This window comes from Chiloscyllium plagiosum, unplaced genomic scaffold (assembly GCF_037043375.1).
Source record: "Chiloscyllium plagiosum isolate Xiang-an unplaced genomic scaffold, Cpla_swu_hap1 HiC_scaffold_17, whole genome shotgun sequence".
Classification (NCBI taxonomy): domain Eukaryota; kingdom Metazoa; phylum Chordata; class Chondrichthyes; order Orectolobiformes; family Hemiscylliidae; genus Chiloscyllium; species Chiloscyllium plagiosum.
In genome coordinates this window covers 13,997,840-14,286,197 of record NW_028270155.1, presented here as the reverse complement: position 1 = coordinate 14,286,197, position 288,358 = coordinate 13,997,840, and the positions used below count along the sequence as shown (strand labels likewise).

The 288,358-nt window shown below is 47.7% G+C and overlaps 1 protein-coding gene and 2 long non-coding RNA genes across 3 annotated transcripts; 1 reads left to right on the top strand and 2 right to left on the bottom strand.

Annotated features, from left to right (window-relative positions):
• Window positions 1–86,004: 86,004 nt before the first annotated feature.
• Window positions 86,005–95,045, bottom strand: LOC122558662 (tetranectin-like protein). The gene is made up of 3 exons (XM_043707459.2): window positions 94,835–95,045; window positions 89,010–89,090; window positions 86,005–87,566 (listed from the first exon to the last, which is right to left on the bottom strand). The coding sequence occupies exons 1-3, from the start codon at window positions 94,932–94,934 to the stop codon at window positions 87,175–87,177; spliced, it is 573 nt and encodes a 190-aa protein (XP_043563394.1). The 5' UTR covers window positions 94,935–95,045; the 3' UTR covers window positions 86,005–87,174.
• On the top strand, window positions 94,314–221,686 carry LOC148147283 (uncharacterized). The gene is made up of 3 exons (XR_015759849.1): window positions 94,314–94,344; window positions 98,377–98,474; window positions 221,359–221,686. It is a non-coding gene; the product is annotated as an uncharacterized LOC148147283 (long non-coding RNA).
• On the bottom strand, window positions 121,346–127,754 carry LOC122551783 (uncharacterized). Its single transcript, XR_015759912.1, has 2 exons — window positions 126,974–127,754; window positions 121,346–124,039 (listed from the first exon to the last, which is right to left on the bottom strand). It is a non-coding gene; the product is annotated as an uncharacterized LOC122551783 (long non-coding RNA).
• Window positions 221,687–288,358: the final 66,672 nt, after the last annotated feature.

Genomic DNA, 288,358 nt, shown 5'->3' with positions numbered 1-288,358 from the left:
AAGTGAGTGGGCAAATACTGGACAGATGGAGTACAGTACAGGAAAGTGTGAAAAGTCAATTTTAACCGCAAGAATTAAAAAAAAGCATTTCTCTAAATGGTGAGATACTGTAGAGTTCTGAGGTGCAGGGGAATCTTGGTGACCTGGTACACAAACGTCGATTCTCCTGTTCCCTAGATGCTGCCTGACCTGCTGCGCTTTTCCAGCAACACATTTCCAGCTCTGATCTCCAGCATCTGCAGACCTCACTTTCTCCACACACATCATGAAAGGCTTGGATGTAGATACAGCAATTGATTGGGAAAGCTAATAGAATGCTCTTATTCATTGGGTGGAGAATTGAATAAAACAAAATGAAGCTAATGCTCCACATCTGCAGGGCATTGGTGAGATGACATCTGAAGCATTGCATACAATGGGTTTAATTGTGTTGGAAACAGTTTGGAGAAGATGTACTTGGATTAAGATTTGGAACAGGTGAGTTGTCTTATGAGGAAAGTCCAAACAGACTTGGCTTGTATCCGTTGGAGGCTAGAAAAATAAGCAGCAATTTGATTGATCATATAGGATGCTGAGGGACTATGACTGCATAGATGTGGAAGAGATGTTTCTATTTGCAGGAGAATCTAGAATATAGATCATAGTTTAAAAATAAGAGGTTGTCTATTTAAGACAAACACGAGATCTTGTTTGTCTTAAACAAGTTATCTCACAGAGGTCCTGAACTTATTATGCCATTTTTCTCAGAAGGTGATGGAAGCAAAGTTTTTGAATAGTTTTAACACAGAACTAGATAGAATCTGAATAAGCAAAGAGATTAAATGTTATTATATGTAGGCAGGACTATGATGGGATTAAATCAGATCTAATTTTATTCAATAAGGAATAGGCTTGAAGGACCAAATCCTGGTACTGTTTTGTCAGTATATATTATGTAGATGACACATTTGAGATGCTTGAATCTGCAGCTGCATCAAATATGTTCTTTCTACAGCTTAGTAAACTCAAATTTATTCTTGAAATGGAACAATTAAACAAGACCCCATTTCTCAATATTTTACCAAGTGGGGTTTCTACAGTCCCTTGCACCATGAGAACAGTCTTCTTAGCACTTCATGAACAGGACTCTGCTCAAATCGCATAAAATCATAAAAGGACCTGTGCCATCACCTTTGGATTTGAATTGCACCTTGTCCACTTCAGATTACCTGAGAAGTGTAAGATGTGAATAATACGTGAAGTTATCTATCTCACTTTTCAACAAATGCACAAGTGTTTTATTTTTCTCCACTAAGAGGAGAAAAGGACAGTTTTCTTGTCAAGTAACTTATGTGAGTTTCAATGCTGGTGTGATGCCATGTCTTAGCATGTGCCTGCGAACAGCTGGTGGATCATATGAAGGAATGCCTATCATTGATCATTCACAGCTGACAACATGCTGAATGTGCTCAACCAGGCCTTGGTTGCAAGACTTTGAACACCATTTCCAAGTTTACATATGATTCTACTATTGGATAACATTTACAAAACAACATGGGTTGTGCTAAGAATTACACAGGAAGCTAATTTAAGTTAATCGACTGGGCTTGTTGTGTGGTTTATTTGCACATGCTACAAGTTACTTATATTAACACACAGGATGTTGTTTCATGTAAGCATAAAGGAATTGTTGATATATTCAACCTCTTTTATTGGAGATAGGGTCATGGAGATGCCAATCTTTGTTGCACGTCCATGGAAACACCTTGACATATCAGTGTCTACCTGCCTGGGCTGAAAAGTAAAACTGACAGTTAACTGTTCTTACTACATATCTAATGCCAACAATGGCCCACCCTATCAGTATCCTTTTTCCATGTTGTATTAATTACTGTTCCATTCTGAGTCTTCTTCCTTGTACACTAATCCTGATCAGTGCAAGAGAATTAGTGGAATCATAGAACCATTACATTTCAGAAACAGGTTATTTGGCCCATCGCATCCACACCAACCATCCCAAGAGCATCCCTCCCAGAACTGGCCCCCTAACGCTATCCTGATAATGCCGCATTTACCATGATTAATCCAGCTAGCCTGCACACTACAGAACACTTTAGCATTGCCAATCCACCTAACCTGTGCATCTTTGGACTGTGGGAGGAAACTGGAGCACCTGGCGGAAACCCACGCAGACAGAGGGAGAAGGTGCAAACTCCACACAGTCAACTGAAGCTGGAACAAACCCAGGTCCCTGGTGCTTTGAGGCAGCAGTGCTAACCACTGAGCCATCGTGCTGTCCATGGTTCCTTTTAACAATGTTTTCCTAAAGCTGGTGTAAATCAGGAAATGTCTCTTTCACAAAATACTGGTAAGGCAGTGGAATCAACTGAAATTTTCCAAACTGAGTTTGAAAGACTTTTACTACTTAAGGGTGTTCAGATTATGGAAGCAAGATATACATGAGGACCAAAGATAGAAATCAGCAATTATTGAATTGAATAGTAGATCAAGCTCAAAGGGTTGAATGGTCTCCTCTCCTCTGATAGTATGTGTATCACAAAAGCAATGGATAGAGAAGATTTAACCAAAGTGGAAGTGATAGGAGGGTAAGATGTGATTCATAGAATTCCTACAGTGTGGAAATAGGCATTTCAGCCAAGTAAGACCACACTAACCTACATCCCTCCCCTATTACAGTAACCCTGCATTTCCCAGGGCAAATCCACCTAACCAACACATCCCTGGAAGTGCAACCGATCTATCTAACCTGTACATCTTTGAACTGTGGGAGGAAACCCACACAGACACAGAGAGAATGTGCAAACTCCACACAGATAGCAGCCCAAGGGTGGAATTGAACCCAAGTTCTTGGTACTGTGAGGTAGTAGTGCTAACCACTGAGCCACTGTGCTGTTTGTAGAGAAGAGTTTGAAAGCTAAATTATAATTTACTTCAGGGTAGTACTGGGATTGCTAAAGTTTCTTGGGTTTCAAACGACAGGTTCTAGCCCTCCAAAGAAAACTAGCCTGGCTCATTTGTGATTAACTTTCAACAAATGGCCCTTCATTTGGTGTTAGAGCTTGCACAGACATTTGTATGGGAATTAATGCATTTTTCGGGTATCTGTATGGGAGTGTGAAAGTACACGGTCCAATAAACTTTAACAATAAACTGTGGAGACACCAGCATAGATTAAGCAGTCCCACTGCCAAATTGGAATGCTTTGATCTCATTCAGCAGTCAAAACCAACAGTGATGCATATCAATTTGTCCTTCTGGATATAGATAGCTGTTGAGTAGAACTGAGTGATCAGATAACCCATTCTCGCTATCTACCACAGCATTCATTTATCTAAAACCAACATCTCTCAACACTCTCACCAGGCCAAGGAATTTTGACCGAGGTTGGTGTGGAATGTGTTGAACTGTCCAATGTTTCACAATCATATTCCAGACTAATCCCCTTCAGCACAGAGATCTTAAACTCATTTTTCTAATCTGGGTTTGGATCACAATTTTCTCAAAATTGCTGCTACCTTCCAATGTCTGGCTGAGAGTCTGTGTGCTGACAATTGGATGTGACTATTCTGCCAGAAACATGCATTTAATAATTAATGTTGCTGATTTTCTTTCAGCTCAATGCTGAAGCATTCCAAAAAGAATTAATTTCTGTTCCATCATTCCACCAGTGATTTACAAAATACACACCACTGTCAGGTTGTAATTTCATGCTCTTTTGTTGCACAGCTGCAGATGCTCCTGAGTCAACTGTACCTAGTTTGGTTGGAAAGTCATCGACTTGAGTTACAAAACATGTTTCTTTTCAGTGATGCTGACTTAACTATTGAGTTTCTCCAGCTTTTTTATTCCTCATTTCTAGCCCTCCTCTCTGATGATGCATTTGTATTTGGGTATTGACCCTCTTCTACTGAATCCATTCCAAAATCAGTCTTTGATTGAGTGATCCATTTTCGCAGGTGAAACTGAACTGCCCAAAGTATTAGTTTTTACATAATTGAACTACCAAATCTGTTGCATCAAATTCTCTTTAATTCGGAGGTTATGGCATGCGGGCTACCAGAAACAATATTTTAGCAGTGGGGCATTGAGGCAAGAACAATCATATCATAAAACAAAGAAATACAGGTACTGGAAATCCGAAATTTGTTGGAGAAACTTGACAGGTCTGGCCGCATCTATGGAGAGAGAAGGAAAGTTAATATTTTGAGTCCACTGACCCTTCTTCAAAACAATTGTTAATAACAATCATATCAATGATACAAGGGCCTGCTTAAAATGAGTTAAAATTGAGTGCAAACACAGAATTACATGACTGGAAAAACAAACACCTTTAGAGTACAAAGGAATAAATTTTTAGCTCTTTGGTAATCAGAAACTGATCTAAATTATTGAAAGCAAGGACCCATGTGTCTCCTCGGCAGGATGCTAACAATCCCACCTATGTTTCAAGAAAGATCAGGGGTCTCTTCCTGATTGTAAAGGAAGAGACAAATTTGACAAATTTAATGATAACAATTAACGTATTCATTTAGTTGATAGCAATTATTAGAAATAAAATGCACTCTGAATAGCTTTTGTATAAATTCCAAAAATCTAATGAGAAAACATTGTGCAGAAATATGCAGACTCTTGGAGAATAGCCAAATATCTGTAACAGGAGCCAGCTGTGGGAATAATTTGAACCATAAGAATTTGTGAATTAAACAATACAAGCCAGGTGATAAACTTGACAAATTAACAAAAAAAGCCTGTATCTTTCAGTCATGGGGGGAACAAGTACCATATTTAAGGCTGAAATAAGGATGAATTTCTTCTCTCAGAGGGTTGTGAGTCTTTGAACTCCTTGCCACAGAGAGCTGTGGGGCCAGAGCCTTTGTGTATATTTAAGGTTGAGATAGATTCTTCATCAGTCGGGGAATCAAAGGTTACAGGGAAAGGGCAGGAAACGTGAGGAGAGTCAGATCAGCCATGGTCCTATTGAATAGCAGAGCAGGCTCACAGGGCCAAGTGGCCTACTCCTGTTCCTACTTCTTATCATCTTATATTTTGGCAAAGTCTCATTGGGTTTCATGGAGGCCTTCTCACACTATAATCCCAAACTTTCTCATTAACTATCTACCATACCCCTATGGCATCCCTATCACCCAATAGCAGCCTGATTCTCCCACTTGCCGTAACTTGTCACTGGCACATACTTTCGTCCCAGGTGTGGCGCCATGGTACGCACCCAGTTCAGCATTGGAAATCTGGAGCATCCGTCATTGTTTCTATATATTCTTCCAGGGAATGGCAGATAAAGGCAAACCAATGATATACTTCACCAACAGGAACCTTGAGGTCTTGGTGAAGAAGATGGTGCAGAGAAGGACCATCCATTTCACAGACAATCTCCAGAGGAGGATCTGTCACTAGACCATGCCAGGTAGGCGAAAGTCAGGACTGCAGATGCTGGAGATTAGAGTCAAGATTAGAGTCAAGATTAGTTTACTGATTAAGGGCTCCTGCCTGAAACATTGATTTTCCTGCACCTAGGATGCTGCCTGACCTGTTGTGCTTTTCCAGCACCACTCTAATCTTGACCAGACCATGCCAACCTGGTCCAAGGTTGCCACCAAGGTCAGTGCAGTTTCCATGGTGCAGAGAAATACCCAGAAGTGCTGCTAGAAGATCAGTAATCCTCCAGGGTAGGTGTCACCATATTCTCCCTGCTACATCACCTCACATTCTCTCTGCTACTGCATTCAACTCCCACCAAGGTTCACTCTTCAACCAATATTGCTATGCCTGCAACATCTTCACTCACTCTCTCTCATCCATCCCTCACACACCCCTACATGGCTGACTCAGCATGCTCAAAGCACTGAACACACAAAAAGAACTGCAAATGTGAAAATCAGAAAGGAAAACAGAAAATGCAGCAAGTCTATGGAAAGACGTGGTAGTTGATAAAAATATTCAGCCTGGAGTCCGGTAACTAGTGGTGTGCCACAAGGATCTCTTTTGGGATCACTGCTGTTTGTCATTTTTATAAATGACTTAGACGCAGGCATAGGTGGATGGATTAGTAAATTTGCAGACGACACTAAAGTTGATGGAGTAGTGGACAGTGTGGAAGAATGTTACAGGTAGCGGGGGACTTGGATAAACTGCAGAATTGGGCTGAGAAGTGGCAAATGGAGTTCAATGCAGCTAAATGTGAGGTTGTGCACTTTGGGAAGAATAACAGGAAGGCAGAGTACTGGGTCAATGGAAAGATTCTTGGTCGTGTGGATGTGCAGAGGGAGCTTGGAGTCCATGTGCATAGATCCCAGAAAGTTCCCACCCAGGTTGATAGTGCTGTTAAGAAGGCATCCGGTGTGTTAGGTTTCATTTGTAGAGGGATTGAGTTCCTGAGCTGCAATATGATGCTGCAACTATACAAAACACTGGTGCGGCCACACTTGGAATATTGTATACAGTTCTGGTCGCCCTATTTCAGGAAGGATGTGGAAGCATGGGAAAAGGTGCAGAGGAGATTTACCAGGATGTTGCCTGGTCTGGAGGGAAGGTCTTATGAGGAAAGGCTGAGAGGCTTCAGTCTGTTCTCATTGGAAAGAAGAAGGCTAAGAGGGGATTTGATAGAGACATACAAGATGATCAGAGGATTAGATAGGGTAGATACTGAAAGTCTTTTTCCTAGGATGATGATGTCAGCGTGTACGAAGGGGCATAACTACAAATTGAGGGGTGATAGATTTAAGACAGATGTCAGAGGCAGGTTCTTTACGCAGAGAGTGGTAAGGGCGTGGAATGCCCTATCTGCCAATGTAGTCAACTCAGCCACATTAGGGAGATTTAAACAATCCTTAGATAAGCACATGGATGATGATGGGATAGTGTAGGGGAACAAGCTGAGAATAGTTCACAGGGCCAAAGGGCCTGTTCTATGCTGTATTGTTCTATGTTCTATGAGAGAAACAGTTATCATTTCAGGTCACTGGAAGAGTCAATTGACTTAAAATCATGGAAAAGAATCCCTACAGTGAGGAAGAAGCCATTAGGCCCGTTGTATCTGCACCTACCTATTCTCTGAAGAACATCGCACTCAGGGATGCTGCCACCCAGTCTCCGTAACCCCACATTCTGCATGGTCAAGCTGCCTAGCCTGCACCAGGATGGGTCCCTTGTTCCCTGAGGGGACAGGATCTCAGTATTGACTGGCAAAATCTAGGACTTCTCCTCTGGGAATGTGGAAACCCCAATGACCCAGTGACTGAGTGAGAGGCATTGTTCATTGGTGCTGCTGCTCGCTCATTAGCCACTCTGTACAAATTAATATTAACATCTCACAACCTCTACTTCTTGGTGACAATATATTCTCTTTCATCTCCTGCAAGTATCAATAGGTTGCCCATGAAGAGTGGTGAAGAGGTTCACCTGGCAGGACATGCTGCCTTCTAGCTCTGAGAAAGAGAGCATGCATGGCCCAGATACAGGAAGGCTCCTGCACCCTCACCAGCTCAGATATTGACACCTCATTTGTTACTTTATCCAGATTAGAGTCGGGAGCACTTGCTGGTCAGCAACTTATTGTCATGTCTCTGTAGCTGATCGAGGGAGAAACACACCAGATTGCAGGAACTCAGAGGACAGCCAAAGGTCAGGTAACTATTCAATCCGAGGCAGGAGAGCACTCCATGGTGCCTGTGATGAATGACTTCATAGAAATGCACTTGCAGACAAATGAGCAACGGGACAGATTGTCGGGGGCACCAGGCAGCCTGACACAAAGGTACAGGACTGCAGTTAGATAGTTAGCATTCTGCTGTCTCGGCATGCGAGTGCCCAGCTGACTCCATGAATGGGTTGACAGCAGCTATGGAGAGCCAGGTCCAATATCTGGTATGCACATGGACGTGCATTCCATCACTCTATCCATTGATGCGTATCAACAACACAAGGAGACCTGGGAACTGATCCTCACTCTAGGTGTTCTGCCCTCACAAGAAGACTGAGCGATGCCAACAGGCACCCAGTGGAAGAGGAGGAACCACCGCAGATACATTCCCCGTGCCCAGAAATCTGCTCTTAGGACCAGATAGAGGTAGTTGAGCCCTCCACCTCCACTTTGCCTGCCCCCAAGAGCCCTGTGGGAGGTCAGGTTAAGAAGAGTGCATCTACTTTTAGGCAGGACGCATTCAGGCATCTGGGCACCTACTCACACTCATAAATCCACCAGCCACATTAAGACACAAGATTATGAAGTTCACCACTAACTCCCCTTTGACAAGTTGAAACAGCGACATGGTAAAGAAATTATTTTAGATTGTGACTATAGTTTTCTTTAAATCTTATTTGACTGAGTATCAAATTATGTTTAAAGTGTATTTAAATAAAGGGGACAGATTTAAAGTAGAATAATCATGCTATAGCTATCTATGATACAGTAATTACTATTTTAATGTAATTTAGAATTAATTATCACAACAAATGTTCATAACAAAGTATAAAAGATTTGTCATCTCCTGCTTGAATCATCATGGGTCGACATCTAGACAACAATATCATAGACTTTTTAAGTTACGATTCTAAGTGCTAATATTGCTAAACTTAAAAATGTTCTTTCTGCTTTAATATACCTAAAAGTATATTCCACCCTCAGATAATTTTTCTGATTCGAAAATGCCTCACAAAAGGACATTTCTTAGCATGTGCTTAGCTGGTAAAACTAAATTAGTTTGACAATCCGAAACATTCATTTCTTGAATTTTAAGCTGTTGATAAGTTTGACTGGGTAGTTTTACGTTGTCTGGAAATAACAGTAGGATAACCATTAACATAGTGTGTTTCCTTCAGACAACATCACTAGAAATAGTTCAATATTACATTGCTATCTGTGAGAGCTTGCTGTGAGCAAATTCACTGCCAGGTTACAATATTTCAAAAAACACCACGTAACTTTACTTGCATTAGGAAGGTGTTGATTAATTCTGAGATGTGTATCTGGCCCATCTTCAACAAAACTGTCTTCAACAATCATCAAGCTTAGCAATTAAATGCTCATCTTGAACAAAGTCCATGAATGCATAATTTCCAGCAGGAATTACAAAATTCAACCAGCAGCAATGGAAACCCTTGTTGGTTCTTTGTGTTGAGGGAACGGATTCCAATCAGCGTCATGGTTAAGGTATTCGGAGCTTTAGATTATTGGACAGTAGGTGGAAACTGTCGAGGTGGAAAGGTAGAAAATGATGGGGTGCTGAAATAAATGAACTCTGGACAAGGTTTTATTGGCCAGTGTGGATTTAAGAGAAACTTTTTCCATGCAAATTGGCATGGATTTTTAATCTGTTATTTAACATTGTCTGTGTGCACGGATGGAAAGTATATGGATTGAGATAAAAGAGATATTATGATTGTCAGGATCAGACTGGATAGACCAGCATTTCTTTCCTGTCCACCATTGTTTGTATAATTGTAGAGTCACTCATGCCTCTGAAATCAAAGATTTCCTATTTATTTTTCACTTAAAGCCATTTGAGTTTATCAGATTAGATTCCCTACAGTGTGGAAAAAGGCCCTTCGGCCCAACAAGTCCACACCAACCCTCCGAAGAGCACCCATCCCCCTCTGCTATCAGTGGGATTAAAAGTAAAAGCTCAGATCTGAAGACTTCATTATTCCTTTCTTCAGTGTCAAATCAGCTTGTTTCAGTGAATACCGAAAAACATCTTTTACTAAAATAAAGAACTGCAGATGCTGGAAATCTGAAAGATAAACAGAAATTGCTAGTAAAACTCAACATGTCTGGCAGCATCTGTGGAGAGAAAGCAGAGTTTATATTTGGAATCTGGTGACCAGGTTCTGATGAAGAGTCACTGGCCTCGAAACAGCAATCTCTGTTTTTTGTTGAAGTGGCCTTATGGTTGAGGGCACACTTTACACATACCTGATAAAATCAGAAATACAAGATTAACGGTGATATTAAACTCCTGACTTTGTCTGTGATTGTTATTACAGAAATGCAAACACGTAACAACATTCCCGACTCTATATCAGCTTCAGAGCTGAACATACCAAGGAATAGAGAGAAGGAATTGGCTGTCTGCCAAATATAATCCTTAGGCTGCAGGCAGGTCCAGGGAATCAAATATCTCTGAACCAGATAACTTTTGGACTAGTAAGTTGGAATTTTACCATGTGAGTTTACAATATTTTATAAGAAAGAAATGTATCATCAGAATATTGGAACAAAATTCAGTCAGTTCCTTAAGACTGATGCATCATTCAAGATGTCATTGAAACCAAACTCCATATGTAACGATACTGTTGCTTTAAGAGGTGTATTTTCTTACGTTTTGTTTGTGAAGAAAGGTGGAGACAGAGGCGCCAAGCAGTCTGCTCCAAAGCTAATAAATTAAACAGCTTGTGAGGCCTTGGCGTTCCTTTTTAAGTGGGAACAATAGAAGTAGCCTGAATGGGTGGGGTCAAGCTCCCACAGATCCAGGATTTTTAGTTTTAGCTTTCTGCAGTTGCTGGATGTGGAAGCTTATTCCTCTCTCTGTTACAGCTAAAAGCTGGAGTTCACTTCCTGCTGCTGGAATTGCATGTTGGACAATCTATTTTACTGAATTTGCCTTTGCCAAGGGTATGTTTATAGGATGTTACTGTATTGGAACAGTTAATTAGTAACAGTTAACATATATATTATTTTGTTAAGTGTTTCAATAGTGTTACAGTTAAGCCAATGTGTTTACTTTTATTTTGTCTGTATTTTAATTATAGTGTATGAATAAAATGAGTTTTGCTTCAAGTCTGATAGTCTGACCAATCGAATTCCATCTGGAACACGACTCCTTCATTTAACTTTAAAATAAGAAAAAGCAAGAGTGCAGACTATCTCCTTAATATATTTTATGGGGTTTGGTCTGGTCCATAACACATATATATACTTTATCTTTCAATTTAAAAAAAAAGAGATTCGTTTATGGAGGAAGGTATCGCTGGCTAGGCCAACGTTTAGAGTCGTAGAGTCAGACAATCATACAGCATGGAAACAAACCCTTTGGTACAACAAGTCCATGTCAAACATAATCCTAAATCAAACTAGTTCCACCTGCTTGCGATTGGCCTATATCCCTCCAAACATTTCCTATTCATGCACTTTTCTCAATGTCATTTCAAAGTTATAATTGTGCCTGTATCCACCACGTCCTCTGGAGACATGGCTTCAAGTGGACAGGGCTCGGGAAATGAACATTCAAGACTATACGTGCTATCGTAAGTACAGACTGATGGGCAGAGGGGGTGGGGACGTCTTGTTGGTAAGGAATGATATTCAGTCCCTTGCACGGGAGGACCTAGAATCAGGGGATGTAGAGTCAGTATGGATAGAGCTGAGAAATTCTAAGGGTAGAAAGACCCTCTTGGGAGTTATCTACAGGCCCCCAAACAGTAGATGGATAGATAGAAAAATACAGCGCAGTACAGGCCCTTTGGCCCTCGATGTTGCGCTGATCCAAGCCCACCTAACCTACACTAGCCCACTATCCTCCATATGCCTATCCAATGCCCGTTTAAATGCCCATAAAGAGGGAGAGTCCACCACTGCTACTGGCAGGGCATTCCATGAACTCACGACTCGCTGAGTAAAGAATCCACCCCTAACATCTGTCCTATACCTACCACCCCTTAATTTAAAGCTATGCCCCCTCGTAGTAGCGAATGTAGTCTGGATGTAGTGTGTAAGTTGAATAAGGAGCTGAAATTGGCCTGTCGCAAAGATATTACTACAGTTGTTACGAGGGATTTCAACATGCAGGTAGACTGGGAGAATCAGGATGGTACTGGACCCCAAGAAAGTGAGTTTGTGGAATGCCTCCGAGATGGATTCTTAGAACAGCTGGTGCTGGAGCCTACAAGGGAGAAGGCAATTCTGGATCTGGTGTTGTGAAACAAACCGGATTTGATCAGGGACCTTGAAGTGAAGGAGCCATTAGGAGGTAGTGACCACAATATAATAAGCTTTAATCTGCAATTTGAAAGGGAGAGGGTACAATCGGAAGTGACAATATTTCAGTTGAATAAAGGGAACTATGGAGCTATGAGGGAGGAGCAGGCCAAAGTTCAATGGTGCAATATCCTAGCAGGGATGACAGTGGAGCAACAATGGCAGGTATTTCTGGGTATAATGCAGAAGATGCAGGATCAGTTCATTCCAAAAAGGAAGAAAGATCCTAAGAGGAGGCAGGGGAGGCCGTGGCTGATGAGGGAAGTTAAGAAACATATAAAGTCAAAAGAGAAAAATTATAACATAGCAAAGATAAGTGGGAAAACGGAGGACAGGGAAGCTTTTAAAGAACAACAGAGGATTACTAAGAAGGAAATACACAGAAAAAATGAGGTACGAAGGTAAACTGGCCAAAAATATAAAGGAGGATAGTAAAAGCTTTTTTAGGTATATGAAAGGAAAAAAAGTGGTTAAGACTAAAATTGGACCCTTGAAGACAGAAATGGGTGAATATATTATGGGGAACAAAGAAATGGCAGAAGAATTGAATTGGTACTTCAGATCTGTGTTCATTGGGGAAGACACAAGCAATCTCCCTGAGGTAACAGTGGCTGAAGGACCTGAACTGAAGGGAATTTATATTAGGCAGGAAATGGTATTGGAGAGACTGTTAGGTCTGAAGGCTGATAAGTCCCCGAGACCTGATGGTCTGCATCCCAGGGTACTGAAGGAGGTGGCTCTAGAAATCGTGGATGCGTTGGTGATTATTTTCCAATATTCTATAGATTCAGGATCAGTGCCTGTGGATTGGAGGGTGGCTAATGTTGTACCACGTTTTAAGAAAGGACGGAGAGAGAAAGCAGGGAATTATAGACCAGTTAGTCTGAACTCAGAGTTGGGAAAGATGCTGGAGTCAATTGTAAAGGTTGAAATTACGACACATCTGGAGAGCAGTAACAGGGTAGGTCAGACTCAGCATGGATTTATGAAGGGGAAATCATGCTTGACTAATCTTCTGGAATATTTTGAGAATGTAACTCTGAAGATAGACAAAGGAGATCCAGTGGACATAGTGTACCTGGACTTTCAGAAAGTCTTTGATAAAGTCCCACATAGGAGGTTAGTGAGTAAAATTAGGGTGCATAGTATTGGGGGCAAAATACTGACTTGGATTGAAAATTGGTTGGCTGACAGGAAATAAAGAGTAGTGATAAATGGCTCAATTTCGGAATGGCAGGCAGTGACCAGTGGGGTACCGCAGGGATCAGTGCTGGGACCGCAGCTTTTTACAATGTACATTAATGGTATAGATGATGGAATTAAAAGTAATATTAGCAAATTTGCTGATGATACAAAGCTGGGTGGCAGGGTGAGACGTGAGGAGGATGCTAGGAGAATTCAGGGTGACCTGGACAGACTAGGTGAGTGGACAGATGCATGGCAGATGCAGTTTAATGTGGATAAATGTGTGGTTATCCACTTTGGTGGCAAGAACAGGAAGGCAGATTACTACCTAAATGGAGTCAAGTTAGGTAAAGGGGCAGTCCAACGAGATCTAGGTGTTCTTGTACATCAGTCAATGAAAGCAAGCATGCAGGTACAGCAGGCATGTTGGCCTTCATAACAAGAGGAATTGAGTATAGAAGCAAAGAGGTTCTTCTGCAGCTGTACAGGGCCCTGGTGAGACTACACCTGGAATATTGTGTGCAGTTTTGGTCTCCATATTTGAGGAAAGACATTCTGGCTATTGAGGGGGTGCAGCGTAGGTTCATGAGGTCAATTCCCGGAATGGCGGAACTATCTTACGTTGAAAGATTGGAGCGACTGGGCTTGTATACCCTTGAGTTTAGAAGACTGAGAGGGGATCTGATTGAGACATATAAGATTATTAAAGAATTGGACACTCTGGAGGCAGGAAGCATGTTTCTGCTGATGGGCGAGTCCCGAACCAGAGGACATGGGTTAAAAATAAGGGGTAGGCCATTTAGAACAGAGTTGAAGAGAAACTTTTTCACCCAGAGAGTGGTGAGTGTGTGGAATGCTCTGCCCCTGAAGGCTGTGGAGACCAAGTCTCTGGATACTTTCAAGAAAGAGTTGGATAGAGCTCTTAAGGATAGTGGAATCAGGATTATGGGGATAAGGCAGGAATAGGATACAGATTGAGGATGATCAGCCATGATCATAATGAATGGTGGTGCTGGCTCGAAGGGCAGAGTGGCCTACTCCTGCACCTACTGTCTATTGTCTAAGTTCATTCCACTTTCTGTGTAAAAAAGCTACCCCTCATGTCTTTTTTGCATCTTTCACCTCTCACCTTAAAAATATGCCCCCAGCCTTGAAATTCCTCACCTCGGGAAAAGACACCTGCATTCACCTTATCAATACTCCTCATGATTTTATAAACCTCTATAAGGTCCCTCCTCGATTGCCTACAGTTAACAGCAATGCTGAGAGTCTGGAGTCACATATAGGCCAGGTAAGGATGAAAGTTTCCCTCCCTAAAGGGCATTAGTGAACCAGATGGGTTTTAACCTGACAATCAACAAATGATTCATGGACATCAAGAGACTCTTACTCCAGATTTTTACTGAATTCACCCAGGTCCCCAGAACATTACCTGGGTCTCAGGATTAACAGTCCAGTGATAATACCACTAGACCATCACCTCTCCCATAAATCAAGCATCTATCAATGAAAAATTAATAATTAATGCAGCAATTGTTAATAGGCTAGTCCTTCAATGTGCTGTTAGTGAAGCGGGTCAGGTAAAGGTAAACTCACCACAGTTCCACCAGATCATGGGCTGCACTCTCATTAGAGAGAAATGACTGGCTGTGGCTCTACCTGAGGGTCATGATGCTTTGGGTGAGGGCAGAGGTTGAGAAAGAGAGTCCTTCATTGTAACCTCAGTCAGTGTTACTGAAGCAAACCTTATTCCAATCCTCCAGTGGGGGGTCTCTTTATCACAATGATGATCACTCTGCCAAACTATAATTACTTGAAATAATGTTACAATTAAACAGAAAAGTGGAAATGCTGAAGGCAGAGATGGCGAAACAAATGTTGAAACTCTCAACTCCCATCTATTTCAGGATTGGATGGAGGTCAAGCTGGAAGTGTGTGGCAATGCACAGCTACTCATTATCAGGAGGTGGTGTTGGTCACTTAGGGATCACACTAAGATATTTAATTAAAACAAATACTTCAGATGCTGGAAATCCAAAATAAAAGTGGAAAGTGCTGGAGGAACTCAGCAGGTCTGCAGCATCTGTGGGTGAGAAACAGAGTTGATGTTTCAGTGACTCTTCAAGACTCAAAACATGATGAATTTTGTGCTTTTTTAGCTTAGTCTGAGTTTTATTGTATTTTTTGAAAGGTTCACCATTAGAGAAGCTATTGAGTTCTTTTGCCCAAGCTTACTAAACTGGCCTCATTAATTACCTACCACAACCCAATGATGTCTCTCATCCAAATGTCCATACATTATGCCCAGAACAACTCACCACTCAGCCAATATACATCAAAGGTCCAGCATCCACTGCACTCATGCCATCTTTAAAAGCCTGTGGTGTACATGGAGCAAAACTGTCAATCCAGAGCTGCCCTGCATGGCTCCTGATACTTTCCAAAAAAGGAAGATCAGGGGAGACCTGTGCCCTGTTTTGTGGGCAGGATCTTGGAGATCTTCATGTCCTCTACACCCATCCATCATGATCCATGGAGGCCATGAATTCCAGGCAGTTTCAGCCTCCTGGAGGAATGCCCAACATTGCAGGAAGAAGATCCTTCTCTACATTGCCAGGTTAGGTGCCATCATCTTCTCTCTGAGACCTCAAACTCCATAACCAAAGAAGTAATTTTGAGTTATAGTCAAAGATAATTTGGAGAAAAGCTCTACAATGCATCATGAAACTGAGAAGTAGGGGATTCCTGACCACAAGTCTCTCTGTCACTTCCACTTGCCTTTTGGAAAACTCTCCTCAATCACGATCAAGCAGTCCAATTTCTTTTACCCCACATCCTTTTTATTTCTATTTCTCACAGTGAACACTAATTCTTATAATTGCATTGTCTTTCCTTTACTTGAAAGCTGTCATTTAGCATGATTACAAATCTCAGTGTGCATCCGATACTTGGCCATGATTGAATTACCAGTTAATTCTATAAAGGCAGCCCATGTCTCACACTCAGGAATTTGCTATTTGTTGCCCAATGCTTCGAACAATAATTCTCAAACTGTGGGCCATGACTTGGATGAGATAGCGAGCCTCAGAAGCTGCAATAGTGGTATTGAGCAGAGACTATTAACTGGAATTGACTTCTCCAAGAGGTTGGTCGATGAGACAGCAATTTGCTACCCTGATTGGCTGATCTGTCAGCCCCCTGCTCAATCTGTTTAATCAGTCTATTAGCCATTAGAAGGCTTCCATGGATCTATTAAGAATGGCAAAGGTTCACTGGCCACCCGGGTGTTTTCCTATCTTCCTGGTGGTGGAATTTGAATAAAGATTCGTGCACTTTGTGTCTTTCACTGTGTCTCACACCTGCACACACACACCATGGGTGCTGGGGATATAATAAGCACTACCGCGGTTAGGCGGTAGTGTGGAGGTAAAGTAAAGGAACAAAAACCAGGAGATTTAGCATCCCCTCAGTCTAAGGGAGTGACTCTGTGCTGGCCGGGACACAGAAAAAAAAAATAGAAGGCTTCCATGGATCTATTAAGAATGGCAAAGGTTCACTGGCCACCCGGGTGTTTTCCTATCTTCCTGGTGGTGGAATTTGAATAAAGATTCGTGCACTTTGTGTCTTTCACTGTGTCTCCCACCTGCACACACACACTATGGGTGCTGGGGATAAAATAAGCACTACCGCACTTAGGTGGTAGTGTGAGAGTTAATAAAGAAGAAAAAAAAGAGAAAGAAAAAAAAGAAAAAGAAGAAAAAAAAATGGCAAAGGTCCGCAGTTAGGCGGTAGTGTGGTGGATTAAAAAAAAGAATGGCAAAGGTCCATCAGGCGGTGGGGATCCCCAGTGAGGGGCTCTCTACATGGGAGTCCTCCCCCTTTCTCTCGGGGATCTGGGGTGGAAGGTTCTGCACGCAGCGGTCCCCTGCAACCGCAGATTGTGGTGGTTCACGGACTCCCAGCCCAACTGCTTGTTCTGTGGCGCTGTGGAGTCCGTAGACCATGTGCATATTGGGTGTGGGTGTTTGCACTCCCTTTTTGATTTTCTTATAAACCTCCTCCTCTGCTTTTGGTTGCACTTCAATCCCATGCTCCTGATCTTTGGGCACCCAGTACGGAGAAGGGAGGGCAGGTCTGAAGACCTCGTGGGTCTGCTCCTGGGCCTGGCCAAACTGGCCATAAACAGGTCCAGGCAGCGGGCCGTGGAGGGGGTCGTTAGGGCCGACTGCCTGCCCCTCTTCCGCTGTTACGTTAGGGCCCGGGTGTCCTTGGAGAAGGAGCACGCGGTCTCTACCGACACCCTGGAGTTGTTCAGGGAGAGGTGGGCGCCGCAGGGAGTGGGGTGCATTATTTCCCCCTCCAACTCTATTTTGATTTAATTCCTGCCCTCCCCTTCACTGTTTGATCACACAGCATTGCCCTTTGATGTGAAGGGCACTGCTTGTCACTGGCCACTCGGGTGTTTCCTTTCTTCCTGGTGGTGGAAACTGAATAAAAATTCATGCACCTTGTGTCTCTCACTGTGTCTCACACCGGCATACACACATGGGGGCTGGGGAACAATAAGCACTACCACAGTTAGGCGGTAGTGTTGGGGGTTAAAATAAATTTTAAAAAAACAGAAGTATCTGAGGTTCTGCTCACTCTAAGCAAAAAAATGGCAAAGGTGTTTTGACTGGATTCTTGGAAGTAATGAAAATTCCCACCTTCTGTTCCCCATTCAACAAATCCTCCCCACCCCTTTAAATAACACTCAACTGTTTTCAAATGAGGTCACATGAATTAAAAATGGGATCGCCATAGAGATAAAGTCTAGAGGTAGTGCCCTAGGAGTACAGAGGTAATGGAAAAAGGCCAGGATAGGAATTTGATCTTGTTAGAATTGTATTTACATAGGTTGAATTCAAATGTTTAGGGCTCAAAATTGGAAACTCAGATTTGAACAGGGAAATGTTTCTCACCCTAGGCCTGTTAAATACTGTCGCTGTCACTTTTCTCACAAAGGACAGGTGAATATTTTTAAGACAGATGGATTGATTGTTGTTAGGTCAGGGACTCAAAGGTGATTGAGATAGTTGGGAATGTGGAAACACAAACTGAAATATCGGAGTTAACTCTGTTTTTTCTGTCCACAGATGCTGCCAGACTTACTGAGTTTCTCCAGCACCTTTTCTCCTTCTTTCTTATGTATAAACCTCAACATTATCCAAGTCTCTGCCATTATACGATAGGCATGGGCAGCATATTTCTTTGAACAACGTTTTAAAGTCTGGGAATTCAAGGTGGGGTACTACATTTGAAGGTAATTTTTGTGCACTGCACATTGAAAATGTCCCAGAAGGAAAAACCAGTAAAACGTGGAAATGATCAATATAGATATGGAGTTACCTCCAAATGGTAGAGCATCTGCTTTGCATGTGAGAGAGAGTGGGATAGATACCTGCATTCTCTGATCCTTTTGAAGGTTGCATGGTGGCTCAGTGCAGTCTCACATAACTAGGAACCTGGGTTTGATTCCAGTGAGGTGTGTGGACATTAAACATTCTCTCTGTCTGTGTGGGTCTCCTCCCACTGTCCAAAAAATGCAGGTTAGATGGATTAGCCATGCTAAATTGTCCCTTACTGTCTTGGGATGGGCAGGCCGGGTGGATTAGGCACCGGAAATGTAGGGTTATGGAGAAGGGGGGAGTTGGGTTTGGGTGGGATACTCTTCGGAGAATTAGTATTGACTTGATGGGCTGAATGGTCTCTTTCTGCACTGTATGGTCTGACTTGTTTTGCATACCTTAGAACAGTGCTCCAGTAGTTCATTTCCAAGTAATACTTTTTTTTATTGTTTTGAATCCCCTTCTAGCTCATGCCCATGTGTCAAAGCGCATTCCCCCACACTCATCGAAGATTAGAAAACGTTCCTTGCCCAATACCAATGATTTATCTCTTTGTGGGTGGCCTACAGTCCCAGCAGTGGCCACTACTGTGGTGCTATTGGGGTACTGTTCAACTTACTGCTGTTCCAGAAGTTGAGACTTCTTCCCCAGTAAGAAGTGGAAATCTGACAATTCAGCTTACAGTTCACACACACTCACTTTCCACCTCTTAAGGGGGACAGTGGAATAATTGTAACTAGTAATCCAGAGGCCCTGGTTAATGAGCTGGGGACATGAGCTCAAATGACAATTGGAGTTGAAAGCTAGTGACAGTAATGGTGCCATTAAGCAATCATCTATTTATCAATGGCTCGTTGGTCTAGGGGCATGATTCTCACTTTGTGGCTTATACTGTACAGGAGTTTGAGAGGGCCTGAAATCCCAGACAAGTCCTGATTGTTTGATTTCAGTTTAGTGCTTCTGTCACTGGTGCGTTGGTCCAGGGATATGGTTCTCTCTTAGGGGCTTGTGGTATGTGAGAGGTCCTGGACTCATCCCAGACAAGCCCTGTTTTTTTTGCCTTCACTTTCAGAGAAATGGTGAATCTGTGGACCTCATTGTCACAGAAGGTTGTGGACGTCAAATCATTGAGTACACATAAAACAGAGATACGTAGATTCTAGATTAGCAAGGGAATCAAGGGTTATGGAGAGAAGGCTGGAGAATGGGGTTGATAAACAAATCAGCCATCATTAAATAGTGGGGCCGAATTGATGGGCCAAATGGTTGAATTCTGCTCCAATATCTCGTGGTCTTTAATGCTTGTAATATTCGAACTGGGAGCTAAAAGGGCTACAGACTGAGTGGTGACTGACGCAGACAAGTACCATCATTTGATTGAAGCGTGAGAACTCCACGCTCTTCATACCTTTCCCTGCAAGTCACACAAGTAAATGATTACACTTTCAAGCAAACTCTGTTTATAATGCAATGAAGTAATTACGCTTTCGTTGCTAAATCACCCTTGGTGTTCAGTCATAAATAGCTCATCGTGTTTCTGCAAAGGGACTGCACCTGTTTTACTCTGCTCAGACAGTAAACATGAATTATCGAATGATACAGCAAAGAATGAGTCTATTTGGCCCATTATTCCTGAGCCGTGAACTAATTCAAACGTATTTAACATCAATAGACAGGATAGTTTTATTTCCGAACTAATAAAACCAAACGAACAGATCAGGTCCGAAGGAATGGAGCTAAAAATAAAATGTTTGAATAGCTGTGGAATGGTTTAGGTCAGTCATAGTTTCATCAGCATCTGAGGATGTTAGATCCAATGTCTAGAACTATTTAAAACCTCGACAATAAAATAGGATTTGAGCATGAGCAGTTCAGAAGAGTTGCCTCAGCTGAATACTTCTCAATTGAAAACTCAACTCCTTTCACCTTGCATAATAACTGTTTTAATCACAGATGTTAACCTTCTAATCAGTAAGTTGGCTATCGATTGATCCTCAGTTTCATTTCTGATACAGTCATCCATGAAATAATAGTTCCTGCTACTTTGTTGAGGGACGATTTCAAAGTAATACCATCATATTTCTGGAAAGACAGTGACTTGCAGACTGAGATCTTAAACTCTGCCTCACAAATTTATTTAAGGTACAAACTCACAAAAGAACAACAGAACTAGGAGCAGGAATCGACAATCACCTGGATACTTCTCCATTATCTAATTTGATAATGGCTGATCTCATCTTGCCCTTACCTCAGTTGAGAATGTGTTGCTGGAAAAGCACTGCAGATCAGGCAGCATCCGAGGAGCAGGAGAATCAAAGTTTCAGGCATAAGCCCATCATTAGGAATGATGAAGGGCTTATGCCTGAAACGTCGATTCTCCTGCTCCTCAGATGCTGCCTGACCTGCAGTGTTTTTCCAGCATCGAACTCTCAACTCTGATCTCCAGCATCTGCTGTCCTTACTTTCGCCTTTCTCTTACCTCACCCAGGCTCCTCATTTACAGCTGCTAATAAAACTATAGTGCTGAACATTTTTAGCTGATCTCTTTACTTCTATATTTCTGTTCCTAAGATTTTGCATCTAGGTACTTTGTACTTCAAACTGTGCCCAATACTCTAGGTGTAGTCTCGCCAATGCCTTGTATAGTTCAAACAATACTTCCTTTGTACCGTGTGTCGCAAATTGTACACTTCTCACTCTTTTCTTGTACCCTGTATTTGAGTACGTGACAATAAAACCTAAATCTAAACTTAAGTCAAACCTAAACCCACAACCTCCACTATCTGGAGGGACAAGGCTAGCAGATGCACGGGAACACCATCCCCTACAAGTTCCCCTCCAAGCTATTTCCTATTCCAATTTGGAAATACATCACCATTCCCTCACTGTTGCTTGGTCAAAATCCTGGAACAGTGTTTCTAACAGCACTGCAGGTAAACTTACAACTCAAGAACTGCAAAAGTACAAGTTGTTGTCTTACTACCATCAGAGCAATGAGGAACAGGCAATACTTACTGACCTAGCCAGTGATGCCCACATCCCATAAATGAATAAAATACCAAAAAGCAATTGAGAGTGAAAGGTTGGAAGGAAAAGATGGCTGCAAACAGGCTCTGGAGATTGGACTGGAGGAACGGCTTTGTCAACAAAATTATGATTTGGAGATGCTGGTGTTGTACAGGGGTGTACAAAATTAAAAATCACACAACACCAGGTTATAGTCCAACAGGTTTAATTGGAAGCACACTAGCTTTCGGAGTGACACTCCTTCATCAGGTGATAGTGGAGGGCTCAATCGTAACACAGAATTTATAGCAAAGATTTACAGTGCGACGTAACTGACATTGAAAAATTGATTGTCTGTTAAGCCTTTCATCTTTCAGAATACAGTGATCGTTTCACTTCTTTCATGTGTAAATCACAAAACCTTTTTTTAAAAAAGTTGCATTCTCGGGTTAGCTGTTAACAATGGTGATAGCTAGACAATGTGTTGAAGGTGTTGGCCCCCTGTGTTCTCTGTCTATGCCTGATGCTTAGATTGATTCTAATCTAAAAAGTGAGATAACAGAGTTTTACATAATTACATGCAATTTCTGAGCTCAGAGTTCTACATGAATGCATGCAGTTTTTGAGCAAAGTACAATGTAACTCTGCAAGTACAAATTCACCCCACAAAATATATGTATGCATGTGGGTCTTTGTCTGTCTGTGTGTGTGTGTCTGTATGGGTTGGGGGTTGTGAGTGTGAGAAAGTGTATTGTGTGTGTGTAGTGAGTGCAGAGTGTCTTACGTCTGTGAGGGGGTGCATGTGAGAGTGTGGGAGTGTGTGTCTGTAAGGGTGTGTGTGGGTGTCTGTGTGCGCGTCTGTGTGTATGTGTGTCCATGTGTAGGTGAGAGTGTGTGTGTGTAGGAGTATCTGTGTGTGTGTATAGTGCAATGGTGGTCACCTGTAATGTGACATGAACCCAAGGTCCCAGTTGAGGCCCTCCCTATGGGTACCGAACTTAGCTATCAGCCTCTGCTCAGCTACTTTTCTCTGCTGCCTGTCCCGAAGTCCACCTTGGAGGATGGTCACCCGAAGGTCCGAGGCTGAATGTCCTGGACCACTGAAGTGTTCCCCAACTGGGAGGGAACTCTCCTGTCTGTTGATTGTTGTGCGGTGCCCATTCATCCGTTGTCGTAGCCTTTGCTCGGTTTCCCCAATGTACCATGCCTCCGGACATCCTTGCCTGCAACGTATAAGATAGACAATGTTGGCTGAGTCACATGAGTACCTGCCATGTACAAGGTGGGAGGTGTCCCCACGCGTAATGGTGGTATCTATGTCCACAATCTGACACGTCTTGCAGCGTCCACCGTGACAGGGTTGTATGGAGTTGTCCTGACAGCTGGGCGGCTCGCTATGAACAACGATCTGTTTGAGGTTTGGCGGTTGTTTAAAGGCAAATAGTGGAGGTGTGGGGAAGGTCTTGGTGAGGTGCTCATCCTCAATGATAATATCTTGCAGGTCATGAAGAACATGGCATAATGTTTCAGCTCCTGGGAAGTACTGAACAACGAAGGGTACCCTGTCGGTTGCAGCACGTGTCTGTCTCCTGAGGAGGTCATTACGGTTCCTTGCTGTGGCACGTCAGAACTGGCGGTCAATGAGTTGAGCATCGTACCCCATTCTTGTGAGGGCATCCTTGAGTACTTCCAGGTGTCCGTCACGTTCCTCCTCATCTGAGCAGATCCGGCGTATGCGTAGGGCTTGTCCATAGGGGATGATTGTTTTGATATGTTTTGGGTGGAAGCTGGAGAAGTGTAGCATTGTGAGGTTGTCTGTGGGTTTGCGGTAGAGTATGGTGCTGAGGTGTCCGTCCTTGATGGAGATGCATGTGTCTAAGAATGAGACAGATAGCCGAGAGTAGTCCATGGTGAGTTTGATGGTGGGATGAAACTTGTTGATGTCACTGTGTAGTTTTATCAGTGACTCTTCGCCAAGGGTCCAGAGGAAGAAAATGTCGTCAATGTACCTGGTGTACAATGTTGGTTGGAGATCCTGCATAGAGAAGAAGTCTTGTTCAAACCTGTACATAAAAATGTTGGCATATTGGGGTGCAAATTTGTTCCCCATGGCTGTTCCATGTGTCTGGATGAAGAACTGGTTGTCAAAGGTGAAGACGTTGTGATCAAGGATAAAGCGGATGAGTTGTAGGATGGTGTTTGGAGACTGGCAGTTGTTGGTGTTGAGTACTGAGGCTGTTGCCGTGATGCCATCATTGTGGGGGATGCTGGTGTAGAGTGTGGAAACGTCCATTGTGACGAGGAATGTTCCCGGTTCGACTGCTCAGTGGGTGCTGAGTTTCTGTAAGAAATCCATAGTGTCGCGACAGAAGCTGGAGATCCCCTGTACAATAGGTTTCAAGATGCCTTCCACACAGCTGGAGAGATTCTCACATAGGGTCCCATTGCCCAACATGATGGGACTTCCTGGTGTGTTGGCTTTGTGTACCTTTGGAAGGCAGTAGAAGTCGCCTACACGAGAAGTACATGGGATGAGGGCACGTAGGGGACTCTGAAGGACTGGATCCAAAGTTCTGATCAGTGTGTTTGATTCTCGGGTGTGTTCTTTGGTCGGATCAGCTGGTAGTTGCCTGTAGTGTTCCTGGTTGTTCAGTTGTCGGTATGCTTCCTTGCAGTAATCTGTTCTATTCTGAATGACAATGCTTCTCCTTTATCTGCTGGTTTGATGACAATGTTGTGATTGGTTTTGAGAGCCGAGATGGCATTGCGTTGGGAACGGGTGATGTTTTGCTCTACCTGTGGGTACGGCTGATGAATCTGGCATTTATATATTTCCTGAGGTTTGAGCATACATGTCAAGCCCAGGGCAGCAGCCCTCCGGTGGGGTCCAAGTTGACACCTTCTTTGGTCGCTCCTCTACAGATCCCTATGATGACTGTTCCAGTTCATCAGTGGGCTCATTGGGATCACTGCTGGCACCTTGAAAGAATTCCCGGAGTCTCATTCGTCTGATGTTGTCTGTAGCAAGATCGTTGTTTGTAGCAAGCTGCCCGGCTCTCAGGACAACTCCATACAACCCTGTCACGGTAGACGCTGCAAGACGTGTCAGAGTGTGGACATAGATACCACCATTACGCGTGGGAACACCTCCCACCTTGTTCATGGCAGGTACTCATGTGACTCAGCCAACATTGTCTATCTTATACGTTGCAGGCAAGGATGCCCAGAGGCTGATAGCTAAGTTCGGTACCCATAGGGAGGGCCTCAACCGGGACCTTGGGTTCATGCCACATTACAGGTGATCACCATTGCACTATACACACACACAGATACTCCTACACACACACACACACACTCTCACATATGCATGGACACACATACACACAGGCACCCACACACACACACACACTCCCACACTCACACATGCACCCCCTCACAGACGTAAGACACTCTGCACTCACTACACACACACACAAATACACTTTCTCACAGTCACAACCCCAACCCAGACAGACACACACACACAGACAGACAAAGACCCACATGCACACATATATTTTGTGGGGTGAATTTGTACTTGCAGGGTTACATTGTACTTTGATCAAAAACTGCGTGCATTCATGTAGAATTCTGAGCTCAGAAACTGCATGAAATTATGTAAAACTCCGTTATCTCACATTTTAGATTAGAATCAATCTAAGCATCAGGCATAGATAGAGAACACAGGGGGCCAACACCTTCAACACATTGTCTAGCTATCACCATTGTTAACAGCTAACCCGAGAATGCAACTTTTTTAAAAAACATTTTGTGGTTTACACATGAAAGAAGTGAAACTATCATTGTATTCTAACAGATGAAAGGCTTAACAGACAATCAATTTTTCAATGTATAATTTCAGTTACATCACACTGTAAATTTTTGCTATAAATTCTGTGTGTTAGGATTGAGCCCTCCACTATCACCTGATGGAGGAGCATCGCTCCGAAAGCTAGTGTGCTTCCAATTAAACCCGTTGGACTATAACCTGATGTTGTGTGGTTTTTAACTCAATAAAACTAGAGTTCCTCCTGAGTTGGGATAGCAGGTGGTTTGCTCTGAGCAGAGAATTATTTTTATGTTGTTTTAACTTTGGAGTAGTGAGCCAACGAGGCATAACATTCATCTCAGCTGGTTATGGACAACACATGATCGTGAATCTGCATTCCATCTTCCATTCACTGTTCTTTGCCAGGAGTGATGTGGAAAATTGGCTTTTAATTCACTATCACCTGCCTTTCACTCCCTGGGATGACAGGCTCTTCAGCCTCCAATTGTTTCAGCTGGTTTCAACTCAGATTGAACTGCTGGCTAAAGGAGGATGGATTCAGTCACCAAAATATGATTTGGCCTGGGTCACAGCAGTTTTCTTAGCAACATGTGTTTGTGATGTGTCTCACAAACTTGACTGAGATTTTTGAAAGGGTGACCAAGAAGACAGAGGAAGGCAGAGTGGTAGAGCTTGTCTACGTGGACTTTAGCAAGGCCTTCGACAAGGTTCCACATGGTAGACTGGTTAGTAAGGTTAGATCACATGGGATTCAGGGAGAGCTAGCCAACTGGATATAACGTTGGTTTGACTGTAGGATACAGAGGGTGATATTAGAAGGTTACGTTTAGACTGGAGATCTGTGACCAGCAGTGTGCCACAAGGATCCATGCTGGGTCCACTATAGTTTGTCATTTATAAAAAACGATTTGAATGAGAACATAGGAGGCGTGGCTAGTAAGTTTGTGGATGACACAAAAATTGGTTGAATAGTGGACAGTGAAGAAGGTTATCTAAGAGGACAAGAGGATCTTAATCAACTGAGTCAATCGGCTGAGGGATGGCAGATGGAGTTTAATTTAGATATTATTGAAGTGCTGTATTTTGGTAAGACAAACCAGGACTGGACTTAAACAGTTAATGGTGGGGCCATGGACAGTATGGTTGAAGGGAGAGACCGAGGGATGCAGGTACACAGTTCCTTGAAAGTGACATCACAGATGGATAGGTTGGTAAAGAAGGCACTTGGCATGATTGCATTCAACAGTTCGACCATTGACAGAACTTGGATGCAATGTTATGGCTGTATAAGTCATTGGTAAGGCCACACTTGATTACTGTGTACAATTCTGGTCACCCTGCTATAGGTAGCATGTCATTAAACTGGAAAGGGTGAAGAAAAGATTTACAAGGCTGCTACTGAGACTGAAGGGTTTGCGTTCTAAGGAGATGCTGAATAGATTGGGACTTTTTTCCCCTGGAGTGTAGGATACTGAGGGGTGACCTTGTTGAGGTTTATAAAATTATGAGGGGCATGGAGAGGGTGAATAGCCAAGGTCTTTATCCAAGGGTAGAGGACTCCAAAGCAAGAGGGTAAAGGTCTAAAATGATAGGAGAAAGATTTGAAAAGGACATGAAGGGCAACTTTGTCACACAGAGGGTGGTGCATATATTGAACACACTGCCAGAAGAAGTGGTGGAAGCAAATACAATTACAACATTTAAAAGACATTTTGACAGGTACATGGAGAGGAAAGGTCTCTATGACTCTGCTACACCACTAAAATTTCAGCCTTTGTTTTGACTTCTAGCTATTGCTCTAGACCCTTAAGGTCTCTGTCAGCGTAACATTGAAATTATATTTGACGCTTGATACACATCTTGTACGTATATAGCTTGGCATTTAGTTTGATTTGACGCAAAACCTAATATGATGAACTGATAAATACAACCAGCTGCTTCTCTTGTTGCTGACCTTTGGTTTCTGTATTTCATGAGGCTTCTAATGGTACAAAATATTCTGAACTGATGTCATTAGGATATGGTTTTTAAATAAATACATAAATGTGAAGATGTTCCTGATTTCAGGTTCCCACTGAAATGCTAATCTTTCATCAGCTTAATCTCATTCAAAAAACAACACCTTGCATCCCACATCCACATGAAGTCCCAATAGAGCCATTTTTCAAAAATCCAATAGCTTCCTGTTCCCTGCAGTGATTTTTTTAATTTCTTGACTTGTGAGCACATTGACAAGACATGTCATGAGTTGACCTGAGTCCATTATGAGTTAAATGTTCTACTAAACTGAACAAATTGGGTAAATACGGGTTTCAGGTTCTGTGCTCTGAAATAAATTCTTACATAAATCAGTTGAGTTCGACTATAACATCAGGGTTTAAGAGCTGCTATGCTGACAGCTGGAGCGCACCATTGGTTGTGTCAGATAAGATAGGACAGGACTGAGCAAGAAGAGTCTACAGTGTTCTACTGAACCATGTCTCTGTAAGTAGTCAATAATTTTTCATTAGTTTGGACTGGTACAGATTCTAATCCTTATCTGTCAAATAGCCACAAGATAGAGCAGCAGAATTAGGTCATTCAGCCTGTCCAAAGATGTGTAGGTCAGGTGAGTTGGCCATGCTAAATTGCCCGTAGTGTTTGGTGCATTAATCAGAGGGAAATGGGTCTGGGTGGGTTACTATTCAGAGGGTCGGTGTGGACATGTAGGACCAAAGGGCCTGCTTCCACACTGTAAGGAATCTAATATAACAAAAAGTCTTCTCTACTATTCAATCATGGCTACTATGTTTCTCAAATCCATGCTCCTGCCTTCTCCATGTAATCTTTGATCCCCTAACTTATCAAGAACCTATATCTCTCTACCTTAAAGACACACAATGACTTGGTCTCCACAGTGTTCTGTGGCAATGAGTTCCACTGATTCACCACTCTCTGGCTGAAGAAATTCCTCCCCATAAGAGTCATCCCTTCACTCTGCAGCTGTGCCTCTAGGTTCTAGTCTCTTCTACTCGTGGACGCTTCTTCTCTATGTTTTTTATGTGCTATAGACATACCCATGGTGCTATTTAACCCAAGTGTAATCAGGGAATGCTAATATAGTTACAAGTGTGACTTTGAGGGAAGATTGCAAGTGGATAGCGATCCACTCAAAATCCCCAACCTCTGACCTGCTCCTGTGACCATAGTTTTTAAGTGCCTTGTGCACTTCAACTGCTGAAAAATGGTACCCCCTTGGCTGTTGATGGTGGGGCTTTAGTGATGGTGATCCACTGAATGTCAGATGGTTAGATTTTATCTTATTGTACATGGTCACTTGAGTGGAACAAATGCTCCTTGCCATTTATCAGCTCAGGTCTGAATGTAACTGTATTCGAACATGGGCTACTTCAGTACCCGAGGAATCATAGATGATGCTGAACATCATGCAATCATCAATGAACATCCCCACATCTGACCTTATGATGACGGGAAGGTGATGATGGTTGGGCCTAGGACAGTAAGCTGAAGAATTTCCCCTCTTGTGGCATCCCTACCCCTGAACTGAGAGAACCGGATTCCCACCTTCTCCAGACTTCTGTAATAACATCCCTGAACAGATTGATTAGGAAAAATATGTTGATTAAATAAAAACTAAATAAACTAAAGAACTTCTGCACAGTCGTTTTGAGATTAAGGGATTAGTTCCTGACAATTACAGTCGGTCTCCTTTGTGCTCGGCAATGAAGACTTGAATTTATATAGTGCCTTTCACCAGTTCAGGGCATTTTTATTCACTGTCCAGCCAAAGATTATTTTTTAATGTGTGGTCATTGGTAAACTGATGGATTACAGTGGTCACTGATGTGGTCTGAACTAACCTGCCTGTTTGTAAATCAGTAACAGAACAATGTAGGGCCAGAACAGACCGTCCTATCTGGTCGGGTAATGGTATGATGTATGTACCCTTCATCACAGACTGAGAGCACACAAATTTGATCTGAGAATCTTCCAGAACTAGCTTTTGTCTGGCTACTATCACTGAAACACAAGGTTTAGCAAGAGGTCTACGTCAAAAAAAATTATTTGAAGTGAAGATGTGTGAAAAGGCAATCACTTGGAATATTTCTTCAGCATTATTAATTTGGTAAGTTTAACTTTGTCTTTAGAACAACTTGCAGGTAACATTGGGGATATAATCAACTTTGCCATCTAATCAATCTTCTTCAGTTATGGCTGTTGTAGTGAGCCTGCTTCAGGACGTGACTGAAGAGCTTCAGGGCCAAGAAGGTGACCTGGTCTAATAGACCTCCCATTCCTCACAGGCTAACCTAACCTCTGCATTGCTAAGGAGATTCACCAGGGTATGACCTGGGATTCAGCAGTATAGCACTGAAGAGAAACCAGATCGGCCGCAGTTGTTTTCCTTAGAGCAGAAAACGATGAATGGACCTGATATAAGTCTATGAAATTAAGAGGAGCATAGTTACAGAATATAGAAAGAAACATTTCCCCTTTGGACCTATAGGGGTCAATAACCACAGGTGATAATTCAAAGTTAGGAGAATGAGCTCTAGAGAGAGTTTAAGGGAGAACTTATTTATGTCCCAGAGGCTGGTGAGCGAAACAACCACATTGTATCCGGTATCCCATCACCAACTCACCCTTTATTTACATGTGGAGAGACCTTGACACTGATCCAGTTCCCTCAGAGCCAGCTCTCAGAGTGAAGAGAACCTCTGGCACTCCTGTTTATATCTGTCAGCCAGGGCTCCCTGATTGGACCAGGTTAACAGCCCCAGTCAGGGAAACCATATTCTCTGAGGTCCATCTGGCTGACCTTATTACAAATAATGCAATGGGTATCTGGAAATCATTGCCTGAAAGGATGGTAAAGGCTGGAGCCATCACAGCATTTAAGAAGTATTTTTATGAATGGACTCAAAGGGTTAGGGTTATGACTGGTGCAGACATGATGAGCTGAGTGGGCTCTTTCCATGCTGGAAATCCTTATGATTCTCTAATGAGAGGGCTTCACAATTTTCCATTGCAGGGTGCCATTTTTTTCATTTCATAAGAGCAGAATTTTCATTGGAGCAAAAACCCCAGGGACTGAACAGAACAAAACTAAACAATGTGTTAGGAACACTGCCAATAAAATCCACATACTTCTCCAGCTACTATCACTGACACACAGGAGTTAGCAAGACTTCTACATTTAAAAAAAACTCTTTGAAGTGAAGATTTGTGCAAGGTTAATCACTTGGAACACTTCCTCAGCATTATTAACTTGGCAGGTTTAACTTTGTCTTTAGAACAACTTGCAGGTAACATTGGGGATATAATTAACTTTGCCATCTCATAGATCTTCTTCAGTTGTGGTTGTTAGTGAGTCTGCTTCAGGACGTGGCCGAAGAGCTTCAGAGAAGGTGACCTGGTCTAATAGACCTCCCATTATATTGTTCACTGAAAGTTAAATTTTGCACTTTTTGAAGAAGAATGACATCACACCCATGCAATGGACAATTTACTCTGATATGAAAACTAAAATATCTTGGTACAATAGCAGGAAATCAGTTTCAGTAGGAACATTATAGAAAGATAAATATGAAGCAGGCCAGTCATCCCATTGAACCTGTTCTGCCATTCAGTATGATTGTGGCTAAACTTTTATCTCAACATCACATATGTACTTTCTTTCTATACTCCTTCATGCCTTTAATATCTCAAAAATCTGACTTGAATACAGGAACATAGGAACAGGAATAGGACATTCAGCTTCTCTAACCTGTTCCACTGTTCAATGTGATTGTGGCTGACCTGTGGCCTAATTCAACATACCTGCCTTTGGCCCATATCTTTTAAGGAGAAAGTGAGGTCTGCAGATGCTGGAGATCAGAGCTGAAAATGTGTTGCTGGAAAAGCGCAGCAGGTCAGGCAGCATCCAAGGAACAGGAGAATCGACGTTTCGGGCGTAAGCCCTTCTTCAGGAATGGGCTTATGCCCGAAACGTCGATTCTCCTGTTCCCTGGATGCTGCCTGACCTGCTGCGCTTTTCCAGCAACACATTTTCAGCCCATATCTTTTAACACCTTTAATTAACAAACAATTGTCAACCTCATATTTAAAATTGACAACTGATCCAACATCCGTTGCCATTTGTGGAATTGAGTTCCAAACACCCACCATCTTTTGTGTATAGAAGTGCTATACTCAATGATCTGGCCTCCACTGGCTTCTGTGGTGGTAAATACCATAGGTTGACCATCCTCTGAGTGAACATCACAGAGAGGTTTGAATGCAGTCTTGATCTATACCTCATGATTTTGAGATGCCGGTGTTGGACTGGGGTGTACAAAGTTAAAAATCACACAACACCCCAGGTTATAGTCCAACAGGTTTAATTGGAAGCACACTAGCTTTCGGAGCGTCGCTCCTTCATCAGGTGATACGTGTTGTGTGATTTTTAACTTTGATCTATACGAGTCTCCTTTTAGCTCACCCACTATCCTTCTTGGATAAACAAATGAAAAGAAAATGAAATGAGTTGGAGGGAAATAAAGGTGAAACATCAAACTGTGGAAGGCCACAAATGTACCTTCTATATAAAGCAATGTATACCGGTATTTCATTTAATTCCAGTCTGCTGTATTTGTTATTCACAATGTGGTCTCCTCTACTTTGGGAAGATGAAACACCACCTGGATGAAAACGTTGAGAAATCCTTACACTCTCTCCTGAGCTTTCAGTTACCTGCCAATTCAAGACACCACCATGTTCTCCTGCCAATATTTCTGTGCCAGGCTTGTTGTAAGGTTCCAGTAAGCTTCAGTGCAAGCTCAAAAAACATCCCATTTTCCGATTACTTGCAGTTTCTGGGCCTTAACATTGAGTTTGATAACTTTAGAGTCTGATTCCATCCCTCCATGTTTTTTTACTCACTCTCACACCTGGTCCTGTTACTTCATGTGTCACTATTAGCACAGGCAGGCATTCTCATCTACTCCTAGGCCCATTAACGCATCACATAGGCTTTATTCAGCACAGCTAATCCATTTTCTCACTCTTAGCTCTTATTAACACTTATGCAGCTTTTCCTTTGTCCTGTCCTACTGTCCAAAATCTTGTTGTTTACCTACCCCTTTCAGCTCTCTCTTTTTCTGGGCTGTGTCCACCAATCTGCTCACCTTTCCCCTTTGCCACGCCCACCCCCCTCAAAATCGCAACCCACAACCCCTCCCCACTTCAGCTTCTGCATAAGTACCACTTTTTCAACAATTCTGATGAAGAATCATTGAACTTCATTACATTAAGTCTGTTTTCTTCCCAGAGATGCGGCCAGACCTGCTGAGTTTCTCCTGCATTTTCTGTTTTTGTTTCAGAAAGAAAGGGAACATTCTTTCTGAACCATGCGACCCACTTACCTCTTAAATGTTTAATCAGTAATTTTGATGATCATTTTGGCTGGTGCGTGATTCCGGAGATAAATTGCCACCAAGAAAATGTGGCTACTGTATCCGCTGGGATCTCATTTACAGGCTGCAAGTTGCTTGGTTGGGCCTGGGTGCTGATATGTGATCCAGAACTTGCTAACCAGTAGATAGGGTATGGAAGATCCCATTGAGATCCCCTGTTCTGAAAGTGAGGAGAGAGTGTGAGGAATTGGTTGGAATCCGTGGGGTGGAGTTTGAAGACTTCCATGTGAAACTGTGAGGATATCTCATGAAAAAAGTAACAGTATTGGATCACTTACAATTGACTTCACCAGACTCAGTGTCTTCCCTCAGTGACCCGAGATAACCCAGAGTATGTTGTGGCCTCCAATGATCCTGCTGTCTTGCAAAAGGAGGAACAGAGTTAGATCACACCTTAGTCAGAACTCTTTGAAAAGCAGAGCTTACTTGAGAGGCTGAATGCCCTAATTCTGTTCCAGTGTTGCTTAAATCAAGAGTTTTTTTAATCATTCAAGGGATGAGAGCATCATTGGCTACACTGGCATTTATTGCCTATTCCTGACTTCATCTTGGCATTAGTGTAAACAACTTGGTGTTACCTCTGTGAATGTCACACCAGTGGTAGCATGGTGGCTCAATGATTTGTATTGCTGTCTCACACAGCCAGGGACCTGGGTTTCATTCCACTCTTAGATGACCATTGTGTGGAGTTTGCACATTCTCCATGTCTGTGTTGGTTTCTTCTGGATGCTTTGGTTTCCTCTCTCAGTCCAACGGTGGATTGGCCATGGTAAATTGCCCACAGAGTTTAGCAACAGGCAGGCTAGGTGGATTAGCCACAGGAAATGTACAGTTACAGGGATGGGGTGGTCTGGGTGAGATGCTCCTCTTCAGAGAGTTGGTGTGATGGGCCAAATGGCCTGCTTCCCCACTGTAAGGATTCTATGATCTATTGCTCACATTCTTAAATACAAAAACAAAATATACTGGGAATAAGTCCACAATCCCCAAGTTTCTGGTCACCTGCCATTTCAATTTAGACCCTAGAATCCCAGAGTGACCTTTCTAATATTAGCCACTTTGTTCTTCTGAAACTCAATGTAAATTTGAGATGAGTATCGCTAACAATTAGACACTTTACAGCTTCTGGACTCAGCAGTCAGATTAACAAATTAAGGTCATATCTGTTACATATAACAGTTATAACTCTGAAAGGGTTATGTGACATCGAGAAATAAGCTCGACCAGTCAGGATATAAAGGATTATTGTAATGAGTGCTATCCAGTGCTGTGCTAGTTAACACCGCCGTGTGAGAATGGTCTAGGAGCCTGTTGCTTCAAGAGACCATTGTGCACTTCAGATGTAATGTAAATAGCCATTAAGTGCAGCACAGATCTTATGGTGATGGCGAGTGGGCCCTTACTTACTTTACTGGGGTAAGCATGGGCCCTGGCATCGGAATTGGCAGCAGTTACATCAGCAGGGGTAACATCAGCAAGGTAGGCCCAGCCTGAGGATCATCATTGGTTACGCCTGGCAAAGTAGTGGCAGAAGGGCAACATCGAGGAGGTGAGCCCAGTGGCAAGAGATATGACTCTGACGTTGGTGAGTCTGGTGCAGGTAACGACGAGGCAGTGGCAGAGATGAATTGGTCCAGTGGTGAAAGATAGCACCGCAAGAGTGGTACCTTCGACGTTGGTTTGTTCCGGTGTGGACTGCGGCGAGGCAGTGGAGGGGGATTGGCATCACACGCATTGCTGATGGTGTCGAGATGGCTCAGGACTGAAGGACTCTTTAAGCTTAATCTTTTTTTTGTTATGCTTAATTGGTGCCAGATCGTGGCGACAGTGGAAAAGCTTTTCACTGTATTTTACTGTTCTTCCCACTGTAAAATGCACGTGACAATAAAATCATTCGCTCACTCATTCATAATAAACCTCTTTACTGTTTGTCTGGATTGTGGCCATCTGCTGAAGAGTCCCAAAAAACCCTAAGAATTGTGGATCCTGTAAATCAGAAGCAAAAATAGTAATTGCTGGAAAAACTCAGCAGGTCTGGCAGCATCTGTTTCGAGTCCACTGACCCATCTTCGGAACTGTTCTGAAAAAGGCTTACTGGACCAGAAACATTAACTCTGTTTCTCTCTCCACAGATGCTGTCAGACCCACTGTATTTTTAAAGCAATTTCTGAACAGTTCATGGGGTTATCCTTCTCCACATCATAGCTTAGGCTAAAGCCAACACAGAGGATTGGTAGCAGTGAAACTCTGAGTCATCCCACATGGTTCAGTGGATGATCACGACAATATAACAATGACTCCCTTTTTTTTTCCAAAGAACAAGATACTGATTCTGCAGTTTTTGTTTATATCCCACTTAAAACCTGCTCTTATCTCTTTCCTTGTTCATTTCACTACCTTTAACTTTGTACCATCATCTCTTTTCTCTCCTGTCTTTAAACGTTCCTTCTTATCCTCTACTCTGCCCTTCCCCTGTTTTTCTTAAATCTGTTGCATTCCTCACTTTTTCTAGATTTGACGGAAGTTCCTCAATGTGAGATGTTAATTCTGTTCCTCTCACTCCACATATTCTGACTGACTTGTTAAATATTTTGACCATTGTCTGTCCTCACCACAGACTTTACAAATCCAGGTAGCCATTTCCGAAAGCTCGCAGGGTCAATATGTCTGGAGGAAGAACACCTCATCTTCCGCCTTGTTTCCCTCCAACCACATGGAATCAATGTTGATTTCACCAGTTTCCTCACCTTCCCTCCCCCCACCTTATCCCAGATCCAACCCTCCAACTTGGCACCACTCTCTTGAACTGTCCTACTTGTTCTACTTTCTCACCTATTCATTCCACCCTCCACTCTGACCTATCTTCACCCCCACCCCCCTACTTTCATCTATTTATCGCCTTCCTAGCTACCTTCCTAGCCCCACCCCCCTCACATTTATAACTCAGCCCCCTTGGGCCACCCCCTCATTCCTGATGAATGGCTTATGCCCGAAATGTCGACTCTCATGCTCCTCGGATGCTGCCTGACTGGCTGTGCTTTTCCAGTGCCACACATTTTGACTGATCTCCAGCATCTGCAGTCCTCACTTTCTCCATGGCACAAAGAAGGACAATCTCCCAGTCCAGTCCATCTGCACACTGCCAGAAATGTACTTCCTCCTGAGCCAAATCACTGGGTCAGATAATATCAGGGAATTCGAAAGAACAGCCAATGAACTTAAAAATGCTGTCTTGTTAAATCTCGAGGAAATTTAAATGGATGAACACTGAACTGCAAAGACCTCACAGCTGTCAGATCCATCAACTTTCCAGGAATTTTCAGGAGGATATATACGCAAGACCACAAAAAGAGAAGAACAGATGGTGGAATCTAAAGATTGGCAGGACGCCCCAAGACATCGAACTAAATGAGACAAACACACAAAGCACAACCAGAGCTTACGTTAATGTAGCATATTTCACAAGGTGAAAAAAAATTCCCAAGGTGCTTCACTGGAAGTCTACCAAACCAAGATTCACGCTGAGCTGCAGAAGAGATTATAACAGTAACCAATAGTTGCAAGAAAAAAGCTTGGTTTTGTGAAGGCTCACACAGATTCATAAATTTCCTCAAGCTTAGGGTCCAGACAGCTGAAGGCATAAAGGATATCAGTTGGACGAATATACAGCCAGTGGACATTGAGACAATTAGAACATGACTGTTTTCATTTTCAGGTTCAAACAAAGTGACTGCCAGAAACAATAGCAATCAGCATCCCAATGGTGCCCCTTCATCCTGAGCAGGATGGAATTCTATGAAGGATGATTATCTGTACTTCTTACACTCAACTGTTTAGCAGATGTGACAATAACACCGAGTCTGTGAAGTTTGGACTGTTTTCCATCATGCCTAAGCAATCTTGGAAGTGAACCAAATTGGATTGTGCAACCTTTAGTTGACCAGGACAGTTACCGGCACAATGCAGAGAACTGATGCTGAAGATCCTTTCTAATCAAATTCTAAAACTGTAGAAGCATTGGGATTGTAAATGCTGAATACCCTCTCCCTCCCTGTCCTCATTCATCTTTAATGTCAACAGAGAGAAGGAGCCCACACCAACCTTGTTTAAAATGATTCTCAGCTGCATTCAAATAAATCCCTGCTTAGTCTGTCAGCTACAACTTGGCTTTCAATCTGAAACTGGGGTCTTGCAGCTAAACATGGGCAATTATATAAGTATAAGGAGGAAGTTGCCTGTGGTAGATAGGCCTCTGATAAACTCTGTGTTCCGTTTTTCTTACATTTCCTGCTTTCCCTGGCTGTGTTTGGTTTGTGTTTTGTTGATTCTCCCCGCAGCAGAGTGGACTCATTTTTTTCTGTTTTAAAGCTAACATTTATATATATTTTATATCTCTATGTCTCCTTTTCTCTTTGTTCAGAAAAGATTTGTGAGGATGTTGTTGGAATTGGAGAGCTTGAGCTATAGGAAGATGCTGAAAAGGCTGGGGCTGTTTTCCCTGGAGCATTGGAGACTTAGAGATGACTTTATAGAGGTTTATAAAGCCATGAAAGGCATGGATGGGTGAATAGCCAATCTCATTTACCCAGGGTAGGGGAATCCAAAACTAGAGTTCAAGGTGAGAGGGAAATATATAAAAGGGACCTAAAGGGGCAACAGTTTTACACAGAAGGTAGAATCTATATGCAATGAGTTGCCAAAGGAAGTGGTGGAGGCTAGTACAATTACAACATTTGAAAAGCATCTGGATGGGTATATGAATAGGCAGGGTTCAGAGGGATAGAGGCCAAATTTTAGCAAATGGGACTAGATTGATTTAGGATATCTAGTCAGCATGGACGATTTGGACTGAAGGGTCTGTTTCCATAATGTACAACCTATGACTCTAAGCAAATTTAAGTCAACATTTGGAAAGTGACAGTGTGTTAAAAGTAGTATAGTGAGAGTTCAGTGAGAGCGTGTACCTCTGAGAGTCAAGGACATTTTAAGCATGGCCTTATAGTAAGTCTGCAGTAATGACTAGAGTGGGTTCTTTCTTGATTATGTTTTATTGAACTATGTCTCTTGATTAAACTTAAAATATAAGTCATAAGTATTAATTTAACCTGGAGCAGTGTTTGGTAGAGGGATAAGACAGTCCTATTTTCTGGGTCTGTAGATTGAAAGAAGCAAAAATCGCCTTTAGTAGAGTGATATGCTCTTCTTGTCGGATGTGGGAGTTCACAGAGAGTTTACAGGTTACTGAGGATTATATCTGCAATAAATGCCATTGGTTGTGCATCCTATCAGATAAAATGGATCGGTTGGAGAGACAGTTAGAGGCAATGAGGAATTTACAAGAGCAAGGGGATGTGATGTGATGGAGGGCAGTTATAAGAAAGGGAAAAAGTCACAGATACAGTCACATAAATGGATTAATTCCAGGAAAGGTAAGCGAGGTAGGCAGTTCATGCAGGAGTCTTCTGTAGCTATCCCCATTTCAAACAAGTATGGTGTTTTGGAAACTGTAGGGGGTGATGGATTCTCAGGGGAACGTAGCACGAACAGCCAAATTTCCAGTACTGAGACTGGCTCTAATGCAATGAGGGGTACATCGGGTTCCAAGGGGACTCTCTATTCTGATGTACAGACAGACGTTTCTGTGGCCAGCAGCAAAAAATCAGAATGGTGTGTTGCTTCACTGGTGCCAGGATCAAGGATGTCTCAGAGAGTGTGCAGAATGTTCTCACGGGGGAGAGGGACCAGGAGGTCATTGTACACATTGGAACCATAGACATAGGAAGGGAAAAGGTTGAGATTCTGAAGGGAGATTACAGAGAGTTATGATTTAGAGTTGACGGTGTTGGACTTGGGTGTACAAAGATAAAAATCACACAGCACCAGATTATAGTTCAACAAGTTTAACTGGAAGCACTAGCTTTCAGAGCACCACTCCTTAATCAGGTGGTTATGGAGGACACAATTGTAAGACACAGAATTCATAGCAAAAGTTTACAGTGTGATGTAACTGAAGTTATACGTTTATAAAAAAAAGTTCTGTGATTTACATAAGAAAGAAGTGAAGCTATTATGGTATTCAAACTGACGAAAGACTCAACAAACAATCAAGGGTATTTTTCAATATATAATGTAAGTTACATTCTCAGGTTAACTGGAACAATGGATGTTAGCCAGATAATATGTTGAAGGTGTTGGCCCCTTGTGTTCTCCATCTGTGTCATAATGTTTAGACTGATTCTAATCTAAACAGTGAGTTAACAGAGTCTTACATGAATTCATGCAGTTTTTGAGCAAAGTACAATGTAACTCTGCAAGTACAAATTCACCCCACAAACGTATATGTATATCATCACTAATCCACCTAACCTACACATCCCTGGACACTGCAGGCAATTTAGCATTGAGTCAAAAAGTGTAGAGCTGGAAAATCACAGCAGGTCAGGCAGATCCGAGGAGCAGGAGAATCGGTGTTTCAGGCATAAGACCTTCAATCTAGCATGGCTAACCCACCTGTCCTGCACACCTTTAGGCTCTGAGAAGAAACCAGAGAAAGTGCACACAGACAAGGGGAGAATGTGGAAACTCCACATAGACAGTTACCTGAGAGTGGAATCAAACCTGGGTCCATATCACTTTGAGGCAGTAGTGTTATCCACTGAGATACCTTGACAGGTTAAACTGTTAAATAAAGGATTGGATTGGATTCCACTTCGGTTTGGTTATTAAAATGATTCACACAAACTTAAAACAAATTGATCAACCTATGAAAAGTTTCAAGCTGCTTTTTACCAAGCTGCTTTGTAGTAAAGCTTTGCAAACAGAGGGCTGATCAAAACCACGTCTACCACAGACTGCGTTCAATTAATGCTACTCAGAACAAAACTTAAATAATCACCTTAAAGAAGAATGCTTGTTTTTCTCAGGCCTGACTGGATGCATTTATTCAAATTCCATGAGAATGTAGGAACTGACAATTTGCAATAAATCTGCTAATTACTCAGGGGAAAACAGTAACTGTACCATTTATTATTGGTTTACAGCCTGTCCCCTTATTCTGTAAATGAGCTTCTGGAAAACAATCCAATCTGGCATTAACTTCTAAATTGAACTGTAGGCTTTCAGCCAACCTCATCATTAATCCTTTTAACATTACCCTGCATTGGTAACTTCCAAAATAGAAATGTAGAAATAGCTTTATGCATGAATTTATACACAGAAACTTTAAGATTTGTTGACATCAAACTATTAATTGCATACACCTAAATGTTTATTTATTAAATGAACATACTTTCTACATTACAACAATATGTCAAAAGCTCTAGTAAGTGAGATCAAGGTGCACCATGCAGAAGCTCAAACTCTGGCTGGACAGTACTGTCTGACTGAAATCAGTAGTTCTTGGAAACGAGAGGTTGCTGGAAAAGAAGGTTGGCACACTACAATCTGGGTAGTGTCTGACAAGTTTGAAGCAAGCAGACTTTTGGAAAAAAAGGCACAGGCAAGGGAAGGAACAAAAACTCAGCAGGTTGGTTAGCATCTGTGGAGGGAAAGTAGAATTAACATTTTGGGTCCAGTGACCCTTTTCAGCATTGATGCTAACCAGGAAAGGATGGCATACATGTTGAAGACAGGAGACACTAAAGGAGTACGTGATTGGTGGAGACCGAGCCCAGAGGGAGACAGAGGTGTTTAGGCAGACAAGGGATAGTTAATGGTGAGCTAGAGAGAAAGAAGAGCTGTTAATGTAGACCAGAATGATGAAAATGAGTTGGTGTGCTGGAAGTAGTTAACGTGACAATGAGGTGGAGAAGGTGCTCAGGCCCTCAAATGATTGAACTCAATGTTGAATCCAGAAGGCTGCAGGGTCCCAAAGCAGAACAGGAGGTACCATTCTTCCAGCTTGTGCTGAGCTTCCCTGGAGCACTGCAGCAAGCCCAAGGCCTAGATGTTGGCCAGCGAACAGGGTGGTTTGTTGCAGTGGCAGGCAGCCAGAAGCTCAGGGTCATTTCTGTGGACAGAACATAGGTGTTCTGCAAAGTGATTAGCCAGACTGCATTTCAACTCCCAACAGTAGAAGAGAGAACATTGTGAGCAATGAATACAGTGGACTTGATTGAGTGAAGTGCAGGTAAATCGCTGCTTCACCTGGAAGGTATGTCAGGGGCCTTGGATAGTGAGGAGGAAAGTGATGGGCAGGTGTTACACTTTCTGTGATTGCATGGGAAGGTGCAATGGGGGTGTGGGGAGGTGTTGGGAGTGAAGGAGTAGACTGGAGGTTTCCCAAAAGGAAAAGTCCCTGAAGAAAGCTGAAAGAAGTGGTGAGTGGACTATGTACTTACTGGTGGCATCTGGCAAGAGGTGGTGGAAATGGTGACTTATGAGCCTTTGGATGTGGATACTAGTGGGTGGTAAGTGAGAACCATGGAGACCATATCGGTGTTGTGGGAGAGAAGAGAAGGGGACGAAGGTAGAAGTGTGGGAAATAGATCGGACTCAGCTGAGGGTCCTGTGAACCACGGTAGTGAGGAATCCTTGGTTGAGGAGAAAGGTAGACATCTGAGGCCCCTCTGTGGAAGATGGTGCCATCAGAACAGATGTGACAGGAAGCAAAGTGTGAGGATATATAATCCAGATAACTGTCGGAGTTGGGGATTTATAGTGGGTATTAGCAGATAGCCAATTCCCAGCAATGGAAACAGAGATGTCAAGGGAAGGGAGGAGCTGTGGATAGACCAGCTGAAGATGAGAGAAACATGGAAATTGGAAGTACAGTTGATTATTTTTTCTAATTCCAAACAAGAGAGGGAAACAGCACCAATGATGCCACCAATGGAGCAAGAGTTGTGGGATCAATCCAAGTAGGAACCCAACAAGCAGACAGGCATACCTGGAGTCCATTCCACGACAAACTAACCACCACCCCTTGACATTCAGTGGTGTTACTATCACTGAATATCCCACTATCAACATTCTAGGCATTAGCATTGACTGGAAATTCAACTGAACTCACCGCAAAAATACAGTGGCTGCAAGAGCAGGTAAGATGCTAGGGGTTCTGCAGTGAGTAACTCACATTTTGACTCCAAAAACCTGTCGACCATCTACAAAGTACAAGTCAGGTATGGGATGGGATACTCCCCACTTGCCTGGAAGAGTATAGCTTCATCAAAACTCGAGATGCTTTACTCCAATTCAGGACAAAGCAGCCTGCTTGATTAGCACCACATCCATGAACATCCATTCCCTTCACCACCAATGCTCAGTAGCAGCAGTGTGTATTATCGACATGATACACTCAGAAATTCACTAGTGATCCTGAGATAGCATCTTCCAAACACTTCCCCCTTGAAGGACAAGGCAACACTACCACCTGCAAGTTCCACTCCAAGCCACTCACCAACATGACTTAGAAACAAACCTCCATTCCTTCATTGTTGTTGGGTCAAAACCAAGGCCATTCTTCCCTAAGGCCATTGTGGGTTAACTAAGAGAAAGCAGGCTCTGCAAATGCTGGAGATCAGAGTCGAGAGTGTGTTGCTGGAAAAGCACAGCAGGTCAGGCAGCATCCGAGAAGCAGGAAAATCGATGTTTCAGGCGGGAGCCCTTCATTGATGCTGGTGCTTTTCCAGCAACAAACTCTCAACCCATTGTGGGTCAACCTACATTATCTGGACAGCGGTAGTTTAAGAAGGCAGCTCATCACCACCTTCTCAAGGACAACTAGGGGTGGGCAATAACTGCTGGGCTGGTCAGGGACACCCATGTCCCATGACTGAATTTGTTAACGATATGGATAGCAATAACGATGCCTTTGATTACAAGGGAAGGAGTCTGTTTATACCACAGCCTTTCCAAACCGGGAGTTCCAGGGCCCCCAAGAAACATATGGATTAGAAATTGATCTCTTCATCAATAAAGATGCCAACACCCAAAAAGACAAGCTTTCCCATGACCTTTGCTGTTGTGATGATGGCAACCACTGTAGAAGAAACTCATTAGCTATAAAGAGCTTTGGAATAATCTGTTGCACTAAAAAGCATTATGTAAATGAAAGTATAATTTCTCATCTATAATCATAGAATCCTGTAGCGTGTAAAGTCTATTCCTGCCACTCAGCTCACTCTGGACTGTCAGTGATGTGATGGTAGGTGTCATCAAAAGTAAATTCTGCAGCATTAAAGCCTCACAGCAATAACCTACTCACTGACATTCAGTTTGGACAGAGCCAAAGTAACTCACCTCCTACCTCATTACAACCTTGATCTATATATGGACAAAAGAGCTGAATTCTGGAGATGAGGGAAGAGTGAACATCCCTAATATCAACATTTGGCCAAATATGACAACATGGAGCTTTTAGAAAAATTGACATCAATAGGAATTCAGGGTTAGATTCAATAAGATTAGATTCCTACATTGTGGAAACAGGACCTTCGACCCAACAAGTCCACTCTGACTCTCCGAAGAGTAACCCACCCAGACCTATTTCTCTCTGACTAATGCACCTAATACTATGGGCAATTTAGCATGGCCAATTCACCTGACATGCACATCTTTGGAGGTTGTCATCAAACCTAGCACAAAGGAAGATGAGAAAGGTTGTTGGAAGTCAGTCATCTCAACTCCAGGACATAGCTGTGAATTTTCTAAGCCCAACAATCTTCAGCTGCTTCAACAATGATCTCATTTCTGTCATAAAGTCAGTCATGGGGTTGGCACAGTATCCTCATTTAGCTACTGTACTTACATACCTTGTCTAGTGCAGTTTTTCATTAATTCTGACACCCAACATATTGATGGTAGAGGATATTGCAATGGTAACACTGCTGAATGTCAAGGGGAGATAGTTAGATTCTTTTTTGTGAAAGGTGATCATTGCCTGGCACTTGTGTGGCATAAACATTACTTCTCACTTATTTTCCAAGTCTGATATTTTTTGTGTCTCATTGCCTTGGGTGTCAGAATTAATGAGCAATCTAGAAGGTGGGAACTTTGTCTTTTTGTCCCTTTCTATCTTGCTAATTCCTTCACCATCCAAAAGGTACAAGTAAAGAATGTGATTGATATTACCTACTTGCTTGAGTCAGTGCAGCTTAAAGAATGCTTGGGAAGCTCCATATCACTCAGCATGGCGGCACGGTGGCACAGTGGTTAGCACTGCTGCCTCACAGCGCCAGAGACCCGGGTTCAATTCCCGCCTCAGGCGACTGACTGTGTGGAGTTTGCACGTTCTCCCCGTGTCTGCGTGGGTTTCCTCCAGGTGCCCTGGTTTCCTCCCACAATCCAAAGATGTGCGGGTCAGGTGAATTGGCCATGCTAAATTACCCGTAGTGTTAGGTAAGGGGTAAATATAAATGTAGGGGTATGGGTGGGTTGCGCTTCGGCAGGTCGGTGTGGACTTGTTGGGCCGAAGGGCCTGTTTCCACACTGTAAGTAATCTAATCTAATCTAATCTAATCTAAAATAAGTAGCCTGTTTTATTAGCACACCAATCACCAACTTAAACAATGTCAGTGAATAGGATCAGGAGTGGGCCATTTGACTGTTTAAGTCTGCCCCATCATTCAATATAATCATGGCTGATTATCCAATTCAACTCCCTGTTGCCATTTTCCCCTTATAAGCTTTGATTCTTTTAGCTCAAAGAAGTAAATCTAACTCCTGCTTGAAAGCATTCAATATTTTAGCCTCAACCACTTTTTTTGTGGCAGAGAATTCCACAGTCTCACTACTCTCTGGATGAAGAAATATCTCCTCATCTTAGTCCTAAATGGCTAACTGTGACCCCTGGTTCTGGACACTCACGTCATTGGGAACGGTTTAATTGACTCATCCTGTTGGAATTTGAAAGATTACTCTGATATCCCCACTCATTCCCTCTGTAATGATTGTAATGAGATCAGCCAGGTGGACCTCATAGAATATATTGGGATGTTAATCTGATTCAGTCAGGGAACCCTGGCTTAGAGATATAAATAGGAATGGCAGAGGTTCTGCTCACTCTGAGAGTTGGCTCTGAAGGACCTTGATTCATGTCAATGTCTCTCCATGTGTAAATAAAGGGTGACTTGGTGATGGAATATTGGCCTCTTTGGAATTATTTCACTCATTTCTTTAAATGAGTGGCCCCTGACTCTTAAGCAATGACCCCCTAGCTCGAGATTCTTCTCTTTCCTTCTCTTTCCAGAAAGATAGCACCTCCTTCTGATTGTGACATTCTGAGCACCTTCAGTGAGATTAAGCTGCTATTTTGTATTCAAAGTTGAAAAATAACAGTGTAAAAGAGCAACATTTACACCTCATGACTCACCAGCAGCTTTGAAATAAGATCAATGTCTTTAAATGACAAGCATTACCAGTGAGTGCTGAAATGAAAGGAAAGCTGCTAAATTTATGACGCAATGGTTTTGTGGTGTTTATGTGTGTATATGTATGAGGTGCAGGTGTGAGGTGTGTTTGTGAGCTGTTGATTCCTGGGCAATTACAAACCACCAGCACCTGAATTTTAAAACAAACATGGATCATTTCTTGAAGGTCAGACGTTTAAAAATCTGTCCCCCTTCACTTTGTGAGGGTGCCACTAGTTTCAGCATGAGGTAATCTAAATCAGAGAACACTTTTGTTTTTTTGGAAAACAGCCATTGCACCATTATTGTTACTCTATGAAGCATGAGAAAAGCAAACAGCCATTTAGCAATTATTTGCCGCTGTAAGTTGCAGGTTTAGGGAAGATTTATGGTGTCATTTTACTGTTACTTTCACACTTCTGGGGAACAAGCCATTGTTGCTGCAGAATCTCATCCATTAAAGTCTAGGTTAGAGTGCTGCTGGAAAAGCACAGCAGGTCAGGCAGCATCCAAGGAGCAGGAAAATCGACGTTTCAGGCAAAAGCCCTTCATCAGGAATGGAGCTGATCTCATCCCATTAACGTCTGCTTTCCAAAGTTTTCAAAACAGAGCTGAGGTGTTCCTTGAACCAAAAAATGTCAGTGATTCCAAAAATGGTTTGTGACATACATATGTTACTTTTTCAAATCATTCTCAGGATATGAGTCACTTATTGACACAGCTGCTTTGAGAATGTGGTTTGCAGGAACCCGGGTTTCGACTCCACCCTTCACCCCTGTGTGGAGTTTGCACATTCTCCCGGTGAGTGCATGGCTTTCCTCCGGGTGCTCCGCTTTCCTTCCACAGTTCCAAGATGTGCAGGTTAGGTGGCCTGGCCATGCAAAATTGCCCATGATGTCCAGGCGTGTGCAGGCTAGGTAGATTAGCCATGAAATGCAGGGTTACAGGGATATGGTAAGAGTGGTTCTGGGTAGACTACTGTTCAAAGAATTGGTGTGGACGTGATGGGCCAAATGTAAAGAGTGTGGTGTCTCTTCCAAGGATGACTACCTTGACTCTTCCACATATCCCTACCTTGAAGACGTTCTCCTACCTCTTCCAACAATGGACCAAATGGCCAGCTTCCACACGGCAGGGATTCTCTGATTTATTGACACAACTGAACAGATTCCAGCTTCCTTCAGAGACAAGTCCAGCTTTGTATTGGGACTCAATTACATATAGACCAGACTGAGTAAGGACTTTTCTGCAAGGTGTTAGTGAATAGGTTAGAATTTATGACAATCTATCTGCTATTCTTTAAGATAATGTATGCAGACATTTTTCTTCAAACTGAACCAAAGTTTTCAATTTTGCATGTTAAGAAACGAATTCACCTTAACCCGAATGCTATGGGTAAAACCATTCACAACGCAGCAATGTTCCAAGAGTTCTTTTGGTGAGAAATGCTGGGTATAATGTAAGTGTGGAAACATATCAGGCAATGACAGATAAACCTGTGGCAGTTTATTGAGAAAATCAGGTATTGGATATCTCTAGCTTGTAGTAGGAAGTGAAGTCTGAGGGTGGAAAAGACTGACAAACCCATCCTATTTGAAAAAGGAAGCTCTTGAAAGGAGAAGAGATTTATCGTTCACAACCTCAGGACATCACAGAGTGATTTACAACTAGTTGTGTAATGGAGAAAATGTTTCAGCCAAGATGTGCACAGCTAAGTTAAAAATCACATAACACCAGGTTATAGTCCAACAGGTTTATTTAGAAGCACTAGCTTTCAGAGTGCTGCTCCTTCATCAGGTGGTCGTGGAGTATAAGATCATAAGACGCAGAATTTATAGCAAAAGGTACACAGTGTGATGTAACTGAAATCATACATTGAAAAATACCTGGATTGTTTGTTAAGTCTCTCATCCTTTAAAATGAACATGTGGTTTCAATTCTTTCATATGTAAATTGAAGAACTTTTTTAAAGTTACATTCTCAAGTGAACTTTAACAATTGGTATCATGTTGGCCCAGATAATGCCTTGAAAGTGAGAGGTGTCCTGTGTGAGACTGTCTGTGCCATAATGTTCAGACTGATTCTAATCTAAAAAGCAGATTTACAGAATCTTACATGGATTCATGCAGTTCTTGAGCAAAATAAAATGTAATTCTGCAAGTACAAATTCACCCCACAAACTTATATGTGTGTGTGCATGTTGGTGTGTGTGGGGTGCTAGGACTGTCTGTGAGACAGTGTGCATGTGTGTGAGTGTAAAGGGGTATAAGTCTGTGAGAGGGTGCATGTGTACGTGTGAGTGTGGGAGTATACGGGTGAGTGTATGAGAGAGAGCTTGTGCATGAGAGCAGGTTTACGTGAATGTATAGGTCTGTAGGAGTGTGTGTCTGTCTGTAGGAGTGTGTGCATGTAGGAGTGTGTGTGTCTGTCTGTCTGTGAGTGTGCGTCTGTGTGTGTGCATCTGTGTGTGTGTGTGTCTGTGTCAGTGTGTATGGAGTGCAGTAGGATCACCTGTAGTTTGACATGAACCAAAGGTCCCAGTTGAGGCCATCCCTATGGTACCGACCCTGGCTTTCAGCCTCTGCTCGGCCACGTTTCGTTGTTGCCTGACCAAAATCTGCCTTGGAGGATGGTCACCCGAAGTCCGAGGTCAGATGTCACGGACTGCTGACGTGTTCTCCAACTGGGAGGGTGTTGTGTGGTGTCCATTCATCCATTGTCATAGCCTCTGCTCAGTCTCGCCAATGTACCATGCCACAGGGCATCGTTGCCTGCAATGTATGAGATATGCAACATTGGCTGAGTCGCATGAGTACCTGCTACATATACAGTGGGAGGTGTCCCCATATGTAATGGTGGTATCTGTGTCGACGCTCTGAAACATCTTGTAGTGTCTACCATGACAAGATTGTATGGTATTGTCCTGAAAACCGGGGAGTTTGCTACGAGTAATTACTCGTTTGAGGTTTGGTGGTTGTTTAAAGGCAAGAAGTGAAGGTGTGGACAAGATCTTGGCAAGGTGCTCATTCTCATTGATAATGTATTGCAGGCCATTAAGAACATGGCATAGTTCTTTGGCTCTCGGGCAGTTCTGGACAACAAAGGATACCCTGTCAGTTGTAGGTCGTGTCTGTCTCCAGAAGAAGTCATTACGGTTTCTCGCTGTGGCACGTTGGACCTGGCGGTTGATGAGTTGAGCATTGAACCCCATTCTTATGAGGCCATCCTTGAGTACTTCCAGGTGCCTGTCACGTTCTTCCTCATCTGAACATTTCCTGTGTATGCATAGGGCTTGTCCACAGGGAATGGGTGTTTTAAGATGTTTCGGGTGGAAGCTGGAGAAGTGTTCATAGTGAGGTTATCCGTGGGTTTGTGGTAGAGTGAGGTGCTGAGGTGCCCATTCTTGATGGAGATGCATGCATCCAAAAATGAGACAGATGATAGAGAATAGTCCACGGTGAGTTTGGAGGTGGGATGAAACTCGTGGATATCACAGTTCAGTTGTTTCCGTGACTCCTCATCATGGGTCCAGAGGAAGAAAATGTCGCAATGTACCTCGTGTATAGTGTTTGTTGGAGGTCCTGCGTAAAGAAGAAGTTTTGTTCGAACCAGTGCATGAAAATGTTGGCAGATTGGGGTGCAAATGTGGTCCCCATGGCTGCTCCATGTGTCTGGATGAAGAATTGGCTGTCAAAGGTGAAAATGTTGTGATCGAGGATAAAGCGGGTGTGTTGGCAAACTACAGACCCATACACTCACGCGGATCTTCCCTCATACACAAGCTCTCTCTCATACGTTCACACATAGACTCCCACATTCACACATGCACCCTCCCACAGACCTATACCTCTTTACACTTACTCACACACATGCACATATACACACTCTCTCACAGACACTCAAAACACCACCCATACACACAAACACCCACATGCACATATACACGTATAAGTTTGTGGGGTGAAGTTGTACTTGCAAAGTTACATTTTATTTTGCTCAAAAACTGCATGAATCCATGCAAGATTCTGAAAATCTGTTTTTTAGATTAGAATCAGTCTGACCATTGGGGCACAGACAGCCTCACACAGGACAGCTCACACCTTCAATGCATTATCTGGGCCGACATGACACCAATTGTTAAAGTTCACTTGAGAATGTAACTTTAAAAATGTTCTGTGGTTTGCATATGGAAGAACTGAAACCACATGCTCATTCTAAAAGATGAGAGACTTAACAAACAATCCAAATCAATCTATGGTTTCAGTTACATAACACTGTAAACTTTTGCTATGATTTCTGTGCCTTATGATCTTATAATCCACAACCATCTGATGAAGGAGCAGCATTCCGAAAGCTAGTGCTTCCAAATAAACCTGTTGGACTATAACTTGGTGTTGTGTGAATTTTAACTTTGTACACCTCAGTCCAACACCGGCAACTCCAAATCATATGCACAGCAAGATCTCACAAACAATATTAACTTAAATGACAAAATTCTCTGCCTGAGATATGGGTTTGGGAAATTTAATGGTTGAGTCTAACACTCCATCTCTTCTTTGAACTTTTAATGTGATAAAAGGTGAATTATTTGCATAGATTGTGATATCACGTTTAGAGTTCAGATTTATAGCTGGTGGCATTCATAGTATCCATAGAATATGGAAGCAGGCCATTCAACCCATTGAGTCCACACTGACCCTCTGAGGAGCAACACACACAAACCCAGTCCATCCCATCCCTGAAACCCCATATTTTCCATGGCTAACCTACCTAACTGCACATCTTTGGACTGTGGGAGAAAACTGCAACACACAAAGGAAACCCATGCAGTTGCCTGAGGATGGAATCAAACTCAGGTGGCTCCTGCTATAAGGCACCAGTGCTAACCACTGCTACCCTTATTCAGGTGTTGGTTACATTTGTGAAGGCTCTTAAAAAAAGACAATATCCTCAGCAACAGTGACCTAATCCAATTTGCAGGAGACTGCAAAACCCTGGAAAGTTAATGGAAAATTATTAAAATAATGGGGTTTCTGACAGAGAGCGTAAACATTGAAATTGATTAGTTTAGTTTTGGTTTAGAATAACAAGTGTTGAGTTCAACTTAAAAACCCAGAGATGGTAGGCTTTCAGGGCAGTTTGGAGAAGATCTGACTGGGATTATCAGTGAATAGTTTCTTTCCGAGATTGGAATGTAGAGCAGTTTAGTTCAAGTTACCTTGATTTAATGGCTTAGCTAGTGAAATCTCCACACCAAGAGTTTTGGTTAGAAATCTGCAGTTATCAAAAGATAAGAAAATCCTAGCAATTCATGTTGTGAGTCATGGAGGAAGACTGTACTGTTCACAGGACAGAACTGCGGAGAATCAATTGAATTAAACTTAAGGACTTGATAGATGATTTGTGTCAAAGTGATGATGTTGGTGAATAGATCGACTTTGTTTTGTTGTGTGTTCCAAAATTTCTCAGATTGCGCTTTTTATTTCGATAGCTTGGTCTGTCTCTTTTCTCTATTGAGCAATGAACATTTGTTTGTCGTTAAAGAAGATCCACAGCTTACTGTGTCCACATTCCAGTGTCCACATTTAATAACAAAAAGTATATAATCTAACAAGCCAGATTTCATTCTGGCATCTGACTTGTCCAGTAATAACATCTGCTGGAATTATAACATTTGTATTTACTTGACAGAAGAGATCAGGTCTCAGTTTACAATTACACCCAACAGACAGTATGGTGTGTCCGCTAGTGCCATTTTGCACTCCCTATTGCACTAAACTGTCAGCTTTGTTTAAATGCTCAAGAGTTTAAAGTAGTATTTGGAACCAAAATATCCTGGACTCGCCAATGAAAGAGGGCGCCATCAAATTACAACAGCCTTCTCAATTCTAGGATATCATCTTGATTTCATTACAGCAGCTGACATCCACTTCAACAGGAATACAGGTCTTGGGACTGATGTCACACATCCAGCGTCATCAATTTATACTAACAATGTTCATCTATGAATAATTTGGCCAAATATTTCAATGCAGATCCAGAGCCAAAAGCATCATTAGTTCTGAACAATTTGTTCTATTGCCATCTAATATCAAATTACACATAAAAAATAATATCTTCCCTTCTCAAAATTATGTTTCTTCATATTTGTCATTTTGTTGCCTTTCTTATAGTCTTAGAGTCACTGAGTTATTCAGCACGGAAATAGATCCTTCAATCCAACTCATCTATGTCAAACAGATATCCTAAATTAATCTATTCCTGTTTGCCAGTATTTGGCCCATATCCCTCTGAACTCTTCCTGTTCATGTACACATCCAGATGAGTTTTAAATGTTGTAATTGTACCAGCCTCCACCACTTCCTCTGGCAGCTCATTCCATACACACACTACACTCTGTGTGAAAAAGTTGCACCTTAGGTCCGTTTTAAATCTTTCCCCACTAAACTTAAACCTATGTTGTCTAGTGTTGGACTCCCTACCTTGGGGAAAAGACTGTAGTTATTCATACTACCTATGCCCCTCATGACTTTATAAACTTCTATAAAGTCACACAGCAGGGAAAACAACCCTAAATTATTCAGCCTCTCCCTTTGGCTCAACCCTTCTAATTCTGGTAACGTCCTTGTAAATCTTTTCCAAAGCCTTTCGAATTTCACACCATCTTGTCTTTAGTAGGGAGTCCAGAATTGAAAGCAGCATTCCAAAGGGGGCCTCACTAATGTCCTGTACCTCCTAACTCTTCCACTCAATGCACCTGCCAATAAAGTCATGCATACCAAATGCCTTCTTCACCACACTGCACACTTGAGACTCCACTTCTTCAGTACATCCTGTTACCTTATCTGGACATCATGCTTAAATGTGTACTGCTGTGATGCTAGCCCTGAATCATACCTCCCTAGTGGCCAATGCAAATTTGGGATGGCCTAAGGCTTGTACAGTTTAATTATTCATCTTCATGTCTGGGAGGAAACTTTAACAGAGAAAATAACACAATGAAAGGAAAATAACAAAGTGGAAATAAAATTTAAAGTCACATATTCTAGGTTATATTTTCATGAGAAAATAACATTGAATCTGGGCTGTTTAGATATAATCTATCCTGAATTTGTGAGGTAAATTATACAGCTAAAGCAATACAGAAAAACATGCACAGAAAGCGTTCTCACGTAATGATGGCAGATTTTAGGAAGAGTAATTTAACATTGATTGTCGGTCATTTCTTTCCACAGAATAAATGAGACTGTAACGTTGTGTGCTTGAAAAACAGGAGCTGTACTTTAATGGGAAATAATACTTGTAGTTAATTTTATGTCCATAAAATCCCCAAACTACAGAAATTATTGCACAGAGGAAGTAGGAAATGGTCAAAGGTCAAGGTATTTTGGGATGTGATTATTAATTCTAGTGATTTCTAACCTGGAAGGTATTTTAAAGCCCAGACAGAGCTTTGGGAACGGAAGGATGCCATTAAATTAGATCATGAATGATTTGTTCATCTGGAACTTAACCATTGATCCATCTTGAGCATCTGCCTCATCACAAGTTAATTAAAGATTTCCAGGTATGTCTTTCTATTGATTCCAGTATCTCCTGAACAAATGATTCAGGCAGTGTTCAGTCTCCAGTTCCTTATTCAATTACATTGCCATTTAATTCCCAGTGGAGATTCTGGCCTCAAAACCTCGACATTCACCACCAGAACAATACCCTTAGTCCATTTGCTGTTGAAATATCTCTCTTCACATCTCCAGATATGCCTATTACAAAGATTTTTCTATCAGGTTTCTCATTCTCCATGCTCCAGAAATTTCAGGTCATTTTCAACTCTGTTACCTATATGCTAACAAGTCCTGTGAATTCATCATTTTGGTTAGATTTTCATTTGTTGCTGTTTACTCTGAGGTTTCCAGTTGAAAATCTTCCTCTTTGTGTGCATAACCTTACATGGATTCAGCTGGCCACTAATGTCTGGGGTGACAGATAATGTCACCAACATAGTAGTCCAGAGGTCCAGCCTAACGTCCTGGTCACCTGGGTTTCAAATCCCAGCTTGGACAACAATTAAACCTGCAAATACCACACACTGCTCTGACTTGTCATATAGTCTTCAAAATGAAGATCCGATATATTCATTTCCAAAAATTTCTGTGTTATCCCTTTAGAAGCGCAGTACATCAGCTGATGGAATTTAAACCCAATTCACAAATCTGCCATATGTGGTTAGTCTCAGAAGAAACGTGACCACAAAACTATGATTTATTGTCGTGCAAACAAATATTGATCGATCGAGTCAATGGGCTGAAGAGTAGCAGATGGAGTTTAATTTGGATAAATGCGGAGAGTTGCATTTTGGTAAAACAAACATGGGCAGGACTGAGTCAAGAGTGTGGTGCTGGAAAAGGACAGCAGGTCAGGCAGCATCTGATGAGCAGGAGAATTGACGTTTCGGGCATAAGCCCTTCTTCAGGATGAAGGGCTTATGCCCAAAACATTGATTCTCCTGTTCTTCGGATGTTGCCTGACCTGCTGTCCTTTTCCGCAACTATACTCTTGACTCTGATCACCAGCATTTGCAGTCCTCACTTTCTGCAAGGGCAGAACTTATACAATTAAAAGTAGGACATTGGGTAATGTTGCAGTAGAGGGAGACCTTGGGGTTCAGGTGCATAATTCTTTGAAGTTCATGTCACATATAAAAAGGGTAGTTAAGAAGTCATTTAGCACACTTGCCTTTGGTGCTCAGACCTTTGAGTATGCGGGTTGGGACATCATGTTAAGGTTATGCAGGATGTTGGTGAGGCCTCTTCTGGAGAACTGTGTCCAGTTCTGGTTGGCCTGTTATAGGAAGCATTAATATTTTAAATTCAATGTGATCCTGCTTTGGTTCAGAAGACTTGAAGTGTTAAATCTACTTTTCTCTTCACAAATCCCACCAAATGGGCTAAGGTCCTCCAGTTCAGTCATTGTTTCAGATCTCCGGTATTTACAGTATTTTGACTGAACCACTCAGGTATAAGGAATCCAAGTATGACCTTCGCAGAACCATTAAGACATCCAAGGACCAATACCAATCCAAACTAGAGACCCAGACAGACACCTGTTGATGATGGCAAGGACTGAATGACATCACAGGTTCTAAAAAGACACAGTGCAAGATATCCCTCCCAAATTGTCTCAACACCTTCTATGCTCGCTTTGAGCAGAATTTCGGAGAGATAACACCTATTCCGACAAATCCTGACAAACCTATCCCAACAGTCAGTGCATCAGAGTTCAGACCAGTTTTCCTTCGTGTGAATCCAAGGAAAGTGATGGGACCAGACGGAGTACCAGGCCATGCACTCAGAGCATGCATAGATCAACTGACAGAAGTCTTCTCGGACATCTTCAACCTCTCCTTGCAGCAGGCCACTGTCCCTGCCTGTTCCAAGAGGGCCAACATCATCCCTGTGCCTAAGAAGGCTCATGCAGCATGTCTTAATGACTACAGCCCAGTGGCCCTAACTTCGGGGATCATGAAGTGTTTTGAAAGGCTGGTCATGGCATTAATCAACTCCAGCCTCCCCACTACTCTTGACCTACTCCAATCTGCCTATCGGACCAGCAGATTCAGATCAGATGCCATATCACTTGCCTTTCACTCCTCCCTAGAACATCTTGACACCAAGAACAGCTACATAAGAATCCTACTCATTGACTACTGTTCAGCCTTCAACACTATTATCCCATCGAGACTGATTACTAAACTTAGTGATCTCGGACTAAACCCCACTCTCTGCAACTGAATCCTCAGTTTCCTGACCCACAGGCCACAATCAGTGAAGATTGAGGACAATATTTCATCCTCACTAGCACTCAACAGTGGAGCACCCCAGGGGTGTGTACTCAGCCCCCTACGTACTCACAGTATACCCATGACTGTGTCGCCAAATACCAGACTAATGCCATTTACAAGTTCGCTGATGACACCACCATAGTCGATCGAATCTCAGCTGGCAATGAAACAGACTATAGACGGGAAGTATAAGACCTTGAAAAATGGTGCACTGTGAACAACCTAGCTCTCAATGCCAGCAAAACCAAAGAACTCATTATTGACTTGCGGAGGGATGTTACTCATGGCCCTCCTACACATCAACAGCACAGAGGTAGAACGAGTGGAGATTGTCAAGCTCCTGGGAATGGTCATGCACAACAAGCTTTCTTGGATACTTCATGTGGACAAAGGCCCAACAACATTGCTTCTTCCTCAGGAAGCTGAGGAAATTTGGTATGATGGTGAATACCCTTGCCAATCCATACACCTGTCTGAATGTATCACTACTTGGTACAGCAACTGTACCATTCAAGATCGGAGATGGTTACAGAGAGTGGTGAACTCAGCCCGGACAGTCACAAAGGCCAACCTCCCATCTATAGAATCCATCTACCAGGCTCGCTGTCAAAGAAAGGCCACCAGCATTCTCAAAGATCCATCCCACCCTAGCAATGCTTTTCTCCAACCTCTACCACTGGGGAGAAGGTACAGAAGCCTGAACACATGCACCAGCTGGCTTCGCAACAGTTTCTACCCTACTGTTGTTAGAATACTGAATGGATTCACAAATTCTTAACATCCACATGTACCTGTGTTTCGTTTTTGCTGCTGTTTACCTATTATTTACTATGTATGCTACTTAACTCTGCGATCTGTCTGTGTTGCTCGCAAGACAAAGCTTTTCACTGTGTACATGTGACAATAAATTCAATTCAATTCAATTATTTTTCTTATTCACTTCTCTTTACTTCTTGAGGTCTAGGCTAGTAAATTTAAAATAACAAAGAACTGCAGATGCTGGAAATCTGAAACAAAAACCGAAATTGTTGGAAAAACTCAGCAGGTCTGGCAGCATTTGTGGAGAGAGAAAAACAGAGTCAACATGTTGGGTCCAGTGACCCTTCTTCAGAATTGATTGTAGCTGGGAAAAGATTGGAATATATATGCTGAAGAAAGCGTGATGGGAGAGGGGAAGAGTAAATAATAGATGGAGATGGAGCCCAGACAAAGAAAACAACATTAGGCAAACAATGGAATGGATAACGGTGAGCTGTTCATTCAGATTTATGATCACTCTTCTCAATGCCCCCCTTCTTTTGCCCACGCCATCTGGAAAAAGTGCAATAAGCAGACTGACCAGCAATCATCCCCTGAATGCAATCCTCTAACCTTTATCTAGCCGTTTCCAACCTTTATCTCTGTTTCTTTAATCAGCACTAGTTTAATAACGATTTTAACATACTTTCATTTCTCTGTATTTCAAATAACACTGCTCATCCAGTTCTTAGCAGTAAGAACTCTTTGTTCTCCTCATTCTCTTCTTTGCCGACAAGCATTCAACTTTTTAATGTTCCACTCTGCAATCAGGGAGGTGCAAGTTTTGAACTTATTATTTATGGGTTTGTGGGCCATTCGTAGTACATAGCACAATGATTAGCACTGCTGCTCACAGCGCCAGAGACCCAGGTTCAACTCCCACCTCAGGCAACTGTCTGTGTGGAGTTTACACATTCTCCCCGTGTCTGCGTGGGTTTCCTCCAGGTTTCCTCCCACAGTCCCAAGATGTGCAGGTTAGGTGAATTGGCCATGCTAAATTGTCTGTAGTGTTAGGTGAAAGGGTAAATGTAGGGGAATGGGTTGCTCTTCAAAGGGTCGGTGTGAACTTGTTGGGCTGAAGGGCCTGTTTCCACACTGTGCGAAATCTAATCCTATAGCCATCAGTCCTCAACAAGGATTTTACCATTGAAACAAAATATTCGGAAGTTTTTTTCTTGGTTATCTGGGAGCCTGGTGCATCAGAAAGTCTTTTGCTGTATTTAAATGGGGGACTAAATTAAAGTTCTCCATTTCCCCTGGATTTGAACTCATGTCAACTCAATTTAATAGAAAGAGATCATGTTGGAAATGATCAGAAGGTCTATAACGAGAATAATTGGGGTGACCTTTCAGGGTCAATGAGCTGTCATCAGTTTCTTCATCCCAGAGATACTGCCTGATCAGTTGATAAATGGTCAGACAGAATAGCAGATATGAAGAGAATTCTTGTTCACCTTGCAAAGTGACAAATAGTTCCAGGGATGAGGGATTTTAGTCGCACAGTTCGGTTGGAGAAGCTGAGGATGTTCATCTTGATTCAAAGGATACTGAAGGGACATTTGATTGATGTCTACAAGATTATGACAGATTTAGTCCCCTTGAGAAAGAAAAAGTGCTCCCAGTGCTCATCCTCTTGGTCCATTTGTTTTTGTTTCTGTTTCAGATTTTGTGTATCCATAGGATTATGCTTCTATAATTGACTCATTACCAATTGTTAAAGTTCATTTGAGAATGTAACTTTTTAAATGAGGTTTGCAATTTACATATGAAAGAACTGAAACCAACATGGTCATTCAAAATATGAGAGACTTAACAAACAATCCAGGTCTTTTTCAATATATAATTTCAGTCACATCACACTGTAAACCTTTGCTATAAATTCTGTGTCTTACAACCTTATTCTCCACAACTAGGGTAGTGAAGAAGGCATTTGGTATGCTTTCCTTTACTGGTCAGAGTATTGAGTACAGGAGTTGGGAGGTCATTGTGCAGCTGTACAGGACATTGGTTAGGCCACTGCTGGAATATTGCGTGCAATTCTGGTCTGCTTCCTATCGGAAAGACGTTGTGAAACATGAAAGGGTTCAGAAAAGACTTATGAGGATGTTGCCAGGGTTGGAGGATCTGAGCTACTGGGAGAGGCTAACAGGCTGGGGCTGTTTTCCCTGGAGCGTCGGAGGCTGAGGGGTGACCGTATAGAGGTTTACAAAATTATGAGGGGCACAGATAGGATAAATAGACAAAGTCTTTTCCCTGGGGTCAGGGAGTCCAGAACTAGAGGGCATAGGTTTAGGGTGAGAGGGGAAAGATATAAAAGAGACCTAAGGGCAACTTTTTCTCGCAGAGGGTGGTACGTAAATGGAATGAGCTGCCAGAGGATGTGGTGGAGGCTGGTACAATTGCAACATTTAAGAGGCATTTGGATAGGTATATGAATAGAAAAGGTTTGGAGGGACATGGGCCGGGTGCTGTCAGGTGGGACTAGATTGGTTTGGGATATCTGGTCAGCATGGACGGTTGGACTGAAGGGTCTGTTTCCATGCTGTACATCTCTACTATGACTCTAACTATCTAATGAAGGAGCAGTGGTCCAAAAGCTAGTGCTTCCAAATAAACGTGCTGGACTATAACCTGGTGTTGTGTGATTTTTATCATTATTAACACCATCCAGTTTTTGCCATTTAGTTAATTCCTGGCTTCTATTAGCTCACTTTCTTTCCTGACCCAAAATACACAAGTCTCTGTGTTATTTTAAAAGCTGCCATTTCCAACATCTTCCAGTTCAGATGAAAGGGCTTTCACTCAAAACATTTTTGCAGGTGTAACAGGTGTTACTGGATTTTATAGGTGTCGTTTTATGTCTCATAGTCAGGATAACTCGAAGAGACACATTCATGACATTATCACTGATTCATTGACTTGAAGGTGTCAACCTCCCGTACCCTATCTTACCTCTGGCCACTTGAAGCTTGACATGCTAAAGGAAGTATGTTGTTCAATCCTGCTGTTCTCATCTAATACCATAATGTAACCCAGACACTTATTTGCCTATGAATGCAATATTTTTAATGCAATAGTTAGCTGCAATAAGCACTTGTTGGATTCTTCCATATCACAATGTTATATCTAGTTTCTTCTGTTGTGAGGTATATTATAAGACTTCAAAGTAAAATACCCTGCAGGAGGTAAAATCACCTCAATGGAGAGCCATGTTCTCTGAGTAGAAAGTTGATCTGAAGTCTGCCCCTGGACAAACCAGATGCCCCGCAGATGGTAAGTAGCCCACCTGATGACTCCACCACACCCCCTAAAATAAGAGATAGATCAAGTTCAGGCAAGGTCAAAACCTCAGAGGCAGAAACACAGCCTGCTGGGAACAATCAGCTGCTTGGATGCCACAGAGTTGATTGAATGGAAGTGACAGCAGAGTGGTGATGGTTGCTGGTGATATGAAGTGAAGGGTCATTGTTGAGGTGCCAGGCCTGAGGTGAGTGATGTTGGAAAGGGCTGATGGAGTCGCTATGTGGGGAGGGGTTTCTTCAACAAGTGGATCCTCAATGCCACCTCCCCTACCTAATGTCAGATCCCCCCATCGGCCTCTGGTCATGAGTCTTTAAACTCATTCGATGTCTGTAAGCAAATCCATGTAAGAGCTCTTGTCATGCACCCTGTGTGGTTCATATCAATGTCAGCAGGATGAGACACTTAATACTAATTGCTTTATTAGGGCTGGGATGGTCATCCAAAAAATATTTTCACCATGGGCTTCATCAGGATGCAGGTAAGAAGGTGGCATGAGTTCCCTACTCATATTTCTGTCCAATTACATTCATCTCTACCTCCCAAGGTTCAACCCTTTTAGTGAATGATGCTCCTGTGCAATTAATTATGTGTGGTCATAAATCTTTCTAATCCCAACCTGTTGAAAGGAAAAACAAAGGGTTCAAGCAGCTGTTTTTTTATTTTACTCATCTTTTGGAGCCACATGGTGGGATTCATACAAGATGACGAATCCCAGCTCTCACACTGAATTTTCTATATTTATAAAACCCTATCCTTATCTGCAGGTCTTCACTTTATTTCAACTTTTCAATATTGAGAGATGCTGGCAGACATGTGTCCATGAGAAATCATGTTGACCCATCTGACTCTATCCAGTGATGTGAGTTAATTTGTTTTGTACAAATCTAAGCAGCTTTATCGTGGAATGGTCCTGTTACTTTTGTGATTGCTTTTGTGAACTGGAGCTGGTAATTGAGAACAAAAGTTTTGTTGTCGCTGCTGGTCCTGAACCAAAATATCGCCAGACAGAAATCATGGGGCCAACTATCAGAGTGAAACATTACCACAAGATAAACTGTGTGACAGTGGGATTCAGAGGATTTCCTGCCAGGTCTATGGTGGGTTCAGGGCATTGATTAGATGTGCTGGTGAACCTCGGAAAGCAGAAATGGGAGCTGGGTGATTGGGGAGGCTGTGGTTTAATGGTAATGTTATTGGCCTGAGAGCCATAGAACCATGGGTTTGCATCCCACCGTGGTATATGGTGAAATTCAGAAGAAAGAAAACTGATATTACAAAGCTTATTTCATGCTGGCCATGTAACCATTATCAATTCTTATAAAATCCTATTTGGTTCACTAATGTGATAAGAATTAGGGTGTTGAAAGGTCAATGGTTAAAATGTTAACTCTTTCTTTCTCTACAAATGCTGCCAGACCTGTGGAGCTTTTCCAGCAATTTCTGCTTTATTAAAATTTTATGATCTCCAGCATCTGCAGTTCTGTGTTTCACATTAGGGAAGGAATCTGTCATCCTTACCTGCTCTGGTCTCTATGTGACTCCAGACCCCACCAATGTAGTTGATTTTTAACTGCTCTCTGGGCAGTTAGGGATGGGCAATAAAAGTTGGCCTAGCCAGAGATGTCCACATCCCATAAGTAAATATCTTAAAAATCCTCTTGTAGAGGAAGTGCAAAATGCAAGGATCAAAAATCCTGGACAAACAGCATTCCAGTAGGAACCAATCCTGGATATGGGACAATAGTCTTAAATATGGGATGGTCCCAGAAATCTAGGGTGGTCATACACCCTGACGTCTGCCTGTACTTTGGGCTGCCTGTTGTTACATACTGATTCTGTAATGTTGCCTCTTCTATATGCTGGGCCAAAGTTGAGTTAAACATAGAAAATAGGCATCACAGAAAATAATCCTTCGACTGAAATTCAAAAGCCACCATTTGAAAGAATAAATTGCTTTTCACTGCCCTGATTCCTTCATCTATTTACATCACACAAGTCTCCTCGTACCGTATTTCATCCAACCTCATTACCATATCTTTCTATTCATTTCTCCATCATGAATTATGACCGTGATTTGAATGCACTACTGAACGCGTAGTTGAAGCACATATGACAACAACTCTCAACACTGAAGTAAATTGAATCAATATTTTTAAAGAAATCTCAAGGCTATGGGCAAAGAGAAGGTCAGTGCAATGACTGATAGATCGGTCAAAGACAAATGGGTCTCTGTGTGTTATATAATTTGGGCTGGGAGGGTAAATCCTTCTTTGACAAAAGTGCAGAAAACAGCTAGGTTTTTCTATATTTTAAAATTCACAAGTGGGGCATGGACATCACAGGCTAACTAGGCATTTATTTCCTGTCATCAGTTGCCCTGAGAAGCTGGTGGTGGAACATTTAACACATTTCATTTGTAAAGGTTTTTAGGATGTAGTGATAAAATTTTTGTAAATGTAACCCATTAATGTGGTTTATATACCTTTGGTGGTTTAGAGGGAAGTGGGGGTTTTGTTGTATTGTCAATGGACTAGTAATCCCAAGATTCAGACTAATTCCCCAGGGAAACAGGTACAAACTCCTCTCTGGCAGCTGGTGGAATTTAAATTAACTTCATATGAAAGAAATCTGGAATTGAAAGCAAGTCTCAATAACATTGATCATGAGACTATCATCGAATGTCCTGAAAACCCATCTGGTTCACTTCTGTCCTTTAGGGAAGGAAACTACCACCCTGACCTGGTCTGGCCTGGATGTGACCCCAAACCCATAGCAATGCAGTTGTCTCTTTGTTACCCCCTAAAATGGCAGACCAGCTGCTATTTAAGATAATGGTTCTGAAAGAGTTCATGTTGAAAGTGCATTAAGCTCCAACCAATCCGATGAAGAAACAGTCTAACATGAAATCTAGATGTGTCATCTCTGGCTCCTAATTGTATTTGCAAATATACCTAACTAGTCAATGTAACCCATACCTATTGCTATCTGGCAATAAGCTACACCTTGCTATGTAAGGCATTTGCGTCTTCAATACTGGTTTATACTCTACCATGGTTATTTAGATAGCTTTTGAGACTCTGCATAGAAAGGAGGGTTTCTGACAGTACTATAATGTGACACTTCTTAGGCTCCTTGAAGATCCCAAAAAGAAAGAAAAAAAATATCCATTAAGGTTACTTATATTGGTGAAAGAGCATTATTTTGTCAACGGAATGAAAGTCACAGATTGTAGAGGAGGTGTAGAACTGTTTCTACTTCTACCTTCACTGAAGCAAGTTCAGACAACGAAAAGCAATGGAGTTTGCCAGACGACCCCAATACTGAGAACAAGAATAAGCAGTGCAACTTACTATGCTGAAATTGCTCAGAAAGTAAACCATCCCACTGAACAAATGGATACAACAGGTTTACTTTGATCCCAGATGATAAACCAACACAAGTTTAAGAGCAATGTTTTAATATTTTGTCTTTTCACGAAGAATTATCCATATGAATGAGATGTTTAATTATGAGTAGGCAACAGTCCACCAGTATTATGACACAAAATGTGAAAATATCTCATTCACCTGGAACATATTCACAGTGGATGAATGAAGACGTTCAACAGGCTGATGTAAAAAGCTCATGTATGTCAACTCAAATATATCAACAGATTGAAGGTAAACATCTGCTTGAACAAAATAGGAAAGAGCTGCATGTAACTCCAGGGAAGCTAGAGTAAAGTCCACAGATTTAGGACACAGGTAAGAGGAATTGATTTGAATTGAACAGCCAGGTGAAAGAAAGTACTTGGGGTCAATGAAGCATTCATCTTTCTTCATGCCGTGAAAGATTCTCCAGATGATGTTTTGGGACAACCAACTGAGATAGCAGGGAGGGTTTCCTCTCTGATAGGAGTTCAAGAGATCACTGATCCACTGAATAAGGTAGGGGACCAACTAACTGGTTTAGTGGGAATAACATCCTCAACAAAGACCACCGAAGAGATAAATGGTCTGCCACTGTGGCTTTACAAACAGCTCAGGATAAAGAATGGAATCATGATCGCGAGCCGTCCAGCAAAAGGCCCAGCAGAGAGCCTCTTTATGGAAGGATTGTGAAGCCTCCAGACTGCTTTAATGAAGTCAAAGACTTTGGGTGAGATGAGGTTGTATTATATTTCAAGGTATAAATGTTAACTTTGGGAGGAACATGTGGTACGAGGTAATGGTTCTGAAAGATTTTTTGTTAAAGGTACATAGGCTACACACAGTCTATATTGCGTTGTCTGTGAGTGGAGAAGAAGCAGGAAGTCCCAATGGCTCTGGATCCACATCATACTGTAATTATGTCCAAGCAACTTGAACCTACTGTGATTGTGAATAAGCTACATTTTATTTAAGGAATGGGTCTCTTCTCATTAAGAGTCAATAGAAATTTATCCGCTACCAATACCATTGGATAGGCTTTTATAGGCAAGATAGGAAGGAGGGATACCTTGTGAGACTGGTGGGCACCACAGATGCTGAGGTGCATTGTCACTGTGGACACCATTATTATGATTTGATTTGAACAGTTTCCCTTCCAGCTCTGTCAGTTTCCATTAACAGTTTGATGTTGTTCCCCATCAGAGGTTGCTTAAACTGATTTAGCATATTGTTTTTGAAAGAGTAGAAAAGAGGATTGGAAGGTCCAGTGACACAGTGGCAGTGTCCCTACTGCCACACCAGGGTGGTCCAGAATCAAGTCCCATCTGTCCTGAATGTGCATCAAAACAGGTTAATTAAAATAACTAGGAAATAGGATTTGTGGCAATATTCTATTCCAACCATGAGCCTCCAGTGATTGGCACCACAACAGTAAGCAACTCAGCAAGGAGAGGTGGACAAGAACTGCTAGCCTTGTCACTGATGCCCACACGCTGTGAACAACTAAAAAAGATGCACTATTTTTGCAACAAACATTTTGCTTTTTGGGAGATAAAATAAAGAACTGTGGATGGTGGAGATCTGAAACAAAACCCAAAATTCAGCAGGCCTGGCAGTATGTGTGGGCAGCAAAACAGTAACACGTCAAGCCCAGTAACCTCTGCTCATTATTCACATTTTAGGGATTGTCTCTTAGTTTATGAGACGGTGAAGTTGGCATATCCTCGTCAGCCTGTGTTCAAATCTTGAATGATTAAAAGTACTTGAAAATGTAGCCATCCTGACTCCACACCGTTAAGGAGTTTTATATGTGTTGATGTGTTAGTATTGTTTTGTGTGTCTGACAGAGGACAGCGCAGTCAGAAATATAAAGAACTTGCACTTCCTGATGCACATGGAGCTCCCTCTACTGTCTTGATGCTGAATTTACATTCTTACTAATATCAAAACTTTCAACTTGATTTATTCATTTATTTTATCTTAAGAGGCATTGCAAGTGGAGTGAGATACGATGCTAAGGAATACCAAAAGCATTTGAGATCCGAAATTATTATAATGCAGATAGGTGACACGATGGATCAGTGGTTAGCACTGCTGCCGGGGACCTGGGTTCAATTCCAGCCTTTGGTGACTATTTGTGTGGAGTTTGCACATTCTTGCCATGGCTGTGTGGGTGTCTGCTGGGTGCTCAGTTTCCCTCCCACAGCCCCTAGATGAGAAGGTTGGGTGGATCGGCTATGCTAAATTGTCTGTAGTGGCTAAGAATGTGCAGTCTAAGTGGATTAGTCACAGGAAATATAGGGAGAGGGCAGGGGTCTGGGATGGATTCTTTTCCATACTGTAAGGATTCTATGAAATAGCAACTCTGCCAGCACCTGAAATTGAAGGGATAGGCCTTATTTCTGTTGGTGATGCTTTCTTCCCTGAATCAATCAGCTTGGTTTCGTAACTCACACAGAAACTTGAGTACAACAACAAAGTTGACACATTTGTGCAGCAATTTATTTTTATGGAGCACCTTTAAAGTAATCAAACAACCCAAACGTATTTCACGGGGCCATTAGAATATGTGCAACATGAAGAAATATTAGAATAGATGTCTTAACAACGAGATAGGTTTTAAGGAGTGCATTAAGAGAGGAGACAGGGAGAGATTGAGAGGCAGAGAAACAAGGGGAGTAACTGTTTACTGCCCAGACAGCTGCAGGATGTTACAATCATGGATGCTCAAGAATTGAGGCAAAAGGAGGTGACAATGATGAGGATACATGGAGGGCTTTGAAAATAGAGAGGAATTGTTCAAAATTGAGGCATTAATTTACTGGGAACCAATGTAGATCTTTAAGTACAGGGGTGGATAGGATTGATGTGAATTCAGACACAGGGCAGCAGAGTTTTAGCAAAAAAACTAAATTTGCAGAGGGTGGGTACATCATGGGAGACCAACTGGAAGTCCATTAGAATAAGCAACTTTAGTGATGATGATGGCATGGGCGAGGGTCTCAGTAGAAGTCATCTGAAGGTGGTGAATGTTTTGTTGGCTCTCACAATCAGCCTATCATAAAGAGCCATGCTCATGATGCCATCACTGTGCGATGTTAAAAATCACACCACACCAGGTTAAATGGGAGCAGCATTCCTAAAGCTGGTGTTTCCAAATAAACCTTTTGGACTATAACCTGGTGTGGTGTGATTTTTAACTTTGTCCACCCCCGTCCAAAACTGGCACCCCCAAATCATGATCACTGCACAACAGTATCTCACCTGAGGGTGTAACGCTCCCATCCTCAATTATAACTTGGATCACTTGAAACAAGACACTCAACTGGAAGCCTGCTTCTCTGTCATAAACGTATTAGCTCAGACACTTATGTGCCTGATAAAAGTAATGCTTCGTACTTAATAGTTACTTGTAATAAATGTTGGTAGGGTTGGTAGGCCTAAATTCTTATGTGAAACAACATAGGTATTGCTGCATCAGAGAAAACATACTGTTGGAAGCAAACTTACACTATGGTAGTATTAGGGGTTATCTATAAAAGGCTCCAATATTGGTAGATGTTTGGAAAACTAACCAAAGGTAAACCAGACACCAACTTTGGAGAACAGATAATCTGGATGCAGGTGTATTTCATTCTGAGACTGCATCAGTTTCGGTGAGTACAAAGAACGGTACAGGTCAATGGATAGGATATTAACTACCAGGAAAACAGAACTAATTACTTTTTAAAAATAGAATGAAACCTCTTTCAAGACAAAATGAATTTCTAAACTTGCCTTAATTAGAGTTAGAAATACAAATACTTGGATGCAGCAAAGGATTCTAGAATATGCAACTAAACCAGACATAACAAGTTAATATGGTGGCTCAGTGGCTCAGTGGTAAGTACTGCTGCCACATAGCACCAGGAACCCTGGTTCAATTCCACCCTGAGGTGACTATCTATGTGGGGTTTGTGCACCCTTCCCATATCTGCATGGCTTTCCTCCAAATGCTCGGGTTTCCACCCACAGTCCCAAGATGTACAGATTAAGTGGATTGGCCATGCTAAATTTCCCATACTGTCCAGTGATGTACATGCTGGTTGGGTTAGCCATGGGAAATGTAGATTTGTAGGGATAGAGTATGGGGATGGGTCTGAGTGGGTTGCTCTACAGAGGCTTGGTATAGAATGGGCTGAATGGCCTGTGTCCATACTGTAGGGATTCTATGATTACTGACTACGTGTGATATTGCTAAGGATGTAGGAACCAGAAGGAGGAGTAAGCAATTCATCCCCTCAAGCCTATCCGCCATTCAATACAAACATGGTTGATCTCAACTCAGCTTCAAATTCAGTTTTGTGCCTACACTCCACAATCCTTCATCCCATTACTAATAAAAAGTCTGTTCATCTCTTCCTTAAATTTATTCCGTGTCCCAAGATCCACTGTGAAATAACTCCACAGAGGCCGGTATCCTATCACCAAGTCACCCTTTATTTACACATGGGAGACCTTATCACTGATCCAGCTCCCCTAGAGCCAGCTCTCAGAAAGAACAGAGTTTCTGACACTCCTGCTTATACATGCCAGCCGGAACTCCCTGACTGGACCAGATTAACAGCCCGAATCAGGGAATTCGTTTCTATGGGGTCCCCCGTTTGACCTCATTACAAGTTACTATATTACTTAAATGCTGCCTTGATAGAAAGGGCAGTCAGTGTCATCACTTTTGGTGTTCAGCTCATTTGTCCTTCTTTGGACCATGGTTTAATGAGGTCAGGGACCAAATGGTCCTGGCAGAGTCAAAACCGTGCATCAATGAACAAATTATTGTTTTGAAAGTGCCACTCAATTGCACTGTCAACGAGCTTTTCCATCACTCTGCTGATGATCGAGAATAGACTGATCGGGGTAGCAAATGGCCGGGTTGGAATTGACCTGCTTTAAGGATACAGGACATACATGAGTAATGTTCTACATTGCTGGGTAGGTGATAGCACTGTAGCTGTACTTCAGTTGTTTGATTTGGAGTATGGCGAGTTCTGGAACAGAAGTCTTCAGTAATATTGCTGGAATATTGTCAATATCCACAGCCTTTGGGGTATCCACTGCCTTGAACTATTTCTTGAATCACATGGAGTGAAACAAATTGGTTGAAGACTGACAGTTGTGATGATGGGGACCTTAGGACAAGGCTGAGATGGATCATCCATTTGGCACTTCTTGCTGAAGATGGTCTGCAGATAATTCAGGCTTACTGATATCCTGGTCTCTGCCACCATTGAGAATAGGGATATTTGTGCAACTTCCACCTCCAGTGACTTGCTTAATTGTCCACCACCATTCACAACAAGGTATCGCGGGTGTATAGAGGTTGGATCCGATCTTTTAGTTGTATGATAGTTTCACCATGTCTATTGTGCACTGCTTCTGCTACTTAAAATGGACATAGTCCTGTTATTTCACTTCATCAGTTTTGCATCTCAATTTTAAGTATGCCTGGTGCTCTTCCTTGGTCTCTTCATTGAATTAGGCATTTTAATCTCCATTGAATTTCTGGGCTTGATGTTAATGTTAGTAGAGGATATGTCATGGCAAGAAGTCACAGGCCGGTCAAATACAATTTGGTGTGCCTCATCGATGCCCAGTTTTAATTTGCTAGATCCATTTAAAGTCTGTGCTGTTTAGCATGGTACTTATGATACACAGTGTGATGGATGAAATCCTCCATGTGAGGATGAGACTTTTTCTCAACAATGACTATATGACGATCACTCCTACCAATACTGTCATTGGTGGATGCATCTATAACAATTAGATTGTTGGTAGTAGTAGGAAAGGACATACTTGGGGATGGTGATAATGGTGTCTGGAAAGTTATCTTTAATTTATAGCTTTTTGTTAGTTTTGATCCATGACCGAGTATCCCTTGTTCCAAGCTCTTGAGTCAAGCTTTTTTTGTGCCTTTTCCTGAACTCAAAATGTGGGTGAATCATATACTTCATAAGCTTCATGCATTCAGGAAGGAGAGTTCGCATCGAGGCTGAGACACATCCCAATGGAGTATATCGTTCGGGTAATTTGGAGGCAACATGGGAAGAGGCACTTTTTGCTTGTTTTTTTTAGCTCATAAGGTTTCTTTAAGCAGGACAAATTGAACCCCAGCATTAGGGGCCCAGCACAGAGGAGTGGCATCACTGTAAATTCATTTGTTAATGGCAACTATTAATTTAACTATCTAACCCGGGCGATTTTCAGATTGAAAGTAAAGAGGGGAAATATTTGCTTGCTACAAACTAAAAGACCAGTACAAGATTTTTAAACATCAAAGTAAGAAGTAAGTAATTGAAGGAGAGATGTCAGGCCAGCCGATGAAACTAGATGATGTGGGAGTTGGTGGACCCCTTTGCGCTTCGTAGTGACCACATCAGTAACAAGTGTTGGTTGATGAGCTGGAGTCTAAGCTTTGAATACTGTGACACATTGGAAGGGGGAAGAGCTACCTGAGTGACTGAGGCAGTCACATCCTTTAGATTAACTGTCTTCAATTTGGGCGGCACGATGGATCAGCGGTTAGCACTGCTGCCTCACAGCGCCACGGGCTCGGATTCGATTCCCTGGTGACTGTCTGTATGGAGCTTGCACATACTCCCCATATCTGTGTGGGTTTTCTCTGGGTGCTCCGGTTTCCCCTCTCAATCTAAAGGTGTGCAAGTCAGATAAATTGGGTATACTAAACTGCCTATAGTGTTAGGTGCATTAGTCAGAGTAAATAGAGGTTAAGGGAGTGGGTCTGGGGGTTACATTTCAGAGAGTCGATGTGGACGTGTTGGGCCAAATGGCCTGTTTCTATACCTTGGAGAATCTAATCCCTCCCCCTCGAAGTCCGAGGATATAGATTGGTTCTTTTTTTTTCTGTAGGACCTCCTGAGGTGTTTTATTACTGGGTCAGGTTACTGCAACTCTGTCTCTAACGCGGGCAGCATGTAACACACAGTGACCTGCCTCTTGCTTCCAAAGTGTCTTGGAAGAAATTCATTCTCTTCTTCAGGTGGCAAAGACATCGAGGCATGACACCCACTGTGTTCACATCAGATTCTGAGGTATATTGCTTGCTAGAGAGAGAGAACCCACAGGATCCAGAACAATTGGAAAGCCAGTCAAGGAGCATTGATCCCACACCATTTGTGAGGTTGTAGTTTTCATATAGTCCGCATGCTTGTTCAGGACCATCGCACCTACCCGAACTTTATACGTCAATGGACCTGACCTCACATTGACCATACTCTCATCCATGCAGGGCTATTCCTGTGGTTCCTACACCAAACTTCATTCCCTGAAGTAAATTGTCTCTCTCACTTAGCATAGTCTTATGTTGAGCATTGGTATTCCTGGTGCCATTTCACCCTATTCCCCCAGGTCCAGGAAGATCAGATTTAACCTGGTGTGGTCTTCACCCCATTAGCAACTGTTAATGGGTAATGAGAGAATGGGTAATATTAATGAGAGTAGAAATATCTGGATTACTCCTGGTGCTACGAGCTAGTGAGGGCAGGAATAGGAGGATAGTGCAGATGAATGCATGGCTGAGGAGCTGGTGTATGGGAGAAGGATTTACATTTTTGGATCATTGGAATCTCTTTTGGGATAGAAGTGACCTGTATAAGGAGGACGGATTGCACCTAAATTGGAAGGGAACTAATATGCTGGCAGGGAAATTTGCATGAGCTGCTCAGGAGGATTTAAACTAGTAAGGTGGGGGTTGGGACCCAGGGAGATAGTGAGGAAAGAGATCAATCTGAGACGGGTACAGTTGAGAACAGAAGTGAGTCAAACAGTCAGGGCAGGCAGGGACAAAGGTAGGACTAATAAATTAAATTTATTTTATTTCAATGCAAGGGGCATAACAGGGAAGGCAGATAAACTCAGGGCATGGTAAGGAACATGGGACTGAAATATCATAGCAATTACAGAAACATGGCTCAGGGATGGGCAGGACGGGCAGTTTAATGTTCCAGGATACAGATGCTACAGGAAGGATAGAAAGGGAGGCAAGAGAGGAGGGGGAGTGGCATTTTTGATAAGGGATAGCATTACAGCTGTGCTGAGGGAGGATATTCCCAGAAATACATCCAGGGACGTTATTTGGGTGGAACTGAGAAATAAGAAAGGGGTGATAACCTTATTGGGATTGTATTATAGACCCCCCAATAGTCAGAGGGAAATTGAGAAACAAACTTGTAAGGAGATCTCAGCTATCTGTAAGAATAATAGGGTGGTTATGGTAGGGGATTTTAACTTTCCAAACATCGACTGGGACTGCCTTAGTGTTAAGGGTTCAGATGGAGAGGAATTTGTTAAGTGGGTACAAGACAATTTTCTGATTCAGTATATGGATGTACCTACCAGAGATGGTACAAAACCTGACCTACTCTTGGGAAATAAGGCAGGGCAGGTGACTGAGGTGCCAGTGGGGGAGCACTTTGGGGCCAGCGACCATAATTCTATTAGATTTTAAATAGTGATGGAAAAGGATAGACCAGATCGAAAAGTTGAAGTGTAAATTGGAGAAAGGCCAATTTTGATGGTATTCAGCATGAACTTTTGAAAGCTGATTGGAGGCAGATGTTCGCAGGTGAAGGAACAGCTGGAAAACGGGAAGCCTTCAGAAATGAGATAACGAAAATCCAGAGAAAGTATATTCCTGTCAGGGTGAAAGGGAAGGCTGGTAGGTATGGGAATGCTGTATGACTAAAGAAATTGAGGGTTTGGTTAAGGAAAAGAAGGAAGCATATGTCAGGTACAGTCAGGATAGATAGAGTGAATCGTTAGAAGAGTATAAAGGAAGTAGGAGTATACTTAAGAGGGAAATCAGGAGGGCAAACAGGGGACATGCGATAGCTTTGGCAAATAGAGTTAAGGAGAATCCAAAGAGTTTTTACAAATACATTAAGGACAAAAGAGTAACTAGGGATAGAATAGGGCTCCTCAAACATCAACAAGACAGCCTTTGTGTGGAGCCGCAGAAATTGGGGGAGATACTAAATGAGTATTTTCCATCAGTATTTACTGTGGAAAAGGATATGAAAGATATAGACTGTCGGGAAATAGATGGTGATATCTTGCAAAATGTCCATATTACAGAGGAGGAAGGGCTGGATGTCTTGAAACGGGTAAAGGTAGATAAACCCCCAGGACCTGATCAGGTATACTCGAGAACTCTGTGGGAAGCTAGAGAAGTGATTGCTGGGCCTCTTGCTGAGATATTTGTATCATCGATAGTCACAGGTGAGGTGCCGGAAGACTGGAGGATGGCTAACGTGTTGCCACTGTTTAAGAAAGGTGGTAAGGACAGACCAGGGGACTATAGACCAGTGAGCCTGACATCGATGGTGGGCAAGTTATTGGAGAGAATCCTGAGGGACAGGATGCACATGTATTCAGAAAGGCAAGGACTGATTCTGGATAGTCAACTTGGCTTTGTGCATGGGAAATCATGTCTCACAAACTTGATAGAGATTTTTGAAGAAGTAACAAAGAGGATCGATGAGGGTAGAGCAGTAGATGTAATCTATATGGACTTCAGTAAAGCATTCAACAAGGTTCCCCATGGGAGACTGATTAGCAAGCTTAGATCTCACGGAATACAGGGAGAACTCGCCATTTGGATGCAGAACTGGCTCAAAGGTAGAAGACAGAGGGTGATGGTGGAGGGTTGTTTTTCAGACTGGAGGCCTGTGACCAGTGGAGTGCCACAAGGATCGGTGCTGGGTCCACTACTTTTTGTCATTTACATAAATGATTTGGATGTAAGCATAAGAGGTACAGTTAGTAAGTTTGCAGATGACACCAAAATTGGAAGTGTAGTTGACAGTGAAGAGGGTTACCTCAGATTACAACAGGATCTGGACCAGATGGGCGAATGGGCTGAGAAGTGGCAGATGAAGTTTAATTCAGATAAATGCGAGGTGCTGCATTTTGGGAAAGCAAATCTTAGCAGGACTTATACACTTAATGGTAAGGTTCTAGGGAGTGTTGCTGAACAAAGAGAACTTGGAATGCAGGTTCATAGCTCCTTGAAAGTGGAGTCGCAGGTAGATAGGATAGTGAAGGAGGCATTTGGTATGCTTTCCTTTATTGGTCAGAGCATTGAGTACAGGAGTTGGGAGGTCATGTTGCGGCTGTACAGGACATTGGTTAGGCCACTGTTGGAATATTGCATGCAATTCTGGTCTCCTTCCTATCGGAAAGATGTTGTGAAACTTGAAAGGGTTCAGAAAAGATTTACAAGGATGTTGCCAGGGTTGGAGGATTTGAGCTAAAGGGAGAGGCTGAACAGGCTGGGGCTGTTTTCCCTGGAGCGTCAGAGGCTGAGGGGTGACCTTATAGAGGATTACAAAATTATGAGGGGCATAGTTAGGGTAAATACGCAAAGTCTTTTCCCTGGGGTCGGGGAGTCCAGAACTAGAGGGCATAGGTTTAGCGTAAGAGTGCAAAGATATAAAAGAGACCTAAGGGGCAACTTTTTCACACAGAGGGTGGTATGTGAATGGAATGAGCTGCCAGAGGATGTGGTGGAGTCTGGTACAATTTCAACATTTCAGAGGCATTTGGATGGGTATATGAATAGGAAGGGCTTGGAGGGATATGGGCCGGGTGCTAGTAGGTGGGACTAGATTGGGTTGGGATATCTGGTCAGCATGGACGGGATGGACTGAAGGGTTTGTTTCCATGTCGTGCATCTCTATGACTCTATGACTCTATAACTGTTCTGAAGCTATTCCTGTAGTTGCATGAAGGGTGGTCCTGTTATCAAATAGGAACCAGGAAATCTGGTTTCTAGTGAAGCTATAGGCAGTTTCCTTCAGCCTGCCTTCAAGGTTTGGACTGCTCTTTCTGCCAGACCATTGAATAACAGATGGTATGGAGCTACCCTTATATTTTGAATACCATGTGACTTTGGGAAATGCTCAAATTCCCTGCTAATAAATGATTGAATGTTATCTGTGACCAACACTTCAGGGAGTCTGTGAATTGCAAAAAATGATCACAACTTTTCTATCACCATCCCTGTGTGTGACGAATGAACTCTGCGCACATCCAGGGTGGGCATCGACAATGACGAAGAACATTAAACTCATGAAAGGACCTGTATAATTGACATGTAACCGAGTCAAGGGTTTACCTGACCATTCCCACAATTGTGGGGGAGCTGCTGGTGATAATATTTGTCGCTCTGGGCACTGTGTGGTTGGAGAGATGGTGCAGAAGGCAGGGCTTTACATTTCTGGGATATTGGAATCATTTTTGGGAAAGGTGGGATGTGCACAATGTGGACTGGTTACACCGGAACTGGAATGGGATCAGCAAAAAGAGTTTGCTCGTGCTGTTCATAAGAGTTTTCAACTAACTTGGCAAGTAGCTGGAGCCAAGGGGGAATGTCCGGCAAGGGGAGACTAATGGTCCAAATTAGAGGAGCCAGTAAGTGAATGAGGAAGCCATAGACACTATAGGTTAGTTAATGTACAAGAGGACACTCCTGTTCTTTTTTTTATTCAATTTCCACCACCAGGAAGATAGGAAAACACCCGGGTAGCCCCTTCACATCGAAGGGGCAATGCTGTGTGATCAAACAGTGTACAGGAGGGCAGGGATTAAATCAAAATAGAATTGACACTCCTGTTTTTTTTTTCCTGTTTATATATTTTTTTCTTTCAGTTTCCACCACCAGGAAGATAGGAAAACACCCGGGTGGCCTGCTCCTGTTTATTTATTTATTTATTTATTTATTTATTTCTCTTTTTAATAATTTAACCCCCACACTACCACCTAAGTGCGGTAGTTCTCCTGTTTATATATTTTTTTTTCTTTCTTTAGTCTCTAACACTTCTGTTTATTTTTTTTCTTCTTTTTTCCTCCCACACTACTGCCTAACTGTGGTAGAGACACCATTTTATTTATTTATTTATTTTTCTTTTTTTTTCTCCCACACTACCGCCTAACTGCGGTAGTGCTTATTTTTTCCCCAGCACCCATGGTGTGTGTGTGCAGGTGTGAGACACAGTGGAAGACACAAAGTGCACCAATCTTTATTCAATTTCCACCACCAGGAAGATAGGAAAACACCCGGGTAGCCCCTTCACATCGAAGGGGCAATGCTGTGTGATCAAACAGTGTACAGGAGGGCAGGGATTAAATCAAAATAGAATTGACACTCCTGTTCTTTTTTTTTTTTTCTTTTTTTTTAGGGACTAAATCAAAATAGAGTTGGAAGGAGAAATGATGCACTCCACTCCCTGCGGCGCCCACCTCTCCCTGAACAACTCCAGGGTGTTGGTGGACACCGCGTGCTCCTTCTCCAAGGACACCCGGGCCCTAACGTAACCGCGGAAGAGGGGCAGGCAGTCGGCCTTAACGACCCCCTCCACGGCCCGCTGCCTGGACCTGTTGATGGCCAGTTTGGCCAGGCCCAGGAGCAGACCCACGAGGAGATCTTCAGACCTGCCCTCCTTCCTCCGTACCGGGTGCCCAAAGATCAGGAGCGTGGGACTGAAGTGCAGCCAAAAACAGAGGAGAAGGTTTTTAAGGAAATCAAAAAGGGAGTGCAAACGCCCACACCCAATATATACGTGGTCCACGGACTCCACAGCGCCACAGAACAAGCAGTTGGGCTGGGAGTCCGTGAACCACCGCAACCTGCGGTTGCAGGGGACTGCTGCGTGCAGCACCCTCCACCCCAGATCCCCGCATCTCCTGTTTATACTTTTTTTTTTTCTGAGTGCGGTAGTGCTTATTTTATCCCCAGCACCCATGGTGTGTGTGTGTGCAGGTGTGAGACACAGTGAAAGACACAAAGTGCACCAATCTTTATTCAATTTCCACCACCAGAAAGATAGGAAAACACCCGGGTGGCCAGTGACAAGCGCTGCCCTTCACATCAAGGGACAGTGCTGTGTGATCAAAACAGTGAAGGGGAGGGTAGGGATTAAATCAAAATAGAATTACACTCCTGTTTATTTTTTTTTTGAAGACAAAGTGCACAAATCTTTGTTCAATTTCCACCACCAGGAAGATAGGAAAACACCCGGGTAGCCTCTTCACATCGAAGGGGCAATGCTGTGTGATTAAACAGTGTACAGGAGGGCAGGGATTAAATCAAAATAGAATTGACACTCCTGTTCTTATCCACCAGCCAGGGCTCCCTGATTGGCCCAGATTAACAGTTCCAATCAGGCAACTCATCATATTCTATGAGTTCCACCTGGCTGTCCTTGTTAGAATTGCTGCACATCGCACTCTGGGTGATGACCTTTTGAGAGATTTAATTCCTCCTCTGTTTTAAATCTGCTACCCGCTAAACTGAAATTATGGCACCTTATCCTAGATTGTTGCACAAGGGAAAACATCTATTCTATGACTATTTTGTCAATCTGCTTTATATCTTATTTATCTCAATTAGATCTCCTTTTGTTCATCTAAACTGTAGACAGTTTGAGCCTCTCAAGAGAATAGACACCAGCTCAGAGCCATCATGTCTCGCTGACTGGGCCATAATTTTTTGCCTATGCAAAAGTGAGGACTGCAGATGCTGGAAACCAGAGTTTAGATTAGGGTGGTGCTGGAAAAGCACAGCAGGTCAGGCAACATCCGAGGAGCATGAAAATCAACATTTCGGGCAAAAGCCCTAATTCATTGCCCTCTTGAACAGCTGGTTTTCAGACGGCATGTAGGAGTCAACCACGTTGCTCACCATGGGGCAGCATGGTGGCTCGGTGTTAGCACTGTTGCCTCACAGCGCCAAGGACCCGGATTCAATTCAAGCTCGAGTCACTGTCTGTGTGGCATTTGCACATTCTCCCCGTGTCTGTATAGTTTTCCTCCAGGTGCTCCAGTTTACTCCCATAGTCCAAAGATGTGCAGGTTGGGTGAATTGGCCATGCTAAATTGCCCATAGTATTCAGGGATGTGTAGATGAGGTGCATTAGTTAGGGGTAAATGTAGAGAAATTGGGTAGGAGAATGGGTCTGGCTGGATTACTCTTCGGAAGGTCAGTGTGGACTTGTTGGGCCGAAGAGCCTGTTTCCACTCTGGAGGGATTCCATGATTACTGTCTGTCTGGAGACCCACATATACCAGACCAGATGAGGGTAATAAATTTCCTTCCCCTAAAGGACATAATTGAACCAGATGGGCTCTTACCACAATTGACATGCTTTCCATTAGAGTCTCTCTTTTTTTTAATTCCAGATTTTCATTTCTTCAAATTTCACCATCTCTCATGATGGGATTTGAGCCTACTTCTGCAGAGAATGGCACTCTCCTGGAAGCACACTCCTTTCTTGTAACCCAGCACCTTAATATTAGCCCAGAGACTTATGTGCCTTAGAATGTAGTGTCTGTATTTAATAATTGACTTTCATAAATGTCTGTTGAATTCTTCAAGAACACAATATCCTCACCTTAATTTCTTATGATACAGCAGATAAAGAATGATTGTGACATAAGGTACAGCACGATATTGGGGATAAAAATCATGACAAGGAGGGTAGAGTGATGCTTGTTGTGGGAGCAGAAGCAGAATGGTATAGTGGTAATGTCACTAGATAAATAATTCAGCCAATTGCACATGAGTTTAATATACAGGGTAGCAGTGTAGTGAAATTTAAATTCAATAAAATGTATAAATTAAAAGTTAATCTCAGTTACAGTATCCACGGCGTCATCTATGGTTGTTGAAAATAAAATTTAGTTCACCAATATTCTTCAATGAAGGAATTCAGCTGCACCTATGTGGTCTGGCTGGCTTGTGATTTCAGACCCACAGCAATGTGATTGACTCCTCACTGTCTTCTGAAATATCCTGCAAACCACTCAGTATAAGGTCCATTAGGGATCAACCACAAATGTTTGTCATACAATCAACAGACATATCTCATAAAAGAATAAATAAATGAAAAAAGGCAGATGAAAGTAGATCATTCAAATGATCATAGATTCCCTACAGTGTGTAAACAGGCCCTTCGGCCCAACAAGTCTGCACCAACCCTCTAATGAGTAACCCACCTAGACCAGTTTCCCCATTTTTATCCCCTGACTAATGCACTCAACCTACACATCCCTGTACACTGTGGACAATTTAGCATGGTCAATTCACCTAACCTGCTCATCTTTGGATTGTGCGAGGAAACTGGAGCACCCAGAGGAAACCCAAGCAGACACAGGGAGGATGTGCAAACAGATAATCATCCGAGGCAGGAATCGAACCCAGGTCCCTGGCGCTGAGGCAGCAGTGCTAACTACTGAGTCAACAGCACAGAGAAATTTTCAGAAGCTCAGACATTGGTTAGGCCACTGTTGGAATATTGCGTGCAATTCTGGTCTCCTTCCTATCGGAAAGATGTTGTGAAACTTGAAAGGGTTCAGAAAGGATTTACAAGGATGATGCCAGGGTTGGAAGATTTGTGCTATAGGGAGACACTGAACAGGCTGGGGCTGTTTTCCCTGGACCGTCGGAGGCTGAGGGGTGACCTTATAGAGATTAAAAAAATTATGAGGGGCATGGTTAGGGTAAATAGGCAAAGTCTTTTCCCTGGGGTCAGGGGGGTCCAGAACCAGAGGGCATAGGTTTAGGGTGAGGGGGAAAAGATATAAAAGAGACCTACAGGGCAACGTTTTCACACAGAGAGAGGGTGGTACGTGTATGGAATGAGCTGCCAGAGGATGTGGTGGAGGCTAGTACAATTGCAAAATTTAAGAGGCATTTGGATGGGTATATGAATAGGAAGGGTTTGGAGGGATATGGGCCGGGTGTTGGTAGGTGGGACTAGATTGGGTTGGGATATCTGGTCGGCATGGACGGGTTGGACCAAAGGGTCTGTTTCCATGCTGTATATGACTCTATGACTCTATGACAACAAGTTTGCAATTGGTCAAGGAACAGAAGACGAGTTCTTAAAAAAAATACTGGAGTAACTTCAGCACTGACTCACACTGGACTCAAAATGGTAATTCTGTATCTCTCCCCATAGATGCTGCCAGATCTGCTGGGTTCCTCCAGCACTTTCTGTGCTTGCTTCAGATTTCCAGCATCCACGGTATTTTGTTTTTCTGCAGGTGAGAACTTCCCCAGTTTCTTGGCCATTTTTTTCAATCTTCTAGCAAATGTCTCTAAGACAGATTATCTTGTTGTATGTAAAGTACTGTTTGTGGGAATTTGCTGTCTGCAGTTTGGCTGCTGCATTTCCCTAGAATTACGAACTGTCCTGGTTTACAGTGGTGCCTGTTGGAATTAAGGATTAATTTCCTCATCTTGATCCCCTCTCATTCTTATAAACTCTGATGTGGAGGTGCCAGTGTTGGACTGGGATAGACAGTTGAAAATCACACAACACCAGGTTACGGTCCAACAGGTTTATTTGGAAGCACTAGCTTTCAGAGCACTGTTTCTTCATCAGGTAGATGTGCAGCAGGATCATTACACAGAATTTATAGCAAAAGATTACAGTATCATGCAACTAAAATGATATATTGAACAAACCTGGACTGCTGTTAAGTCTTCTTAATCTAGGTTTGTTCAATGTATCATTTCAGTTGCATGACACTGTAATCTTTTGCTATAAATTGTTTCTTACGGCACTGCTCCACAACCACCTGATGAAGGAGCAGCACTCCAAAAGCCACTATTTCCAATTATACCTGTTGGACTATAACCTGATGTTGTGTGATTTTTAACTTTATAAACTCTAGACAAGCTAAAACTCTACTGAGACAACAGGTTCCAGCTCAGAGAAATCCTGCATAACAAGAGTGAGGAAGACCACTCTGACGATGATGGTTGTGTGATGATATTGAGTGGCAGTAACCAGAATGCGAAATTCCCTCATTTATTCCTGATGAAGGGCTTTTGCCCGAAACGTCGATTTCGAAGCTCCTTGGATGCTGCCTGAACTGCTGTGCTCTTTCAGCACCACTGATCCAGAATGCCAAATAAGTGCACTGGAGAGCAGGTGCCTCTGCTAATAGGTATACAATTGCCAGATCAGGACTATGCGATCACGCTTTGAAGTGGATTAGAAATACCAGTCTTGTAAACTCAACTTTACCTATTTGCAGTTATTTTAAACCAACTTAAGCAGGTATGATGTGGAGGTGCTGGAGTTGGACTGGGTTGGGCAATGTCAAAAAAAAATCACATGACACCAGGTTATCATGCAATATATAGTTTGTTTGGAGAGATATATAAAACCAACAGATATCGAACCAGGGTGAATATAATTAAGGTGAAAAGAAAGAAGACCTAATCCACACACTAACAAGTCTTCAAGAACTTTGAATTAAAATCCAATCCATTGACTTAGTGTACAGTGATCTGAAGCTTGTCCATATTTCCCTCTAACAGACTATATTCTGAGCATTGCACAGATTTTATACAGTTCAGATCAACAGATCTTCATTTGCAGTTGATCCTTCATAAAGTAATAGAACTAATAGAGACGTAAGGAAAAACATTTTCACACAACAAGTGGTTAGGGTGTTGAATGTTCTCCTGAGGCTGTGATGGAGGAGGGTTCAATGAGGCACTCAAAGGGAATTCGATGAGATATAGGCAGGAAAATGGCACGGAGTGAAATGCTCCTCTGGAGAACTGACACAGACACAATGGACTGAATGGTCTTCTTTTGTGAAATAATTGTGCCATCAATCCATGTGGGTGCAGTTATCACTTGTGCAGGAAATACAACAAATAAACACAGTGTAAATAAAATTGTCAATTGTAAGTAAAAGGTAAAATCACCATAATCCTACTGGACCACTCCCTCATTAGAGAGGGACAATTAATGGAGGCTTAACCTGAGAGTCACCATGCTTTACGTGAGGGGTGAAGTTGAGAAAGAAGTCTATCATGGCAACCTCATGTAATTGAACCCACATTGCTGATGCCACCTAGTGTCATAGATCAGCTGTCCAGTTAACTGAGCTAATCTGACAAGGTAGCGAAGAAGGCATCTGGTACAATGGCCTTTCTTGGTCAGTGCATTGACTATAAGAATTGGGATATCATGTTGTAGCTGTACAGGACATTGTTGAGGCCACTTTTGGAATATTGCGTTCAATTTTGGTCTCCCTACTATAAGAAAGATGTTGCAAAACTTGAAACAGTTCAGAAAAGATTTACAAGGATGTTGCCAAGGTTAGAGGGTTTGAGCTATAGGGAGGGGCTGAACAGGCTGAGACTATTTTCCCTGATGCATCAGAGGCTGAGGAGTGATTTTATAGATGTTTATAAAATCATGAGGGCCATTGATAGGGTTAATAGTCAAACTCTTTTTCCCAGGGTAAGGGAGTCAAAACCTAGAGGACACAGGTTTGATTTGATTTATTGTAGTCACGTGTACCTAAGTACAATGAAAAGCTTTGTTTGTGAGCAGTACAGGCAAATCATGGTAAGCAAGGACATACAAATCATAGGGTGCTAAGACAGAGTGAGGCATACAGGTTACACTGCACAGTGTGCAAAGCAAGATCGATATTAACAATATTATTTGAAGTTAGAGAGTCCATTCATCAGTCTAATAATAGCAGGGAAGAATCTGTTCCTGAATCTGTAGGTGCTTGTGTTCAAGCTTCTGTATCTTCTGCCTGATGGAAGAGGTTGTAGGAGAGCATTACTGCGGTCAGATGGGTTTTTGATGATGTTGGCAGCCTTTCCACAGCATGAGCCATGTAAATGGAGCCCATGGATGGAAGAAAGGCTTCTGTGATGGTTTGGTTGCTCACACGGGCTTCTGTAACTTCTTACAGTCCTGGGCAGAGGAATTGCAGGGTGTTATCTATCTAGATGGTATGCTTTCAAAGGTGCATCTTGTAAAGGTTGGTGAGAGTCCATATGGACATGCCAAATTTCCTAAGCCGCCTGAAGAAGAAGAGACATTGTTGTGCCTTTGTGACCATTACATCTTCATGAGAAGTCCAGGACAAGTTTTGAGTTATCATAACTCCGAGGAACGTGTCGCTCTTCACCTTCTCAACCTCTACTCCGTTGATATAGATGGGGGGGGCTTATTCTCCTCCTTTCTCTCTGAAGTCAATGATCAGTTCTTTTGTTTTATCGATGCTGACCGAGACACTGTTGTCATGGCACGATGTCACTACACCCTCTATCTCCTTCTTGTATTCTGACTCACTGTTGTTTGATATCCATCCCACCACAGTGGTGTCGTCAACAAACTTGTAGATGGCATCATTCGGAATGTGGCTACACAGTCGTGGGTGTACAGGGAGTACAGTAGGAGGCTGAGAACACGTCCTTGGAGGGCTGCGATGTTCAGGGTGATTGTGGAGATTTAAGGTGAGAGGGGAAAAATCTAAAAGAGACCTTAGAGACCACATTTTCATGCAGTGTATGGAATGAGCTGCCAGAGGAAGTAGTGGAGGCTGGTAGATTGACACCATTTAAAAGGCATCTGGACGAGTATGAAAATAGGAAGGGTTTAGAGAGATATGGGCCAAATGCTAGCAAATGGCACGAGATTAATTTAGAATTTCTGGTCAGCATGGACAAGTTGGATCGGAAGGTCTGTTTCTATGCTGTACAACTCCAAGAGTTAATAATCAAGTACAGAGCTTGCTAATTGCTGATAATAGACACATTTTGTCAAAAAGTATTTGTCTTGCACTCATCAGGATTTATTCTCCAATACAAATATTGCTTTTACCCTTCTATTGTGAAACTAAGTAAAGAGTACTCATGAAACTTGCAATTAGTCCAGTTCAGTAATTTTCAAATCATTTTCAGTGATGAGAAATCAGATTACAGGCGATAATCTAGAAATTTGTTAAAGACATTCATTTTTTAGTTGCTGAAGCCATTTTCTGCTTTATATTAAAACTGCACCAGTTTATTGCTCCTAAATATGATTTGGAGGAGCTAGTGTTGGACTGGGGTGGACAAAGTTAAAAATCATACAACACTAAGTTATAATCCAACAGGTTTATTTGGAAGCACTAGCTTTCGGAGCGCTGCTCCTTCATCAGGTGACTGTGAAACAGGACTATAAGGCACAGAATTTATAGCAAAAGGGTTACAGTGTCATGGAGCTGTAATAATATATGGAAAAAAAATTAGATTAAGTCTTTCATCTTTTAGAATGAGATATACTAGTTACAGTTCTTTAATATGTAAATCTCAGAACTCCTTTTAAGTTACATTATCAAGATAGCTTCATCTTTTCTAACAATAGGTGTCATCTCAACTCAGACAATGCATTAAAGGTGTGAGATTAAAGTCTGTCTCCCCGTGTTGAGTCAGTGGGATTTACCGAATCTGACATGGATTTATGCAGGTTTTGAGCAAAATAAAACACAATTCTGCAAATACAAATTCACTCCATAAATCTACATGTGTATATGTGCAGGAGAGACAGAGTGAATGTGTGCATGTGGTGTGTGTGCATGTGGGTGTGAGTGCATGTGAAAGGGTGTGTGTATGTATGTGTATAAGCTTGGTCATATACGTGTGAGTGTGATGGGGTACAAGCCTGTGAGGGGGTGCATGCAAGGGGTAAGTACGGGGGTTTGCAGGTGTGTGCATATGAGAGACAGTCTGTGTGCGTGTGTGTGCGTGTGTGTGCGAGAGAGAGAGAGAGAGAGAGAGTGTATAGCGCAGTGGGGTCACCTGTAGTGTGAGATGAACCCAAGGTCCCGGTTGAGGCCATCTCCATGGGTACCGAACTTGATTATCAGGCTCTGCTTGGCCACTTTGCGTTGTTGCCTGTCCCTAAGTCTGTCTTAGAGGATGGTCAGGTCAGGCAGCATCCAGGGAACAGGAGAATCGATGTTTCGGGCATTAGCCCTTCTTCAGGAATGAGGAAAGTTGGTCCAGCAGGCTAAGATAAAAGATAGGGAGGAGGGACTTGGGGGAGGGGCGTCGGAAATGTGATAGGTGGAAAGAGGTCAAGGTGAGGGTGATAGGTCAGACTGGGGTGGGGGCGGAGAGGTCGGGAAGAAGATTGCAGGTTAGGAAGGCGGTGCTGAATTTGATGGATTTGACTGAGACAGGCTGGGGGGAGGGGAAATGAGGAAACTGGTGAAATCTGAGTTCATCCCTTGTGGTTGGAGGGTTCCTAGCCGGAAGATGAGGCGTTCTTCCTCCAACCGTGGTTTCGCTGTGGTCTGACGATGGAGGAGTCCAAAGACCTGCATATCCTTGGTGGAGTGGGAGGGGGAATTGAAATGTTGAGCTACAGGGTGGTTGGGTTGGTTGGTCCGGGTGTCCCAGAGGTGTTCCCTGAAACGCTCCGCAAGTAGGCGGCCCATCTCCCAATATAGAGGAGGCCACATCGGGTGCAAAGGATGCAATAGATGATATGTGTGGAGGTACAGGTGAATCTGTGGCGGATATGGAAGTTCCCTTTGGGGCCTTGGAGGGAGGTGAGGGGGGAGGTGTGGGCGCAAGTCTTGCACCTCCTGCGATTGCAGGGGAAGGTGCCGGGAGTGGAGGTTGGGTTGGTGGGGGGTGTGGATCTGACGAGGGAGTCACGGAGGGAGTGGTCTTTACGGAATGCTGATAGGGGAGGGGAGGGAAATATATCCTTGGTGGTGGGGTCCGTTTGGAGGTGGCGGAAATGGCGGCGGATGATGCGCTGTACATGGAGGTTAGTGGGGTGGTAGGTGAGGACCAGTGGGGTTCTGTCCTGGTGGCGGTTGGAGGGGCGGGGTTCAAGGGCGGAGGATCGGGAAGTGGAAGAGATGCGGTGGAGGGCATCGTCGACCACGTCGGGGGGGAAATTGCGGTCCTTGAAGAAGGAGGCCATCTGGGATGTGCGTTTTTGGAACTGGTCCTCCTGGGAGCAGATGCGGCGGAGCCGAAGGAATTGGGAGAATGGGATGGCGTTTTTACAGGGGGCAGGATGGGAGGAGGTGTAGTCCAGGTAGCTGTGGGAGTCGGTTGGTTTGTAGTAGATGTCCGTGTTGATTCGGTCGCCTGAGATAGAAATAGAAAGGTCGAGGAAGGGGAGGGAGGAATCTGAGACTGTCCAGGTGAATTTGAGGTCAGGGTGGAAGGTGTTGCTTTTCCAGCAACACATTTCCATCTCTGATCTCCAGCATCTGCAGACCTCACTTTCTCCTTAGAGGATGGTCACCCAAAAGTCCAAAGTCGAGTGTCCTGGACCGCTGAAGAGTTCTCCGACTGGGAGGGAACACTCCTGTCTGTTGATTGTTGTGTAGTGTCCATTCATCCATTGCCGTAGCCTTTGCTTGGTCTTGCCAATGTACCATGCCTCAGGGCATCCTTGCCTGCAGCGACTGAGATAGACAATGTTGGCCGAGTCACATGAGCACCTGCTGCTTTACTGGTGAGTGGTGTTCCCACGAGAAATGGTGGTATCTATGCCGACACTCTGACACGTCTTGTGTTGGTTGCCAAGACAGGGTTGTTTGGGATTATAGTCAATGCTGTCTTGAAGGCTGGGCAGTTTGCTGTGAACAATGAACTGTTTGAGATTTGGTGGTTGTTTAAAGGTGAGAAGTGGAGGTGTGGGGAAGGTCTTGTCGAGGTGCTTCTCTTCATTGATAATGTGTTGCAGGCTGGGAAGAACATGGCATAGATTTTTATCTCCCAGGAAGTACTGGACAACAAAATGTACCCCATGTCTGTCTCCTGAGGAGGTCACTACGGTTTCTTGCTGTGGCACGTTAGACCTGGCGATTGATGAGTTGAGTATCATACCCCATTCTTATGAGGGCATCCCTGAGTACTTCCAAGTGCCTGTCACATTCCTCCTCATCTGAGCAGATCCTGTGTATGCGTAAGGCTTGTCCATAGGAGATGGCTGTTTTAAGATGCTTTGGTGGAAGCTAGAGAATTGTAGCATCGCGAGGTTATCCGTAGGTTTGCGGTAGAGTGGGGTGCTGAGGTACCCATCCTTGATGAAGATGCATGTGTCCAGGAATGAGACCGATACTAAAGAGTAGTCCGTGGTAAGTTGGATGGTGGGATGAAGCTCATTGATATCACTGTGTAGTTGTTTCTTAAATATGTAATGGAAAGAGAAAGGTGTAATTGCTTTTTCTGAAACCATCTAATTGTATTGGTTCAAGGTAGACTTTAGTTTCTGTGCTTATGCAAGCAAACTTAAGCTGAAACTTGAATTGTAACCTAACCCAGTGGATTTTGCAAAGGAAGCAGAAATTGCTAGAGAAACTCAGCAGATCTATCAGCATCTGTGTCAAAAGCAGGAACTCTACCCCAAGGAGAGGAACATAGCAAGAGCTTTGGGCAGATTTTAGAAAAAAAACACCACAATCAGTCGCTAGCCAGAAACTTCACAATTTCATGTCAGGGAGTAATGTGAGATCAACATCTCGCAGTAGAACCTTAACACAAGGAAGGTCTCAATTAATACTAAATGTTGCGCAGTAGACTGATTGAGCAAATATGTTTTCTCTGAAATGACTGCAATGAGGCAGAACCTGAAATGTTTAAAGAAAATTGCATGTCTTTATATAGAAAACAAACCTGATAAGTAATAATAGGCTATACAATTCCACTGTGTTGCGTCTAAAGACATAACCATGAAACATAATAAGGACTCAGGATAGATTTCCTTTAAGAAAACAATACATGCAATAGGAAACATATGCAGAATATAATGCTTAACATGGATGGTAGTAAAGGATACCTGGCCTGAATTTTCTTCCTAATGACGGAGATAGGACAACTCCTTGCCAGCCCAGCACTGCTTTGTACTGTTTCCTAACTCCAGAAATGTCCTGAAGTTGCTAGGAATTAAAATTTAATCTCCTGGAAATTGCTGTCAGGTGAAAAATCATAGCGGTATTATTTTTTAAACAATTTCCTTTGAACATTGTTGGTTATTAGTTAGAAAAGTACTGCAGATGGAAGATAATCTCTATTTGATGAACCAGCCAGGTGGGATCAAACTGGGGAACACACTGTGTGTGCTATTTTCTGAGGTAGACCACTCTAAGTCTGACTAAAACTGGTTGTAGTCCTAAGGGAAAAGTAAGGTCCACATCTGTGCTACATGGTTGACAATGACTAAGAATCATTCTGTTGATAATATTGACATTAAAAAGGTCTATGTTTTGAGCTATACAGTGTGACGATCAATGCTAAAAGAATTAACATGTTGGGGGACAATTCCTTTGTTTTATGGGAGCTGTTGAGCGTGAGCTTGCTGAATCCGCTTTTCAAAAAGCTAAGGAATTGTGCAAAAATATGTGGGTAAATCCTTGAACATAATTTCAAAGGGTTTATAAACAGACTTTTGAAGATACATTCCTGACTCTGAGTACTAATCCTGGTAAATAATACCGGATCTATAGAAAAAAAAACCTTGAAAAGACAGATAGAAATTCATCTTAAATGGGAACCCAATGGGTTCATCTGCATTACCCATTATACATTCTTCTCAATATTCAATATAAAGGGCAGCTTGTGAAATGTTTTAATGATGTCGCCGAAGGTGAATTTCTACCTTATGCATTATTCAAATTATGTATCCCTTAAAAATCTTATTCAAACTTCTTCACCTGAAAAACAGAGATCAGGAATATGGCAATAAAAGTAATAAATGTAATGACAGCAGTCAGTCTGGAATTTGCCACATGATCGACAGCTCTAAGGAATGAGATATTCACAGATGTATCTCTTCTCGGTACGGCACACCTCGTCAGACCATTTGCTTTGGCTGTTAATTGAAGCCACCACGCAATTCTCACGTGTTCCCCCACGTGGCTCATTCCGATCCCAGTTGAAATAAGTAATCGGCAATCCATTCACATCAACAAATTTGCCCTCAGTGGTCATATCATTGACACCAATCCAGAACTCCCTGGCCCCAGTCACGCTCTTCTTGGCATAGCTACGGAGGGAGTTAGCTTCATCACTGCTTCTGGGGATGCTCAACGTCCCTCCCTGGGCAATACAGTCTTCATTTGCTGCATGGTAGCTCTTTGCGCTTTTCGATGCCAGGTAGCACTTTTTGTGAATTTTTGTCCCTTTCAGGCAAACTGGGAAGACAAAGAAAAATATTGGTATTAATACTGACAAGCCCAAAATATCCTGAAGTCTAGATATTTCACATGCATTTGCAGTGGGTTTATGTTTGGAAATTGTAGAAGCTTGTATTAGGAATGGGAATGAGTAGTTTGTAATTAAAATATTGTTATGAATACATATTTATATTTATGGACTATATGAAAACTGGAAGATATTGAGCAATTTGGAATCTTTCCATATTATACCAGAGGTTTGAGGGAGGTATTCATACTGTCTCTTAGAAATTAGATCAAAGTTTTAATGTGGTCTCTGATTCACCTGCTGATTACAAAGAGTCAAATGACTTTGGAAAAAGAACCAAGCAAAGCTTTATGCAATAAGAGATGGGCTTTATTGCATTAATTACTAGAAATCTTGGCTTTGAAGAGACGATGGAGATCTTGTGCTGAAGGTTTTCTCACAACTCTTTCTGGCTTTAACTTCTGGTTGACATACCTAGAGAACCATACAGAAAAACACAGAGGGAGGTTCGCATGTGGAATGAACTTTTTGAGTATTTAGTGGATGTGGGTCCAATTACAATGTTTAAAAGACATTTGGATAGATACGTGAATAGGGAAGGTTTGAGGGATATTAGACAGGAGCGGGCAGGTGGGACTAGTTAGGTTGGGATTATGTTCAGCATGGACTGGATGGACCGAAGGGTTTGTTTCTACCCTGTATGACTCTATGACTGCATAGCACTTTCAAAGCTTCAGGAAGGCTGTAAATCCCTTTCCCTCCCTCTCTTGGTTGAAGTCTTTCGGAACTTGATAAAGTTTCTACATTTCAGTAGTTTGATTATTTTGTAAATCCTGAGAAGCAGATCTGTGACTGCTATCCAAAGACTTGGATCAAGCTTGGTTGATTCCCATTCACATCAAAGTACTAATTGTTAGATCTTCCATTGGTCTACAGCTATCAGTGGTTCAAATTGGTCAATAATAAACACCTTTAAACATTAGAATTCAATAAAATCTATATTTTGTTTTTCAGACCATTTGACAATGACGGGTTTTCCTTCACTCTCATTAAAGGATCATCTCTGCAGAGTCTTTGTTAACTTTTGTGTTATGTGGATGCAGCTGTTTGGAATTAAAAGGGGATATTAATCTAATTCTGGATTGTAGCTGATATTAGCAAGTTGTGTAAATTGTTTTAAGAATGCGTTTGGTTTTATATTCAATGATTACTTTGGACAGCAGCAGAGAAGGGAAACAATTGGCCTTTTTGATGATCGAGTTAAACATTTATACTACAAAGGTAATTCACCGAGAAATGAGGCATGATTACCAACACATTTCTTTCAATACAATCGGTGTAACAATAACAGTAATACCATTTTTCCTGAATGTAGCTGCATTCAGAGTGGAAATACAGCCCACATCTCACTCTAACACAGTAGGATTACTTACCAGTCTGCAGTGCTTGCATTTCTTTAAGTGAATTGACCTCTCGCCATAGTTTGTCAATTTCATTCCTCAAATCGTCCTTGCCTGTGGGGTTTAAACACAAAATTTAAGAAAAAAAAATTCTTGAAAGTTTGGACTGAAACTTAAACAGAACAACAGGAAAGGTTGGGGAAAAACTCTCTAATTAACACACTTGACCAAAACAACAGGCCTCACTTTCTGCAGTCATTCATTTTAATATTATGCAGCACTGTAATTTTCCATTATAATTAGTAATAAGAGGCTTCACTCACTTTGTGACACTTTTCACATTTTTATGACATTTCAATCTGCAATGAAAATTTCTTAAGCATTTTGCTTTCACTTAGAAAATATTACTAAAATTTGGGAAAAGGCCGTTACTTAACAGCTCAAGCTTCGCTTTACACAAAGTGCAATACAGTTTGGTAAAGGGCACTGTGGGGGGCCTCTCCACACTTACAGATTCTATTTGCAATTCACAGTTTACATTTGCATATGATGTGACAGGTGCTACACATGTTCCAGCCCCTCAGGCAGGAGGTGTCTAGATGGCAGCCCTTCTCCATTGAGCCTTTCTGACAGCCGCCCCAACCTTTTTTTTGTCCTTCCCACAGCAAGTTGTCCTGGACTTTGAATGTGTCGGTCTGCTGCATTCAGTGACGGATAACACTTTGTACTGAAAGATGTGTCGCTACATAGAACAGTACAGCACAGTACAGGCCCTTCGGCCCTCGATGTTGTGCTAGCCTTTTATCCTACTCTAAGATGAAACTAACCTACATACCCTTCATTTTACTATCATTCATGTGCCTATGCCAGAGTCACTTAAAGGTCCATAAGAAGAGATGGTAGGTAATGAGTGAGAGAGAAAAAAACTTGAGTTGTCTCTCAGGTTAGGGTGAGCCAAGCGTGGAAATTCAAGAGAAGTGGGCTCACGCCCAGCTTTGGTTGCGATAAGGAAACATTTCTTCACTCACAGAATGGTCAGTCTGTGGAAATCATTCACGTCATTGAGTATACTTCAGAAAGAGACTGATAACATTTATTAGGTATTAAAGGAATCAAGAGGTATGGAGAAAAAGCAAAAATATAGTGATGAGATAGAGGATCTACCATGATCATATTGAGCAGGATCAATGGACCAAATGGATTATTCTGAATATAGTTGGAACTTTGATGATAAAATGTGCAAAAAAAAAGTTTTTTTTCAAGTATTTATGGCGACGTCCTGACAAGAATGAAGCAAAGAGTGCTATCGGGTTGGCAGTCAGTAACTAGTGATGTGCCTCAGGGATCAGTGTTGGGAATGCAGTTGTTTACAATTTATATAGATGATTTGGAGTTGGGGACCATGTGTGGTGTGTTGAAGTTTGTGGATGACACTAAGATGAGTGGTTGAGGAAAGTGTGCAGAGGACTCTGAAAGTTTGCAGAGGGATATAGATAGTTTAACTGAGTGGGTAAAGGTCTGGATGATGGAGTACAATGTTGATAAATGTAAAGACATCTATTTTGGTAAGAAGAACAGTAAAAAATTGCAGTATGCTGCTGTGCAAAGGGACTTTGGTGCCCTTGTGCATGAATCACAGAAGGTTGGTGTGGAGGTGCAACAGGTAATTAAGAAGGCAAATGGAATTTTGTCCTTCATTGCTAAAGGGTTTGAGGTTAAAAGCAGGAAGGTTATGTTGCAGCTGTACACGGTGCTGGTGAGGTCACACCTGAAGTACTGTGTGCAGTTTTGGTCTCCTTACTTGAAAAAGGATGTAGTGGCACTGGAGAAGGTGCAGAGGAAATTCACTAGGTTGATTCCCGAGTTGAAAGAGTTGGTTTATGAGGAGAGATGGAGTAGACTGGGATTATACTCATTTAGAAGAATGAGGGGGGATCTTAGACATAATTATGAAAGGAACAGATAAGATAGAAGCAGAGAGGTTTCTTTTCTACTGGCGGGTGAAACCAGAACTAGAAGCCATAGCCTCAAAATAAGGGGAAGCAGATTTAGGACTGAATTGTGAAATTCCCTGCCCAGTGAAGTAGTTTAGGCTTCCTCATTGCATGTTTTTAAAGTTAAGATAAATGAATTTTTGAACAGTAAGGAAATTAAGGGTTATGGTGAGACCACGGGGAAGTAGATCTGAGGCCACTAAAAGATCAGCCATGACCTTATTGAATGGCGGAGCAGAGTCTTAGGGCTGGATGGGCTACTCCTGCTCCTGATTCTTATGTTCTTATGAATAAATGCTTCATGTTTGAGCATGCTTGAATTCCACACACTGACCACCCTATTTGTGAAAAAATATTTCCGCATCTCAGCCGAAGATGGGCATTAATTCACTTCCCTTGAAAGTTTGAGCATTTAATGTTCAGTTCATGTTTTGTACCACAAGGTGGTGCTTTAACACTGGATGGTGCCAAAGGAAGCTCCAATCTGAATATTTTGATTCACTAGCATAAGGAGTGTGTTCATTGCTTTTCACATCAAAGAACACCAATTGGAGCCAACACAAGCATGAAGAACAACCATGCCACTTCCACTGAGACACTGTACAGCCTTTCAGCCTCACCACTGAGTTCAACGCTTTCATATCATAACGGTCTCTCTCATTTCCTTGGGTAGAGAATGCTGGTCATGGTTCTGCTGTCATCACGAACAACTCCTCTGGACCCACTGTCTGTTTCCTCACTTGCCCCAGAGCCAATTCCTCCTGTCTTGTACCTTGATCTACCTTCTCATTTAATGGCAGAAGGCGATTGAACCAAGAAGTATATTCCAGGTGATCCTGCACGCATCCTCATCTAAACCCAATGTATTTAGAATTACAGAGTGGATATAGCAGAGGCCATTCAGCCCATTGTATCCATACCAGGCAATCCCACCATTTCCTCCCACTGCCCTGCAAATCCTTCTTTATTATTCCAGCACATACATAAATACTTGCTTTTTGCACTGTCTTTATTATGTTAGCCATCCCGAGGCAAATGTCAAAAACACTGCTATGTAACATTTGTTGTCAAGCTGCACCAAGAGATGTTAGGATAGTGACTAATACCCGAGTCAGGGAGGTAGGCTTTAACGAGGGGAATCAGGAGGTGGATAGGTTTGGCGGTGTAGTCCCAGAGTTTATGTGGGCTAAGACAACAGCCACCAGCAGTGCAGCAATAGAAACAGGGATGAGCTGGCAGACTGGAGGTGATGGCAAAAGGTTATCGCCTGCAACTCCACCACCTAGAACAACATTTATAAGGCTGCTGCTGACCCAGCTCGAAGTGGCCTGAGTACTGAGTTGGAAATCTATCTGAAAACACCTTTGAAGGTGAAGATATTCCATGTATAATGTAGAATAATGGCGAGTTGATCTGACACATATTCATCCACAATGGTACGCTTTCCTTTATTGGTCAGAGTATTGAGTACAGGAGTTGGGAGATCATGTTGAGGCTGTACAGGACATTGGTTAGGCCTCTGTTGGAATATTGCGTGCAATTCTGGTCTCCTTTCTATCAGAAAGATGTTGTGAAACTTGAAAGGGTTCAGAAAAGATTTACAAGGATTTTGCCAGGATTGGAGGATTTGAGCTTTGGGAGAAGTTGAACAGGCTGGGGCTGTTTTCCCTGGAGCATTGAAGGCTGAGGGGTGACCTTATAGAGGTTTATAAAATCATGAGGGACATGGATAGGATAAATAGACAAAGTATTTTCCCTGGGGTGGGGGAGTCCAGAACTAGAGGGCATAGGTTTCGGGTGAAAGGGGAAAGATATAAAAGAGACCTACAGGGCAACGTTTTTTACGCAGAGGGTGGTACGTGTATGGAATTAGCTGCCAGAGGAAGTGGTGGAGGCTGATACAATTGCAACATTTAAAAGGTATCTGGATGGGTATATGAACAGGAAGTGTTGGGAGGGATATGGGCCGGGTGCTGGCAGGTGGGACTAGATTGGGTTGGGATATCTGGTTGGCATGGACAAGTTGGACCGAAGGGTTTGTTTCCATGCTGTACGTCACTATGACTCTATGACTCTGTCCTTCCAACCTAACCAAAGCAGTGACTGCAATGTACCGGTTTCTGAACTGAGTGACAGTCACTGAGCTTCATCCTTGTGTGTAAACATTGTGTGTATGGTTGTATTGGACGTTGTTGAGTAGGTGGAGCAGTTGGAGCAGATAACCCCTCCCGGCAAACAACTGTGAGGTGTCTCTGAGGAGGTAATGACCCTACACTGTGCAATTTATTCTTTTTCTTTGTCTGCGTGTTATTCCAGAAGGAAGCAAAGCTGCTCATCTGGTAAATGTCAATCACTGCAGCTTGTGATTATTGAGTTTTAAGGGGTTAATGATAACTCAATCACAGGTTAACACATTCCCTTCAAAGCAAAAGCAGAAAATTAATTATAACGGACCCAGAGACAATAGTTCCATGCAGCTCCCTGCAAGCCAACAAAGAATTGAAGGAAGCTCTTGATGAGGGACAATTAGTCTATAAACCTTTAATTCAATAGCTCCAGAGCCCCTGTCCAAAACAAACTGCATTGCATAAGAAGCTAATGCCTGATTAAAGCATGACATTCAAGAAAGAGTAACAGACAGTGTAAAGGCAGGGATAATTTGCTCAAGTTAATGGAGTTGAGAGTAGGGCAGGGCTTCACAAACTGGGGAGGCTGGTGGAATCAAGACCCTATGCCATACTCCTGCTCGCATAGCAATCACCCCCTCCCCAGCACACACAATTCTCACTGAGGGATTGTTACATGTGGGTCGCACTGGGACTCAGTTAGAGAAGCACTGCGCTTGAGTTTGAAAATAGTGGTGTTGCCTTTCGCACAGTCTTGGCAAATGGCAGAAGACCCTGAACACGTCAGCTACAGATTTTTTTAAAAATGCATAAAAATACCAGTAAGCGCTGGGGGGCCTGCAACAGTGGGCAAAGAAACAGAGCTAGCCTCTTGAGTCTTCGAAGGAGTTAAGGGACTCAAAAAGCACTGAGATTTGCTGAGGTTCCTCCAGTGCTTTCTGTCTTTATTTCTGAGAAACTGGAGTAGGCCATTCGGCCCTTTGAGCCCCGTCTGCCGTTCAAGACGATCATGGCTGAATGTTAGATTTCCAGCATCCTACAGTATTCTGCTTTAAAAGAATGCAAGATCCACGCAGGAATTTTAGGGTCAATTTTAACCTGAGCTGTCATGCGAACAGCTGACAGCTCTCCTCGATTGAATTCAGCGGAGTAAACATTGTTCAGGACATCAAGCCAGTTTTAAACTCGGTCCATTCATTCAGTTTCCTGCAGGACAGGGCAGGTTAAAATTCAGCCCAACTCTTGGAAGTAAGTAGCCTCTCCTTGCTAGGCTGAAGGGGAAAAAAATAATGTGATTCATGCTGGATCTGCATTGGATTCAACGCGATCGAGAATGACACTGTTTCCCTGAGTTAATTGCAGTGTGAGTTCAGTGTAATGTTTTTGACTGTGAAAACATTCAGTTTACACGAGTTAAAGATGAAAGAAAATGCAAGTCTGAAACTGTAAGGTACTCATTGTAAAGTGACAGACACGATTGAACAGTAAATATGAGCCCAACGAATTAAAGGTGGTTGACGTTATTTTGTTCAATTCGTTGGTTACATGCAGGAAGATACTTAAAGTCCTGTCCCTTACTTTTATTTAATTTTCACCTTCTATTTTGCTTTCTGCTCCTTTTACGAAGCGGCGGGATGTGGATAAATCAGATCTCCAATGGACAAAGCTAACTTTCTACCTTGGCCATTTACACCCGCACACCGCAAGACGTGGAAAGCAGAAATGGAACTTGCATTACCTTTCCCAGACTTTGACGCTTTGGATCTGGACTGGGCTGCAGTCAAAGTTATTATGGCCACAGCGACACAGAGGATGGAGAGGAGCTTTGCTGCAGCCATAGCGAAATCCCGAATCCACTTGATGACAGGGTTAGAGCCCAGTGGAAGGTGGGGGGGGGGATTTAAATCAAAGTGCAGAGTTGACAGCCTAGAGAAGCAGAGATTAAGGTGAACGTCTTACATATATAGAGAGAGAGGCGGTGCCGTCTCTGACCAGCTCTTGTGTGCAATATTGGCACTAACACAGTCCTTTCATGCTTATGCTGAGCTCCCTCACCCACTCACACATCGAATCTCCTTGTCTTTTTTATTATTAGTTACATTCCTTTGGTTACTTAATCGTATTTTCTGTTTACAAACCGAATTCTTCCCCCCCGTCATATATGTGTGTGTCCTCAAATGTGTTTATGCAGCAACCCATACTTCCAGTGTTACTTCCTTTAGTGAGGAGCAGGGCATTTTCACTGAAGGCGAAAGTGAGGACTACAGATGCTGGAGGTTGGAGGCAAGATTAGAGTGTACAACGTTACAAAGCACACAACACCAGGTTATAGTCCAACAGGTTTAATTGGAAGCACACTAGCTTTCAGAGCACCGCTCCTTCATCAGGTGGTTGTGACTATAACCTGGTGTTGTGTGATTTTTAACATTGTACACCCCAGTCCAACACTTACATCTCCATATCAAGATTGGAATGGTGCTGGAAAAGCACAGTAGGTCAGGCAGCATCTGGGGAGCAGGAGAATTGACGTTTCGGGCAAAAGCCCTTCATCAGGAATGAGGGCATTTTACATTGGTGACCTGGGTCTCAGTTGGTTGCAATCTTATCAAAAGGCCCTGGGTTCAAATCCCACTGCAGAGCCGAGGGAGGAGCATTGTGACATTAAGCCATGACTCTCTGAGAATTAACTTGCTCAAGCATGTTATGACACATGTAGAGAAGGTGGGACTTGAACCCTGGCCTTCCAGCCCAGGGGTAAGGGCACTACCTCTGTGTCACAGGAGCTCCTTTAAATCAACTGGTTCAGACTGTCCCCTTCCCCCAGGGACAGCTGAGATTTCAACCTAGACTTTGCATCTCAGAGGGAGGGTCATGACCACAGTGCCACAAGAGCCCTTGTATAGAGATTTACACTGGCTACTCTTATGTTCCCAGAGAGATTTTACACTGGCTACTCTTATGTTCCCAGAGAGATTTTACACTGGCTACTCTTATGTTCCCATAGCGATTTTACACTGGCTACTCTTATGTTCCCACAGAGATTTTACACTGGCTACTCTTATGTTCCCAGAGAGATTTTACACTGGCTACTCTTATGTTCCCAGAGAGATTTTACACTGGCTACTCTTATGTTCCCATAGAGATTTTACACTGGCTACTCTTATGTTCCCACAGAGATTTTACACTGGCTACTCTTATGTTCCCACAGAGATTTTACACTGGCTACTCTTATGTTCCCACAGAGATTTTACACTGGCTACTCTTATGTTCCCAGAGAGATTTTACACTGGCTACTCTTATGTTCCCAGAGAGATTTTACACTGGCTACTCTTATGTTCCCACAGAGATTTTACACTGGCTACTCTTATGTTCCCATAGAGATTTTACACTGGCTACTCTTATGTTCCCACAGAGATTTTACACTGGCTACTCTTATGTTCCCACAGAGATTTTACACTGGCTACTCTTATGTTCCCAGAGAGATTTTACACTGGCTACTCTTATGTTCCCAGAGAGATTTTACACTGGCTACTCTTATGTTCCCAGAGAGATTTTACACTGGCTACTCTTATGTTCCCACAGAGATTTTACACTGGCTACTCTTATGTTCCCATAGAGATTTTACACTGGCTACTCTTATGTTCCCACAGAGATTTTACACTGGCTACTCTTATGTTCCCACAGAGATTTTACACTGGCTACTCTTATGTTCCCAGAGAGATTTTACACTGGCTACTCTTATGTTCCCAGAGAGATTTTACACTGGCTACTCTTATGTTCCCAGAGAGATTTTACACTGGCTACCCTTATGTTCCCAGAGAGATTTTACACTGGCTACTCTTATGTTCCCAGAGAGATTTTACACTGGCTACTCTTATGTTCCCACAGAGATTTTACACTGGCTACTCTTATGTTCCCATAGCGATTTTACACTGGCTACTCTTATGTTCCCACAGAGATTTTACACTGGCTACTCTTATGTTCCCAGAGAGATTTTACACTGGCTACTCTTATGTTCCCACAGAGATTTTACACTGGCTACTCTTATGTTCCCACAGAGATTTTACACTGGCTACTCTTATGTTCCCATAGCGATTTTACACTGGCTACTCTTATGTTCCCACAGAGATTTTACACTGGCTACTCTTATGTTCCCACAGAGATTTTACACTGGCTACTCTTATGTTCCCAGAGAGATTTTACACTGGCTACCCTTATGTTCCCAGAGAGATTTTACACTGGCTACTCTTATGTTCCCAGAGAGATTTTACACTGGCTACTCTTATGTTCCCACAGAGATTTTACACTGGCTACTCTTATGTTCCCAGAGAGATTTTACACTGGCTACCCTTATGTTCCCAGAGAGATTTTACACTGGCTACTCTTATGTTCCCAGAGAGATTTTACACTGGCTACTCTTATGTTCCCAGAGAGATTTACACTGGCTACTCTTATGTTCCCACAGAGATTTTACACTGGCTACTCTTATGTTCCCAGAGAGATTTTACACTGGCTACTCTTATGTTCCCAGAGAGATTTACACTGGCTACTCTTATGTTCCCACAGAGATTTTACACTGGCTACTCTTATGTTCCCACAGAGATTTTACACTGGCTACTCTTATGTTCCCAGAGAGATTTTACACTGGCTACTCTTATGTTCCCACAGAGATTTTACACTGGCTACTCTTATGTTCACATAGAGATTTTACACTGGCTACTCTTATGTTCCCACAGAGATTTTACACTGGCTACTCTTATGTTCCCACAGAGATTTTACACTGGCTACTCTTATGTTCACATAGAGATTTTACACTGGCTACTCTTATGTTCACATAGAGATTTTACACTGGCTACTCTTATGTTCACATAGAGATTTTACACTGGCTACTCTTATGTTCACATAGAGATTTTACACTGGCTACTCTTATGTTCCCACAGAGATTTTACACTGGCTACTCTTATGTTCCCATAGAGATTTTACACTGGCTACTCTTATGTTCCCATAGAGATTTTACACTGGCTACTCTTATGTTCCCATAGCGATTTTACACTGGCTACTCTTATGTTCCCACAGAGATTTTACACTGGCTACTCTTATGTTCCCACAGAGATTTTACACTGGCTACTCTTATGTTCCCAGAGAGATTTTACACTGGCTACTCTTATGTTCCCAGAGAGATTTTACACTGGCTACTCTTATGTTCCCACAGAGATTTTACACTGGCTACTCTTATGTTCCCAGAGAGATTTTACACTGGCTACTCTTATGTTCCCACAGAGATTTTACACTGGCTACTCTTATGTTCTCTCATGTGGATGCAAAAGATCCCAAGGCACTGCTTTGAAGAAGAGCATGGGAGTGATCCTACGTCGCTTGTAAGTCAGGACTCCCAATAAGCTGATGTTTTGGAGTTCTGGGCTCTGAGGTGGCAACAGAAGCCCAGAGTGAGTTGTAACAACTGTCCCCTCTCCCTTGTCCTCCCCCAATAGGGCCAGCTTTTACAGTCTCCTCCTGTCCCATCCCTCTCTGACACATCTCACAAGGAGGTCATGACAATTTTCACGCATCAAACTGGGGTCATAATGGGCAAAATGTTCGGGAAACACTGCAAGAAACTGAGGATTTATTCCTTCAGCAACATAGCTTTAACAAAAACCCACGTATCTCATCCTCATTGCAGATTGGCTGACGTGTTATCTCCATTACACTTCACTGTAAGCTGCTTTCTGATATCCTAAGGTAGTTCTGCTGGAAAATAGGGCCAGGAAGAGGCCATTGAGCTCATTGAGCTTGTTCCACCCATTTAATTTAACAACAGTCGATTGACCACTTTTACCCATACTCTCCCCATAACCCTCAATACCATCGAGAATCAAAAATCTGTCAACCTCTGGGTTACATATGATCAAAGATTGAAGATTATTGCTGCTGCTTGAGACTATTGTTAAAAGTACTGTTGATAAGCAATATCTCTAATTGCTCAGTGATAACAGGAAATTAAAATGAAACAGCAAACAGGAAGGAGGAATGGGTGATATGGGGAGAAGTGAAAAGGCTGTCAATGTGAGGCCTTTTCCAGAAATCCCAGACAAGCAGGAACTGAAGTGGGAACTGACTGGAAACTCGAGAAACATAATGGTCAAATGAGTGACAACACCATTATTTATTGGTGGAAATGTGGAGGTAGATAAATATTGCAAACGAGGGTCCTAACATTGCAGAAATGAGTAGTGCATATTTGGAGGAAATCTTTTGTAACATGTGGAAATGAAGAGATTTGAAAGTAACAACATAAAATCATAGATGCAATTTTTTTGATCTCTCCTTGTTGGACTGTCCTGCCATCACAGAAGTCAGTCTGATAAACCTTCACCACTCTGTCTCTCTAACAAGTATAGATAAAGAGATGAAAAAAGTACCTGGAATGGCATGTGTGGTCTCACGATATGTGCAATAGGATTTCTTTAATTATTTCATAGATGTAGGCAATGCTGGCTAAGCCATGCCATATAATCCAAGCCTAATTGGCCATAGGGCAGCTACAAGTAAACCATGCTGGCCAAACCAAGTAAGGAAGGCAGATATCCTTCCCTACAGACCATTAGTAAATCCCCAGTTGGGTTTTTATGACAATCAGCAGTGGTTAAAATTAGGTCTTCATTGAATTCAAATGCCTTGATCTACTCTGGTGGGATTCAAAGCCACGTTGACAGAATATTGACCAAGTGTTCTGAAGCACTAGTCCAGTGATACTAAATTTAGATTTGGATTTTATTGTCACATGCAGGGATACAGGAGGACAGTGAAGCGTGTACAATGTCACCATTCCTAGCACCATCTTAGGTACTAAGTTAGCTCGATACAAAATCTTAGTTACAAAGTAGAAAAATAAGGAAAAGTAGTTAAAAGTTCAACATTAAAGTCCTTGTTAGCATAAAATAGAAAAATAAAGAAACAAAATTAAAAATTCAATATTGCAGTCCTCCTTAAGTGCTCAGCTATGCTGGGCTCGCACTCCTCACTAGGGTTCAATCTCCTCCATGCTGGGCTCACACTCCTTACTCGGGTTCAATCTCCACTGTGCTGGGCTCGCACTCCTCACTAGGGTTCAATCTCCTCTGTGCTGGGCTCGCACTCCTCACTAGGGTACAATCTCCTCTGTGCTGGGCTCACACACCTCACTAGGATACAATCTCCTCTGTGCTCGGCTCACACTCCTCACGAGGGTTCAATCTCCTCCGTGCTGGGCTCGCACTCCTCACTAGGGTTCAATCTCCTCTGTGCTGGGGTCGCACTCCTCACTCGGGTACAATCTCCTCTGTGCTGGGGTCGCACTCCTCACTAGGGTACAATCTCCTCCGTGCTGGGCTCACACTCCTCACGAGGGTTCAATCTCCTCCGTGCTGGGCTCGCACTCCTCACTAGGGTTCAATCTCCTCTGTGCTGGGGTCGCACTCCTCACTCGGGTACAATCTCCTCTGTGCTGGGGTCGCACTCCTCACTAGGGTTCAATCTCCTCCGTGCTGGGCTCGAACTCCTCACTAGGGTTCAATCTCCTCTGTGGTGGGCTCACACTCCTCACTAGGGTTCAATCACATCTGTGCTAGGCTCACACTCCTCACTAGGGTTCAATCACCTCTGTGGTGGGCTCACACTCCTCACTAGGGTTCAATCTCCTCTGTGCTGGGCTCACACTCCTCACGAGGGTTCAATAACCTCTGCGCTGGGCTCACACTCCTCACTAGGGTTCAATCACCTCTGTGCTGGGCTCACACTCCTCACTAGGGTTCAATCTCCTCTGTGCTGGGCTCGCAGTCCTCACTAGGGTTCAATCTCGTCCGTGCTAGGCTCACACTCCTCACTAGGGTTCAATCACCTCTGTGGTGGGCTCACACGCCTCACTAGGGTTCAATCTCCTCTGTGCTGGGCTCACACTCCTCACTAGGGTTCAATCTCCTCTGTGCTGGGCTCACACTCCTCACTAGTGTTCAATCTCCTCCGTGCTGGGCTCGCACTCCTCACTAGGGTTCAATCACCTCTGTGCTGGGCTCGCACTCCTCACTAGGGTTCAATCTCCTCTGTGCTGGGCTCACACTCCTCACTAGTGTTCAATCTCCTCCGTGCTGGGCTCGCACTCCTCACTAGGGTCCAATCACATCTGTGCTGGGCTCGCACTCCTCACTAGTGTTCAATGTCCTCCGTGCTGGGCTCGCACTCCTCACTCGGGTACAATCTCTACTGTGCTGGGCTCGCACTCCTCACTAGGGTTCAATCCCCTCCGTGCTGGGCTCGCACACCTCACTAGGGTTCAATCACATCTGTTCCGGGGTCACACTCCTCACTAGGGATCAATCTACTCTGTGCTCGGCTCACACAACTCACTGGGATACAATCTCCTCTGTGCTGGGCTCACACACCTCACTAGGATACAATCTCCTCTGTGCTGGGGTCGCACACTTCACTCGGAATCAATATCCGCTGTGATGGTCTTGCACTCCTCACTAGGGTTCAATCTCCTCTGTGCTGGGCTCGCACTCCTCACTAGGGTTCAACCTCCTCTGTGCTGGGCTCGCACTCCTCACTAGGGTTCAATCTCCTCCGTGCTGGGCTCACACTCCTCACGAGGGTTCAATCTCCTCCGTGCTGGGCTCACACTCCTCACTCGGGTTCAATCTCCTCCGTGCTGGGCTCACACTCCTCACTAGGATACAATCTCGTCTGTGCTGGGGTCGCACTCCTCACTCGGGTACAATCTCCTCTGTGCTGGAGTCGCACACCTCACTCGGAATCAATATCCGCTGTAATGGGCTCACACTCCTCACTAGGGTTCAATCTCCTCCGTGCTGGGCTCGCACTCCTGACTAGGGTTCAATCTCCTCCGTTCTGGGCTCACACTCCTCACTCGGGTTCAATCTCCTCTGCGCTCGGCTCACACACCTCATTAGGATACGATCTCCTCCGTGCTGGGCTCGCACTCCTCACTAGGGTTCAATCTCCTCCGTGCTGGGCTCGCACTCCTCACTCGGGGTCAATCTCCTCTGTGCTGGTGTCGCACTCCTCACTCGGGTTCAATCTCCTCTGTGCTGGGGTCGCACACCTCACGCGGAATCAATATCCGCTGTGGTGGGCTCGCACTCCTCACTAGGGTACAATCTCCTCTGTGCTGGGGTCGCACACCTCACTAGGGTTCAATCTCCTCTGTGCTGGGCTCGCACTCCTCACTCGGGTTCAATCTCCTCTGTGCTGGGCTCGCACTCCTCACTAGGGTTCAATCTCCTCCGTGCTGGTCTCGCACTCCTCACTAGGGTTCAATCTCCTCTGTGCTGGGGTCGCACTCCTCACTAGGGTTCAATCTCCTCCGTGCTGGGCTCGCACCCCTTACTAGGGTTCAATCACATCTGTGCTGGGCTCGCACTCCTCACTAGGGGTCAATCACCTCTGTGCTGGGCTCGCACTCCTCACTAGGGTTCAATCTCCTCTGTGCTGGGCTCGCACTCCTCACTAGGGTTCAATCTCCTCTGTGCTGGGCTCGCACTCCTCACTAGGGTTCAATCTCCTCCGTGCTGGGCTCGCACTCATCACTCGGCTATAATCTCCTCTGTGCTGGGCTCGCACTCCTCACTAGGGTTCAATATGCTCTGTGCTGGGCTCACACACCTCACTAGGATACAATCTCCTCCACGCTTGACTCTCACTCCTCACTCAGGTACAATCTCCTCTGTGCTGGGCTCCCACACCTTACTAGGGTTCAATCTCCTCTGTGGTGGGCTCAGACTCCTCACTAGGGTTCAATCACATCTGTGCTAGGCTCACACTCCTCACTAGGGTTCAATCACCTCTGTGGTGGGCTCACACTCCTCACTAGGGTTCAATCTCCTCTGTGCTGCGCTCACACTCCTCACTCGGGTACAATCTCCTCTGTGCTGGGGTCGCACACCTCACTCAGAATCAATGTCCGCTGTGATGGGCTCGCACTCCTCACTAGGGTTCAATCTCCTCTGTGCTGGGCTCGCACTCCTCACTAGGGTTCAATCTCCTCTGTGCTGGGCTCGCACTCCTCACTAGGGTTCAATCTCCTCTGTGCTGGGCTCGCACTCCTCACTCGGGTGCAATCTCCTCTGTGCTGGGCTCGCACTCCTCACCATGGTTCAATCTCCTCTGTGCTGGGGTTGCATTCCTCACTAGGGTTCAATCTCCTCCGTGCTGGGCTCACACTCCTCACGAGGGTTCAATCTCCTCCGTGCTGGGCTCGCACTCCTCACTAGGGTTCAATCTCCTCTGTGCTGGGGTTCGCACACCTCACTAGGGTTCAATCTCCTCTGTGCTGGGGTCGCATTCCTCACTAGGGTTCAATCTCCTCCGTGCGGGGCTCGCACTCCTCACTCGGGTTCAATCTCCTCTGTGCTGGGCTCACACTCCTCAATCGGCTATAATCTCCTCTGTGCTCGGCTCACACACCTCACTAGCATTCAATCTCCTCCGTGCTGAGCTCGCACTCCTCTCTCGGCTATAATCTCCTCTGTGTTGGGCTCGCACTCCTCACTAGGGTTCAATCTCCTCTGTGCTGGGGTCGCACTCCTCACTCGGGTACAATCTCCTCTGTGCTGGGGTCGCACTCCTCACTAGAGTTCAATCTCCTCCGTGCTGGGCTCGAACTCCTCACTAGGGTTCAATATCCTCTGTGGTGGGCTCACACTCCACACTAGGGTTCAATCACATCTGTGCTAGGCTCACACTCCTCACTAGGGTTCAATCACCTCTGTGGTGGGCTCACACTCCTCACTAGGGTTCAATCTCCTCTGTGCTGGGCTCACACTCCTCACGAGGGTTCAATAACCTCTGCGCTGGGCTCACACTCCTCACTAGGGTTCAATCACCTCTGTGCTGGGCTCACACTCCTCACTAGGGTTCAATCTCCTCTGTGCTGGGCTCGCAGTCCTCACTAGGGTTCAATCTCGTCCGTGCTAGGCTCACACTCCTCACTAGGGTTCAATCACCTCTGTGGTGGGCTCACACGCCTCACTAGGGTTCAATCTCCTCTGTGCTGGGCTCACACTCCTCACTAGGGTTCAATCTCCTCTGTGCTGGGCTCACACTCCTCACTAGTGTTCAATCTCCTCCGTGCTGGGCTCGCACTCCTCACTAGGGTTCAATCACCTCTGTGCTGGGCTCGCACTCCTCACTAGGGTTCAATCTCCTCTGTGCTGGGCTCACACTCCTCACTAGGGTTCAATCTCCTCTGTGCTGGGCTCACACTCCTCACTAGGGTTCAATCTCCTCTGTGCTGGGCTCACACTCCTCACTAGGGTTCAATCTCCTCTGTGCTGGGCTCACACTCCTCAGTAGGGTTCAATCTCCTCCGTGCTGGCCTCGCATTCCTCACTCGGGTACAATCTCTACTGTGCTGGGCTCGCACTCCTCACTAGGGTTCAATCCCCTCCGTGCTGGGCTCGCACTCCTCACTAGGGTTCAATCACATCTGTTCCGGGGTCACACTCCTCACTAGGGATCAATCTACTCAGTGCTGGGCTCACACTCCTCACTGGGGTTTAATCACCTCTGTGCTGAGCTCACACTCCTCACTCAGCTATAATCTACTCTGTGCTCGGCTCACACAACTCACTGGGATACAATCTCCTCTGTGCTGGGCTCACACACCTCACTAGGATACAATCTCCTCCGTGCTGGGCTCGCACTCCTCACTAGGGTTCAATCTCCTCCATGCTGGGCTCGCATTCCTCACTAGGGTACAATCTCCTCTGTGCTGGGGTCGCACTCCTCACTCGGGTACAATCTCCTCTGTGCTGGGGTCGCACACTTCACTCGGAATCAATATCCGCTGTGATGGTCTTGCACTCCTCACTAGGGTTCAATCTCCTCTGTGCTGGGCTCGCACTCCTCACTAGGGTTCAATCTCCTCCGTGCTGGGCTCACACTCCTCACTCGGGTTCAATCTCCTCCGTGCTGGGCTCACACTCCTCACTAGGATACAATCTCGTCTGTGCTGGGGTCGCACTCCTCACTCGGGTACAATCTCCTCTGTGCTGGAGTCGCACACCTCACTCGGAATCAATATCCACTGTGCTGGGCTCACACTCCTCACTAGGGTTCAATCTCCTCTGTGCTGGGCTCGCACTCCTCACTAGGGTTCAATATCCTCTGTGCTGGGCTCGCACTCCTGACTAGGGTTCAATCTCCTCCGTTCTGGGCTCACACTCCTCACTCGGGTTCAATCTCCTCTGCGCTCGGCTCACACACCTCACTAGGATACAATCTCCTCCGTGCTGGGCTCGCACTCCTCACTAGGGTTCAATCTCCTCTGTGCTGGTGTCGCACTCCTCACTCGGGTTCAATCTCCTCTGCGCTCGGCTCACACACCTCACTAGGATACAATCTCCTCCGTGCTGGGCTCGCACTCCTCACTCGGGGTCAATCTCCTCTGTGCTGGTGTCGCACTCCTCACTCGGGTTCAATCTCCTCTGTGCTGGGCTCACACTCCTCACTCGGAATCAATATCCGCTGTGCTGGGCTCGCACTCCTCACTAGGGTACAATCTCCTCTGTGCTGGGGTCGCACACCTCACTAGGGTTCAATCTCCTCTGTGCTGGGCTCGCACTCCTCACTCGGGTTCAATCTCCTCTGTGCTGGGCTCACACTCCTCACTAGGGTTCAATCACCTCTGTGCTGGGGTCGCACTCCTCACTAGAGTTCAATCTCCTCTGTGCTGGGGTCGCACTCCTCACTAGGGTTCAATCTCCTCTGTGCTGGGGTCGCACTCCTCACTAGGGTTCAATCTCCTCCGTGCTGGGCTCGCACTCCTCACTAGGGTTCAATCTCCTCCGTGCTGGGCTCGCACTCCTCACTAGGGTTCAATCTCCTCTGTGCTGGGGTCGCACTCCTCACTAGGGTTCATCTCCTCTGAGCTGGGCTCGCACTCCTCACTAGGGTTCAATCTCCTCCGTGCTGGGCTCACACTCCTCACGAGGGATCAATCTCCTCCGTGCTGGGCTCGCACTCCTCACTAGGGTTCAATCTCCTCTGTGCTGGGGTCGCACACCTCACTAGGGTTCAATCTCCTCTGTGCTGGGGTCGCATTCCTCACTCGGGTTCAATCTCCTCCGTGCTGGGCTCACACTCCTCACTCGGGTTCAATCTCCTCTGTGCTGGGCTCACACTCCTCATTAGGGTTCAATCTCCTCTGTGCTGGGCTCGCACTCCTCACTAGGGTTCAATCTCCTCTGTGCTGGGGTCGCACACCTCACTAGGGTTCAATCTCCTCTGTGCTGGGGTCGCACTCCTCACTAGGGTTCAATCTCCTCTGTGCTGGGCTCGCACTCCTCACTAGGGTTCAATCTCCTCCGTGCTGGGCTCGCACTCCTCACTAGCGTTCAATCTCCTCCGTGCTGGGGTCACACTCCTCACGAGGGTTCAATGACCTCTGTGCTGGGCTCACACTCCTCACTAGGGTTCAATCACCTCTGTGCTGGGCTCACACTCCTCACTAGGGTTCAATCTCCTCTGTGCTGGGCTCGCACTCCTCACTAGGGTTCAATCTCCTCCGTGCTGGGCTCACACTCCTCACTAGGTTCAATCTCCTCTGTGCTGGGGTCGCACTCCTCACTAGGTTCAATCTCCTCTGTGCTGGGGTCGCTCTCCTCACTAGGGTTCAATCTCCTCTGTGCTGGGCTCGCACTCCTCACTAGGGTTCAATCTCCTCTCTGCTGGGCTCGCACCCCTCACTAGGGTTCAATCTCCTCTCTGCTGGGCTCGCACTCCTCACTAGGGTTCAATCTCCTCTGTGCTGGGGTCGCATTCCTCACTAGGGTTCAATCTCCTCCGTGCTGGGCTCACACTCCTCACGAGGGTTCAATCTCCTCCGTGCTGGGCTCGCACTCCTCACTAGGGTTCAATCTCCTCCGTGCTGGGCTCGCACTCATCACTCGGCTATAATCTCCTCTGTGCTGGGCTCGCACTCCTCACTAGGGTTCAATATGCTCTGTGCTGTGCTCACACACCTCACTAGGATATAATCTCCTCCACGCTTGACTCTCACTCCTCACTCGGGTACAATCTCCTCTGTGCTGGGCTCCCACACCTTACTAGGGTTCAATCTCCTCTGTGGTGGGCTCACACTCCTCACTTGGGTTCAATAACCTCTGTGCTGGGCTCACACTCCTCACTAGGGTTCAATCACCTCTGTGTTGGGCTCACACTCCTCACTAGGGTTCAATCTCCTCTGTGCTGGGCTCACACTCCTCACTCGGGTACAATCTCCTCTGTGCTGGGGTCGCACACCTCACTCGGAATCAATATCCGCTGTGATGGGCTCGCACTCCTCACTAGGGTTCAATCTCCTCTGTGCTGGGCTCGCACTCCTCACTAGGGTTCAATCTCCTCTGTGCTGGGCCCGCACTCCTCACTAGGGTTCAATCTCCTCTGTGCTGGGGTTGCATTCCTCACTAGGGTTCAATCTCCTCTGAGCTGGGCTCGCACTCCTCACTAGGGTTCAATCTCGTCCGTGCTGGGCTCACACTCCTCACGAGGGTTCAATCTCCTCCGTGCTGGGCACGCACTCCTCACTAGGGTTCAATCTCCTCTGTGCTGGGGTCGCACACCTCACTAGGGTTCAATCTCCTCTGTGCTGGGGTCGCATTCCTCACTAGGGTTCAATCTCCTCCGTGCGGGGCTCGCACTCCTCACGAGGGTTCAATCTCCTCTGTGCTGGGCTCACACTCCTCAATCGGCTATAATCTCCTCTGTGCTCGGCTCACACACCTCACTAGCATTCAATCTCCTCCGTGCTGAGCTCGCACTCCTCACTCGGCTATCATCTCCTCTGTGCTGGGCTCGCACTCCTCACTAGGGTTCAAACTCCTCTGTGCTGGGCTCGCACTCCTCACTAGGGTTCAATGTCCTCTGTGCTGGGCTCGCACTCCTCACGAGGGTTCAATCTCCTCTGTGCTGGGCTCGCACTCCTCACTAGGGTTCAATCTCCTCCGTGCTGGGCTCGCACTCATGACTCGGCTATAATCTCCTCTGTGCTGGGCTCGCACTCCTCACTAGGGTTCAATATCCTCTCTGCTGTGCTCACACACCTCACTAGGATACAATCTCCTCCACGCTGGGCTCTCACTCCTCACTCAGGTACAATCTCCTCTGTGCTGGGCTCACACTCCTTACTAGGGTTCAATCTCCTCTGTGCTAGGCTCACACTCCCCTCTAGGGTTCAATCACCTCTGTGGTGGGCTCACACTCCTCACTAGGGTTCAATCTCCTCTGTGCTGGGCTCACGCTCCTCACGAGGGTTCAATAACCTCTGTGCTGGGCTCACACTCCTCACTAGGGTTCAATCACCTCTGTGTTGGGCTCACACTCCTCACTAGGGTTCAATCTCGTCCGTGCTGGGCTCGCACACCTCACTAGGTTTCAATCACCTCCGTGCTGGGCTCGCACTCCTCACTAGGGTTCACTCTCCTCTGTGCTGGGCTCACACTCCTCTCTAGGGTTCAATCTCCTCAGTGCTGGGATCGCACACCTCACTCGGAATCAATATCCGCTGTGATGGGCTCGCACTCCTCACTCGGCTATAATCTCCTCTGTGCTGGGCTCACACACCTCACTAGGGTACAATCTCCTCCGTGCTGGGGTCGCACTCCTCACTAGGGTTCAATCTCCTCTGTGCTGGGCTCGCAATCCGCACTAGGGTACTATCTCGTCTGTGCTGGGCTCGCACTCCTCACTCGGGTGCAATCTCCTCTGTGCTGGGCTCGCACTCCTCACTAGGGTTCAATCTCCTCCGTGCTGGGTTCGCACTCCTCACTAGGGATCGATCTCCTCTGTGCTGGGGTCGCACACCTCACTAGGGTTCAATCTCCTCTGTGCTGGGGTCGCATTCCTCACTAGGGTTCAATCTCCTCCGTGCTGGGCTCACACTCCTCACGAGGGTTCAATCTCCTCCGTGCTGGGCTCACACTCCTCACTCGGGTTCAATCTCCTCTGTGCTGGGCTCGCATTCCTCACTAGGGTTCAATCTCCTCCGTGCTGGGCTCGCACTCCTCACTCGGGGTCAATCTCCTCTGTGCTGGTGTCGCACTCCTCACTCGGGTTCAATCTCCTCTGTGCTGGGCTCACACTCCTCACTCGGAATCAATATCCGCTGTGCTGGGCTCGCACTCCTCACTAGGGTACAATCTCCTCTGTGCTGGGGTCGCACACCTCACTAGGGTTCAATCTCCTCTGTGCTGGGCTCGCACTCCTCACTCGGGTTCAATCTCCTCTGTGCTGGGCTCACACTCCTCACTGGGTTTCAATCTCCACTGTGCTGGGCTCGCACTCCTCACTAGGGTTCAATCTCCTCCGTGCTGGGCTCGCACTCCTCACTAGGGTTCAATCTCCTCTGTGCTGGGGTTGCATTCCTCACTAGGGTTCAATCTCCTTTGAGCTGGGCTCGCACTCCTCACTAGGGTTCAATCTCCTCCGTGCTGGGCTCGCACTCCTCACTAGGGTTCAATCTCCTCTGTGCTGGGGTCGCACACCTCACGAGGGTTCAATCTCCTCTGTGCTGGGGTCGCATTCCTCACTAGGGTTCAATCTCCTCCGTGCTGGGCTCACACTCCTCACGAGGGTTCAATCTCCTCCGTGCTGGGCTCACACTCCTCACTCGGGTTCAATCTCCTCTGTGCTGGGCTCGCACTCCTCACTAGGGTTCAATCTCCTCCGTGCTGGGCTCGCACTCCTCACTCGGGGTCAATCTCCTCTGTGCTGGTGTCGCACTCCTCACTCGGGTTCAATCTCCTCTGTGCTGGGGTCGCACACCTCACTCGGAATCAATATCCGCTGTGCTGGGCTCGCACTCCTCACTAGGGTACAATCTCCTCTGTGCTGGGGTCGCACACCTCACTAGGGTTCAATCTCCTCTGTGCTGGGCTCGCATTCCTCACTCGGGTTCAATCTCCTCTGTGCTGGGCTCACACTCCTCACTGGGTTTCAATCTCCACTGTGCTGGGCTCGCACTCCTCACTAGGGTTCAATCTCCTCCGTGCTGGGCTCGCACTCCTCACTAGGGTTCAATCTCCTCTGTGCTGGGGTCGCACTCCTCACTAGGGTTCAATCTCCTCCGTGCTGGGCTCGCACCCCTTACTAGGGTTCAATCACATCTGTGCTGGGCTCGCACTCCTCACTAGGGTTCAATCACCTCTGTGCTGGGCTCGCACTCCTCACTAGGGTTCAATCTCCTCTGTGCTGGGCTCGCACTCCTCACTAGGGTTCAATCTCCTCTGTGCTGGGCTCGCACTCCTCACTAGGGTTCAATCTCCTCCGTGCTGGGCTCGCACTCATCACTCGGCTATAATCTCCTCTGTGCTGGGCTCGCACTCCTCACTAGGGTTCAATATGCTCTGTGCTGTGCTCACACACCTCACTAGGATACAATCTCCTCCACGCTTGACTCTCACTCCTCACTCGGGTACAATCTCCTCTGTGCTGGGCTCCCACACCTTACTAGGGTTCAATCTCCTCTGTGGTGGGCTCAGACTCCTCACTAGGGTTCAATCACATCTGTGCTAGGCTCACACTCCTCACTAGGGTTCAATCACCTCTGTGGTGGGCTCACACTCCTCACTAGGGTTCAATCTCCTCTGTGATGGGCTCACACTCCTCACTCGGGTACAATCTCCTCTGTGCTGGGGTCGCACACCTCACTCGGAATTAATGTCCGCTGTGATGGGCTCGCACTCCTCACTAGGGTTCAATCTCCTCTGTGCTGGGCTCGCACTCCTCACTAGGGTTCAATCTCCTCTGTGCTGGGCTCGCACTCCTCACTAGGGTTCAATCTCCTCTGTGCTGGGCTCGCACTCCTCACTAGGGTTCAATCTCCTCTGTGCTGGGCTCGCACTCCTCACTCGGGTGCAATCTCCTCTGTGCTGGGCTCGCACTCCTCACTGGAGTTCAATCTCCTCCGTTTTGGGCTCACACTCCTCACCATGGTTCAATCTCCTCTGTGCTGGGGTTGCATTCCTCACTAGGGTTCAATCTCCTCTGAGCTGGGCTCGCACTCCTCACTAGGGTTCAATCTCCTCCGTGCTGGGCTCACACTCCTCACAAGGGTTCAATCTCCTCCGTGCTGGGCTCGCACTCCTCACTAGGGTTCAATCTCCTCTGTGCTGGGGTTCGCACACCTCACTAGGGTTCAATCTCCTCTGTGCTGGGGTCGCATTCCTCACTAGGGTTCAATCTCCTCCGTGCGGGGCTCGCACTCCTCACTCGGGTTCAATCTCCTCTGTGCTGGGCTCACACTCCTCAATCGGCTATAATCTCCTCTGTGCTCGGCTCACACACCTCACTAGCATTCAATCTCCTCCGTGCTGAGCTCGCACTCCTCTCTCGGCTATAATCTCCTCTGTGCTGGGCTCGCACTCCTCACTAGGGTTCAAACTCCTCTGTGCTGGGCTCGCACTCCTCACTAGAGTTCAATGTCCTCTGTGCTGGGCTCGCACTCCTCACGAGGGTTCAATCTCCTCTGTGCTGGGCTCGCACTCCTCACTAGAGTTCAATCTCCTCCGTGCTGGGCTCGCACTCATGACTCGGCTATAATCTCCTCTGTGCTGGGCTCGCACTCCTCACTAGGGTTCAATATCCTCTCTGCTGTGCTCACACACCTCACTAGGATACAATCTCCTCGACGCTGGGCTCTCACTCCTCACTCGGGTACAATCTCCTCTGTGCTGCGCTCACACTCCTTACTAGGGTTCAATCTCCTCTGTGGTGGGCTCACACTCCTCACTAGGGTTCAATCACATCTGTGCTAGGCTCACACTCCCCTCTAGGGTTCAATCACCTCTGTGGTGGGCTCGCACTCCTCACTAGGGTTCAATCTCCTCTGTGCTGGGGTTGCATTCCTCACTAGGGTTCAATCTCCTTTGAGCTGGGCTCGCACTCCTCACTAGGGTTCAATCTCCTCCGTGCTGGGCTCGCACTCCTCACTAGGGTTCAATCTCCTCTGTGCTGGGGTCGCACACCTCACGAGGGTTCAATCTCCTCTGTGCTGGGGTCGCATTCCTCACTAGGGTTCAATCTCCTCCGTGCTGGGCTCACACTCCTCACGAGGGTTCAATCTCCTCCGTGCTGGGCTCACACTCCTCACTCGGGTTCAATCTCCTCTGTGCTGGGCTCGCACTCCTCACTAGGGTTCAATCTCCTCCGTGCTGGGCTCGCACTCCTCACTCGGGGTCAATCTCCTCTGTGCTGGTGTCGCACTCCTCACTCGGGTTCAATCTCCTCTGTGCTGGGGTCGCACACCTCACTCGGAATCAATATCCGCTGTGCTGGGCTCGCACTCCTCACTAGGGTACAATCTCCTCTGTGCTGGGGTCGCACACCTCACTAGGGTTCAATCTCCTCTGTGCTGGGCTCGCATTCCTCACTCGGGTTCAATCTCCTCTGTGCTGGGCTCACACTCCTCACTGGGTTTCAATCTCCACTGTGCTGGGCTCGCACTCCTCACTAGGGTTCAATCTCCTCCGTGCTGGGCTCGCACTCCTCACTAGGGTTCAATCTCCTCTGTGCTGGGGTCGCACTCCTCACTAGGGTTCAATCTCCTCCGTGCTGGGCTCGCACCCCTTACTAGGGTTCAATCACATCTGTGCTGGGCTCGCACTCCTCACTAGGGTTCAATCACCTCTGTGCTGGGCTCGCACTCCTCACTAGGGTTCAATCTCCTCTGTGCTGGGCTCGCACTCCTCACTAGGGTTCAATCTCCTCTGTGCTGGGCTCGCACTCCTCACTAGGGTTCAATCTCCTCCGTGCTGGGCTCGCACTCATCACTCGGCTATAATCTCCTCTGTGCTGGGCTCGCACTCCTCACTAGGGTTCAATATGCTCTGTGCTGTGCTCACACACCTCACTAGGATACAATCTCCTCCACGCTTGACTCTCACTCCTCACTCGGGTACAATCTCCTCTGTGCTGGGCTCCCACACCTTACTAGGGTTCAATCTCCTCTGTGGTGGGCTCAGACTCCTCACTAGGGTTCAATCACATCTGTGCTAGGCTCACACTCCTCACTAGGGTTCAATCACCTCTGTGGTGGGCTCACACTCCTCACTAGGGTTCAATCTCCTCTGTGATGGGCTCACACTCCTCACTCGGGTACAATCTCCTCTGTGCTGGGGTCGCACACCTCACTCGGAATTAATGTCCGCTGTGATGGGCTCGCACTCCTCACTAGGGTTCAATCTCCTCTGTGCTGGGCTCGCACTCCTCACTAGGGTTCAATCTCCTCTGTGCTGGGCTCGCACTCCTCACTAGGGTTCAATCTCCTCTGTGCTGGGCTCGCACTCCTCACTAGGGTTCAATCTCCTCTGTGCTGGGCTCGCACTCCTCACTCGGGTGCAATCTCCTCTGTGCTGGGCTCGCACTCCTCACTGGAGTTCAATCTCCTCCGTTTTGGGCTCACACTCCTCACCATGGTTCAATCTCCTCTGTGCTGGGGTTGCATTCCTCACTAGGGTTCAATCTCCTCTGAGCTGGGCTCGCACTCCTCACTAGGGTTCAATCTCCTCCGTGCTGGGCTCACACTCCTCACAAGGGTTCAATCTCCTCCGTGCTGGGCTCGCACTCCTCACTAGGGTTCAATCTCCTCTGTGCTGGGGTTCGCACACCTCACTAGGGTTCAATCTCCTCTGTGCTGGGGTCGCATTCCTCACTAGGGTTCAATCTCCTCCGTGCGGGGCTCGCACTCCTCACTCGGGTTCAATCTCCTCTGTGCTGGGCTCACACTCCTCAATCGGCTATAATCTCCTCTGTGCTCGGCTCACACACCTCACTAGCATTCAATCTCCTCCGTGCTGAGCTCGCACTCCTCTCTCGGCTATAATCTCCTCTGTGCTGGGCTCGCACTCCTCACTAGGGTTCAAACTCCTCTGTGCTGGGCTCGCACTCCTCACTAGAGTTCAATGTCCTCTGTGCTGGGCTCGCACTCCTCACGAGGGTTCAATCTCCTCTGTGCTGGGCTCGCACTCCTCACTAGAGTTCAATCTCCTCCGTGCTGGGCTCGCACTCATGACTCGGCTATAATCTCCTCTGTGCTGGGCTCGCACTCCTCACTAGGGTTCAATATCCTCTCTGCTGTGCTCACACACCTCACTAGGATACAATCTCCTCGACGCTGGGCTCTCACTCCTCACTCGGGTACAATCTCCTCTGTGCTGCGCTCACACTCCTTACTAGGGTTCAATCTCCTCTGTGGTGGGCTCACACTCCTCACTAGGGTTCAATCACATCTGTGCTAGGCTCACACTCCCCTCTAGGGTTCAATCACCTCTGTGGTGGGCTCACACTCCTCACTAGGGTTCAATCTCCTCTGTGCTGGGCTCACGCTCCTCACGAGGGTTCAATAACCTCTGTGCTGGGCTCACACTCCTCACTAGGGTTCAATCACCTCTGTGTTGGGCTCACACTCCTCACGAGGGTTCAATCTCGTCCGTGCTGGGCTCGCACACCTCACTAGGGTTCAATCACCTCCGTGCTGGGCTCGCACTCCTCACTATGGTTCAATCTCCTCTGTGCTGGGGTCGCACACCTCACTAGGGTTCAATCTCCTCTGTGCTGGGGTCGCACACCTCACTCGGAATCAATATCCGCTGTGATGGTCTCGCACTCCTCACTAGGGTTCAATCACCTCTGCGCTTCGCTCACACACCTCACTAGGGTACAATGTCCGCTGTGATGGGCTCGCACTCCTCACTCGGCTATAATCTCCTCTGTGCTGGGCTCACACACCTCACTAGGGTTCAATCTCCTCCGTGCTGGGCTCGCCCTCCTCACTAGGGTTCAATCTCCTCTGTGCTGGGCTCGCAATCCGCACTAGGGTACTATCTCGTCTGTGCTGGGCTCGCACTCCTCACTCGGGTGCAATCTCCTCTGTGCTGGGGTCGCACACCTCAATAGGGTACAATCTCCTCTGTGCTGGGCTCGCACTCCTCACTAGGGTTCAATCTCCTCTGTGCTGGGGTTGCATTCCTCACTAGGGTTCCATCTCCTCTGAGCTGGGCTCGCACTCCTCACTAGGGTTCAATCTCCTCCGTGCTGGGCTCGCCCTCCTCACTAGGGTTCAATCTCCTCCGTGCTGGGCTCACACTCCTCACGAGGGTTCAATCTCCTCCGTGCTGGGCTCACACTCCTCACTCGGGTTCAATCTCCTCTGTGCTGGGCTCACACTCCTCATTAGGGTTCAATCTCCTCTGTGCTGGGCTCGCACTCCTCACTAGGGTTCAATCTCCTCTGTGCTGGGGTCGCACACATCACTAGGGTTCAATCTCCTCTGTGCTGGGGTCGCACTCCTCACTAGCGTTCAATCTCCTCTGTGCTGGGCTCGCACTCCTCACTAGGGTTCAATCTCCTCCGTGCTGGGCTCGCACTCCTCACGAGCGTTCAATCACCTCCGTGCTGGGGTCACACTCCTCACGAGGGTTCAATAACCTCTGTGCTGGGCTCACACTCCTCACTAGGGTTCAATCACCTCTGTGCTGGGCTCACACTCCTCACTAGGGTTCAATCTCCTCTGTGCTGGGCTCGCACTCCTCACTAGGGTTCAATCTCCTCCGTGCTGGGCTCACACTCCTCACTAGGTTCAATCTCCTCTGTGCTGGGGTCGCACTCCTCACTAGGTTCAATCTCCTCTGTGCTGGGGTCGCTCTCCTCACTAGGGTTCAATCTCCTCTGTGCTGGGCTCGCACTCCTCACTAGGGTTCAATCTCCTCTGTGCTGGGGTCGCACACATCACTAGGGTTCAATCTCCTCTGTGCTGGGGTCGCACTCCTCACTAGCGTTCAATCTCCTCTGTGCTGGGCTCGCACTCCTCACTAGGGTTCAATCTCCTCCGTGCTGGGCTCGCACTCCTCACGAGCGTTCAATCACCTCCGTGCTGGGGTCACACTCCTCACGAGGGTTCAATAACCTCTGTGCTGGGCTCACACTCCTCACTAGGGTTCAATCACCTCTGTGCTGGGCTCACACTCCTCACTAGGGTTCAATCTCCTCTGTGCTGGGCTCGCACTCCTCACTAGGGTTCAATCTCCTCCGTGCTGGGCTCACACTCCTCACTAGGTTCAATCTCCTCTGTGCTGGGGTCGCACTCCTCACTAGGTTCAATCTCCTCTGTGCTGGGGTCGCTCTCCTCACTAGGGTTCAATCTCCTCTGTGCTGGGCTCGCACTCCTCACTAGGGTTCAATCTCCTCTCTGCTGGGCTCGCACCCCTCACTAGGGTTCAATCTCCTCTCTGCTGGGCTCGCACTCCTCACTAGGGTTCAATCTCCTCTGTGCTGGGGTCGCATTCCTCACTAGGGTTCAATCTCCTCCGTGCTGGGCTCACACTCCTCACGAGGGTTCAATCTCCTCCGTGCTGGGCTCGCACTCCTCACTAGGGTTCAATCTCCTTCGTGCTGGGCTCGCACTCATCACTCGGCTATAATCTCCTCTGTGCTGGGCTCGCACTCCTCGCTCGGGTTCAATATGCTCTGTGCTGTGCTCACACACCTCACTAGGATACAATCTCCTCCACGCCTGACTCCCACTCCTCACTCGGGTACAATCTCCTCTGTGCTGGGCTCCCACACCTTACTAGGGTTCAATCTCCTCTGTGGTGGGCTCACACTCCTCACTAGTGTTCAATAACCTCTGTGCTGGGCTCACACTCCTCACTAGGGTTCAATCACCTCTGTGTTGGGCTCACACTTCTCACTAGGGTTCAATCTCCTCTGTGCTGGGCTCACACTCCTCACTCGGGTACAATCTCCTCTGTGCTGGGGTCGCACACCTCACTCGGAATCAATATCCGCTGTGATGGGCTCGCACTCCTCACTAGGGTTCAATCTCCTCTGTGCTGGGCTCGCACTCCTCACTCGGGTTCAATCTCCTCTGTGCTGGGCTCGCACTCCTCACTAGGGTTCAATGTCCTCTGTGCTGGGCTCGCACTCCTCACTAGGGTTCAATCTCCTCTGTGCTGGGGTTGCATTCCTCACTAGGGTTCAATCTCCTCTGAGCTGGGCTCGCACTCCTCACTAGGGTTCAATCTCGTCTGTGCTGGGCTCACACTCCTCACGAGGGTTCAATCTCCTCCGTGCTGGGCTCGCACTCCTCACTAGGGTTCAATCTCCTCTGTGCTGGGGTCGCACACCTCACTAGTGTTCAATCTCCTCTGTGCTGGGGTCGCGTTCCTCACTAGGGTTCAATCTCCTCCGTGCGGGGCTCGCACTCCTCACTCGGGTTCAATCTCCTCTGTGCTGGGCTCACACTCCTCAATCGGCTATAATCTCCTCTGTGCTCGGCTCACACACCTCACTAGCATTCAATCTCCTCCGTGCTGAGCTCGCACTCCTCACTCGGCTATAATCTCTTCTGTGCTGGGCTGGCACTCCTCACTAGGGTTCAATGTCCTCTGTGCTGGGCTCGCACTCCTCACGAGGGTTCAATCTCCTCTGTGCTGGGCTCGCACTCCTCACTAGGGTTCAATCTCCTCCGTGCTGGGCTCGCACTCATGACTCGGCTATAATCTCCTCTGTGCTGGGCTCGCACTCCTCACTAGGGTTCAATATCCTCTCTGCTGTGCTCACACACCTCACTAGGATACAATCTCCTCCACGCTGGGCTCTCACTCCTCACTCGGGTACAATCTCCTCTGTGCTGGGCTCACACTCCTTACTAGGGTTCAATCTCCTCTGTGCTAGGCTCACACTCCCCTCTAGGGTTCAATCACCTCTGTGGTGGGCTCACACTCCTCACTAGGGTTCAATCTCCTCTGTGCTGGGCTCACGCTCCTCACGAGGGTTCAATAACCTCTGTGCTGGGCTCACACTCCTCACTAGGGTTCAATCACCTCTGTGTTGGGCTCACACTCCTCACTAGGGTTCAATCTCGTCCGTGCTGGGCTCGCACACCTCACTAGGGTTCAATCACCTCCGTGCTGGGCTCGCACTCCTCACTAGGGTTCACTCTCCTCTGTGCTGGGCTCACACTCCTCTCTAGGGTTCAATCTCCTCTGTGCTGGGATCGCACACCTCACTCGGAATCAATATCCGCTGTGATGGGCTCGCACTCCTCACTAGGGTTCAATCACCTCTGCGCTTCGCTCACACACCTCACTAGGGTACAATGTCCGCTGTGATGGGCTCGCACTCCTCACTCGGCTATAATCTCCTCTGTGCTGGGCTCACACACCTCACTAGGGTACAATCTCCTCCGTGCTGGGGTCGCACTCCTCACTAGGGTTCAATCTCCTCTGTGCTGGGCTCGCAATCCGCACTAGGGTACTATCTCGTCTGTGCTGGGCTCGCACTCCTCACTCGGGTGCAATCTCCTCTGTGCTGGGCTCGCACTCCTCACTAGGGTTCAATCTCCTCCGTGCTGGGCTCGCACTCCTCACTAGGGTTCAATCACCTCCGTGCTGGGCTCGCACTCCTCACTAGGGTTCAATATCCTCTCTGCTGTGCTCACACACCTCACTAGGATACAATCTCCTCCACGCTGGGCTCTCACTCCTCACTCGGGTACAATCTCCTCTGTGCTGGGCTCACACTCCTTACTAGGGTTCAATCACCTCTGTGGTGGGCTCACACTCCTCACTAGGGTTCAATCTCCTCTGTGCTGGGCTCACGCTCCTCACGAGGGTTCAATAACCTCTGTGCTGGGCTCACACTCCTCACTAGGGTTCAATCACCTCTGTGTTGGGCTCACACTCCTCACTAGGGTTCAATCTCCTCTGTGCTGGGGTCGCACTCCTCACTAGGGTTCAATCACCTATGTGCTGGGCTCGCACTCCTCACTAGGTTCAATCTCCTCCGTGCTGGGCTCACACTCCTCACTAGGTTCAATCTCCTCTGTGCTGGGGTCGCACTCCTCACTAGGTTCAATCTCCTCTGTGCTGGGGTCGCACTCCTCACTAGGTTCAATCTCCTCTGTGCTGGGGTCGCACTCCTCACTAGGTTCAATCTCCTCTGTGCTGGGGTCGCACTCCTCACTAGGTTCAATCTCCTCTGTGCTGGGGTCGCACTCCTCACTAGGTTCAATCTCCTCCGTGCTGGGCTCACACTCCTCACTAGGTTCAATCTCCTCCGTGCTGGGCTCACACTCCTCACTAGGGTTCAATCTCCTCTGTGCTGGGGTCGCACTCCTCACTAGGTTCAATCTCCTCTGTGCTGGGCTCACACTCCTCACTAGGTTCAATCTCCTCTGTGCTGGGGTCGCACTCCTCACTAGGTTCAATCTCCTCTGTGCTGGGCTCACACTCCTCACTCGGGTACAATCACCTCCGTGCTGGGCTCGCACTCCTCACTAGGGTTCAATCTCCTCTGTGCTGGGCTCGCACTCCTCACTAGGGTTCAATCTCCTCCGTGCTGGGCTCGCACTCCTCACTAGGTTCAATCTCCTCTGTGCTGGGCTCACACTCCTCACTCGGGTACAATCACCTCCGTGCTGGGCTCGCACTCCTCACTAGGGTTCAATCTCCTCTGTGCTGGGCTCACACTCCTCTCTAGGGTTCAATCTCCTCTGTGCTGGGATCGTACACCTCACTCGGAATCAATATCCGCTGTGATGGGCTCGCACTCCTCACTAGGGTTCAATCACCTCTGCGCTTCGCTCACACACCTCACTAGGGTACAATGTCCGCTGTGATGGGCTCGCACTCCTCACTCGGCTATAATCTCCTCTGTGCTGGGCTCACACACCTCACTAGGGTTCAATCTCCTCTGTGCTGGGCTCGCAATCCGCACTAGGGTACTATCTCGTCTGTGCTGGGCTCGCACTCCTCACTCGGGTGCAATCTCCTCTGTGCTGGGCTCACACACCTCACTAGGGTTCAATCTCCTCTGTGCTGGGCTCGCAATCCGCACTAGGGTACTATCTCGTCTGTGCTGGGCTCGCACTCCTCACTCGGGTACAATCTCCTCTGTGCTGGGCTCGCACTCCTCACTAGGGTTCAATCTCCTCTGAGCTGGGCTCGCACTCCTCACTAGGGTTCAATCTCCTCCGTGCTGGGCTCACACTCCTCACGAGGGATCAATCTCCTCCGTGCTGGGCTCGCACTCCTCACTAGGGTTCAATCTCCTCTGTGCTGGGGTCGCACACCTCACTAGGGTTCAATCTCCTCTGTGCTGGGGTCGCATTCCTCACTAGGGTTCAATCTCCTCCGTGCTGGGCTCACACTCCTCACGAGGGTTCAATCTCCTCCGTGCTGGGCTCACACTCCTCACTCGGGTTCAATCTCCTCTGTGCTGGGCTCACACTCCTCACTAGGGTTCAATCTCCTCTGTGCTGGGCTCGCACTCCTCACTAGGGTTCAATCTCCTCTGTGCTGGGGTCGCACACCTCACTAGGGTTCAATCTCCTCTGTGCTGGGGTCGCATTCCTCACTAGGGTTCAATCTCCTCTGTGCTGGGCTCGCACTCCTCACTAGGGTTCAATCTCCTCCGTGCTGGGCTCGCACTCCTCACTAGCGTTCAATCTCCTCCGTGCTGGGGTCACACTCCTCACGAGGGTTCAATAACCTCTGTGCTGGGCTCACACTCCTCACTCGGGTTCAATCACCTCTGTGCTGGGCTCACACTCCTCACTAGGGTTCAATCTCCTCTGTGCTGGGCTCGCACTCCTCACTCGGGTTCAATCACCTCTGTGCTGGGCTCACACTCCTCACTAGGGTTCAATCTCCTCCGTGCTGGGCTCACACTCCTCACTAGGTTCAATCTCCTCTGTGCTGGGGTCGCACTCCTCACTAGGTTCAATCTCCTCTGTGCTGGGGTCGCACTCCTCACTAGGGTTCAATCTCCTCTGTGCTGGGCTCGCACTCCTCACTAGGGTTCAATCTCCTCTCTGCTGGGCTCGCACCCCTCACTAGGGTTCAATCTCCTCTCTGCTGGGCTCGCACTCCTCACTAGGGTTCAATCTCCTCTGTGCTGGGCTCGCACTCCTCACTAGGGTTCAATCTCCTCTGTGCTGGTGTCGCACACCTCACTAGGGTTCAATCTCGTCCGTGCTGGGATCACACTCCTCACTCGGGTTCAATCTCCTCTGTGCTGGGCTCGCACTCCTCACTAGGGTTCAATCTCCTCTGTGCTGGGCTCGCACTCCTCACTAGGGTTCAATCTCCTCTGTGCTGGGGTCGCACACCTCACTAGGGTTTGTGCAAGATAGGGGCCTCTGCGACCCCCCATCAGGCACTCTGCTTCCCTTCCCAAGAACAAAGACACGGAGGAGTTCGTCCAAAACTATGTATTCAGTTCTGCAGAACCGGGTGTTACCTCAATGGCTTCCCACGAGGCACACACACAGATTGTAATCCCCGCGCATTATATACATGTAGTAATGGGCTGGGCCTTCTACTGTCTCAGCCAATGGGTGTCAAAGTTCCCCACTGTCCTCCCTGATGGATGAGATTATTTGGTTCATCACCCAGCCAATCAGTGTTTGAGTTCTCCGTTTCTCCCTTATATGGATGATGATGTACAGCCGTGGGTTGTGGGCAGTCCCTCAGCCACGAGGAAAGCTGTTTCCATTGTTCCATTCATGAAAATCTAGGGGAGTATCTGCTGGTGCTTACTACAAGGTAGAAAAGACTAAAATGGTGGCTTTGTACTTACTATGTGCTTACTACAACAGTTAATGATTTAAAAATTACACCACCCCTTACAAATCCCCCGTGTCTTTTCTTACGGTTTGTAATTTTTAAACTGGGAGTTTCCTCTCCAGGGCGTTTAATAACTCCTGAGCTTGTTCATCAAACTGCCCATCTCTAATACCACCCCCGCCCAATAGGGATTCACGTTGTTCCATCTCGAGATTCATTCGTTCAACCTGCCCATAGGGAACGTCCCTCTTAGTAAGGGCGGTTTTGATCAGTCGTTGAGTTAATCCCCGGACGCAGGGAATAACACAACACCCAAGGGCAGTGAGTACCCCTGCCACCACTATACATGAGACAAGAAAGGGAACGACCACCCCTGTCCATTTACCGAACCAAGCTTCCAACCAACCCGTGAGGCCAGAGTCGATACCCGAGTTTTCGGCGAGTTCGTCCGCCAATGTGGTGAGTCCATCCAGGGCGCGGGTGATGGACCCATCAGGGGCTGTGTTGTTGGGGATGAAAGTGCAGCACTGAGTGCCTATCATGACACAAACACCCCCCTTCTCTGCCAACATCATGTCTAAGGCCAACCTATTTTCCCACGTCATCCGACTAGTGGCGTCCAGTTGTTCTGCTATTCCTTTCACTGCATCACGGGTATAATTAATGAACCTCTGCTGATTGTAGTAAATATAATTAATCCAATCCACATTCTTATTGATGGTAACTCACCAGAACAGTGACGACTCAAAACCCGCCGCTATCTGGTTCCTAGCCTTGTATTCGTCAGGAACACCCCTGGGGACCCCTATGGCGTCTAAATATATGTTATCATCGAAAGAGGTCTCCAAAGCTCTCTCAGTTCTTCCACTGAAACGGGGTTGCTCTTGTTTTTCGAATGCCAGGGTGAATGGGATGGCCAATTGAACGATTGCACAAGTGCCCGTCCATTTTCGGGGCAGGGTCTGTCGCAGAATCCTCCCACCACAGTACCACCAGAGGTCTGCCCTAGGCACATGAATGTGGGAGTAATTCCCCCCCCCGGTAGTTTCGTTGACCAGCCGAATTGATCCGCTGCACTTGTCAAATGTCCCCACATCGTCGTCCCACTGTAGTCCCGTCCGAGAGACACAGGCCTGGTGCGTACCCGTTACCCCTGAGAATGATGGCGGGCGGGGCGCTCCCTCAGACCTGACGGGGGGAAACTTCAAACTTAAGGGTCGACAAGTGGGGTCGTTCCAGGCCTCTCGGTCCTGGTACAGCATTATCATGCAGTCCAAGGCTCGTGGGTGTTTCTCCCATCCCAGCGGGAACGGGACCACCTGAGGGTTAGGACGGGCACCCGTGCATGCGTAGCAATCACTCTTTTTCATGCTCCTCACAGTATATTTGACCCATTCCATCCAGGCATTCGCCTCCCCGTATCCCGTTTCTATTTCAAAGGTCCTTTCCAAGTCCATCATCTCAATTATCCTAACCTTTTCCTGCTCATCGGGGGTGGATGAGGCCCCAGACCCAGCTTCAATGACCGCGATGGTCGTGCAGCATATCTGCAACCCCTTCTGTCCTGCCTGGCCCCCAAGGTCTTTATGGTCAGATAGAGTGGATTGCACCGATTCTGCTCACAATTCCGCCCAGGGGTGATGGGATCACGGACAATTGACACCATAGCCTGGACCCCGGGGGCTGGAGGCCTACTGATGCCAATTTTTTTTTTTTTTTTTTTTTGCCATGCAACTGTAATACTAACGTCTGACCCTGGAATCCCCTTTCTCTCTCTAGGTTACGCTTAGTCTGATTCAGTTCACTTTTAGTCGCACAGGGCACCAACCCACATAGGTCTAAACTAAGTGTCTGTGTTGGCGGGAACGGAGATGGAGAGCCACCGACGGTCCTCTGCCTGTTTTTCCCAGAGGCCGAATTGAGTAACACGCACACTATGACCCAGCCCAAAGATAATGGCAAAGCAAGTTAACAATACATTGACCGCATTTTGTTGCAACACTCGTGTCTGGCCGGAGGACACAGTCCTTTAAACTCGCCAAAGTCCAATTAGTCTGTTCTCAGGGTCTCTGTTCCTTAGATGCCTCTGTCGGAGAGGTTCGTTCGTCCTCCGTTGGTTGTGGCACTAGTCCCTTGATTCGAGTATAATGTGTCCAGCCCTTTTCGGCCGTACAGGCAGCCGTTTCGGTCGTCAAAAGTACTAGGAAGGGACCGTCCCAAATTGATTCGAGGGTGCGTTGCTTCCAGCTTTTAATCAGGACCCACTGACCCGGCTTGATGGTGTGCACCGCGAACTCGAGGGGCGGCGTCTGTGCCAAAAGTCCCTGTTGGCGTAAACGAGATAGAGCAGACCCCAGAGCCACCACATATTTTTGCACAAACATGTCCCGAGACTCGAATAAGGGAGGTTCTCCCCTCGGCCCATGGAACGGGAGGCCAAACAGCATTTCGTAAGGGGAGACCCAAATCCCGCCTTGGCTGGGTGCGAATTTGCAACAGGGCGAGGGGTAGGCACTTGGTCCAAGGCAGGCCGATTTCACTAGTGAGTTTGGTTAGCTACTTTTTGATGGTTTTGTTCATTCTTTCGAACTTGCCTGAGGAAGAGGGATGCCAGGGGGTATGCAAATCCCAGTCAATCCCCACCGCTTGCACTATATTCTGGAGGACAGTCGAGGTGAAGTGACTCCCCTGGTCAGGGTCAATAACGCGGGGCAGCCCAAATCGTGGGATGATTTGTTCGAGTAGAATGTTGCTAACCTGGGTTGCCGTTGCCGTGGCAGTGGGGAAAGCTTCCACCCATCCTGTCAGGTGATCTACTATTACTAATAGATACTTCAGGCGACCTATGGGGGGGAGCTCAGTGTAATCTACCTGGACATACTCAAACGGCCTATAGGCCAGACTCCTACCCCCTTGCCTTGCGTGCTTCCGCAGCCCCCTTTTGTTGATCTTTCGGCACATTATGCAATCTCCCGTGACCTGCTTGGCTACTGTGTACAGATCAGGGTGGGCATATCGGCGTAGGAAGGCATCGCACAGTGCCTGGGCACCCCCGTGACCCCCTTGGTGTAGACGGGCAATAATGTCCCGCGTCAACGGTCGATTTAGTAGCTGGCGGCCATCGGGTAGGGTCCACTTCCCTTCCCTATCTTTTGTACCCCCTAGAGATGCGAGGAGAGTTTCCTCTTTGTCAGTAAACGTGGGCATTTCGGTAATTTCGGCTATCTGGGGAATCCTTACCAGGCAGTTTACTACTTCCTTCCCCATCCCGGCCAATTTTGCCTGTTCGTCCACCAATTGATTCCCCAGGGTCTCCGTTTTATTGTCTTTCTGGTGCCCTTTCACATGCACTACAGCAATCTCTTGTGGTAACAACAAATCCTCCAAGATCATGGCTACCAGTTCCTCGTGGACCAACTCATTTCCCCTACTATTTATCATTCCCCTTTCCTTCCAGATCTTCCCAAAGGTGTGTACTACCCCAAAGGCATACTTAGAGTCAGTGTAGATTTTCCCGGCTACTCCCTTTAAATTTCACAGAGCCCGGTGCAAGGCGTACAACTCCACGTTTGTGCGGACCAGGCATTCGGTAGCCGTCCACTTTCCACTAATTCCCAGCCAGTCTCACTAATGACTGCATCTTGCTCCTCTCCCTCTCCAACTTTCCCTCGACCTTCCTCTTTCCATCCCATAACCTTCTTCCCCCATTCCGGTGGACGTACAGGCTTCCCGTACGGCTGCCACCATCATTTTTATCTTCTGTTTTTCCCTTACTACATCCCTCTGAATGTACACCTTCTGTGCTTCCCGCAATAATTCCGCAACGTCTTTTTCAGCCCATTCCTCTATTTTCTGTAATTTCTTCTGAATGTCAGGCCATGATTTAGTCACACAGTGCACCTTAAGCATGCCCTTGCCTATTTCCCTGTCGGGGTCTAAACCGGAATACTTTCACATGGACTCCCGCAAGCGGTCTAAAAACTCACTCGGGGATTCATCCTTTTTCTGTCCGACTTCGAATGCTTTCGCTAAATTCTGCTGTTTAGGCACGCAGGTTTTGATTCCCCTGATTATAAGGTTTCTGAGGTCTGTCATATTAGCCCGTCCCCCCCCGTGTCGTTATGATCCCACCGGGGGTCCTCTAAGGGGTACTTCTGCTCTCCACGCTGAGGGCCTCCCTGATGTTCCCTATCCCAAATGGCCATTGCACTATTCCAGATCATGACAATTTCATCGTAATTAAATAGTAAACTCATCATGGCCTGCAATTCGGCCCATGTGTATATACTGGGCCCCAGAAATTGATCTAATTGTGTTCCGACACTGACGGGATCGTCCAGTAGATGGGGTAGTTCATTGCGAAGTTGTCGGATATCCCCAGAATTTAAAGGTTGTACTACGAACCCGGTCCGTTCGTTCCCAAACGGCACCTCTCGTAAAGGGTTCATCTGTTCAACATTGTTAACCCTCTCAGCACCCAATCTCTCTTCTTGATCTCTCCGCATCTCAATTCGGGCTGATCTCCTAACGCCTGGGGTGGGCTCTTCTTCCCCTCCAGTGTCCCCCCCCCCCAGCAGGCTCTCCCTCACTGAGCATGACCTGCTGGGAACCGAGATTATCCGACGCAGGAGGGAGGTCCACGCTGGACGCCTGGGCATGCACAGCTTGTACATACGGGGGCAGGGCGAAAGGGGGCAAACCGTCGGTGAGGACGTTCCAAGACCTCTGGGGCTTTCTTGGGTCTGTTTGGGGAATCAGAGGATAGAGACCCGTGGGGTCCCCGCCGTCACTCGCCAACCAGGCGGCGGCGTATTTGCTCTCCTCTGGGTTAAACGGTTGTTTTCTGTTAACATATATATTTAGGAGTTGACACACCCAGTTTTCATCAGACCCATACTCGGGCCAAACTACCGAGGGGGTGCGGATAGGTTCTTTGGTCCATATTAAAACAACAATATTTTATCATAGTCTCTTTCTTTAAGTCCTCTGTCCTACTGCTTTCCGTCCATAAACTCAATTTCTGACCTAGTGAACTATCGGGGGGGTATTTCTTTTCCATTTACAGCCGTCTCTGCTGATTTCACATGGTCTATCTTCGGTCCTGGTCTTAAACGCCTAAAGCGTTCTCACAGATAACCGTCAAAACCACAATTTCCCATGGTCTATCTTCGGTCCTGGTCTTAAACGCTTAAAGCGTTCTCACAGATGACCGTCAAAACCACGTGGCCAACAAGGAAGAACAAAAGAAACTCTCTTACCTTGATCCGTGCACGGAGTTGTCTGGCCTTTTTAAATGTGTGTACCCCCGCGTATAGTCACTAACCAGTCGTCCCAGCACTCGTCCGTGTGTTCCTTTTCTCGGGATCCAAAATTATTTTTAATGAGCCGGGTCACTCTCTTGGCCGACGGCTGACGGACCAAGCCGATCCAATGAGCAGTATAAATATATACCAGACGCGTCTTTTTGTATCAGACTTGATCCACGAGCCGAAGAGAGCCCCGGCAATAATTATTGCATCCCGGACGAGCCCCCAATTGTGCAAGATAGGGGCCTCTGCGACCCCCCATCAGGCACTCTGCTTCCCTTCCCAAGAACAAAGACACGGAGGAGTTCGTCCAAAACTATGTATTCAGTTCTGCAGAACCGGGTGTTACCTCAATGGCTTCCCACGAGGCACACACACAGATTGTAATCCCCGCGCATTATATACATGTAGTAATGGGCTGGGCCTTCTACTGTCTCAGCCAATGGGTGTCAAAGTTCCCCACTGTCCTCCCTGATGGATGAGATTATTTGGTTCATCACCCAGCCAATCAGTGTTTGAGTTCTCCGTTTCTCCCTTATATGGATGATGATGTACAGCCGTGGGTTGTGGGCAGTCCCTCAGCCACGAGGAAAGCTGTTTCCATTGTTCCATTCATGAAAATCTAGGGGAGTATCTGCTGGTGCTTACTACAAGGTAGAAAAGACTAAAATGGTGGCTTTGTACTTACTATGTGCTTACTACAACAGTTAATGATTTAAAAATTACACCACCCCTTACAGGTTCAATCTCCTCTGTGCTGGGGTCGCATTCCTCACTAGGGTTCAATCTCCTCTGTGCTGGGCTCGCACTCCTCACTAGGGTTCAATCTCCTCTGTGCTGGGCTCGCACTCCTCACTCGCGTTCAATCTCCTCCGTGCTGGGGTCACACTCCTCACGAGGGTTCAATAAACTCTGTGCTGGGCTCACACTCCTCACTAGGGTTCAATCACCTCTGTGCTGGGCTCACACTCCTCACTAGGGTTCAATCTCCTCTGTGCTGGGCTCGCACTCCTCACTAGGGTTCAATCTCCTCCGTGCTGGGCTCACACTCCTCACTAGGTTCAATCTCCTCTGTGCTGGGGTCGCACTCCTCACTAGGTTCAATCTCCTCTGTGCTGGGGTCGCACTCCTCACGAGGGTTCAATCTCGTCTGTGCTGGGCTCGCACTCCTCACTCGGGTTCAATCTCCTCTCTGCTGGGCTCGCACCCCTCACTAGGGTTCAATCTCCTCTCTGCTGGGCTCGCACTCCTCACTAGGGTTCAATCTCCTCTGTGCTGGGGTCGCATTCCTCACTAGGGTTCAATCTCCTCCGTGCTGGGCTCACACTCCTCACGAGGGTTCAATCTCCTCCGTGCTGGGCTCACACTCCTCACTAGGGTTCAATCTCCTCTGTGCTGGGCTCACACTCCTCACTAGGATTCAATCTCGTCCGTGCTGGGCTCACACTCCTCACTAGGGTTCAATCTCCTACGTGCTGGGCTCGCACTCCTCACTAGGGTTCAATCTCCTCTGTGGTGGGCTCACACTCCTTACTAGGGTTCAACCACATCTGTGCTAGGCTCACACTCCTCACTCGGGTTCAATCACCTCTGTGGTGGGCTCACACTCCTCACTAGGGTTCAATCTCCTCTGTGCTGGGCTCACTCTCCTCACGAGGGTTCAATAACCTCTGTGCTGGGCTCACACTCCTCACTCGGGTTCAATCACCTCTGTGCTGGGCTCACACTCCTCACTAGGGTTCAATCTCCTCTGTGCTGGGCTCGCACTCCTCACTAGGGTTCAATCTCCTCTCTGCTGGGCTCGCACTCCTCACAAGGGTTCAATCGCCTCTGTGCTGGGCTCGCACTCCTGACTAGGGATCAGTCTCCTCTGTGCTGGGCTCGCACTCCTCTCTAGGGTTCAATCTCCTCTGTGGTGGGCTCACACTCCTCACTAGGTTTCAATCACATCTGTGCTAGGCTCACACTCCTCACTAGGTTTCAATCACCTCTGTGGTGGGCTCCCACTCCTCACTAGGTTTCAATCTCCTCTGTGGTGGGCTCACACTCCTCACTAGGGTTCAATCTCCTCCGTGCTGGGCTCACACTCCTCACTAGGGTTCAATCACCTCCGTGCTGGACTCGCACACCTCACTAGGGTTCAATCTCGTCCGTGCTGGGGTCGCACTCCTCACTCGGGTACAATCTCCTCTGTGCTGGGGTCGCACACCTCACTCGGAATCAATATCCGCTGTGATGGGCTCGCACTCCTCACTAGGGTACAATCTCGTCTGTGCTGGGCTCGCACTCCTCACTCGGGTTCAGTCTCCTCTGTGCTGGGCTCGCACTCCTCACTCGGGTTCAGTCTCCTCTGTGCTGGGCTCGCACTCCTCACTAGGGTTCAATCTCCTCTGTGCTGGGCTCTCACTCCTCACTAGGGTTCAATCTCCTCAGTGCTGGGCTCGCACTCCTCACTAGCATTCAATCTCCTCCGTGCTGGGCTCGCATTCCTCACTCGTCTATAATCTCCTCTGTGCTGGGCTTGAACTCCTTACTAGGGTTCAATCTCCTCTGTCCTGGGCTCACACTCCTCACTAGGGTTCAATCACCTCTGTGCTGGGCTCACACTCCTCACTAGGGTTCAATCACCTCTGTGCTGGGCTCACACTCCGCACTAGTGTTCCATCTCCTCCGTGCTGGGCTCACACTCCTCACGAGGGTTCAATCTCGTCTGTGCTGGGCTCGCACTCCTCACCAAGGTTCAATCATCTCTGTGCTGGTGTCGCACTCCTCACTAGGGTTCAATCTCCACCGTACTGGGCACACACTCCTCAATTGTGTTCAATATCTTCTGTGTTGAGGTCGCACTCCCAAATATTGTTAAATCTCCTCCGTGCTAGGCTCGGACTCCTCACTAGGGTTCAATCTCCTCCGTGCTGGGCTCGCACACCTCACTAGGGTTCAATCACCTCTGTGCTGGGCTCGCACACCTCACTAGGGTTCAATCACCTCTGTGCTGGGCTCACACTCCTCACTCGGCTATAATCTCGTCTGTGCTCGGCTCACACACCTCACTAGAGTTCAATCTCCGCCGTGCTGGGCTCGCACTCCTCACTCGGCGATAATCTCCTCTGTGCAGGGCTCGTACTCCTCACAAGGGTTCAATCTCCTCTGTGGTGAGCTCGCACTCCTCACTAGGGTACAATCTCCTCTGTGCCTGGCTCGCACTCCTCACTCGGGTTAAATCTCCTCTGTGCTGGGCTCGCACTGCTCACTAGGGTTCAATCTCCTCTGTGCCTGGCTCGCACTCCTCACTAGGGTTCAATCTCCTCCGTACTGGGCTCGCACTCCTCACTCGTCTATAATCTCCTCTGTGCTGGGCTCGGACTCCTCACGAGGGTTCAATCTCCTCTGTGCTGTGCTCACACACCTCACTAGCATACAATCTCTTCCACGCTGGGCTCGCACTCCTTACTAGGGTTCAATCTCCTCTGTCCTCGGCTCACACTGCTCACTCGGGTTCAATCTCCTCTGTGCTGGGCTCACACTCCTCACTAGGGTTCAATCTCCTCTGTGCTGGGCTCGCACTCCTCACTAGGGTTCAATCTCCTCCGTGCTGGGCTCGCACTCCTCACTAGGGTTCAATCTCGTCCGTGCTGGGCTCACACTCCTCACTAGCGTTCAATCACCTCTGTGCTGGGCTCACACTCCTCACTAGGGTTCAATCTCCTCTGTGCTGGTGTCGCACTCCTCACTAGGGTTCAATCTCGTCCGTGCTGGGCTCGCACTCCTCACTAGGGTTCAATCTCCTCTATGCAGGGCTTACACTCCTCACTAGGGTTCAATGTCGTCTGTTCTGGGCTCACACTCCTCACTAGGGTTCACTGTCCTCTGTTCTGGGCTCACACTCCTCACTAGTGTTCAATCTACTCCGTGCAGGGCTCGCACTCCTCACTAGTGTTCAATCTCGTCTGTGCTGGGCTCGCACTCCTCACGAGGGTTCAATCTCCTCCGAGCTGGGCTCACACTCCTCACTCGGGTTCAATCTCCTCTATGCTGGGCTCACACTCCTCACTAGGGTTCAATGTCCTCTGTGCTGGGCTCGCACTCCTCACGAGGGTTCAATAACCTCTGTGCTGGGCTCACACTCCTCACTCGGGTTCAATCACCTCTGTGCTGGTCTCACATTCCTCACTAGGGTTCAATCTCCTCTGTGCTGGGCTCACACTCCTCACTAGGGTTCAATCACCTCTGTGCAGGGCTCACACTCCTCGCTCGGGTTCAATCACCTCTGTGCTGGGCTCGCACCTCTCACTAGGGTTCAATCTCCTCTGTGCTGGGCTCGCACTCCTCACTAGGGTTCAATCACTTCCGTGATGGACTCACACTCCTCACTAGGGTTCAATCTCCTGTGTGCTGGGCTCACTCTCCTCACTAGGGTTCAATATCCTCTGTGCTGTGCTCACACACCTCACTAGGATACAATCTCCTCCACGCTGGGCTCGCACTCCTTACTAGGGTTCAATCTCCTCTGTCCTCAGCTCACACTCCTCACTAGGGTTCAATCTCCTCAGTGCTGGGCTCACACTCCTCACTAGGGTTCAATCTCCTCGGTGCTGGGCTCACACTCCTCACTAGGGTTCAATCACCTCTGTGCTGGGCTCACACTCCTCACTAGGGTTCAATCTCCTCTGTGCTGGGCTCGCACACCTCACTAGGGTTCAATCTCGTCCGTGCTGGGCTCGCACTCCTCACTAGGGTTCAATCACCTCTGTGCTGGGCTCACACGCCTCACTAGGGTACAATCTCTTCTGTGCTGGGCTCACACTCCTCACTAGGGTTCAATCTCGTCCGTGCTTGGCTCGCACTCCTCACTAGGGTTCAATCTCCTCTGTGCTGGGCTCGCACTCCTCACTAGGGTTCAATCTCCACCGTACTGGGCTCGCACTCCTCACTTGGGTTCAATATCCTCTGTGTTGAGGTCACACTCCCAAATAGGGTTAAATCTCCTCTGTGCTGGGCTCGGACTCCTCACTCGGGTACAATCTCCTCCGTGCTGGGCTCACACTCCTCACTAGGGTTCAATCTCCTCTGTGCTGGGCTCGCACCCCTCACTCGGGTTCAATCTCCTCTGTGCTGGGGTCGCACTCCTCACTAGGGTTCAATCTCCTCTGTGCTGGGCTTGCACTCCTCACTAGGGTTCAATCTCCTCTGTGCTGGGCTTGCACTCCTCACTAGGGTTCAATCACCTCTGTGCTGGGCTCACACTCCTCACTAGGGTTCAATCTCCTCTGTGCTGGGCTCACACTCCTCACCAGAGTTCAATCTCCGCCGTGCTGGGCTCGCACTCCTCACTCGGCTATAATCTCCTCTGTGCTGGGCTCGCACTCCTCACTCGTCTATAATCTCGTCTGTGCTTGGCTCACACACCTCACTAGAGTTCAATCTCCTCTGTGCCGTGCTCGCACTCCACACTAGGGATCAATCTCCTCTGTGCTGGGCTCGCACTCATCACTAGGGTTCACTCTCCTCTGTGCCTGGCTCGCACTCCTCACTAGGGTTCAATCTCCTCCGTACTGGGCTCGCACTCCTCACTCGTCTATAATCTCCTCTGTGCTGGGCTCGCACTCCTCACTAGGGTTCAATCTCCTCTGTGCTGTGCTCACACACCTCACTAGGATACAATCTCCTCCACGCTGGGCTCGCACTCCTTACTAGGGTTCAATCTCCTCTGTCCTCGGCTCACACTCCTCACTCGGGTTCAATCTCCTCGGTACTGGGCTCACAGTCCTCACTAGGGTTCAATCACCTCTGTGCTGGGCTCACACTCCTCACTAGGGTTCAATTTCCTCCCTGCTGGGCTCGCACTCCTCACTAGGGTTCAATCTCGTCCCTGCTCGGCTCGCACTCCTCACTAGGGTTCAATCACCTCTGTGCTGGGCTCACACTCCTCACTAGGGTACAATCTCCTCTGTGCTGGGCTCGCACTCCTCACTAGGGTTCAATCACCTCTGTGCTGGGCTCACACTCCTCACTAGGGTTCAATCTCCTCCGTGCTGGGCTCGCACTCCTCACTAGGGTTCAATCTCCTCCGTGCTGGGCTAACACTCCTCACTAGGGTTCAATCTCCTCTGTGCTGGGGTTGCATTCCTCACTAGGGTTCAATCTCCTCTGAGCTGGGCTCGCACTCCTCACTAGGGTTCAATCTCCTCCGTGCTGGGCTCACACTCCTCACGAGGGATCAATCTCCTCCGTGCTGGGCTCGCACTCCTCACTAGGGTTCAATCTCCTCTGTGCGGGGGTCGCACACCTCACTAGGGTTCAATCTCCTCTGTGCTGGGGTCGCATTCCTCACTAGGGTTCAATCTCCTCCGTGCTGGGCTCACACTCCTCACGAGGGTTCAATCTCCTCCGTGCTGGGCTCACACTCCTCACTCGGGTTCAATCTCCTCTGTGCTGGGCTCACACTCCTCACTAGGGTTCAATCTCCTCTGTGCTGGGCTCGCACTCCTCACTAGGGTTCAATCTCCTCTGTGCTGGGGTCGCACACCTCACTAGGGTTCAATCTCCTCTGTGCTGGGGTCGCATTCCTCACTAGGGTTCAATCTCCTCTGTGCTGGGCTCGCACTCCTCACTAGGGTTCAATCTCCTCCGTGCTGGGCTCGCACTCCTCACTAGCGTTCAATCTCCTCCGTGCTGGGGTCACACTCCTCACGAGGGTTCAATAACCTCTGTGCTGGGCTCACACTCCTCACTCGGGTTCAATCACCTCTGTGCTGGGCTCACACTCCTCACTAGGGTTCAATCTCCTCTGTGCTGGGCTCGCACTCCTCACTAGGGTTCAATCTCCTCCGTGCTGGGCTCACACTCCTCACTAGGTTCAATCACCTCTGTGCTGGGGTCGCACTCCTCACTAGGTTCAATCTCCTCTGTGCTGGGGTCGCACTCCTCACTAGGGTTCAATCTCCTCTGTGCTGGGCTCGCACTCCTCACTAGGGTTCAATCTCCTCTGTGCTGGGCTCGCACTCCTCACTCGGGTTCAATCACCTCTGTGCTGGGCTCGCACTCCTCACTAGGGTTCAATCTCCTCTGTGCTGGGCTCGCACCCCTCACTAGGGTTCAATCTCCTCTCTGCTGGGCTCGCACCCCTCACTAGGGTTCAATCTCCTCTCTGCTGGGCTCGCACTCCTCACTAGGGTTCAATCTCCTCTGTGCTGGGCTCGCACCCCTCACTAGGGTTCAATCTCCTCTCTGCTGGGCTCGCACTCCTCACTAGGGTTCAATCTCCTCTCTGCTGGGCTCGCACTCCTCACTAGGGTTCAATCTCCTCTGTGCTGGGCTCGCACCCCTCACTAGGGTTCAATCTCCTCTCTGCTGGGCTCGCACTCCTCACTAGGGTTCAGTCTCCTCTGTGCTGGGCTCGCACTCCTCACTAGGGTTCAATCTCCTCTCTGCTGGGCTCGCACTCCTCACAAGGGTTCAATCGCCTCTGTGCTGGGCTCGCACTCCTGACTAGGGATCAGTCTCCTCTGTGCTGGGCTCGCACTCCTCTCTAGGGTTCAATCTCCTCTGTGGTGGGCTCACACTCCTCACTAGGTTTCAATCACATCTGTGCTAGGCTCACACTCCTCACTAGGTTTCAATCACCTCTGTGGTGGGCTCCCACTCCTCACTAGGTTTCAATCTCCTCTGTGGTGGGCTCACACTCCTCACTAGGGTTCAATCTCCTCCGTGCTGGGCTCACACTCCTCACTAGGGTTCAATCACCTCCGTGCTGGACTCGCACACCTCACTAGGGTTCAATCTCGTCCGTGCTGGGGTCGCACTCCTCACTCGGGTACAATCTCCTCTGTGCTGGGGTCGCACACCTCACTCGGAATCAATATCCGCTGTGATGGGCTCGCACTCCTCACTAGGGTACAATCTCGTCTGTGCTGGGTTCGCACTCCTCACTCGGGTTCAGTCTCCTCTGTGCTGGGCTCGCACTCCTCACTCGGGTTCAGTCTCCTCTGTGCTGGGCTCGCACTCCTCACTAGGGTTCAATCTCCTCTGTGCTGGGCTCTCACTCCTCACTAGGGTTCAATCTCCTCAGTGCTGGGCTCGCACTCCTCACTAGCATTCAATCTCCTCAGTGCTGGGCTCGCATTCCTCACTCATCTATAATCTCCTCTGTGCTGGGCTTGAACTCCTTACTAGGGTTCAATCTCCTCTGTCCTGGGCTCACACTCCTCACTAGGGTTCAATCACCTCTGTGCTGGGCTCACACTCCTCACTAGGGTTCAATCACCTCTGTGCTGGGCTCACACTCCGCACTAGTGTTCCATCTCCTCCGTGCTGGGCTCACACTCCTCACTAGGGGTCAATCTCGTCCGTGCTGGGCTCGCACTCCTCACCAAGGTTCAATCATCTCTGTGCTGGTGTCGCACTCCTCACTAGGGTTCAATCTCCACCGTACTGGGCACACACTCCTCACTTGTGTTCAATATCTTCTGTGTTGAGGTCGCACTCCCAAATAGTGTTAAATCTCCTCCGTGCTAGGCTCGGACTCCTCACTAGGGTTCAATCTCCTCCGCGCTGGGCTCGCACACCTCACTAGGGTTCAATCACCTCTGTGCTGGGCTCACACTCCTCACTTGGCTATAATCTCGTCTGTGCTCGGCTCACACACCTCACTAGAGTTCAATCTCCTCTGTGCTGGGCTCGCACTCCTCACTCGGCGATAATCTCCTCTGTGCTGGGCTCGTACTCCTCACAAGGGTTCAATCTCCTCTGTGGTGAGCTCGCACTCCTCACTAGGGTACAATCTCCTCTGTGCCTGGCTCGCACTCCTCACTCGGGTTAAATCTCCTCTGTGCTGGGCTCGCACTGCTCACTAGGGTTCAATCTCCTCTGTGCCTGGCTCGCACTCCTCACTAGGGTTCAATCTCCTCCGTACTGGGCTCGCACTCCTCACTCGTCTATAATCTCCTCTGTGCTGGGCTCGGACTCCTCACGAGGGTTCAATCTCCTCTGTGCTGTGCTCACACACCTCACTAGCATACAATCTCTTCCACGCTGGGCTCGCACTCCTTACTAGGGTTCAATCTCCTCTGTCCTCGGCTCACACTCCTCACTCGGGTTCAATCTCCTCTGTGCTGGGCTCACACTCCTCACTAGGGTTCAATCTCCTCTGTGCTGGTGTCGCACTCCTCACTAGGGTTCAATCTCGTCCGTGCTGGGCTCACACTCCTCACTAGCGTTCAATCATCTCTGTGCTGGGCTCACACTCCTCACTAGGGTTCAATCTCCTCTGTGCTGGTGTCGCACTCCTCACTAGGGTTCAATCTCGTCCGTGCTGGGCTCGCACTCCTCACTAGGGTTCAATCTCCTCTATGCAGGGCTTACACTCCTCACTAGGGTTCAATGTCGTCTGTTCTGGGCTCACACTCCTCACTAGGGTTCACTGTCCTCTGTTCTGGGCTCACACTCCTCACTAGTGTTCAATCTACTCCGTGCAGGGCTCGCACTCCTCACTAGTGTTCAATCTCGTCTGTGCTGGGCTCGCACTCCTCACGAGGGTTCAATCTCCTCCGAGCTGAGCTCACACTCCTCACTCGGGTTCAATCTCCTCTATGCTGGGCTCACACTCCTCACTAGGGTTCAATGTCCTCTGTGCTGGGCTCGCACTCCTCACGAGGGTTCAATAACCTCTGTGCTGGGCTCACACTCCTCACTCGGGTTCAATCACCTCTGTGCTGGTCTCACATTCCTCACTAGGGTTCAATCTCCTCTGTGCTGGGCTCACACTCCTCACTAGGGTTCAATCACCTCTGTGCTGGGCTCACACTCCTCGCTCAGGTTCAATCACCTCTGTGCTGGGCTCGCACCTCTCACTAGGGTTCAATCTCCTCTGTGCTGGGCTCGCACTCCTCACTAGGGTTCAATCACTTCCGTGATGGACTCACACTCCTAACTTGGGTTCAATCTCCTGTGTGCTGGGCTCACTCTCCTCACTAGGGTTCAATATCCTCTGTGCTGTGCTCACACACCTCACTAGGATACAATCTCCTCCACGCTGGGCTCGCACTCCTTACTAGGGTTCAATCTCCTCTGTCCTCAGCTCACACTCCTCACTAGGGTTCAATCTCCTCAGTGCTGGGCTCACACTCCTCACTAGGGTTCAATCTCCTCGGTGCTGGGCTCACACTCCTCACTAGGGTTCAATCACCTCTGTGCTGGGCTCACACTCCTCACTAGGGTTCAATCTCCTCTGTGCTGGGCTCGCACACCTCACTAGGGTTCAATCTCGTCCGTGCTGGGCTCGCACTCCTCACTAGGGTTCAATCACCTCTGTGCTGGGCTCACACGCCTCACTAGGGTACAATCTCTTCTGTGCTGGGCTCACACTCCTCACTAGGGTTCAATCTCGTCCGTGCTTGGCTCGCACTCCTCACTAGGGTTCAATCACCTCTGTGCTGGGCTCACACTCCACACTAGGGTTCAATCTCCACCGTACTGGGCTCGCACTCCTCACTTGGGTTCAATATCCTCTGTGTTGAGGTCACACTCCCAAATAGGGTTAAATCTCCTCTGTGCTGGGCTCGGACTCCTCACTCGGGTACAATCTCCTCCGTGCTGGGCTCACACTCCTCACTAGGGTTCAATCTCCTCTGTGCTGGGCTCGCACCCCTCACTCGGGTTCAATCTCCTCTGTGCTGGGGTCGCACTCCTCACTAGGTTCAATCTCCTCTGTGCTGGGGTCGCACTCCTCACTAGGGTTCAATCTCCTCTGTGCTGGGGTCGCACTCCTCACTAGGGTTCAATCTCCTCTGTGCTGGGCTCGCACTCCTCACTAGGGTTCAATCTCCTCTGTGCTGGGCTCGCACTCCTCACTCGGGTTCAATCACCTCTGTGCTGGGCTCGCACTCCTCACTAGGGTTCAATCTCCTCTGTGCTGGGCTCGCACCCCTCACTAGGGTTCAATCTCCTCTCTGCTGGGCTCGCACTCCTCACTAGGGTTCAATCTCCTCTGTGCTGGGGTCGCATTCCTCACTAGGGTTCAATCTCCTCCGTGCTGGGCTCACACTCCTCACGAGGGCTCAATCTCCTCCGTGCTGGGCTCACACTCCTCACTAGGGTTCAACCACATCTGTGCTAGGCTCACACTCCTCACCAGGGTTCAATCTCCTCTGTGCTGGGCTCACTCTCCTCACGAGGGTTCAATAACCTCTGTGCTGGGCTCACACTCCTCACTCGGGTTCAATCACCTCTGTGCTGGGCTCACACTCCTCACTAGGGTTCAATCTCCTCTGTGCTGGGCTCACTCTCCTCACGAGGGTTCAATAACCTCTGTGCTGGGCTCACACTCCTCACTCGGGTTCAATCACCTCTGTGCTGGGCTCACACTCCTCACTAGGGTTCAATCTCCTCTGTGCTGGGCTCGCAGTCCTCACTAGGGTTCAATCTCGTCCGTGCTGGGCTCGCACACCTCACTAGGGTTCAATCTCGTCCGTGCTGGGGTCACACTCCTCACTCGGGTACAATCTCCTCTGTACTGGGGTTGCACACCTCTCTAGGGTTCAGTCTCCTCTGTGCTGGGCTCGCACTCCTCACTAGGGTTCAATCTCCTCTCTGCTGGGCTCGCACTCCTCACAAGGGTTCAATCGCCTCTGTGCTGGGCTCGCACTCCTGACTAGGGATCAGTCTCCTCTGTGCTGGGCTCGCACTCCTCTCTAGGGTTCAATCTCCTCTGTGGTGGGCTCACACTCCTCACTAGGTTTCAATCACATCTGTGCTAGGCTCACACTCCTCACTAGGTTTCAATCACCTCTGTGGTGGGCTCCCACTCCTCACTAGGTTTCAATCTCCTCTGTGGTGGGCTCACACTCCTCACTAGGGTTCAATCTCCTCCGTGCTGGGCTCACACTCCTCACTAGGGTTCAATCACCTCCGTGCTGGACTCGCACACCTCACTAGGGTTCAATCTCGTCCGTGCTGGGGTCGCACTCCTCACTCGGGTACAATCTCCTCTGTGCTGGGGTCGCACACCTCACTCGGAATCAATATCCGCTGTGATGGGCTCGCACTCCTCACTAGGGTACAATCTCCTCTGTGCTGGGCTCGCACTCCTCACTCGGGTTCTGTCTCCTCTGTGCTGGGCTCGCACTCCTCACTAGGGTTCAATCTCCTCTGTGCTGGGCTCTCACTCCTCACTAGGGTTCAATCTCCTCAGTGCTGGGCTCGCACTCCTCACTAGCATTCAATCTCCTCCGTGCTGGGCTCGCATTCCTCACTCGTCTATAATCTCCTCTGTGCTGGGCTTGAACTCCTTACTAGGGTTCAATCTCCTCTGTCCTGGGCTCACACTCCTCACTAGGGTTCAATCACCTCTGTGCTGGGCTCACACTCCTCACTAGGGTTCAATCACCTCTGTGCTGGGCTCACACTCCTCACTAGGGGTCAATCTCGTCCGTGCTGGGCTCGCACTCCTCACCAAGGTTCAATCATCTCTGTGCTGGTGTCGCACTCCTCACTAGGGTTCAATCTCCACCGTACTGGGCACACACTCCTCACTTGTGTTCAATATCTTCTGTGTTGAGGTCGCACTCCCAAATAGTGTTAAATCTCCTCCGTGCTAGGCTCGGACTCCTCACTAGGGTTCAATCTCCTCCGCGCTGGGCTCGCACACCTCACTAGGGTTCAATCACCTCTGTGCTGGGCTCACACTCCTCACTCGGCTATAATCTCGTCTGTGCTCGGCTCACACACCTCACTAGAGTTCAATCTCCTCTGTGCTGGGCTCGCACTCCTCACTCGGCGATAATCTCCTCTGTGCTGGGCTCGTACTCCTCACAAGGGTTCAATCTCCTCTGTGGTGAGCTCGCACTCCTCACTAGGGTACAATCTCCTCTGTGCCTGGCTCGCACTCCTCACTCGGGTTAAATCTCCTCTGTGCTGGGCTCGCACTGCTCACTAGGGTTCAATCTCCTCTGTGCCTGGCTCGCACTCCTCACTAGGGTTCAATCTCCTCCGTACTGGGCTCGCACTCCTCACTCGTCTATAATCTCATCTGTGCTGGGCTCGGACTCCTCACGAGGGTTCAATCTCCTCTGTGCTGTGCTCACACACCTCACTAGCATACAATCTCTTCCACGCTGGGCTCGCACTCCTTACTAGGGTTCAATCTCCTCTGTCCTCGGCTCACACTCCTCACTCGGGTTCAATCTCCTCTGTGCTGGGCTCACACTCCTCACTAGGGTTCAATCTCCTCTGTGCTGGTGTCGCACTCCTCACTAGGGTTCAATCTCGTCCGTGCTGGGCTCACACTCCTCACTAGCGTTCAATCATCTCTGTGCTGGGCTCACACTCCTCACTAGGGTTCAATCTCCTCTGTGCTGGTGTCGCACTCCTCACTAGGGTTCAATCTCGTCCGTGCTGGGCTCGCACTCCTCACTAGGGTTCAATCTCCTCTATGCAGGGCTTACACTCCTCACTAGGGTTCAATGTCGTCTGTTCTGGGCTCACACTCCTCACTAGGGTTCACTGTCCTCTGTTCTGGGCTCACACTCCTCACTAGTGTTCAATCTACTCCGTGCAGGGCTCGCACTCCTCACTAGTGTTCAATCTCGTCTGTGCTGGGCTCGCACTCCTCACGAGGGTTCAATCTCCTCCGAGCTGAGCTCACACTCCTCACTCGGGTTCAATCTCCTCTATGCTGGGCTCACACTCCTCACTAGGGTTCAATGTCCTCTGTGCTGGGCTCGCACTCCTCACGAGGGTTCAATAACCTCTGTGCTGGGCTCACACTCCTCACTCGGGTTCAATCACCTCTGTGCTGGTCTCACATTCCTCACTAGGGTTCAATCTCCTCTGTGCTGGGCTCACACTCCTCACTAGGGTTCAATCACCTCTGTGCTGGGCTCACACTCCTCGCTCGGGTTCAATCACCTCTGTGCTGGGCTCGCACCTCTCACTAGGGTTCAATCTCCTCTGTGCTGGGCTCGCACTCCTCACTAGGGTTCAATCACTTCCGTGATGGACTCACACTCCTAACTTGGGTTCAATCTCCTGTGTGCTGGGCTCACTCTCCTCACTAGGGTTCAATATCCTCTGTGCTGTGCTCACACACCTCACTAGGATACAATCTCCTCCACGCTGGGCTCGCACTCCTTACTAGGGTTCAATCTCCTCTGTCCTCAGCTCACACTCCTCACTAGGGTTCAATCTCCTCAGTGCTGGGCTCACACTCCTCACTAGGGTTCAATCTCCTCGGTGCTGGGCTCACACTCCTCACTAGGGTTCAATCACCTCTGTGCTGGGCTCACACTCCTCACTAGGGTTCAATCTCCTCTGTGCTAGGCTCGCACACCTCACTAGGGTTCAATCTCGTCCGTGCTGGGCTCGCACTCCTCACTAGGGTTCAATCACCTCTGTGCTGGGCTCACACGCCTCACTAGGGTACAATCTCTTCTGTGCTGGGCTCACACTCCTCACTAGGGTTCAATCTCGTCCGTGCTTGGCTCGCACTCCTCACTAGGGTTCAATCACCTCTGTGCTGGGCTCACACTCCACACTAGGGTTCAATCTCCACCGTACTGGGCTCGCACTCCTCACTTGGGTTCAATATCCTCTGTGTTGAGGTCACACTCCCAAATAGGGTTAAATCTCCTCTGTGCTGGGCTCGGACTCCTCACTCGGGTACAATCTCCTCCGTGCTGGGCTCACACTCCTCACTAGGGTTCAATCTCCTCTGTGCTGGGCTCGCACCCCTCACTCGGGTTCAATCTCCTCTGTGCTGGGGTCGCACTCCTCACTAGGGTTCAATCTCCTCTGTGCTGGGCTTGCACTCCTCACTAGGGTTCAATCACCTCTGTGCTGGGCTCACACTCCTCACCAGAGTTCAATCTCCTCCGTACTGGGCTCGCACTCCTCACTCGTCTATAATCTCCTCTTTGCTGGGCTCGCACTCCTCACTAGGGTTCAATCTCCTCTGTGCTGTGCTCACACACCTCACTAGGATACAATCTCCTCCACGCTGGGCTCGCACTCCTTACTAGGGTTCAATCTCCTCTGTCCTCGGCTCACACTCCTCACCAGGGTTCAATCTCCTCGGTGCTGGGCTCACACTCCTCACTAGGGTTCAATCACCTCTGTGCTGGGCTCACACTCCTCACTAGGGTTCAATTTCCTCTCTGCTGGGCTCGCACTCCTCACTAGGGTTCAATCTCGTCCCTGCTCGGCTCGCACTCCTCACTAGGGTTCAATCACCTCTGTGCTGGGCTCACACTCCTCACTAGGGTACAATCTCCTCTGTGCTGGGCTCGCACTCCTCACTAGGGTTCAATCACCTCTGTGCTGGGCTCACACTCCTCACTAGGGTTCAATCTCCACCGTACTGGGCTCGCACTCCTCACTTGGGTTCAATATCCTCTGTGTTGTGGTCACACTCCCAAATAGGGTTAAATCTCGTCCGTGCTGGGCTCGGACTCCTCACTCGGGTACAATCTCCTCTGTGCTGGGCTCACACTCCTCACTAGATTTCAATCTACTCTGTGCTGGGCTCGCACCCCTCACTCGGGTTCAATCTCCTCTGTGCTGGGCTCGCACCCCTCACTCAGTTTCAATCTCCTCCGTACTGGGCTCACACTCCTCACTAGTGTTCAATCTCGTCCGTGCTGGGTTCGCACTCCTCACTAGTGTTAAATCTCCTCTGTGCTGGGCTCGCACTCCTCACTAGGTTTCAATCTCCTCAATGCAGGGCTTACACTCCTCACTAGGGTTCAATGTCGTCTGTTCTGGGCTCACACTCCTCACTAGGGTTCACTGACCTCTGTTCTGGGCTCACACTCCTCACTGGTGTTCAATCTACTCCGTGCAGGGCTCGCACTCCTCACTAGTGTTCAATCTCGTCTGTGCTGGGCTCGCACTCCTCACTAGGGTTCAATCTCCTCCGAGCTGAGCTCACACTCCACAGTCGGGTTCAATCTCCTCTATGCTGGGCTCACAATCCTACTAGGGTTCAATCTCCTCTGTCCTGGGCTCACACTCCTCACTAGGGATCAATCTCCTCTGTGTTGGGCTCGGACTCCTCACGAGGGTTCAATCTCCTCTGTCCTGGGCTCACACTCCTCACTAGGGTTCAATCACATCTCTGCTGGGCTCACACTCCTCACTAGGATACAATCTCCTCCACGCTGGGCTCGCACTCCTTACTAGGGTTCAATCTCCTCTGTCCTCGGCTCACACTCCTCACTAGGGTTCAATCTCCTCGGTGCTGGGCTCACACTCCTCACTAAGGTTCAATCACCTCTGTGCTGGGCTCACACTCCTCACTAGGGTTCAATCCCCTCTGTGCTGGGCTCGCACTCCTCACTAGGGTTCAATTTTGTCCGTGCTGAGGTCGCACTCCTCACTAGGGTTCAGTCACCTCTGTGCTGGGCTCACACTCCTCACTAGGGTACAATCTCCTCTGTGCTGGGCTCACACTCCTCACTAGGGTTCAATCACCTCTGTGCTGGGCTCACACTCTTCACTAGGGTTCAATCTCCTCTGTGCTGGTGTCGCACTCCTCACTAGGGTTCAATCTCGTCCGTGCTGGGCTCGCACTCCTCACTCGTGTTCAATCTCCTCTATGCAGGGCTGACACTCCTCACTAGGGTTCAATGTCGTCTGTTCTGGGCTGACACTCCTCACTAGGGTTCACTGTCTTCTGTTCTGGGCTCACACTCCTCACTAGTGTTCAATCTACTCCGTGCAGGGCTCGCACTCCTCACTAGTGTTCAATCTCATCTGTGCTGGGCTCGCACTCCTCACTAGGGTTCAATCTCCTCCGAGCTGGGCTCACACTCCTCACTAGGGTTCAATCTCCTCTATGCTGGGCTCACACTCCTCACTAGGGTTCAATCTCCTCAGTGCTGGGCTCACACTCCTCACTAGGGTTCAATCTCCTCGGTGCTGGGCTCACACTCCTCACTAGGGTTCAATCACCTCTGTGCTGGGCTCGCACTCCTCACTAGGGTTCAATCCCCTCCGTGCTGGACTCGCACTCCTCACTAGGGTTCAATCACCTCTGTGCTGGGCTCGCACTTCTCACTAGGGTTCAATCTCCTCTGTGCTGGGCTCACACTCCTCACTCGGGTACAATCTCCTCCACGCTGGGCTCGCACTCCTTACTAGGGTTCAATCTCCTCTGTCCTCGGCTCACACTCCTCACTAGGGTTCAATCTCCTCGGTGCTGGGCTCACACTCCTCACTAGGGTTCAATCATCTCTGTGCTGGGCTCACACTCCTCACTAGGGTTCAATCACCTCTGTGCTGGGCTCACACACCTCACTAGGGTTCAATCTCCTCTCTGCTGTGCTCGCACTCCTCACTAGGGTTCGATCTCCTGTGTGCTGAGCTCACACTGCTCACTAGGGTTCAATCACCTCTGTGCTAGGCTCGCACTCCTCACTAGGGTTCAATCACCTCTGTGCTGGGCTCACTCTCCTCACTAGGGTTCAATCTCCTCTGTGCTGTGCTCACACACCTCACTAGGATACAATCTCCTCCACGCTGGGCTCGCTCTCCTTACTAGGGTTCAATCTCCTCTGTCCTCGGCTCACACTCCTCACTAGGGTTCAATCTCCTCGGTGCTGGGCTCACACTCCTCACTAGGGTACAATCATCTCTGTGCTGGGCTCACACTCCTCACTAGGGTTCAATCACCTCTGTGCTGGGCTCACACACCTCACTAGGGTTCAATCTCCTCTCTGCTGGGCTCGCACTCCTCACTAGGGTTCAATCCCGTCCCTGCTGGGCTCGCACTCCACACTAGGGTTCAATCACCTCTGTGCTGGGCTCACACTCCTCACTAGGGTACAATCTCCTCTGTGCTGGGCTCACACTCCTCTCTAGGGTTCAATCACCTCTGTGCTGGGCTCGCACTCCTCACTCGGGTTCAATCTCCACCGTACTGGGCTCGCACTCCTCACTTGGGTTCAATATACTCTGTGTTGCGGTCACACTCCCAAATAGGGTTAAATCTCGTCTGTGCTGGGCTCGGACTCCACACTCGGGTACAATCTCCTCCGTGCTGGGCTCACACTCCTCACTAGGGTACAATCACCTCTGTGCTAGGCTCACACTCCTCACTAGGGTTCAATCTCCTCTGTGCTGGGCTTGCACTCCTCACTAGGGTTCAATCACTTCCGTGATGGACTCACACTCCTAACTTGGGTTCAATCTCCTGTGTGCTGGGCTCACTCTCCTCACTAGGGTTCAATATCCTCTGTGCTGTGCTCACACACCTCACTAGGATACAATCTCCTCCACGCTGGGCTCGCACTCCTTACTAGGGTTCAATCTCCTCTGTCCTCAGCTCACACTCCTCACTAGGGTTCAATCTCCTCAGTGCTGGGCTCACACTCCTCACTAGGGTTCAATCTCCTCGGTGCTGGGCTCACACTCCTCACTAGGGTTCAATCTCCTCTGTGCTGGGCTCACACTCCTCACTAGGGTTCAATCTCCTCTGTGCTGGGCTCGCACACCTCACTAGGGTTCAATCTCGTCCGTGCTGGGCTCGCACTCCTCACTAGGGTTCAATCACCTCTGTGCTGGGCTCACACGCCTCACTAGGGTACAATCTCTTCTGTGCTGGGCTCACACTCCTCACTAGGGTTCAATCTCGTCCGTGCTTGGCTCGCACTCCTCACTAGGGTTCAATCACCTCTGTGCTGGGCTCGCACTCCTCACTAGGGTTCAATCTCCACCGTACTGGTCTCGCACTCCTCACTTGGGTTCAATATCCTCTGTGTTGAGGTCACACTCCCAAATAGGGTTAAATCTCCTCTGTGCTGGGCTCGGACTCCTCACTCGGGTACAATCTCCTCCGTGCTGGGCTCACACTCCTCACTAGGGTTCAATCTCCTCTGTGCTGGGCTCGCACCCCTCACTCGGGTTCAATCTCCTCTGTGCTGGGGTCGCACTCCTCACTAGGGTTCAATCTCCTCTGTGCTGGGCTTGCACTCCTCACTAGGGTTCAATCACCTCTGTGCTGGGCTCACACTCCTCACCAGAGTTCAATCTCCTCCGTACTGGGCTCGCACTCCTCACTCGTCTATAATCTCCTCTTTGCTGGGCTCGCACTCCTCACTAGGGTTCAATCTCCTCTGTGCTGTGCTCACACACCTCACTAGGATACAATCTCCTCCACGCTGGGCTCGCACTCCTTACTAGGGTTCAATCTCCTCTGTCCTCGGCTCACACTCCTCACCAGGGTTCAATCTCCTCGGTGCTGGGCTCACACTCCTCACTAGGGTTCAATCACCTCTGTGCTGGGCTCACACTCCTCACTAGGGTTCAATTTCCTCTCTGCTGGGCTCGCACTCCTCACTAGGGTTCAATCTCGTCCCTGCTCGGCTCGCACTCCTCACTAGGGTTCAATCACCTCTGTGCTGGGCTCACACTCCTCACTAGGGTACAATCTCCTCTGTGCTGGGCTCGCACTCCTCACTAGGGTTCAATCACCTCTGTGCTGGGCTCACACTCCTCACTAGGGTTCAATCTCCACCGTACTGGGCTCGCACTCCTCACTTGGGTTCAATATCCTCTGTGTTGTGGTCACACTCCCAAATAGGGTTAAATCTCGTCCGTGCTGGGCTCGGACTCCTCACTCGGGTACAATCTCCTCTGTGCTGGGCTCACACTCCTCACTAGATTTCAATCTACTCTGTGCTGGGCTCGCACCCCTCACTCGGGTTCAATCTCCTCTGTGCTGGGCTCGCACCCCTCACTCAGTTTCAATCTCCTCCGTACTGGGCTCACACTCCTCACTAGTGTTCAATCTCGTCCGTGCTGGGTTCGCACTCCTCACTAGTGTTAAATCTCCTCTGTGCTGGGCTCGCACTCCTCACTAGGTTTCAATCTCCTCAATGCAGGGCTTACACTCCTCACTAGGGTTCAATGTCGTCTGTTCTGGGCTCACACTCCTCACTAGGGTTCACTGACCTCTGTTCTGGGCTCACACTCCTCACTGGTGTTCAATCTACTCCGTGCAGGGCTCGCACTCCTCACTAGTGTTCAATCTCGTCTGTGCTGGGCTCGCACTCCTCACTAGGGTTCAATCTCCTCCGAGCTGAGCTCACACTCCACAGTCGGGTTCAATCTCCTCTATGCTGGGCTCACAATCCTACTAGGGTTCAATCTCCTCTGTCCTGGGCTCACACTCCTCACTAGGGATCAATCTCCTCTGTGTTGGGCTCGGACTCCTCACGAGGGTTCAATCTCCTCTGTCCTGGGCTCACACTCCTCACTAGGGTTCAATCACATCTCTGCTGGGCTCACACTCCTCACTAGGATACAATCTCCTCCACGCTGGGCTCGCACTCCTTACTAGGGTTCAATCTCCTCTGTCCTCGGCTCACACTCCTCACTAGGGTTCAATCTCCTCGGTGCTGGGCTCACACTCCTCACTAAGGTTCAATCACCTCTGTGCTGGGCTCACACTCCTCACTAGGGTTCAATCCCCTCTGTGCTGGGCTCGCACTCCTCACTAGGGTTCAATTTTGTCCGTGCTGAGGTCGCACTCCTCACTAGGGTTCAGTCACCTCTGTGCTGGGCTCACACTCCTCACTAGGGTACAATCTCCTCTGTGCTGGGCTCACACTCCTCACTAGGGTTCAATCACCTCTGTGCTGGGCTCACACTCTTCACTAGGGTTCAATCTCCTCTGTGCTGGTGTCGCACTCCTCACTAGGGTTCAATCTCGTCCGTGCTGGGCTCGCACTCCTCACTCGTGTTCAATCTCCTCTATGCAGGGCTGACACTCCTCACTAGGGTTCAATGTCGTCTGTTCTGGGCTGACACTCCTCACTAGGGTTCACTGTCTTCTGTTCTGGGCTCACACTCCTCACTAGTGTTCAATCTACTCCGTGCAGGGCTCGCACTCCTCACTAGTGTTCAATCTCATCTGTGCTGGGCTCGCACTCCTCACTAGGGTTCAATCTCCTCCGAGCTGGGCTCACACTCCTCACTAGGGTTCAATCTCCTCTATGCTGGGCTCACACTCCTCACTAGGGTTCAATCTCCTCAGTGCTGGGCTCACACTCCTCACTAGGGTTCAATCTCCTCGGTGCTGGGCTCACACTCCTCACTAGGGTTCAATCACCTCTGTGCTGGGCTCGCACTCCTCACTAGGGTTCAATCCCCTCCGTGCTGGACTCGCACTCCTCACTAGGGTTCAATCACCTCTGTGCTGGGCTCGCACTTCTCACTAGGGTTCAATCACCTCTGTGCTGGGCTCACACTCCTCACCAGAGTTCAATCTCCTCCGTACTGGGCTCGCACTCCTCACTCGTCTATAATCTCCTCTTTGCTGGGCTCGCACTCCTCACTAGGGTTCAATCTCCTCTGTGCTGTGCTCACACACCTCACTAGGATACAATCTCCTCCACGCTGGGCTCGCACTCCTTACTAGGGTTCAATCTCCTCTGTCCTCGGCTCACACTCCTCACCAGGGTTCAATCTCCTCGGTGCTGGGCTCACACTCCTCACTAGGGTTCAATCACCTCTGTGCTGGGCTCACACTCCTCACTAGGGTTCAATTTCCTCTCTGCTGGGCTCGCACTCCTCACTAGGGTTCAATCTCGTCCCTGCTCGGCTCGCACTCCTCACTAGGGTTCAATCACCTCTGTGCTGGGCTCACACTCCTCACTAGGGTACAATCTCCTCTGTGCTGGGCTCGCACTCCTCACTAGGGTTCAATCACCTCTGTGCTGGGCTCACACTCCTCACTAGGGTTCAATCTCCACCGTACTGGGCTCGCACTCCTCACTTGGGTTCAATATCCTCTGTGTTGTGGTCACACTCCCAAATAGGGTTAAATCTCGTCCGTGCTGGGCTCGGACTCCTCACTCGGGTACAATCTCCTCTGTGCTGGGCTCACACTCCTCACTAGATTTCAATCTACTCTGTGCTGGGCTCGCACCCCTCACTCGGGTTCAATCTCCTCTGTGCTGGGCTCGCACCCCTCACTCAGTTTCAATCTCCTCCGTACTGGGCTCACACTCCTCACTAGTGTTCAATCTCGTCCGTGCTGGGTTCGCACTCCTCACTAGTGTTAAATCTCCTCTGTGCTGGGCTCGCACTCCTCACTAGGTTTCAATCTCCTCAATGCAGGGCTTACACTCCTCACTAGGGTTCAATGTCGTCTGTTCTGGGCTCACACTCCTCACTAGGGTTCACTGACCTCTGTTCTGGGCTCACACTCCTCACTGGTGTTCAATCTACTCCGTGCAGGGCTCGCACTCCTCACTAGTGTTCAATCTCGTCTGTGCTGGGCTCGCACTCCTCACTAGGGTTCAATCTCCTCCGAGCTGAGCTCACACTCCACAGTCGGGTTCAATCTCCTCTATGCTGGGCTCACAATCCTACTAGGGTTCAATCTCCTCTGTCCTGGGCTCACACTCCTCACTAGGGATCAATCTCCTCTGTGTTGGGCTCGGACTCCTCACGAGGGTTCAATCTCCTCTGTCCTGGGCTCACACTCCTCACTAGGGTTCAATCACATCTCTGCTGGGCTCACACTCCTCACTAGGATACAATCTCCTCCACGCTGGGCTCGCACTCCTTACTAGGGTTCAATCTCCTCTGTCCTCGGCTCACACTCCTCACTAGGGTTCAATCTCCTCGGTGCTGGGCTCACACTCCTCACTAAGGTTCAATCACCTCTGTGCTGGGCTCACACTCCTCACTAGGGTTCAATCCCCTCTGTGCTGGGCTCGCACTCCTCACTAGGGTTCAATTTTGTCCGTGCTGAGGTCGCACTCCTCACTAGGGTTCAGTCACCTCTGTGCTGGGCTCACACTCCTCACTAGGGTACAATCTCCTCTGTGCTGGGCTCACACTCCTCACTAGGGTTCAATCACCTCTGTGCTGGGCTCACACTCTTCACTAGGGTTCAATCTCCTCTGTGCTGGTGTCGCACTCCTCACTAGGGTTCAATCTCGTCCGTGCTGGGCTCGCACTCCTCACTCGTGTTCAATCTCCTCTATGCAGGGCTGACACTCCTCACTAGGGTTCAATGTCGTCTGTTCTGGGCTGACACTCCTCACTAGGGTTCACTGTCTTCTGTTCTGGGCTCACACTCCTCACTAGTGTTCAATCTACTCCGTGCAGGGCTCGCACTCCTCACTAGTGTTCAATCTCATCTGTGCTGGGCTCGCACTCCTCACTAGGGTTCAATCTCCTCCGAGCTGGGCTCACACTCCTCACTAGGGTTCAATCTCCTCTATGCTGGGCTCACACTCCTCACTAGGGTTCAATCTCCTCAGTGCTGGGCTCACACTCCTCACTAGGGTTCAATCTCCTCGGTGCTGGGCTCACACTCCTCACTAGGGTTCAATCACCTCTGTGCTGGGCTCGCACTCCTCACTAGGGTTCAATCCCCTCCGTGCTGGACTCGCACTCCTCACTAGGGTTCAATCACCTCTGTGCTGGGCTCGCACTTCTCACTAGGGTTCAATCTCCTCTGTGCTGGGCTCACACTCCTCACTCGGGTACAATCTCCTCCACGCTGGGCTCGCACTCCTTACTAGGGTTCAATCTCCTCTGTCCTCGGCTCACACTCCTCACTAGGGTTCAATCTCCTCGGTGCTGGGCTCACACTCCTCACTAGGGTTCAATCATCTCTGTGCTGGGCTCACACTCCTCACTAGGGTTCAATCACCTCTGTGCTGGGCTCACACACCTCACTAGGGTTCAATCTCCTCTCTGCTGTGCTCGCACTCCTCACTAGGGTTCGATCTCCTGTGTGCTGAGCTCACACTGCTCACTAGGGTTCAATCACCTCTGTGCTAGGCTCGCACTCCTCACTAGGGTTCAATCACCTCTGTGCTGGGCTCACTCTCCTCACTAGGGTTCAATCTCCTCTGTGCTGTGCTCACACACCTCACTAGGATACAATCTCCTCCACGCTGGGCTCGCTCTCCTTACTAGGGTTCAATCTCCTCTGTCCTCGGCTCACACTCCTCACTAGGGTTCAATCTCCTCGGTGCTGGGCTCACACTCCTCACTAGGGTACAATCATCTCTGTGCTGGGCTCACACTCCTCACTAGGGTTCAATCACCTCTGTGCTGGGCTCACACACCTCACTAGGGTTCAATCTCCTCTCTGCTGGGCTCGCACTCCTCACTAGGGTTCAATCCCGTCCCTGCTGGGCTCGCACTCCACACTAGGGTTCAATCACCTCTGTGCTGGGCTCACACTCCTCACTAGGGTACAATCTCCTCTGTGCTGGGCTCACACTCCTCTCTAGGGTTCAATCACCTCTGTGCTGGGCTCGCACTCCTCACTCGGGTTCAATCTCCACCGTACTGGGCTCGCACTCCTCACTTGGGTTCAATATACTCTGTGTTGCGGTCACACTCCCAAATAGGGTTAAATCTCGTCTGTGCTGGGCTCGGACTCCACACTCGGGTACAATCTCCTCCGTGCTGGGCTCACACTCCTCACTAGGGTACAATCACCTCTGTGCTAGGCTCACACTCCTCACTAGGGTTCAATCTCCTCTGTGCTGGGCTTGCACTCCTCACTAGGGTTCAATCTCCTCCGTGCTGGGATCACACTCCTCACTAGGGTTCAATCACCTCTGTGCTGGGCTCACACTCCTCACTCGGCTATAATCTCGTCTGTGCTCGGCTCACACACCTCACTAGAGTTCAGTCTCCTCTGTGGTGGGCTCGCACTCCTCACTAGGGATTAATCTCCTCTGTGCTGGGCTCGCACTCATCACTAGGGTTCAATCTCCTCCGAGCTGGGCTCACACTCCACACTCGGGTTCAATCTCCTCTATGCTGGGCTCACAATCCTCACTAGGGTTCACTCTCCTCTGTCCAGGGCTCACACTCCTCACTAGGGTTCAATCTCCTCTGTGCTGGGTTCGCACTCCTCACCAGGGTTCAATCTCCTCTGTCCTGGGCTCACGCTCCTCACTAGGGTTCAATCACATCTCTGCTGGGCTCACACTCCTCACTAGGATACAATCTCCTCCATGCTGGGCTCGCACTCCTTACTAGGGTTCAATCTCCTCTGTCCTCGGCTCACACTCCTCACTAGGGTTCAATCTCCTCGGTGCTGGGCTCACACTCCTCACTAGGGTTCAATCACCTCTGTGCTGGGCTCACACTCCTCACTAGGGTTTAATCTCCTCTGTGCTGGGCTCGCACTCCTCACTAGGGTTCAATTTCATCCGTGCAGGGCTCGCACTCCTCACTAGTGTTCACTCTCGTCTGTGCTGGGCTCGCACTCCTCACGAGGGTTCAATCTCCTCTATGCTGGGCTCACACTCCTCACTAGGGTTCAATGTCCTCTGTTCTGGGCTCACACTCCTCACTAGGGTTCAATCTCCTGTATGCTGGTCTCACATTCCTCACTAGGGTTCAATCTCCTCTGTGCTGGGCTCGCACTCCTCACTCGGGTTCAATCCCCTCCGTGCTGCACTCGCACTCCTCACTAGGGTTCAATCACCTCTGTGCTGGGCTCGCACTTCTCACTAGGGTTCAATCTCCTCTGTGCTGGGCTCGCACTCCTCACTAGGGTTCAATCACTTCCGTGATGGACTCACACTCCTCACTAGGGTTCAATCACCTCTGTGCTGGGCTCACTCTCCTCACTAGGGTTCAATATCCTCTGTGTTGAGGTCACACTCCCAAATAGGGTTAAATCTCGTCTGTGCTGGGCTCGGACTCCTCACTCGGGTACAATCTCCTCCGTGCTGGGCTCGCACACCTCACTAGGGTTCAATCACCTCTGTGGTGGGCTCGCACTCCTCACGAGGGTTCAATCACCTCTGTGCTGGGCTCACACTCCTCACTAGGGTTCAATCTCCACCGTACTGGGCTCGCACTCCTCACTTGGGTTCAATATCCTCTGTGTTGAGGACACACTCCCAAATAGGGTTAAATCTCGTCCGTGCTGGGCTCGGACTCCTCACTCGGGTACAATCTCCTCTGTGCTGGGCTCACACCCCTCACTAGGGTACAATCTCCTCTGTGCTGCGCTCACACTCCTCTCTAGGGTTCAATCACCTCTGTGCTGGGCTCACACTCCTCACTCGGGTTCAATCTCCTCTGTGCCGGTGTTGCACTCCTCACTAGGGTTCAATCTCGTCCGTGCTGGGCTCGCACTCCTCACTAGGGTTCAATCACCTCTGTGCTGGGCTCACACTCCACACTAGGGTTCAATCTCCACCGTACTGGGCTCGCACTCCTCACTTGGGTTCAATATCCTCTGTGTTGAGGTCACACTCCCAAATAGGGTTAAATCTCATCTGTGCTGGGCTCGGACTCCACACTCGGGTACAATCTCCTCCGTGCTGGGCTCACACTCCTCACTAGGGTTCAATCTCCTCTGTGCTGGGGTCGCACACCTCACTAGGGTTCAATCTCCTCAATGCAGGGCTTACACTCCTCACTAGGGTTCAATGTCGTCTGTTCTCGGCTCACACTCCTCACTAGGGTTCAATGTCCTCTGTTCTGGGCTCACACTCCTCACTAGTGTTCAATCTACTCCGTGCAGGGCTCGCACTCCTCACTAGTGTTCAATCTCGTCTGTGCTGGGCTCGCACTCCTCACTAGGGTTCAATCTCCTCTGAGCTGGTCTCACACTCCACACTTGGGTTCAATCTCCTCTATGCTGGGCTCACACTCCTCGCTCGGGTTCAATGTCCTCTGTTCTGGGCTCACACTCCACACGAGGGTTCAATCTCCTCTATGCTGGTCTCACATTCCTCACTCGGGTTCAATCTCCTCTGTGCTGGGCTAGCACTCCTCACTAGGGTTCAATCCCCTCCGTGCTGGGCTCGCACTCCTCACTAGGGTTCAATCACCTCTGTGCTGGGCCCACACTCCTCACTCGGGTTCAATCACCTCTGTGCTCGGCTCGCACTCCTCACTAGGGTTCAATCTCATCCATGCTGGGCTCGCACTCCTCACGAGGGTTCAATCACCTCTGTGCTGGGCTCACACTCCTCACTAGGGTTCAATCTCCACCGTTTTGGACTCGCACTCCTCACTTGGGTTCAATATCCTCTGTGTTGAGGTCACACTCCCAAATAGGGTTAAATCTCGTCCGTGCTGGGCTCGGACTCCTCACTCGGGTACAATCACCTCTGTGCTGGGCTCACACTCCTCACTAGATTTCAATCTCCTCTGTGCTGGGCTCGCACCCCTCACTCGGGTTCAATCTCCTCTGTGCTGGGCTCGCACCCCTCACTCGGGTTCAATCTCCTCTGTGCTGGGCTCACGCTCCTCACTAGGGTTCAGTCTCCTCTGTGCTGGGCTCGCACCCCTCACTCGGGTTCAATCTCCTCTGTGCTGGGCTCACACTCCTCACTAGTGTTCAATCTCGTCCTTGCTGGGCTCGCACTCCTCACTAGTGTTTCAATCTCCTCCGTGCTGGGATCACACTCCTCACTCGGGTTCAATCTCCTCAATGCAGGGCTTACACTCCTCACTAGGGTTCACTGTCCTCTGTTCTGGGCTCACACTCCTCACTAGTGTTCAATCTACTCCGTGCAGGGCTCGCACTCCTCACTAGTGTTCAATCTCGTCTGTGCTGGGCTCGCACTCCTCACTAGGGTTCAATCTCCTCCGAGCTGGGCTCACACTCCACACTCGGGTTCAATCTCCTCTATGCTGGGCTCACACTCCTCACTAGGGTTCAATGTCCTCTGTTCTGGGCTCACACTCCTCACTAGGGTTCAATCTTCTCTATGCTGGTCTCACATTCCTCACTCGGGTTCAATCTCCTCTGTGCTGGGCTCACACTCCTCACTAGGGTTCAATCTCCTCTGTGCTGGGCTCGCACTCCTCACTAGGGTTCAATCCCCTCCGTGCTGGGCTCGCACTCCTCACTAGGGTTCAATCACCTCTGTGCTGGGCCCACACTCCTCACTCGGGTTCAATCACCTCTGTGCTCGGCTCGCACTCCTCACTAGGGTTCAATCTCATCCGTGCTGGGCTCGCACTCCTCACTAGGGTTCAATCCCCTCCGTGCTGGGCTCGCACTCCTCACTAGGGTTCAATCACCTCTGTGCTGGGCCCACACTCCTCACTCGGGTTCAATCACCTCTGTGCTCGGCTCGCACTCCTCACTAGGGTTCAATCTCATCCGTGCTGGGCTCGCACTCCTCACGAGGGTTCAATCACCTCTGTGCTGGGCTCACACTCCTCACTAGGGTTCAATCTCCACCGTTTTGGACTCGCACTCCTCACTTGGGTTCAATATCCTCTGTGTTGAGGTCACACTCCCAAATAGGGTTAAATCTCGTCCGTGCTGGGCTCGGACTCCTCACTCGGGTACAATCACCTCTGTGCTGGGCTCACACTCCTCACTAGATTTCAATCTCCTCTGTGCTGGGCTCGCACCCCTCACTCGGGTTCAATCTCCTCTGTGCTGGGCTCGCACCCCTCACTCGGGTTCAATCTCCTCTGTGCTGGGCTCACGCTCCTCACTAGGGTTCAGTCTCCTCTGTGCTGGGCTCGCACCCCTCACTCGGGTTCAATCTCCTCTGTGCTGGGCTCACACTCCTCACTAGTGTTCAATCTCGTCCTTGCTGGGCTCGCACTCCTCACTAGTGTTTCCATCTCCTCCGTGCTGGGATCACACTCCTCACTCGGGTTCAATCTCCTCAATGCAGGGCTTACACTCCTCACTAGGGTTCACTGTCCTCTGTTCTGGGCTCACACTCCTCACTAGTGTTCAATCTACTCCGTGCAGGGCTCGCACTCCTCACTAGTGTTCAATCTCGTCTGTGCTGGGCTCGCACTCCTCACTAGGGTTCAATCTCCTCCGAGCTGGGCTCACACTCCACACTCGGGTTCAATCTCCTCTATGCTGGGCTCACACTCCTCACTAGGGTTCAATGTCCTCTGTTCTGGGCTCACACTCCTCACTAGGGTTCAATCTTCTCTATGCTGGTCTCACATTCCTCACTCGGGTTCAATCTCCTCTGTGCTGGGCTCACACTCCTCACTAGGGTTCAATCTCCTCTGTGCTGGGCTCGCACTCCTCACTAGGGTTCAATCCCCTCCGTGCTGGGCTCGCACTCCTCACTAGGGTTCAATCACCTCTGTGCTGGGCCCACACTCCTCACTCGGGTTCAATCACCTCTGTGCTCGGCTCGCACTCCTCACTAGGGTTCAATCTCATCCGTGCTGGGCTCGCACTCCTCACTAGGGTTCAATCCCCTCCGTGCTGGGCTCGCACTCCTCACTAGGGTTCAATCACCTCTGTGCTGGGCCCACACTCCTCACTCGGGTTCAATCACCTCTGTGCTCGGCTCGCACTCCTCACTAGGGTTCAATCTCATCCGTGCTGGGCTCGCACTCCTCACGAGGGTTCAATCACCTCTGTGCTGGGCTCACACTCCTCACTAGGGTTCAATCTCCACCGTTTTGGACTCGCACTCCTCACTTGGGTTCAATATCCTCTGTGTTGAGGTCACACTCCCAAATAGGGTTAAATCTCGTCCGTGCTGGGCTCGGACTCCTCACTCGGGTACAATCACCTCTGTGCTGGGCACACACTCCTCACTAGATTTCAATCTCCTCTGTGCTGGGCTCGCACCCCTCACTCGGGTTCAATCTCCTCTGTGCTGGGCTCGCACCCCTCACTCGGGTTCAATCTCCTCTGTGCTGGGCTCACGCTCCTCACTAGGGTTCAGTCTCCTCTGTGCTGGGCTCGCACCCCTCACTCGGGTTCAATCTCCTCTGTGCTGGGCTCACACTCCTCACTAGTGTTCAATCTCGTCCTTGCTGGGCTCGCACTCCTCACTAGTGTTTCAATCTCCTCCGTGCTGGGATCACACTCCTCACTCGGGTTCAATCTCCTCAATGCAGGGCTTACACTCCTCACTAGGGTTCACTGTCCTCTGTTCTGGGCTCACACTCCTCACTAGTGTTCAATCTACTCCGTGCAGGGCTCGCACTCCTCACTAGTGTTCAATCTCGTCTGTGCTGGGCTCGCACTCCTCACTAGGGTTCAATCTCCTCCGAGCTGGGCTCACACTCCACACTCGGGTTCAATCTCCTCTATGCTGGGCTCACACTCCTCACTAGGGTTCAATGTCCTCTGTTCTGGGCTCACACTCCTCACTAGGGTTCAATCTCCTCTATGCTGGTCTCACATTCCTCACTCGGGTTCAATCTCCTCTGTGCTGGGCTCACACTCCTCACTAGGGTTCAATCTCCTCTGTGCTGGGCTCGCACTCCTCACTAGGGTTCAATCCCCTCCGTGCTGGGCTCGCACTCCTCACTAGGGTTCAATCACCTCTGTGCTGGGCCCACACTCCTCACTCGGGTTCAATCACCTCTGTGCTCGGCTCGCACTCCTCACTAGGGTTCAATCTCATCCGTGCTGGGCTCGCACTCCTCACTAGGGTTCAATCCCCTCCGTGCTGGGCTCGCACTCCTCACTAGGGTTCAATCACCTCTGTGCTGGGCCCACACTCCTCACTCGGGTTCAATCACCTCTGTGCTCGGCTCGCACTCCTCACTAGGGTTCAATCTCATCCGTGCTGGGCTCGCACTCCGCACGAGGGTTCAATCACCTCTGTGCTGGGCTCACACTCCTCACTAGGGTTCAATCTCCACCGTTTTGGACTCGCACTCCTCACTTGGGTTCAATATCCTCTGTGTTGAGGTCACACTCCCAAATAGGGTTAAATCTCGTCCGTGCTGGGCTCGGACTCCTCACTCGGGTACAATCACCTCTGTGCTGGGCTCACACTCCTCACTAGATTTCAATCTCCTCTGTGCTGGGCTCGCACCCCTCACTCGGGTTCAATCTCCTCTGTGCTGGGCTCGCACCCCTCACTCGGGTTCAATCTCCTCTGTGCTGGGCTCACGCTCCTCACTAGGGTTCAGTCTCCTCTGTGCTGGGCTCGCACCCCTCACTCGGGTTCAATCTCCTCTGTGCTGGGCTCACACTCCTCACTAGTGTTCAATCTCGTCCTTGCTGGGCTCGCACTCCTCACTAGTGTTTCAATCTCCTCCGTGCTGGGATCACACTCCTCACTCGGGTTCAATCTCCTCAATGCAGGGCTTACACTCCTCACTAGGGTTCACTGTCCTCTGTTCTGGGCTCACACTCCTCACTAGTGTTCAATCTACTCTGTGCAGGGCTCGCACTCCTCACTAGTGTTCAATCTCGTCTGTGCTGGGCTCGCACTCCTCACTAGGGTTCAATCTCCTCCGAGCTGGGCTCACACTCCACACTCGGGTTCAATCTCCTCTATGCTGGGCTCACACTCCTCACTAGGGTTCAATGTCCTCTGTTCTGGGCTCACACTCCTCACTAGGGTTCAATCTCCTCTATGCTGGTCTCACATTCCTCACTCGGGTTCAATCTCCTCTGTGCTGGGCTCACACTCCTCACTAGGGTTCAATCTCCTCTGTGCTGGGCTCGCACTCCTCACTAGGGTTCAATCCCCTCCGTGCTGGGCTCGCACTCCTCACTAGGGTTCAATCACCTCTGTGCTGGGCCCACACTCCTCACTCGGGTTCAATCACCTCTGTGCTCGGCTCGCACTCCTCACTAGGGTTCAATCTCATCCGTGCTGGGCTCGCACTCCTCACTAGGGTTCAATCACCTCTGTGCTGGGCTCACACTCCTCACTAGGGTTCAATCTCCACCGTTTTGGACTCGCACTCCTCACTTGGGTTCAATATCCTCTGTGTTGAGGTCACACTCCCAAATAGGGTTAAATCTCGTCCGTGCTGGGCTCGGACTCCTCACTCGGGTACAATCACCTCTGTGCTGGGCTCACACTCCTCACTAGATTTCAATCTCCTCTGTGCTGGGCTCGCACCCCTCACTCGGGTTCAATCTCCTCTGTGCTGGGCTCACGCTCCTCACTAGGGTTCAGTCTCCTCTGTGCTGGGCTCACACTCCTCACTAGTGTTCAATCTCGTCCTTGCTGGGCTCGCACTCCTCACTAGTGTTTCAATCTCCTCCGTGCTGGGATCACACTCCTCACTCGGGTTCAATCTGCTCAATGCAGGGCTTACACTCCTCACTAGGGTTCACTGTCCTCTGTTCTGGGCTCACACTCTTCACTAGTGTTCAATCTACTCCGTGCAGGGCTCGCACTCCTCACTAGTGTTCAATCTCGTCTGTGCTGGGCTCGCACTCCTCACTAGGGTTCAATCTCCTCCGAGCTGGGCTCACACTCCACACTCGGGTTCAATCTCCTCTATGCTGGGCTCACACTCCTCACTAGGGTTCAATGTCCTCTGTTCTGGGCTCACACTCCTCACTAGGGTTCAATCTCCTCTATGCTGGTCTCACATTCCTCACTCGGGTTCAATCTCCTCTGTGCTGGGCTCACACTCCTCACTAGGGTTCAATCACCTCTGTGCTGGGCTCACACTACTCACTAGGGTTCAATCCCCTCCGTGCTGGGCTCGCACTCCTCACTAGGGTTCAATCTCGTCCGTGCTGGGGTCGCACTCCTCACTAGGGTACAATCACCTCTGTGCTGGGCTCACACTCCTCACTAGGGTATAATCTCCTCTGTGCTGGGCTCACACTCCTCACTAGGGTTCAATCACCTCTGTGCTGGGCTCACACTACTCACTAGGGTTCAATCTCCTCTGTGATGGTGTCGCACTCCTCACTCGGGTTCAATCTCCTCTTTGCATTGCTTACACTCCTCACTCGGGTTCAATGTCGTCTGTTCTGGGCTCACACTCCTCACTAGGGTTCAATCTCCTCTATGCTGGGCACACACTCCTTACTAGAGTTCAATGTCCTCTGTTCTGGGCTCACACTCCTCACGAGGGTTCAATTTCCTCTGTGCTGTGCTCGCACTCCTCACTAGGGTTCAATCCCCTCCGTGCTGCGCTCGCACTCCTCACTAGGGTTCAATCACCTCTGTGCTGGGCTCGCACTTCTCACTAGGGTTCAATCTCCTCTGTGCTGGGCTCGCACTCCTCACTAGGGTTCAATCACTTCCGTGATGGACTCACACTCCTCACTTGGGTTCAATCTCCTCTGTGCTGGGCTCGCACTCCTCACTAGTGTTCAATCATCTCTGTGCTAGGCTCGCACTCCTCACTGGGGATCAATCTCCTCTGTCCTGGGCTCACACGCCTCACTAGGGTTCAATTACCTCTGTGCTGGGCTCACACTCCTCACTAGGGATCAATCTCCTCTGTCCTGGTCTCACACTCCTCACTAGGGTTCAATCACATCTCTGCTGGGCTCACACTCCTCACTCGGGATCAATCTCCTCTGTGCTGGGCTCACACTCCTCACTCGGGTTCAATCTCCTCCGTGCTGGGTTCGCACTCCTCACTAGGGTTCAATCTCCTCCGTGCTGGGCTCGCACTCCTCACTAGGGATCAATCACCTCGGTGCTGGGCTCGCACTCCTCACTAGGGTTCAATCTCCTCTGTGCTGGGCTCGCACTCCTCACTAGGGTTCAATCACCTCTGTGCTGGGCTCACACTTCTCACTAGGGTTCAATCACCTCTGTGCTGGGCTCGCACTCCTCACTAGGTTTCAATCTCCTCTATGCAGGGCTTACACTCCTCACTAGGGTTCAATGTCGTCTGTTCTGGGCTCACACTCCTCACTAGGGTTCACTGTCCTCTGTTCTGGGCTCACACTCCTCACTAGTGATCAATCTACTCCGTGCAGGGCTCGCACTCCTCACTAGTGTTCAATCTCGTCTGTGCTGTGCTCGCACTCTTCACTAGGGTTCACTGTCCTCTGTTCTGGGCTCACACTCCTCACTAGTGTTCAATCTACTCCGTGCAGGGCTCGCACTCCTCACTAGTGTTCAATCTCGTCTGTGCTGTGCTCGCACTCCTCACAAGGGTTCAATCTCCTCCGAGCTGGGCTCACACTCCTCACTAGGGTTCAATCTCCTCTATGCTGGGCTCACACTCCTCACTAGGGTTCAATGTCCTCCGAGCTGGGCTCACACTCCTCACTAGGGTTCAATCTCCTGTATGCTGGTCTCACATTCCTCACTAGGGTTCAATCTCCTCTGTGCTGTGCTCGCATTCCTCACTTGGTATCAATCCCCTCCGTGCTGCGCTCGCACTCCTCACTAGGGTTCAATCACCTCTGTGCTGGGCTCGCACTTCTCACTAGCGTTCAATCTCCTCTGTGCTGGGCTCGCACTCCTCACTAGGGTTCAATCACTTCCGTGATGGACTCACACTCCTCACTTGGGTTCAATCTCCTGTGTGCTGAGCTCACACTCCTCACTAGGGTTCAATCACCTCTGTGCTAGGCTCACACTCCTCACTAGGGTTCAATCACCTCTGTGCTGGGCTCGCACTCCTCACTAGTGTTCAATCACCTCTGTGCTAGGCTCGCACTCCTCACTAGGGATCAATCTCCTCTGTGCTGGGCTCACACGCCTCACTAGGGTTCAATCACATCTCTGCTGGGCTCACACTACTCACTAGGGATCAATCTCCTCTGTCCTGGGCTCACACTCCCTACTAGGGTTCAATCACATCTCTGCTGGGCTCACACTCCTCACTAGGGATCAATCACCTCTGTGCTGGGCTCACACTCCTCACTAGGGATCAATCACCTCTGTGCTGGGCTCGCACTCCTCACTAGGGTTCAATCTCCTCTGTCCTAGGCTCACACTCCTCACTAGGGTTCAATCTCCTCTGTGCTGGGCTCACACTCCTCAATAGGGTTCAATCGCCTCCGTGCTGGGTTCGCACTCCTCACTAGGGTTCAATCTCCTCCGTGCTGGGCTCGCCCTCCTCACTAGGGATCAATCACCTCGGTGCTGGGCTCGCACTCCTCACTAGGGTTCAATCACCTCTGTGCTGGGCTCGCACTCCTCACTAGGGTTCATTCACCTCTGTGCTGGGCTCACACTCCTCACTAGGGTTCAATCTCCTCTGTGCTGGTGTCGCATTCCTCACTCGGATTCAATCTCGTCCGTGCTGGGCTCGCACTCCTCACTAGGGTTCAATCTCCTCTGTGCTGGGCTCGCACTCCTCACTAGGGTTCAATCTCCACCGTACTGGGCTCGCACTCCTCACTTGGGTTCAATATCCTCTGTGTTGAGGTCACACTCCCAAATAGGGTTAAATCTCGTCTGTGCTGGGCTCGGACTCCACACTCGGGTACAATCTCCTCCGTGCTGGGCTCACACTCCTCACTAGGGTTCAATCTCCTCTCTGCTGGTCTCGCACTCCTCACTAGGGTTCAATCTCGTCCCTGCTGGGCTCGCACTCCTCACTAGGGTTCAATCACCTCTGTGCTGGGCTCACACTCCTCACTAGGGTACAATCTCCTCTGTGCTGGGCTCACACTCCTCTCTAGGGTTCAATCTCCTCTGTGCCGGTGTTGCACTCCTCACTAGGGTTCAATCTCCACCGTACTGGGCTCGCACTCCTCACTTGGGTTCAATATACTCTGTGTTGAGGTCACACTCCCAAATAGGGTTAAATCTCGTCTGTGCTGGGCTCGGACTCCTCACTCGGGTACAATCTCCTCCGTGCTGGGCTCACACTCCTCACTAGGGTACAATCACCTCTGTGCTAGGCTCACACTCCTCACTAGGGTTCAATCTCCTCTGTGCTGGGCTTGCACTCCTCACTAGTGTTCAATCTCCTCCGTGCTGGGCTCACACTCCTCACTAGGGTTCAATCACCTCTGTGCTGGGCTCACACTCCTCACTCGGCTATAATCTCGTCTGTGCTCGGCTCACACACCTCACTAGAGTTCAATCTCCTCTGTGGTGGGCTCGCACTCCTCACTAGGGTACAATCTCCTCTGTTCTGGGCTCACACTCCTCACTAGGGTTCAATCTCCTGTATGCTGGTCTCACATTCCTCACTAGGGTTCAATCTCCTCTGTGCTGTGCTCGCATTCCTCACTAGGGTTCAATCCCCTCCGTGCTGCGCTCGCACTCCTCACTAGGGTTCAATCACCTCTGTGCTGGGCTCGCACTTCTCACTAGCGTTCAATCTCCTCTGTGCTGGGCTCGCACTCCTCACTAGGGTTCAATCACTTCCGTGATGGACTCACACTCCTCACTTGGGTTCAATCTCCTGTGTGCTGAGCTCACACTCCTCACTAGGGTTCAATCAACTCTGTGCTAGGCTCACACTCTTCACTAGGGTTCAATCACCTCTGTGCTGGGCTCGCGCTCCTCACTAGTGTTCAATCACCTCTGTGCTAGGCTCGCACGCCTCACTAGTGATCAATCTCCTCTGTGCTGGGCTCACACGCCTCACTAGGGTTCAATCACATCTGTGCTGGGCTCACACTCCTCACTAGGGATCAATCTCCTCTGTCCTGGGCTCACACCCCTCACTAGGGTTCAATCACATCTCTGCTGGGCTCACACTCCTCACTAGGGATCAATCTCCTCTGTGCTGGGCTCGCACTCCTCACTAGGGTTCAATCACCTCTGTGCTGGGCTCACACTCCTCACTAGGGTACAATCTCCTCTGTCCTGGGCTCACACTCCTCACTAGGGTTCAATCTCCTCTGTCCTGGGCTCACACTCCTCACTAGGGTTCAATCACATCTCTGCTGGGCTCACACTCCTCACTAGGATACAATCTCCTCCACGCTGGGCTCACACTCCTCACTAGGGTTCAATCTCCTCGGTGCTGGGCTCACACTCCTCACTAGGGTTCAATCACCTCTGTGCTGGGCTCACACTCCTCACTAGGGTTCAATCTCCTCTGTGCTGGGCTCGCACTCCTCACTAGGGTTCAATCACCTCTGTGCTGGGCTCACACTCCTCACTAGGGTACAATCTCCTCCGTGCTGGGCTCACACTCCTCACTAGGGTTCAATCTCCTCTGTGCTGGGCTCACACTCTTCACTAGGGTTCAATCTCCTCTGTGCTGGGCTCGCACTCCTCACTAGGGTTCAATCTCCTCTATGCAGGGCGCACACTCCTCACTCGCGTTCAATGTCGTCTGTTCTGGGCTCACACTCCTCACTAGGGTTCACTGTCCTCTGTTCTGGGCTCACACACCTCACTAGTGTTCAATCTACTCCGTGCAGGGCTCGCACTCCTCACTAGTGTTCAATCTCGTTTGTGCTGTGCTCGCACTCCTCACTAGGGTTCACTGTCCTCTGTTCTGGGCTCACACTCCTCACTAGTGTTCAATCTACTCCGTGCAGGGCTCGCACTCCTCACTAGTGTTCAATCTCGTCTGTGCTGTGCTCGCACTCCTCACTAGGGTTCAATCTCCTCCGAGCTGGGCTCACACTCCTCACTAGGGTTCAATCTCCTCTATGCTGGGCACACACTCCTTACTAGAGTTCAATGTCCTCTGTTCTGGGCTCACACTCCTCACTAGAGTTCAATTTCCTCTGTGCTGTGCTCGCACTCCTCACTAGGGTTCAATCCCCTCTGTGCTGGGCTCGCACTTCTCACTAGGGTTCAATCTCCTCTGTGCTGGGCTCGCACTCCTCACTAGGGTTCAATCACCTCTGTGCTGGGCTCGCACTTCTCACTAGGGTTCAATCTCCTCTGTGCTGGGCTCGCACTCCTCACTAGTGTTCAATCACTTCCGTGATGGACTCACACTCCTCACTTGGGTTCAATCTCCTCTGTGCTGGGCTCGCACTCCTCACTAGTGTTCAATCATCTCTGTGCTAGGCTCGCACTCCTCACTGGGGTTCACTGTCCTCTGTTCTGGGCTCACACTCCTCACTAGTGTTCAATCTACTACGTGCAGGGCTCGCACTCCTCACTAGGGTTCAATGTCGTCTGTTCTCGGCTCACACTCCTCACTAGGGTTCACTGTCCTCTGTTCTGGGCTCACACTCCTCACTAGTGTTCAATCTCGTCTGTGCTGGGCTCGCACTCCTCACTAGGGTTCAATCTCCTCTGTGCTGGGCTCACACTCCTCACTAGGGTTCAATTACCTCTGTGCTGGGCTCACACTCCTCACTAGGGATCAATCTCCTCTGTCCTGGTCTCACACTCCTCACTAGGGTTCAATCACATCTCTGCTGGGCTCACACTCCTCACTAGGGATCAATCTCCTCTGTCCTGGGCTCACACTCCTCACTAGGGTTCAATCACATCTCTGCTGGGCTCACACTCCTCACTAGGGATCAATCTCCTCTGTGCTGGTCTCACACTCCTCATTCGGGTTCAATCTCCTCCGTGCTGGGCTCGCACTCCTCACTAGGGATCAATCACCTCGGTGCTGGGCTCGCACTCCTCACTAGGGTTCAATCTCCTCTGTGCTGGGCTCGCACTCCTCACTAGGGTTCAATCACCTCTGTGCTGGGCTCACACTCCTCACTAGGGTTCAATCACCTCTGTGCTGGGCTTGCACTCCTCACTAGGTTTCAATCTCCTCTATGCAGGGCTTACACTCCTCACTAGGGTTCAATGTCGTCTGTTCTGGGCTCACACTCCTCACTAGGGTTCACTGTCCTCTGTTCTGGGCTCACACTCCTCACTAGTGATCAATCTACTCCGTGCAGGGCTCGCACTCCTCACTAGTGTTCAATCTCGTCTGTGCTGTGCTCGCACTCTTCACTAGGGTTCACTGTCCTCTGTTCTGGGCTCACACTCCTCACTAGTGTTCAATCTACTCCGTGCAGGGCTCGCACTCCTCACTAGTGTTCAATCTCGTCTGTGCTGTGCTCGCACTCCTCACAAGGGTTCAATCTCCTCCGAGCTGGGCTCACACTCCTCACTAGGGTTCAATCTCCTCTATGCTGGGCTCACACTCCTCACTAGGGTTCAATGTCCTCTGTTCTGGGCTCACACTCCTCACTAGGGTTCAATCTCCTGTATGCTGGTCTCACATTCCTCACTAGGGTTCAATCTCCTCTGTGCTGTGCTCGCATTCCTCACTTGGTATCAATCCCCTCCGTGCTGCGCTCGCACTCCTCACTAGGGTTCAATCACCTCTGTGCTGGGCTCGCACTTCTCACTAGCGTTCAATCTCCTCTGTGCTGGGCTCGCACTCCTCACTAGGGTTCAATCACTTCCGTGATGGACTCACACTCCTCACTTGGGTTCAATCTCCTGTGTGCTGAGCTCACACTCCTCACTAGGGTTCAATCACCTCTGTGCTAGGCTCACACTCCTCACTAGGGTTCAATCACCTCTGTGCTGGGCTCGCACTCCTCACTAGTGTTCAATCACCTCTGTGCTAGGCTCGCACTCCTCACTAGGGATCAATCTCCTCTGTGCTGGGCTCACACGCCTCACTAGGGTTCAATCACATCTGTGCTGGGCTCACACTCCTCACTAGGGATCAATCTCCTCTGTCCTGGGCTCACACTCCTCACTAGGGTTCAATCACATCTCTGCTGGGCTCACACTCCTCACTAGGGATCAATCTCCTCTGTCCTGCGCTCACACTCCCTACTAGGGTTCAATCACATCTCTGCTGGGCTCACACTCCTCACTAGGGATCAATCTCCTCTGTGCTGGGGTCGCACTCCTCACTAGGGTTCAATCTCCTCCGTGCTGGGTTCGCACTCCTCACTAGGGTTCAATCTCCTCTGTGCTGGGCTCACACTCCTCACTAGGGATCAATCACCTCTGTGCTGGGCTCGCACTCCTCACTAGGGTTCAATCTCCTCTGTCCTGGGCTCACACTCCTCACTAGGGTTCAATCTCCTCTGTGCTGGGCTCACACTCCTCACTAGGGTTCAATCTCCTCCGTGCAGGGCTCGCACTCCTCACTAGGGATCAATCACCTCGGTGCTGGGCTCGCACTCCTCACTTGGGTTCAATATCCTCTGTGTTGAGGTCACACTCCCAAATAGGGTTAAATCTCGTCTGTGCTGGGCTCGGACTCCACACTCGGGTACAATCTCCTCCGTGCTGGGCTCACACTCCTCACTAGGGTTCAATCTCCTCCGTGCTGGGTTCGCACTCCTCACTAGGGTTCAATCTCCTCTGTGCTGGGCTCGCACTCCTCACTAGGGTTCAATCTCCACCGTACTGGGCTCGCACTCCTCACTTGGGTTCAATATCCTCTGTGTTGAGGTCACACTCCCAAATAGGGTTAAATCTCGTCTGTGCTGGGCTCGGACTCCACACTCGGGTACAATCTCCTCTGTGCTGGGCTCACAGTCCTCACTAGGGTTCAATCTCCTCTGTGCTGGGGTCGCACTCCTCACTAGGGTTCAATCTCCTCTGTGCTGTGCTTGCACTCTTCACTCGGGTTCAATCTCCTTAATGCAGGGCTTACACTCATCACTAGGATTCAATGTCGTCTGTTCTCGGCTCACACTCCTCACTAGGGTTCACTGTCCTCTGTTCTGGGCTCACACTCCTCACTAGTGTTCAATCTACTCCGTGCAGGGCTCGCACTCCTCACTAGTGTTCAATCTCGTCTGTGCTGGGCTCGCACTCCTCACTAGGGTTCAATCTCCTCCGAGCTGGTCTCACACTCCACACTCGGGTTCAATCTCCTCTATGCTGGGCTCACACTCCTCACTAGGGTTCAATGTCCTCTGTTCTGGGCTCACACTCCACACTAGGGTTCAATCTCCTCTGTGTTGAGATCACACTCCCAAATAGGGTTAAATCTCGTCCGTGCTGGGCTCGGACTCCTCACTCGGGTACAATCTCCTCTGTGCTGGGCTCACACTCCTCACTAGATTTCAATCTCCTCTGTGCTGGGCTCGCACCCCTCACTCGGGTTCAATCTCCTCTGTGCTGGGCTCGCACCCCTCGCTCGGGTTCAATCACCTCGGTGCTGGGCTCACACTCCTCACTAGGGTTCAGTCTCCTCTGTGCTGGGCTCGCACCCCTCACTCGGGTTCAATCTCCTCTGTGCTGGGCTCACACTCCTCACTAGGGTTCACTGTCCTCTGTTCTGGGCTCACACTCCTCACTAGTGATCAATCTACTCCGTGCAGGGCTCGCACTCCTCACTAGTGTTCAATCTCGTCTGTGCTGTGCTCGCACTCTTCACTAGGGTTCACTGTCCTCTGTTCTGGGCTCACACTCCTCACTAGTGTTCAATCTACTCCGTGCAGGGCTCGCACTCCTCACTAGTGTTCAATCTCGTCTGTGCTGTGCTCGCACTCCTCACAAGGGTTCAATCTCCTCCGAGCTGGGCTCACACTCCTCACTAGGGTTCAATCTCCTCATGCTGGGCTCACACTCCTCACTAGGGTTCAATGTCCTCTGTTCTGGGCTCACACTCCTCACTAGGGTTCAATCTCCTGTATGCTGGTCTCACATTCCTCACTAGGGTTCAATCTCCTCTGTGCTGTGCTCGCATTCCTCACTAGGGTTCAATCCCCTCCGTGCTGCGCTCGCACTCCTCACTAGGGTTCAATCACCTCTGTGCTGGGCTCGCACTTCTCACTAGCGTTCAATCTCCTCTGTGCTGGGCTCGCACTCCTCACTAGGGTTCAATCACTTCCGTGATGGACTCACACTCCTCACTTGGGTTCAATCTCCTGTGTGCTGAGCTCACACTCCTCACTAGGGTTCAATCAACTCTGTGCTAGGCTCACACTCTTCACTAGGGTTCAATCACCTCTGTGCTGGGCTCGCGCTCCTCACTAGTGTTCAATCACCTCTGTGCTAGGCTCGCACTCCTCACTAGTGATCAATCTCCTCTGTGCTGGGCTCACACGCCTCACTAGGGTTCAATCACATCTGTGCTGGGCTCACACTCCTCACTAGGGATCAATCTCCTCTGTCCTGGGCTCACACCCCTCACTAGGGTTCAATCACATCTCTGCTGGGCTCACACTCCTCACTAGGGATCAATCTCCTCTGTCCTGGGCTCACACTCCCTACTAGGGTTCAATCACATCTCTGCTGGGCTCACACTCCTCACTAGGGATCAATCACCTCTGTGCTGGGCTCACACTCCTCACTAGGGTTCAATCTCCTCCGTGCTGGGTTCGCTCTCCTCACTAGGGTTCAATCTCGTCTGTGCTGGGCTCACACTCCTCACTAGGGATCAATCACCTCTGTGCTGGGCTCGCACTCCTCACTAGGGTTCAATCTCCTCTGTCCTGGGCTCACACTCCTCACTAGGGTTCAATCTCCTCTGTGCTGGGCTCACACTCCTCAATAGGGTTCAATCTCCTCCGTTCTGGGTTCGCACTCCTCACTAGGGTTCAATCTCCTCCGTGCTGGGCTCGCACTCCTCACTAGGGTTCAATCACCTCTGTGCTGGGCTCGCACTCCTCACTAGGGTTCAATCACCTCTGTGCTGGGCTCACACTCCTCACTAGGGTTCAATCTCCTCTGTGCTGGTGTCGCATTCCTCACTAGGGTTCAATCTCGTCCGTGCTGGGCTCGCACTCCTCACTAGGGTTCTATCTCCTCTGTGCTGGGCTCGCACTCCTCACTAGGGTTCAATCTCCACCGTACTGGGCTCGCACTCCTCACTTGGGTTCAATATCCTCTGTGTTGAGGTCACACTCCCAAATAGGGTAAAATCTCGTCTGTGCTGGGCTCGGACTCCACACTCGGGTACAATCTCCTCCGTGCTGGGCTCACACTCCTCACTAGGGTTCAATCTCCTCTGTGCTGGGGTCGCACTCCTCACTCGGGTTCAATCTCCTCAATGCAGGGCTTACACTCCTCACTAGGGTTCAATGTCGTCTGTTCTCGGCTCACACTCCTCACTAGGGTTCACTGTCCTCTGTTCTGGGCTCTCACTCCTCACTAGTGTTCAATCCCCTCCGTTCTGGGCTCGCACTCCTCACTAGGGTTCAATCACCTCTGTGCTGGGCTCGCACTCCTCACTAGGGTTCAATCTCGTCCGTGCTGGGCCCACACTCCTCACTAGGGTTCAATCACCTCTGTGCTGGGCTCACACTCCTCACTAGGGTTCAATCTCCAACGTTTTGGACTCGCACTCCTCACTTGTTTTCAATATCCTCTGTGTTGAGGTCACACTCCCAAATAGGGTTAAATCTCGTCCGTGCTGGGCTCGGACTCCTCACTCGGGTACAATCTCCTCTGTGCTGGGCTCACACTCCTCACTAGATTTCAATCTCCTCTGTGCTGGGCTCGCACCCCTCACTCGGGTTCAATCTCCTCTGTGCTGGGCTCACACTCCTCAGTAGGGTTCAATCTCCTCCGTGCTGGGGTCGCACTCCTCACTAGGGTTCAATCTCCTCTCTGCTGGACTCACACTCCTCACTAGGGTACAATCTCCTCTGTGCTGGGCTCGCACTCCTCACTAGGGATCAATCACCTCGGTGCTGGGCTCGCACTCCTCACTAGGGTTCAATCACCTCTGTGCTGGGCTCGCACTCCTCACTAGGGTTCAATCACCTCTGTGCTGGGCTCACACTCCTCACTAGGGTTCAATCTCCAACGTTTTGGACTCGCACTCCTCACTTGTTTTCAATATCCTGTGTGTTGAGGTCACACTCCCAAATAGGGTTAAATCTCGTCCGTGCTGGGCTCGGACTCCTCACTCGGGTACAATCTCTGTGCTGGGCTCACACTCCTCACTAGATTTCAATCTCCTCTGTGCTGGGCTCGCACCCCTCACTCGGGTTCAATCTCCTCTGTGCTGGGCTCGCACCCCTCACTCGGGTTCAATCTCCTCTGTGCTGGGCTCACACTCCTCACTAGGGTTCAGTCTCCTCTGTGCTGGGCTCGCACCCCTCACTCGGGTTCAATCACCTCTGTGCTGGGCTCACACTCCTCACTCGGGTTCAAACTCCTCTGTGCTGGGCTTGCACTCCTCACTAGTGTTCAATCTCGTCCTTGCTGGGCTCGCACTCCTCACTAGTGTTTCAATCTCCTCCGTGCTGGGATCACACTCCTCACTCGGGTTCAATCTCCTCAATGCAGGGCTTACACTCCTCACTAGGGTTCACTGTCCTCTGTTCTGGGCTCACACTCCTCACTAGTGTTCAATCTACTCCGTGCAGGGCTCGCACTCCTCACTAGTGTTCAATCTCGTCTGTGCTGTGCTCGCACTCCTCACTAGGGTTCACTGTCCTCTGTTCTGGGCTCACACTCCTCACTAGTGTTCAATCTACTCCGTGCAGGGCTCGCACTCCTCACTAGTGTTCAATCTCGTCTGTGCTGTGCTCGCACTCCTCACTAGGGTTCAATCTCCTCCGAGCTGGGCTCACACTCCTCACTAGGGTTCAATCTCCTCTATGCTGGGCTCACACTCCTTACTAGAGTTCAATGTCCTCTGTTCTGGGCTCACACTCCTCACTAGCGTTCAATTTCCTCTGTGCTGTGCTCGCACTCCTCACTAGGGTTCAATCCCCTCCGTGCTGCGCTCGCACTCCTCACTAGGGTTCAATCACCTCTGTGCTGGGCTCGCACTTCTCACTAGGGTTCAATCTCCTCTGTGCTGGGCTCGCACTCCTCACTAGGGTTCAATCACTTCCGTGATGGACTCACACTCCTCACTTGGGTTCACTCTCCTGTGTGCTGAGCTCACACTCCTCACTAGGGTTCAATCACCTCTGTGCTAGGCTCACACTCCTCACTAGGGTTCAATCACCTCTGTGCTGGGCTCGCACTCCTCACTAGGGTTCAATCATCTCTGTGCTAGGCTCGCACTCCTCACTAGGGATCAATCTCCTCTGTCCTGGGCTCACACGCCTCACTAGGGTTCAATTACCTCTGTGCTGGGTTCACACTCCTCACTAGGGATCAATCTCCTCTGTCCTGGTCTCACACTCCTCACTAGGGTTCAATCACATCTCTGCTGGGCTCACACTCCTCACTAGGGATCAATCTCCTCTGTCCTGGGCTCACACTCCTCACTAGGGTTCAATCACATCTCTGCTGGGCTCACACTCCTCACTAGGGATCAATCTCCTCTGTGCTGGGCTCACACTCCTCACTAGGGTTCAATCTCCTCCGTGCTGGGCTCGCACTCCTCACTAGGGATCAATCACCTCGGTGCTGGGCTCGCACTCCTCACTAGGGTTCAATCTCCTCTGTGCTGGGCTCGCACTCCTCACTAGGGTTCAATCACCTCTGTGCTGGGCTCACACTCCTCACTAGGGATCAATCACCTCGGTGCTGGGCTCGCACTCCTCACTAGGGTTCAATCTCCTCTGTGCTGGGCTCGCACTCCTCACTAGGGTTCAATCACCTCTATGCAGGGCTTACACTCCTCACTAGGGTTCAATGTCGTCTGTTCTGGGCTCACACTCCTCACTAGGGTTCACTGTCCTCTGTTCTGGGCTCACACTCCTCACTAGTGATCAATCTACTCCGTGCAGGGCTCGCACTCCTCACTTGTGTTCAATCTCGTCTGTGATGTGCTCGCACTCTTCACTAGGGTTCACTGTCCTCTGTTCTGGGCTCACACTCCTCACTAGTGTTCAATCTACTCCGTGCAGGGCTCGCACTCCTCACTAGTGTTCAATCTCGTCTGTGCTGTGCTCGCACTCCTCACAAGGGTTCAATCTCCTCCGAGCTGGGCTCACACTCCTCACTAGGGTTCAATCTCCTCATGCTGGGCTCACACTCCTCACTAGGGTTCAATGTCCTCTGTTCTGGGATCACACTCCTCACTAGGGTTCAGTCTCCTGTATGCTGGTCTCACATTCCTCACTAGGGTTCAATCTCCTCTGTGCTGTGCTTGCATTCCTCACTAGGGTTCAATCCCCTCCGTGCTGCGCTCGCACTCCTCACTAGGGTTCAATCACCTCTGTGCTGGGCTCGCACTTCTCACTAGCGTTCAATCTCCTCTGTGCTGGGCTCGCACTCCTCACTAGGGTTCAATCACTTCCGTGATGGACTCACACTCCTCACTTGGGTTCAATCTCCTCTGTGCTGAGCTCACACTCCTCACTAGGGTTCAATCACCTCTGTGCTAGGCTCACACTCCTCACTAGGGTTCAATCACCTCTGTGCTGGGCTCGCACTCCTCACTAGTGTTCAATCACCTCTGTGTTAGGCTCGCACTCCTCACTAGGGATCAATCTCCTCTGTGCTGGGCTCACACGCCTCACTAGGGTTCAATCACATCTGTGCTGGGCTCACACTCCTCACGAGGGATCAATCTCCTCTGTCCTGGGCTCACACTCCTCACTAGGGTTCAATCACATCTCTGCTGGGCTCACACTCCTCACTAAGGATCAATCTCCTCTGTCCTGGGCTCACACTCCCTACTAGGGTTCAATCACATCTCTGCTGGGCTCACACTCCTCACGAGGGATCAATCACCTCTGTGCTGGGCTCACACTCCTCACTAGGGTTCAATCTCCTCCGTGCTGGGTTCGCTCTCCTCACTAGGGTTCAATCTCCTCTGTGCTGGGCTCACACTCCTCACTAGGGATCAATCACCTCTGTGCTGGGCTCGCACTCCTCACTAGGGTTCAATCTCCTCTGTCCTGGGCTCACACTCCTCACTAGGGTTCAATCTCCTCTGTGCTGGGCTCACACTCCTCAATAGGGTTCAATCTCCTCCGTTCTGGGTTCGCACTCCTCACTAGGGTTCAATCTCCTCCGTGCTGGGCTCGCACTCCTCACTAGGGATCAATCACCTCGGTGCTGGGCTCGCACTCCTCACTAGGGTTCAATCACCTCTGTGCTGGGCTCGCACTCCTCACTAGGGTTCAATCACCTCTGTGCTGGGCTCGCACTCCTCACTAGGGTTCAATCACCTCTGTGCTGGGCTCGCACTCCTCACTAGGGTTCAATCACCTCTGTGCTGGGCTCGCACTCCTCACTAGGGTTCAATCTCCTCCGTGCTGGCGTCGCACTCCTCACTCGGGGTCAATCTCCTCTGTGCTGGTGTCGCACTCCTCACTCGGGTTCAATCTCCTCTGTGCTGGGGTCGCACACCTCACGCGGAATCAATATCCGCTGTGGTGGGCTCGCACTCCTCACTAGGGTACAATCTCCTCTGTGCTGGGGTCGCACACCTCACTAGGGTTCAATCTCCTCTGTGCTGGGCTCGCACTCCTCCCTCGGGTTCAATCTCCTCTGTGCTGGGCTCGCACTCCTCACTAGGGTTCAATCTCCACCGTACGTGGCTCGCACTCCTCACTTGGGTTCAATATCCTCTGTGTTGAGGTCACACTCCCAAATAGGGTTAAATCTCGTCTGTGCTGGGCTCGGACTCCACACTCGGGTACAATCTCCTCCGTGCTGGGCTCACACTCCTCACTAGGGTTCAATCTCCTCTGTGCTGTGCTTGCACTCCTCACTCGGGTTCAATGTCGTCTGTTCTCGGCTCACACTCCTCACTAGGGTTCACTGTCCTCTGTTCTGGGCTCACACTCCTCACTAGGGTTCAATCACCTCTGTGCTGGGCCCACACTCCTCACTAGGGTTCAATCTCGTCCGTGCTGGGCTCGCACTCCTCACTAGGGTTCAATCTCCACCGTTTTGGACTCGCACTCCTCTGTGTTGAGGTCACACTCCCAAATAGGGTTAAATCTCGTCCGTGCTGGGCTCGGACTCCTCACTCGGGTACAATCTCCTCTGTGCTGGGCTCACACTCCTCACTAGATTTCAATCTCCTCTGTCCTGGGCTCACACTCCTCACTAGGGTTCAATCACATCTCTGCTGGGCTCACACTCCTCACTAAGGATCAATCTCCTCTGTCCTGGGCTCACACTCCCTACTAGGGTTCAATCACATCTCTGCTGGGCTCACACTCCTCACGAGGGATCAATCACCTCTGTGCTGGGCTCACACTCCTCACTAGGGTTCAATCTCCTCCGTGCTGGGTTCGCTCTCCTCACTAGGGTTCAATCTCCTCTGTGCTGGGCTCACACTCCTCACTAGGGATCAATCACCTCTGTGCTGGGCTCGCACTCCTCACTAGGGTTCAATCTCCTCTGTCCTGGGCTCACACTCCTCACTAGGGTTCAATCTCCTCTGTGCTGGGCTCACACTCCTCAATAGGGTTCAATCTCCTCCGTTCTGGGTTCGCACTCCTCACTAGGGTTCAATCTCCTCCGTGCTGGGCTCGCACTCCTCACTAGGGATCAATCACCTCGGTGCTGGGCTCGCACTCCTCACTAGGGTTCAATCACCTCTGTGCTGGGCTCGCACTCCTCACTAGGGTTCAATCACCTCTGTGCTGGGCTCGCACTCCTCACTAGGGTTCAATCACCTCTGTGCTGGGCTCGCACTCCTCACTAGGGTTCAATCACCTCTGTGCTGGGCTCGCACTCCTCACTAGGGTTCAATCTCCTCCGTGCTGGCGTCGCACTCCTCACTCGGGGTCAATCTCCTCTGTGCTGGTGTCGCACTCCTCACTCGGGTTCAATCTCCTCTGTGCTGGGGTCGCACACCTCACGCGGAATCAATATCCGCTGTGGTGGGCTCGCACTCCTCACTAGGGTACAATCTCCTCTGTGCTGGGGTCGCACACCTCACTAGGGTTCAATCTCCTCTGTGCTGGGCTCGCACTCCTCCCTCGGGTTCAATCTCCTCTGTGCTGGGCTCGCACTCCTCACTAGGGTTCAATCTCCACCGTACGTGGCTCGCACTCCTCACTTGGGTTCAATATCCTCTGTGTTGAGGTCACACTCCCAAATAGGGTTAAATCTCGTCTGTGCTGGGCTCGGACTCCACACTCGGGTACAATCTCCTCCGTGCTGGGCTCACACTCCTCACTAGGGTTCAATCTCCTCTGTGCTGTGCTTGCACTCCTCACTCGGGTTCAATGTCGTCTGTTCTCGGCTCACACTCCTCACTAGGGTTCACTGTCCTCTGTTCTGGGCTCACACTCCTCACTAGGGTTCAATCACCTCTGTGCTGGGCCCACACTCCTCACTAGGGTTCAATCTCGTCCGTGCTGGGCTCGCACTCCTCACTAGGGTTCAATCTCCACCGTTTTGGACTCGCACTCCTCTGTGTTGAGGTCACACTCCCAAATAGGGTTAAATCTCGTCCGTGCTGGGCTCGGACTCCTCACTCGGGTACAATCTCCTCTGTGCTGGGCTCACACTCCTCACTAGATTTCAATCTCCTCTGTGCTGGGCTCGCACCCCTCACTCGGGTTCAATCTCCTCTGTGCTGGGCTCACACTCCTCACTAGGGTTCAGTCTCCTCTGTGCTGGGCTCGCACCCCTCACTCGGGTTCAATCACCTCTGTGCTGGGCTCACACTCCTCACTCGGGTTCAAACTCCTCCGTGCTGGGCTCGCACTCCTCGCTAGTGTTCAATCTCGTCCTTGCTGGGCTCGCACTCCTCACTAGTGTTTCAATCTCCTCTATGCAGGGATCACACTCCTCACTCGGGTTCAATCTCCTCAATGCAGGGCTTACACTCCTCACTAGGGTTCAATCACCTCTGTGCTGGGCTCGCACTCCTCACTAGTGTTCAATCACCTCTGTGCTGGGGTCGCACTCCTCACTAGTGTTCAATTAACTCTGTGCTACGCTCGCACTCCTCACTAGGGTTCAATCTCCACTCTGCTGGGCTCGCACTCCTCACTAGGGTTCAATCTCCTCTGTCCTGGGCTCACACTCCTCACTAGGGATCAATCTCCTCTGTGCTGGGTTCGCACTCCTCACTCGGGTTCAATCTCCTCTGTCCTGGGCTCACACTCCTCACTAGGGTTCAATCACATCTCTGCTGGGCTCACACTCCTCACTAGGATACAATCTCCTCCACGCTGGGCTCGCACTCCTTACTAGGGTTCAATCTCCTCTGTCCTCGGCTCACACTCCTCACTAGGGTTCAATCTCCTCGGTGCTGGGCTCACACTCCTCACTAGGGTCCAATCACCTCTGTGCTGGGCTCACACTCCTCACTAGGGTTCAATCTCCTCTCTGCTGGGCTCGCACTCCTCACTAGGGTTCAATCTCGTCCGTGCTGGGGTCGCACTCCTCACTAGGGTTCAATCACCTCTGTGCTGGGCTTACACTCCTCACTAGGGTACAATCTCCTCTGTGCTGGGCTCACAGTCCTCACTAGGGTTCAATCACCTCTGTGCTGGGCTCACACTACTCACTAGGGTTCAATCTCCTCTGTGCTGGTGTCGCACTCCTCACTAGGGTTCAATCTCGTCCGTGCTGGGCTCGCACTCCTCACTAGGGTTCAATCTCCTCTATGCAGGGCTTACAATCCTCACTCGGGTTCAATGTCGTCTGTTCTGGGCTCACACTCCTCACTCGTGTTCAATCTACTCCGTGCAGGGCTCGCACTCCTCACTAGTGTTCAATCTCGTCTGTGCTGTGCTCGCACTCCTCACTAGGGTTCACTGTCCTCTGTTCTGGGCTCACACTCCTCACTAGTGTTCAATCTACTCCGTGCAGGGCTCGCACTCCTCACTAGTGTTCAATCTCGTCTGTGCTGTGCTCGCACTCCTCACTAGGGTTCAATCTCCTCCGAGCTGGGCTCACACTCCTCACTCGGGTTCAATCTCCTCTATGCTGGGCTCACACTCCTCACTAGGGTTCAATGTCCTCTGTTCTGGGCTCACATTCCTCACTAGGGTTCAATCTCCTCCGTGCTGGGCTCGCACTCCTCACTAGGGTTCAATCTCCTCTGTGCTATGCTCGCACTCCTCACTAGGGTTCAATCCCCTCCGTGCTGCGCTCGCACTCCTCACTAGGGTTCAATCTCCTCTGTGCTATGCTCGCACTCCTCACTAGGGTTCAATCCCCTCCGTGCTGCGCTCGCACTCCTCACTAGCGTTCAATCTCCTGTATGCTGGTCTCACTATCCCCACTAGGGTTAAATCTCCTCTGTGCTGGGCTCGCACTCCTCACTAGGGTTCAATCACTTCCGTGACGGACTCACACTCCTCACTTGGGTTCAATCTCCTGTGTGCTGAGCTCACACTCCTCACTAGGGTTCAATCACCTCTGTGCTAGGCTCACACTCCTCACTAGGGTTCAATCACCTCTGTGCTGGGCTCGCACTCCTCACTAGTGTTCAATCACCTCTGTGCTCGGCTCGCATTCCTCACTAGGGATCAATCTCCTCTGTCCTGGGCTCACACGCCTCACTAGGGTTCAATCACCTCTGTGCTGGGCTCACACTCATCACTAGGGATCAATCTCCTCTGTCCTGGGCTCACACTCCTCACTAGGTTTCAATCACATCTCTGCTGGGCTCACACTCCTCACTAGGGATCAATCTCCTCTGTCCTGGGCTCACACTCCTCACTAGGGTTCAATCACATCTCTGCTGGGCTCACACTCCTCACTAGGGATCAATCTCCTCTGTGCTGGGCTCACACTCCTCACTAGGGATCAATCTCCTCTGTGCTGGGCTCACACTCCTCACTAGGGTTCAATCTCCTCTGGGCTGGGCTCACACTCCTCACTAGGGATCAATCTCCTCTGGGCTGGGCTCACACTCCTCACTAGGGATCAATCACCTCTGTGCTGGGCTCACACTCCTCACTAGGGTTCAATCTCCTCTGTGCTGGGCTCCCACTCCTCAATAGTGTTCAATCTCCTCCGTGCTGGGTTCGCACTCCTCACTATGGATCAATCACCTCGGTGCTGGGCTCGCACTCCTCACTTGGGTTCAATCTCCTCTGTGCTGGGCTCGCACTCCTCACTCGGGTTCAATCACCTCTGTGCTGGGCTCACACTCCTCACTAGGGTTCAATCACCTCTGTTCTGGGCTCACACTCCTCACTAGGGTTCAATCTCCTGTATGCTGGTCTCACATTCCTCACTAGGGTTCAATCTCCTCTGTGCTGGCCTCGCACTCCGCACTAGGGTTCAATCCCCTCCGTGCTGGGCTCGCACTCCTCACTAGGATTCAATCACCTCTGTGCTGGGCTCGCACTTCTCACTAGGGTTCAATCTCCTCTGTGCTGGGCTCACACTCCTCACTAGGGTTCAATCTCCTCTGTGCTGGGCCCGCACTCCTCACTAGGGTTCAATCACTTCCGTGATGGACTCACACTCCTCACTTGGGTTCAATCTCCTGTGTGCTGAGCTCACACTCCTCACTAGGGTTCAATCACCTCTGTGCTGGGCTCCCACTCCTCACTAGGGTTCAATCACCTCTGTGCTGGGCTCGCACTCCTCACTAGTGTTCAATCACCTCTGTGCTGGGGTCGCACTCCTCACTAGTGTTCAATTAACTCTGTGCTACGCTCGCACTCCTCACTAGGGTTCAATCTCCACTCTGCTGGGCTCGCACTCCTCACTAGGGTACAATCTCCTCTGTCCTGGGCTCACACTCCTCACTCGGGATCAATCTCCTCTGTGCTGGGTTCGCACTCCTCACTCGGGTTCAATCTCCTCTGTCCTGGGCTCACACTCCTCACTAGGGTTCAATCACATCTCTGCTGGGCTCACACTCCTCACTAGGATACAATCTCCTCCACGCTGGGCTCGCACTCCTTACTAGGGTTCAATCTCCTCTGTCCTCGGCTCACACTCCTCACTAGGGTTCAATCTCCTCGGTGCTGGGCTCACACTCCTCACTAGGGTTCAATCACCTCTGTGCTGGGCTCACACTCCTCACTAGGGTTCAATCTCCTCTCTGCTGGGCTCGCACTCCTCACTAGGGTTCAATCTCGTCCGTGCTGGGGTTGCACTCCTCACTAGGGTACAATCTCCTCTGTGCTGGGCTCACAGTCCTCACTAGGGTTCAATCACCTCTGTGCTGGGCTCACACTACTCACTAGGGTTCAATCTCCTCTGTGCTGGTGTCGCACTCCTCACTAGGGTTCAATCTCGTCCGTGCTGGGCTCGCACTCCTCACTAGGGTTCAATCTCCTCTATGCAGGGCTTACAATCCTCACTCGGGTTCAATGTCGTCTGTTCTGGGCTCACACTCCTCACTAGTGTTCAATCTACTCCGTGCAGGGCTCGCACTCCTCACTAGTGTTCAATCTCGTCTGTGCTGTGCTCGCACTCCTCACTAGGGTTCACTGTCCTCTGTTCTGGGCTCACACTCCTCACTAGTGTTCAATCTACTCTGTGCAGGGCTCGCACTCCTCACTAGTGTTCAATCTCGTCTGTGCTGTGCTCGCACTCCTCACTAGGGTTCACTGTCCTCTGTTCTGGGCTCACACTCCTCACTAGTGTTCAATCGACTCTGTGCAGGGCTCGCACTCCTCACTAGGGTTCAATCTCCTCTGTGCTGGTGTCGCACTCCTCACTAGGGTTCAATCTCCTCCGAGCTGGGCTCACACTCCTCACTAGGGTTCAATCTCCTCTATGCTGGGCTCACACTCCTCACTAGGGTTCAATGTCCTCTGTTCTGGGCTCACATTCCTCACTAGGGTTCAATCTCCTCTGTGCTGTGCTCGCACTCCTCACTAGGGTTCAATCCCCTCCGTGCTGCGCTCGCACTCCTCACTAGGGTTCAATCTCCTCTGTGCTGTGCTCGCACTCCTCACTAGGGTTCAATCCCCTCCGTGCTGCGCTCGCACTCCTCACTAGGGTTCAATCTCCTGTATGCTGGTCTCACATTCCCCACTAGGGTTCAATCTCCTCTGTGCTTGGCTCACACTCCTCACTAGGGTTCAATCACCTCTGTGCTGGGCTCGCACTCCTCACTAGTGTTCAATCACCTCTGTGCTAGGCTCGCATTCCTCACTAGGGATCAATCTCCTCTGTCCTGGGCTCACACGCCTCACTAGGGTTCAATCACATCTGTGCTGGACTCACACTCCTCACTAGGGATCAATCTCCTCTGTCCTGGGCTCACACTCCACACTAGGTTTCAATCACATCTCTGCTGGGCTCACACTCCTCACTAGGGATCAATCTCCTCTGTCCTGGGCTCACACTCCCCTCTAGGGTTCAATCACATCTCTGCTGGGCTCACACTCCTCACTAGGGATCAATCTCCTCTGTGCTGGGCTCACACACCTCACTAGGGTTCAATCTCCTCCGTGCTGGGTTCGCTCTCCTCACTAGGGTTCAATCTCCTCTGTCCTGGGCTCACACTCCTCACTAGGGTTCAATCTCCTCTGTGCTGGGCTCCCACTCCTCAATAGGGTTCAATCTCCTCCGTGCTGGGTTCGCACTCCTCACTAGGGTTCAATCTCCTCCGTGCTGGGCTCGCACTCCTCACTATGGATCAATCACCTCGGTGCTGGGCTCGCACTCCTCACTAGGGTTCAATCTCCTCTGTGCTGGGCTCGCACTCCTCACTCGGGTTCAATCACCTCTGTGCTGGGCTCACACTCCTCACTAGGGTTCAATCACCTCTGTTCTGGGCTCACACTCCTCACTAGGGTTCAATCTCCTGTTTGCTGGTCTCACATTCCTCACTAGGGTTCAATCTCCTCTGTGCTGTGCTCGCACTCCTCACTAGGGTTCAATCCCCTCCGTGCTGCGCTCGCACTCCTCACTCGGGTTCAATCACCTCTGTGCTGGGCTCACACTCCTCACTAGGGTTCAATCACCTCTGTTCTGGGCTCACACTCCTCACTAGGGTTCAATCTCCTGTATGCTGGTCTCACATTCCTCACTAGGGTTCAATCTCCTCTGTGCTGTGCTCGCACTCCTCACTAGGGTTCAATCCCCTCCGTGCTGCGCTCGCACTCCTCACTAGGGTTCAATCACCTCTGTTCTGGGCTCACACTCCTCACTAGGGTTCAATCTCCTCTGTGCTGTGCTCGCACTCCTCACTAGGGTTCAATCCCCTCCGTGCTTCGCTCGCACTCCTCACTAGGGTTCAATTTCCTCTGTGCTGGACTCGCACTCCTCACTAGGGTTCAATCACTTCCGTGATGGACTCACACTCCTCACTTGGGTTCAATCTCCTGTGTGCTGAGCTCACACTCCTCACTAGGGTTCAATCACCTCTGTACTAGGCTCGCACTCCTCACTAGGGATCAATCTCCTCTGTCCTGGGCTCACACGCCTCACTAGGGTTCAATCACCTCTGTGCTGGGCTCACACTCCTCACTAGGGATCAATCTCCTCTGTCCTGGGCTCACACTCCTCACTAGGTTTCAATCACATCTCTGCTGGGCTCACACTCCTCACTAGGGATCAATCTCCTCTGTCCTGGGCTCACACTCCTCACTAGGGTTCAATTACATCTCTGCTGGGCTCACACTCCTCACTAGGGATCAATCTCCTCTGTGCTGGGCTCACACTCCTCACTCGGGTTCAATCTGCTCCGTGCTGGGTTCGCACTCCTCACTAGGGTTCAATCTCCTCTGTGCTGGGCTCACACTCCTCACTAGGGATCAATCACCTCTGTGCTGGGCTCGCACTCCTCACTAGGGATCAATCTCCTCTGTCCTGGGCTCACACTCCTCACGAGGGTTCAATCTCCTCTGTGCTGGGCTCACACTCCTCACTAGGGATCAATCACCTCTGTGCTGGGCTCGCACTCCTCACTAGGGATCAATCTCCTCTGTCCTGGGCTCACACTCCTCACTAGGGTTCAATCTCCTCTGTGCTGGGCTCGCACTCCTCACTAGGGTTCAATCACCTCTGTGCTGGGCTCACACTCCTCACTAGGGTTCAATCACCTCTATGCAGGGCTTACACTCCTCACTACGGTTCAATGTCGTCTGTTCTGGGCTCACACTCCTCACTAGGGTTCACTGTCCTCTGTTCTGGGCTCACACTCCTCACTAGTGATCAATCTACTCCGTGCAGGGCTCGCACTCCTCACTAGTGTTCAATCTCGTCTGTGCTGGGCTCGCACTCCTCACTAGGGTTCAATCTCCTCCGAGCTGGGCTCACACTCCTCACTAGGGTTCAATCTCCTCTACGCTGGGCTCACACTCCTCACTAGGGTTCAATGTCCTCTGTTCTGGGCTCACACTCCTCACTAGGGTTCAATCTCCTGTATGCTGGTCTCACATTCCTCACTAGGGTTCAATCTCCTCTGTGCTGTGCTCGCATTCCTCACTAGGGTTCAATCCCCTCCGTGCTGCGCTCGCACTCCTCACTAGGGTTCAATCACCTCTGTGCTGGGCTCGCACTTCTCACTCGGATTCAATCTCCTCTGTGCTGGGCTCCCACTCCTCAATAGGGTTCAATCTCCTCCGTGCTGGGCTCGCACTCCTCACTATGGATCAATCACCTCGGTGCTGGGCTCGCACTCCTCACTAGGGTTCAATCTCCACTGTGCTGGGCTCGCACTCCTCACTAGGGTTCAATCACCTCTGTGCTGGGCTCACACTCCTCACTCGGGTTCAATCACCTCTGTTCTGGGCTCACACTCCTCACTAGGGATCAATCTCCTGTATGCTGGTCTCACATTCCTCACTAGGGTTCAATCTCCTCTGTGCTGTGCTCGCACTCCTCACTAGGGTTCAATCCCCTCCGTGCTGCGCTCGCACTCCTCACTAGGGTTCAATCTCCTCTGTGCTGGGCTCACACTCCTCACTAGGGTTCAATGTCCTCTGTTCAGGGCTCACACTCCTCACTAGGGTTCAATCTCCTCTATGCTGGTCTCACATTCCTCACTAGGGTTCAATCTCCTCTGTGCTGTGCTCGCACTCCTCACTAGGGTTCAATCCCGTCCGTGCTGGGCTCGCACTTCTCACTAGGGTTCAATCACCTCTGTGCTGGGCTCGCACTTCTCACTAGGGTTCAATCACAACCGTGATGGACTCACACTCCTCACTTGGGTTCAATCTCCTGTGTGCTGAGCTCACACTCCTCACTAGGGTTCAATCACCTCTGTGCTGGGCTCACACTCCTCACTAGGGTTCAATCACCTCTGTGCTGGGCTCGCACTCCTCACTAGTGTTCAATCACCTCTGTGCTGGGCTCGCACTCCTCACTAGTGTTCAATAACCTCTGTGCTGGGCTCACACTCCTCACTAGGGTTCAATCACATCTCTGCTGGGCTCACACTCCTCACTAGGGATCAATCTCCTCTGTCCTGGGCTCACACTCCTCACTCGGGTTCAATCACATCTCTGCTGGTCTCACACTCCTCACTAGGGATCAATCTCCTCTGTCCTGGGCTCACACTCCTCACTAGGGTTCAATCACATCTCTGCTCGGCTCACACTCCTCACTAGGGATCAATCTCCTCTGTGCTGGGCTCACACTCCTCACTGGGGTTCAATCTCCTCCATGCTGGGTTCTCACTCCTCACTAGGGTTCAATCTCCTCTGTGGTGGGCTCACACTCCTCACTAGGGATTAATCACATATGTGCTGGGCTCGCACTCCTCACTAGGGTTCAATCCGCTCTGTCCTGGGCTCACACTCCTCACTAGGGTTCAATCTCCTCTGTGCTCGACTCACACACCTCACTAGGGTTCAATCTCCTCCGTGCTGGGTTCGCACTCCTCACTAGGGTTCAATCTCCTCCGTGCTGGGCTCGCACTCCTCACTAGGGATCAATCACCTCTGTGCTGGGCTCACACTCCTCACTAGGGTTCAATTCCCTCTGTGCTGGGCTCGCACTCCTCACTAGGGTTCAATCTCCTCTATGCTGGGCTCACACTCCCCACTAGGGTTCAATCACCTCTGTGCTGGGCTCACACTCCTCACTAGGGTTCAATCACCTCTGTGCTGGGCTCGCACTCCTCACTAGGGTTCAATCACCTCTGTGCTGGGCTCACACTCCTCACTCGGGTTCAATCTCCTCTGTGCTGGGCTCGCACTCCTCACTAGGGTTCAATCCCCTCTGTGCTGGGGTCGCACTCCTCACTAGGGTTCAATCACCTCTGTGCTGGGCTCACACTCCTCACTCGGGTTCAATCACCTCTGTGCTGGGCTCACACTCCTCACTAGAGTTCAATCACCTCTGTGCTGGGCTCGCACTCCTCACTAGGGTTCAATTTCCTCTATGCAGGGCTTACACTCCTCACTAGGGTTCAATGTCTGTTCTGGGCTCACACTCCTCACTAGGGTTCACTGTCCACTGTTCTGGGCTCACACTCCTCACTAGTGATCAATCTACTCCGTGCAGGGCTCGCACTCCTCACTAGTGTTCAATCTCGTCTGTGCTGTGCTCGCACTCCTCACTAGGGTTCAATCTCCTCCGAGCTGGGCTCACACTCCTCACTAGTGTTCAATCTACTCCGTGCAGGGCTCACACTCCTCACTAGTGTTCAATCTCGTCTGTGCTGGGCTCGCACTCCTCACTAGGGTTCAATCTCCTCCGAGCTGGGCTCACACTCCTCACTAGGGTTCAATCTCCTCATGCTGGGCTCACACTCCTCACTGGGGTTCAATGTCCTCTGTTCTGGGCTCACACTCCTCACTAGGGTTCAATCTCCTGTATGCTGGTCTCACATTCCTCACTAGGGTTCAATCTCCTCTGTGCTGTGCTCGCATTCCTCACTAGGGTTCAATCCCCTCCGTGCTGCGCTCGCACTCCTCACTAGGGTTCAATCACCTCTGTGCTGGGCTCGCACTTCTCACTAGGATTCAATCTCCTCTGTGCTGGGCTCGCACTCCTCACTAGGGTTCAATCACTTCCGTGATGGACTCACACTCCTCACTTGGGTTCAATCTCCTGTGTGCTGAGCTCACACTCCTCGCTAGGGTTCAATCACCTCTGTGCTGGGCTCGCACTCCTCACTAGGGATCAATCTCCTCTGTCCTGGGCTCACACGCCTCACTAGGGTTCAATCACATCTGTGCTGGGCTCACACTCCTCACTAGGGATCAATCTCCTCTGTCCTGGGCTCGCACTCCTCACTAGGGTTCAATCACATCTCTGCTGGGCTCACACTCCTCACTAGGGTTCAATCTCCTCTGTGCTGGGCTCACACTCCTTACTTGGGTTCAATCACATCTCTGCTGGGCTCACACTCCTCACTAGGGTTCAATCTCCTCTGTGCTGGGCTCACACTCCTCACTAGGGTTCAATCTCCTCTGTCCTGGGCTCACACTCCTCACTAGGGTTCAATCTCCTCTGTCCTGGGCTCACACTCCTCACTAGGGTTCAATCTCCTCTGTCCTGGGCTCACACTCCTCACTAGGGTTCAATCTCCTCCGTGCTGGGCTCACCCTCCTCAATAGGGTTCAATCTCCTCCGTGCTGGGTTCGCACTCCTCACTAGGGTTCAATCTCCTACGTGCTGGGCTCGCACTCCTCACTAGGGATCAATCACCTCGGTGCTGGGCTCACACTCCTCACTAGGGTTTAATCACCTCTGTGCTGGGCTCACACTCCTCACTAGGGTTCAATCACCTCTGTGCTGGGCTCGCACTCCTCACTAGGGTTCAATCACCTCTGTGCTGGGCTCACACTCCTCACTAGGGTTCAATCTCCTCTGTGCTGGTGTCGCATTCCTCACTGGGGTTCAATCTCGTCCGTGCTGGGCTCGCACTCCTCACTAGGGTTCAATCACCTCTGTGCTGGGCTCACACTCCTCACTAGGGTTCAATCTCCTCTGTGCTGGTGTCGCATTCCTCACTGGGGTTCAATCTCGTCCGTGCTGGGCTCACACTCCTCACTAGGGTTCAATCTCCTCTGTGCTGGTGTCGCATTCCTCACTGGGGTTCAATCTCGTCCGTGCTGGGCTCGCACTCCTCACTAATGTTCAATCACATCTGTGCTGGGCTCGCACTCCTCACTAGGGTTCAATCTCCACCGTACTGGGCTCGCACTCCTTACTTGGGTTCAATATCCTCTGTGTTGAGGTCACACTCCCAAATAGGGTTAAATCTCGTCCGTGCTGGGCTCACACTCCTCACTCGGGTACAATCTCCTCTGTGCTGGGCACACACTCCTCACTCGGGTTCAATCTCCTCCGTGCTGGGCTCGCACTCCTCACTAGTGTTCAATCTCGTCCGTGCTGGGCTCGCACTCCTCACTAGTGTTCAATCTCCTCCGTGCTGGGATCACACTCCTCACTAGGGTTCAATCTCCTCTATGCAGGGCTTACACTCCTCACTAGGGTTCAATGTCGTCTGTTCTGGGCTCTCACTCCTCACTAGGGTTCACTGTCCTCTGTTCTGGGCTCACACTCTCACTAGTGTTCAATCTACTCCGTGCAGGGCTCGCACTCCTCACTAGTGTTCAATCTCGTCTGTGCTGTGCTCGCACTCCTCACTAGGGTTCAATCTCCTCCGAGCTGGGCTCACACTCCACACTCGGGTTCAATCTCCTCTATGCTCGGCTCACACTCCTCACTAGGGTTCAATGTCCTCTGTTCTGGGCTCACACTCCTCACTAGGATTCAATCTCCTCTATGCTGGTCTCACATTCCTCACGAGGGTTCAATCTCCTCTGTGCTGGGCTCGCACTCCTCACTAGGGTTCAATCCCCTCCGTGCTGGGCTCGCACTCCTCACTAGGGTTCAATCACCTCTGTGCTGGGCTCGCACTCCTCACTAGGGTTCAATCACTTCCGTGATGGACTCACACTCCTCACTTGGGTTCAATCTCCTGTGTGCTGAGCTCACACTCCTCACTAGGGTTCAATCACCTCTGTGCTGGGCTCACACTCCTCACTAGGGTACAATCTCCTCTGTGCTGGGCTCACGGTCCTCACTAGGGATCAATCTCCTCTGTGCTGGGTTCGCACTCCTCACTAGGGTTCAATCACCTCTGTCCTGGGCTCACACTCCTCACTAGGGTTCAATCACATCTCTGCTGGGCTCACACTCCTCACTAGGATACAATCTCCTCCACGCTGGGCTCGCACTCCTTACTAGGGTTCAATCTCATTTGTCCTCAGCTCACACTCCTCACTAGGGTTCAATCTCCTCGGTGCTGGGCTCACACTCCTCACTAGGGTTCAATCACCTCTGTGCTGGGCTCACACTCCTCACTAGGGTTCAATCTCCTCTGTGCTGGGCTCGCACTCCTCACTAGAGTTCAATTTCGTCCGTGCTGGGGTCGCACTCCTCACTAGGGTTCAATCACCTCTGTGCTGGGCTCACACTCCTCACTAGGGTACAATCTCCTCTGTGCTGGGCTCACACTCCTCACTAGGGTTCAATCACCTCTGTGCTGGGCTCACACTCCTCACTAGGGTTCAATCTCCTCTGTGCTGGTGTCGCACTCCTCACTAGGGTTCAATCTCGTCCGTGCTGGGCTCGCACTCCTCACTAGGGTTCAATCTCCTCTATGCAGGGCTTACACTCCTCACTAGGGTTCAATGTCGTCTGTTCTGGGCTCACACTCCTCACTAGGGTTCACTGTCCTCTGTTCTGGGCTCACACTCCTCACTAGGGTTCAATCTACTCCGTGCAGGGCTCGCACTCCTCACGAGTGTTCAATCTCGTCTGTTCTGGGTTCGCACTTCTCACTAGGGTTCAATCTTCTCCGAGCTAGGCTCACACTCCTCACTAGGGTTCAATCTCCTCTCTGCTGGGCTCACACTCCTCACTAGGGTTCAATGTCCTCTGTTCAGGGCTCACACTCCTCACTAGGGTTCAATCTCCTCTATGCTGGTCTCACATTCCTCACTAGGTTTCAATCTCCTCTGTGCTGTGCTCGCACTCCTCACTAGGGTTCAATCCCCTCCGTGCTGGGCTCACACTCCTCACTAGGGTTCAATCTCCTCTGTGCTGGGCTCGCACTCCTCACTAGGGTTCAATTTCGTCCGTGCTGGGGTCGCACTCCTCACTAGGGTTCAATCACCTCTGTGCTGGGCTCACACTCCTCACTAGGGTACAATCTCCTCTGTGCTGGGCTCACACTCCTCACTAGGGTTCAATCACCTCTGTGCTGGGCTCACACTCCTCACTAGGGTTCAATCTCCTCTGTGCTGGTGTCGCACTCCTCACTAGGGTTCAATCTCGTCCATGCTGGGCTCGCACTCCTCACTAGGGTTCAATCTCCTCTATGCAGGGCTTACACTCCTCACTAGGGTTCAATGTCGTCTGTTCTGGGCTCACACTCCTCACTAGGGTTCACTGTCCTCTGTTCTGGGCTCACACTCCTCACTAGGGTTCAATCTACTCCGTGCAGGGCTCGCACTCCTCACGAGTGTTCAATCTCGTCTGTTCTGGGTTCGCACTTCTCACTAGGGTTCAATCTTCTCCGAGCTAGGCTCACACTCCTCACTAGGGTTCAATCTCCTCTCTGCTGGGCTCACACTCCTCACTAGGGTTCAATGTCCTCTGTTCAGGGCTCACACTCCTCACTAGGGTTCAATCTCCTCTATGCTGGTCTCACATTCCTCACTAGGGTTCAATCTCCTGTGTGCTGAGCTCACACTCCTCACTAGGGTTCAATTACCTCTGTGCTGGGCTCACACTCCTCACTAGGGTTCAATCACATCTCTGCTGGGCTCACACTCCTCACTAGGGATCAATCTCCTCTGTCCTGGGCTCACACTCCTCACTAGGGTTCAATCACATCTCTGCTGGGCTCACACTCCTCACTAGGGATCAATCTCCTCTGTCCTGGGCTCACACTCCTCACTAGGGTTCAATCACATCTCTGCTCGGCTCACACTCCTCACTAGGGATCAATCTCCTCTGTGCTGGGTTCGCACTCCTCACTAGGGTTCAATCTCCTTTGTGCTGGGCTCACACTCCTCACTAGGGATTAATCACATCTGTACTGGGCTGGCACTCCTCTCTAGGGTTCAATCTCCTCTGTGCTGGGCTCACACTCCTCACTCGGGTACAACCTCCTCTGTGCTGGGCTCACACTCCTCACTTGGGATCAGTCACCTCTGTGCTGGGCTCGCACTCCTCACTCGGGTACAATCTCCTCTGTGCTGGGCTCGCACACCGCACTAGGGTTCAATCTCCTCCGTGCTGGGTTCGCACTCTTCCCTAGGGTTCAATAACCTCTGTGCTGGGCTCGCACTCCTCACTCGGGTACAATCTCCACTGTGCTGGGCTCACACTCCTCACTAGGGTTCAATCACCTCTGTGCTGGGCTCACACTCCTCACTAGGGTTCAATCTCCTCTGTGCTGGTCTCGCACTCCTCACTAGGGTGCAATCTCCTCTGTGCTGGGGTCACACTCCTCACTAGGGTTCAATCACCTCTGTGCTGGGCTCACACACCTCACTAGGGTTCAATCTCCTCTGTGCTGGGCTCGCACTCCTTACTCGTGTTCAATCTCCTCCGTGCTGGGGTCGCACTCCTCACTAGAGTTCAATCACCTGCGTGCTGGGCTCGCACTCCTCACTAGGGTTCAATCTCATCCGTGCTGGGCTCACACTCCTCACTAGGGTTCAGTCTCCTCTGTGCTGGGTTCGCACTCCTCACTCGGGTTCCGTCTCCTCTGTGCTGGGGTCGCACTCCTCACTAGGGTTCAGTCTCTTCCGTACTGGGCTCGCACTCCTCACTAGGGTTCAATCTCCTCTGTGCTGTGCTCACACACCTCACTAGGATACAATCTCCTCCACGCTGGGCTTGCACTCCTCACTGGGTTCAATCTCCTCTGTGCTGGGCTCACACTCCGCACTCGTGTTCAATCTCCTCCGTGCTGGGCTCACACTCCTCACTAGGGTTCAATCACCTCTGTGCTGGTGTCGCACTCCTCACTAGGGTTCAATCTCCACCGTACTGGGCTCACACTCCTCACTTGGGTTCAATATCCTCTGTGTTGAGGTCGCACTCCCAAATAGTGTTAAATCTCCTCTGTGCTGGGCTCGGACTCCTCACTCGGGTACAATCTCCTCTGTGCTGGGCTCACACTCCTCACTCGGGTTCAATCTCCTCTGTGCTGGGGTCGCACTCCTCACTAGGGTTCAATCTCCTCCGTGCTGGGCTCGCACTCCTCACTAGGGTTCAATCTCCTCCGTGCTGGGCTCACACTCCTCACTAGGGTTCAATCTCCTCTGTGCTGGGCTCACACTCCTCACTCGGCTATAATCTCGTCTGTGCTCGGCTCACACACCTCACTAGAGTTCAATCTCCGCGGTGCTGGGCTCGCACTCCTCACTCGGCTATAATCTCCTCTGTGCAGGGCTCGCACTCCTCACAAGGGTTCAGTCTCCTCTGTGGTGGGCTCGCATTCCTCACTAGGGTTCAATCTCCTCTGTGCCTGGCTCGCACTCCTCACTAGGGTTCAATCTCCTCTGTGCTGGCCTCGCACTCCTCACTAGGGTTCAATCACCTCTTTGCTGGGCTCACACTCCTCACTAGGGTTCAATCTCCTCTGTGCTGGGCTCACACTCCTCACTAGGGTTCAATCTCGTCCGTGCTGGGCTCGCACTCCTCACTAGGGTTCAATCACCTCTATGCTGGGCTCACACCCCTCACTAGGGTTCAATCTCCTCGGTGCTGGGCTCACACTCCTCACTAGGGTTCAATCTCGTCCGTGCTGGGCTCGCACTCCTCACTAGGGTTCAGTCACCTCTTTGCTGGGCTCACACTCCTCACTAGGGTTCAATCTCCTCTGTGCTGGTGTCGCACTCCTCACTATGGTTCAATCTCGTCCGTGATGGGCTCGCACTCCTCACGAGGGTTCAATCACCTCTGTGCTGGGCTCACACTCCTCACTAGGGTTCAATCACCTCTGTGCTGGTCTCGCACTCATCACTCGGGTACAATCTCCTCTGTACTGGGCTCACACTCCTCACTAGGATTCAAACTCCTCTGTGCTGGGCTCACACTCCTCCCTAGGGTTCAATTTCCTCTGTGCTGGGCTCACACTCCTCACTAGTGTTCAATCTCCTCCGTGCTGGGGTCGCACTCCTCACTAGGGTTCAATCTCCTCCGTGCTGGGGTCGCACTCCTCACTAGGGTTCAATCTCCTCCGTGCTGGGGTCGCACTCCTCACTAGGGTTCAAACTCCTCCATTCTGGGCTCACACTCCTCACTAGGGTTCAAGCTCCTCTGTTCTGGGCTCGCACTCCTCACTGGGGTTCAATCTCCTCTGTGCTGGGCTCGCACTCCTCACTCGGATTCAATCTCCTCTGTGCTGGGATCGCACTCCTCACTAGGGTTCAATCTCCTCTGTGCTGGGCTCGCACTCCTCACTAGGGTTCAATCTCCTCCGTGCTCAGCTCGCACTCCTCACTCGGGTTCAATCACCTCAGTGCTGGACTCACACTCCTCACTAGGGATCAATCTCCTCTGTGCTGGGGTCGCACTCCTCACTAGGATTCAATCTCCTCTGTGCTGGGCTCACACTCCTCACTAGGTTTCAATCTCCTCTGTGCTGGGCTCACAGTCCTCACTACGGTTCAATCCCCTCTCTGCTGGGCTCGCACTCCTCACTAGGGTTCAATCTCCTCTGTGCTGGGTTCGCACTCCTCACTAGGGTTCAATCTCATCTGTGCTGGGTTCACACTCCTCACTAGGGTTCAATCTCCTCCGTGCTGGGGTCACACTCCTCACTAGGGTACAATCTCCTCTGTGCTGGGCTCACACTCCTCAGTAGGGTTCAATCACCTCTGTGCTGGGTTCACACTCCTCACTAGGGTTCAATCTCCTCCGTGCTGGGGTCGCACTCCTCACTAGGGTTCAATCTCCTCTGTGCTGGCCTCGCACACCTCACTCGGGTTCAATCTCCTCTGTGCTGGGCTCACACTCCTCACTAGGATACAATCTCCTCTGTGCTGGGGTCGCACTCCTCACTAGGGTTCAATCTCCTCTGTGCTGGGCTCACACTCCTCACTCGGGTTCAATGTCCTCTGTGCTGGGGTCGCAGTCCTCACTAGGGTTCAATCTCTTCCGTGCTGGTGTCGCACTCCTCACTAGGGTACAATCTCCTCTGTGCTGGGCTCACACTCCTCACTAGGGTTCAATCTCCTCTGTGCTGGGCTCACAGTCCTCACTAGGATACAATCTCCTCTGTGCTGGGGTCGCACTCCTCACTAGGGTTCAATCTCCTCTGTGCTGGGCTCACACTCCTCACTGGGGTTCAATATTCTCCGTGCTGGGGTCGCACTCCTCACTAGGGTTCAATCTCCTCTGTTTTGGGCTCACACTCATCACTGGGGTTCAATCTCCTCCGTGCTGGTGTCGCACTCCTCACTAGGGTTCAATCCCCTCCGTGCTGGGCTAACACTCCTCACTGGGGTTCAATCCCCTCCGTGCTGGGCTAACACTCCTCACTGGGGTTCAATCCCCTCCGTGCTGGGCTAACACTCCTCACTAGGGTTCAATCCCCTCTGTGCTGGGCTCACACTCCTCACTAGGGTACAATCTCCTCTGTGCTGGGCTCGCACTCCTCACTAGGGTTCAATCTCCTCCGTGCTGGTGTCGCACTCCTCACTGGGGTTCAATACCCTCCGTGCTGGGCTAACACTCCTCACTGGGGTTCAATCCCCTCCGTGCTGGGCTAACACTCCTCACTAGGGTTCAATCCCCTCTGTGCTGGGCTCACACTCCTCACTAGGGTACAATCTCCTCTGTGCTGGGCTCGCACTCCTCACGAGGGTTCAATCTCCTCTGTGCTGGGCTCACACTCCTCACTAGGGTTCAATCTCCTCCGTGCTGGGCTCACACTCCTCACTGGGGTTCAATCTCCTCCGTGCTGGTGTCGCACTCCTCACTAGGGTTCAATCTCCTCTGTGCTGGACTCGCACTCCTCACTAGGGTTCAATCTCCTCCATGCTGGGCTCGCACTCCTCACTGGGGTTCAATCTCCTCTGGGCTGAGCTCACACTCCTCACTTGGGTACAATCTCCTCCATGCTGGGCACACAGTCCTCACTCTGGCTCCAACTCCTCCGGCTGGGCACACTCTCCTCACTCAGGTACAATCTCCTCTTTGCTGGGGTCGCACAGTGGCACAGTGGTTCGCGCTGCTGCCTCACAGCGCCAGAGACCCGGGTTCAATTCCCGCCTCAGTCGACTGACTGTGTGGAGTTTGCACATTCTCCCTGTGTCTGCGTGGGTTTCCTCCGGGTGCTCCGGTTTCCTCCCACAGTCAAAAGATGTGCAGGTCAGGTGAATTGGCCATGCTAAATTGTCCGTAGTGTTAGGTAAGGGGTAAATGTAGGGGTATGGGTGGGTTGCACTTCGGCGGGTCGGTGTGGACTTGTTGGGCCGAAGGGCCTGTTTCCACACTGTAATGTAATCTAATCTAAAATCTATAATTCCTCACTAGGGTTCAATCTCCTCTGTGCTGGGCTCACACTTCTCACTAGGATTCAAACTCCTCTGTGCTGGGCTCGCACTCGTGACTAGGATTCAATCTCCTCTGTGCTGTGGTCGCACTCCTCACTAGGGTTCAATCTCCTCTATGTTGGACTCACACTCCTCACTAGGGATCAATCACCTCTGTGCTGGGGTCGCACACCTCACTAGGGTTCAATCTCCTCTGTGTTGGGCTCACACTCCTCACAAGGATTCAATCTCCTCTGTGCTGGGCTGGCTCTCGTGACTAGGATTCAAACTCCTCTGTGCTCGGCTCACACTCCTCACGAGGGTTCAATCATCTCTGTGCTGGGCTAGCACTTCTCACTAGGGTTCAATCTCATCTGTGCTGGGCTCACACTCCTCACTAGGGTTCTATCTCCTCTGTGCTGGGCTCGCACTCCTCACTAGGGATCGATCTCCTCTGTGCTGGGCTCGCACTCCTCACTAGGGTACAATCTCCTCTGTGCTGGACTCACACTCCTCACTAGGGTACAATCTCCTCTGTGCTGGGCTCGCACTCCTCACTAGGGATCAATCACCTCTGAGCTGGGCTCGCACTCTTCACTCGGGTTCAATCTCCTCTGTGCTGGGGTCGCACACCTCACTAGGGTTCAATCTCCTCTGTGCTGGGCTCACACTCCTCACTAGGATTCAAACTCCTCTGTGCTGGGCTCGCACTCGTGACTAGGATTCAATCTCCTCTGTGCTGTGGTCGCACTCCTCACTAGGGTTCAATCTCCTCTATGTTGGACTCACACTCCTCACTAGGGATCAATCACCTCTGTGCTGGGGTCGCACACCTCACTAGGGTTCAATCTCCTCTGTGTTGGGCTCACACTCCTCACTAGGATTCAATCTCCTCTGTGCTGGGCTGGCACTCGTGACTAGGATTCAAACTCCTCTGTGCTCGGCTCACACTCCTCACGAGGGTTCAATCATCTCTGTGCTGGGCTAGCACTCTCACTAGGGTTCAATCTCCTCTGTGCTGGGCTCACACTCCTCACTAGGATTCAAACTCCTCTGTGCTGGGCTCGCACTCGTGACGAGGATTCAAACTCCTCTGTGCTGGGCTCACACTCCTCACTAGGGTACAATCTCCTCTGTGCTGGGCTCACACTCCTCACTGGGGTTCAATCACCTCTCTTCTGGGCTCACACTCCTCACTAGGGTTCAATCTCCTCTGTGCTGGGCTCGCACTCCTCACTAGGGTACAATCTCCTCTGTGCTGGGCTCGCACTCCTCACTAGGGATCAATCAACTCTGTGCTGGAGTCGCACTCCTCACTAGGGTACAATCTCCTCTGTGCTGGGGTCGCACTCCTCACTACGGTTCAATCTCCTCTCTGCTGGACTCACACTCCTCACTAGGGTACAATCTCCTCTGTGCTGGGCTCGCACTCCTCACTAGGGATCAATCACCTCGGTGCTGGGCTCGCACTCCTCACTAGGGATCAATCAACTCTGTGCTGGAGTCGCACTCCTCACTAGGGTACAATCTCCTCTGTGCTGGGGTCGCACTCCTCACTAGGGTTCAATCTCCTCTCTGCTGGACTCACACTCCTCACTAGGGTACAATCTCCTCTGTGCTGGGCTCGCACTCCTCACTAGGGATCAATCACCTCGGTGCTGGGCTCGCACTCCTCACTAGGGTTCAATCACCTCTGTGCTGGGCTCGCAGTCCTCACTAGGGTTCAATCACCTCTGTGCTGGGCTCACACTCCTCACTAGGGTTCAATCTCCTCTGTGCTGGTGTCGCATTCCTCACTAGGGTTCAATCTCGTCCGTGCTGGGCTCGCACTCCTCACTAGGGTTCAATCTCCTCTGTGCTGGGCTCGCACTCCTCACTAGGGTTCAATCTCCACCGTACTGGGCTCGCACTCCTTACTTGGGTTCAATATCCTCTGTGTTGAGGTCACACTCCCAAATAGGGTTAAATCTCGTCCGTGCTGGGCTCGGACTCCTCACTCGGGTACAATCTCCTCTGTGCTGGGCTCACACTCCTCACTAGATTTCAATCTCCTCTATGCTGGTCTCACATTCCTCACTAGGGTACAATCTCCTCTATGCTGGGCTCACACTCCTCACTAGGGTTCAATCACCTCTGTGCTGGGCTCACACTCCTCACTCGGGTTCAATCTCCTCTGTGCCGGTGTTGCACTCCTCACTAGGGTTCAATCACCTCTGTGCTGGGCTCGCACTCCTCACTAGGGTTCAATCTCCACCGTACTGGGCTCGCACTCCTCACTTGGGTTCAATATCCTCTGTGTTGAGGTCACACTCCCAAATAGGGTTAAATCTCGTCTGTGCTGGGCTCGGACTCCACACTTGGGTACAATCTCCTCCGTGCTGGGCTCACACTCCTCACTAGGGTTCAATCTCCTCTGTGCTGTGTTTGCACTCCTCACTCGGGTTCAATCTCCTCAATGCAGGGCTTACACTCCTCACTAGGGTTCAATGTCATCTGTTCTCGGCTCACACTCCTCACTAGGGTTCACTGTCCTCTGTTCTGGGCTCACACTCCTCACTAGTGTTCAATCTACTCCGTGCAGGGCTCGCACTCCTCACTAGTGTTCAATCTCGTCTGTGCTGGGCTCGCACTCCTCACTAGGGTTCAATCTCCTCCGAGCTGGTCTCACACTCCACACTCGGGTTCAATCTCCTCTATGCTGGGCTCACACTCCTCACTAGGGTTCAATGTCCTCTGTTCTGGGCTCACACTCCACACTAGGGTTCAATCTCCTCTATGCTGGTCTCACATTCCTCACTAGGGTTCAATCTCCTCCGTGCTGGGCTCGCACTCCTCACTAGGGTTCAATCACCTCTGTGCTGGGCCCACACTCCTCACGAGGGTTCAATCACCTCTGTGCTGGGCTCGCACTCCTCACTAGGGTTCAATCTCGTCCGTGCTTGGCTCGCACTCCTCACTAGGGTTCAATCACATCTGTGCTGGGCTCACACTCATCACTAGGGTTCAATCTCCACCGTACTGGGCTCGCACTCCTCACTTGGGTTCAATATCCTCTGTGTTGAGGTCACACTCCCAAATAGGGTTAAATCTCGTCCGTGCTGGGCTCGGACTCCTCACTCGGGTACAATCTCCTCTGTGCTGGGCTCACACTCCTCACTAGATTTCAATCTCCTCTGTGCTGGGCTCGCACCCCTCACTCGGGTTCAATCTCCTCTGTGCTGGGCTCGCACCCCTCACTCGGGTTCAATCTCCTCTGTGCTGGGCTCACACTACTCACTCGGGTTCAAACTCCTCCATGCTGGGCTCGCACTCCTCACTAGTGTTCAATCTCGTCCTTGCTGGGCTCGCACTCCTCACTAGTGTTTCAATCTCCTCCGTGCTGGGATCACACTCCTCACTCGGGTTCAATCTCCTCAATGCAGGGCTTACACTCCTCACTAGGGTTCACTGTCCTCTGTTCTGGGCTCACACTCCTCACTAGTGTTCAATCTACTCCGTGCAGGGCTCGCACTCCTCACTAGTGTTCAATCTCGTCTGTGCTGGGCTCGCACTCCTCACTAGGGTTCAATCCCCTCCGAGCTGGGCTCACACTCCACACTCGGGTTCAATCTCCTCTATGCTGGGCTCACACTCCTCACTAGGGTTCAATGTCCTCTGTTCTGGGCTCACACTACTCACTAGGGTTCAATCTCCTCTGTGTTGGTCTCACATTCCTCACGAGGGTTCAATCTCCTCTGTGCTGGGCTCACACTCCTCACTAGGGTTAAATCTCCTCTATGCTGGTCTCACATTCCTCACTAGGGTTCAATCTCCTCTGTGCTGTGCTCGCATTCCTCACTAGGGTTCAATCTCCTCTGTGCTGGGCTCACACTCCTCACTCGGGTACAATCTCCTCTTTTGGTCTCGCACTCCTCACTAGGGTTCAATCCCCTTTGTGCTGGACTCGCACTCCTCACTAGGGTTCAATCTCCTCTGAGCTGGGCTCGCACTCCTCACTAGGGTTCAATCTCCTCTGTGCTGGGCTCGCACTCCTCACTAGGGTTCAATCTCCTCCATGCTGGGCTCGCACTCCTCACTAGGGTACAATCTCCTCTGGGCTGAGCTCACACTCCTCACTTGGGTACAATCTCCTCCATGCTGGGCACACACTCCTCACTCTGGTTCCAACTCCTCCGGCTGGGCACACTCTCCTCACTCAGGTACAATCTCCTCTTTGTTGGGGTCGCACGGTGGCACAGTGGTTAGCGCTGCTGCCTCACAGCGCCAGAGACCCGGGTTCAATTCCCGCCTCAGTCGACTGACTGTGTGGAGTTTGCACATTCTCCCTGTGTCTGCGTGGGTTTCCTCCGGGTGCTCCGGTTTCCTCCCACAGTCAAAAGATGTGCAGGTCAGGTGAATTGGCCATGCTAAATTGTCCGTAGTGTTAGGTAAGGGGTAAATGTAGGGGTATGGGTGGGTTGCACTTCGGCGGGTCGGTGTGGACTTGTTGGGCTGAAGGGCCTGTTTCCACACTGTAATGTAATCTAATCTAAAATCTATAATTCCTCACTAGGGTTCAATCTCCTCTGTGCTGGGCTCACACTCCTCACTAGGGTTCAATCTCCTCTGTGCTGGGCTCACACTTCTCACTAGGATTCACACTCCTCTGTGCTGGGCTCGCACTCGTGACTAGGATTCAATCTCCTCTGTGCTGTGGTCGCACTCCTCACTAGGGTTCAATCTCCTCTATGTTGGACTCACACTCCTCACTAGGGATCAATCACCTCTGTGCTGGGGTCGCACACCTCACCAGGGTTCAATCTCCTCTGTGTTGGGCTCACACTCCTCACAAGGATTCAATCTCCTCTGTGCTGGGCTGGCTCTCGTGACTAGGATTCAAACTCCTCTGTGCTCGGCTCACACTCCTCACGAGGGTTCAATCATCTCTGTGCTGGGCTAGCACTTCTCACTAGGGTTCAATCTCATCTGTGCTGGGCTCACACTCCTCACTAGGGTTCAATCTCCTCTGTGCTGGGCTCGCACTCCTCACTAGGGATCGATCTCCTCTGTGCTGGGGTCGCACTCCTCACTAGGGTACAATCTCCTCTGTGCTGGGCTCGCACTCCTCACTAGGGATCAATCACCTCTGAGCTGGGCTCGCACCCTTCACTCGGGTTCAATCTCCTCTGTGCTGGGGTCGCACACCTCACTAGGGTTCAATCTCCTCTGTGCTGGGCTCACACTCCTCACTAGGATTCAAACTCCTCTGTGCTGGGCTCGCACTCGTGACTAGGATTCAATCTCCTCTGTGCTGTGGTCGCACTCCTCACTAGGGTTCAATCTCCTCTATGTTGGACTCACACTCCTCACTAGGAATCAATCACCTCTGTGCTGGGGTCGCACACCTCACCAGGGTTCAATCTCCTCTGTGTTGGGCTCACACTCCTCACTAGGATTCAATCTCCTCTGTGCTGGGCTGGCACTCGTGACTAGGATTCAAACTCCTCTGTGCTCGGCTCACACTCCTCACGAGGATTCAATCATCTCTGTGCTGGGCTAGCACTCTCACTAGGGTTCAATCTCCTCTGTGCTGGGCTCACACTCCTCACTAGGATTCAAACTCCTCTGTGCTGGGCTCGCACTCGTGACTAGGATTCAAACTCCTCTGTGCTGGGCTCACACTCCTCACTAGGGTTCAATCTCCTCTGTGCTGGGCTCACACTCCTCACTGGGGTTCAATCACCTCTCTTCTGGGCTCACACTCCTCACTAGGGTTCAATCTCCTCTGTGCTGGGCTCGCACTCCTCACTAGGGTACAATCTCCTCTGTGCTGGGCTCGCACTCCTCACTAGGGATCAATCAACTCTGTGCTGGAGTCGCACTCCTCACTAGGGTACAATCTCCTCTGTGCTGGGGTCGCACTCCTCACTAGGGTTCAATCTCCTCTCTGCTGGACTCACACTCCTCACTAGGGTACAATCTCCTCTGTGCTGGGCTCGCACTCCTCACTAGGGATCAATCAACTCTGTGCTGGAGTCGCACTCCTCACTAGGGTACAATCTCCTCTGTGCTGGGCTCGCACTCCTCACTAGGGATCAATCACATCTGTGCTGGGGTCGCACTCCTCACTAGGGTTCAATCTCCTCTGTGCTGGGCTCACACTCCTCACTCGGATTCAAACTCCTCTGTGCTGGGCTCGCACTCGTGACTAGGATTCAAACTCCTCTGTGCTGGGCTCACATTCCTGACGAAGGTTCAATCACCTCTGTGCTGGGCTCGCACTCCTCACTAGGGATCAATCACATCTGTGCTGGGCTCGCACTCCTCACTCGGGTTCAATCTCCTCTGTGCTGGGCTCACACTTCTCACTAGGGTTCAATCTCCTCTGTGCTGGGCTCGCACTCCTCACTATTGATCGATCTCCTCTGTACTGGGGTCGCACTCCTCACTAGGGTTCAATCTCCTCTGAGCTGGACTCACACTCCTCACTAGGGTTCAATCTCCTCTGTGCTGGGCTCACACTCCTCACTAGGGTACAATCTCCTCTGTGCTGGGCTCACACTCCTCACTAGGGTTCAATCTCCTCCGTGCTGGGCTCGCACTCCTCACTAGGGTTCAATCTCCTCTGTGCTGGGCTCACACTCCTCACTAGGGTACAATCTCCTCTGTGCTGGGCTCACACTCCTCACTAGGGTTCAATCTCCTCCGTGCTGGGCTCGCACTCCTCACTAGGGTTCAATCTCCTCTGTGCTGGGCTCACACTCCTCACTAGGGTACAATCTCCTCTGTGGTAAAAACAATGACTGCAGATGCTGGAAACCAGATTCTGGATCAGTGGTGCTGGAAGAGCACAGCAATTCAGGCAGCATCCGAGGACAGGCAAAATCGACGTTTCGGGCAAAAGCCCTGCTTTATTCCTGATGAAGGGCTTTTGCCCGAAACGTCGATTTTGCCTGTCCTCGGATGCTGCCTGAATTGCTGTGCTCTTCCAGCACCACTGATCCAGAATACAATCTCCTCTGTGCTGAGCTCACACTCCTCACTAGGATTCAAAATCCTCTGTGCTGGGCTCGCACTCGTGACTAGGATTCAAACTCCTCTGTGCTGGGCTCACACTCGTGACTAGGATTCAATCTCCTCTGTGCTGGGCTCACACTCCTCACTAGGTTTCAATCTCCTCCGTTCTGGGCTCGCACTCCTCAAGAGGTTTCAATCTCCTCTGTGCTGGGCTCGCACTACTCACTAGGGTTTAATCTCCTCTGTGCTGGGCTCGCACTCCTCACTGGGGTTCAATCTGCTCCGTCCTGGGTTCGCACTCCTCACTAGGGTTCAATCTCCTCTGTGCTGGGCTCACACTCCTCACTCGGGTTCAATCTCCTCTGTGCTGGGCTCACACTCCTCACTAGGGTACAATCTCCTCTGTGCTGGGCTCGCACTCCTCACTGGGGTTCAATCTCCTCTGGGCTGAGCTCACACTCCTCACTTGGGTACAATCTCCTCCATGCTGGGCACACAGTCCTCACTCTGGTTCCAACTCCTCCGGCTGGGCACACTCTCCTCACTCAGGTACAATCTCCTCTTTGCTGGGGTCGCACGGTGGCACAGTAGTTAGTGCTACAGCCTCACAGCGCCAGAGACCCGGGTTCAATTCCCGCCTCAGTCGACTGACTGTGTGGAGTTTGCACATTCTCCCTGTGTCTGCGTGGGTTTCCTCCGGGTGCTCCGGTTTCCTCCCACAGTCAAAAGATGTGCAGGTAAGGTGAATTGGCCATGCTAAATTGTCCGTAGTGTTAGGTAAGGGGTAAATGTAGGGGTATGGGTGGGTTGCACTTCGGCGGGTCGTTGTGGACTTGTTGGGCCGAAGGGCCTGTTTCCACACTGTAATGTAATCTAATCTAAAATCTATAATTCCTCACTAGGGTTCAATCTCCTCTGTGCAGGGCTCGCACTCTTCACTCGGGTTCAATCTCCTCTGTGCTGGGCTCGCACATCTCACTAGAGTTCAATCTCCTCTGTGCTGGGCTCACACTCCTCACTAGGATTCAAACTCCTCTGTGCTGGGCTCACACTCCTCACTAGGATTCAATCTCCTCTGTGCTGGGCTCACACTCCTCACTAGGATTCAATCTCCTCTGTGCTGGGCTGGCATTCGTACTAGGATTCAAACTCCTCTGTGCTCGGCTCACACTCCTCACGAGGGTTCAATCATCTCTGTGCTGGGCTAGCACTTCTCACTAGGGTTCAATCTCATCTGTGCTGGGCTCACACTCCTCACTGGGGTTCAATCTCCTCAGTGCTGGGCTCGCACTCCTCACTAGGGATCGATCTCCTCTGTGCTGGACTCACATTCCTCACTAGGGTACAATCTCCTCTGTGCTGGGCTCGCACTCCTCACTAGGGATCAATCACCTCTGAGCTGGGCTCGCACTCCTCACTAGGGTTCAATCTCCTCTGTGCTGGGCTCACACTCCTCACTAGGATTCAAACTCCTCTGTGCTGGGCTCGCACTCGTGACTAGGATTCAAACTCCTCTGTGCTGGGCTCACACTCCTCACTAGGGTTCAATCTCCTCTGTGCTGAGCTCACACTCCTCACTCGGGTACAATCTCCTCTGTGCTGGGCTCGCAGTCCTCACTTGGGTTCAATCTCCTCTGTGCTGGGCTCACACTCCTCACTGGGGTTCAATCACCTCTCTTCTGGGCTCACACTCCTCACTAGGGTTCAATCTCCTCTGTGCTGGGCTCGCACTCCTCACTAGGGTACAATCTCCTCTGTGCTGGGCTCGCACTCCTCACTAGGGATCAATCACCTCTGTGCTGGAGTCGCACTCCTCACTAGGTTTCTATCTCCTCTGTGCTGGGCTCGCACTCCTCACTAGGGATCAATCACATCTGTGCTGGAGTCGCACTCCTCACTAGGGTTCAATCTCCTCTGTGCTGGGCTCACACTCCTCACTCGGATTCAAACTCCTCTGTGCTGGGCTCGCACTCGTGACTAGGATTCAAACTCCTCTGTGCTGGGCTCCCACTCCTCACTCGGGTTCAATCTCCTCTGTGCTGAGCTCACACTCCTCACTCGGGTACAATCTCCTCTGTGCTGGGGTCGCACTCCTCACTAGGGTACAATCTCCTCTGTGCTGGGCTCGCACTCCTCACTGGGGTTCAATCTCCTCTGGGCTGAGCTCACACTCCTCACTTGGGTACAATCTCCTCCATGCTGGGCACACAGTCCTCACTCTGGTTCCAACTCCTCCGGCTGGGCACACTCTCCTCACTCAGGTACAATCTCCTCTTTGCTGGGGTCGCACGGTGGCACAGTAGTTAGTGCTGCTGCCTCACAGCGCCAGAGACCCGGGTTCAATTCCCACCTCAGTCGACTGACTGTGTGGAGTTTGCACATTCTCCCTGTGTCTGCGTGGGTTTCCTCCGGGTGCTCCGGTTTCCTCCCACAGTCAAAAGATGTGCAGGTAAGGTGAATTGGCCATGCTAAATTGTCCGTAGTGTTAGGTAAGGGGTAAATGTAGGGGTATGGGTGGGTTGCACTTCGGCGGGTCGTTGTGGACTTGTTGGGCCGAAGGGCCTGTTTCCACACTGTAATGTAATCTAATCTAAAATCTATAATTCCTCACTAGGGTTCAATCTCCTCTGTGCAGGGCTCGCACTCTTCACTCGGGTTCAATCTCCTCTGTGCTGGGCTCACACTCCTCACTAGGATTCAAACTCCTCTGTGCTGGGCTCACACTCCTCACTAGGATTCAATCTCCTCTGTGCTGGGCTCACACTCCTCACTAGGATTCAATCTCCTCTGTGCTGGGCTGGCATTCGTGACTAGGATTCAAACTCCTCTGTGCTCGGCTCACACTCCTCACGAGGGTTCAATCATCTCTGTGCTGGGCTAGCACTTCTCACTAGGGTTCAATCTCATCTGTGCTGGGCTCACACTCCTCACTGGGGTTCAATCTCCTCAGTGCTGGGCTCGCACTCCTCACTAGGGATCGATCTCCTCTGTGCTGGACTCACATTCCTCACTAGGGTACAATCTCCTCTGTGCTGGGCTCGCACTCCTCACTAGGGATCAATCACCTCTGAGCTGGGCTCGCACTCCTCACTAGGGTTCAATCTCCTCTGTGCTGGGCTCACACTCCTCACTAGGATTCAAACTCCTCTGTGCTGGGCTCGCACTCGTGACTAGGATTCAAACTCCTCTGTGCTGGGCTCACACTCCTCACTAGGGTTCAATCTCCTCTGTGCTGAGCTCACACTCCTCACTCGGGTACAATCAACTCTGTGCTGGGCTCGCAGTCCTCACTTGGGTTCAATCTCCTCTGTGCTGGGCTCACACTCCTCACTGGGGTTCAATCACCTCTCTTCTGGGCTCACACTCCTCACTAGGGTTCAATCTCCTCTGTGCTGGGCTCGCACTCCTCACTAGGGTACAATCTCCTCTGTGCTGGGCTCGCACTCCTCACTAGGGATCAATCACCTCTGTGCTGGAGTCGCACTCCTCACTAGGTTTCTATCTCCTCTGTGCTGGGCTCGCACTCCTCACTAGGGATCAATCACATCTGTGCTGGAGTCGCACTCCTCACTAGGGTTCAATCTCCTCTGTGCTGGGCTCACACTCCTCACTCGGATTCAAACTCCTCTGTGCTGGGCTCGCACTCGTGACTAGGATTCAAACTCCTCTGTGCTGGGCTCCCACTCCTCACTCGGGTTCAATCTCCTCTGTGCTGAGCTCACACTCCTCACTCGGGTACAATCTCCTCTGTGCTGGGGTCGCACTCCTCACTAGGGTACAATCTCCTCTGTGCTGGGCTCGCACTCCTCACTGGGGTTCAATCTCCTCTGGGCTGAGCTCACACTCCTCACTTGGGTACAATCTCCTCCATGCTGGGCACACAGTCCTCACTCTGGTTCCAACTCCTCCGGCTGGGCACACTCTCCTCACTCAGGTACAATCTCCTCTTTGCTGGGGTCGCACGGTGGCACAGTAGTTAGTGCTGCTGCCTCACAGCGCCAGAGACCCGGGTTCAATTCCCGCCTCAGTCGACTGACTGTGTGGAGTTTGCACATTCTCCCTGTGTCTGCGTGGGTTTCCTCCGGGTGCTCCGGTTTCCTCCCACAGTCAAAAGATGTGCAGGTAAGGTGAATTGGCCATGCTAAATTGTCCGTAGTGTTAGGTAAGGGGTAAATGTAGGGGTATGGGTGGGTTGCACTTCGGCGGGTCGTTGTGGACTTGTTGGGCCGAAGGGCCTGTTTCCACACTGTAATGTAATCTAATCTAAAATCTATAATTCCTCACGAGGGTTCAATCTCCTCTGTGCAGGGCTCGCACTCTTCACTCGGGTTCAATCTCCTCTGTGCTGGGGTCGCACATCTCACTAGGGTTCAATCTCCTCTGTGCTGGGCTCACACTCCTCACTAGGATTCAAACTCCTCTGTGCTGGGCTCGCACTCGTGACTAGGATTCAATCTCCTCTGTGCTGGGGTCGCACACCTCACTAGGGTTCAATCTCCTCTATGTTGGACTCACACTCCTCACTAGGGATCAATCACCTCTGTGCTGGGGTCGCAAACCTCACTAGGGTTCAATCTCCTCTGTGTTGGGCTCACACTCCTCACTAGGATTCAAACTCCTCTGTGCTGGGCTCGCACTCGTGACTAGGATTCAATCTCCTCTGTGCTGTGGTCGCACTCCTCACTAGGGTTCAATCTCCTCTATGTTGGACTCGCACTCCTCACTAGGGATCGATCATCTCTGTGCTGGGGTCGCACTCCTCACTAGGGTTCAATCTCCTCTGTGCTGGGCTCACACTCCTGACTAGGATTCAATCTCCTCTGTGCTGGGCTGGCACTCGTGACTAGGATTCAAACTCCTCTGTGCTCGGCTCACACTCCTCACGAGGGTTCAATCTCATCTGTGCTGGGCTCACACTCCTCACTGGGGTTCAATCTCCTCAGTGCTGGGCTCGCACTCCTCACTAGGGATCGATCTCCTCTGTGCTGGACTCACATTCCTCACTAGGGTACAATCTCCTCTGTGCTGGGCTCGCACTCCTCACTAGGGATCAATCACCTCTGAGCTGGGCTCGCACTCCTCACTAGGGTTCAATCTCCTCTGTGCTGGGCTCACACTCCTCACTAGGATTCAAACTCCTCTGTGCTGGGCTCGCACTCGTGACTAGGATTCAAACTCCTCTGTGCTGGGCTCACACTCCTCACTAGGTTTCAATCTCCTCTGTGCTGAGCTCACACTCCTCACTCGGGTACAATCTTCTCTGTGCTGGGCTCGCAGTCCTCACTAGGGTTCAATCTCCTCTGTGCTGGGCTCACACTCCTCACTCGGATTCAAACTCCTCTGTGCTGGGCTCGCACTCGTGACTAGGATTCAAACTCCTCTGTGCTGGGCTCACATTCCTGATGAAGGTTCAATCACCTCTGTACTGGGCTCGCACTCCTCACTAGGGATCAATCACATCTGTGCTGGGCTCGCACTCCTCACTCGGGTTCAATCTCCTCTGTGCTGGGCTCACACTTCTCACTAGGGTTCAATCTCCTCTGTGCTGGGCTCGCACTCCTCACTATTGATCGATCTCCTCTGTACTGGGGTCGCACTCCTCACTAGGGTTCAATCTCCTCTGAGCTGGACTCACACTCCTCACTAGGGTACAATCTCCTCTGGGCTGAGCTCACACTCCTCACTTGGGTACAATCTCCTCCATGCTGGGCACACAGTCCTCACTCTGGTTCCAACTCCTCCGGCTGGGCACACTCTCCTCACTCAGGTACAATCTCCTCTTTGCTGGGGTCGCACGGTGGCACAGTAGTTAGTGCTGCTGCCTCACAGCGCCAGAGACCCGGGTTCAATTCCCGCCTCAGTCGACTGACTGTGTGGAGTTTGCACATTCTCCCTGTTTCTGCGTGGGTTTCCTCCGTGTGCTCCGGTTTCCTCCCACAGTCAAAAGATGTGCAGGTAAGGTGAATTGGCCATGCTAAATTGTCCGTAGTGTTAGGTAAGGGGTAAATGTAGGGGTATGGGTGGGTTGCACTTCGGCGGGTCGTTGTGGAAGTGTTGGGCCGAAGGGCCTGTTTCCACACTGTAATGTAATCTAATCTAAAATCTATAATTCCTCACGAGGGTTCAATCTCCTCTGTGCAGGGCTCGCACTCCTCACTCGGCTTCCATCTCCTCTGTGCTGGGCTCACACTCCTCACTAGGATTCAAACTCCTCTGTGCTGGGTTCGCACTCGTGACTAGGATTCAATCTCCTCTGTGCTGGGGTCGCACACCTCACTAGGGTTCAATCTCCTCTATGTTGGACTCACACTCCTCACTAGGGATCAATCACCTCTGTGCTGGGGTCGCAAACCTCACTAGGGTTCAATCTCCTCTGTGTTGGGCTCACACTCCTCACTAGGATTCAAACTCCTCTGTGCTGGGCTCGCACTCGTGACTAGGATTCAACCTCCTCTGTGCTGTGGTCGCACTCCTCACTCGGGTTCAATCTCCTCTATGTTGGACTCACACTCCTCACTAGGGATCGATCATCTCTGTGCTGGGGTCGCACTCCTCACTAGGGTTCAATCTCCTCTGTGCTGGGCTCACACTCCTCACTAGGCTTCAATCTCCTCTGTGCTGGGCTGGCATTCGTGACTAGGATTCAAACTCCTCTGTGCTCGGCTCACACTCCTCACGAGGGTTCAATCATCTCTGTGCTGGGCTAGCACTTCTCACTAGGGTTCAATCTCATCTGTGCTGGGCTCACACTCCTCACTGGGGTTCAATCTCCTCAGTGCTGGGCTCGCACTCCTCACTAGGGATCGATCTCCTCTGTGCTGGACTCACATTCCTCACTAGGGGACAATCTCCTCTGTGCTGGGCTCGCACTCCTCACTAGGGATCAATCACCTCTGAGCTGGGCTCGCACTCCTCACTAGGGTTCAATCTCCTCTGTGCTGGGCTCACACTCCTCACTAGGGTTCAATCTCCTCTGTGCTGAGCTCACACTCCTCACTCGGGTACAATCAACTCTGTGCTGGGCTCGCAGTCCTCACTTGGGTTGAATCTCCTCTGTGCTGGGCTCACACTCCTCACTGGGGTTCAATCACCTCTCTTCTGGGCTCACACTCCTCACTAGGGTTCAATCTCCTCTGTGCTGGCCTCGCACTCCAAACTAGGGTACAATCTCCTCTGTGCTGGGCTCGCACTCCTCACTAGGGATCAATCACCTCTGTGCTGGAGTCGCACTCCTCACTAGGTTTCTATCTCCTCTGTGCTGGGCTCGCACTCCTCACTAGGGATCAATCACATCTGTGCTGGAGTCGCACTCCTCACTAGGGTTCAATCTCCTCTGTGCTGGGCTCACACTCCTCACTCGGATTCAAACTCCTCTGTGCTGGGCTCGCACTCGTGACTAGGATTCAAACTCCTCTGTGCTGGGCTCCCACTCCTCACTCGGGTTCAATCTCCTCTGGGCTGAGCTCACACTCCAAACTAGGGTACAATCTCCTCTGTGCTGGGCTCGCACTCCTCACTAGGGATCAATCACCTCTGTGCTGGAGTCGCACTCCTCACTAGGTTTCTATCTCCTCTGTGCTGGGCTCGCACTCCTCACTAGGGATCAATCACATCTGTGCTGGAGTCGCACTCCTCACTAGGGTTCAATCTCCTCTGTGCTGGGCTCGCACTCGTGACTAGGATTCAAACTCCTCTGTGCTGGGCTCCCACTCCTCACTCGGGTTCAATCTCCTCTGTGCTGAGCTCACACTCCTCACTCGGGTTCAATCTCCTCTGTGCTGGGGTCGCACTCCTCACTAGGGTACAATCTCCTCTGTGCTGGGCTCGCACTCCTCACTGGGGTTCAATCTCCTCTGGGCTGAGCTCACACTCCTCACTTGGGTACAATCTCCTCCATGCTGGGCACACAGTCCTCACTCTGGTTCCAACTCCTCCGGCTGGGCACACTCTCCTCACTCAGGTACAATCTCCTCTTTGCTGGGATCGCACGGTGGCACAGTAGTTAGTGCTGCTGCCTCACAGCGCCAGAGACCCGGGTTCAATTCCCGCCTCAGTCGACTGACTGTGTGGAGTTTGCACATTCTCCCTGTGTCTGCGTGGGTTTCCTCCGGGTGCTCCGGTTTCCTCCCACAGTCAAAAGATGTGCAGGTAAGGTGAATTGGCCATGCTAAATTGTCCGTAGTGTTAGGTAAGGGGTAAATGTAGGGGTATGGGTGGGTTGCACTTCGGCGGGTCGTTGTGGACTTGTTGGGCCGAAGGGCCTGTTTCCACACTGTAATGTAATCTAATCTAAAATCTATAATTCCTCACGAGGGTCCAATCTCCTCTGTGCAGGGCTCGCACTCTTCACTCGGGTTCAATCTCCTCTGTGCTGGGGTCGCACATCTCACTAGGGTTCAATCTCCTCTGTGCTGGGCTCACACTCCTCACTAGGATTCAAACTCCTCTGTGCTGGGCTCGCACTCGTGACTAGGATTCAATCTCCTCTGTGCTGAGGTCGCACACCTCACTAGGGTTCAATCTCCTCTATGTTGCACTCACACTCCTCACTAGGGATCAATCACCTCTGTGCTGGGGTCGCAAACCTCACTAGGGTTCAATCTCCTCTGTGTTGGGCTCACACTCCTCACTAGGATTCAAACTCCTCTGTGCTGGGCTCGCACTCGTGACTAGGATTCAACCTCCTCTGTGCTGTGGTCGCACTCCTCACTAGGGTTCAATCTCCTCTATGTTGGACTCGCACTCCTCACTAGGATTCAATCTCCTCTGTGCTGGGCTGGCACTCGTGACTAGGATTCAAACTCCTCTGTGCTCGGCTCACACTCCTCACGAGGGTTCAATCTCATCTGTGCTGGGCTCACACTCCTCACTGGGGTTCAATCTCCTCAGTGCTGGGCTCGCACTCCTCACTAGGGATCGATCTTCTCTGTGCTGGACTCACATTCCTCACTAGGGTACAATCTCCTCTGTGCTGGTCTCGCACTCCTCACTAGGGATCAATCACCTCTGAGCTGGGCTCGCACTCCTCACTAGGGTTCAATCTCCTCTGTGCTGGGCTCACACTCCTCACTAGGATTCAAACTCCTCTGTGCTGGACTCGCACTCGTGACTAGGATTCAAACTCCTCTGTGCTGGGCTCACACTCCTCACTAGGTTTCAATCTCCTCTGTGCTGAGCTCACACTCCTCACTCGGGTACAATCTCCTCTGTGCTGGGCTCGCAGTCCTCACTTGGGTTCAATCTCCTCTGTGCTGGGCTCACACTCCTCACTGGGGTTCAATCACCTCTCTTCTGGGCTCACACTCCTCACTAGGGTTCAATCTCCTCTGTGCTGGGCTCACACTCCTCACTAGGGTACAATCTCCTCTGTGCTGGGCTCGCACTCCTCACTAGGGATCAATCACCTCTGTGCTGGAGTCGCACTCCTCACTAGGGTACAATCTCCTCTGTGCAGGGCTCGCACTCCTCACTAGGGATCAATCACCTCTGTGCTGGAGTCGCACTCCTCACTAGGGTTCAATCTCCTCTGTGCTGGGCTCACACTCCTCACTCGGATTCAAACTCCTCTGTGCTGGGCTCGCACTCGTGACTAGGATTCAAACTCCTCTGTGCTGGGCTCCCACTCCTCACTCGGGTTCAATCTCCTCTGTGCTGAGCTCACACTCCTCATTCGGGTACAATCTCCTCTGTGCTGGGGTCGCACTCCTCACTAGGATTCAATCTCCTCTGTGCTGGGCTCACACTCCTCACTAGGGTTCAATCTCCTCTGTGCTGGGCTCCCACTCCTCACTCGGGTTCAATCTCCTCTGTGCTGAGCTCACACTCCTCACTCGGGTACAATCTCCTCTGTGCTGGGGTCGCACTCCTCACTAGGATTCAATCTCCTCTGTGCTGGGCTCACACTCCTCACTAGGGTTCAATCTCCTCTGTGCTGGGCTCGCAGTCCTCACTAGGATTCAAACTCCTCTGTGCTGGGCTCCCACTCCTCACTCGGGTTCAATCTCCTCTGTGCTGAGCTCACACTCCTCACTCGGGTACAATCTCCTCTGTGCTGGGGTCGCACTCCTCACTAGGATTCAAACTCCTCTGTGCTGGGCTCCCACTCCTCACTCGGGTTCAATCTCCTCTGTGCTGGGCTCAAACTCCTCACTGGGGTTCAATCTCCTCTGTGCTGGTCTCGCACTCCTCACTAGGGTTCAATCTCCTCTGTTCTTGGCTCACACTCCTCACTGGGGTTCGATCTCCTCTGTGCTGGGCTCACACTCCTCACTACGGTTCAATCTCCTCTGTGCTTGGCTCACATCCTCACTGGGGTTCAATCTCCTCTGTGCTGGGGTCACACTCCTCACTAGGGTACAATCTCCTCTGGGCTGAGCTCACACTCCTCACTTGGGTACAATCTCCTCCATGCTGGGCACACAGTCCTCACTCTGGTTCCAACTCCTCCGGCTGGGCACACTCTCCTCACTCAGGTACAATCTCCTCTTTGCTGGGGTCGCACGGTGGCACAGTAGTTAGCGCCAGAGACCCGGGTTCAATTCCCGCCTCAGTCCAACTGTGTGGAGTTTGCACATTCTCCCTGTGTCTGCGTGGGTTTCCTCCGGGTGCTCCGGTTTCCTCCCACAGTCAAAAGATGTGCAGGTAAGGTGAATTGGCCATGCTAAATTGTCCGTAGTGTTAGGTAATGGGTAAATGTAGGGGTATGGGTGGGTTGCACTTCGGCGGGTCGGTGTGGACTTGTTGGGCCGAAGGGCCTGTTTCCACACTGTAATGTAATCTAATCTAAAATCAATAACTCCTCACTAGGGTCCAATCTCCTCTGTGCAGGGCTCGCTCACCTCACTCGGGTTCAATCTCCTCTGTGCTGGGGTCGCACATCTCACTAGGGTTCAATCTCCTCTGTGCTGGGCTCACACTCCTCACAAGGATTCAAACTCCTCTGTGCTGGGCTCGCACTCGTGACTAGGATTCAATCTCCTCTGTGCTGGGGTCGCACACCTCACTAGGGTTCAATCTCCTCTGTGTTGGGCTCACACTCCTCACTAGGATTCAAACTCCTCTGTGCTCGGCTCGCACTCGTGACTAGGATTCAAACTCCTCTGTGCTGGGCTCACACTCCTCACGAGGGTTCAATCACCTCTGTGCTGGGCTCGCACTCCTCACTCGGGTTCAATCTCCTCTGTGCTGGGCTCACACTCCTCGCTCGGTTTCAATCTCCTCTGTGCTGGGCTCGCACTCCTCACTAGGGATCGATCTCCTCTGTGCTGGGGTCGCACTCCTCACTAGGGTTCAATCTCCTCTGTGCTGGGGTCGCACTCCTCACTAGGGATCGATCTCCTCTGTGCTGGGCTCACACTCCTCACGAGGGTTCAATCTCCTCCGCGCTGGGCTCGCACTCCTCACTAGGGTTCAATCTCCTCTGTGCTGGACTCACACTCCTCACTGGGGTACAATCCCCTCTGTGCTGGGCTCGCACTCCTCACTAGGGTTCAATCACCTATGTGCTGGGCTCGCACTCCTCACGAGGGTTCAATCTCCTCTGTGCTGGGCTCACACTCCTCACTAGGATTCAAAATCCTCTGTGCTGGGCTCGCACTCGTGACTAGGATTCAAACTCCTCTGTGCTGGGCGCACACTCGTGACTAGGATTCAATCACCTCTGTGCTGGGCTCACACTCCTCACAAGGTTTCAATCTCCTCCATGCTGGGCTCGCACTCCTCACTAGGGTTCAATCTCCTCTGTGCTGGGCTCGCACTCCTCACTGGGGTTCAATCTGCTCCGTGCTGGGCTCGCACTCCTCACGAGGGTTCAATCTCCTCTGTGCTGGGCTCACACTCCTCACTAGGGTTCAATCTCCTCTGTGCTGGGCTCACACTCCTCACTAGGGTACAATCTCCTCTGTGCTGGGCTCGCACTCCTCACTAGGGTACAATCTCCTCTGTGCTGGGCTCGCAGTCCTCACTTGGGTTCAATCTCCTCGGTGCTGGGCTCACACTCCTCACTAGGGTTCAATCTCCTCTGTGCTGGGCTCACACTCCTCACTAGGGTTCAATAACCTCTGTGCTGGGCTCGCACTCCTCACTAGGGTTCAATCTCCTCTGTGCTGGGCTCTCACTCCTCACTAGGGTTCAATCTCCTCTGTGTTGGGCTCACACTCCTCACTAGTGATCAATCACCTCTGTGCTGGGGTCGCACTCCTCACTAGGGTTCAATCACCTCTGTGCTGGGCTCACACTCCTCACGAGGGTTCATTCACATCTGTGCTGGGCTCACACTGCTCACTAGGATTCAATCTCCTCCGTGCTGGGCTCACACTCCTCACTAGAGTTCAGTCTCCTCCGTGCTGGGCTCGCACTCCTCACTAGGGTTCAATCTCCTCTGTGCTGGGCTCGCACTCCTCACTAGGGTTCAATCTCCTCCGTGCTGGGCTCGCACTCCTCACTAGGGTTCAATCACCTCCGTGCTGGGCTCGCACTCCTCACTAGGGTTCAATCTCCTCTGTGCTGGGGTCACACTCATCACTCGGGTTCAATCTCCTCTGTGCTGGGCTCGCACTCCTCACTAGGGTTCAATCTCCTCCGTGCTGGGCTCGCACTCCTCACTAGGGTTCAATCACCTCCGTGCTGGGCTCGCACTCCTCACTAGGGTTCAATCTCCTCTGTGCTGGGGTCACACTCCTCACTCGGTTTCAATCTCCTCTGTGCTGGGCTCGCACTCCTCACTCGTGTACAATCTCTTCCGTGCTGGGCTCGCACTCCTCACCAGGGTTCAATCACCTCTGTGCTGGGGTCGCACTCCTCACTCGTGTTCAATCTCCTCTGTGCTGGGGTCGCACTCCTCACTAGAGTTCAATCACCTCTGTGCTGGGGTCGCACTCCTCACTAGGGTTCAATCTCCTCAGTGCTGGGCTCACACTCCTCACTAGGGTTCAATATCCTCTGTGCTGGGCTCACACTCCTCACTGGGGTTCAATCTCCTCTGTGCTGAGCTCACACTTCTCACTGGGGTTCAATCTCCTCTGTTCTGGGCTCACACTCCTCACTAGGGTTCAATCTCCTCTGTGCTGGGCTCACACTCCTCACTGGGATTCAATCTCCTCAGTGCTGGGCTCACACTCCTCACTAGTGTTCAATCTCCTCTGTGCTGGACTCACACTCCTCACTCGGGTTCAATCTCCTCTTTTGGGCTCGCACTCCTCACAAGGATTCAATCCCCTTTGTGCTGGACTCGCACTCCTCACTAGGGTTCAATCTCCTCTGAGCTGGGCTCGCACTCCTCACTAGGGTTCAATCTCCTCCATGCTGGGCTCGCACTCCTCACTAGGGTTCAATCTCCTCTGTGCTGGGCTCGCACTCCTCACTGGGGTTCAATCTGCTCCGTGCTGGGCTCGCACTCCTCACGAGGGTTCAATCTCCTCTGTGCTGGGCTCACACTCCTCACTAGGGTTCAATCTCCTCTGTGCTGGGCTCACACTCCTCACTAGGGTACAATCTCCTCTGTGCTGGGCTCGCACTCCTCACTAGGGTACAATCTCCTCTGTGCTGGGCTCGCAGTCCTCACTTGGGTTCAATCTCCTCGGTGCTGGGCTCACACTCCTCACTAGGGTTCAATCTCCTCTGTGCTGGGCTCACACTCCTCACTAGGGTTCAATAACCTCTGTGCTGGGCTCGCACTCCTCACTAGGGTTCAATCTCCTCTGTGCTGGGCTCTCACTCCTCACTAGGGTTCAATCTCCTCTGTGTTGGGCTCACACTCCTCACTAGTGATCAATCACCTCTGTGCTGGGGTCGCACTCCTCACTAGGGTTCAATCACCTCTGTGCTGGGCTCACACTCCTCACGAGGGTTCATTCACATCTGTGCTGGGCTCACACTGCTCACTAGGATTCAATCTCCTCCGTGCTGGGCTCACACTCCTCACTAGAGTTCAGTCTCCTCCGTGCTGGGCTCGCACTCCTCACTAGGGTTCAATCTCCTCTGTGCTGGGCTCGCACTCCTCACTAGGGTTCAATCTCCTCCGTGCTGGGCTCGCACTCCTCACTAGGGTTCAATCACCTCCGTGCTGGGCTCGCACTCCTCACTAGGGTTCAATCTCCTCTGTGCTGGGGTCACACTCATCACTCGGGTTCAATCTCCTCTGTGCTGGGCTCGCACTCCTCACTAGGGTTCAATCTCCTCCGTGCTGGGCTCGCACTCCTCACTAGGGTTCAATCTCCTCTGTGCTGGGGTCACACTCCTCACTCGGTTTCAATCTCCTCTGTGCTGGGCTCGCACTCCTCACTCGTGTACAATCTCTTCCGTGCTGGGCTCGCACTCCTCACCAGGGTTCAATCACCTCTGTGCTGGGCTCACACTCCTCACTCGGGGTCAATCTCCTCTGTGCTGGGGTCGCACTCCTCACTCGTGTTCAATCTCCTCTGTGCTGGGGTCGCACTCCTCACTAGAGTTCAATCACCTCTGTGCTGGGGTTGCAGTCCTCACTCGTGTTCAATCTCCTCTGTGCTGGGGTCGCACTCCTCACTAGGGTTCAATCTCCTCAGTGCTGGGCTCACACTCCTCACTAGGGTTCAATATCCTCTGTGCTGGGCTCACACTCCTCACTGGGGTTCAATCTCCTCTGTGCTGAGCTCACACTTCTCACTGGGGTTCAATCTCCTCTGTTCTGGGCTCACACTCCTCACTAGGGTTCAATCTCCTCTGTGCTGGGCTCACACTCCTCACTGGGATTCAATCTCCTCAGTGCTGGGCTCACACTCCTCACTAGTGTTCAATCTCCTCTGTGCTGGACTCACACTCCTCACTCGGGTTCAATCTCCTCTTTTGGGCTCGCACTCCTCACAAGGATTCAATCCCCTTTGTGCTGGACTCGCACTCCTCACTAGGGTTCAATCTCCTCTGAGCTGGGCTCGCACTCCTCACTAGGGTTCAATCTCCTCCATGCTGGGCTCGCACTCCTCACTAGGGTACAATCTCCTCTGGGCTGAGCTCACACTCCTCAATGGGGTACAATCTCCACCATGCTGGGCACACACTCCTCACTCTGGTTCCAACTCCTCCGGCTGGGCACACTCTCCTCACTCAGGTACAATCTCCTCTTTGCTGGGGTCGCACGGTGGCACAGTGGTTAGCGCTGCTGCCTCACAGCGCCAGAGACCCGGGTTCAATTCCCGCCTCAGTCGACTGACTGTGTGGAGTTTGCACATTCTCCCTGTGTCTGCGTGGGTTTCCTCCGGGTGCTCCGGTTTCCTCCCACAGTCAAAAGATGTGCAGGTAAGGTGAATTGGCCATGCTAAATTGACCGTAGTGTTAGCTAATGGGTAAATGTAGGGGTATGGGTGGGTTGCACTTCGGCGGGTCGGTGTGGACTAGTTGGGCCGAAGGGCCTGTTTCCACACTGAAATGTAATCTAATCTAAAATCAATAACTCCTCACTAGGGTCCAATCTCCTCTGTGCAGGGCTCGCACTCCTCACTCGGGTTCAATCTCCTCTGTGCTGGGGTCGCACACCTCACTAGGGTTCAATCTGCTCTGTGCTGGGCTCACACTCCTCACTAGGGTTCAATCTCCTCTGTGCTGGGCTCGCACACCTCACTAGGGTTCAATCTCCTCTGTGTTGGGCTCACACTCCTCACTAGGTTTCAAACTCCTCTGTGCTGGGCTCGCACTCGTGACTAGGGTTCAAACTCCTCTGTGCTGGGCTCACACTCCTCACGAGGGTTCAATCACCTCTGTGCTGGGCTCACACTCCTCACTAGGGTTCAATCTCCTCTGTGCTGGGCTCGCACTCCTCACTAGGGATCGATCTCCTCTGTGCTGGGGTCGCACTCCTCACTGGGGATCGATCTCCTCTGTGCTGGGGTCGCACTCCTCACTAGGGTTCAATCTCCTCTGTGCTGGACTCACACTCCTCACTAGGGTTCAATCTCCTCTGTGTTGGGCTCACACTCCTCACTCGAGTTCAATCACCTCTGTGCTGGGCTCACACTCCTCACGAGGGTTCATTCACATCTGTGCTGGGCTCACACTGCTCACTAGGATTCAATCTCCTCTGTGCTGGGCTCGCACTCCTCACTAGGGTTCAATCTCCTCTGTGCTGGGCTCGCACTCCTCACTAGGGTTCAATCTCCTCCGTGCTGGGCTCGCACTCCTCACTAGGGTTCAATCACCTCCGTGCTGGGCTCGCACTCCTCACTAGGGTTCAATCTCCTCCGTGCTGGGCTCGCACTCCTCACTAGGGTTCAATCTCGTCCGTGCTGGGCTCGCACTCCTCACTAGGGTTCAATCTCCTCTGTGCTGGGCTCACACTCCTCACTCGGGGTCAATCTCCTCTGTGCTGGGGTCGCACTCCTCACTCGTGTTCAATCTCCTCTGTGCTGGGGTCGCACTCCTCACTGGGGATCGATCTCCTCTGTGCGGGCTTCGCACACCTCACTAGGGTTCAATCTCCTCTGTGCTGGGCTCACACTCCTCACTAGGGTTCAATCTCCTCTGTGCTGGGCTCACACTCCTCACTAGGGTTCAATCTCCTCCATGCTGGGCTTACACTCATCACTAGGATTCAATCACCTCTGTGCTGGGCTTGCACTCCTCACTAGTGTTCTATCTCCTCCGTGCTGGGCTCACACTCCTCACTAGTGTTCAATCTCCTCCGTGCTGGGCTCACACTCCTCACTAGTGATCAATCACCTCTGTGCTGGGCTCACACTCCTCACTCGGGTTCAATCACCTCTGGGCTGGGCTCACACTGCTCACTATGATTCCATCTCCTCCGTGCTGGGCTCGCACTCCTCACTAGGGTTCAATCGCCTCTGTGCTGGGCTCGCACTCCTCACTAGGGTTCAATCTCCTCTGTGCTGGGCTCGCACTCCTCACTAGGGTTCAATCTCCTCCATGCTGGGCTTACACTCCTCACTAGGGTTCAATCTCATCTGTGCTGGGCTTGCACTCCTCACTAGTGTTCAATCTCCTCAGTGCTGGGCTCACACTCCTCACTAGGGATCAATCACCTCTGTGCTGGGCTTGCACTCCTCACTAGTGTTCAATCTCCTCCGTGCTGGGCTCACACTCCTAACTAGTGTTCAATCTCCTCGGTGCTGGGCTCACACTCCTCACTAGTGATCAATCACCTCTGTGCTGGGCTGACACTCCTCACTCGGGTTCAATCACCTCTGTGCTGGGCTCACACTCCTCACTCGGGTTCAATCACCTCTGGGCTGGGCTCACACTCCTCACTCGGGTTCAATCACCTCTGGGCTGGGCTCACACTCCTCACTAGGAATCAATCTCCTCCGTGCTGGGCTCGCACTCCTCACTAGGGTTCAATCTCCTCCGTGCTGGGCTCGCACTCCTCACTAGGGTTCAATCTCCTCCGTGCTGGGCTCGCACTCCTCACTAGGGTTCAATCTCCTCCGTGCTGGGCTCGCACTCCTCACTAGGGTTCAATCACCTCCGTGCTGGGCTCGCACTCCTCACTAGGGTTCAATCTCCTCTGTGCTGGGGTCACACTCCTCACTCGGGTTCAATCTCCTCTGTGCTGGGCTTACACTCCTCACTAGGGTTCAATCTCATCTGTGCTGGGCTTGCACTCCTCACTAGTGTTCAATCTCCTCAGTGCTGGGCTCACACTCCTCAATAGTGTTCAATCTCCTCGGTGCTGGGCTCACACTCCTCACTAGTGATCAATCTCCTCTGTGCTGGGCTGACACTCCTCACTCGGGTTCAATCACCTCTGTGCTGGGCTCACACTCCTCACTCGGGTTCAATCACCTCTGGGCTGGGCTCACACTGCTCACTAGGATTCAATCTCCTCCGTGCTGGGCTCACACTCCTCACTAGGGTTCAATCTCCTCCGTGCTGGGCTCGCACTCCTCACTAGGGTTCAATCTCCTCCGTGCTGGGCTCGCACTCCTCACTAGGGTTCAATCTCCTCCGTGCTGGGCTCGCACTCCTCACTAGGGTTCAATCACCTCCGTGCTGGGCTCGCACTCCTCACTAGGGTTCAATCTCCTCTGTGCTGGGGTCACACTCCTCACTCGGGTTCAATCTCCTCTGTGCTGGGCTCGCACTCCTCACTAGGGTTCAATCTCCTCCGTGCTGGGCTCGCACTCCTCACTAGGGTTCAATCACCTCCGTGCTGGGCTCGCACTCCTCACTAGGGTTCAATCTCCTCTGTGCTGGGGTCACACTCCTCACTCGGGTACAATCTCCTCTTTGCTGGGCTCGCACTCCTCACTAGGATTCAATCTCCTCTGTGCTGGGCTCACACTCCTCACTAGGGTTCAATCTCCTCTGTGCTGGGCTCGCACTCCTCACTCGGGTACAATCTCCTCGGTGCTGGGCTCGCACTCCTCACTAGGGTTCAGTCTCCTCAGTGCTGGGCTCGCACTCCTCACTAATGTTCAATCACCTCTGTGCTGGTCTCACTCTCCCCCACGCTGGGCTCACTCTCCCCCACGCTGGTCTCACTCTCCCCCACGCTGGGCTCACTCTCCCCCATGCTGTGCGAGCTCTCCCCCATGCTGGGATCACTCTCCCCCATGCCAGGCTAGCTCTCCCCCACAATGTGCTAGCTCTCCCCCATGCTGGGCTCACTCTCCTCCATGCTCTCTCACTGACCCCTGCAACTAGCTTGATCTCTCCTTAGAAGTTATTACCACTATGCTTCTGCCTCTGAGATGAGTAGATATATTTATTCCTGTAATCGCCCTCTTGCATTTGGTCACATATCCTTCTAATTGATGTAGATTGTGAATCGCTGAGGCACAAGCAATGCTCTTTATGGTATCTCACTAATCACAGTCTGCCCAACCTGACACCGATTCTTCATTCCTATTTCCTGTTTTCAGTCCATTAAAGATTCTCAAGCCATCATATTCCCTCCAATCCCATGTGTGCTACTTTTACTTATTAGTCTCTTGCATGGTCCTTAATGAAAACCTTCTGAACATACAAATGCTCCACATTCACTCGTTGCCATCTATCTACTCAGCTAGTGGAACCTGAACAAAACTATAACAGCATTTTTCACCCATGTTTTCATAAATCCATGCTTGGTATGGTCAGTGCCATTATTATTTTCTTAATGTCCAATTATCAAATTCCTTATAATATTTTGTAGCGTTTCCCAACTATTGATAGCCAGCTTAGCAGGTCTGAGTGCCCCAGTTCTGAAGAAGGTAACTGGACCCGAAATGTTAACTGTGATTTCTCTCCATGGATGGTACCAGACCTGCTGAGTTTTTCCAGCACAACCTGCTTTTGTTTCTACTATTTTACCATTTGCTTTCTCCTCTTTACATTAAATAGTGGGTTTGCATGTCAATCTGTGGGCAATATTCCAGAATTTTGGAACTTGACTCTCACCATCCACAGTCATCCTCTTTCATCATTCTGCATCATCAAGATTAGGAGACTTATCAATTTTTGCAGTCTGTTAAACATTTAGTCTGTTTTCATGTTTCTAGCTCGTTTACTTTTATATGTTATTTTCTATTTATTTTCTGGTTCTTAATCCTACTTTGCTAATTTCTAAAACGCTCCTGATCCATAAGCTCACCACTCTTTTGGTAATTTTATCAAGTCTTTCCCTTGTTCCAATACAATATTGGAACATATATAACTTCCCTTGTTAGTCAAAGTTAAAATCACACAATACCAGGTTATAGTCCAATAGGTTTATGTGGAATTACCAGCTTTCGGAGTGTCACTCCTTCATCAGGTAGCTGGTGTTGTTTGATTTTTTTTAACTTTGTCAACCCCAGTCCAAACCAGGTTCCTCCAATTACTTGTTTGTCAAGTTTGGATCACCTTTCCTGCTGGATCTTTCGTCTCAAAGGAGTGTAAATTTGTTGTAAATCATGTACTAACTCTTGAAATGTTATCCATTGCCTATCTACTGTCATACCTTTTAATGCATTTCTGAATCTACCAGTGCTAATTTGCCCTTCATACTATCTTGTTTCCTTTTTTTCAGATTTAAGCGCCTAGTTTTGGATTGAATTACGTCACTTCCAAACTTAATGTGAAATGTTATGCTCACTCCTCCCTAAAGGATCCTTTATAATGAGATTATTAATTAGTCCATTCTAACTGTACAAAGCTAGGTTTAAACAGAAGGTTCTCTTACTAGTTCCTCAATATACTGTTCCAGAAAGCTATCTTGTATACATTTCAAGAGTTTGTGCTCCATTGCATTAGTGCTGATTATGTTTACTCAGTATATATGAAGGTTAAGGACCCTCATTACAACTGTATTACCTTTGACATATGCACATCCAATTTCCTAATGAATAACATGGCCTACATTATTAGTATTATTCAATTGCTTAAAGAACAACTGCAGTTAATATTTGCTGCCTCTTGCTGTTTCTTAGCTGTGTATTCAATTTGTTTCCACTGCCCTTTCAAGCAGTATGTTCAAGATCTTAATATCTTACTGTGTAACCATTTATTTCCTGGTGCTAATTGTCATTTGCCGTAAATCTGTGTAGTCTGGTTGTCAACTCATCTGCCGCTGGAGACAGTTTCCTTATTTGCCCTACCTAAATACTGGATGATTTTGAACATGTCCATCAAATGCTATTCTTTTGTTGAAATCTCTCCATTTTGCATCTTCACCCAGACAGCAGTGATGTGCATCAAAAGCTCAAGACGCCTTATCCTTTGCAATCTCCAAAACAGATTAATTTGACACTGCACCGAATACTGAAGTTGATGGATCAAGGTACCTTCAAGAAAAGCTGTTTAACTCAAATGCACCGATGATAATTTACGACTGACTTTTACAAACTGGCTTAAATCAGTTCAAGGTGTGTGTGTTTTAACCCCCTTTTTTCTGGTTCCTATAAACAATTCTGCAGAATGACCTGTCATGCAGTTTGGAATCGGAGCTGGCTGAGGGGGTGAAGCACAGCTTGCTCCTTTCATGAAACATCTGAAACCCATTTGTGGTTTCAACATGTCCAACATACCTGTGCAGATGCTAAGAATTCCAGAACGACATCAACTAATTCAAGATGGGAATGTAATCAGGGAAAAGAGTACCATCTGCGAACCCAAATGTCAGGCCTGAAGGAACTTCAGCAGAAAAGCAAGGGGAAGTTTTGTTTTCTCACTGAGTTTTATCTGTACTGATTATTTCTGTCAGATCGCCTTTAATTCTTCAACTTTGTTTCTTTGGTAATCATTAAGAAGGATTACATTCTAGCTCAGATGGCAGTTAGTTGTGGTTCACTTGGACTCTTGCCTTTGAGTGAGATAGCTCTGGGTTCGAACCTAACAACTTGTATTTATGTAGTATCGTATGTGCAGACCGATGAAGAATTTCAAAGTATAATCACTTTGTGCACAGTGAGCTCCCACTCATAGCAATGAAATGATATGTTTGCACATTGGTACTGAATGAGAAATCAGACAGTGTTCAGTTAATCTTTTTTTGAAGTAGTCCAAAAGGAAATTTGAGAGCTACCTACAGGAGCAGATGCTTAAGGTTTCATCTATATGGCATCTCCTGTGACTATGTAGCACTCCCTCAGTACCACACAGGAGTGTGAGATTAGCCTTTGTGTGTTCATGTCACTGAGTGGGATTTGAAGAGACAACCTTCTGAATCAGGTGAGAGAGCACCATGCTTTCAACCATAGCAGGAGAAAGGATCTAAAGGAACAAAAAATTATGAACTCAGTTGCTAACCTGGAAAGGTTAAATGTGGACATGTGACTGAGGGATCGGAGTGATTTTCATCCATCATGCTCTGCTCCCTGTCTTGTCCACTTCATTCAAATCTCTTGCCAGCACGCTCCAACGAGACTAACCCAAGAACTGACAATTCGGTAAAGTGCTGATAAATGACTGGCTCTAGGACAGAGGGGAAGCAAATTGGAACTGGAGGACAGGCAACAATTTTAAAAGCAGTTCAGCAGCTAGAAGCAAAAATGGGATCACACTGCCGCAAGGCTTAATATGAAGTTTTCTTCAGCACTTCTCACGTTCTAAGATGTCCCCTGAATCATATTAACATAATGAAGTTAGTGTTCCTTTCAGGAAATAACTGTCGAAAACAAAGAGGGATTGGGTGGTGAGGCGAGTTAGCACCGTGTTGTATCACCACAGGAAGCTGGCCACGAATCCAGTCAGGACATTTTGGGAAGAAAGCCTCCTCTCTCTGTGCATCCCCCAGTGAAATGAGTTTAGCCGCAGTCTCAACATTAGACTGCAGTCAAATTCCATGCATGACTTGGCACTCAGTTGGTAACCTTTCCCAAGGAAACCACAAGGTGAGCCAGGAGAGGAAATGGAAAAATACACAACAACACAGGAAAAACGTGGAGAGGCTGAATAGCCGTAGATAGAATTGTGCCCTCTAATGAGGTCTAATGAAGGGCTTATGCCCAAAACGTCGACTCTCCTGCTCCTCAGATCTGCCTGACCTGCTGCTCTTTTCCAGCACCACACTCTTGACTCTGATCTCTAGCACCTGCAGTCCTCACTTTCTCCTGTAAACAAAATGTCCTGAGGTACTTTGCCAAGGTGAAATTGCAAAGAAGTAAGTGGCATGCTCAGTAGGAGATAACATGATGAGACAATTATACAAAGCAGAAAAGCTGGAATCACTTGACAGATTGGATAGCATTTGTGGAAAGAGCAACAAAGTTGAATTTTTGTCACAAAAAAGTGAAGATGGCAACATATGGTAATCCTCAAATTCCAGGTGAATGAACTGGCTACATAAGAGAAATTCCTGGAAAAGCTCAGCAGGTCTGACAGCATGTGTGGAGAGAAAGCAGAGTTGACATTTTGGGTCCAGTGACCCTTCTTCAGAACAGGGTACATGAAATCAAATCCCACCTGGGCAGTTGGGGAAATTTGAATTCAATAAAAAGCTGGTCTAATGATAGCCACTGTCATCAAAATCCTTTTGATCATTAGTGCTGTTCAGGCAGGTAATCTGTTGTTCTTATCTGGTCTGGCTTATATGGGACTCCAGTGTTCACTCTTAACTGGAAATTGGAGAGGGGGAATAAATCCTAACCTAACCAGGAATGCCGTCTTCTCATGAATAAATAAAAGGAATATTATGTAATCGAGTGGTGTAGAGATTAAATGATTGAAGAGATGTTGTTATCAGGCAAAGATGGTGATAATGGGACAAATAAAGAAACTAAAAGTGGGTTGATAGGAGCAGCAGATTCATTACTGGTACACAACCCCGAAACAAAACAAATTGGGGAGAAGTGATTATGATCGGACACTGTTTACCTCTGTGCTGTGCCCAGGTGTAAAGTTTTGAATATGAATGAGGACCTTTAGTTGCTGAGGAAGTCAATAAGTCAGAATTAGTTAATGCTGCAAGTTCAGCTAATGAGCAAAATTGCTCATGTTTCTCTTTCTTCAGAGAGTTGGGATCTGAGCATAATTTTGCTGGAGTTCATATGAGCTTTCAGATGTTTTGTTTCTATCTAGTGTTTTACCACAAGTTCTTATATTTCTTTAATCCTTGGGAATAATGTAGACTTTAACCACTTATCAGAAACTCACCAAACAGTGTGATAAATGCTGTCTGAAATGTATTATCAATTTTAGAATTTGAATTGTTTTTAAAAAGGGGGCATATTATTATGGTTTATAATAATATTGGATGTAATCATAATTGAACATAAAATAACAATTTGTTGTTCAGCTTTTGATTTAGTATCGCTTTTGAGAGCTATTTTGTCGCTTAAACATTGTTTTCTCCAAGATGTCCAACTTTGTGTACTATTTGGCTCAATGTTAAAATGAAGCCTTCTTGTCAATTTTATTTCTGATGCTATGGGTTCAGATTGTGTTGTATGAAAGGATGACTTAAAACTGAGCCTGAAGATCTCAACCATTGCTCACGGTGTGTTGTATGAGCAGTCAAATCAAATGTACCCTGCTACTCACCATGTTCTATTGGTGTACTGCTGTTCATGATGGAGTTGCTGCTACAATCTTATGTAATTGTAGGCAGCTATATGGTCTGTTTGGTCAAGTGTCATAGAGGAAAACCATTTCCTGTTCAAATAAAAAAAATCTTGAAATTGTTTAGATATGACACGACATTGTCATAATGGGTCATGCTTATGGGACGCCTCACAATTACCGTTTCAAATCCTTATATATTGAACAACATTATGATTCATTATCCTGATAAGGAATTAGGAGGTATAAACTGGGTAAGCATTATATATAGTACATTAATAGACCATTTGAACAGCTTTGTCCATAAATAAATGGTGATGGAAAAGATAAATGAAATTAATGCAAGTTATCTTTGATGGTTGGAATGGAATATTTTTTGGGAGAATGAAAATATCAGCAAGAACAGCTTGAGGAGTGATAAGTTGATCAAGGTCAGAAATGTGTGTGTAATGACTAAAGAAGCCATTGGCAGAGAAATCACTTGAAAGGCAAATTTTCCTCCCACAATTTTGATGATGATCTCAATGTTTTATCTGGTAACTCTAATAAAGGAAATCTTCACAGTGTGAAAGAACCTCGTCAATAATCCAGGAAGCTTTCCATGTCTGAAAAATAGTACAGATCATTCCGCTCTAACGTGGATTTCATTATCACAAACACAATTGACGATTTGGGGACACTGTTTCTAAAGCATGAAGTTTAAAGCGTGTATTGGTTATAATGCGATTCTGGCCCCATTAGTTTCAATGGTGCTGCTACTATGCGATTTTCTTATAACACGGGATTGCACAAGAATGGAACTATTGTGTTATGGTAAAACTGGTAAAACTGACTGCATGATGATAGAGACTCTGGAAAACTCAGGTGAATGGTGGAGAGGAACTGTGCAGGAAGATTCCAGTCCCACACACACGATTAACTCAGGAAATTGTGAACACATGAGGTATGAGGAAGAATGAAAAAAAAGGACAGATGGAGCTGTTCACACCTGATCTAGATAAGTAACTAATTTCTTGTCACTGTTATATGATTGTGTTCTACACTTACTTTGCACATTCACCTCAAGATCTGACAAGTTCAGCATTTTGATAAGGTTTGACTACTGTCTCATGAAAGAGAGACAATTAGTGGTGTTTTGAGAAGATGGAGATAACATCAACTATTTTTTAATAGATTGAAACCATGGTAAGCAAGAATGCGACCTGTAGTGATTTTAAATAAATTCTTACGTATCGCTGTCAATTCCATTCAAAGTACCAAAAACAGTTCATAAACTATCCAGTTCTGTCACTTTCATGAAACATACTCTAATAAGTTCTTAAAATAGTCTGCATTTTGTTGGTTGGGAAGTGAATGCAATGTTCTTTGTACCTGCCAGGCATTCCATCTCTGGTCTTATTACATTTTCAATAACCACCATAATCAATCTCATTTTGGCAAGATTTCTATTTGCACCAAAGAGACCACTTTGATTGGTGAGTAAGGGTAAGAAAATATTTGCATTTCTAAACTTCAAAGAAGCTTGATAACATCCAGGACAAAGCAGCCTGCTTGATTGGCACCACATCCACAAACATCAACTCCCTCCACCACTGACGGTCAGTAGCAGCAGTGAGTACTATCTACAAGATGCACCACGGAATTTCACCAACGATCCTCAGGTAGCATCTTCCAAACCCATGCCCACTTCCATCTAAATGGACAAAGACAACAGAAACATAGGAACACCACCACATTCAAGATCCCCTCCAATCCACTCACCATCCTTCCTTGGAAATATATCGCTGTTCCTTCATTGTCAATGGATTAAAATCCTGTAATTCCTTCTCCAACGGCATTGTGAGTATAGCTGCTGCACATGGACTGCACTGGTTCAAGAAGGCAGCTCACCACCACCTTCTCAAGGGCAACTAGGGACGGGCAATAAATGCTGGCCAGCCAGCAATGCCCATATGCCAAAAATTGAATTAATTATTTTTAAGAAACCACTGCCTACCCAGCAATACAAGTGTGAAGGAATGTACTGGAATTTGTGAAATCTAATGGGGAACTATTAGAATGGTTCTCTTTTGAATTCCCCAGTCCCTGTCCAGCCTTGATTTAACCGCAAGTGGCTGGGATGGCAAGTGGGTGATTAGCCTCCGAAGTATCTAATATGAATATTAAATAATAATTGGTACATATTTCCAGACACATCAGAACCTCTGCCTTTACAACATCTCTTTAATAAAACCAAGGACAACATAACTTTGTTAAAGGGGCAGCATCGTCACACATGTTCTTCTGCCCCATGGTCACTGTGATTGAAATAATTGCACCGAGGCAGATATACTATCACCAAGTCACCCTTTATGTAGATGTGTACAGTACATAGATTCTGACCCACCAGCTCAGAGCCAGTCCCTCGAGTAGGGAGAGTCACTGCAACTCCTGTTTCCATCTGTCAGCCAGGGCACCCTGTTTGGCCCAGGTTAACAGCCCAATCAGGGAACTCATAGTCAATGAGATCCACCTGGCTGATCTCATTCCAATCATGGCAGTGATCTTCTGCAACTTTGATTATAATCTCCACTGTGATTCCCAAGGGAGTCTAAGGACAGGAGTTGCCCATTCAGCTCCTTGAGTCTGTTCTGTCATCCAATCAGATCATGGTTAATCTGGATGTTGACTCTGTCAATCCAGAATTCCCATGTGTTTTCCTTTCCCTTTCTCTGAGTTAGTTTATTTTGGCATTTATCTGCTTCATTTTTGCTTCTGTCAAAAGTAGCCATGAATGCTAGTGGAGGCAAACACTGAGCATTTCAATCTTCTGTTACATTATAATCATTTGTGAGCAACTGATCCTTTCCAATCCCTCTCACTATACTTTGTATGATGGCAATGTTCAGTGTGTCGAGGATTTGTTTTGAAAGTTTTCACCAGCAGGACAGAGGTAACTCTTCAACGAAGTCCACAAAGCCACCTTGAAATAATACAATATCCACACTGTCTCATTGAACCCTCTACCCAAAGATTGCATGAACTGGAGGATTGGCATTTCCAAAGTTGCAAACTGCTTTGAGAATCTTGAACAAGCCCAGATGAAAACCAAGCACAAATAGCAGAATATTCATATAGACAACTCAGCAACTAACCCGCTTCTTTGAGAAATATTCCCCATCCCATCTATGTCAGGGTGTGCAGATCGAGCATCAGAATATTTAGTCACTACAGGATCCAAAATACCGGTGTGGAAGAAAGTCATCCTTGATCCCAGAGGTGTGCCTTGTACCAGACAGAGTGCAACTAGATACCAACCAACTAGTGTTGAGACGTGAAGAGGAGCATGTACTCTGGGAAAGGGCAGGATTAGGCTATGCTGTGATATTCATCCACCCCATTGTCAAAATCCAAATTCCAGGCTCAATGCATGAAGAATGTTTACCTATGAGCAAGTACAGAGAGAATTGCCAACATCAGCTCCATAACTAGAGTTCAGCTGGGGTCAGTGCCCCGGATTTTCCAATGCTGTAGAAATTGACATGAGGGGAGGGTACCCATTGCTTCCATGAACATTGATTCCTAAGGGTCACTAGGTCGGATCCATTGAAATCAGTTTGATTCTTTGCCTGCATCAATGGAGGAAGCATTTAGGAGCAGTCAATTCATTATCTTCTTATTTCAAACAAATTTCTGAACAGACACCAAAGAAAATTCAAATGCAATAACATTTTGATTGTTGTAAAAGCCCAATGGTTCATTGATGTCTCTCACAGAAGAGAACCAGACTTCCTGACCTCATCTTTCCCATATGTTACTTCAGTTCTGCATTCATGCATCTGACCTCTTAATGACCCTTTGGAGAGGCTGAGCTTGCCACCCAGTTATATGGAACTACGAGCTACAATGGCTCATGAATGCAGCCCCGTCATGCCCATCTTCCTGGCAATGGGTACTAAATGTTCACCTTGTCACATCCTGAAACTGAATGGAAACCTCAAAGAAAAACCTCAAAGAAAATTTTGATAATTGGAGGACTGGAGACAGATGGTAGTGAAGGCAAGCTGGTAGTCATCAGAAGATGTGTCTAATAGGCAACATGTAGATGAAATGATGGTTCCTTGAAGGAAGCTAAGGTTGTAGGAGAAAGGCAACCAAGTGACATTGAGGATGATCAGATCAGCGCAGTGGCACAGTGGTTAGCACTGCTGCCTCACAGCGCCAGAGATCTGGGTTCAATTCCCGACTCAGGCGACTGACTGTGTGGAGTTTGCACGTTCTCCCCGTGTCTGCGTGGGTTTCCTCCGGGTGCTCCGGTTTCCTCCCACAGTCCAAAGCTGTGCAAGTCAGGTGAATTGGCCATGCTAAGTTGCCTGTAGTGTTAGGTTAGGGGTATGGTTGGGTTGCGCTTCGGCGGGGCGGTGTGGACTTGTTGGGCCGAAGGGCTTGTTTCCACACTGTAAGTAATCTAATCTAATCTAATCAGCCATGATCTCAATGAATGGGAGAACAAATTTGATGGGCTGAATAGACTACTTTTGCCGCTAGATTTCATGGTAATATAGTGGAGAGTGATGCCAATAGCACTGGTTCAATTCCTACACCAGATGAAATCATTTTGCAGGTCCCATTCTCTCAACTTCACCTCTCACCTGAGGCATGATGATCCTCAGGCTAAACTCAATCACCAATCCTCTTTCTCTCTCTTTCTGTCTCTTTCTCTCTCCCCTCCCCCTCTCTTTAATGAGAGAGCAACCCCAAGGTTCTCTGGCACTATGGTGACTGTATCTTTACCTGTGGGAGCAAGGCCAGAAGACATTGAAGATAGTTTTGTGGATGCAAACGGATTTGCAGGTTCTGATTCCTCATCGGCTGTCAATATCATCTTGACCTTTTTTGTTGCTCTTTGGGCCATTTTTCTCCTGCTGTCATGAAAAAATGGAACAAAATAGCTCAGTACCGCAAAAGGCAGAGTGTAACTGATACCTAAATTGTGGATTTTGAAGGCTCTTCCTAAACACATTCCCAAACATGTTACCGTGGTTGACAAAGAACAGAAAGAGTTTGTTAAGCGACATATTGTGTTGGGGAAGGAAGGGTAAAAGGTTGGAAGAGATTACAAAGCATTTAGTGTTCAATCAGGCTCAAATCATTTCATCTCAATCCAAGAACGGCACATTTACTCCGGATGGGAGAGATTCCACTGCTGTGGAACACTCTGAACTATTCAGCTTTGAACTGACATGTCACATTTAATGGAACGGTATGAAAAAGCTTTTTGGCAGGAATCTGGAATAAGCAACATACCCCATCATTTTAAACTAAAATCCTAATCCCTTCCTAATGCAACCCCACCTCCATTTTACTTATAAAATAGCTCTAAGAATGTGCTTCAACCAGGGTGGATAAGTGCTAATTTAAGAAAGGGAAATATGGGAAATAATTAATGGCATCTGTGAAAGAAGGAAGTTAATAGTTCTTGTTGATAACCTATTGTCAGAACTGGAAGAAGTTAAATATTTAATAGGCTGGAAGTAAATGCAGGGGTAGGGAAACAGAGGTGAGAGTAGAAAGAGCACATTGGAAATGCCAATGATATAGAACATAGAACATAGAAGAATACAGGGCAGTACAGGCCCTTTGGCCCTCGATGTTGCGCCGATCCAAGCCCACCTAACCTACACTAGTCCACTATCCTCCATATGCCTATCCAATGCCCGCTTAAATGCCCATAAAGAGGGAGAGTCCACCACTGCTACTGGCAGTGCATTCCATGGACTCACGACTCGCTGAGTAAAGAACCTACCCCTAACATCTGTCCTATACCTACCACCCCTTAATTTAAAGCTATGCCCCCTCGTAATAGCTGACTCCATACGTGGAAAAAGGTTCTCACGGTCAACCCTATCTAAACCCCTAATCATCTTGTACACCTCTATCAAGTCACCCCTAAACCTTCTTTTCTCCAATGAAAACAACCCCAAGTGCCTCAGCCTTTCCTCATACGATCTTCCTACCAGGCAACATCCTGGTAAACCTCCTCTGCACCCGTTCCAGTGCCTCCACATCCTTCCTATAGTATGGCGACCAAAACTGCACACAATACTCCAGGTGCGGTCGCACCAGAGTCTTATACAACTGCAACATGACCTCAGGGCTCCGGAACTCAATTCCTCTACCAATAAAAGCCAGTACACCATATGCCTTCTTCACCGCACTATTTACCTGGGTGGCAATTTTCAAAGATGGTGGGGATGCACACGAGTTATGAGACAGGATGAGGCTGTAAGGCCAAAGGAAGTGGCAATGAGACAAATAACGACACAAAAGAGTGTAGATGAGGTGTGAATGGTAACACAACAACCATTACCAAAAGCTTCAGCTGAAAAACATGGGAGCGATGGTTATGATTTGAGGTCATTGAACTTAGTGGTACGGTTGGAATGCTGTAAAGTATTTAATCAGCACACGAGATACTGTTCCTCAAGATTGTTTCGAAAATAAATGCAGCATAAAACACATAAAAACCTAGAAAACTGGAGCAGAAGGAGGCCTTTCAGCTTTTTGAGCCTGTTCTGCTGTTCAATATCATCATGGCTGAATCATAGCATCCCCACAGTGTGGAAACAGGCTATTTGACCCAACAAGTCCACACCAACCCTCTGAAGAATAACCCACTCAGACCCATTTCCCCTATCCCACTACTTTACATTTACCCCTGACTAATGCTGTTAACCAACACAGCCGTGAACACTATGGGCAATTTAGTATGGCCAATTCATCTAACCTGCACATCTTTGACTGATAACCCAACTCAATACCCTGTTCCTGTTTTCTCCCCAATACCCTTTGGTTCCTTTAGCCCTAAGTAATATATCTAATCCCTCCTTGAAAATTTTAAATATTTTGGCCTCAACCCTTTTCTGTAGCAGAGAATTCACAGGCTAACATTCTTTGGCGAAGTTAATTATCTTCACTTCAGTCCTAAATGACCTAATCCCCTCCTTAGAATGTGATTCCTAGTCCTGGACATCCTGGCCATCAAGGACACCCTTCCTGCATTTGTCCTGTCTAATCCTGTTAGAATTTTATACAATTCTATGAGATTGCCCCTCATTCTTCTAACTGCCAGTGAATATAGTCTTGACTGATCCAATCTCTCTTCATCTGTCAGTCCTGCTATCCCAGGTGTCAGTCTGGTAACCTGTTGTTGCACTCCCTCAATCACCACAACATACTCCATCAGAGAAGGAGAACAAAACTGCTCACAATACTCCAGGTGTGGTCTCATTAAGGTGTTGTACAATTGTAACAAGTCATCCTGACTCCTGCATTTGAATCCTCTTAATATGAAGATCAATGTACCATTTACCTTCTTCACCAGCTACTACAGCTGCATGCTTACTCTCAGAGATGGATGTACAAGGACACCCAGGTCTCATTGCCAATCTATCACCATTCAGATAATAATCTGCCTTCCTGTTTTTGCTACCAAACCTTATCCACACTATATTGCATCTGCCGTGCATTTTCCCAGTCACTTGACTTGTCCAAATCACACTGAACAGTTAAGGATCTAAAGTGTGAAGAAAAGCAATCACCCAATATTCTCTCCACTGTCGAGGAGATCACATTATGAGCAATGAACACAGTGCGAGAGGCTGTAAGAGGCTCCAACCACAAGGGATGAATGCAGATTTCTCCTGCTTTCTCATTTCCCCTCCCCCCACCTTTTCTCAGTCCCAACCCTCTGACTCAGCACCACCTTCTTGACTTGCAATCTTCTTCCCGACCTCTCCACCCCACCCCCTCTCCGGCCTATCACCCTCACCTTAACCTCCTTCCACCTATCGCATTCCCAACCCCCCTCCCCCAAGTCCCTCCTCCCTACCTTTTATCTTAGCCTGCTTGGCACACCCTCCTCATTCCTGAAGAAGGGCTTATGCCCGAAATGTCAATTCTCCTTCTCCTTTGATGCTGCCTGACTTGCTGCGCTTTTCCAGCAACACATTTTTAAGCTCTGATCCCCAGCATCTGCAGTCCTCACTTTCTCCAAGAGGCTGTAAGAGGTCAACTACTGATAATTAGGCATAACTTATTTAACTGTAATTTCCTGAAGTTGGCATGCATAAACATTGGAAGAAATTTTCTAGAGTCAACTAGAAACTAGCCATTTGGTCTCGCAATACAAGGTGGTTTCAGTTCAGCACGGGATCATGTCACAGTGATTCATCTCACCCATCAATGACCCATTACCACTGTTTACCAAAACATTAGAACAACTGGTCATTCACATGAGTGGATACAGTGACCCTTTGGTAACGATGTTCATTAGGATACGTTTCTTTCCACTAGTGAAGTATTTGTACAAATATAAAGGATAATGGTGCCTCTCTTCCTAATTACAAGGTAGCAGTCCAGTGAGGGAAGTGACAAACAAGTGTACATTCAGTCAGTGAAGAACTAGCACAAGTGGAAAAATCCATTGGTCAAGCCATTGCTTACTGGGTCGCACTGGGTCAGAGCACAGGGCTTGAGCATAGACCTGAGGCAGGCACATCAGTGATGAATTGAAAGAGCTTTGCTTTGTCAAAGGGGTTGTGTTTGAAATAAGATGTTAAAGCCTTCTCATGCTGGTGGATGAATGAGTTTCCTGCACTTTGCTGAAGAATAGCAAGGGAGTTAGGAAGATTTGCGGTTTTTATTCTTTTTTCATGATGTGGATAACAATGGCTCAGCAAGCATTTAAAGTCGTAAAGTCATAGAGTATAGAAACAGACCCTTCAGTCCCACTCATCCATGCCAACTAGATATCCTAAATTATTCTAGTCCCATTTGCCAGCATTTTGGCCCATGTCTTTCTGAACCCTTCCTTTTCATATATATATCCAGTTGCCTTTTAAATGTATTGTATCAGCCTCCATTACTTTCTCTGGCAGTTTATTCCATACATGCACCACCCTCTGAATGAAAAGTTTGCCCCTTAGGTCTTTTAAAAATCTTTTTCCTTTCACCTTAGACCTATGGCCTCTAGTTTTGGACTCCCCCAAGTACAGGAAAAGACCATGGCTATTCACCCTGTCCATGCCCCTCATCATTTTATAAACCTGCATAAGGTCACCCCTCAGCCTTCTGATTCCAGGGAAAGTAGCCCCAGCCTATCAAGCCCTATAAGTCAAACCCTCCAATCCTGGCAACATTTTTGTAAATCTTTTCTGAACCCTTTTACGTTTCACCCCATCTCCCCTCGAGCAGGGAGATCAGAATTGCACCAATGTAGCCTAACCAATGTCCTGTACACCCACGCCATGACCTCCCAACTCAAATACTTAATGCACTGACCAATAAAGGAAAGCGTACTAAACACCCTCTTCGCTATCCTGTCTACCTGCAACTCCACTTTCAAGGAGCTACGAACCTGCACTCCAAAGTCTCTTTGTTCAGCAACACTCCCCAGGACTTTACCAGTAAGGGTATAAGTCATGCCCTGGTTTGCCTTTCCAAAATGCACCCCCTCACATTTTTGAAATTAAACTCCATTTGCCAATCCTTGGCCCCTTGGCCCATCTAATCAAGATCTAATCAAGGTAACTTTCTTCACTGTCCACTCCACCTCCAATTTTGGTGTCATCTGCAAACTTACTAATCATACCTCTTATGTTCACATCCAAATCGTTTATATAAATGAACATCCCTAATTGCCCTAATGTGAGCGGCCTTCCTGAACCATTGCAGTCCATGTGGTGGAGGGATACCTGCAGATCTCCAAGGTAGGGACTTCCAGGATTTTGACCCAGTGACAGTGGGTCAATATAACTCCAAGTCAAAATGATGTGTGACTCATAAGGGAATTTGTAAATGATGGTGCTCCATGCATCTTCTTCCCTTGTTGTTCTCGATGGTAGAGATTGATGGTAGGAGGCTTACTGAGTTGCTGAGATGCATCTTATAGATGGTACATTTGTCACTCTGCATTATTTGTGTAAAGACAAAAATCACACAACACCAGGTTATATTCCAACAGATTTATTTGGAAGTACAGCACAAACTTGATTATCCAAATGAGACGGGCAGGGAATATTTTGTTCGGATAACTGATTGCCCAGATAACAGATAACATTTCTATGGGACCTTGAGATCATGTTCTGACAATCTGAATTTCGGATAATTGATGTTCGGATAACCAAGATTGCTCTGTACAAGCATTTGGAATGTTGCTCCTTCATCGGGTAGTTACCTGATGAAGAAGCAGTGCTCTGAAAGCTAATACTTCTAAATAAACCTGTTGGGACTATAACCTGGTGTTGTGCGATTTTTAACTTTGTCCAACACTGGCACCTCCATGTCATTATTTGCGTAAGAAGTGAAGGTTAGAGGTGTTGGATGGGGGACCAATCAAATGAGCTACTTTATCCTAGATGGTGTCAAATATCTTGAGTGTATTTACTCTGACAAGTGGAAAGTCGTCCTTACTTCTGGATTGTTGATGGTGAATAGGGTATGGAGGTGAGCAACTCACCACCGAACTCCCAGCACATGACCTGCTGCTGCAGCCACAATATTTAGTCAAAAGGTTTTTTTGATAACTGAGGACTGATCCTGAGAATTTCTTAAGGGCTACATTTTGATTTTCAGATGCTACTTGTCTATTTCCACTAACCTGTTAATTAGATGATGCAATCACATGGTAACAATATCTTTTCAATCAGATTGTTTTATGGTAGCCAACAGAAAAATAACTCCTTATCCTTGCTGGCCATAGCAGCTACCCCTGTCTCTTCTCCAAAATTCTTTCTTTCTCTGTCTCTCTCTGTTTAAAGTATCTGAGACATTAATTTTGTAATAGCAAGAATAATGGCCTTTCACGTTGTGTTTAGATGTTGAACCTGCTACATGCATTTCAATACTGCTTAACTTGACCACACAGGTTCATTGGGCAGAATCTAGCATCAGGCCACATGACCCCCATAAAGTATCCCATTTTACTTTGAATTAAAGCTTAAAACATAATCGTCTTAGGAACCCTTGTCTTCATAAAATAATACACATCAGCTCTGCAGTGAGGAGACGTGTAGTGAACTCTCACCGGACGATGCCTCTCAATTCACCCAATGTGTTTCCATTACCTGATCAGCCTTCCTGAACTCTTTTTTTCTCCACTACTATTATTGAGTCTTTTATCAATATTCCTCCTCCTCTTTTTGAAAGATTGTTAGGCCTAAAATATTTATTTCTGTCAGCATCGAATTTGCAGCTCTGAGCTAAATGGTCAAACTCAAATGGAATTTGAGAAAACAGTTTTCGGTAATTTTATTTAAATTTCATTATGCATGAAATTCAGCACATGAGCAGGCCCTTCGGCCCAGCATGTCCACACTGACTATGATGTCATTCCAAACTAATCTCACCTGACTGCACATGGTTCATATCCCTCTAATCCCTCCTTGTTCATGTGTCTGTCTAAATGCCTCTTAAATGTTGCTAATGTATGCATTACCACCATCCTGGCAGTGCACTTCAGGCACCTAACACCCTCTGCGAAAAACCTGCCTCAAACAACTCCTTTATTGAATTGAATTGAATTGAATTTATTGTCATGTGTACCAAGGCACAGTGAAAAACTTTATCTTGAGAGCAATACAGACAGATCACAGAGTTAAGTTGCATAGATAGTAAATAATAGGTAACAGCAGCAAAAACAAAAACACAGGTACAAGCGAATGTTAAGTGTTTGTGAGTCTATTCAGTATTCTGACAACAGTAGGGTAGAGACTGTTGTGAAACCAGCTGGTGCACATGTTCAGTCTCTGTACCTTCTCCCTGAGGGCAGAGGTTGTAGAAAAACATTGCCAGGGTGAGATGGATCTTTAAGAATGCTGGCGGTCTTTCCTTGACAGTGGGCCTGGTAGATGGATTCTATAGATGGGAGGTTGGCCTTTGTGATTGTCCGGGCCGAGTTCACCACTCTCTGTAACCGTTTCCGATCTTGAATGGTACAGTTGCCATACCAGGTAATGATACATCCAGACAGAATGCTCTCGATGGCACACCTATAAAGGTTGGCAAGGGTATTCACCGTCATGCCAAATTTCCTCAGCTGCCTGAGGAAGAAGAGACATTGTTGGGCCTTTGTAACCAGTGCTTACACATGACCACTCCCAGGAGTTTGACACTCTCCACTCGTTCCACCTCTGTGCTGTTAATGTGTAGGGGGGCATGAGTAACATCGCCGAAAGTCAATAATGATTCCTTGGTTTTGCTGGCGTTGAGAGCTAGGTTGTTCTCAGTGCTCCATTTTTCCAGATCTGCCACCTCCCGTCTGTAGTCTGTTTCATCGCCATCTGAGATTCGATCTTTCCCTCATTCACTTTAAACCCATTTCCCGAAGTATTTGACATTTCCACCTTGGGAAAAAGACGCTGACTATCCACACTTTCCACTCCTGTAATTTTATATAGTTCTATTAGGTTGCCCCTCAGACTTCAACACTCTGGCAAAAACAATCCATGTTTGCCTGACTTCTCCTAATAGTTAATACACTCCAATCCAGGCAACATCCCAGTAAACCTCTATTGCACCCTCTCCAAAGCCTCCACATCCTTCCTGTAGCACGAGGACCAGAACTACACACAATACTCCAAATGCGGTCAAACTAATGTTTTATACAGCTGCAGCATGAAAATGTGGTGCTGGAAAAGCGCAGCAGGTCAGGCAGCAATCAAGGAGCAGAATAATCGATCTTTTGGGCATGATCCCTTCTTCAGGAATAAGCTGCAGCATGACTTACCAACTTTTATAATCTATGACCTGACCAATGAAGATAAGCAGGCAGTATGGCTTCACTACCACCTTATCCACTTGTGTTGCCACTTGCAGGGAACTGTGGACTTGCACCTGAAGATCTCTTTGCATGCTGATGTTCATAAGGGTCCTATCATGTACTGGATACTTTCCACTTGCATTTGACCTCCCAAAATGCAACACCTCCCACTTGTCCAGATTAAACTCTGTCTCCCATTTCTCTTTCTAATTTCCAACTCATCTTAAATCATACATCACACTTATATCATCGTAGCAAGCCATCAGTTTTCCATCAAGTACATTAAAAAAAAGTAGTTGCAGCAAGTAATAATGTCAGTCAGTGGGCATTAAGAAATATTTCACATGAAGTTCTCACATGGATTTTCTATTCTGGTCAGGTGGTTTCAATTGAGCTGCAATCCATGACTCTTCGCTGATGTGGTTATGTTTCTCACACATTGGACAGTAGCCAGTTCTTTGCAATGCTAAATGTTAATTGACCTGCTGAAAGACCCTGATTGGAGAATTTATATAAATTATTATCTCAGCCCAAAGTAAAGTCTTTGAACCACTGACAGAGGGAGATTATTCATTCCTGCTCCATTCATCACTTTGGCAGCAGGGCTGGTTCAAATCTTTAAAACAATTTTCATTCTCGTTTCACTGCCAAACCTTGATTTTTCTTCAGCCATGCTACAGCCAGGAGCACTGAGCCAGGCAAAAGCACCCACAAGAGACACTGAACAAATGCACAAGGGTGAAGGGTTTGTTGTTGCACATTTAATTTATATCTTGTTGGGTAAAGATATCATTGAAAGTTTTTTTTTAAATCACAGGCTCTTGCCCAAGAATGCCAGTGATGGGTGTCCTTGAAAGGTTAGAAGACGAAGAAGATGCTGCCTGACCTGCTGTGCTTTTCCAGCACCACTCTAATCTAAACTCTGGTTTCCAGCATTTGCAGTCCTCACTTTTGCCTAGAAGAAGAAGAATGCTGGATCACAGTGGCGAAGAGATGAACTCTGAAACGAAGAGGAGTTTCCGTAGGTGTTGCCGGACAGCATTTTCTTCATTTTGTTTACTTTCCTCTTCCTGAGGTGATCTTGGCGTACCTGTTGGCGATGGTTATGTCTTCTTTGACAGTGATGCTGCAAAGTATAGTAATACAGCACTAACACATTGGTAAGCACTGTTGTACTTTCCCTCACTACAGAGGCCATTCAGCCCATTGAGTCCATACCAACCCTCGAAAGGCATCCTTGTAACCCTGCATTTCCCATGAGTAGACCACTTAACCTGCACATTCCTGGATACTATGGACTGTTTAGCATGGCCAATCCACCTGACATGCATATCTTTGGACCGTGGAAGGAAAGCAGAGCATCTGGAGGAAACTCACACAGACACAGGGAGAATGCACAAACTCCACACAGTCACCTGAGGGTGGATTCAAACCCGGGTGCCTGGTGCTGTGAGGCAGCATTGCTAACCATTTAGCCATTGCGCCGTTGTTAAATTATAGCACAATGTGCTCCATGATATTTATGACGAAAGTTTGACTTTCACTGTGTCTACATTGTCTTCACAGGGTCAGGTGGGGGAAGAGGGGTTTCATCAATCATATGGACAGGAGCATCTTTCCTCTGAGCCACCCTCTGATTCTACCTAGTAAGGGGAATACTGCAGGAACAGCACAGTCACGCAAGGCAAGGGCATCATGATGGTTGCCAAGATATAAAGGGAAATGAAGATAGTGTGGGAAAGTGGCATTGAGATAAATGATCAGCCATGATCAAATTGAATGGTGGTTCAGTCTCAAAGGGTTGAATGGCCTACTCCTGTTCCTATATCTTATGCTTTTATGATAGCCCACCATAATGATTTGAGTATGGTGTGTGCATTCCAAATTAATGAAATAGTAGCTCTTATGCTTTCTATACCTTTCCCCATAGGCATTAGGAACCCACAGTATCATGTGCATGCAGTCACTAGCTGGACTAATGGGCCATTTGTTATTCTTGCAAACCCATGTGTTCAGTCTAGCATTTTCACCCCAGTGAGAGAGAAGATGATGAGCTTGACTGTCTTGTGGCTGGGTCTTCATCAACTGGCAGATGCAGTAGTGACAGTGAGCTGGAAGGTGTTTGCCAGGTCTCCTGCTGTTAGCTGAATGACTCAGTCGAGTGAATGCCTAAACTGATGGTGTCCATGCTCTAGTCATGGCAGAAAGTCATAGGAAACAGTGCAGAGGATGGCACAGTTCTGGCACAACCACCTTGCTGAATCTGAGAAGACTCGTGCACTGATCCTGGATGAGGTGGACCTCGCAGCGGTCCTCCTTCCTCACTCGAAGTTGCCACTCCTTCTTCTTCAATCTATGTACAGACTCCATCCACTCTCTGCAGTCTGGGCTCCCATTTGTCAGTTTGTAGGTTCACAAGCACCACAACTCAAGTGCCCAAAATTGTTGATGTGGAAAAGTGTCCAAATCCTCTGCGCTTCTTCTGTGAATGCACCAAAACACTTCCAAATATGATTCAAAACACTTTCAGATACACTTGTTCAAAAGCGCTGTACTTGAAAATTAGATGGCTGGCCTTTTAAGTACACTGTATGAGGGAACCCTCATGAACTTGAACACATGTTGAGCTGGAAGTGATTAGAACAGCCGTTCAGTGGACTTCTGTTGGTCATATTTCAAAATCCTGTGATAAATGTGATGAATATCTTGATTCCTGCTGAATTTATATTCCACTGCGTAATCTACTTCGTAATCTCCACCTGATGAAGCAGCAGCACTCTGAAAGCTTGTGATTTCAAATAAACCTTTTGGACTATAACCTGGTGTCATGTGACAGTTGATCCTATCCATCCCAGTCCAATACCAGCATCTCCACATGATGATATTCCTGTCAGTACCCTTCTCAGATTGGTCGTCCGCATGTGCCAGAACTAATTGGAGATATTTGACATGCCATTTCTTGACCAGTGGGATTCCATGCCACACACATCAGAAATGCCGCACCCAAGTTCCAGCCTGGATTTCGTGTTCTCATCTCTAGGTCACTGGTATTCGCAGCCTTTACGAATGTGAATCATCTGCACAGATCGTAATTTTTATGTAGTCCCACTGACTCCATCAGTTTTGTCCCGTGCCATTAAAATGGTCTGAATACAGTCACTCAAATTCTCTTCATCTGCAAATGAGCCATCTGCTAGCCAATTAGAGGCACACAAATTGTAAACCACCTCAACTCATCTGGATTTAATCCTGTGTCTCAAAACTAAGCCAGCAATTATATAACTGCACATGGAACTAACTATATCCTAATGGCCTGGGATATGAGGAGACCTCCTGGTGCTTTACGTTGACATAATAACTAGTAAAGAAAGCAGCTTTGATCGTCAAAATGGTGTTATATCACTTCACACTCTGCTTCCCAATTTCCCCCATTAATTAAAAAGGTTCTGCTCCCCTGACGATAAGTCATGCACACCTGTTCCAAATTACACGATTCCAAGGAAACGTTTTGTCATGTAAAGTCAATACCACTAAAGGGAAAATAGAATCACTTCTGGCTGAACCACTTACATACCTGTAGTCAAGGCATTTAGGAGTTTAAACTCTGCATTTTCCACTTAAATCGCAAAATTCAGTGAAATATACTGAACTAAGTTAAGTGCTATTTCATACTGGTTGAGCTGGATATAATTTCACAGAAAATTGAATGGGGTTTAATGTAGGTGAACCAAACGCAGTTTTATGACAGTGAACAGGGTAGAATTCAACAATAATTTACTGATGACCGTTAAATTACTATATGGTGGGTAATTTTAATCTAGATAAATTGGAGAGAAATAGCCGATGTGGAAGAAATGTGCAATCCTTAATTGTAATAAAAATAACTTATTTAACTGGGGTGGCACCATGGCTCAGCAATTAGCACTGCTGCCTCAGGTGACTGTCTGTGTGGAGTTTTCACATTTGCCCCGTGTCTGCGTGGGTTTCCTCCAAGTGCTCCAGTTTCCTCCCACAATCCTAAAGATGTGCAGGACAGGTGAATTGGTCATGCTAAATTGCCCATAGTGTTAGGTGCATTAGTCAGGGGTAAATATAGGGTGGGTTACTCGTCGGTGTGGATTTGTTTCCATACTGTAGGTAACCTAATCTAACTCAAAACAGGATTATATACAAAATGAGTTCATTCCAACAGAGCTATTAACTGGCTGAGTGTGGACAGAAGGCTTACAGTTAATAATTGGGTAATGTATACTAATGTTCTTCATTCCTGAAGCAGGGCTCATTCCCGAAACGTCGATTCTCCTGCTCCTTGGATGCTGCCTGACCTGTTGCGCTTTTCCAGCAACATATTTTCAGCTCTAATGTATACTAATATCCAAAGGAGGCAACTAGATGTCGACAGTGGCTATAAATATATCTCAACCCGGACAGCTTCATTCACGAGCTGTTCCAGATGAAATCATTGGTCACCAAGTAAAAATGTTAACCCTTTATGTGATGAGAACTGCTCCTCTTGCACTTCATCAAAGCCTTTTTACAACTGAAGTGACAATTACCAACTCAAGGGAATCTTTTGAAAGCTTAATGGCTCCAGCAACTGTAATAATATAACACTGCTCCATTGTCCCTTTTCAATACAGACTCTTTTTAATAAGGTGCTACTCTGTAATACTTGAGATTTTTTGAAACTATAGTGTTCCAGTTAATAAAGAAAAATGAGGCTTTCATTTATATAACTCCTTTGAAAATTTTGTTATATCCTACACAGCACTTTATAGCCAGTGAAGTATTTTTTGAACTGTAGTCATTTCTGTATTACAGAGAAACCATTCAGGCAATTCCTGCACAGCTCCATTAAACTCACCCACGTTAGGGAGATTTAAACAATCCTTAGATAAGCACATGGATGATTTTGGAATAGTGTAGGGAGACGAGCTGAGAATAGTTCACAGGTCGGCGCAACATCAAGGGCCGAAAGGCCTGTTCTGCGCTGTATTGTTCTATGTTCTATGTTCTAAACTGCATTTTGATGCTGACCAGATAATACGCTTTTCAGTGATACTAGTTGAGGAATAGATATTAACCAAGACATTCCTAATTATTTCTGAAAGTCACTTCAATAGAGGGGCAGAAATTATTAATGAAAGCTTGAAATTGTTCAATAGGTCTAAGTACTTACAAACGCAAAAACACATCAACAATATCACGATTCATGCCAAACATTAAGAAAAGGATGTTAGTGAACTGGAATGTGTTTTTACAACAATTGTTAATAGCTGTCCTGGGGGTTGCAGTTAATGAGAATTGTTTTCAATTCCTGATTTATTAATTAAATCCAGTTACCAGCAGCTGCAATGATGGGATTTCAGCCCATGTGCCAGACCATTTACTTGTATCTCAGAATTATTAGTCTAGTAATGCTAGTCTGATGAATGGGGTTTTGGCTGTGAGCAGGGGATAGGAATGGGTGGAGGGGTTTAAATGGTAGATTGGTGCCATTATCCCTACTCCACCATCACATCCCCCTTCTCTGTAATTTCTTTCTTTCTCATGTGTTGGTAGTACCACTATAACACACAGTGGGGACACAGATCTTACATCGACTGTCTCCCAGTTCAGGAATTTTATGTGTTCTGATTTCCTTTCTTTTGTTCTCTTGAAACTCACACCATCTGTCAGTAACCTGCTTGGCTCTGGAAGTAATTACTGTCCAGATGTGATCACGCCTAAACAAAAAAGCAAATACACCCAGTAGTGGTCTCCTCACTATTTCTTGACTAACAGCCAATTGACATAATCATACTCGCAGTTTAAACTGAGATATGCTAATACACAGTTGACATTTGTAATCTTGAGCATTTTCTGTATCAAGTGATTTGTTACTGATGTATTAATTAATCAGAACACAATTTCAGCCAGTCGTGGAAAACAAAGAATTGTCAGGTAGGGGGAGGAACTGAGCCAGTTCTTTGCCTCAGTTTTCACAGTGGAAGCAGTAGCATACCAGTAGCATACCAGAACTTTCAGAGATGCTGAGGGCAAAGGTGACCTTAGTCACCGTCATCATGGAGAAGGTGCTGGAGAAGCTGAAAAGTCTGAAGGTAGGTAAATCACTCAGACCAGATGGACTACACCCCAAGGGTTTTGAAGGAGATAGCTGAGGAGATAATTGGTGGTGATCTTTCAGGAATCATTGGAGTCAGGGAGGATACAAAGGGACTGGAAAATGACTAATTTAACACCCCTGTTTAAGAAGGGAGGGAGGCACAAGACAAGAAACGATAAGCTGGTCTATCATTGTTATGACCTTAGAGTCCATTATTGCAGAGTGCTTGGAAGTGCATGGTTAAATAGGACTGAGTCAGTATGGCTTCATCAAGAGGAGTTTTGCCTAACAATTCTCTTAGAATTTTTGAAGAGGTAATGAGCTAGTTAGAGAAAGGAGAGTAAGTGGACATCATCTACTTGTGATTTGGAGATGCCGGTGTTGGACTGGGGTGTACAAAGTCAAAAATCACACAACGCCAGGTTATAGTCCAACCTGGACATCACCTGATGAAGGAGCGTCGCTCCGAAAGCTAGTGTGCTTCCAATTAAACCTGTTGGACTATTACCTGGTATTGTGTAATCATCTACTTGGATTTCCAAATGGAAGGCTGCTAAATAAGGTAAGAACACATGGTGTTGGGACAAGGTATTGGCATAGGTAGAGGATGTGCTGACTGGCAGAAGGCAGAGAGTGGAGATAAATGGGTCTGTTTCACAGCAGCAGCCAGTTACTAGTGAAATTCTGCAGAGATCAGTGTTGGGATTACAACAATTCACATTACACATTAACAATCTGAACAAAGGGACTGGGGGCATTGTTGCTAAATTTGTAGATGACACAAAGATAGGAGGGGAGCAGATAGTATTGAGGAAGTGAGGAGGCTGCATAAGGACTTGAACAGGCTAGGAGAGCGGTCAAAGGAGTGACAGGTAAAAACAGCGTGTGGGAAAGTGTGAGGCAATGTATTTTAGTAGGAAGAATAGAGGCACAGACTACTTCCTAAAAGAAGGCTTTGGCAATCTAAAGCACAAAGGGACTTAAGTGTCCCAATTCAAGATTCTCGTAAGGTTAACATGCAGGTTCAGTTGGCAGTTTGGAAAGCAAATGCAATGATAGCGTTCACATTAAGAGGGCTAGATTACAAGAGCAAGGATGTACTGCTGAGGCTGTAAAAGGATCTGGTCAGACCACATTTGGAACATTGTGAACAGCTTTGGGTCCAATATCTTAGGAAGGATGTGCTGGTGTTGGAGTGAGTTTAACATGCAAAGAGTGCCAAATGTTACAGCCTTCCAGCAGACTGTCTGGTGACCTTCTCAACTGAACCATCATTGACTCTGGCTTATTTATGGCATTATATAGCACAGAGGAGGCCAACCAACCCTTCATGCTTGTGCTGTCTTCTTTGAAAGTGTTATCCAATTAACCTTACTCCCCCTTGGCCCTGCAACCTTTTGTCAATGCACTCTAGATCATAATAACTCATTGTAATATATCCTTTGTGTGTCTCCTTTGCTAGTATTTTGTCAATTCTTTCATGTGATGTGGATATCATCAGCAATGCCAACATTTGTTAACCATTTTCCTATTTATCCTTGAAATGAGTGGCCATTTCTGGCATCAGTTCAAATCAACCACATTGCTGTGAGTCTGCAGTCAAACGTGGGCCAGTCCAAATAAGGACATTAGTGCACCAGATGGGTTTTTACTACAATCGGTAATAGCCTCCTGGTTACCATTACTGATTTAGATTTCAATTCAAGATGTATTAATTTAATTTTAGTTCCAGTTTGGCAATCCTATTCACTATGAAGTGAATGCAATTAAACACAAATCTGTGTTTACTGATTCCAAACTCTTTGAATACAGGGACTGTACAGAGCCTCCCTGGTCCAGTGTGGTAGAGCAAGACCATTGTCTGACTAGAAAAGGATGGTATATTAGACAAGAATGGTTGATTGCATAGTAGCAGTAAATTACTCTTCAAAGTCTAGGAAGAGAGCTTGGATGGTACAGCTTACTTCTCTCAGATCCTAAACTGTTCTGCTCACAATTCCATGTGGTATCATCACAGTGGGTGGTGCTTAAGGCACTCCTAAGTATTATCCCTTTCAGAGTCTGGTGCAACAGGTTACACTAGCTGCCGAAGTGGGTTTGACCCAAATCCCCCCCAGGGCATTCCTTTGGTGTTCTGGATTATTATCACAATGACATGACGACGACACCATCATCTCCCCCATTTGCCCATTTTCTGAAACCATTGCACACAAACAAAGAATTCAAAACTGAAATCCACAGGGTGTTTCAAGACCTAATTTTAAGCAACATGGATAGCTATTTTAAGATTTGTCTCACCTTCTTTTCCATTTTGTTCAATTTTAGAGGTCTCCTACACCCCTGGATATCAGTCCTTTGCCTATACCTTTCTGTAAACAACAGATACATGCCTCTGCTTCCAGTTCTTTGTACTTTGGAGGCACTCTTCCGACTCTGAAAGTTTGCATTAAAATACGAGTGCTGCTACAGGTCGCTGAATACAATGTCCCATTGGCAAAGGAAGGTGTCGACTGCTGAATGTAATTAGGAACATTGGTATTGCAATACCCATAAGTTATATAGGTGAAAAGCAGAGTTAAATGCACATATTCTTCTTTCATCCGAGAAATATGAGCTGTCTTCTTGCAGGAAGTCCTTCGAGTTTGTGCCTTGATGCAGATTTATGAAGAATTCCAGACAAAAAACTTGTAGTTCAGAACAATCTACATGAACACCTCTGCAGGGAGAGAAATACAAATTGGTTTTCAACAGATGGTAAGGAGTTGAAAATTGCAAAACGTCTATTGCAAAGGAACTGCTAAACAGTTTCCTTAATCATTCTGCTGTGACCTGAATTAACTAGAATCATTGCAGCACAGTGGTGTGAGAATCAGAGCTGTAAGGAAAATAGAGAAATTCAAAGATTCTGGTATGAAACTAACTAAACACTGCAGGGATAAAGCATTATAAGATATGAGGGAAACCTATTTCAGACAAAGAATGGTTAGGACATAGAGTACACTTCCTGGTAATGACCTGATTAGACTAAGTGCAGGGATCCACTGGCCAAGATTTCAGAACAGAGGGTCGTGGTCTCAGAAGACACAGTAGACTATTTCAGGGAAAAGTGAGGATTGCAGATGCTGGAGATCAGAGTTGAGAGTGTGGTGCTGGAAAAGCACAGCAGGTCAGGTGGTATCTGAGGAGCAGGAGAATTGACGTTTCAGGCACCAGATTCTCAACAGTAGACTATTTCAGACTGAAATGCAGAGCAATGCCTTCACTCAGCAAGTGGCAAACCTTTAGAAATCTCTACCACAGAAGGATGTGGAGGCCAAGACGTTAAATATGTTTAAGAAAGAATTGGATTTCCAGGGTGTAAAGGTGTCCAGAGGTAAGGGGAGACAATGGGAGTATAATGTTGAACTAGGCCATCATGTTGAATGGCAGAGCAGTTCAAAGGCTGAATAGCCTGCACCGGTTCCTGTTTTCATGTTGCTATAAAATGCTAAATACAGCGTCACCTTCAATGGGGAATTAGATAAACAATCGCAACAATACAAGGAAAACCCAGGAAAATGGAATTCCTTGAAAGGGCAAGTATCAAGTCAACAGACCAGAGTGGTCACCTTTTGTGCTGTCTGATACAGTGGTTCTCAAAAGGCTAATGGAGTGTTGGCCTTTAACGGAAAAAGGCTGGACCATCCAGAGGCGCAATTTATGTTACAGTTACACAAAGTTCTGCTTTGACCCAATCACAGGTGGAGCACAGAATGATGTGGGGCTAAAAAAGTTAAATGATGAAGGCAGGTTGCATTGAGTAAGCTTGTACTCCCTTGAATATGGATGATTAAGGGGTGATATGGCTCACATGCTGAAGTTAATTATCGGATTTTCTAGAATAGTTTGAGAGAAAGTATTTCTTCTTGTGTGCAAATCAAAAACAAAGAGTACAAATGTTAAATTAAAGTTCATTCACTTAGGGTTAAGGTCGTCCTTCACACAAGGAATAGGGAACATTTGGAATTCTCCTCTCCAAAAAGCTGTTGAGTCTGAAATTCAAAATTTCAAACTAGAGATTGATACATTGTTGTTTCTATTAAAAGTATTAAAGTAAACAGAACTTGGTGAGTGCTGTCATAAAGCCAAGGTCCTCTCTGTTTGTTCAAGTGCAATCTTACAATCAAAGTTGGATAGAAATGTTGTTCAAGGATAAGGGGAAAAGGCAGGAAATTGGCATCAGATTGTAGTGATTGTAATGATGTTAGCCAGCTGCACCTCATAGAACATGAGTTCCATGATTGGAGCTGTTAATCTGGTCCAATCAGGGAGCCCTGGCTGACATATAAAGCAGGTTAGAATCAGAGATGCTGACACTGTGATGACTCTGTACAAGGCTATACTATACTCAAGGGCTGTTCATGTATAAGTAAAGGGTGACTTGGTGATGGGATATTGACAGCCGTGCAGTTATTTCAGAGATACATTAACAATGCTGCTATGATAGGCAGAATGACTTCCTTCTGTGCCAGAACCAAACTGTGATTCTGTGGAAGTTGTCAAATCTATTCTCAGCCAATTAGTCAATCCTTCCTTCAGCAGTAAAGCTTGGAGCCTGTGATCATCATAAAAGAGGTAACAGCCATAAGATTGGAAAATACAGAGCAATTCGAAAGGTTGATGTAATTGCTGGAATATTTTCTGCCAGACATCAGAAAGTAAAGTTGGAGAAAGAGAAGTAATGACTTCATTAAACTTTGCTGAGCTCTTGTTCATATTATTTTATGAATAAATGACAGAGTTTGTCCCTAACAGCAGCTCTGTTAAAGCTCCTGTTTTTCCTCTGGAATGAGCACAAACCAACAATCAGGCAGCGGACGATGTGTACATTACATTACTGGTACAGGTAAGCAAACAAATAACTTGAGTGAATCGCTGCTGGAAATCAGAGTCTGCCAAGCCAGGGAAAGGTGACCATTTGTTTCATAAGCTTAAAATTAAGCCTTTGTATTGGCCTTTTTTATTTGACTCTTTGCAATACAACATTGCATGACCTTTATCTCGAGAGGATGTAAATTAGCGACCCTTTTGAATCGATATTTATCCAACAGGCAGACTAGATTAAATCAAAGTTGCACAGTAATTTCAAGAGTAAACAGTGTTTCAGGTTCCATCATTGCTTTGAATTGATCTCAGTAGGTGTCAATACATTTTCCTCAATTTTTTTTTACATCTTCTCGAGAGATGCTGATTGAAGTAAGTATCCAAGAGATTCCATGCACAAAATGGTCGATCTTCAGCTTTCAGCCTGAACTGTTCCAGTTTGTCACTGCACAGCTTCCTCCCCATAGTTAAATTGACCTCCATTGCCTCCGGGAACCTGGAACTGACTTTTACCAGAAATTAGTTCAATGTCTTGAAGACTCCTAAATCCCTCCATCTGTAGTTTTCTGCCATCTTTCTCCACTTAAATAATATGCAGCTCCTCTATTCTTCCTACCAAATTGCACACTCTTGCATTTTCCCACTTTATATTCCATTTGCCAAATCTTTGCCCATTCTCTTAACCTGTCTGCATTCCTCTGCATTGAAAGCAACAAATGCTGGAGATCACCATGGGTCAAAAAGCATCCATAGAGACTTGCTCATCCCCAGAAAAGATGTTGATAAGTGCCTCCTGAGCAGTTACAGCTCTTGTAGTGTAGGTACACCCACGGTGCTGTTCAGGATGGAGTTCCTGGACTATAACACAGTGACACTGAAGGAACAGCAATGTATTTCCACGTCAGGATGTTGTGTATCTTGGAGGGGAATTTGCAGGTAATGGTGCTTCCATTCATCTCCTGCCCTTGACCTTTGAGATGGTAGAGGCTGTGGGTTTGGAAATGCTTTGGCACGTTGTTGCAGTGTATCTTGTAGATGGCACATAGTGAAATAAAATAACAAGTGTTTACCATCCAGCCCATCGTGATCACTCTGTCATTCAAATAGCTGATTTTCTATCTCAATATCGCATGTCCGCTTTCACAGTCCTTGACACTTTTAACCCCTTTCATAAATATATTCAGTAACTTTGTCTCTACAGAAGTCCTGAAGTAGAAAATTCCACAGGTTTACCACCATCTTCATGAAGGAGGTTCCACACATCTCAGCAAGGCCTACCCCGTATCCTGAATCTACGGCTACTTGTTCTGGATCTTCCCCGGCCAAGGAAAAACATCATTCCTGCATGCCGTCTGTTTAGCTCTGTCAGAATTTTTTTTTTATTTTGCAATGAGTATCCTTCTCATTCTTCTAAAATCCAGTGAATGAAGCCCAGTCAACCCATCCTCTTCCTACCAGTTTGCTGTAGCTGTATACTTGTTTTCAATGACTGATGCACAAGGACATCCAGGTCCCTTTGTAGCTCAACTGAAAACCAAAAGTGCTGGAGATGACAACGGATCAGGCAGTGTCCATGGAAAGAAAGCAAGCTAATGTTTCAAGTCTAGATGCATCTCAACTTTTCCCAATCCCTCACCATTTAAATAATACTCTACCATTCTGTTTTGTTCCTACCAAAGTGAACAGCTTCACATTTATCCACATTATATTGTGACAGCCATGTTCTTTCCCCCTCACTCATTATGTTTAAGTTGCCTGAAGCCTTTTACAGCCTCCGCACCACTGTCACTGTCACCTTGTTTTGTATTGACTGCAAACTTGGAAATTTTACAACTGATTCTCTCATCCCAATGGTTAATATAGCTTGTGGATAACTGCACAAAGATCAGGTTTCACAACTATGTAAGCCCAAACCCTTATGGGGTTTGGCAAATTTACTCTATTGCAGATTAGGCAATTGGCATCAATAGTTTTGGGTACATTAACAAACTTCAATGCCACATTGCAGATCTTCTCTTTTCTTACACATGCTGCTGCCACTGTGCATCTGTGGTGGAAGGAAAGAAGGTTTAAAATAATGGTAAGGTAAAATGGCCCTGGAGGTAAGGTATTGTGGAGGTCCCAGCACGTAAGCCACTTTTCAACCATTCCTACCCCAATCCATGACTTTGTTGAAGATGGCGATGATTGAAAATCTGAATCAAAGTCCCTTTCCAAAATTCCATCCCAAACTTGCAATTGGGAATGGCCACTGGAACTCACTGCCTTTCTCTCCGACCAATAATGACTAGGAATGTTTTCCAGCTTGACCTTGAATCACCCGCCATTACATATTACCATGAAAATGTCCACTGGCTTTGAGGATAGGGACAATCAGTGTAAAGTTACCTTCAAAGCAGAGATTCTACTGAACACTTCAACACAATTGGCAATTTCTACAGCAACAGAGTCAGCAATGTTCACTGTATGTTTATAAAGTGCAGCTGGAGTACTATGTTCACCAGTTATGGGCACCACTTGGGGAAAAACGTTAAAGTTTTGGATGATAAGTAGAGGAGATTTACAAGAATGAGACCAGGTGGAAAGGTCATCGTTTTTGTGGAGAGACTTCAAATTGATCTTTCAAGATTAGGTAAAGTTAATAAATAATTAAATTTACAAACGGTGTTAATAATAGCTAGAAACTACTTCCACTGATAGGATAATCTGCTGACGCAGATTTTAATAGAATAGTAAAGGAGAAACCTGTTTACACATTGAGTCACAATAACCTATAAGTAATTGCTTAAACTGTTTCTGGAAGCAGGGCAATATTGTAATGGGAATTGGATACACAATTGAAAAAAAGAAAAAAAAAACTTATCATACTTTCAGAAAGGAGCAGAGGAAATTGGGACTATCTGGTTTTCTCTTTCAGACAGCTAGCACAGCATGATGGGCTGAATGTCTTCTGTCACACCCTGAGTACAAACCTGCCTCTTCCATTGTCATTGTCAATTTCACACGTACAGCACTGGTTCTGTTATAAAAAAAACATTATTCATGCAGTTTTCATCTTGCAATTTTTAGGGTTATTTATTAGAACATATAAACATGGCTCGAACGGACAAAATACAAGGGCTTAGCATCCACAATTAATGCTTCTAATTTCTCAGTCACCTTAACTATCTGAAGTCAAATATCAGCTCAAAAGGAACAAAAGATTATTTTGATTCAAATTTTCGAACTCCAGTCAGACCCAAAACATTCAAAACTGCTGCGTAACAAACGAATGGCTTCCAAAAGGCCATGTTAGAATGGTAATGGAGAAATTAATGAGATGATTCAAGTTCCCAATTACCCTTTGCCAATATTAAAATGCTACCCAACAGCAGAAGGAACAGTTATTATTCCCTGAGAAATTCATATTTTTGCCTGACATTCATTTCAAAGAAAATAGCCTGATGTTCCACTTCCCTTAAAAATCATCCAAAGGAATGTTGAATAATAGAAACATAGAAAATAGCCATTTGGCCCTTTGAGCCTATCCCACCATTCAATACAATCATGGCTGATCATCCAACTCAAGCCCCTTTTCCTGCTTTCTTCTCAAACCCTTTGATTCCTTGAGTCCTAAGAACTATATCGAATGCCTTTTTTAAAACAATGTCTTCGTTAAGTGGCAAAAAAATACATTATGATTGATGTTGGAGACCTAAGTCTTGCATTTAATTGGCATAGAATTTAGGACACCAAAGCAGATCTTTTCAATGAATATCATATGTTAGTGATTCTGAGTCTTAGATTCCTCCAAAAGCAGAACACCTTTCTTGTGACTGATTCGACATAAAATGAGAAGGCTTTGTAAATCTTGAGACGATAGTGATAGACCTCAGCTGACATTGCTGGCAGACTCATGGTGGGGCTACTTTTTTTAAAGAAGAATACGTAGCAATTCCTTCTGAGAATAACGTTGGAAAATAATGGATCCCATTCTAAAAGGGTCACAGGAATTAGGGGGACCTGATTGTTGAAATGGACAAATTGTTGAAAGGGGCAGGGAAGGGTTGTGGAAGGACTTGATAAGGCATGCAGGATCCTGGGCATTAGTAAACAGATATGTGAATAGAAAGACAAGGAACTAATGGTGAACACTAACAGTACACAGGCTTAGACAAAGTGGCATTGCTGCCTCACAGGGACAAGGACATGGGCTCGATTTTAGAATTGGGTGACTGTCTGTGTGGAGATTACATGTTCTCCAAGTGTTTGTGTGGGTTTCCTCTGGGTGCTCTGATTTCGTCCCACAGTCCAAAGATGTGCAGATTAGGTGGATGGGCCATGTTAGATTTGCCCTGTAGTGTGCAGGCTGGGTGGATTAGTCATGGAATTGTGGGAATAGAGTTGGGGGTGTTGGATCTGGGTGAGACTCTCTGAGGGTCAGTGCAGATGCAATGGGCTGAAAGGCCTCTTTCTGGAACAGAAGATAGTTTTGGTTCCCATCATCGAGGCTAGCTTCATATTTAAAGTTTATCTATTGAAATTAAATTCCACCAGCTACCATGATGGAATTTGAACCTGTGTCTGCAGAGATAGATCCAGACCTCTGGATTACTGACCAAGTAGCTTCAGGTATTTGGAAAAGTTAGGATTTTTCTCCTTGGAGAATAAAGTGTTGAGAAGAAATTGATAAAATTGTTCAAAATCGTGGAGAGAGTATCTGGACAAAGTAAACGAGGAACTGTTCCCATTGGCAGAGGGATCGAGAACCAGAGGAGGCAAGTTTAAAGATCCAAATGTGACATGAAGAAACCTTTCTCATCCAGCGAGTGGTTATGGTCCACAATGTACTGCCATGAGAGTGTGGTGGAGACAGGGTCATTACACAGATATACAGTGTTACAGGGAAAGACATGAATGTGATTGACCAAATGAACTCCTTCAGCACTGCATAATTGTAGAGAAGGTTAACTAAAATGGCATCAGTTCAGTTCTCCTGTGGGGAAACATACAATAACAGGTCCTGTGCAGTTGCTAGAAGCAATATTATTAACCTCTAGTCCTAGTGTTCAGTCCTAGGAGGCATGAAGAACTCTCCTCCTACAACACTGCCACCTCAAGAGAGGGTATGTGGCAGCTGTACAGGACATTGGTTAGGCCACTTAGGGAATACTACATTCAATTCTGGTCTTCCTGCTATAGGAAGGACGCTGTGAAACTTGAAAGGGTTCAGAAAAGATTTACAAGGGTGTTGCCTGGGTTGGAGGGTCTGAGCTATAGGGAGAGACTGAACAGGCTGGGGCTGTTTTCCTTGGAGGCTGAGGGGTGACCTTATGGAGGTTTATAAAATAAGTCGGTAGGTTAGCTTGCTGAGCTTGAGCTTTGACGGATATTATTGTACATTTCAGTTGTTTTGTCACCATACTAGGTAACATTACCAGTGAGAATCTCTGGTAAAGTGCTGGTGGTATGCTCCACCTCTCTATTTATAGGTCTTGGTTTCTTAAGGTGGGTGATGTCATTTCTGGTTCTTTTTTTCAAGGGAAGGCAGATAGGATTTCAGTCTATGTGTTTATTTGTGGCGTTCTGGTTAGAATGCCATGCCTCTAAGAATTCTTGTGCATGTCTTTATTTCGCCTGTCCCAGGATGTGTGTATAGTCCCAGTCAAAGTGGTGTCCTTCTTTGTCTTAATGCATAGAAACTAGTGATAGTGGGTCATGTCTTTTGGAGGCCAAAGAAGGACACCATTTTGACTGGGACAACACACACATTCTTGGACAGGCGAAACAAAGACATATATGAGAATTCTTAGAGGCACGGCAGTCTAACCAGAACTTCATCAGTAAACACATCGACTTAGATCCTATCTACCTTCCCTTGAGAAAAAGAACCAGAAATGACATCACCCACCTTAAGAAACCAAGGCCTATAAATAGAGAGTCAGGACATACCACCAGCGCTTCACCAGAGACTCTCACTGATGATGTTATCTAGTATGGTGACGAAACGTCTGAAAATGATCTTTCAAGCTCAGTGAGCTAACTTACAAATTTATCATCAACCTGAGATATAAATCTTCTCAAAAATCGCTAGGTTTATAAAATCATGAAGGGCATGGATAGGGTGAATAGTCAGTTTTTTTTCCCCCGGGTACGAGAATCCAAAACTAGAGGGCATAGGTTTAAGATGATAGAGGAAACATTTAAAAGGGACTTGAGGGGCAACCTTTTCATGCAGAGCTGCCAGAGGAAGTGGTGGAGGCTGGTATAATTACAACATTTAAAAGGCATGTGAACGGGTACATGAATGGAAAAAGTTTAGAAGGATATGGGCCAAATGCTGTCAAATGAGACTAGTTTAGGTTGGGATGTCTGGTCGGCATGGATGAGTTGGACCGAAGGATTTGCTTCCATGCTGTACATCTCTATGACTCTATGACTCCCTGATTCTCAAACACTGAGGGCTTTCTAATCCCTCTGTACACTGGCACAGAAAGATCCACGGCCTCCATTTCCAATCAATGATCTTGCAGGTGAAAGTTAAAAGGTAGACAGAAAAGACAGAATCTTACACATGCTCTGGACATCTCAAATTGATTTACAAACTATTAATTTTGACGGATATTATTGTACATTTGTTCTATTGGAATTTACATTACTATTTTAATATAGAAATGGAGGCATTTTTGCTCACAAGTCCTCACACGCAGCGGTGTGAGGCAGCAGGATATCTGGCCATATGGAAGCTATTGGGAAGGCCAGGCAGTGCAGCAGAGCATATCATCTGTTTGCCTGACAAACTCCTTCGCCAAGCATCTGGAATCAAAACCATTTGGCAGGTAGTATGGGGCGAGCACAGTAATCAGCCCCAGATGAATGGATGCTTCATCCAGACCATCATCCAACACTCTATGTTTACTGTAACCTGTCCAAGTAACACTCTGTGCCTCGATTTCCTGCTCCAAGCATAACAGTTTGACACTGAAGCTCCTCATTAAAACTCAACAATTTTTTTGACCGTTATTTCTTTGTGTGCATCCAACGCTGGACAATGATCATTCAGTCCAACGTATTTGCGAGACGGGAGCACATTTAATTTCCGACAAATCACTGCTTTGCTCAGCTATTTTCCTTGCAACTTCATCAGTCTTCTGCTCAATTTGTAGAGTTATGAAACATGCCAATCTGCAGCAGGAATTGAGAGTTAGCTGTTTTCACTTCTTTGCAGGTTCCTTTTCCAAGAACAACAGCCCTTAACAACTAGGCTTCTGTTCCATGGGATGTAACTGTCTTTTCATGTCTCACAGGTGCTTTTCTGAATGGTCTTTTCATTAAAGCACTCTATGCTCCAACAAAACCAAACTCAATGGGTTTTGCCACTGTGCTGAGTTTGTGTAGAACATTAAATCATGCTGTAATCCATTTTTGCCCGCTCTGCAAAAATTGATCTTGATCCTTGAACAACATTTAGACTTGAGTTCATAAGTATGTATGATACTCAAATATCTGGCAATGAGTATCTTCAACAAAGGACAGAATCCAACTATCTTCTCTTGACTTCTAGCATCATTGATTTCTCTGAATTGCCCATCATAACCATACTGAGATTTACAATTGATCCAAAATCTAATGGGCGGCACGGTGGCACAGTGGTTAGCACTTCTGCCTCACAGCGCCAGAGACCTGGGTTCAATTCCTGCCTCAGGCGACTGACTGTGTGGAGTTTGCACGTTCTCCCCGTGTCTGCGTGGGTTTCCTCCGGGTGCTCCGGTTTCCTCCCACAGTCCAAAAGATGTGCAGGTCAGGTGAATTGGCCATGCTAAATTGCCCGTAGTGTTAAGTAAGGGGTAAATGTAGGGGTATGCTTTGGCGGGTCGGTGTGGACTTGTTGGACCGAAGGGCCTGTTTCCACACTGTAAGTAATCTAATCTAATCTAATCAGACCAGCCATAAAAGTACTGTAGCTATGAAAGTAGAATAGAGACTGGGAATTCTGTTCTGAGTAGCTCACCTTGTGATTTCAAAAACCATCTACAAAGCACAAGTTTAGAGTTTGACAGAGTATTCTCCATTTGCCTGGAATAACATTGTTTAAGACTTTGACACCTTGCAGGCTAAAATGGCCGAATTATTTAGCACCCCACTTACTACTGTTACCATTCAATTCTTTCTCCACTGGTACACTGTAGAAGCAATGGGTACCATCTACAAGATGCTCTGCAGCAACCTGTCAATGGTCCTTTGATAGCAGCTTACAGACCTATGACCTCAATCAACTAGAAGCTCAAGGACAGGAGAACACCGTCACCTGCAAGTCCTCCTTCACCTTGGAAATATATTTTCATTCCTTGTCTGTCACGGAGTCATAATTCTGGATGTCCTTCCCTAATAGTACTGCAGCTATCCCCGCACTACACAGTTGGTAGTGGTTCAAGGAGCTGGTTCACCATCACCTTGCAAGGATAATTAGAGTTGACAATAAATATTGACCTCACCAATGAAACTCATACTCCATGGCTGAATAATAAGAAAAGAGATAGTGTGCCTCACAATGGATATGCGTTGCCTTCTCAGATCTGGAATAAACCATTAGTGCTGCTCAAGCAGAAAATGGCAGCAACCAACAGATTATCATATTCTTGAAAGCATTCTTACCCATCATGGAGTCAGTAAGTCCTTAAAATCATGAAGTCCTTTATCTCTCAAATACTTTTCCTCACCAAATGACTCTCTACTGTCCAGTATTGCACTTGAGATGCCACAGTATACAAGGCTATGGGCCAAACGCTGGAAAATGGGATTAGAATAGTTCGATAGCTGTTTTTGACTGGCACTGACTTGATGGGCTGAATGGCCATTTTTCTGTGCTGTAGACCTCTATGACTCTATTGTCCAATTCCACAATTAGGAGGTTCTGGGTAACTTGCTGAAAGAAGGGTGTGGAGTCAATCCATCAAGGGACAGGGATGGGTAATGATCAGCAGAGGTTTGTGGTGAACTGATGCTGGAGAGGGACCTTTTGCCTCAACATTAAGGCAAATACAAAAATAATGACTTATTGTTTGGGTCACCAGCTTCCACTATGTATTTAAGAACCCTTTAGTTTGGGTGTATTGTGCAAGAAAATAATTGACTATGGTAGGTACAATACTAACAAAACAAATATAAAATTCAAGTGCCTAATTTTAAACTTGGAGCTAACAGCAGGCAAAAGATCTGGACACCTAACAATCCAAGATGGCCACTTACTTTCCTTTTATTCTTCCATGGGATGTGGACATCACTATCAAGCCTGTCATTTGTTGCCTAACTCTAATCTACCTTTTGTTTTAATTCATTTCCAGGATGAGGTTGTTGCTAGCTAGTCAGCATTTACTGTCTATTCCCTAAATGCCCAGAGGGCAGTTAAGAGTCAAGCACATTGCTGTGGGCCTGGAGTCACATGTAAATCAGATATGTTCCCTTCTCTAAAGGGCATTAATGAACAAGATGTGTTTTTGTTTTCTGGCAATCAAGGATGGTTTAATGGTCATTATTAGATTCTTAATTCTTTTTTTTGTTTTTCAATTATCACCATCTGCCATGAAGGGCTTTGAACCTGACTCCCCAGAACATTGCCTGAATCTTGGGATTAATATGATGTGGAGGTGGACAAGGTCAGACGTCACACAACACCAGCTTAGAGTCTGACAGGTTTATTTGAAATCACAAGCTTTCGGAGCACTGCCCCTTCATCAGGTGAAGTGCAGAGAGAAACACATAGCCACAAAATTTATAGCAGCGAGATCAAAAGATCATATGGATCGTGTGAGTAGAGTGTCAACAGGTTGGATAACAAGTGAAGAGATGACCTATAATCTGATTAATTGAGGCAGAGAGGTAATTACAAAGGTTAAAAATAAGACGGTGCTGGAGAAAAATCAAACTGCTGGAATAACATACATTTATAAGATTCACATGTCGAGGGTCTATCCAAAGTAATAAGTTATCCAAAACTGTACAAATTAATTAAGGTGGAGAAATCATTACAGGTTTTCAGTGTGATGGTGTCAAAACAGGACAGTGAGGAAGATTTCACAGATACAGAACAGTACGCTGGGCTTACATATAGCATAACATGAACCAAAGATCGTGGTTGAGGCTGTCTTCATGGGTATGGAACTTGGCTACCAGTTTCTACTCACCAATTCCACGTTATTGTGTATTTTGAAGACCGCCTTGGAAGAGGCTTATCAGAAGATCAGAAGCTAAATGTCTTTGACTGCTGAAGTGTTCCCCACCTGGGAGGGTACACTCCTGTCTGACAATTGTTGCACAGAGTCCATTAATCTATTGTTGTAACATCTGCATGGTCTTGCCAATGTACCATGCCTTGGGGCATCCTTACCTGCAGTGTATGAGATAGACAACATTGGCTGAGTCACATAGGTATCTGCAATGTACGTGGTGGGTGGTGTCCCCACGTGTGATGGTAGTATCCATGTCAATGATCTGACATGTCTTGTAGAGGTTGCCATGGCAGGGTTGTTTGTAGTTGTGGTCGATGTTGACCGTGAAGGCTGGGTAGTTTACTGCGAACGATGGTCTGTTTAAAATTAGGCGGTTGTATAAAGGTGAGACGTGGAGGTGAGAAATGGAGAACATGGCATAGTTTCTCCGGTCCGGGGAAGTTCCAAGGCACAACTTAAAAGACTAGAGGCATTCTCTCTACTGATCAGATGAAGTTTTATCCCTCAATCAACATTAATGAAACAGACTATCTGATCACTATTACATTGCTTTTTGTGGGAACTTGCTGTGTATAGATGGGCTGCCACATTTCCTTTATTGCCTGAAGTGACATTTCATTCACTGTAAATTACTCTGAGGTATCCTGGGGTTGTGAAAGGTGCTGTATAAATACGAATTATTTCTTCCTTCTTTCTATTTGTGAGCCCAGCATTTCTACCGCCACTATAAAACCAATAGAGACGCAGAGAAATGTTGATAGGTTAAGCAAGTGGGCAAAAAGTTGGCAAATGGAGTATATGTGAGAAAATATGAAGTCGATCACTTTGTAAGAAAGAGCAACATGTTATTTAAATGAAGAAAAACAGCAGAAAGCTGTAATGCAAAGGCACCTGTGCACAAAATACAGAAAGCTTGCACCCAGGGGCAGCAGGTAACCAGGAAGGCTAATGGAACGTTGGCCCTTACTTCAAGGGGGTTGGAGTATAAGAGGAGGGAAGTCTTAGTGTAACTGTACAAGGTGCTGGTGAGAAAACACATTAGGTTTTCTAGGTTAAGCAAGTTAGGTCCCCTTGTTTAACAAAATATGTCATTTCACTGGAAGCAATTCAGAGAAGGTTCGCTAGGGTGATCCGAGTACGGAGGGATTGTCATAAGAGCAAAGGCTAAACAGGTTGGGACTCTACTCATTCTGGTTTATAAGAGTAAGAGGTAATCCCATCGAAACATGTCATATTCTTAAGGGGCTTAACAGGGTAAATGCTGAGAGGATGTTTACCCTCATGGGAAATTCTAGAACTAGAGGGTGTAGTATCAGAATAAAGGGCTCCAAATTAAGACTGAGATGATGAGGAATTTCTTCTCTCAGAGGGTTGAGAATCTTTGGAACTCCTTGCCACAGAGAGCTGTAGGGAAGAGTCCTTGTGTATATTTAAGGCTGAGATTGATTCTTGATCAATCGGGGACTTAAGGGTTATGGGGAAAGGGCAGAAAAGTAGATGTGAGGACTGTCTAATCAGCCATGATCCTATTGTATAGGGGAGCAGGCTCAAGGGGCTGAATGGCCTATTCCTATTCCTATTGTTGCCTGGTCTTATGGTGACTGCTTAATAGAATCACCATTATCTCTGGGTTCCCTCCAAATCAGACACTACCCTGAAGGGGAGATTGTTCATCACTACTACATCTACATACTGGAACACCTCCTGAGGCCTAACTCTACAGCAGGTGGACTGCAGCAGTTCATGAAGGTAGCTCACCACCAGCTTCTCAAGAGTACCTAGGGATGGGCAATGAATGCTGGGCTAGCCAGTGCCGCCCACTTCCCATGATTGAATAAAAATAAATATTGCCACAAGGTCAGGCAGCAGCTCAAGAAGAAGGCCTACCATCAATTTCTCAGGATACAGACAGATGTATTAACTGCTACCCAACACCAGGAACAAGCAACACAAGTGTTACATCCCCAGGGTGCTGAAAGGGATCAAGATGTTTGTAGGCACCCATCTCTGATCATGTTCTGATTATCACGGCTGGGCATTATCTTTATGTGGATGTCAATACCCACAGAAGTTGGCTAATTATCTAAGTGAATCTGTTCTTCAATCTTTCTGGATCTAGGTCAGCCATTATGCCTCCATTGTCAAATAATCCAATTGGCTCAGGATCATCTTCCTTCAAATTTTTAAATTTTTTGAATTACATTACGTTTTTCACTCGAGACAGTGTAGAAAAGATTCACATGAATGGTGCAGGGAAATTGAGTCACGTAAAAGGTTTGGGGAGGCTCGGCCTTTTGTGCTTGTGGATCATGAGGGTATGTCAGCAGAATAGAAAGTGAGAAACCATTCCATAAGGCCTTAAGAAATTAGGCCATTCAGCCCATTGAGACTGCTCCACCATTCAGCCATGGCTGATACGTTTCTCAACCGTATTCTCCTAATTTCCCCCCTAACCCTTGATCCCCTTGACACTCAAGAACCTATCTATCTCAGTCTTAAATATACTCAGTTAAAAATCACACAACACCAGGTTATAGTCCAACAGGTTTAATTGGAAGCACTAGCTTTTGGGGCGCTGCTTCTTCATCAGGTGGTTCATCAGACAACCACCTGATGAAGGAGCGATGTTCCAAAAGCTAGTGCTTCCAATTAAACCTGTTGGACTATAACCTGGTGTTGTGTGATTTTTAACTTTGTACACCCCAGTCCAACACCAGTATCTCCAAATCATTAAATGTACTCAGTAACCCTGGCCTCCACAGTGTTCTGTGGCAACGAATTCCATAGATTCACCACTCTCTGGCTGAAGAAGTTTCTCCTTATCTCCATTCCCATTGTGAGAAACAATGAGAAACAAAGGGTGGCATGATGGCTCTGTGGTTAGCACTGCTGCCTCAGCGCCAGGGTCCCAGGTTCGATTCCAGCCTTGGGTGACTGACTGTGTGGAGTTTGCACATTCTCCCTGTGTCTGCGTGGGTTTCTTCCGGGTGCTCCGATTTCCTTCCACATTCCAAAGATGTGCAGGTCAGGTGAATTGGCCATGCTAAATTGTCCATAGTTGTTAGGTGCATTAGTTAGAGTGGGGTGAGTTACTCTTTGGAGGGTTAGTGTGGGCTTGTTGAGCTGAAGGGCCTGTTTCCACACTGTAGGGAATCTAATCTAATCTAAAGTTAAGATGATTGTCCAAAGGGGTAATAATGCCACATACACTGTTTTTTTTTTTTGCCCAGCCAGTGATAAGGCTGATGAACAGTTTATGTCCAAAACATTGACTCTCCTGCTCCTTGGTTGCTACCTGACCAGCTGTGCTTTTCAGACGCCACACTTTTTGACTCTGCTCTCCAGCATCTGCAGCCCTCACGTTCTCCAAGTCATTATAACCTCAGGAATAGTCACTTGAATGTGTGTTTTGACATGTCACTGTTACACATGGAGTTGAACCTCCTGCAAAACAGTCAGAACCCGCAGGAGGTGTGAAATGAAAATAAATAGAATGGCAAAGTCTTGTCATGGTGCACATTTCAAACCAAAGCTCAAAACAGCGTACAGAGGGACAAACTTTTCCCATTTCTAAAATTGTGAGCAAGAGGGCACAGCTTCAACGTAATTGTCCAAGAAAAAAGCAAATGCAGTGTGAGGCAAAACATTTTCATTCTGACATTGCAGGCCTGGACTGATAGTGTAGTGGAGGCAGGTTCAATCAAAGCATTTTGGAAGGCAGTGGATTATTTGAATAGAACAATGCACAGTGGTACAGGGAAAAGGCAAAAGGGCGACACTAATTCATGATGCTCATTGATGTTTTCATAAAATGTGCAAACACCAAGATGGAACAGTACCCCTCTGAGCCTGAGAATCCAATATCCAAACAGGCACAAGCTGAAACACTGCAGTGCTGTATCAAGCCACACCACAAGAGGTCACCAAATCAGAATCTTGCCAGATTTCAAACAGTTTTCAAGATGGGAAAAAGGGTGGGATTTTGCTGAGGTTATTAACTCTCCCACTGCTTACGTGGATGTTGGACAACAGCTTTCGGTGACGCACAGGCTAAATTAAATGTGAAAACGTCCAAAATGTAATGTTTCTCTGTATGCTTCTCTTATTCTGAAGCATTGACTACCTCCGTTATCTTCCTCCGCGGGTCATGCTGCTGCAGTTGTCTGCTGGTGACTAAATGTGGTGCAACTTGAAATGCCTGGAGAATTTGATGATGATTACTCTTTTTGTCAAACTACTTGTTGTGTGACAAAGGTTCATGATTTGTTGTTATTATTTAGAAACTCAAGTCTAAAGTGAGCAGGACTTTAATACTTATTCATCCTAGGGATAGGAGGGTTGCTGGCTGGACCAGCATTTAATGCCCATCCCTAGTTGCCTGGAGAAGGTGGTGGTGAGCTGTCTTCTTGAACCTCTGAAGCCCATGTGCCACTGGTAGACACACAATGCCATTGGAGAGGGACTTCTGGGGTCTTGACCCAGTGACAATGAAGAAGCAGAGATATAGTTCGTCTGAAGGGTGTGAGAGCATGTTGTTGAAAAAGCTCAGCAGGTCAGGCAGCATCTGAGGAGCAGGAAAATCAATGTTTCGGGCCGGAGCCCTTCATCAGGAATGAATTCTTGCCCGAAACGTCAATTTTCCTGCTCCTTGGATGCTCCCTGACCTGCTGTGCTTTTCCAACAACACACTCTCAAACCCTGATCTCCAGCATTTGCAGACCTCACTGTCTCCTCGGATGAAAGATAGTAAGTGGCTCGGAGGAGAACTTGCAGGTGGTAGTGGTTCCATGTTTTTGCTGCCATTGTCCTTCTAGATGGAAGTGGTAATGAGTTTGGGAGGTTCTGCCTTAAGGAGTTTTGTTGAATTTCTGCAGTGCATCTTCTAAGTGGTACATGTTGCCGTTACTGAGCATCAAGTGATAGACTGAATGTTTGTGGATGTGGGGCCAATCAAGTGGGCTACTTTGTCTTGGATGGTATTGATCTTCCTGTGTGTTGTTCAAGCTACATTCAGCCAGGAAACTGTGGGGAGTATCCCATCATACTCCAGACTGATCTCTTGTAGATGGTGGACAGGCATAGCATGTCAGCAGGTCAGTTTACTCGCTGGTTTCTTACCTAATAAGGTAGCGGCAGTAATCTATGGCTAGTCCAGATGAGTTTATGGTGATGGTTAACCCCCAGGCTGTTGATAATTGACACTTCATTTACTGATTGTTTTGTGGGGTGCAATGGGAGGGGGGAGATGGTGAGGTTGGTACAAATCTGGAACATTCTCTCCTAAATAAACTGCTGAGACTATAGGTCAATTGAAGAATTCAACATTGGGATTTGTGGATTCTTCTTACGATAGCCTATTGTGCTGATGGAATCAATGTCAGACTCCAGCTCATCGACTACAGCTCCACCTTCAATACCATTATCCCCTCCAGACTGTTCTCAAAACTCCGGGACCTAGGTCTCTGCTCCACCTTCTGCAACTGGATCTTCAGCTTTCTAACCCAAAGACAGCAATCAGTGAAGATAGGGAATTGCATGTCCTCCACAATAACCCTCAACACTAGAGCCCCCCAAGGATGTGTCCTCAGCCTCCCTACTATACTCCCTGTGCACCCACAACTGTGTAGCCAAATTCCGAACAACGTCATCTACAAGTTTGCTGACAACACCACCACAGTAGGATGGATATCAAGCAACGATGAGTCAGAATACAGAAGGGAGAAAGAGGGCTTGGTGACGTGGTGCAATGAGAACAACCTCTCTCTCAACATCGGCAAAACTAAAGAACTGATCATTGACTTCAGAAAGAAAAGAGGAGAACACATCCCCAAGTACATCAATGGTGCTGAGGTTGGGAGGGGTTTGAGCATCAAATTCCTAAGAGTGACGATAACTGACAATCTGTCGTGGACCTCCCACATTGATGCAACTGTTAAGAAGGCATAACAATGCCTCTTCATCCTCAGGCAGCTCAGGAAATTTGGCATGTCCATAAGGACCCTCACCAACTACTGCAGATGCGCCATATAAAGCATACTGTCCAAGTGCATAAAGGCCTGGTAAGGCAACTGCTCTGCCCAGGACCATAAGATACTACAGAAGGTTGTGTGCACAACCAAGACCATCACGGGAGCCAACTTTCCATCCATGGACTCCATTAACTGGCTTGTTGCCACAGAAAGTCTGCCAACATCATCAAAGACCCATCCCACACCTGTAATGGTCTTCTACAACCTCTTCCATCAGGCAGAAGATACAGAAGCTTGGACACATGCACCAGTAGGTTCATGAACTGCTTCTTCCCTGATGTTATTAGACTGACAAATGAACTCCTTAACTTGAAATAATGCTGATCTTCTTACTGTTGGTCTTGCCTAGTGCCTGCCCTTGTGCAGTGTAACCTGTCTGCCTCTGTCTAAGTTTTTTTTCCACCCTATGATCTGTATGTCATTGCTTACCATGATCTGCCTGTACTGGTTGTAAACAAAACTTTTAGCTATACTTAGGTACACGTGACAATGAATCAAATCAAATCAAATTGGCTAAATGGAGTTAAAATACAGATCACCCATGAACTCATTGAATAACTCAACAGCATCAAGGATTGAATAGCCTAATTCTGTTCCTACGTCCTCCCAGCAAATTCAACTCACCCAACTCTGACAATTTGAAGCAAGAATCTTTATAATCATCTTATGCAAGACTCTATTAAAATCTCACTCATGGACTTGCTAAATGATGAGTAAAAACAGTTTATTGGAGTTTGAAAACTGCAAATGTTGGCCTCTAGATGGCATGAGTTCTCTCTTCACAGGAATAAGAGAGCTTTTCAAATTTAATCTCTGTGTAGCTCATGGTAATGACCTTTGCTTTACTTGGCCTGAATTTTGATTACTTTTGGTGAAATGATTGCACTTTTATCAATTCCGTAATGAGTTTCCTCCACTTTTGGTGTCTGGGGACAGGATGACAGTGAAATCAACAGCCTTTCATTAACAAATAGGCCGCAATTCTAAATTGTGACCTTACACTTCATTCGATTATTGATATAAGTTACTTGATTCAGTAAAAGCATCTGACTGGGAATATCTTACAATGTTTCCTTGCATTGACACATTTCTGAAAGATGATATTCACAGCAAAATAATCAGGAAAAGGGACAGTTGATTTGAAAGCCTTATAGGTTGCAAATCTGATGTGTTTCCACCATATCATAGCGCCTTTTGTAAAAAGAGTACTATCTCATGTAGGTTCTATTATTACTCTCAACAATGCTGCAGTATTGCTCATATGGTACAGTGATGCTACTGGATTGGTCATGTGCTCGTGATGAAGGGGCTTTTGCCCGAAACGTCGATTTTACTGCTCCTCGGATGCTGCCTGAACTTCTGTGCTCTTCCAGCACCACTAATCCAGAATCTGGTTTCCAGCATCTGCAGTCATTGTTTTTACCATGTACTCGTAGTTGCTGTATTAGTCACAGAGTTTTTTTAAATTCATTCACAGGATGAGGGCATCGCTGGCTAGGCCAGCATTTATTGCCCCATCCGTAATTGTTAAGAGTCAACCACATTGCTGTGGGTCTGATGTCACATGTAGGCCAAAAAAGGTAACGATGGCAGTTTCCTTCACTAAAAGACATTAGTAAACCATTCTTTCCTGATAATCAACAGTGGATTCTTGGTCATCATTAGAGTGTTAATTCCAGATTTTATTTATTGAATTCAAATTCCACCATTCGCATTGGCAGGTTTCAAACCCAACTCCCCAGAATATTACATGGGTCTCTGTACCTGGATTAACAGTCCAGTGATAATACCACAAGGCCATTGTATCCCCGTTATAGTATCATTACAGTGTTGGTCACATGGTACAGACTTACTGCAGTGAGGGTCATGTGACATACCACAGCAACATGCCAGCTGGAGCAGGCCTTTTAAGCTCTTGTCTGCCATTTCTTTTTGTAATCACTTCCATGACTGTTAACACCAAACTGAACAAAAATCTATCAACTCAGTTTTGAAATTTTCAATTGATCCTGATTGTCAACAGGTTCCAGACTTCTGCTAATATTTAGAAGTGGTCACATACTTCCCGACATTATCTGTAAACACAGCTAACTTACTGTCAGCCGAGACCCTTGCTCTGAATTTTCTTTCATTTATTCAGGAGACAAGGGTGTCACTGGCTGGGCCCATCCCTCGCTGCCTTTGTGCTGTAAGTAGACTCACAATGCCTTTTGGGAGGAAATTCCAGGATTTTGACCCCATGGCATTGAAGGAACGAAGATACATTTCCATTTCAGGATGGTGAGTGGCCTGGAGGAGAACTTACAGCTGGTGGTGTTCCCATTTAACGCCTGTCCTTGTCCTTCTAGATGGTAGTGGTCATTGGAAGGTGCTGTCCAAAGACCTTTAGTGAACTTCAGCAATGTATCTTTTGTAAGCGGTACACTCTGCTGCTACTGAGTGTCTGTGAAGGAGGGAATAAACATTTGTGGATGTGATGCCATTGAAATGGGCTGCTTTGTGCTAGATGATAGCAAGCTTCTTGAATGTTGTTGGAGCTGAATTCTTCCAGGCAACTAAAGAGTACTGTAGCACATTCTTGAATTGTACCATGTAGTGATGGGCAGACTACAAGGTGTCGAAGCAGAAGTAGGTTATTCAGCCCATCCTGTCTTTACCACCATTCAATGAAATAACGGCTGATGTTGATAGTGGGGGATTCAGCATTAGTAATGCTATTGAATGTTAAGGAGTGGTGGTTAGATTCTATTTTATCCAAGGCGGTCATTGCTTGACATCTGTGTGGTATGAATATTACTTGCCGCTTGTCAGCCCAATCCTGGATATTATCCACATCTTCTTGAATTTGAATTGTATCTGAGGAGTTGTGAACATTGTTGGTAAACATTGTTCTGACCTTATAATGGAGGGAAGGTTATTGATGAAACAGCTGAAGATGGTTGGGCCCAGGGCACTACCCCGAGCAACCCCTGCAGAGATATCTTGGAGCTGAGATGACTGACCTCCAACAACCACAACCCATCTTCCAATGTGCCAGATATAACTCCAACCAGTGGAGAGATTACCCCTGATTCCCATTGACTCTAGTTTTGCTCAGGCATTTGATGCCACTCTCAGTCAAGAGCAGCCTTGATGTCAAGGGCTGTCACTCTCACCTCACCTCTGGAATTCAGCTCTTTGGAACTATAATGTATGTAAAATCTTTATTTCAGCTTATTGAGTCAGCTTGGCATCTTAATTTTCTCTCCATGGATGTTCCTTAGTGAACGAGAAGAATCTTTGTACTTGGAAATGTTAACTCTGCTTCTTTATCGATAAATGGTACAAAGCCCACTGAGTTTCTCCAGCATTTTCTGTTTTTGATTCAGATTTCTAGCATCCACCTTATTTTCTTTTTATCAAAAGCTGGTTTTCTCCTTTTTGGCACCATTAGTCTAAATTTAACAGTATCTCAAAATTAAAATTTGATCCTTGTGTTCAAGTTTTTGATGGTCCCATCACTCATTATCTCATTTTGACACCTTGCAATTTTTCAAGATTTTTATATCCCTTTGCCACAATTGCAATTCTTGAGCTCTGGAATTCCCTCTAGACCTTCCCTCTTCTACTTCCTACTCCTTTCGAACACCCTTAAAGCTAGAGCTGGTCTCAATGACCTTCCACCTGAGACTATGTACCATCATCAGTTTGGGTGGAGCTTATTGCAGGATTCAATATTTATCCTTTCAGAACCATTTCTTTATTCAACAGTGTAACATGACCTAGGATTTTAAAGGTGCTGTAAAATTGCAGGTTGTTGGTGTGACCTAATTCCTCTTCCCCCAGATTTTCTCTCTTTCATTTGTGATAGTGTCAACATTTCCTGGAGTTGACTCCCAAGGCTTCTAGCTGTCCTCAACATCCTTCCCAAATGGTGGTTCCTCATGTGGTATCATTCAGACAGGAGTTGTGCAATGCAATTCATATATGGGGAAATCATAAATGTGTCCATTCTGTTTCACCTGACGCCTTTTTACATATTCTTTCAGTGGGTGTAGGGATAATAAACTTTCCCCAGTAAAACTTCTAATAAATTTAAATCCCTCCTCGTCACCAATCTGCCTGGCACAGATGCATCTGTCCATGTTTAGTATTGGTAGGAGTGACCACAGTATGGTCCCAACTTCACATTGAGGATAGTTTCCATTGTGTTGAGTGGCACTATCAATGTGCTAAATAGGACAGATTTCCATCAGACCATACAGCCCTGGACTGGGTATCCTTGAGGTATTGTGGGCCATCAGCAGCAGTAGAATTGTACTCAATTATACACAATCCATAACTCATGGCCTGGTGCATTCTCCAATCTACTATTACTAGCAAGATATGGGATCAGTTTAGGTTTAATGGAGAGTGTAGGACGGCTGCCAAGATCAGCTTCAAATACCTGCAAATGAGGGGTCAGGCTGACAAAGCTACAAAATTGGCAGATTACTCCTTAACCTTCTAAATTCTAGAGAAAATAGGTCTACCTTTCTCCTCATAACTTAACCCCTGTAGTTCAGAGATCATTCTTATTAACCTGCATGGTACCACCCCTGAGATTCCTAAGGTGTGATGCCCAGATCTGCTCACAGCACTCCGTGTGGGGTCTGACCAGCTTTTTGTTATAGCTACAGCATTTGAGGCTCTGTCAGAGATTGCATTCAGTTCCACCAAATCTAATGGATGGATAATCCAGGAATCCAGCTCTGGATCCGAGTCAAATGTCATCCCTGGCTACTAGTGGTCTTACTATTTATGTCTGACCAACCAATGGAATTTATAACTATTCATATCACACAATAAACTACATCTTACTGTTGTACAAAATTACTCCTCTTGCTGAGAGTAACAAGTGGTTCATCCTGTACCCTATGAACCAATCAAACCCCACACAAACACCCACAGGATGTTCTGAATCGGAAGAACACAGAGATCTTGAAGGGTTGTCATGTTTGATGTGTCAGATAGAAATAGAGATGGATGGACTCATTAAAGATTGGAAGATGCGGATGGGAATTTTAATTATTAGATGCTGTTGAATCTAGATCCTATGTAGGTCAATGAGCAGTGGGAGTAATTAGTGAACAAGGCTTGTTTTGAGTTAGGGTACAGGCAGAGAAAGGGTGATAGTTGGGAAAGTGGCCAAGAGAATGTTTGAGTAGAATACGGATTGTCATTCAGCGTGCGTTCACCAAAGCTGTTTATTGGATTTTTAGGTGTTCCAAAGAGGTTTTGCAAGCCCAATTGTTAATCTGAAAAGAGTTAAACAAACAGCTTATTGTTTTTTGTTTAAATTAATTGAAAGCATAATACGAGCAACCTGCAGGAAGCCTTATAATCCACAGCTTACTTTGGAAAGCTATTTCCATGGTAACTGTTACCACTAGATCTCTGAGACATGTATCAAAGCTCATCAATAAAGGTCAGTGACAACTCTTCAGCAAATATAAAAATTGTAATTGCAGAGTTTTGAATGGGGTTTGAAGCAACAGAATTTGTGTGTTTGTTGCCCCTTCAGTGTTTCATTTGCAGGATTGAAACATCGGTCAAGCCATTTTTGTAATTTAACAGAAAGTTGCACTAAATACTCTGCTGCCACGCTCAGTCAAAAGCTCGCTTGTCGCTGTGTCAGAGCGTGTGTTCATCCCAGTGCCTTACTGATAGGATGCTGCACCATCAAAAATGAGACATTAAAGTAAAGTCCTGTCTTCCTTCCCAGGTTGACGTAATGGATCCCATGGGACTATTTTGGTAAACAACAGGGTAGAAATTTGTTGGCGACACAGTGGCACAGTGGTTAGCACTGCTGCCTCACAGCGCCAGAGACCCGGGTTCAATTCCCGCCTCAGGCGACTGACTGTGTGGAGTTTGCACATTCTCCCTGTGTCTGCGTGCGTTTCCTTCGGGTGCTCCCGTTTCCTCCCGGTGCTCCCGTTTCCTCCCACAGTCTAAAAATATGCAGGTTAGGTGAATTGGCCACGCTAAATTCCCCGAAGTGTTAGGGGAATGGGTCTGGGTAGGGGCGGGTTGGTGTGGACTTGTTGGGCTGAAGGGCCTGTTTCCACACTGTAAGTAATCTAATCTAAAAAAATCCTGGCCTCCTGGTAGTACAACTGACGTCGCTAAAAACAGATAACAACATTGCTGTCTGTGGGAGTTTGGTTTGCACAATGTTCCTCTCTTGCTTCCAACATTACAATCATGACTTGTTAGGATACCAGATGAGACTGCCTAATTTATCTCAAGTCTGGCTATCAATAAAAAACTTTTTTATTTGGAGTGATAGAGTTTGAAATCCTAGCTAATTATTGAGAGAATAAAACCAGATTATTTGACGGTTTTGAAGAAAATAACCTTTATTGTACAAACTTAGAAAAATAAAACAATCTAATGTAGATATATACATATACGTAGATATAATATATATGACTTATACTCCAATACCCACAATTAACATGAGGCAAATATGAATTAACAGACAAATTGTGGTTGAACATCAAACAAAGCACATCAAAAAGCAGGTGCAACCAAAACAGATCCCATAGATTTCTCAGCAAACCCACCCAAATGTAGTGACACTGTGGGTCACAAAACTTCAATCAAAACTCTGTCTTTCTACAATAGATTTTAATTCTTCACTTCTAAAGATTTTGCTTCAGAACTCTCTCAAAATCTGTGCCATTATAAACTGCCTCAGTGGCTTCCCATGTACTGATAGTTAAGTCTTTTTTTCCTGAGACTATGTTCGACTGTATTCCTGAGCCTGTCTTCCACCAACCACTGACAAACACAATTCCAGCTCTTTCAAAAATCAGTTAGCTTCAATAAGCTGGCACTGTCCCTTCGGTTTTCCAAAACCACGTCTCTCTCAGCTGCACCAAGCTAATACTGTCCGTGGATATTCTTCAGCCCACTCTTAGCTGCACAAAATATCAATGACTTGCAACACTTCTTCTGAGTGCCAATGTGCCAGCAACCTTCTACCATCTTCTCAGATCCCCAAGATGTCTCTTGAGCCCTGGCTTTCTGGAGACTGCTAACAATAGCAACTTAGCTACAGGGGATTTTTTTCTCTCTCTCTCTCTCTCCCCCCCCCAACCCCCCCCCCCCCCCCCCCCACCCCCGTCTCTCTGTCTCTTTCTCACTCTCATTGATGTTTAACTGTTCCTATTGAAATATCCTGTAACTATGTTGCCATTTTCAGCTAAGTCATGGACTATGCTTCAAAAGTTCTTCATTGGCTGGAGAAGGTGGAGATTCCTGAACCACTGTGGTGCATTTGCTGCAGGTAGACTCACAATGCCATAAGGGAAGGACTTCCAGCACACAGACTGAGGTGCTCCCTTCCCATTGACGTTGGGGATCTACCTTTAGCAAATGGACTGAAGTGGTTTAAGAAGGCAGCTCACCACCAACTTTGAAGAGGCAACTAGGGAGAGCTATTAAATGCTGATCAAGCCAGCAACATCCATAAAGTCAAGGGTGGTTAATAAACACACTCCTTGTGGAGGATGGTGGCATGGTGGCAGTTACTGGACTAGTAGTAATCCAGAACCCAGGGCAAATGTTCTGGAGATATTGATAAAAATCCCACAAAGGCAGGTGGTGAAATTTTAATTCAGATTTTAATTAAAGCTTACCTAATGGCAACCATGTAAGCATCTTCAACTGTTAAAAACTCCTTCTTGCTCACTAATACTTCTTGGGGAAAGAAAGCTGCCACCGTTGCCAGCCACAGGAGCAGAGGGTTAGGTGGAATGAGCAGGAAATTGACCTGAGGCCATGATCAGATCAGCCACAATCTCATTGAAGAGCAAAGTAGGTTCTAGGGACTGAACAACCTACTCTTATGATCTTATTCTGTTCCTGTTCTTCGAATGGCCCATCATAAAAACATAGAAAATAGGTGCAGCAGTTGGCCACTCAGCCCTTTGAGCCAACACTACCAATCAATATGATCATGATTAATCATGCAATCTCAGTATCCCATTCCCATCCCCTCTATGTATCCCTTGACCCCTTTAGCTGCAAAGGCCATGCCCAGCTCCCTCTTGAATATGGTTTAAATGAGGACTGCAGATGCTGGAAATCAAAGTCAAGAGTGTGGTTCTCTAAATGCCCAGCAGGTCAGGCAGCATCTGAGGAGCAGGAGAATCAACGTTTCAGGCGTAAGCACTTCATCAGGAATTCCTCATTCCTGACCAAAAGGTTATGCCCAAAATGCTGATTCTCCCTCTTGAGTACATTTAACAAACTGGCACCAACAGCTTTCTGTAGGAGAGAATTCCTCAGGTTCACAACTCTCCGAGTGAAGAAATTCTTCCTCATCTCAGTCCCAAATGGCTTACCCCTTACCCCTTGTTCTTACAGGGCCATTCTATCACATGAATCCCAGTCTTTCTCATTGTCCTGCAAAAATTTATTTTTAAATTATTTACCCAGTTTTTGAAAGCTACAATTGATGTTGTTTCTACCTCCCTCTCACACCAAATCATAACACCGCACTGCACCTCTACCCTGGCTTTTTAATCATTGTCTGTGTCCTCTGTCTCTCGAAACAGTTTCTGCCCTTTAATTCTATCACAGCAGTAGCAATTTAGAAAACTGGTTTCCAGGATGATAAATTACACTTTGTCCATCTGATAAAGTTGGGACTGTTCTCAGAGAGATGAAGGTGAAGAGGAGATAAAGCCATAAGACATAGGAGCAGACATTAGGTCATTAAGCCTAAAAGGTCTGCTCCACCATTCAATTCTGGCTGATAAATTTCTCAGCCCTATTCTCCCGCTTTCTCCCTGTAACCCTTGATCCTCTTTTCAATCAAGAGCTTATTTATCTCCATCTTAAATATACTCAATGACCTGGCCTCCATAGCCTTCTCTGGCAGTGAATTCCATAGATTGACCACTCTCTGGCTGAAGGAGTTTCTCCTTATCTCAGGGTAAGCATGGACAAGTCAGGCAAATGGCTTCCTTCTGTGTTGTAACGTTTCTATAATTTTGTTACAACTCTAACTCTACGATTAAACTCTTCGACCATAAGACCATAAGACATAGGAGCAGGAATTAGTCCATTCAGCCTATCGGGTTTGCTCCGCCATTCAATCATGGCTGATAATTTTCTCATCATCATTCTCCCTCCTTCTCCCCATAAACCTTCATTCCCTTGATACTGAAGAACTTATCTATTTCAGTCTTAAATACACTCAATGACTTGGCCTCCACAGCCTTCTGTGGCAATGAATTCCATAGATTGACCTCTATCTGGCTGAAGAAGTTACTCCATATCTCCATTCTAAAATGTCTTCCCTTTACGGGCGGCACGGTGGTACAGTGGTTAGCACTGCTGCCTTGCAGCGTCAGAGACCCGGGTTCAATTCCCGCCTCAGGCGACTGACTGTGTGGAGTTTGCACGTTCTCCCCGTGTCTGCGTGGGTTTCCTCCGGGTGCTCCGGTTTCCTCCCACAGTCCAAAGATGTGCAGGTCAGGTGAATTGGCCATGCTAAATTGCCCGTAGTGTTAGGTAAATGTAGGGGTATGGGTGGGTTACGCTTCGGCGGGTCGGTGTGGACTTGTTGGGCCGAAGTGCCTGTTTCCACACTGTAAGTAAGTAATCTAATCTACTGTAAGGCTATGAGCTCGGGTCCTTGTCTCTCCTACCAATGGAAACATCTTCCCAACATGCACTCTGTAGCATCCACTCAGATCTGATGGAAGTTTTCAAAATTATGAGTGGCTAGATAGAGACAAAGATAGGAAGAAATTGTCCCCATTTGTAAAAGGAGTGGCTAGTTAGAGAAAAAGATAGGAAGAAAGAATTCCCGCTTGTAAAAGGAACAAGAACCAGAGGGCACAGATTTAAAATGGTTTCTAAAAGGAGCAATGTGATGTAAAAAAAAGTCTTCTTCATACAGCAGGTAGTTCAAGTGTGGAAACAAATGCTTCGAGTTTTTAGAATGTTCTGGAAATGCACCATTGTGGACAGTCTCTAGGCATTTATGCGTGGACGTCAAACTGCAGAGTCAAACCCAATTAATATCCTAACATACCACAGGCTGAAAATGTTGTAGAGGTAGACTCCATTGAGGCAGTCAAAGGGGCTTTGGATGATTATTTGGATAGTAATAGTGTTCAGGCATGTTGGGAAGAAGTAGGTGATTGGCACAAGGTCAAGACACATGTTTGAAGAGCCAGTGTAGACAGGATGGGCCAAATGGCCTTCTCTATGCCATAACACTATGTGATTCTGTGATTTTGACCACCTCTACTGAATCTCCCCCTTAAAGAAATGGGAGGATTCACAAATGGATTTACCGACTGACAAGCCATCACTCTTCTAATGGTGCAACCATCCGCAAACCACTGGTTGTGGTGGTTACGTTGTACACAGCGAGGATTACCCCCCCACCCCAACCCTTTTTCAGCCAAATACCCAACTCCTTGATCTTACGGAGGTCAGTGGCTGAAGGATTTCTAGTTGGATCTTTCAGGAGCAGATGGAGGAACATGAAAGACAGAATAAGCTAGGCCAGTATCCAGTCACATTAACTGACCACAAGTGACAAACAGTAAGAATAACATGTAAAAGGATACATTGCATTGTTTTTATTTGTTCATGATGCTTGAGCATCTCCAGCTACTTGTTGCTCAGGGCAGTTAGGAGTCAGTCATATGTCAGTCAAAATTCTGTTTGAATCTGGCGTGAATATATTCTCAGAACCCAACCTCACTCTTCACTAAGAGAAAGTATTCCAAACACCTACAGACCACTGGGAGAAGAAATGTCTCCCCCCATCTCCATCTTAAAATTAAGGCCCTTTATTTAGAAGCTGCACTCCCTTATTCTAGAGTTTCTAACAAGGAGAAATGTGCTTTTGGCTCATATCCTCTCAAGGTAAATCAATATTATATATTTCAATAGATCACCCCTTACTCTTCTAAGCTTTAATGAATATAGATCCAACTTGTTCAACCTCTCCTCATTGTACAGCAGATAGCTCAGAGGTTAGCACTGCTGCCTCACAGCATCAGGGAACCTGTTCAATTATACCCTAGAGCGACTATTTAAGTGGAGTTTGCACATTCTCCCTGTATCTGCATGGGTTTTCTCCCACAGAGTTCTAGTTTCCTCTCACAGGCCAAAGATGTGCATGTTAGATGGATTGGCCATGCTAAAATCGCCCCACAGTGTTCAGGGATGTGCAGGCTAGGTGGATTGGACATGGGAAATGCAGGGTTACAGGGATAGGGGGCAGGGGTGGGTGGGCTGCTGTTCGGGGCGTCAGTGTGGACTTGGTGAGCTGAATGGTCTGCTTCCACATTGTAAGGATTCTGTGATAAGAAAAGCTCTCCAATGCCAAACAATAAGACAAACAGTCTCCTGCAACATTCTAATATTCAAGTAGAAATACAAATGCTTCTTGTTTTTAGAATGTTCTAGAAATGTGCCATTGTAAACAGTCTCTGGGTGTTTATATGTGGAGGTTACACTGCAGAGTCAAACCCAATTAATATCCTAACACTAAATCACCAGGAGTCAACCAACAAATCTTCCAATCGCTCAGAGAAACGAATCTGATATTACGTTGGAGACCTGCTGGAGGGGCTGTCAGTAACAAGTGGATCAGCTCCTGAACAAACAGTAATCTTCACAAAACACTTGAATAAAATGTTGAACTTATTTACAATGACAGATATTCACAAGACCCCGTCCCCAGCCTCATACCAACCAACCCCGGACTGTTATTCTGAGACAAGGGAGGAACAGCTAATCAAAGCCAAATTAATCTGGTGTATAACCTCAGCTGAAAACCATGCTTCACTTATGAGAATTACCTTGGCCTCAGGTAATATGAAATTTCCAACCACTGCACAAATATTTTGTTCAGCTTGTTGGCTCATGAGAGACAGAAAAATCTCACAATCAAGAAGCCTCATGGGTAAGGTAAACAGATAAATAGGGAACAAAGAGCCAGGGAGTTTACACTCTTTATTTCCACTGGATGTGGAAAGCCTTCACTGATCCCAATTGGCTATTGAAGTGCATAAAATTTATAGCACAGAATGGGTCATTTGTTCTTAAAGGTCAATGCTGCTGCTTATGCCTCTTCCACTCGACCACATCTAAATCACATCAACTTTTCTTTATTCTTCATGTACTTACTCAGTTTCACCTCAAATACATCTATTAAAGCACATCCCCCCTCACCTCCGTCCAAGGCCCCTAAAGATCCTTTCACGTCCGGCAAAGATTTTCCTGCACATCCTTTTTAGGTCTACTGTGTCCATTTCTCTCAATGTGGTCTACTCCACATCAGGGAGACAGGATGCCAACTCGCAAACCTTTTTAGAGAACATCTCTGGGACACACGCACCAAACAACACCACCACCCTGTGGCCGACCACTTCAACTCCCACTCCCACTCTGCCAAGGACGTGCAAGTCCTGGGCCTCCTCCACCACCAAATCCAAGCCCCCTGATGCGTGGAGGAAGAACGCCTCATCTTCTGCCTTGGGACCCTCCAATCAGACAGCATCAATGTTGACTTCACCAGTTTCCTCATCTCACCTCCTCCCACCTCATCCCAGATTCAATCCTCCAACTTGGCACTACCCTCTTGAAGTGTCCTACCTGTCCATCCTCCTTCCTACCCTCCACTCCACCCTCCGCTCTGATCTATTGACATCACCCCCCCACCTGCATCTACCTATCGCCTTCCCAGCCACATTCCGTGGGCGGCACGGTGGCACAGTGGTTAGCACTGCTGCCTCACAGCACCTGAGACCCGGGTTCAATTCCTGCCTCAGGCGACTGACTGTGTGGAGTTTGTACATTCTCCCCGTGTCTGCGTGGGTTTCCTCCGGGTGCTCCGGTTTCCTCCCACAGTCCAAAGGATGTGCAGGGTCAGGTGAATTGGCCATGCTAAATTGCCCGTAGTGTTAGGTAAGGGGTAAATGTAGGGGTATGGGTGGGTTTCGCTTCGGCGGGTCGGTGTGGACTTGTTGGGCCGAAAGGCCTGTTTCCACACTGTAATGTAATCTAATCTAATTCCCCCCACCCCACCCCATCCTCCTATTTATCTTTCACTTGCCCTGCAGATTTTTCCTGAAGAAAGTCTTATGACAATTAAGTCAACTCTCCTGCTCCTCAGATGCTGCCTGATCTACTGTGCTTTTTCAGCTCTACACATTTTGATTCTGATTCCCAATATCTGTGGTCCTCACTTTCCCTCCTGTGCTGTTAAAAAACATGTTTAAATTCTTCCATGGGAATCATAAGACCACAAGGCATATGAACAGAAGTTAGGCCATGCAGCCCACCACGTCTGCTCCACCATTTAATCATGGCTGATAAGTTTCTCAACTCCATTCTCCTGCTTTCTCCCCATAACCCTTGATAATCAAGAACATTAGATTCCCTACAGTGTGGAAACAGGCCCTTCGACCCAACCAGTCCACACTGACTCTCCGAAGAGTAACCCACCCAGAGCCACTTCCTCCTAATGCACCTAGCACTATGGTGCAATTTAGCATGACCAATTCACCTGACCTGCACATCGTTGGATTGTGGGAGGAAACCAGACACTGGAGGAAACCCATGCAGACACGGGGAGAATGTGCAAACTCCATACAGTCAGTCGCCCAAGGCTGGATTTGAACCTGGGACCCTGATGCTTTGAGGCAGTAGTGCTAACCACTGTGCCACCGTGCTGGCCCATATTTATCCCTGCCTTAAATATACTCAATGATCTCTACTCCACATTGGCAACGAGTTCCATAGATTTATCCCTCTCTTACTGAAGAAGTTTCTCCTTATCTCCATTCTAAAAGGTCTTCCTTTTACTCTCAGGCTGTGCCCTCAGGTCCTAGTCTCTCCTACCAATGGAAACATTTTCCCAACTCCCACTCTGTCCAGGCCATTCAGTATTCTGTAAGTTTCAAATTAGATCCCCCCCCGTCATCCTTCTAAATTGCATCAAGTGTAGACCCAGAGTCCTCTGACCTTTCTCATATGTTAAGCTTTTCATTCCTGGGACCATTCTCATGAATCTCCTCTGAACCCGCTTGAGGGCCAATACATCCTTCCTGAGATATGTCGTCCAAAACTGCGCACACTGCTCCAAATGTGCTCAGCCAGCATTTAGTAGTTGGTCTTGACAAGGTGGTGGCTATGTCTGTGGAACTTTGCAGTCCTGAGTGTGTCTCACTGCCATTAGGAAGGGACTTCAGGATTTTGACCCAGTGACAATGAAGGAAAGGAGATTTGCTCCACATCAGGATGGTGACTGCCTTGGAGGAGAGATTGCACTTAATGGTATTTTCATGCACCCAAAGTGTGTCCAACTGAGTTGTTCTGTAGCCCACTGAACCATTATTCAAACATCAGCTAAGGGCAACCTGAAAGATTTCAAAAGTAGCTGCAGCTCCAACCAATGGCTGATCCTCTCTTGCATTTGCTTCTGATAGGTTCACTGGTAAGCCTATCAGTATCAGATATATGAGAGAACCATTATCTGATTGGAGGGTCAGCAATTTAATCCAGCCTAAATTGTGAAGAAGCAAAACATTACTTCTGCTTTCTCTGCACAGATGCCGCCAGAACTGCCGAGTTTCTCCAGCATTTTCAGATTTCAAGCTTCTGCAGTATTTTGCTTCAATCTCAGACTGAGCCCTGGAAGCATAGTCGTGACAGTTGGACAGACATTGAGGGATTTTCAGAGACTTACTAGCTTGAGGAAGAGGGGACTGATTGTTGGGAAGGTGTAAGCATGGGTGGGAGTCTGGTAGGGCATTGGGGGAGGGAAGGGAAGAGTCAATGTGTTGTCCATGGTTCCAGCATCAGGATAGCCAAAGACTGAGTGAGTGACTGATTATGGATGGGTGGGTGAGTGAGTGTCAGGATGGATGATAAGTGTAGGAAAAGTGGGGGTGGCATCAGTGGAGAGCGAGTGAGTCTAACTAGGTACTCACCCTTCAATCACACACAAACCCTCAAACTCATCCAGTCACAAAACGTGTGGGAGATTAGAAAAAGCCAGGCCGAAAGGCAAACCCAATTCCATACTCTCAAGTGATTTTCCACAAGGCTAGTTTGGAACATAGGCCCCTAGAGGTGAACTAAGGTCAATGCCAGTTGATTTGAACCCATTAGCTCAGATCCAGTCCATACCCACTTTTTGATGGTCGGAACATGGTGCCCAGTGTGATTTCACTGGCTTTGCTTCTTAATGAAGAAGGCAAAGGAAGGTTTGTTAATTAGCTGTGCTGCTTGGCACTATTTAGCAGCACTGGTTTATATGTTTCCATTTTCAGTTTATTTCTTTGAAATTGAACTCTGTCTGAAATTCATGTTTACTGTTGTGTCAAACCCCATTCTTTCCAAACAAGGCAAAATACTGCAGATGCTGGAAATGTGAAAACAAACAGAGAGATGGCTGCAAGAGCTGCATCAGAAAGAGAGACAGAGTTAACATTTCGAGCCTGGTATGACTCTTCTTCAGGAGAAAGTGAAGGCTCTAGATGCTGGAGATCAGAGTCGAAGAGTGGGCACTGGAAAAGCCCAGCAGGTCATGCAGCATCCGAGGAGCAGGAGAGTCGATGTTTTGAACATAAACTCTTCATCAGGAACTGCATTTCATCTTCCTGATGAAGAGCTTCATCTTCCTGATGAAACGTCGACCATAACTCCTCTTCAGAATGCTCCTGAATTTTGCCTTATACATGGTGGGCAAGCACCAGGGAGACAGGAGGTGAGTTATTTGCTACAGAATTCCAGCTTCTGAACTGTCTTCCAGCCACAGACTAGTCCAGTTGAATTTCTGTACAATGATTATCAAAAGGATGTTAATAATGGAGGAGCCAATGATGGTGACGCCATTGAATGTCAAAAGGAGAACATTAAGTTGTCTCTTGGTGATGGTCATTGAGTGGCATTTATTATTGTGAGAAAAGTGGAGAAACAGAGACACTGATTTAAGGGGAAAAAAATCAAAGGCAACATAAGAAAAAGCATATTTATGCATGATTCGGATTGGAGTGCTCTGCCTGAGAGCATAGCAGAGGTAGATTCAATCATTACTTTCAAAATGATACTGCAAAAATATCTGAAGAAAATAAAAAGGCAGGGGAAAGGACAGGGGAGTGAGGCAAGCTGATTCAGTCTTACGGGGAGCTAGCACAGATATGATGGGCCAATAGGCTACTGTCTGTGCTGTAACCATTTGACAAATCTATGCCATTGTGAAGTCCAGATAACACAAAGGTATTTTCATTTACAGTTCTTAATCATTGGTCAGTTTATTTGTTGGGCAACAGAGATTTTTATGTTGCCATTGCATTGATGGTTAAATTTCATCTCAAAGTGCTGAGGTATAGAAAATTCTCAAAGTAAATAATCAATATTATTTCAAAATAACAAATAACCAATATTTTAAAAAAACGTAATTGAGTCTGGCAGGTACCACACTGCAGCCCAAGTGTTCATCATGCCTTATAACTCCCCATCCAGAAACATTCAAATCTCTCTGTAACCGTCATAGAGTCATACAGAGTGGAAACAGACCCTTTGGTTCAACCAGTCCATACTGAACATAATCTTAAACTCAACTAGTCCCACCTGCCTGCGCTTGGCCCATATCCCTCCAAACATTTGTTATTCATATACTTATCCAAATGTCTTTTAAATGTTGTAACTGTATCCGTATCCACCACTTCCTCTGGACGTTCATTTCACTGCCTGTGTAAAACATGTTGCCCTTCATGTCTTTTTAAAATCTTTCTCCTCTGCTGTTAAAAATATTACCACTAGTCTTGCAATACCCTATTCTAGGGAAAAGACACCCGCCATTGGCCTTTCCATACCCCTCATGACTTTATAAATCTCTGTAACGTCACTCCTCAACCTCCTATGGTCCAGTGAAAGAAGTCCCAACCTATCCAGCCTCTCTTTATAACTCAAAGCCTCCAATCCCAGCAATACCCTGGTAAATCTCTTCTAAACCCACTCCAATTTAATAGTACCGGGTGATGGGAACTGGCCACTGTGCTCCAGAAGGGGTCTCAACAACATCTTGGGGGGTGGCACAGTGGTTAGCACTGTTGCCTCACAGCGCCAGAGACCCGGGTTCAATTCCCGCCTCAGGCAACTGTCTGTATGGAGTTTGCACATTCTCCCAGTGTCTGTGCAGTTTGCTCAGGTTTCTTCCCATAGTCCAAAGATGTGCAGGTTAGGTGATTTGATCTTCAAATCATCATTGTCTACAGGAATAGTGCCTGAGGACCGGAGGATGGCAAATGTGGTTCCCTTGTTCAAAAAAGGTACAAGAGAAACCCTGGTAATTACAGACCAGTGAGTCTCACTTCAGTTGTTGGTAAAGTGTTGGAAAAGGTTATAAGAGATAGGATTTATAACCATTTGGAAAAGAATAATCTGATCAGGGACGGTCAGCACAGTTTTGTGAAGGGTAGGTCGTGCCTAACGAACCTTATTGAGTTTTTTGACAAAGTGACCAAACAGGTAGATGAGAGTAAACCAGTTGATGTGGTGTATATGGATTTCAGCAAGGCATTCGATAAGGTTCCCCACAGTAGGCTATTATACAAAATACGGAGGAATGGGATTGTGGGAGACATAGCAGTTTGGATCAGTAATTGGCTTGCTGAAAGAAAACAGAGGGTGGTGGTTGATGGAACATGTTCATCTTGGTGTCCAGTTACTAGCGGCGTACCGCAAGGGTCGGTGTTGGATCCACTGCTGTTCATCATTTTTATAAATGACCTGGATGAGGGCTTAGAAGGGTGGGTTAGTAAATTTGCGAACGACACTAAGGTCGGTGGAGTTGTGGATAGTGACGAAGGATGTAGTAGGTTGCAGAGAGACATAGATAGGATGCAGAGCTGGGCTGAGAGGTGGCAAATGGAGTTTAATGTGGACAAGTGTGAGGTGATACACTTTGGACGGAGTAATTGGAATGCAAAGTACTGGGCTAATGGTAAGATTCTTGGGAGTGCAGATGAGCAGAGAGATCTCGGTGTCCATGTACACAGATCCCTGAAAGTTGCCACCCAGATTGAAAGGGTTGTTAAGAAGGCATACAGTGTTTTGGCCTTTATTAATAGAGGGGCTGAGTTCCAGAACCAGGAGGTTATGCTGCAGCTGTACAAAGCTCTGGTACGGCCTCACTTGGAGTATTGAGTACAGTTCTGGTCACTGCATTATAAGAAGGATGAGGAAGCTTTGGAAAGGATTCAGAGGAGATTTTTTCCAAATATGGGAACGGCAAACACGAGGGGACACAACTTTAAAGTGAGGGGAGATAGGTATAAGACAGATGTCAGAGGTAGTTTCTTTACTCAGAGAGTAGTAAGGGTATGGAATGCTTTGCCTGCAACGGTAGTAGATTTGCCAAGTTTAAGTGCATTTAAGTCGTCATTGGACAGGCATATGGACATACATGGAATAGTGTAGGTAGGATGGGCTTAGATTAGTATGACAGAGCAGTACAACATCGAGGGCCAAAGGGCCTGTACTGCGCTGTAATGTTCAATGTTCTATGTAAACACAAAACAATGCAATTCAAAACAATATAAAGAAAGAACACCAAAAAATGTAAAAAAAAACAAACTACCCTCATGTACAAATGCATAAATATATATAGAATAATATATATAAAAAACCTCAACTAACTACATAACTAAATAAATAATAACCAACAACAAGTTAATAAATAGTAATAACTCAGCTCAGCCAATCAAAACAGTTTGCAGTTGCCCCTCCCTGGATATTGGACTCGTAAAGCACAATCATTATGGCGATATAAAAGCCCTTATTAGTGAGGCAGACAAATCTGACTCCAGGTATTCCAAAACACGTCACCCTGACTTATAAAAATTCTCAGCCTTGAGGTGTACCATACTTATGAGAAAATCCAAGGGGATATGCTCCATAACAATCTTCCACTAACCTGACAGGCCCGGGGGATTTTCGGATACCCAACCTAACAAGATATTCTTTCTTGCGCAGCAAGTGAGGATGTTGAAAGGTTTTTCTTTCTTATGCACATGCACATGTACAGGGAACACACTGGGGAGGCCAAGAAGAGGAGAGATTGGTTCCTTCTCCACGCTTACACCCAAAATCCTCTCCACTGCACCCGCCACAACGCTCCAGTATGTTTGAAGCCTACCACAGGACCACAAACAACGGGGAAGAGTGCCCACACCGACTTTGCACTTGGGAGATTTGAAGATACTCCCTGGTTTAAATTTTGACAAACTATCTGGAGCCATTTGGATCCTGTGGAGAACCTTAAACTGTAAAGCATGGATCCTATTGCAAATTGATATCTTTCTTGTGTTTTCCCAAATATCTTCCCATGCCTCTGAGGAGACTTCAACACCTAGCTCTGTCTCCCACACCCTGCAGAGTTGATTGAACTCATTGATGATATAAAGTGCTAACAGAAAGTGTACTCTTCGCACTGCGCACCTTCCTCTCTATGTTGGATTTGTAGGGATCAGTCAAAAATGTAGTTTATTTTTGAATAAAATCCCTAACTTGAAAAAAAATTGAAAGAGGTCCCTGTTAGATAGCTCATATTTCATGCTAACTGATCAAAGGACATCATTGTGCCTCCATCAAATAGATCACCTATACAAGACACACCTCTAGCTGTCCAATGTTTGAATCCTGAATCTATTGTCCCTAGTTGAAAAGCTGGCAAACCTACTATAGGTGTAAGAGAGGATGTTTTGCCAATATTGCCTTCCCTCTGCCGAATTGCCCTCCATGCTTTAACAATATTGATAACTGTTGGGTTATGGCAATATTCTGTAACTGCCCTCATTTTGTCCAGAAACAGCAAGTTTGTAGGGGGGCACCCTGCCTGAGAGGTTACGATATCTAACCATGTTGAAAGAGGTCCCCACAAGCCCAAACACTCACGTAAGGTAAAAGCGAGCTTAGTTGATAGTTTTTAATGTCCGGGAGATCCACTCCCCCCAATCTGTGGGGCGATTGCAGTTTAGCTAATTTAATAAAGGGCCACCTACAATGCTAAATAAAAGAGCTGAATCAGCTGTTCAGTCTCCTGAATGTTTGCTTATTGAAAATCAGGGGGAGCATCCAAATAGGGTGCAATAAGCACTATCTGACCCAACCATGAGACCAGAAGCGCCTGCCATCTCCCATGTTTGGTTTTGTCAAAAAATTGAACAAAATTAGCTTTGAACAACCAATCTAGAACTGGAGTAATGAATATGTCCACATACACAAAACCCCACTGTGACCACTGAAATGGGAATCGATATTCGCCCGCAAGACCTAGCTCCTTTGTAAGACCACCTATAGGCATTGCCTCTGATTTTGCAAGATTAATCTTGTACCCTGAAAAAGTGCCAAATGCACTGACGTATTGTATCAGGCGAGGCAGTGAAACTGCTGGATTTGACACAAAAAAGGACATTATCCATGTACAATAAAATCTTATGCAATTTTGATCCCACTTCTGGAGCTGATATATTGGGATCCCTCCAAATGGCCTCCATTAATGGTTCAATCACCAATTTAAGAAGCAATGGTGAAAGGGGAGAGCCCTGTCGGCTGCCCCTAAAAATGTTAAAATTTCTTGATTGCACCCCATTAGTGATGACCGCAGCGAGACGGTCAATGTAGAGAACCTTTACCCAGCTTATAAAGACTTTGCGCAAGCCAAACCGCTCCAGAGTATAAAAAAGGTATGGCCATTCAACTCGGTCAAATGCCTTCTCTGCATCTCGAGAAATCATCAATCCCTGTGTTGACTGTTGTTGACATGCTTGAATTACATTAAGCAGCCTCCTAACATTATTGGAGGATCTGCGGCCCTTTATGAAGCCCTTCTGGTCCTCTTTAACAATAGAAGGTTGCACAGTCTCCAACTTTAACACAAGAGTCTTAGAGAGGATTTTAAAGTCCACATTTAAGAAATGACATGGGCCAGTATGAAACACAATCCTCCAGGATCTTCCTTTTTTCAAGAATAAGAGAAATTTTAGCCTCTTTCAGAGGCAACCTGTCTACTTTGGGATCCATGTGATAATTAAACTCTCCCCCTATAATGATAACCGGGACTCGAGACTGATCAATTTAGAGAACGCATCTACCACAAATTTGAGGGAATGTGCCAGAGGGCAATAAACATTTAAAACACTGTATTCTTCCCCATTTATCACAGTTTTGAGAATTACAAGTCTCCCATGAGACGTCCCAGAAGAACATGATCTTAGAGCCCTCGTAACACACTCTAGTAACTTAGACAGGAGACTCCTCCTAACTAATATAGCCACTCCCCTAATTCTGGTATTAAAAGATGAAAAGTAAACCCGATCAAAGCCATTCTGCTGTAGTTTCAAATGCTCCCTATCATCCAAGTGAGTCTCCTGTAACAAAGCAAAATCCACCCTCTCCTTTCTAAGACTTGAAAGTACCTTCTTCTCCTTCATTGCTGAGTGGCTCCCCTTGATGTTCCAAGTACACCATTTAATCAAGTCATTAGCCATAACCTTGCGCGGTAACATTTAAATTCCAGAGAGGAGGAACTTGAACCACAAATCACCGAGGCTTAATGTCACAAGATCCATCGAACATAAAAACTACTTAAACTAAAACCACTACACTCAACAAACTTACAAAGCTATCAAAGACTATATACAACAAAAACCAAAAAGCAAAGCAACATATAAAACACCAACGGCGCTGAATAGAGGAACTCACCCCGTGCCCAAAGGGGGCAACTACACATCCCAAAACCCAATTTCTTATCTCGCTGCCAGGACTGCAGCCCAGGCATTTAAACAATTTAACCGGATATAAATGCCTGTAAGTAGGCATCTAGCCATCCCAACCATCTTCACTTCTCCTAGCTAGAGCTGCACTGCAAACACAAGCAGAAAAGAAAGAAAATACACCTTGGAATAGCACTGTGAATAAAGAAGTTTTGAAAAAAAAAGGGATAAATACCCCACCCATCCTTTCATATAACTTAACTTAGAAATTGAAAGTACACATCCCAGCCACCGCCAAACATAGTTTAAACCAGATTATTACCAATTAAAAAAAGGAAAAGAAAGCCCCAACCAGACTTGCTCTGCTTTTTAAAGAGCAAAGACACACCCAAAAAACACTCCTATTTGTACACACTAATTTGTTCAGATTAAGTTAATTTGTCCACAAAGTCTTTTGCTTTCTTTGACGTGTCAAAGAGATGTGCAGATCCATCTAAGGTGATCTGAAGCACTGCTGGATACCTCAGGAAGTACTGAATCCCAAGCTCCCTCAGTCTTCTCTTGACACCGTCATAGGATTTTCTTTTCTGGATCACTGCTACTGAGAAGTCCTGAAAGAACATGATCTTAGAGCCCTCGTAAATTAGGGCCTTCGGATCCTTCCCCTGGACTCTGGAAGCTTCCACGATTCTTTCCTTATCTCTGTAGTGATGAAACCAAACCAAGAGAGGACGAAGATGTTGAGCCCTCTTGATCTTCAAGCCTCTCATTCCAGCCTCCAAATTAAGGAATTTCAGCAACCAGTCCTCAATAATTTCCATCAGCTGCTCACCTTCCTTACCCTCTGGCAGACCAACAATCCGAATAATTTTTCTCCTGCCCCTGTTCTCGAGGTCATCAACTTGATCATGCAAATTACGGACCTGCATCTCCAGGGCTTGGGTCCTATCCTTGGAGGAACTGGTATCAGCTTCCACCACTGTGACTCTGCGGTCTCCCTCATCCGTCTTTTTCTCCAAGTCTCCCAGCTGCTGTTCATGCTTCTGCAGCATGATAGAGGTCAGGGCCAGCTTCTCCTCTACCTGCTTACCCAACATGTCGCGAGATCTTGCGAGCTCCTTCACCAGAGCCTGGTAAGTAATCAAGTCCGAGGTTCCTGCAGGTTGAGCCGTGGGCCCGGCCTCAGACGCTCCTCCTCTCTCCTTTGGCATCTCTGGATGGCAAAAACCCAGATAATTTGATTTTCAACAATTTCCTGGGACTCACGGCCTTTCCAGAGTCCCAAGATATCACAATAGTCCAGGTTGGGCTGCAGTCCGGAGCTCTGCAGCGCGATCCTCCGAGACCATCCGCCGCCATCTTGGAATCACCCTGAAATCATCTTCTTAACCCTGTCCCCTCACTCTTCTCCATCTTAAAACTCACACCCCCTCAACTGTCTGAATGCCTGTCTGATTATGAGAGATGGTGTAACTCAAATAGAAAGGCAGAGAATTAAACCTGGATGAAGTAGACAAGCTGAGGCATCTGCAGGACATAACTTCTCCCAACAGATCAAAACTATAGGTGTTTCATAGAATCCTTAAAGTGTGAAAGCAGGCCATTTGGCCTATCAAGTCTACATTGACCCTCTGAATAACTTTCTTCCCAGACCCAACCCTCTACCCTATCACAGTAATTCCCATGGGCAACCCACTTAGCACATCCTTGGACACTGTGGCAATTTAGCATGACCTAGCCACCCAACATACACATCTTTGCACTGTGGGGAGGAAACTAGAGTACCTGGAGGGAACCCACTTAGACACGGGGAGAATGTGCAAACTCCATACAGACAGTCGCCTGAGGGTGGAATCAAATCTGGGTCCCTGCCACTGTGAAGCAACAGTG

Coding starts and splice junctions, on each gene's coding strand:
- LOC122558662 (XM_043707459.2), bottom strand. CDS start 94,934: ATGGCTGCAGCAAAGCTCCTCTCCATCCTCTGTGTCGCTGTGGCCATA. Junction 89,091..94,834: donor AGCGTCAAAGTCTGGGAAAG/GTAATGCAAGTT, acceptor TAAACCCCACAG/GCAAGGACGATTTGAGGAAT. Junction 87,567..89,009: donor AATGCAAGCACTGCAGACTG/GTAAGTAATCCT, acceptor TTGTCTTCCCAG/TTTGCCTGAAAGGGACAAAA.